Raw genomic sequence first — 261,394 nt, 5'->3', positions numbered from 1 at the left:
ATTGCTGAGTGCGGCGTAAAACAACAAACAAAGAAACAAACTGAGTTCGGCGCACATTTCACGTAGAGATTACACAAAATCATATTTTGTACTTGTCCTGTTGAAAAATCTCAACTGATCATACATCGTAACAGTTATAGACGTATCTGAAAAAAAGAGAACCGAAGTTTTCTCATGTATCCTTATTTATGACAGCGATTTTATTTTCTTTACGGGTGGCTAAGTCGTCTAAAGCTCCGGAATTCGCTGTGCATAGTTCCTTCCGAAAGGCGGGCCGGAAACCCATGGTAATGGGTTTGAATCCAATATTTGCACTGATTATGATTCCCAGTCCGTCCGCACCATACTCTACTCGTGGGATAAACCAAAGTGGTATACGTCTTAGACCTGCATCATTTCGGACTTTCCACCCACATCAAGCTGACAAGTCGTGATTTACATTTTACTGAAATACTGTTCAAAGCAGTGTTAAACCAATCTCACTCACTTTCTGACTTACTATGTTATAGGCAATAAGAAGTATCCCTTTTTTGGACGGCGGAACGAACACATTCAAAGGCCTTGAATACGTTCGTAAGGAATCATTTCGACCCGCCAGTGGGGGCCGGGCCGCAGCAAATAGAATTTTGGTGGTAATCACAGACGGAAATTCAATAAATTATACCAGAACCGTAACCGAAGCCAAATACCTTCACCAAATGGGCATTATTATTTTTGCTGTTGGTGTTGGGAGGTTCAACAACAAGGCTGAATTGAATGCCATAGCTACAAACAGCGACAATGTATTCACTGTCCAGAATTTCCAGGGTTTGCCAAACATCAAAGAAGCACTACAAAAATCAACATGTAAGACACTTAAGCCTATATAATTGGGAATATATAATTGATATACATATTGACCTCGAAATAAAAACCATGTGGCTACATTTACATGAGACAGAAAGACATTGTTCTTTTAATTTTATGCAAACACTGGATTTGGAATGCAGTGTTGGCCTATGATAAATTAATCGTGTGTTTTAAAAGTGCTACCAACCTACTTTGGGAGGTCCCCGTTGACATTCATGGGGCGGGCTAAAATGGGTTTTTTTCACAACACATTTTTTCTGGATATTCAGAAAGTAAAGCAAGGGAACAATGCTATTTTGTTTAAATCCTGAGGCCAAGATATAAAATCAACATTACCAAATAAATTGCATTTTACATTTCAGGTGATACGGTGGCCATGGGTATGTATGTAAACAATTGAACAATTTTGTTAGTAATAGTAAGTCTCCATTCGGCATGCCGTCTCAGACCAGTGGAACCTCGTCTGGCTCGTCTGTATGACAATACCATATTGGAACTAGCAATGTGCACATGTTTATCACGTGACACCATGCAACCTGGCGGCAGTCGTTAAGCTAAAATCACTGTTCCTCTTGCGTTCTCTACAGATCAAATCAAATCAAAGGCGCATCCTAAATTATGTTAAGCACAGATTAATAAGTGTAAAAACGGCCTTCGTCAATTGCCTTCATCAAGCAGCGAATGGGAACCCGGTAGGATGAGCTGGTCGTGTGACCATCTAGAGTTTTACTTGGGTTGTATACTCCCCAGGGAGATGATGATGTCATTGAAATCCATAGTGATCCCAGTGTATGTGACATGCATACATGGTGTAGAATCTTATGTAAAATGTATATTATTATTGTTATTATTATGGTTTTTATTATTATCCAATCACTTCAAGTACAACAAAAATGTTACTGTCTTTGGGTCGTAAAAGTGTTCTAGCACAGGATATTGCTATTATTATTATTATTATTATTATTATTATTATTATTATTATAGGCTGTGTAAATGGCCCCATCACTTCAACAAGTACAACTAAATGTAACTGGCCATGGGTGGTGAAAGTGCTTGCTAGCACCAGGAACTTCTCGCATCCCTGGTTTCATCTGTGGCGGTGTGCTTGTCGGGAGATGGAAGGTTATTACCACTGCGTCATGCATCAGCAAGTATGTAAATTAACTTCTTTCTTCAAAAGCATTCAGTTAGAAACACAGCAAACACGAACTGTATCGATTGTACTGTGCAGCTACCAACGGGATCAGGTGGTCAGGCTCGCTGACTTGGTTGATGCATGTCATCGTATTCCAATTGCGTGGATCGTTGCTCATGATGTCAATCACAGGATTGTCTGGTCCAGACTCGATTACTTACAGACAGCCGTCATATAGCTGGAAAATTGCTGAGTGCGGCATTAAACAATAAACAAACAGTTAATCAATCATACGAGTACAATATATATATGCCAATACATGGAACACGGTTTGCCCCGACTTGATTCGAACACACTTTAAGGACAATTGCTGTTGACGTATGACTCCGGATCAATAATTCGTTTCTTCAGCAACTCATGCTTGTCTTAAGAGGCGACCGACGGGATCGGGTGGTCAGGTTTGCTGGCGTGGTTGATGCATGTCATTGTATCCCATTTGCGTAGATGGGTGCTCAATTACTGGACTGTCTGGTCCAGACTCAATTGTTTACAGATCGCCGTCATATAGCTGGAACATCAAACTTCATACAAACAAAACAAATCGTTAATCGAATTGAAAAAGAAATGGCATAGTCCTGATGAACATACACTGTAAAGCGCCATTTGACATGTCTCCGTGGCCTTATACATCAAACTGTTCTTTGATTTTACCAACAGTTAATACAACTATTAGTTCTCATAAACCTAATATGTAAAGACTGTATGAACGTCAAGTCAAACATAACGTTTGATTTTTGGAGGTTAAGGTCGTTGTCTGATGTATGTGTGACCTGTTCCAGGTCATCTGCTCACAATGTTGAAGTAGGAGGAGCTGGAGGTGTCAACAACACCGTCACTGTAGAAGTAGCAACAACCGTGCTTCATCCATCTTACCAATCAAAAGGTATTGATATCCTAACTGTGACGAAATATGTACCAACGTAACAGGGACGCATTTAATATTCTGGGAAGGGAAAAATTTTTGTTGGAGACATGATTTTTTTACCGACAACGCTGCTTCAAAACACACATTTTTTTACAGAAAGGTGAACCGAAATATTTTTTTCTCTACACATTTGTCCAGTGAAAACCTAATTTAAGGGGTAAAATCTGAAGACAAATTACATTTTTCATATTTTTCAGGAACAAATGCTTTTTTCTTAAAAACAACCCATCCCATATTCCCTAATAACATCAAATAGTCGGAGCCTTAGGGGAAAGCAGGACAAACTGACATGTTGGATATTGAAATGCTTGAAATACCGAATCTTTGTCACCAATGATGATTGCTTAAGCCATTTATTTTCCTTGACTGGCTATCCATTGACGGTTCCCTTTGCAGGTGATGACATAGCTGTATTAACGCTTGCTGGAGACGTCGAGTACAACGGCTGCGCATATCCTGTCTGTCTTCCTCAACCCCGAAATGATTCAGAATGTGAGGTGATCTTTGATAGATGCGTCATTGCTGGATGGACAATGGAGAGAGGTGAGTCTAGAAGACAGGTTGGATCAGCAAGTACTGATCATGTGTCAGGGACATTGGCTTGTATTTCTTGGTCGACTTGGATAATGGTATATCAGGGTTGTCCACCCACGTAATGGAGCTGAATTAGAATGAGCTACATGTAAAAAAATAACATTCAAGTGAGAATCGCACTCTTGCTAAATAACGGGGTGGTCCACATGTGCATACTCATGACTAAAAAAAGGTTTCAAAAAGAGTCCCATACTACCCCCATATATATGTGTGTGTGTGTGTGTGTGTCATTCTCTCTCTCTCTCTCTCCCCGGTTCGCCCCGATTATGTTTCTAGGTTTGTCAGCACCATACCCGTGCTCGTGGGTTTCACCGAAGTGGTAAACGTCTGAGACCTGCATCACTTCAGGCTTTCCTCCCACATTAAGCTGACACGCCGTGATATGACTGGAATACTGTTAAAAGCGGCGTTAAACCCAACTCACTCACTCACTCACTCACTCTGTGTCTAGAGTTAGGGAACCAGACCAGCTGTCCATGCATTGTAAGTGTAACATTTACCTTTAAGTATGCTACGCCATCATTTGACAACAAGTCCAATAGGCCAAATAAAGGTCGTAGCAGTGAGTGAATGAATTATTTTTAACGGGAAACCTGAAATTGGCTAGAGATATTGTACTCATGTGGGGAATCGAACCCGGGTTTTCGGCGCGATGTGCGAACGCCTTTACCAATAGGCTACCAAAACCGTCCAGGTGGTAGGAGCAAGATGACTTGACAGTCGACCGTGTTTTTTATACTTTACTGAAACTTCGTTAATCCTGTAAGTGCCGTTTTATGTGAAATTGTCAAGATTGACAACTTTTCAGATAAACGACTCATGGGTATGTTTAATGTCAACTTGTTTATATAGACATTCATAACACGATTTCCGGACTAACAGGGTTTTAACTTGCTAATGCTTTAGAGTCCGAAACTAATTGGTACAGGCCTAGTGGACGTAACTATACTACGTATTCCTGATGTATTCAAGACCCGTGAAGATCCGGGCTAAAATTGGTTTTCAGCAACCCATGCCTGCCGTAAAAGGTGACTATGCTTGTCGTAAGAGGCGACTAACGGGATCGGATGGTCAGGCTCGCTGACTTGGTTGAAGCATGTCATCGATCCCAATTGCGTGGATGGATGCTCATGATTTCAATTACTGGATTGTCTGGTCCAGACTCGATTATTTAAAAGACCGCCGTCATATAGCTGGAATATTGCTGAGTGCGGCGTTTAACAACAAAACAGCAAACAACAACATGACTCACAAGGGGCTGACCATAATGCACAATAACCATATTCACCCACCCAAGCTTCTTCTTATGTGCCGCCTCCGTGGTCTTGTGGTAGAGCGTCCCAATTGCGTGGGTGGATGCTCATGATTTCAATTATTGGATTGTCTGGTCCAGAGAGCGGAAGGTCCGGGGTTCGATCCGCGGCCGCGTCATACCAAAAAACGTAGAAAGGTGGTATTTGTTGTTACCCTGTCTGCATTAAGGGGCTAAAACAAGGACTGATCGGCTCGGAGTCAGTATACTGTGTCTGAGTGGGGTATTCATGTTAAACTGCAGCATGGTATCTCAGTGAGCTAGCACTATAAATCGGCATCAGTCCGGTCTAGTACAAGCAGCCGCACACGCGCACACACGTGCATGCACGTCGCTATATAAGTGCAATAATCTTGGACGCGACGTTAAACCAGTATCGACAAACGTACTAAATATATATTTAACAACGTTTTAACCCAGATATGTCGAACCTGATGTGTCGAGTTCCAGGTTGTGTCAAACGCAATGTTTTGTCCAAATAGTCCCAACGTATCCTGATAAGTCGAACAGACATATTGAAGAACACAACTTAACACTAGTTCTACAGTATGATGGCATTAACACATCAAGTACAGGAACATGATGGTAGGAACCTGGTTGAGCAATCAATTAGAGAACCTGAATTAACAGGAGATATGGATCAGGGAGTCGGATGTGTCGAAATATTTCTCTTAACGCAAGAAATTCGAGATATCGGGCTTCGCCTGTAAGTGTAAATTGCCAAATGTAAGATTAATTGATAGGGCTACTTCTCGATTAGGATTTTTTAAAATGGTTCACGGATCTCTAAAACGCGAGTGTTTTGGAATGGTAAAGATCCTGTATTAGAATAGAGGTTGTATTTAGCATACCTCTTTATCGTATGATATCATTCTAAAATTCTTAAAATATTCTCATTTCTCATAAACGGTACAAAATATAACAAGTTTTCCTGGAATATACGCATTAATATAATAAGTCACAAGGTCAGTGATTAGTCAGTCGGACAGGACAACATGCATTTAAGTCCCAAATGAAACAATGACAATGACAATTGTAAACAATGATTTTCAGTATCGTAGACTATTATTTTGATGATGCTAACAGAGACATGGTACGACGTTACAATACCCAATAATTATTTGTAAACACTGAAACTAGTACTAATGTTATATCCATTGGCTTTTTTCTGCAGAGAAACCTACCCAACATATGATACATTTCTATTTTCTGTTTGTCGACAGGGCGGTGAGGGCAGCATGTTGGTGTGCGAAATGAATGGCCGCTGGATCTTGCAATCTCTCGTCAACGTTCCCAACTTCAACAACAACTACCCATCACTTGGTGTCGACCTGAGACACCCAAACATCCTCAGCTTCATCGCCGATAATTGATACAGATGTCGGACATTTCGATTCCTCAAGAAAGTAACGAGAAAGACTGCTTCATCCTGCTCGTGTGTCAGAGCCTCTTGTGAAAATCGTAAATCTCTTTTCTCGATATTGCAACTGTCTATATATGGATGAAAACTGCCGTGCAAAAGAAACTAAAAACTACAAACTTGAAAATTGAATTTGACCGAAAAATTACAAACGTTATCAAAACGTTACCAGGCTGAAAGAAAACACTGCAAAAGGTCCAAACACAAATACGATATGTACCAAATGTGACCAAATACATCACCATCGAATATAATTTTGTTGTTTGTTTCATTTTGAGCCACCATCAACCTGTGTAGACTTTCTTTTGCAAGCAGTTCATATTCAAGTCCTATGGACCTCAAGATAATGGATTTACATTGTACATACACGAAACAATTTTTGCTAATTAGATAAATTCATATATTATGTACGTAGCATTCATGTTGTGAATTCATATCACGAAATAGAATTAATAAATAATGCTATAAAATTTCAAATCGTGATTGTTTCTTGATTAGATGGCAATGAACACTGTCTGCGTGTTGTTTACTGTCGCGCTCAGCAATGTTCCAGCTTCATGACGGTGACCTGTCAAAAATTAAGTTTGGATCAGAGGAACCAGTGATTGATGTTATGAGCAACATACCATGGGTACAATTGCTCAACGAGTCTGACCACACAATCCATATTTGTCGCCTGTTGCGTCCAGCATTGTGCATTCGTTCTAACCCGGAATCACCACGGGAGAGACATGAGACATTGTTCAAAGTGTGATGGTTTGTTTGTTCTTTCACGCTGCATCTTGCAAAGGTTCACTCATAAAGGAGTAGGGGTGGTGGTGGGTGTTACGCCGCAATGGCGTAGGATACTTGCCCTGTAATCCCCACGGTGTGGTACAAACAAATATCCTAGCTTGCGGTTAACATAAGAAGCTTCAACCAGTTACAGGGGTACCATGATCTTAGTTCTGGTGCCAATTCCTTCCTTGATGTAGACATTGTTATATTAAGTATCATATGGGAAACCACGACACATTTGCTTCGTGCAGTTTGAATAATGGACCATTTCAACTGTGTACTTTTAGTGGCCGACAGTTTCTTGTTTCAAGACACTCTGAAACATAACCTTGCGGTAACCGTACCTCCGTTCTGCTCCCTCTAAGGATTGTGATATTGACTTGTTGCTACACAGCGCTACAGACTGTCCCATAGTGTTGTCCTACTAAATCCCCGTTTAAGATCTGAACCGCCCTTTATATGCTTTAGCAAATTGCATGCGTCGTGATCTAAAGACAAATCCAACATGATTCACTTCCTAAAACCCACTTGCCTTTTTTTTAGATTGAGTGAGTGAGTGAGTGAGTATGGTTTTACGCCGCTTTTAGCAATATTCCAGCAACATCACGGCGGGGGACACCGGAAATGGGCTTCTGCGTGACGAGCGAACGCTTTAACCACTAGGCTACCCGACCGCCCCTATTTTAGAGTGAGTGAGTGAGTAAGTTGGGTTTAACGCCACTTTTAACAGTATTCCAGTTATATCACGGCGTGTCAGCTTAATGTGGGAGGAAAGCCCGAAATGATGCAGGTCTCAGACGTTTACCACTTCGGTGAAACCCACAATCACGGGTATGTTGCTGACAAACCTAGAAACATACTTCGGGCGAATCGGGATTCGAACCCATAATCATTGGTTTGTGGCGTGCCCAAGGGACGCAACTCTGCACAGCGAATCGCGGCACCTTAGACGACTGGGCCATCCGTGCCCCCGGATTGACAATAAAGGTACTCGTATTTGAAGGCAAGTGTATTAGGAAGCGAATAGTGTTGCAATTTTCGGTTGATTACAGTATGTTTCGAATCGAAAATCTATCAGTAAAACACTATGAAAGAGTCCGTAGCTACAAATGTAGTGACAAATCTCTATCAAAGTCGTTTGTTAGGAGCAGCACATTACAACTATCTGAAGTGTTAACAGAATTACAGGATTTACGTGCAATGCACCTCTTCACCTCCGACTGGCAAAAATTATGACATTGTCAACTACAGAGGGAGAGCATGTTTCAACGAAAACACTGTTTGTTGAGACGCTGTGTTTCTTATTGACTTGGAGGGAGGAAACAGTGTTCATAATTACCGAAACGAAAACTAATGATCAAACTTGTGAATTAACATTCTGAAGTGCGCCGAGAAATCTCATTTCAATCAGACTGTTTACTGATCTGAAAAACACTCCACAAGAGGTTGCTTCAGATAAACCTGAAAAACTTTGATCACCCGATCAAAATGAAGGATATGTGGGTTGTTGAGCCAATCAGATGTCTTCATTTCTTTGTAACCTAATCCGCAAATTTAGATCTTAGTAAAAACCAACATAGAACCCGGACGTTCAGTGAGTACACGGTACATAAAACATCCACAACAGCATAAATGCTTCATTTGTTCTTAACGAGCAATTAGAAACCTCGACGCTGATTGGCTGTACGAAAGGTTATCTTGAGGCTTCCATGTGAGGGTTAATCAGATCTTCATATAACATATCTCGGTAACAGATGTGATTTTATTGTAAGAGTCGAATTGCTGTTTGTGGTTGTTTGGTCAGCATGTTAGGTACCCTATTCCTCATGGCGCTGGTGGCCGGGTCTGCAAGCGGACAGGGTGCAACTGGTAAGTTCCGCTGAGACTAATACCCCGTTCACATGCGCTTCTATTCACATGTGTGTATATGTGCATACGTGTGTAGAAATACATACGTGAGTATACTTGAACGCGTTTACATATGTGTGTATATTTACACCAGGAGCAAATTTGCATCATGTCTGGAGCAGGTGCAAATGTAAATGTAAATTTGCACTGTGTGTATAATGTTGCAATGTGAACGTTTATGTTCACGTCAGAGGATGATCTAATTAATATCTGTTCTTTTGCCAACACCAAACAAATTATCAACAGTTGCCGATCTCATTAAAGTAAGATCTAAGTTCTCGCTGCCGCTAAACAAAGATCTGGGGACATCCCATTACGGGTCACGTCAGAACGACCTGTCGCGAACTTTGACGGACCACTGAAATGACTGACAAAAAGTCAGCCAATAAGAAAGCAGCTTTCTCGAGCTTTACGGCACGTGTTTCAACCTGGCGACTTCCATTTCAGACTACGCTTGAAAATATGTTGATACAGTTCTCGGTTGAAATTTTGAAAACTGAACAAACGAACATTCCGGAATTATAGAATGCAGTACCTCGGCTCCTGGTGATATCGTGTGTGATATTATTGAATCCAGTACTTCGGCTCTTGATGATACCGTGTTTGATATTGTAGAACGCGTTACTTTGGTTCATGATGATTTCGTGTGTGATATCGTAGAATGCAGTACCTCGGCCAATGATGATATCATGTTTCATATTATAGAATGCAGTATCCCGGCTCATGATGCTATCATGTTTGATATAATAGAATGCAGTACCTTGGCTCATGATGATATCATGTTTGATATTATAGAATGCAGTACCTCGGCTCATGATGATATCATGTTTGATATTGTAAAATGCAGTACCTCGGCTCATGATGATATCATGTTTGATGTTATAAAATGCAGTACCTCGGCTCATGATGATATCATGTTTGATATTATAGAGTGCACTTCCTCAGCTCATGATGATATCATGTTTGATGTTATAGCATGCAGTATCTCGGCTCATGATGATATCATGTTTGATATTATAGAATGCATGCGCAGTAACTCAGTTCATGGTGATATCATTTTTGATATTATAGAATGCAGTACCTCGGCTCATGGTGATATCATGTTTGGTATTATAGAATGCAGTACCTCGGCTCATGGTGATATTGCGTTATATTATAGAATGCAGTACCTATGCTCATGGTGATATCATGTTTGGTATTATAGAATGCAGTACCTCGGCTCGTGGTGATATTGTGTTCGTGTTGGACTCATCCGGAAGTGTGGGTACAGCGAATTTTGCCACTGAAGTGTCCTTTGTGTCCGACTTCGTCCAAGGGTTTCCTGTGGGTCCCTCCGCTGTGCGCTTTTCTGTGGTCGTTTTCTCCTCAAGAGTCAGAAATCAATTCAACCTTGATCAATATGACAGCCGTACTGATCTTATTAAGGTAATATTTTTAATATGCTTAATGCATTTTAAACTGCATGTGGGGTGCATTTAAACCGCTGTTATTCATAATACTTTCTTTCATGATATTATTTATGAAGGTACTTGGGACCCCCATCTCTCCGGTGCTTGTCAGAAGAATGAACTAGGGGACGACCATTCGGTTTTATCTGCAAAAAATATCAAAAGATGCATGGACAGACAATTAGACCGATTGTGCCCAACTAACACATGCGACTTAATTAAAGGAACAATCTAATGAGTGAAAACTTCGGCTAGGTTAATTAGGGAGAAATGAGCACTGGGGGCATATCTCTAAACTAAGTCTCTTAGATTATCAACATAGACGAGAACGCCTTCATAACATTGCTTCATAGAGTAAAATCGCTTCGACTGAGCGAGGAAATTCTAAACTTCCCAAAGTTGCAAGGTACTCGACCAAAAGCGTAACCTAACTCCGGACAGTTAGGAGAGGGGGAAGAGCTACGGTCACTAGACCGTGAGTAGCTTGCATTCACCGCCCAATACTCAGGTCATAATGTTAATGCCTGATACACAACGTGAATGCCCGGGTTAGAATTGGTCTTCAGCAAACAATGGTTCTCGTAAGAGGCGACTCACAGGATCGTGTGGTCAGGTCAACCGGCTGAGCAGATGCATGTCAATTGCACAGATCGAGGCCAATAGTGTCAATCACTGAATTGTCTGGTCCAGACTCGATTATTAACAGAGCGCCGTCCTACAGCTGGAATATTGCTGAGTGCGGCATAAAACAACAAACAAACAATAATCAATCAAGACCAGGCGTCATAAGTTTTACAAGCAAAACTATCGTACTTGTCCAAGCATCGTCACCCAAAGACATCATTTTTAATTGTCACCAGAAGAATACAACCTATTGGTGTGAATATCCTCCTGACTTTGGGGAACCTCGTTCAGAACCTATCTCTCTCAGTTTCGTTAAAACAGTCCATTGCAGGTGATATATCGTCTTTAACGTCTTCTGTTGTGTTGAAGGCAATTGGAGCTGTGAGTTACAGCGGTGGTGAAACGAACACGGCGAGTGCACTCTCCTTTGTCCGACAAAACAGTTTTCTATCCGTTAATGGGGCTCGCATCGATGCCACGCAGGTAGTCATCGTAATCACAGATGGTGGATCGTCGAACAAGGCTAAGACGGCTTCAGAAGGAAGTTTGTTGCACCAAGCAGGAATCAAGGTCATTTCTATTGGCGTTGGAAGTGCTGTTGATAAGAAGGAGCTCCGAGCAATAGCATCCAACAACAACTTCGTATTTACAGTTACTGACTTCAGTGCATTGGATATTGTCAAACGGGAAATACAGAAAACAACATGTAAGTTCCACCAATCGGGTTTTGTTCATATTGAAACGTAAAGTTTTGTTTTCGACATCAAGATCAAGATGAATACTCAGCCAGTAAAGGGGTTACGATAATAGTGGCTCATATTAGGTGTGTGTGTGCGTGCGTGCGTGCGTGCGTGCGTGCGTGCGTGCGTGCGTGCGTGCGTGCGTGCTTGCTTGTGTGTCAGTAGGAGAGTGGGGGGTGTCCGTCAGGGCGACAAAGACTGCTCGTATTAAGTTAACAGGTTTGTGGTCAGCCCACGCTGGAGACCCGGGCCATATAGCTGGAATATTGCTGAGTACGGTGCTAAAAAACACATACACTTAATCAATCAATTAATGCCCGATACTAACATTGGTTTGGCAGTAGTACTGAATAAGCAAATTAGGCGTATTATTCGTCACCTCTGTAACATATGTTGTTTATTTAACCAACGTTAAACCCAACTGTACCCACTTTGAGCTTTTCTTGTCTATATAGTTTAAAGCCTCTGAAACATGTGTTTTTTTAAAATAATACATGAAAAGCCGATTATACATTTCCGACTACATCACGAGCATGTGTTTACGAATCCACGTTGAACTTCATTGAACCCGCTTGAGTTTTTCTTGTCCAGTTTGTTTTGATACCATGATTGCAATTGTTCCTTCCACGATAACCGTTTTTTTCTGTCCTTTCCAGGTACAGTAATTGAAGGTATGTCTGTATGTCTTTTGTTTATGGCCAATTGAAATGCAGCAATTAAGAATTGAGTTCATTCACAATAGGCCTTTGCACTTTTTCTTGCACCTTCTCATTCCACCAGAACGTATTCTAAAATCGATGTTTCTAGTCACACTTTCATTCCACTAGAACCATGCGGCAAAGCTGCCCTGCCAATAACATCACGCGTCCTGAATGCCCCCATCGCTGGACTGTGTGAGTGGCCGTGGATGGTGTCTGTGAGGCTCGGGCCTGGCGACATCCCTGCACACAGGTGTACGGGGGCTCTCATCGGGAAGAGGAGAGTGATCACAACCGCCTCTTGTGCCACCAGGTAAAGATGAACCCTGCATCACAAGGCAACCATAGTGTTGAAGTACGTCTTCTTTTCAAAGAAATACCACTTTTCAAAGTCTGATGAAATTATTTTCAGTTTGGTTATATCAGTGCCTTCACGAACGTACAATAAATGGAGGATATTTGAGTTTTCTTGTTACTGAGTGGCATTTTACTGACTCTGAGCCAACCAGTCCTTGTTTTAGCCCCTTAATGCCGAGCGCCAGGCAGGGTAACAACAAGTACATTGTCAATCTTTTAACGTCTTTTGGTATAACGCAGCCGGGGATCGAACCCCCCGACCTTCTGCTCACCGTGCGCACCCTCTACCACAAGACCAATGCCATGAAAAGACAAATTTTCTATTTATTATATATCCATCTTTATGACCTTAGCCTTAGAACCATATAGTGTCACTGATAACAAAAGTGTTGGTTCATTTGAGTGATTTTGTGATAAAAATTGTATTGCGACACCAAATACATAACAATTTTGTTTTAATAGTCATCAATATGATTCCCCAGAAGATCTCTATAAAATTCTTCATGTTATATGTAATTACAACTTATAATATGTATATTAGCCATCGTTCTTACGAATGATATTATTATCCATGTGGTTTAAAATCAATAAATTAATAAGAAACCACACCAAAAACATTCTCCAGGTTACGCAAATGACAGTGCTTCGATACTGATTTCACTCCCAGGTACGTCCCACACTCTGTTATTGCTGGTGAGAACAACCTGCTGTTAGACAACGAAGCCCTGAATGGGAACAACTTTGAAGTGGTTGTTAAGGTCCACAAAACCGTCATCCATCCACTTTATGCAGGGAAAGGTAATTAAAGGACATCTTCCAGGTAACGCTAAGGATAAATGTAAACCAGTGGAATATGTTTAGATTTTACGTTGACTTAATCATTGGACTTTCAGTGTTTTCAATTAATGGTGGTAGACATTTATCTTTAAGTTTTTATGCAACCCTGATCAGCACATTAAAATATGGTCTTCCTTTATCAGTAAAACGTTACTTTTAAGGGCCTATATCTAATTACCTTATGAAGCTCAGGATCCCGGGTGACCATATCTAATTATCGCATGGGGCACTGGTGGCCCAGTCGTCTAAGGAGCTCTGCTACCTGTGCCAGAATTCTATGATCGCGGGTTCGAACCCTAGATTCACATTGATTAAGATCATTTACAGCACCATAACCGTGCTCTTGGGTTTGACCAAAGTGGTTAACGCCGACCACATGCGTCACTCACCACCCACACCAAGGTAACACCGTGATACGTTTCGAAGCGGCGCTACACCAAGCATACTCACTTACGTTACATTATAAATAACATTTTTGCATTTTGCACATCAATATATATGCACCACGATTATCACTTGATAATAAATATGCTTCAATGTGGAATATTCTTGCCGCAGTGCATTTAGGGGGCATAGATGTAGTCTAAAACGCTTCAATTCGCTGCGAAGAGTTGCCTCCCTTAGTCATGCCATCATGCGCATCTTGTGGGTTCAGATCCAAGATGGGCCCTGATTATGATCCTTCGCGAGTCACACCTTACCCACGATCAACGGAGACGGCTGATCTGTGTTTAGTCTAGTCCCTTCATCAACTCGAGTGTCACCCCCTCCCCATCCCACAATATCCAACCTGTCCCCTACATTACGCTGACAACCGTGAGATACTGTTAAAAAAGCAGTTCGACAAAACTCACTCACTCACTCACCACCTTTTTCCAATGTTCCAGATAACGACATCGCAGTTCTACATCTAGCGGAAGACGTGGTCTTCAACAGATGTGTCCTTCCCGCCTGCCTCCCTGCACCACGGGATAACCAATGTGAAGACGCCACCATGAAGACGTGTACCTTTGCTGGATGGGGAATATACAGTAGTAGGTCAAATTTTTATAAGAATATCTATCAATTTCGTTTGTTTGTTGTTAAACGACACAGTCAGAAATACTCTTGCTACATAACGGCGGCCTGTAAATAATAGAATCTGGATCAGACTAATAGCTATGTCATACTAAACTGATATCACGACATAACTATCAGTGCATAGATCAATGCTCCTGATGTCATTCGCGGGATTGTCTGGTCTAGACTCGATTATTTATGGTCGTCTGTATATTTGAGTTTACTGGCATGACTGTGTGCAAATTAACATTTCAAATGTTTTGACAGACACCTGGTGTCGTATCATTCAGGTCAATATACAAATGGTTTCAGAGGTGACGCTGTCTCTCTCCCGCCGACTGCGAGTGACCAAGGGCAGGAGTCTCAATCCTACGGTTTGTAATGCCGTCTACACACATGTGAAAAACTACAGCCCACCTGAAAACACAGTCTGCCTAGTGCCAGATATCCCTACACAGGTGCCATGTCAGGTATGTCCTCTCTTGCGTGATTATTATTCAGGACCATTTAATCACCGTGCATGCGTGTAGGGGAGGAGGAACTTACTGTTTGTTTCTGGATCGTTGTGGATCCTTGCTCACAATGTCAATTACTGGATTGTCTGATCCAGGCTCAATGCAAGGCCGTTGTCATAAAACTGGATTATTGCTTAGTGCGGGGTTAGAAAACACACATTAAAAAGAAATGAAGCGAGCTTTTCAAGGTTTAATTCTACATAATGAATTGAAATTTCCTACCGTCAAGATTGCAGGAAAACAGTTCTTCCATGATGATGCGGGCGTTTCAATCACAGAAGGTTATTGTTATTTGAAACCTCTGCGCGACCAATGAGAATTGGGTATTTTCCAAATGTATGGTAGAATGATCATTTGATATTTAGGAATTATGCGATGGTAATGTCTCATTTTTTTTAAAAACTATACATTTATATACCGCAGGTATCCAGGTACTAGTATCTGCTTAAATGCGGTTTTTATTTCACCCCCGACCAGTGGATCCGTTTGCATTCCACTTTTCATTCTCAACTCCCTTGGGAGTATACAACCCAAGCTGCCCAGGGGCGTTAGAAGGTTTTTACATCCACCTCACATACCATTCCCTGCTTGGTGAACAGAGGCACATTTGAACTAAGCCACTATCCAGGGTGACACCCCACTCATAGAAGTCCTTACTTTACAGGGAGACGAGGGGGCCATGGTCAGCTGTTTGGTACAAGGCAAATGGATTATTCAGTCCCTTATCAACTATCCCAGCTGCTCCGCCAGTTTCCCGTCCCTCGGTGTCGACCTCAGACACCCAGACATTATCAACTTCATCAAAAGTAACTGATCAAACCAACCGTGTTTCTCGATAGATTGTCATGGAATAAAGAGATGTGCTGCCTTAAAGCTTGTTCCTCTTTGTCAATTTCATTTCATTTAGATTTGTGTTTCTTTGTTTGTTGTTAATAATTATTGTAGTCAAGTCACTCCACTTCGAGCCCACACTGCTGTGTCCATTTTCTCCCTGTGACATACAATCTTAGCCTGGTAGCTCTGGCCTAAAATGCGTTATGACATTAATGCAACTTTCCCTGCCTTTGAAATGTAAACGTTAATCAGCAAAAAAAAGAGAAAACAAGACTGTATACTTAGCGTTCCACGATGTGGTGTTGGCTGATGGACGTTCGATTGAAAACCATCATTTGCTGTCTTCAAAATTGTGACATCAACTGTTGCTCTAACTCCTATGAAATCAAAAGCAGGAAAGTATATCCTCATTTTTCAGAAAACAAAACATGTGCATTCATTGAACTGAAATGTGGTTGCATATGTGACAATTTTAAGGTGAATCGTCTTTCCAATGGACTCTCTACTCTATTTTACAGGGTATTACAGTTATTTAGTATGTATTATAAAAATTGTATTATTAAAAATATCTGAATTTTAAATGGTTACAAAGACTTGACACAGTGATAATAGAATGTATTGCCCCTATGCTTACAAGTAAGCGTGGAGTTGTTTTTTTCAATGCATCTTACAATGGTGTGTCGTCTGCTACCCCAGCATATAACGCCATCTGGTAACAATTAATCACCAACTGTCAACCACACACAGGCCTGTGCTGGGACAGTGGAATGCCCTCCTGCGGAGTTCAAAGAAAACTATCCTCACTTTTGAGCAAACTTTACCTTGTTCCCCATAGTATGTTTAGCAAGAAGCCACGAACAATATCCGGTATCAAGTCTGCGAATCGTATTGAAGACACTTCTTCACTAGATACATTTACTGTGTGAACCTTTTCAATAGTTACAACTGTACTTGAAGTCGTACTTGCATTCTGAATGGTTTGTCGTATTTTCGCACAAAATCATTCATCGATAGGGGAAGTGTCCTCTTGCAGGAGGGGCGAGTGGTGACGAATGTGTCATTCGATGATCGAGTCAGAATAAACCATCGGGAAACTGAGAAACTATTGGGATAATTGCTGTCATTATCCATAGAATAGTCCACTATCCTGGACATTAGTGTCTAACTGTGACGTCGCTTGGCATTTTACAAGTTTGGGTAACTTTCATATATGTAGTTACGCCACTGTCTAAGAAACACATCACTTATCTTCTGGCGTAATCTTTATTAATGCGAACATTCCAGGAAAACGTACAATGTTAAGTAATGATGTGAGACATGGGAAGAGATTTTTCGAGCACAGAATTGAAACACTATGTATTAGCTCGCTAGAAATAATGTTTCTTCTTAATATAGGATATTTACCCCCACCCCCCAAACAAACAAAAATCAACAAAAAACAACAAAAACAAAAAACAAAAAAACAACACACATTCGCGTAGAAATCTGAGACGCTTCCCACCGTGGTGAAGCCCTAGAGCATGGGTATGGTTCTTCAAACCTAAAAACATAATCGGGGCGATGCATGCACGAGGATTCGAACCACATCCATGACAGCTTAATGGAACGCGTAAGTTTGTTTGTCGGCTCGGAGTCAGCACACTGTGTCTGAATGGGTTATTCATGTTAAACTGCGGCATGGTATCTCAGTTAGCTAGCGCTATAAATCGGCTTCAGTCCTGTCTAGTACAAGCAGGCACACACACACACACACACACACACACACACACACACACACACACACACACACACACACACACACACACACACACACACACACACACACACACACACACACACACACACACACACACACACACTCACACACACACACACACATTTGCGCAAACTATTTTCATTTTGACTCGGATGTTGCAAAGTGCTGATCATGATACTTTTCTGGGCTCACATGAATTACTCTGTTGGAGAAACATTTATTAAAATGTTGTGTAGACATCTAGTGACATTTTTGTAATTATCATCAGCCATATTTTCCAATCTGTCAAAATTAATTCCTAATAATTTAAGATATTACCCATTACAATGTCTGTTTTGACAAGTGGTGTGTAAACAACAATAAGGCTGGTTGATTTATGAAGCCATATGGGATTTTGTATCAAGATTAGATATTTTTCAGCAATAGCTACATTACCTGATATTACTTATTACAGTAAACTACGGTTATAACAAACTCAAAGGGACCACTAAGTTTAGTTCATTATAACCGTAGTTCGTTATAAGCATATATACAGCAAATATACTCTAACAGCAAATGGACGGGATCTAAACACTTCGTTATATCCGTCAGTTCGTTATAAGCGTGTTTGTTTTAAATGTAGTTTACGGTATTTATATCAGACTGGCCTTCTTTTTAAGAAAAACACCTTAAAAAAATGCAATATTTTTTTTCAACATTCTAAGCATAATTATTGCTTTCAAGAATTGTTGGGGACATTTTTTCGATAAAATCCCAGGACCCCTAACCCAACCCAGGATATCAAATGGTCGGTCCCCAGGAGGCAATGGAATTACGCAGGTCGGGCGGTCATTCTCGCTGACTTGGTTGATTTCATGTAATCGTATCCCATTTGCGTGGAATGTTGCGAGCATGATAAACCAAAAAGCTGGGTTGTCTGGTCTAGATTCGATTTTTTATAGCCATCATATACCTGGCATACTACTGAGTTCGGGAGACACGTGAAGATCCAGGGTAGTATAGGTCTTCAGCAACCCATGCTTGCCCTAAAATGCGATTATGCTTGTCGTAAAAGGCGACTAACAGCATCTGGTGGTCAGCCTCGCTGACTTGGTTGATGCATGTCATCGTATTCCAATTGCGTGGATCGATGCTCATGATGTCAATCACTGGACTGCATGGTCCAGACTCGATTATTTACAGACCGCCGTCATATAGCTGGAATATTGCTGAGTGCGGCGTAAAACAACAAACAAACAAACAAACTGAGTTCGGCGCACATTTCACGTAGAGATTACACAAAATCATATTTTGTACTTGTCCTGTTGAAAAATCCCGACTGATCATACATCGTAACAGTTATACACGTATTTGAAAAAAAGAGAACCGAAGTTTTCTCATGTATCCTTATGACAGCGATTTTATTTTCTTTACGGGTGGCTAAGTCGTCTAAAGCTCCGGAATTCACTGTGCATAGTTTCTTCCGAAAGGCGGGCCGGAAACCCATGGTAATGGGTTTTAATCCAATATTTGCACTGATTATGATTCCCAGTCCGTCCGCACCATACCCTACTCGTGGGATAAACCAAAGTGGTATACGTCTTAGACCTGCATCATTTCGGACTTTCCACCCACATCAAGCTGACAAGTCGTGATTTACATTTTACTGAAATACTGTTCAAAGCAGTGTTAAACCAATCTCACTCACTTTCTGACTTACTATGTTACAGGCAATAAGAAGTATCCCTTTTTTGGACGGCGGAACGAACACATTCAAAGGCCTTGAATACGTTCGTAAGGAATCATTTCGACCCGCCAGTGGGGGCCGGGCCGCAGCAAATAGAATTTTGGTGGTAATCACAGACGGAAATTCAATAAATTATACCAGAACCGTAACCGAAGCCAAATACCTTCACCAAATGGGCATTATTATTTTTGCTGTTGGTGTTGGGAGGTTCAACAACAAGGCTGAATTGAATGCCATAGCTACAAACAGCGACAATGTATTCACCGTCCAGAATTTCCAGGGTTTGGAAAACATCAAAGAAGCACTACAAAAATCAACATGTAAGACACTTAAGCCTTTATAATTGGGAATATATAATTGATATACATATTGATCTCGAAAAAAAAACCATGTGGCTACATTTACATGAGACAGAAAGACATTGTTCTTTTAATTTTATGCAAACACTGGATTTGGAATGCAGTGTTGGCCTATAATAAATTAATCGTGTGTTTTAAAAGTGCTACCAACCTACTTTGGGAGGTCCCCGTTGACATTCATGGGGCGGGCTAAAATGGGTTTTTTTCACAACACATTTTTTCTGGATATTCAGAAAGTAAAGCAAGGGAACAATGCTATTTTGGTTAAATCCTGAGGCCAAGATATAAAATCAACATTACCAAATAAATTGCATTTTACATTTCAGGTGATACGGTGGCCATGGGTATGTATGTAAACAATTGAACAATTTTGTTAGTAATAGTAAGTCTCCATTCGGCATGCCGTCTCAGACCAGTGGAACCTCGTCTGGCTCGTCTGTATGACAATACCATATTGGAACTAGCAATGTGCACATGTTTATCACGTGACACCATGCAACCTGGCGGCAGTCGTTAAGCTAAAATCACTGTTCCTCTTGCGTTCTCTACAGATCAAATCAAATCAAAGGCGCATCCTAAATTATGTTAAGTACAGATTAATAAGTGTAAAAACGGCCTTCGTCAATTGCCTTCATCAAGCAGCGAATTGGTACCCGGTAGGATGAGCTGGTCGTGTGACCTTCTAGAGCTTTAACTTGGGTTGTATACTCCCCAGGGAGATGATGATGCCATTGAAATCCACAGTGATCCCAGTGCATGCGACATTCATACATGGTGTGGAATCTTATGTAAAATGTATATTATTATTGTTATTATTATGGTTTTTATTATTATCCAATCACTTCAAGTACAACAAAAATGTAACTGTCTTTGGGTCGTAAAAGTGTTCTAGCACAGGTTATTGCTATTATTATTATTATTATTATTATTATTATTATTATTATTATTATAGGCTGTGTAAATGGCCCCATCACTTCAACAAGTACAACTAAATGTAACTGGCCATGGGTGGTGAAAGTGCTGCTAGCACCAGGAACTTCTCGCATCCCTGGTTTCATCTGTGGTGGTGTGCTTGTCGGGAGATGGAAGGTTATTACCACTGCGTCATGCATCAGCAAGTATGTAAATTAACTTCTTTCTTCAAAAGCATTCAGTTAGAAACACAGCAAACACGAACTGTATCGATTGTACTGTGCAGCTACTAACGGGATCAGGTGGTCAGGCTCGCTGACTTGGTTGATGCATGTCATCGTACCCCAATTGCGTGGATCGTTGCTCATGATGTCAATCACAGGATTGTCTGGTCCAGACTCGATTACTAACAGACAGCCGTCATATAGCTGGAATATTGCTGAGTGCGGCATTAAACAACAATCAAACAGTTAATCAATCATACGAGTACAATATGTATATGCCAATACATGGAACACGGTTAGCCCCGACTTGATTCGAACACACTTTAAGGACAATTGCTGTTGACGTATGACTCCGGAACAATAATTCGTTTCTTCAGCAACTCATGCTTGTCTTAAGAGGCGACCGACGGGATCGGGTGGTCAGGTTTGCTGGCGTGGTTGATGCATGTCATTGTATCCCATTTGCGTAGATGGGTGCTCAATTACTGGACTGTCTGGTCCAGACTCAATTGTTTACAGATCGCCGTCATATAGCTGGAACATCAAACTTCATACAAACAAAAACAAATCGTTAATCGAATTGAAAAAGAAATGGCATAGTCCTGATGAACATACACTGTAAAGCGCCATTTGACATGTCTCCGTGGCCTTATACATCAAACTGTTCTTTGATTTTACCAACAGTTAATACAACTATTAGTTCTCATAAACCTAATATGTAAAGACTGTATGAACGTCAAGTCAAACATAACGTTTGATTTTTGGAGGTTAAGGTCGTTGTCTGATGTATGTGTGACCTGTTCCAGGTCATCTGCTCACAGCGTTGAAGTAGGAGGAGCTGGAGGTGTCAACAACACCGTCACTGTAGAAGTAGCAACAACCGTGCTTTATCCATCTTACCAATCTAAAAGGTATTGATATCCTAACGGTGACGAAATATGTACCAACGTAACAGTGACGCATTTAATATTCTGGGAAGGGGAAAATTTTTGTTGGAGACATGATTTTTTTACCGACAACGCTGCTTCAAAACACACATGTTTTACAGAAAGGTAAACCGAAATATTTTTTTCTCTACCCATTTTTCTGGGACTTGTCCAGTGAAAACCTAATTTAAGGGGTAAAATCTGAAGACAAATTACATTTTTCATATTTTTCAGGAACAGATGCTCTTTTTAAAAAAACCAACCATCCAATGTTCCCTAAGAAGATTAAATAGTCGGAGCCTTAGGGGAAAGCAGGAAAAACTGACATGTTGGATATTGAAATGCTTGAAATACCGAATCTTTGTCACCAATGATGATTGCGTCAGACATGTATTTTCCTTGACTGGCTATCCATTGACGATTCCCTTTACAGGTGATGACATAGCTGTATTAACGCTTGCTGGAGACGTCGAGTACAACGGCTGCGCATATCCTGTCTGTCTTCCTCAAGCCCGAAATGATTCAGAATGTGAGGTGATCTTTGATAGATGCGTCATTGCTGGATGGACAATGGAGAGAGGTGAGTCTAGAAGACAGGTTGGATCAGCAAGTACTGATCATGTGTCAGGGACATTGGCTTGTATTTCTTGGTTGACTTGGATAATGGTATATCAGGGTTGTCCACCCACGTAATGGAGCTGAATTAGAATGAGCTACATGTAAAAAAATAACATTCAAGTGAGAATCGCACTCTTACTAAATAACGGGGTGGTCCACATGTGCATACTCATGACTAAAAAAAGGTTTTAAAAAGAGTCCCATACTACCCCCATATATATAATGTGTGTGTGTGTGTGTGTGCGTCTCTCTCTCTCTCTCTCTCTCTCTCTCTCTCTCTCTCTCTCTCTCTCTCTCTCTCTCTCTCTCTCTCTCTCTCTCTCTCTCTCTCTCTCTCTCTCTCTCCCCGGTTCGCCCCGATTATGTTTCTAGGTTTGTCAGCACCATACGCGTGCTCGTGGGTTTCACCGAAGTGGTAAACGTCTGAGACCTGCATCACTTCGGGCTTTCCTCCCACATTAAGCTGACACGCCGTGATATGACTGGAATACTGTTAAAAGCGACGTTAAACCAAACTCACTCACTTACTCACTCACTCTCTCTCTCTCTCTCTCTCTCTCTCTCTCTCTCTCTCTCTCCCTGTGAATAAATTATTTTATTGTAAACATATTGTTTAAGTACGACTGTTTCTTTTTAAGATAACAACTTCATCCCTCAAACAAGCTTGAGAGAAATAGCTGCCAGATACATCAGCCCTGCAATGTGTTCCCTCCTGTACCGCTACACCAGAAGCATCTCTATACCCAACAGGACTCTGTGTCTGGAGTTAGGGAACCAGACCAGCAGTCCATGCATTGTAAGTGTAACATTTACCTTTAAGTATGCTACGCCATCATTTGACAACAAGTCCAATAGGCCAAATAAAGGTCGTAGCAGTGAGTGAATGAATTATTTTTAACGGGAAACCTGAAATTGGCTAGAGATATTGTACTCATGTGGGGAATCGAACCCGGGTTTTCGGCGCGATGTGCGAACGCCTTTACCAATAGGCTACCAAAACCGTCCAGATGGTAGGAGCAAGATGACTTGTCAGTCGACCGTGTTTTTTATACTTTACTGAAACCTCGTTAATCCTGTAAGTGCCGTTTTATGTGAAATTGTCAAGATTGACAACTTTTCAGATAAACGACTCATGGGTATGTTTAATGTCAACTTGTTTATATAGACATTCATAACACGATTTCCGGACTAACAGGGTTTTAACTTGCTAATGCTTTAGAGTCCGAAACTAATTGGTACAGGCCTAGTGGACGTAACTATACTACGTATTCCTGATGTATTCAAGACCCGTGAAGTTCCGGGCTAAAATAGGTTTTCAGCAACCCATGCCTGCCGTAAAAGGTGACTATGCTTGTCGTAAGAGGCGACTAACGGGATCGGATGGTCAGGCTCGCTGACTTGGTTGAAGCATGTCATCGATCCCAATTGCGTAGATGGATGCTCATGATTTCAATTACTGGATTGTCTGGTCCAGACTCGATTATTTTACAGACCGCCGTCATAAAGCTGGAATATTGCTGAGTGCGGCGTTTAACAACAAAAACAGCAAACAACAACATGACTCACAAGGGGCTGACCATAATGCACAATAACCATATTCACCCACCCAAGCTTCTTCTTATGTGCCGCCTCCGTGGTCTTGTGGTAGAGCGTCCGCCCGGAGAGCGGAAGGTCCGGGGTTCGATCTCCGGCGGCGTCATACCAAAAGACGTTAAAAGGTGGTATTTGTTGTTACCCTGTCTGGCGCTCTGCATTAAGGGGCTAAAACAAGGACTGATCGGCTCGGAGTCAGTATACTGTGTCTGAGTGGGGTATTCATGTTAAACTGCGGCATGGTATCTCAGTGAGCTAGCACTATAAATCGGCATCAGTCCGGTCTAGTACAAGCAGCCACACACACGCGCACACACGTGCATGCACGTCGCTATATAAGTGCAATAATCTTTGACGAGACGTTAAACCAGTATCGACAAACGTACTAAATATATATTTAACAACGTTTTAACCCAGATTTGTCGAACCTGATGTGTCGAATTCCAGGTTGTGTCAAACGCAATGTTTTGTCCAAATAGTCCCAATGTATCCTGATAAGTCGAACACAAACATATTGAAGAACACAACTTAACACTAGTTCTACAGTATGATGGCATTAACACATCAAGTACAGGAACATGATGGTAGGAACCTGGTTGAGCAATCAATTAGAGAACCTGAATTAACAGGAGATATGGATCAGGGGAGTCGGATGTGTCGAAATATTTCTCTTAACGCAAGAAATTCGAGATATCGGGCTTCGCCTGTAAGTGTAAATTGCCAAATGTAAGATTAATTGATAGGGCTACTTTTGGATTAGGATTTTTTAAAATGGTTCATGGATCTCTAAAACGCGAGTGTTTTGGAATGGTAAAGATCCTGTATTAGAATAGAGGTTGTATTTAGCATACCTCTTTATCGTATGATACCATTCTAAAATTCTTAAAATATTCTCATTTCTCATAAACGGTACAAAATATAACAAGTTTTCCTGGAGTGTACGCATTAATATACTACGTCACAAGGTCAGTGATAAGTCAGTCGGACAGGACAACATGCATTAAAGTCCCAAATGAAACAATGACAATGACAATTGTAGACAATGATTTTCAGTATCGTAGACTATTATTTTGATGATGATTACAGAGGCATGGTACGACGTTACAATACCCAATAATTATTTGTAAACACTGAAACTAGTACCAACGTTATATCCATTGGCTTTTTTCTGCAGAGAAACCTACCCAATATATGATACATTTCTATTTTCTGTTTGTCGACAGGGCGGTGAGGGCAGCATGTTGGTGTGCGAAATGAATGGCCGCTGGATCTTGCAATCTCTCGTCAACGTTCCCAACTTCAACAACTACTACCCATCACTTGGTGTCGACCTGAGACACCCAAACATCCTCAGCTTCATCGCCGATAATTGATACAGATGTCGGACATTTCGATTCCTCAAGAAAGTAACGAGAAAGACTGCTTCATCCTGCTCGTGTGTCAGAGCCTCTTGTGAAAATCGTAATTCTCTTTTCTCCTTTTCCCGATATTGCAACTGTTTATATATGGATGAAAACTGCCGTGAAAAAGAAACTAAAAACTAAAAACTTGAAAATTGAATTTGACCGAAAAATTACAAACGTTATCAAAACGTTACCAGGCTGAAAGAAAACACTGCAAAAGGTCCAAACACAAATATGATATGTGAGGTGAGGTGAGGTGAAATTGGGTTTAACGTCGCGTCCAAGATTATTGCACTTATATAGCGACGTGCATGCACGTGTATGTGTGTGTGTGGCTGCTTGTACTAGTCCGGACTGATGCCGATTTATAGTGCTAGCTCACTGAGATACCATGCCGCAGTTTAACATGAATACCCCACTCAGACACAGTATACTGACTCCGAGCCGACCAGTCCTTGTTTTAGCCCCTTAATGCCGAGCGCCAGACAGGGTAACAACAAGTACAATCTTTTAACGTCTTTTTGTATGACGCGGCCCGGGATCGAACCCTGGACCTTCCGCTCTCCGGGCGGACGCTCTACCACAAGACCATGGAGGCGGTCAAATATGATATGTACCAAATGTGACCAAATACATCACCATCGAATAAAATTTTGTTGTTTGTTTCATTTTGAGCCACCATCAACCTGTGTAGACTTACTTTTGCAAGCAGTTCATATTCAAGTCCTATGGACCTCAAGATAATGGATTTCCATTGTACATACACGAAACAATTTCTGCTAATTAGATTAATTCATTTAATATGTACGTAGCATTCATGTTGTGAATTCATATCACGAAATTGAATTAATAAATAATGCTATAAAATTTCAAATCGTGATTGTTTCTTGATTAGAAGGCAATGAACACTGTCTGCGTGTTGTTTACTGTCGCGCTCAGCAATGTTCCAGCTACATGACGGTGACCTGTCAAAAAATAAGTTTGGATCAGACGAACCAGTGATTGATGTTATGAGCAACATACCATGGGTACAATTGCTAACAATAATGTCAACGAGTCTGACCACACAATCCATATTAGTCACCTGTTACGTCAAGCGTCGGGGATACGTTCTAACCCGGAATCGCCGAAGGAGAGACATGAGACACAGTACAAAGTGTGATGGTTGTTTGTTCTTTCACGCCGCATATTGCAAAAGTTCACTCATAAAGGAGAAGGGGTGGTGGTGGTAGGTGTTACGCCGCAATGGCGTGGAATACCGAGGGCATTACTTGCCCTGTAATCTCCACGGTGTGGTACAAAGAAATATCCTAGCTTGCGGTTAACATCCGAAGCTTCAACCAGTTGCAGGGGTACCATGATCTTAGTACTTGTGCCAATTCCTTCCTTGATGTAGACATTGTTATATTAAGTATCATGTGGGAAACCACAACACATTTACTTCGTGCAGTTTGAATAATGGACAATTTCTATGATGTACTTTTAGTGGCCGACAGTTTCTTGTTTCAAGACACTCTGAAACATAGCCTTGTGGTAACCGTCCCTCCGTGCTGCTCCCTCTAAAGATTGTGAAATTGACTTGTTGCTACACAGCGCTGTCCCATAGTGTTGTCCTACTAAATCCCCGTTAAAGATCTGAACCGCCCTTTAGATGCTTTAGCAAAATGCATGCGTCGTGATCTAAAGACAAATCCAACATGATTCACTTCCTAAGACACTTGCCTTCAAAGAAGAGTACTTATATTTTAGATTGATTGAGTGATTGAGTGAGTGAGTATGGTTTTACGCCGCTTTTAGCAATATTCAAGCAATTTCACGGCGGGGGACACCAGAAATGGGCTTCTGCGTGACGAGCGAACGCTTTAACCACTAGGCTACCCGACCGCCCTATTTTAAATTGTGCAACAATATATTCGAGTTGGAAACCGGACCGGTAACGATTGTTTATCCGCCAATGCGCTGAGCAATGGCAGCCAAGAACCCGTACCGATGATTCCAACCTTCGATAAACAGTGAGTTGGGTTAAACGCCACTTTTAACAGTATTCCATTTATATCACGGCGTGTCACCTTAATGTGGGAGGAAAGCCCGAAGTGATGCAGGTCTCAGACGTTTACCACTTCGGTGAAACCCACAATCACGGGTATGGTGCTGACAAACCTAGAAACATAATCGGGGCGAATGTGGATTCGAACCCATAATCATTGGTTTGTGGCGTGCCAAAGGGACGCAACTCTGCACAGCGAATCGCGGCGCCTTAGGCCACTGGGCCACCCTTCCCCCGGATTGACAATATAGGTACTCGTATTTGAAGGCAAGTAGTGTTGCAATTTTCGGTTGATTACAGTATGTTTCGAATCGATAATCTATCAGTAAAACACGATGAAAGAGTCCGTAGCTACAAATTTAGTGACAAATCTCTATCAAAGTCGTTTGTTAGGAGCAGCACATTACAACTATCTGAAGTGTTAACAGAATTACAGGATTTACGTGCAACGCACCTCTTCACCTCCGACTGGCAAAAATTATGACATGGTCAACTACAGAGGGAGAGCATGTTTCAACGAAAACACTGTTTGTTGAGACGCTGTGCAAAGACCTCTCATTGTTTCTTATTGACTTGGAGGGAGGAAACAGTGTTCATAATTACCGAAACGAAAACTAATGATCAAACTTGTGAATTAACATTCTGAAGTGCGCCGAGAAATCTCATTTCAATCAGACTGTTTACTGATCTGAAAAACACTCCACAAGAGGTTGCTTCAGATAAACCTGAAAAACTTTGATCACCCGATCAAAATGAAGGATATGTGGGTTGTTGAGCCAATCAGATGTCTTCATTTCTTTGTAACCTAATCCGCAAATTTAGATCTGAGTAAAAACCAACATAGAACCCGGACGTTCAGTGAGTACACGGTGCATAAAACATCCACAACAGCATAAATGCTTCATTTGTTCTTAACGAGCAATTATAAACCTCGACGCTGATTGGCTGTACGAAAGGTTATCTTGAGGCTTCCATGTGAGGGTTAATCAGATCTTCATATAACATATCTCGGTAACAGATGTGATTTTATTGTAAGAGTCGAATTGCTGTTTGTGGTTGTTTGGTTCAGCATGTTAGGTACCCTATTCCTCATGGCGCTGGTGGCCGGGTCTGCAAGCGGACACGGTGCAACTGGTAAGTTCCGCTGAGACTAATACCCCGTTCACATGCGCTTCTATTCACATGTGTGTATATGTGCATACGTGTGTAGAAATACATACGTGAGTATACTTGTCATGTGAACGCGTTTACATATGTGTGTATATTTACACCAGGAGCAAATTTGCATCATGTCTGGAGCAGGTGCAAATGTAAATGTAAATTTGCACTGTGTGTATAATGTTGCAATGTGAACGTTTATGTTCACGTCAGAGGATGATCTAATTAATATCTGTTCTTTTGCCAACACCAAACAAATTATCAACAGTTGCCGATCTCATTAAAGTAAGATCTAAGTTCTCGCTGCCGCTAAACAAAGATCTGGGGACATCCCATTACGGTTCACGTCAGAACGGGCTGTCGCGAACTTTGACGGACCACTGAAATGACTGACAAGAAGTCAGCCAATAAGAAAGCAGCTTTCTCGAGCTTTACGGCACGTGTTTCAACCTGGCGACTTCCATTTCAGACTACGCTTGAAAATATGTTGATACAGTTCTCGGTTGAAATTTTGAAAACTGAACAAACGAACATTCCGGAATTATAGAATGCAGTACCTCGGCTCCTGGTGATATCGTGTGTGATATTATTGAATCCAGTACTTCGGCTCTTGATGATACCGTGTTTGATATTGTAGAACGCGTTATTTTGGTTCATGATGATTTCGTGTGTGATATCGTAGAATGCAGTACCTCGGCCAATGATGATATCATGTTTCATATTATAGAATGCAGTATCCCGGCTCATGATGCTATCATGTTTGATATTATAGAATGCAGTACCTCGGCTCATGATGATATAATGTTTGATATTATAGAATGCAGTATCTTGGCTCATGATGATATCATGTTTGATATTGTAAAATGCAGTACCTCGGCTCATGATGATATCATGTTTGATATTGTAAAATGCAGTACCTCGGCTCATGATGATATCATGTTTGATGTTATAAAATGCAGTACCTCGGCTCATGATGATATCATGTTTGATATTATAGAGTGCACTTCCTCAGCTCATGATGATATCATGTTTGATGTTATAGCATGCAGTATCTCGGCTCATGATGATATCATGTTTGATATTATAGAATGCATGCGCAGTAACTCAGTTCATGGTGATATCATGTTTGATATTATAGAATGCAGTACCTCGGCTCATGGTGATATCATGTTTGGTATTATAGAATGCAGTACCTCGGCTCATGGTGATATCGCGTTATATTATAGAATGCAGTACCTATGCTCATGGTGATATTGTGTTCGTGTTGGACTCCTCCGGAAGTGTGGGTACAGCGGATTTTGCCACTGAAGTGTCCTTTGTGTCCGACTTCGTCCAAGGGTTTACTGTGGGTCCCTCCGATGTGCGCTTTTCTGTGGTCGTTTTCTCCACAAGTGTAACAAATCAATTCAACCTTGATCAATATGACAGCCGTACTGATCTTATTAAGGTAATATTTTACTCATTTTTAATATGCTTAATGCATTTTAAACTGCATGTGGGGTGCATTTAAACCGCTGTTATTCATAATACTTTCTTTCATAGTATTATTTATGAAGGTACTTGGGACCCCTATCTCTCCGGTGCTTGTCAGAAGAATGAACTTGGGGACGACCATTCGGTTTTATCTGCAAAAAATATCAAAAGATGCATGGACAAACAATTAGACCGACTGTGCCCAATTAACACATGCGACTTTATTAAAGGAACACTCTAATGAGTGAAAACTTCGGCTAGGTTAATTAGGGAGAAATGAGCACTGGGGGCAAATCCCTAAACTAAGTCTCTTAGATTATCAACATAGACGAAAACGCCTTCATAACAATATTGCTTCACTTAACTCCGGACAGTTAGGAGAGGGGGAAGAGCTTCGGTCACTAGACCGTGAGTAGCTTGCATTCACCGCCCAATACTCAGGTCATAATGTTAATGCCTGATACACAACGTGAATGCCCGGGTTAGAATTGGTCTTCAGCAAACAATGGTTCTCGTAAGAGGCGACTCACAGGATCGTGTGGTCAGGTCAACCGGCTGAGCTGATGCATGTCAATTGCACAGATCGAGGCCAATGGTGTCAATCACTGAATTGTCTGGTCCAGACTCGATTATTAACAGAGCGCCGTCCTACAGCTGGAATATTGCTGAGTGCGGCATAAAACAACAAACAAACAATAATCAATCAAGACCAGGCGTCATAAGTTTTACAAGCAAAACTATCGTACTTGTCCAAGCGTAGTCACCCAAAGACGTCATTTTTAATTGTCACCAGAAGAATACAACCTATTGGTGTGAATATCCTCCTGACTTTGGGGAACCTCGTTCAGAACCTATCTCTCTCAGTTTCGTTAAAACAGTCCATTGCAGGTGATATATCGTCTTTAACGTCTTCTGTTGTGTTGAAGGCAATTGGAGCTGTGAGTTACAGCGGTGGTGCAACGAACACAGCGAGTGCACTCTCCTTTGTCCGACAAAACAGTTTTCTATCCGTTAATGGGGCTCGCATCGATGCGACGCAGGTAGTCATCGTAATCACAGATGGTGGATCGTCGAACAAGGCTAAGACGGCTTCAGAAGGAAGTTTGTTGCACCAAGCAGGCATCAAGGTCATTTCTATTGGCGTTGGAAGTGCTGTTGATAAGGATGAGCTCCGAGCAATAGCATCCAACAACAACTTCGTATTTACAGTTACTGACTTCAGTGCATTGGATATTGTCAAAGGGGAAATACAGAAAACAACATGTAAGTTCCACCAATCGGGTTTTGTTCATATTGAAACGTAAAGTTTTGTTTTTGACATCAAGATCAAGATGAATACTCAGCCAGTAAAGGGGTTACGATAATAGTGGCTCATATTTGGTGTGTGCGTGCGTGCGTGCGTGCGTGCGTGCGTGCGTGTCGGTAGGATAGTGGGGGGTGTCCGTCAGGGCGACAAAGACTGCTTGTATTAAGTTAACAGGTTTGTGGTAAGCCCACGTTGGAGACCCGGGCTATATAGTTAGAATATTGCTGAGTACGGTGCTAGAAAACACATACACTTCATCAATCAATTAATGCCCGATACTAACATTGGTTTGGCAGTAGCACTGAATAAGCAAATTAGGCGTATTATTCGTCACCTCTGTAACATATGTTGTTTATTTAACCAACGTTAAACCCCACTGTACCCACTTTGAGCTTTTCTTGTCTAAATAGTTTAAAGCCTCTGAAACATGTGTTTTTTAAAAAAAAAAAATACATGAAAAGCCGATTATACATTTCCGACTACATCACGAGCATGTGTTTACGAACCCACGTTGAACCTCATTGAACCCGTCCAGTTTGTTTTGATACCATGATTGCAATTGTTCCTTCCACGATAACCGTTTTTTCTGTCCTTTCCAGGTACAGTAATTGAAGGTATGTCTGTATGTCTTTTGTTTATGGCCAATTGAAATGCAGCAATTAAGAATTGAGTTCATTCACAATAGGCCTTTGCACTTTTCCTTGCACCTTCTCATTCCACCAGAACGTATTCTAAAATCGATGTTTCTAGTCACACTTTCATTCCACTAGAACCATGCGGCAAAGCTGCCCTGCCAATAACATCACGCGTCCTGAATGCCCCCATCGCTGGACTGTGTGACTGGCCGTGGATGGTGTCTGTGAGGCTCGGGCCTGGCGACATCCCTGCACACAGGTGTACGGGGGCTCTCATCGGGAAGAGGAGGGTGATCACAACCGCCTCTTGTGCCACCAGGTAAAGGTGAACCCTGCATCACAAGGCAACCATAGTGTTGAAGTACGTCTTCTTTTCAAAGAAATACCACTTTTCAAAGTGTGAAGAAATTATTTTCGGTTTGGTTATATCAGTGCCTTCACGAACGTACAATAAATGGAGGATATTTGAGTTTTCTTGTTACTGAGTGGCATTTTACTGACTCTGAGCCAACCAGTCCTTGTTTTAGCCCCTTAATGCCGAGCGCCAGGCAGGGTAACAACAAGTACATTGTCAATCTTTTAACGTCTTTTGGTATAACGCAGCCGGGGATCGAACCCCCCGACCTTCTGCTCACCGTGCGCACCCTCTACCACAAGACCAATGCCATGAAAAGACAAATTTTCTATTTATTATATATCCATCTTTATGACCTTAGCCTTAGAACCATATAATGTCACTGATAACAAAAGTGTTGTTCATTTGAGTGATTTTGTGATAAAAATTGTATTGCGACACCAAATACATAACAATTTTGTTTTAATAGTCATCAATATGATTCCCCAGAAGATCTGTATAATATTCTTCATGTTATATGTAATAACGACTTATAATATGTATATTAGCCATCGTTCTTACAAATGATATTATTATCCATGTGGTTTAAAATCAATAAATTAATAAGAAACCACACCAAAAACATTCTCCAGGTTACGCAAATGACAGTGCTTCGATACTGATTTCACTCCCAGGTACGTCCCACACTCTGTTATTGCTGGTGAGAACAACCTGCTGTTAGACAACGAAGCCCTGAATGGGAACAACTTTGAAGTGGTTGTTAAGGTCCACAAAACCGTCATCCATCCACTTTATGCAGGGAAAGGTAATTAAAGGACATCTTCCAGGTAACGCTAAGGATAAATGTAAACCAGTGGAATATATGTTTAGATTTTACGTTGACTTAATCATTGGACTTTCAGTGTTTTCAATTAATGGTGGTAGACATTTATCTTTATGTTTTTATGCAACCCTGATCAGCACATTAAAATATGGTCTTCCTTTATCAGTAAAACGCTACTTTTAAGGGCCAATATCTAATTACCTTATGAAGCTCAGTATCCCGGGTGACCATATCTAATTATCGCATGGGGCACTGGTGGCCCAGTCGTCTAAGGAGCTCTGCTACCTGTGCCAGAATTCTATGATCGCGGGTTCGAACCCCAGATTCACATTGATTAAGATCATTTACAGCACCATAACCGTGCTCTTGGGTTTGACCAAAGTGGTTAACGCCGACCATATGCGTCACTCACCACCCACACCAAGGTAACACCGTGATACGTTTCGAGGCGGCGCTACACCAAGCATACTCACTTACGTTACATTATAAATAACATTTTTGCATTTTGCACATCAATATATGCACCACGATTATCACTTGATAATAAATATGCTTCAATGTGGAATATTCTTGCCGCAGTGCATATAGGGGGCATAGATGTAGTCTAAAACGCTTCAATTCGCTGCGAAGAGTTGCTTCCCTTAGTCATGCCATCATGCGCATCTTGTGGGTTCAGATCCAAGATGGGCCCTGATTATGATCCTTCGCGAGTCACGATTTACCCACGATCAACGGAGACGGCTGATCTGTGTTTAGTCTAGTCCCTTCATCAACTCGAGTGTCACCCCCTCCCCATCCCACAATATCCCACCTGCCCCCTACATTACGCTGACAACCGTGAGATACTGTTAAAAAAGCAGTTCGACAAAACTCACTCACTCACCACCTTTTTCCAATGTTCCAGATAACGATATCGCAGTTCTACATCTAGCGGAAGACGTGGTCTTCAACAGATGTGTCCTTCCCGCCTGCCTCCCTGCACCACGGGATAACCAATGTGAAGACGCCACCATGAAGACGTGTGCCTTTGCTGGATGGGGAATATACAGCAGTAGGTCAAATTTTTATAAGAATATCTATTAATTTCGTTTGTTTGTTGTTAAACGACACAGTCAGAAATACTCTTGCTACATAACGGCGGCCTGTAAATAATAGAATCTGGATCAGACTAATAGCTATGTCATACTAAACTGATATCACGACATAACTATCAGTGCATAGATCAATGCTCCTGATGTCATTCGCGGGATTGTCTGGTCTAGACTCGATTATTTATGGTCATCTGTATATTTGAGTTTACTGGCATGACTGTGTGCAAATTAACATTTCAAATGTTTTGACAGACACCTGGTGTCGTATCATTCAGGTCAATATACAAATGGTTTCAGAGGTGACGCTGTCTCTCTCCCGCCGACTGCGAGTGACCAAGGGCAGGAGTCTAAATCCTACGGTTTGTAATGCCGTCTACACACATGTGAAAAACTACAGCCCACCTGAAAACACAGTCTGCCTAGTGCCAGATATCCCTACACAGGTGCCATGTCAGGTATGTCCTCTCTTGCGTGATTATTATTCAGAACCATTTAATCACCGTGCATGCGTGTAGGGGAGGAGGAACTTACTGTTTGTTTCTGGATCGTTGTGGATCCTTGCTCACAATGTCAACTACTGGATTGTCTGATCCAGGCTCAATGCAAGGCCGTTGTCATAAAACTGGATTATTGCTTAGTGCGGGGTTAGAAAACACACATAAAAAAGAAATGAAGCGAGCTTTTCAAGGTTTAATTCTACATAATGAATTGAAATTTCCTACCGTCAAGATTGCAGGAAAACAGTACTTCCATGATGATGCGGGCGTTTCAATCAGAGAAGGTTATTGTTATTTGAAACCTCTGCGCGACCAATGAGAATTGGGTATTTTCCAAATGTATGGTAGAATGATCATTTGATATTTAGGAATTATGCGATGGTAATGTCTCATTTTTAAAAAAACTATACATTTATATACCGCAGGTATCCAGGTACTAGTATCTGCTTAAATGCGGTTTTATTTCACCCCCGACCAGTGGATCCGTTTGCATTCCACTTTTCATTCTCAACTCCCTTTGGAGTATACAACCCAAGCTGCCCAGGGGCGTTAGAAGGTTTTTACATCCACCTCACATACCATTCCCTGCTTGGTGAACAGAGGCACATTTGAACTAAGCCACTATCCAGGGTGACACCCCACTCATAGAAGTCCTTACTTTACAGGGAGACGAGGGGGCCATGGTCAGCTGTTTGGTACAAGGCAAATGGATTCTTCAGTCCCTTATCAACTATCCCAGCTGCTCCGCCAGTTTCCCGTCCCTCGGTGTCGACCTCAGACACCCAGACATTATCAACTTCATCAAAAGTAACTGATCAAACCAACCGTGTTTCTCGATAGATTGTCATGGAATAAAGAGATGTGCTGCCTTAAAGCTTGTTCCTCTTTGTCAATTTCATTTCATTTAGATTTGTGTTTCTTTGTTTGTTGTTAATAATTATTGTAGTCAAGTCACTCCACTTCGAGCCCACACTGCTGTGTCCATTTTCTCCCTGTGACATACAATCTTAGCCTGGTAGCTCTGGCCTAAAATGCGTTATGACATTAATGCAACTTTCCCTGCCTTTGAAATGTAAACGTTAATCAGCAAAAAAAAAGAGAAAACAAGACTGTATACTTAGCGTTCCACGATGTGGTGTTGGCTGATGGAAGTTCGATTGAAAACCATCATTTGCTGTCTTCAAAATTGTGACATCAACTGTTGCTCTAACTCCTATGAAATCAAAAGCAGGAAAGTATATCCTCATTTTTCAGAAAACAAAACATGTGCATTCATTGAACTGAAATGTGGTTGCATATGTGACAATTTTAAGGTGAATCGTCTCTCCAATGGACTCTCTACTCTATTTTACAGGGTATTTCAGCATGCACAAATTTATATTTAGTATGTATTATAAAACTTGTATTATTAAAAATATCTGAATTTTAAATGGTTACAAAGACTTGATACAGTGATAATAGAATGTATTGCCCCTATGCTTACAAGTAAGCGTGGAGTTGTTTTTTCAATGCATCTTACAATGGTGTGTCGTCTGCTACCCCAGCATATAACGCCATCTGGTAACAATTAATCACCAACTGTCAACCACACACAGGCCTGTGCTGGGACAGTGGAATGCCCTCCTGCGGAGTTCAAAGAAAACTATCCTCACTTTTGAGAAAACTTTTTACCTTGTTCCCCATAGTATGTTTAGCAAGAAGCCACGAACAATATCCGGTATCAAGTCTGCGAATCGTATTGAAGACACTTCTTCACTAGATATATTTACTGTGTGAACCTTTTCAATAGTTACAATTTGACTATAAAATACGAGATTTCTAACATCTACATGCGACCATGATATCCTTCTGCTTGCTGCCTAAGTGAGTGAGTTAGTGAGTTTGGTATAACGCCACTCCGGTTCCATCACGGCGTGTGGGGAAAAAGCCGAAAGTGATGCAGGTCTCCGCCGCGTTGAACAGCATCACGATGTTAGCTAGGTGAGCGGTGAGTGATGCATGTCGTCGACGTTTCCCACTTTCGTGAAACCCACGAGCACGGACATGCTGCTGACAAACCTAGAAAAATAATCTGAGTGAACCGGGATTCGATCTCTGTCCCCTAACCTTTGATAAATCAAAATGATCGGCAAAAGAAATACTGAAACATGTTGATGTGATTCACAGTAATAGATTAGTCATGCCATATAAAGACATTTTTTTTTAAAAAGAGAAGAAATTAACGAATTAAAATTTTGAAAAATCTTGAAAAGTTTGGTATCATGTACAGCAACACAATAGAACCCAGAATCGTTTTCCGAAAAACAAAAAAAAACAATTATGTTAAAGAATATTTTTTTCAGAATCTACAGTTTGAAGATCGTAACCGTAAGACGCTTCAGGTTTCTTTGAAGTAACTATTCTGTTAATAAAACAATTTACTTTAGGTAACTGCTTTGATGAATTAATATGCACTTTACAATGATGTTCACATGAATATAACAAGTGATGCCATATATCAGATAACACAATAAATTAATATGAAATGCACTTTAGAATCCCCCAAAGGACACACTTTACTTACATATACTCGAAAGGTTCACTGCATGTAATCAGCTTGCTGTTCCTTGTGAACCGTGCCTTGGTAAATTATACAAAGGACATGGTTGCTTTTTTTAATCTCAACCGATACATTTACTTTCGTTAATAATTCGAATGTACCAAATTTGTCTCAGGCTACCTTAGTAAAATGTAAGGAAACTGTTTTATATGCCTTGAAACTGCATCCAGGGCCTATGCCACCAATGAAGTAACCGCACACCAGATCAGAGTCAGTTTGATCTTCTTCACTATATACATGTACCAACGTACGGCCAGTATAGGAAAAACATAAAATCATCTGTAAAAATATTTAAAAAACGTTTGAAACAAAAAGGATACCTTACACCATATACAATGTATATATATACTTGTACAAGATCTCATTCCATACAGCATTTTGCAAAGATGCCTACACTCATACATGCGTACACAATGGCTGTAATTTATACACAAATTATGAAACGTTTCAGTTTATTGTTGGCCATGCACGTCGTGGCCATATACACATGTATCTTCACATATTATACATAAGGTGATCACGTAGGTATTGAGGTTTGAGTAGAATATTACCTGGTGGTTATAACACACGTTACTTTTGTTACGTGTATTATGTGCAAGGAGGACGTGAATCATGCACAAGAGAGTAGCCTTAGCTGAGTTAGGTTCACAGGTGCCTGCTGACTGTACATGGTTTATATCACAACCAATACGTTGCACGATTTTGGCTGTAAAAAGGGGACATTTTACACCTCATATGACAGACTGGAATCGTGAGCATGGAGTGCACAATGACCTTAATTTAACAAAACAATGATGATGCTTTGATTGGGGAACCATTAACAGCAATACAGAAAAGAGCCTTTTGTTGACTGTAACAGTGGCACTTTCATTAATTTCCAAGGTGCAACTGCACAGTTAGATATGCACTTGATTTACCTTAACAGTGTAATCTTTTTTATTGTTTGAACCGGAATTTTTATGTAATTTTGGAGTGACTCAATATTTGGAACTCCTACCAAACAGCTTTAATTTAGTTATTTATTTCTGTTTAAATATGCACCTTCTTCCAGTAACTTTGCCTAATTTCATTATCTGTAAACAGGTACAGAGCACTGGTAAGTTTGCTTTATTCCATCTATATTGCGACTTCATGTAAATAATCGAGTCTGGGCCAGATAATCCAGTTATTGATATTATGAGAAACGATCCATTCATATTTATATCACGAGATGCTTTAATTCACGGCGCTTTAATTATAATATTTTAAGCTTTACTGGATCTGTCTACCCAAAATTTAGTGAGATGTTGTGGTGGTTCGAATACTGGTGTCGCATCCAAAAAATAAATAAATTCATTCCTACTTATTGAAATTACATGTTACATTAGATCGTCCAGCCTTTGGGTAACGCTCGATGGCTTCCTTTAGGGACTGACCGCTAAAACATAAGCACTACTAACTGACAACAACGCTCTGCTGATCCCACTTCTTTTCCCATTTCAAAAAGGCATCAGTTTTGTTTTCAAATATTATTTTTATAGAAGTGTACATTCGTCTCACCTTTGAGGCAGTCACGAAACATAAACTGCCTGGCAAAAGAAACGTATACACTTGAAGAGTGGATTTGACGAAACAATTACAAACGTTATCAAAACGTTTCTAAACTGAATAAAAGCTACATAACCCTTTACATAGGCGCAAGAAATCTCGAGTCAATGTACGATTCCGACTGTATCAAGAGCTTGATTGTGTTTAAGATTCAATTGTGATAATAGCAGGTGTTCGCGAAATGGTTGAGCGTATTCTGCCTCACCCGCCACAACCACAGCAAGAGTGCTTATCGTATGACGCTCTCTAGACTCATGGTAGAAAGAGGATGCTCGATTGTATCTCAAAAATAGTAAAATATAGATACCAATTACTGGAACTGATGGAACAGTGCTCGACAGAAAGGGAACGTTGACGACTGTAGAGTTGAAGCCATCCTTCTTGTCATACAGTCTTGTGGAGAGTGTTTTGTCACTCTGAATCTTTATGCATTGATCTAAGTATGAAACAGATTAATTAGGTGGTCTCACAGATCTCCTTTATTTCTAGTTCAGGTGGGTACATCAGTGGAAGGGACTTTGCTATGTGACCATTATTGAATATCAGATCATCGATATACATGAAGCTTATGTTACACTTCTTGGCCAAGTTCTGTGAATTTGCCAATCCGAGCAGAAATTCCAATTCATGGGCATAAAGAAACAGAACAGCAAGAAGGGAGCACATGGTGCCCATGGGGATGCCTTCTTCTTGCCTAAATGTCCTACCCCCAATCTTTACATTGGTGTTATCAATGAGGAATACAACATTTCACATTGTTTTCAAAATAAACTTCAGATGGCATTTGCTTATATTTTTTACAAATTGTCCTGCACCTCTGACGATAGATATGTTACTGTGTCTTATGCAACCAAGTTTTGTCACAAAAGCCCCATGGATCATGAAGATTTTCCGTAAGTTTGTCATGTGGGATAATGGTGTACAAAGTTGAAAAATCAAATGCTTTGACAGAATTGAATTTCTTTTCTGAGATGGCTAGCTATATAGAGTCAATCAAATCCTTTGAGTTTTTGAGAGTCCACATAGTAGTAATTGCACTTGTCGCCAATACTTTCTGTGATTATAAAGAAAGTCCTACCTTGATTGTATAAAGGATTATGATTAATCTTTGAAACAGGGATTTGGTGGACCTAACAATATCTCTCTTTGTTCGGATATTTATGGAGCTTTGGAAACCAGTACCAGGAGGAATGGACATGTCTTTAAGCAAGTCAAAAGTCGATAGTACTGATGCACGATTTTGGCAGATTTCTCTCCCGCAGTTCACATACTGGCCTTGCAAGTGCCATTACTTGATATGTCACTTATACCAGGGCCTTTGGTCAAACAATTAATGTAGTGATCCTTAAATATAATGGTTATGTTATATGAGGCCTTTTCAGTAGATTCATCTACAAACCGTTCATGTAGGACAGCCACTTTGGATACCAGCCGGATTGGAAAATAACAGTCGATGAAATACTGCAAGCTTAAGATCCAAAACATAACTACGATACCCGTATAACCATCGAATAACCATTTTCTTGTTTGTCTCATTTTAGCCACCTTCTAATATGAGTGAATGGCCCGATAGTTTAGATTTCAGAACGTGACAGTAGATGAAAATGTTTATTTACAGCTAGGCGAATTATGTTCATGCACCACTGTGAATGTTCTCGATAAAAGTGAAGGTCACCTGAACATGTCTGCAGTTGTTTCTGTGACTAACATATTTTGAATGATGCATGTCTGTCAAGGTTTAACCACATTGTCAGCGCATTGGTGAAGGGGAGACAACTTGACAATAAGTCGCCGCCTATTTATATATAAATTTCACATGAAATGACTATAAGTTTGTCTCGAGTAAACTTCGAGTAATCACGTTTTCTGACAGTGTAAACATTGTGCTCCGCATGTTGAATTACATCCACGGTGGTAGTGTGACATGCAAACAACACTAACCGTCCATGGTATCAAGTCACTGCACCTCGAGGCCGCACTGTGGTGTCCACGACCTCCTGTGACATACAACCTTCACATGATATCTCAACTCCCCGCCCAGTAGTCACATCACATGTATATAAGATGGCTTGTCACAGTTGTACACACACTGTGGTGAGGAGGACGTCTTAGAAATATGAAGCTAAAGTTGAGAAGGTGTCCTTCAGTAAAAAGTCTTCTGACTGATCTTCGAGCGATGTAAATATGGCTTATACACGTACTTGAGATATTTGCTTTAGAAGTATAACGTATGTGAATAATACATCATCCATCATATATATTGTGTTAGTGAGTGATTGACAAATACGCCCTTCCATTGACGTTTGTTTGTTTGTATGTTCGTTGTTTAACGCCGCACTCAGCAATATTCCAGCTATATGACGGCGGTCTCCATTGATGTACCAACTTGGGCCCCGTTCCTTAAAGCGATCTTAGCACTAAGGTGAAAGTAAGTTCCATACTTTAACATAGGCTTACCATCATCGTCACGCTAGGATCGCTTCGAGGAACAAGGCCCTGAACTAAAAATAAAAGAGAATAGTGAAACCGCCCCATCTGTTTCATATTTAGATCTATGCATAAAGTGTCAAAATATCAAAGCATTTACATTATTTAAACTTTGTATAATGATTATCACACATTACGCACTCAAGGAAAACTTCATTCTTTGACCCATGGGTCCTTTCACAAGAACAATATGTCAAAAATGAAAGCAACTACCATCTACTGAAAAGCGATATGTGAAATGCTGGACTTCAGCATTGATAACATCTATGTAAAAATGAGGGTAAGACATTAAGGCCAGAAGCAGGCATCCCCCTGGGCACCATGTGTGCTCCTCTACTTGCTGATCTGTTTCTTTATGCATACATGTAGGAATCGGGATTTCTGCTTGGATTGCACTATCAAAGCATGAGAACTTGGCCAAGAAGTTTATCAACTTTCCCTTGGTGTTGAGCTATATTCCAACAGATCGATCCAGCACTTGGTGTCTTCTACATTTTACAACTTTTGAGGTACAATCAAGTATGCTTTTACTACGAGGATTTCAATGAGCGTCCGACTTTTCTTACTGAAAAGTTATTTGACCGAGCTTACAGTTTTCAATGCCTCAGAGTAGCTTTCAAAATATTTTATGGTAGATGACAAATAAGATGCCCGATGTAATTCTCTATTTGACTTGTACCATATTTTTCCGTGTGTTTCACCACGTGAACAATTGACTTGCCTTTTCATGTGTTTGTGACGTGCAGGATACGCTCACTTTTTCGCAAACACCTGGTGTCATCATCATTTTATAGTGATTAATAAACACATGATGTCTATGATGTAGAAGGAATCGTATAATGGATAAGAGATTTCTTATGATTATGGAAAATGTTGTGTCTCTGTTTTTTTGTAGGAAGCTAAACATTATCTGCAGGAAGACATAAAAGTGTTTGTGAATAAAACATTCTCTGTTGTTTTTTCATAACGTTTCCCCTTCTTTAGGAGAATGACTGGACTAATACATGTAGTTATATGCAGTTAGGTTGTATTACGATGGAGAGGATACGTCTTCATAGACCAACGAGGTGATGAAGCTAACGGAGACGTAGCTATATAAATAGAGTACAACGAGAGTGGCTGGCCTGTCAGACAAAGGCCAAACCAAGACAACACTATAACAGTAGCATGCGTGTTAATAACCACGTTCCCTATACATGTCATCATAATTTCTTTAAATAAAACAAACACTCTGAGGCGAAATGTACTCTTACATATCTTTAACAAACAAAACATTCGTTCATGACAATGATCATGTCAACGAGACACGAATTATTTGACTGTGCAGTGGAAGGGAGATAACTCACTTATAGCATCCAGTCACCGTGTATGTCTGATCACAGGTGCATTCAGTGTTGATAACATGTTCAGTCCAGATACAGTGTGAAGGTTCACAATTCATGGGTAGAAAGTCTTATAATCTGCGTTCTGTATTTCTTACAGTTCGCTGGCATAGCTACGTATAAGTCTTCCGCCATTATCTCTCTCAACAACTACTACGTGTAAATGTACGACAAAACAACCATTTTGTTCTGCACAAGGAGGAGCCGCGTGTGAACAATTTTATCATTTATTTCAAACAGGATATCCGCCATGTCCAGTTTTTTTTTCGTAAAACCTGAGATCAATGTGTTTTTTTTTAATCCCACTGTAAAGTCTGATTATATGAACATTTTGTGTCGAAATTTCACACAGCTTGATGTTCAATCGAGAATGAGGTGAGGTGAGGTGAAATTGGGATTAACGTCGCGTCCAAGATCATTGCACTTATATAGCGACGTGCATGCACGTGTGTGCGTGTGTGTGTGGCTGCTTACTCTAGTCCGGACTGATGCCGATTTATAGTGCTAGCTCACTGAGATACCATGCCGCAGTTGAACATGAATACCCCACTCAGACACAGTATACTAACTCCGAGCCGACCAGGCCTTGTTTAAGCCCCTTTATGCCAAGCGCCAGACAGGGTAACAACAAGTACCATCAATTAACGTCTTTTGGTATGACGCGGCCGGGGATCGAACCCCGGACCTTCCGCTCTCCGGGCGGACGCTCTACGACTAGACCACGGAGGCACTCCACAATCGAGAATGATTTCAAAGAGCAGCATACGAATCTTGCTCAAAAGTTGTTTGATCTGGATTACAACATTCAAAACCTCAGCAAAGCTTTCAAAACCTTTTATGTGAGACATGTTAAACACACTGAGAGATCGCCTTGTCATGTGTGTGTGTGACGAGAGCCACCGGTAGGGCAGAATACGCTCACCTTTTCGAGAACACCTGGTATATTTTTAAAGTGATTCCTAACCACATGGTTATGATATAGTCGCGATCGTACAATAGAATCTGCTTTTAGTAGAGATTTCTAATTATATATAATGCTTGTTGTTTGTTCCTTATATCTTTATAGGTTACTTCTAGATTACCTTACTGATGAACGTCTCTTGGTCATTTGAGGGTTAACAACTCTTAAAAGGTCTAATTCTAGTTAATCTTCTTGTCTCTGTATGCCACGTGCAAATACGCTTACAATATACAAGGAAGTTTAATCAGAAGGAAGAATTCCCCGAAATTAATGGAACTCTCTCCACGTATCATTGACAAAATGCCTTATTTGCGGACCGTTGTTCCGAAGTATCCACCACCCGAATCAGTATTTGCTGAAACCGGATAGACAGAATGAATGATAGTTCTTAAAATAAAACTACTGCTCTCATCCTACGGACGTTATTACATATGTTGTCCTTTAAGGTGTATAAGATGTGGGAGAGCTGAGTAATGTCAGCACGAATACATATAGAGGTTATATAAATATGTTCTAACCTCTCATAAACACATGGAACTCAGAAACCAAGCACTCCACACAGCAGACAAACCAGCTTCCAATTCTTAAGAAGCACGTATTGTTTTGTCTTGGCGCTCCTCCTGCTCATGATGACAACGATTTCTTTGTCTGATTATTGTAACTACAATAATTATAATTATTAATATATAATCTTAAAATAATAATTTGGAACATCTACAATAATGCCATAAATGTATATGTGTTAACGAACACACCTTTCAATACAATAAGTAACGTGCGTGTTTGTTTTATATTCAAAATAAATGCAAGATTTAATGTTATTTATTAATGTTTCTTTATTGAAGAACACATTTTTATTCAACAATTTTAAAGATGCTATGGTTGCCATTGCAACAGAAAAAGATAATTCTTTAATACCCTCAAATTGCATACCTACACATGCCAAAATAGATTAAACCTCAAACAGGAGTGTCCGTTTGTAAACTAGAATCTAATTAGTTAAGCAAGCTGTGAAAATATAACTGCTTCAGTTCAAAGACGACAATGAATATTTACTCGTTAGGATGCACCCGTATTCAGTGTTGACAATTCACCGATTGTATTTGGCGGCAATCCTTAATAGACATCTTCCACTCACCATTGGAAGACATGCAAATATTTTCTATTATGCGCAATTAAATATTGACATACGTGTCATAATGGGTTCTATTGCTACATCAACTTGTGACATGGCTGTGTTTGGGTGATTTGATTTAGGCAGTTGGTTATAACTATGATACGAAGAACATGCGTGTAAATCTTCTGGGATCGGCCATCTTTTCACGATCAGACTCAGGGGCTATACGACCGATCTACGTGAGATACTAGAGGACTACGATTAGAGATACTACGTCATGAACGGCCTCATCTGTTTTGTGAGTGAGTGAGTGAGATCCAGTGAGTGAGTGAGTGAGTGAATGATTTAGTGAGTGAGGTCCAACGCCCTAAACAGTATTCTAGTTACATCACGCATTGTCAGCTTTATGTGCGAGGAAACTCTGAAGTGATGCAGGTGAAACTCACGAGAACGGGTTTGATGCTGACAAACCTAGAAACACGAAAAGAGATTCGAACGACCGGTCACAGGTTTTGGGCGTGTCCAAGGGACGCAACTCTGCACAGCGAATTGTGGCGCCTTAGACGGCTGGACTACCCGTGCAACACTGAACCACGGAATCATGCCTTGTCATATAAATGTAATATGTTAATATTTAGTATTTGCAACTGATCCGAAACTCAGTGGTACAGTGATTACTCCATACATTCAAAATTCACACTGATCGATGTGCTTATGTTATAGTGAGTGAGTGAGTATGGTTTTACGCCGATGTTAGCAATACTCCAGCAATATCACGGCGGGGGACACCAGAAATGGGCTTCACACATTGTACCCATGTCGGGAATCGAACCCGGGTCTTCGGCGTGACGAGCGAACGCTTTAACCACTAGGCTACCCGACCGCCCACTTATGTTATAGGTAGCCAAGTGGTTAAAGCGTTCGCCCGTCACGCCGAAGACCCGGGTTCGATTCCCGACATGGGTACAATTTGTGAAGCCCATTCCCGCCGTGGTATTGCTGGAATATTGCTAACAGCGGCGTAAAACAATACTCACTCACTTATGATATAACCATGCATGTTATTAACTCGTATGTTTCAAAGTTAACTTTTAAATGCATATTATGATTTTACGGTGTCTGTATAATTTTGAGTAATCGCAAAATACAACTTCATTCGTCGATACATCATAAAAGCTTTGCAATAATGTCCACAGTTTAAAAATATATTCACCGAGAACATCACGATGTTTTGAAAAAAAATCATGTTGTGTTTAACCGAGTTTAAAACTATCTGCATAACACCCGGTTCATCCATTCATTATCAGTGCAATCACAGTCAAACAACAATCAGTGGTCTTTCCTTCACCATTGCGAAGTCCGTTCACACCTTGATGGGGTTACTGTATCACACGAACGTAGCCCGCTGGTGTGTGTGAACAGACTACCGACGAGAAGATTGGGCTATCACAGAGGAATGAAGTGTCAATGCGAACACGGGTAACCTCCTGTTCAAACACATGATCTAGGTTTGTTTAATTGTAAGGCGTGGTGATGTGTACATCTTCTAGTGATCTTCACACCGAGTGTCGGCCATCCTTCCACGGTCTGACTCGGGGGCTACACGACCGATCTACGTGAGATACTAGAGGATCTACGTCATGAACGGCCTCATCTGTTTTGTCGCCGTCTGCATCGGCATTGCAAATGCACAGTTACCAGGTTTGGTTTTCATTACTTGATATTTTGTTACTTGAAACTTAAATTTACAAGTGTTGTTCTATCATTTAAAAATTATGGAAATGGAATGGACGAAAAATGTATGTAGCTACATATATACATATTTTGTTATTTGATTTTCGAGCATGATCTTCACAATATCGCGCACCTTTTCCTTTAATTTTCTTTGGCGATCACCTAAATGCGAGGCAATCTAAATGGAGGACATTTGAACGTATTCAACTTTACAGATTGAAAACAATCAGTAAAGAAAACAATTCTTCATTAAATTGTATTGCATCAGTTGAATTATATCATAAAATGCCAAGAAGACACAACGCGTACGAACTGTTACAAACCAACTTTGTAATCTACTTATCAACGTTGTGAATATATAATAAAGAAGTTGTTATCCATGACTTGTTTACATACAACTAAATACCTAAGACGCTAAAGTTTTCGCTGGTCATTTTGAATATTAAATTCATGTGAAGAACTTGGTTATGAATCTGGAACACACTTGCAACTGCTTTACATATGATTCAGATATTAAATATTGCTATGAGCCAAATGGTCAATTGTGTAAAAAAAATAAGTATTTTTGGTGCGAATATACATTTGCTCATGTCCACAGCTCGATGCGGTGAAGAGGCATTAACTGGAAGAATTTTGGGAGGTCAAAACGTTTTGAAGTGCACGTGGCCTTATACCCCTCTCGTCAGCATCCGGATCTACTACAACTCCAACTTTGGCAACGACTTCAACTTTGGTAACCTCACGATCTGTGGTGGAGCAATCATCAGCGATCAGTACATTCTAACTTCAGCGGTGTGTGCTGCTCCGTAAGTACATCACATAGGACCTATGGGAAAATCTCTCAGCCTTGTAACAATGAGTTAGTATGGTTCTACGCCACGTTCAGCAATATCCCAGCAATATCACGGCAGGGGACACCAGAAATGGGCTCGACACATTGTACCCATGTAGGGAATCGAACCCGGGTCTTCATCATAACGAGCAAATGCTTTAATCACTAAGCTACCTCACCGCCCATGCCCAGAGTGATGACATGTTAACTATCTACTGGAAGAAACAGCATGTTTAAAGTACTTGTCATAAAGATCTTAACCTTCGTTTCATCGTCGTCGACATCAGGGAATACCACCTTTCCTGACACATTCCGTAACTGTGTCCCCCTTGCAACTAAGCCCGCCACTGCAACCAAAATCAAGTCACTCATCGGACTTGCTTGCCATTAAATGATACAAGGGACTAATAGCGACAAGACCCTTTCCATATTCAATAGAAATCGGCGTGACGAGCGAACACTTTAACCACAAGGCTACCCCATCGCCCCAGACTTGTTACAAGTACACGTTACATGAGTACAGAAATGGCCCAAAGGATCAGATTTTTTTTCAAATAATTACGTTCCTGTTCGCGAACACCTGGTGTCATCACTATTTGATTGTGATTCATGGACCCATGCTCATGATATGGTCGGAATTGTACAATCGACTCTGGTTTGGGGCTGAGATTTCTAAAGGATATGAAAAGGGTAATATGGCTTTTATTTTGTGCCTTTATGGGCTTACGCCAAGTCTTTGTCCTGAAAAGCGAACACAGTTTGAAACGTTTCCAAATTTGGAAACTATAATGTTATCGTAAACTTTATTAGTTTCCAAATGTTTCGAAATAGGGTTTCTAAATTTTGGAAATTTCATGAGCTATTTTATTTCGTCCCGTGCAGTATCCTGTAAATGTCATATGTAGCTATACATAATTACACAAACTGTACGCACAGAAAGAAATCAAGCTCCTGGAGAACGTTTTGAATAGTTATTAATGATAATCGTTTTCATACGCTGTATATGGGCATTCATAGTCCCTTTCCTCATCATAATACATATAACCTCTCGTCACGATACGGATGAAGTATTGTCGATGTGACGTTCGATTTTAACTCACTCACTCATTTTTGTAGAAGTGTACACGATTGCCAATAGAGTACGCTACACTTTACTTATGATTTTGTCCCATTGACAAAAACAAGAAGTAATGAGAGTTTGCTCTCAGGAAAACCAAACACATCATGGCTCTGTATAGTGAGTGAGTATAGTTCAATGACGCTCAGAACAGTATTCCAGTTATATCACGGCGTGTCAGCTTGATGTGAGGGAAGCCCGAAGTGATGCAGGTCTCAGACGTTTACCACTTTGATGAAACCCACGAGTACGGGTATGGCACGGGCTTCGAATATAAAACACTGTAGACGACTGTGTAAATTCTTCATGTAGCAGAAAGGGGACTATAATTAAGAAGACAAAAATTTGTCATGTTGGTATGATTTAATTAGAATTTAGGAAAAATAATTAAAATTACAAAACAAGCCAATGCTGTATATCGAAATATTCTCACTACTGAGAGTTTGGTGATTTATAATTGATAATTTAACTTATAATAGATAATTACATCTTAAAGCTAAATTTACACTTATACGCCAAATGACCTAGAATACTGTCCATAAGAAGGCTGCAACATTGTGTAAATACATGTGTGTACAGTAAACGAGAGAGCCTGCAAACAGCAGTGTAAACTATCCGTGCGTCAGATGAATTCATAACTTTGATCTATACTTAGATTCCGTTATACCGTTATATTTACAAAGGGTGGTTGGTAAACGTGTGTTATGATTCATGTACCTTTAGTGATGTTCAAGCAACATACACACCGTTAGGTTTGAAGCTGTACCTGTGACATTCACTTTTGAAGTTACATTTATTGAATTACTTTCATTAAACTATAGGTTGATGAGATAAAGTGGCTTATCATAGAATGATGAGATCTGATTGGTCCACGTGATCTTTGACATAATACCATGATGAATAAAACCTCACGAAGGACGCATAAAACCCCATGTGCCCCTCGTGGCCCTGCTCCAACTTATAATATACCTAGTGCTGTAATTGGAGTCATTAATCCCACCATTTAATACAATACACACACTGAACACGCTCGTACACGCACACGCAGACACACACACACATATTGCATTCACTGAACACTTTGTACTTCCATATAAGGATAATTTGAATGACAAAATTGGAAACGATTGTGTTTGTGTCATAATATGTTTTCCGAAGTGTAATTCCGTAAATAGTTTCAATGTTAATATGGAAAACATGGAAAGTCTTTGGTATAAAATAACATATTTACTGAATGAAGACTAATGTTAAATATAATGGTCATGACAGTTGTAAATTCTATTTGACAGATTATACGGGCCAGGTGCAGCAGTTGTACGTCAGTCGACAAGAGTTGTCATCGGAGACTTTGACTCCAGACTCGAAGACTTTGGCAATGACGGTCGTCCCGAAGATGTCATAGAGCTGGAGGAAGTAAAGATTCACAGGGACTATGACAACATCACTACAAGTAAGTATACCCGCGTTCCATGTCCATATACATATGTCCAGAAGTGTTTCTGTAACAGATGTATAAGTACGCTGTACAATACAGGTAGTTACTGGTTCACGTTTGGTTGTTGTTTAACGCCGCAATCAGCAATATTCCAGCTATATGACAGCGGAATTAAATAGTCGAGTCTGGATCAGATAACCAAGTGATGGACATCATGAACATCGATCTATGCAATTGGGATACGATGACATGCATGAACCAAGTCAGTTTGATGTGGGATGAAAGCCCAATTGATGCAGATTGCATTTACCACTTTGCAGAAACACATGAGTACTGTTATGGTGCTAACAAAGCTACAAACATAACCTGGACTAATCTTGCATTCGAACCAACGATCATAGAGTTTTGGTGAGCGTGAGGGACGCATCTCTATATTGTAACAACAGACATAGATACAGTAAACGGATAAAGATATTAATAACTAAACGTGGCCGGAGTAATATATTATTTTGGATGTTAATGAAACATTTTCTTTAAGAATGCCGTGTGGTAAAACTATTCTTAATTAAGACAGACATGACGCATTAATTAAGACACATATGATATTATTACCGTCTTGATTCGTATTTTCTTCCAGGCAATAACATTGCTCTCTTCAAACTGCGAACCCGTATCCAGTACAACAACTGTAAACTCCCGGCCTGTCTGGAACCTCAACGCACCTCAACCTCAAGCTCATGTGACGTACCGGAAGTAGATGATACATGCATCATGGCTTCCGTTGGACTGAAAAGTCGTAAGTATTCATTTGCAGTTCAAGCTATTCAATGTGATACTCAATGAACGTTTGGTCGCTACATATAAGTGCAATAATCTTGAACGCGACGTTAAACCCCATTTCGCCTCACATCACCAATGGCCGTTTGAAGCATAATTTCCAATTGGTAGATGCATCATCAATATAAAAAGTAAGTGATATTCGAAAATAACGGGTTATTACAGAAATACAAAGAGGTATCAAGTGATGGTAATGGTTGTATAAGAAAATTGAGTGAGTGAGTATGGTTTAACGCCGCTTTGAGGAATATTCCAGCAATATCACGGAGGGGGACACCAGAATATGGGCATCACACATTGTACCCATGTGGGGAATCGAATCCGGGTCTTCGGCTTGACGAGCGAACGCTTTAACCACTTGACTACCCGACCACCCCAATATAAGAAAGGACTAGGTGTAACATGATAATCAACAGAACATGATGGCGGTGTATTGTCAGAGTGAAAACAACCGAGAAAGACGAGAGGGGGTGTAGTCCAACAGTGAACATTTAAGATGATTCGTTACGAATGGTATTCTTGAAAGACAAGACGGGGACCAGCATAGTACGCATACGGCTCAACTTATGACGCCAGTATGTTGTCTCGGCAGTACTGTCCCGTGACTGTCCAGCGACAGTGGCGTTCTGGCAGTCATAGTGATCCCTCCCCATATAATTACAGACCCACCCCAAATCTGTCATGTTTCTTGACGTTGACTTTCGCATGACGATCGTCAGGACGCCTCCAGACACGTCCACCGCCATCCAAAACGTCCAGAGTAGTTTGGACTCATCTGAAGACATGACACGAGGCCATCGGTGATGCCCCGGTTTCTACCCTCTAAACACCACTGGCGTCTGGCTAGAATGTGTCGATTGGTTGACGGTAGTACAACACGTGATCTCCGAGCATGCAGACTATTTCTAATACTCCTGTCAGTAACTCCGGTGGCCTGGTGCAAGAGATAAACGATTTGATTGGCTTTTTGGGCTCGATTTCTTAAAGTCAGGTTTCTGATTAGTCGATCCTGGACTTGAGTTGCCTATCCAGGGAGCCCTGTGCGGGGCCGATCATTGACATTTTGTGTCTGCAGAACATGTTCCAAAGTCTGTGCTTTGAGACACATTGAACAATATTGTTTTCCTCTCGCTGATATCTATCAGTTTGAAGCATACTAATGACTGATTACAAATACTACATTAAAGCAAGGGTAGGGAATTAACTGTGAATAATGAAAATCTACAATACTGATGACTCTGAGAGATTTGACGACCCTTCTCTGAAGTTTCAAAATCCAGAATGTCCCACTACCCACGTTGCATGCTCCACGTGAAATGTTTCGGGAGTGTTGGGGCGATAGATTGTGGTTCCGAAACCGTACTATAGCTGTCTCTGGCAGTCATATTTTAAAGCTGATCTTTCTTGCGACGACCGATCATACCACTTATATTACATGATCACCTACGTTTTTGGAGAGTATAAATCGTAAATAGCATATTTGATCACTGGTAAAGCATCACCTTACCCAAAGAGATCTGTGGCATACGCTTGTAGCACAACATAGGCCAAAGACAACAATGTCACCTTCTAATCGGGCGATACGTATACGGTCTTTGGAAGTTCCTCAAAGTTATTTGATGAAAATAATTTTAAAACGTCGCAGCAAACAATAAAAACAGAAAACAATGTGTGGGATAAGGTTTAATGACAACGTGTTTGGAGACTGTGAGTGATGTAGTGAGTATTTAAGGGTCTATGCTTCTTTTAGCGACAGTCAAGTAATATTACAATGGTAAAATCAAAGCATATCCGCCACGTCATACACAAGGTGGTCGATCCCTGTCTGGCCGCTAACGCTTTGATTACTACTGTGATACACTCAGATTCTCTTGCCTTATAATTATTCGATGAGCACCACATATCTCTGGATGCACCTGTAATACATATGTTCATGTATGGATCATTGTCAATGCTGAACATTGCCGAGTGGTGGCTCGTAATCCCATGCATAGCGCACAAGTGAAAACTCAGATGCAATATGGCTAAGCCGGCGGCGGACAGTAGGTGTATGGATGGCCGCGCTCGGAGAAAGTTCAGGGCCTCGGTACTGCCCCACACTGAATTTATGGTTGTGTATCAAGTGGGGCTTCTTCTAGATACGTGGCATTAAGCCTTTTGTCACCTGTCAGCGAAAGAGAATCCGGTTGGATGAGATGGTGATGCGACTGCAGAACTGTCTAGCGCCTGAAAGACAGCTTTGGTTGCATACTCCCCAGGTAGTTGAGAATGCATTTAAGTGCTCACTGATCTGCAGATACTATTTACTATTATAAAACATGCATGATTTGCAAATTATTCTTACAGCCAACGACGCAGAGGCATCTAATATTCCCCAACAGGCTCCCATCAAGCTGTACAGCAGACAGGTGACCGAAGCAATTGCCAAGCAAGTTCCTAACAACATTCTCCCTGCTGGCACCGTCATTGGCCGTACTGAAAGCCCAGCTGTCCAAGCCTGTCTGGTATGTTCAGTTGATATACTAATGGATATCCGTGAAGACCCGGGTTATAATAGGTCGTCAGCAACCCATGCTTGCGTAAAAGGCAATTAACGCGATCGGGTGGTCAGGCTCGCTGACTTGGATGATGCATGTCATAGTGTCCAAATTGCGCGGATCGATGGTTATGATATCAATCTCTGGATTGTCTGGTCCAGACTCGATTATTTGCAGACCGCCGTCATATAGCTTGAATACTGCTGATAGCGGCGTTAAACAACAAACAAACAAACAAACAAACTAAAGGAAAATAATATAAGAGAAACACGTCAATATAGAGGAATCCCATTTCTGTACTGTTCATACACATGTAAATGCTTTTTAAGTCAAAAAGATACATCGTGTACTGAAGGGCGAGGAATAAGTGGCTATTTTGGTATTTGGAAATGTCTACGTTTGGAAGTAAAAAAGGCAGATGTTTATCATTTTAAAAGAAAATCTAAGTATGAGCACTCCACAACCAATGATAATGTTTTTACCTTTTGTTTATAATAATGTGTTCATATACCCATGTTCTGATAATAAAGAATGATTCACGAAAACCTCAGAAAAGCGTCTTTTTGACACATTTTGTCTATACCTACCATTTAGTTATGTCATAAATCTCAAACATGGAACTGTAAAACAGTTGCGATTCATACAAACATGTCTGATAACTCTCATAACAATTCCTGAAAGCTTTGTTTTTAATTTTAAAATATGCAGATCATGTGTGCCCTTACCCTACCTTGTCCATTAAAAAATACTGCAAATAAAACCCAACACATGATGACATGACAAACACCATGTCACTTTCGTTCTTTTTCCGAATGACATAATACCTAAAGTATCAAGCTGAGAATGTAGGACATTAGGTAATATGTTAGCAACGTTCACAATTTAATCTGTAACTATACAAGGTGTGATGATACGTCGAAATGTTTCAAAGGTGCTGGACACGAAAATAATTTGAATTATTAGTTCCAGGTGAAATGCTTACATGTGTGCCTTGAACAAACATTAACATCCGTTTACGATGTTTAAATATGTACTTTACGAGCTTAACTATTTTAATATTTAGATAACTGCAAATTAATCAGAGCTGTTTGAATAGTATCAATGGTAGAAAAAAGAATGGCAAGTTTCAAATTCATCTGTCCAGCAGTTTTAGTGTAGGTGATGTTTATGGGCAAACAGTCTGACACAAGATAACGCCAAATGACAGCGGACGAAAACACTATGGCATAAGTTAGCTAAATATTCCTAATCGAAGTAAAATGCATTCTAAAACAACAGTAACGTATGTTTTAATGTATATTTGAGAGGCAATACTAATAATCGTCTGATGCAGGGGCAAGATGTATGTATCACCGCAACGTTTTGTGCAACTAATTGATAAACATATAATATTTTAAACGTTTTATCGACTGTATAAAACACACTATTGCTAGTTCTTTCAAATTTTAGCTTAAGACATTTCTGTTGCAACGGTCTTACAGTTGCTAAAGCGCACAGAGCATCTTCTTTTTGTGAATTGTTACGCTGTTTAAATGCAAGTATTGTTACTGTATCTTGCAAATTCTAAAACTTTTGGTTTCAGTTCGACTGGGGCGGTATTGTGGTGTGCAGAAAGTCCAACAAGTGGTGGCTGAGAGGCATCATCAGCACCAACAACTGCCTGGTCAGCAACGGCGGAACGGCCACACCCGAGCCTCCAATCTTCATCACCGAGGTGGCAAACTACAGGCAGTGGATCGAAAGCTGTGTGAACAACATTTTCACTTGTCCCACCCTATAAGTGAAGAAGGATTTGCTGGTCTCCATCCGAGCTATGACGGGAAACCTGTGACCAAGAAACGCACCAAATACACTAGTTCACATAATGCTATTGTTTCCTATCTGAATGCATCTGCGGCTGCCATTTATGATGTACATACAACCGTTGCTATTACATGTCTTGTGTGGTTTGTTCATGTTGAAAAAATAAATTTGTAAGGAATGTCAACTTTGCTTTTCCGTGTTTTCACACGCTTTTGTACTTACAAATATCAAAACAACAATATCAGGAAGTAACTCTGAGATAAGCTTAAATGCAGGATTTTTACTGCGAATAAGTCGGTTTTCATCTTCTACTTGCTTCCTTTGTTGTTAAACGCCGCACTTAGCAATACGGCGGTCTGTAAATAATCGATTCTGGACCTGACAATCCAGTGATTGACATCATGAGCATCGATACGATCGATCATTGGGATACGATGCCATGCATCAACCAAGTCAGCGAGACTGACCACCCGATCCCGTTTGTCACCTATTACGACAAGCATAGTCGCCTTTTACGGCAAGCATGGGTTGCTGAAGACCTATACTACCCCGGATCTTCACGGGTCGCTATCTTCTTAAAGAGAGGTCTCTAGTGCATGACTTAATGGTGACTGATCGTGTCACTGCGATTTCAAACTGCATACAGGTAGGAGTTTCGCCCTGACCAATGACCCACGAATACGAATATATATAAGTAAAAATATGTACTGTGTTCTTTGGCGCTTTGAACAGTGTTTCAATTCTTCTATCACGACGAGTCAACTTAATTAGGGAGGAAATCCCGAAGTGATGGAAATCATTGAAGTTTACCACTTTAGTGAAACCTACGAGGATGGGTACGGTGCAGACATTGCAAGAGTCATTATCAGGGTGAATAAAGGAGTTTGCAGAGCAACATCTCTTACATGACGACTGTAGTAGTGTTTCAGACATTGTGGATCATACCTTCTCTGTGGGTCGATAATCTTGGAACACCAAGCATCATAATCGGAGCGCATCTGGAATCGAACCTGGTCTAACACACTGTAATCAACGGGCGGATCAAATAAAACGATTCCCACTCTTTCAATGTGATGTTGGTGAGATACTGACATGATTTAAAGAGTTTAATTCATCATCCTAAACTGGCTTCAACGGCAGATATCTCTTTGGTTTCTCAATGCTTTGCAGGTTATTGTGACGGGATGGTTACCATGACGAATTGGCATGAAAAACTAATTGGGGATGTTAAATAGAACCTCACCATTATGTTTTTTGTATAAATAATTTGAGAGCAAACAAAACTACCTCTCAGGTGATATTATCTTATGTGTGATTCTCAATTGAAAACATCTCACTCAGAGAATGCTTCTGTATGGTTTTATTTTCAAAAATATAATTTGATTTAAAATTAAAAATCTCTTCCGCGTGATAGGTAGCTAAGGTAACTTATCATTGAAAGTCCATACATATTTCGGCACAAATTTACATTTCAAATTAGGTAGGCATCATGTGGTTGCAAAGTTATTTCTTACTCCAGTCTTTCTTGAACTAATTTATTTTTATACACAATGACCCAGCCGCAGATTACTTTTTACAAACTGTTGCAGGAATGAGTGATGGTTAAATATACATTGTCAAATTTAACAACAGAATTTAATTTTCAATAACATAAGAAATAAACTGGGTAAAATTTCTTTTGTTCCTCAGTTTACATCAAGACTCGTCGATAAAAGTTTAAAACTCCCCGGCAAACACTGAAGTTTAAATCTTCTATTGACCCGTGTTGATATATTGGTTATAGAAAGGCATACGTGTTAGTATCACCTAATTTTAAGGTTCTGAAACATACAAATGCAGATTCGGTGTCATTTGTTCCATGATTTTATAACTTAGTTAAAACAGTATACATTGTAACAATATACCATATATCACAATTTGGGACAATACAAAGAAAAATATCTTGTGAAACACTTCGTGTGAAATCATACCAAGACGTTACTTAATATTTTAAAGAAAGCAGGCTTTCAAACAACAACACAAAAAGGAATAAGCCTCCTTGAAAAAAATACTTTCATTTATTGACTTGGTTGAATTCAATTTTCCATCTTGAAAGTGCCTATAACAAAAAAAGCCATTTGGTGCAACAATTGCCGTGCGCACATTGCAGTATGTCTGTCATTACCAAACCCCAATAGCCAGCTTCAGAAAAGAAGCATCATTTACTGACTTCAAAAGAGATAACACCTATCCGCATAATGCCACGAGGAATGCCTCTTACAACAGTCTTTCCTAAAGAGTGTAGAATACCTAATTATCTGGCATTGGGCATTCAGAGCTTACGTGTCAAGGAGTGTTATTTTCTACATAGTTTCCCGGGGTATATAAAGAATGGTTTTCCTTCAAAGGATGAGCTCAAGATGACAATCATCACTTTGACAAAGGTGCTGATTTTAGCGCAGCTGACTTCTTCGGGAGCTCAGTATATCCGCCATACTTGTAAGTAATTACTACCTTACAATAATCGTTCTTTAAAATGCTTTTCGTGAACACCTGGTGTTATCACTGATTTTCAGTGATTATTCATATCATCTTCACCCCTTTTTCACTTTTCCGGCCAATGGAATCTGTTTCGGGGGACAAGAGACTGGTCATTCTCTGGCGTTGACGTTCTGTATAATTATATTTGGTGTCATTTGTATTTTGCCTCGAACGGTACACGTTTCTCATGTTAAAATATATATCACGCAACAAATCAGCGTGATATACTTAAGAAACGGGCTATTTGTGATTCCGAAAATGTGAATCAATCAACTATATGTCTGTATACGATTGTGGGCCCAACAAAACAAGAACTGTTTTGTTGGGTGAGTGGCTGAGATTCATGTGAAGCATACATCGGCGTTGCACGTTTCAGTGTGTGCCCAGCTGTATCGGGGAACCTGTCGACCGTCATGTTTCTTCCAGGAGACACAACGACCAAGTACATATGACAGACTGTGTTTTGTAGGTGTGTGCTGTCGGCAAGGTGGGTAAACCATGATATTTGGTATGTAATGTTTGTTGTTTAACGCCGCAATCAGGATTACTCCAGCTATATGACGGCGGTTTGTAAATAATTGAGTCTGGATCAGACAACCCAGTGGTTGACATCATGAGCATCGATCAACGCAATTGAAATACGATGACATGCATCAACCAAGTCAGCGAGTCTGACCACCCGATGACGTTAGTCGCCGCTAACGGCAAGCATGGGTGGCTGAAGACCTATTCTCTACCCGGATCTTTCACATGTCGGCTGTTTTTGCACAGTAGACATAACTGACACGACGTGATATAACTGAAATACTTTTCAAAATTGTAATAACTTATATAATAACATGTACAATTGCATATACTCGTTACACTACATGTATGTTTGTATACGTAGCTGATGGAACTTGGTCACAATGGTCCGCTTGGAGCACGTGCTCTGTCACGTGTGGACAAGGTGAACGGAGGAGATCCCGCTCGTGCATCTCGGGATTCTGTTCCGGGCAAGATTTCCAAATACAACCATGCGCAGAAAACCCGTGTTCTACAAGTAAGCTTGATTCCACACATGGGTACAATGTCAGATTAGATATGTGACTTTGAAGATTATTATTTTTGTTCCACAAAATCAGCCTCAGGTGTAATATGTGTCTTGAGCCTTAATATGGCTAGAATATTGTTTTAATTGGCGTTCAACCCCACTCAAGCACGACGATTCAGAACATGAACGTGTCGCTGTTGATAAGAACTATTTCAAGAAATCCATTCTACGTAGCCGATAACGAATAAAACATTTTTCCTCGTACACGTATCCTTTTCTGTTCCTCTGGAACATATTTCCAAACACAACCATGCGTACAAACTCTGTTGTACAAGTAATACTAATCCCTCGCATGGGCACAATGTAAGATCTGATGTGTGACACAGAAGATTATTATTTGTGTTCCAGAAAATTATGCGATGTACTCACAAATGTTTCACTATAACGTTTGTTTGTTAGTTTATTTATTGTTTAACGCCGCACTCCGCATTATTGCAGCTCTATGATGGCGGTCTGTAAATCATAACATATCAGACATGCTCATTAATTTGTATTCTTGTACTTTTACGTGTTTGGGGCGCGGGTGGCCGAGTCGTCTAAGACTCCGCAATTAACTGTACAGAGTTGCGTCCCTTAGGCGTACCAGAATCTAGTGTGATCGTAAGTTTGAATCCCAATTTCGCACCATTCATGTTTCTTGGTTTGTCAATATCTTACCCGTGCTCTGGGTTTAACCAAAGCGGTAAACGCTCAATACATGCGTCACTTTCGTCGCTCATACATCTCCCAATCGAATGAAGGAACTGTGGTCTTCTATAAGCTCACATGCGGTGACGGTCCGCGTTAGAGATCCCACACTTGCATTTCGAGATCCTGTCACACAAGACAAAAACAATTTTCAAGACATTCGGTGTCCAGCTTGGTACGACTTTTCTTCCATTCCATCAAAAGATGGGATTAGTAGTATATCGATTTTGTAGTGATTTTAAAAAAAGATAAAGTGTTTCATATCCACAGATCGATGCGGTGAAGAAATTTTACATTCAAGAATTTTGGGAGGTCAAAACATTTTGAAGTGCACATGGCCCTACACCCCTCTTGTCAGCATCAAGGTCTACTACAACCCAACCTTAAGCAACAACTTTAACTTTGGCAACCTCACAGTCTGCGGTGGAGCAATCATCAGTGATCAATATATCCTTACTTCCGCTGTGTGTGCTACTGCGTAAGTATAACATCCATTCAATCAAATAGTGCAATCGAGGCACTTGTGGGACTGTCGTCTAAAACATCGGAATTGTCTAGTGTGCAGTGTTACCAAATCTGCAGTGTTACCAAAAGTGGTAACGCAAATCTGCAACGGGTTTCCTCCAAGATGATAGGCAGTTATATGACTGATATACAGTTTAAAGCGGTGTTAAACTCAACTCTCTCACTCACTCAGTCGTTCATGTAATCAAATACATTAGTATCATAGTCACTGTAATTGTCTCCAGATACGGTGTGAAGTATTGATGGTAATTATTCGTGCATGCATGTACATCTTGACAAAACTGAGATGTTATTTAGTTATCAGCTTTCACTGCTATTTGTATATATCTATATGTATCTGCATACGAAAGAAGACCTCAGTCGCTGCTTTGGTAACTCAAACAGCTAATATGTGGACATTTGTACCCAGAGGCACCGTACATACAACATGAAATGTGGTGGACATAAAGCCGATTCTTATACAGGTTAATCCCAAGTGGACTTATGTATGATGCATCATCATAAATATTTATTACAAAGTGTGTATGTTGTCGTATTATCCACGATTCTGATTGTCTGACGTGGGTAAAAAAAATGGTTTATTTCATAATCTGTAGAACTGTCTTGTGACTTGGAACTTCTTTCTCAAAGAAGGTCCGCCTCCATGGTCTAGTGGCAGAAAGTGCGGAGCCCGGAAAGCCAAAAGTCCGGGGTTCGATCCCCGGCCGCGTCATACCAAAAGACGTTAAAAGTTGGTGCTTGTTATTTCTATGCCTGGCGCTCGGCATTAAGGGGCTTAAAAAAGTACTGGTCTGCTCGGAGTCAGTAAACTATGTCTGAATAGGGTATTCATGTTAAACTGCGGCATGGTATCTCAGTGGGCTAGCACTATATAATCGGCATCAGTCTGGACTAGTACAAGCACCACACACACGCACATGTGCATGCACGTCGCTATATAAGTGCAATAATCTTGGACTCGACGTTAAAGGCCATTTCACATCACCTCACCTCACCTAAAAGAAGATTCCCCATGGGCCCGTACGTGCCAGTGTACCAACTTTGGAACACCTTTTCATTGTCACCAACGCGTCCTACCACAGTAGGTATGACCTGTATACATGGAGGGTGATCTTGAAGGATGTTTACACTGCAGTCAGCAATATTCATCTGCGTCCTGCTGGCTACACACACAGGCAATCTTTATGTGAAATCCAGTTTCTGAAAAACAAGTAACTGTACAGAGAAATATGACGTGGATATGATGATAGTGTAAGTATTAGGCACAATGGACTTCACAGCTTGTACCTATGTGGATTATCGAACCCGAATCTGCACACATTTTACCCATGTCGGGAATCGAACCCGTGTCTTCGGCGTGGCGAACGAACGCTTTTACCACTAAACTACCCGACCGCCCCTTGGAGTGATGAGCAAATGCTTTAACCACTAGGATACGTATACTCCACCGCCCATAGAAGATATTGAAGTTGCACACATTGCTCGTACGGCTTTCATCGTTAGGTTGTTCGAGATGATTTTGCTTCTTGGCAGCTATTAGTTTCAATATGATAAAGATTGTTATTATTTCATAGACTATATGGACCAAATGCAGCAGGTGTACGCCACTCCACAAGAGTTGTAATTGGAAATTATGACAGCAGAATCGTTGACTATGGCAATGACGGTCGTCCTGAGGATTCCATTGAACTGGAGGAAGTAAAAATTCACAAAGATTATGACAATGTCACAACAAGTTAGTACACAGTCCATGTTCATCCATGATACATTGCATACAAGTGATCGCTTCTACAAACTAGTCAATTAACAATCGGCTTAATGGTATGTAGTATCACATGCATTCTTCATCTAACTGCATTTTCACTTGGCCATTAAAGAAATATATATGAAAAAATGTTTTTGTAGATGTTTAGGAATCGTGTACTAATAATGTGATATGATAGAAATATTTTTAAGAGAGAATTCATGGATGTTAACTTCTTTATTAAGGAACACAACGTTTCAGAGTATATGGTCACTCCTCCATCAGGTGGAGTTCTAAAGAATAATTTAGAAGTCGAAATCCATAAATTCTCTCTCTTATGTGTGTCACTTCTAAAAGCCAAAAATCTGTTCTGAATGAAGACGGACATGACATATTCTTTGAGCCATATATCATCGCCTTGATTTGTATTTTTCTTCCAGGCAATAACATTGCTCTCTTCAAACTGCGAACCCGTTTCCAGTACAACAACTGTAAACTCCCGGCCTGTCTGGAACCTCAACGCACCTCAACCACAAGCACACGTGACGTACCGGACGTAGATGATACATGCATCATGGCTTCCGTTGGTGTTAAGAGTAGTAAGAGTTCAATTTGACTATATGCTAACTACAGCTGATACTCAGAGAAGATTCGCTCGTCGATACTCAGAGATGGTTTGACACGTTGATATTTAGTGACGTTTGACATGTTGATAATCAGACATTGTTTGATACGTTAATACTGAAGGATGGTTTGATACGTTGATTCTCAGAAATGGTTTGACACATTGATAATCAGACATTGTTTCACACGTTAATAGTGAAAGATGGTTTGATACGTTGATTCTTAGAAATGGTTTGACACATTGATAATCAGACATTGTTTCACACGTTAATAGTGAAAGATAGTTTGATATGTTGATTCTCAGAGATGGTTTGACACATTGATAATCAGACATTGTTTCACACGTAAATAGTGAAAGATGGTTTGATACGTTGATTCTTAGAAATGGTTTGACACATTGATAATCAGACATTGTTTCACACGTTAATAGTGAAAGATAGTTTGATATGTTGATTCTCAGAGATGGTTTGACACATTGATAATCAGACATTGTTTCACACGTTAATAGTGAAAGATGGTTTGATACGTTGATTCTTAGAAATGGTTTGACACATTGATAATCAGACATTGTTTCACACGTTAATAGTGAAAGATAGTTTGATATGTTGATTCTCAGAGATGGTTTGACACATTGATAATCAGACATTGTTTCACACGTTAATAGTGAAAGATGGTTTGATACGTTGATTCTTAGAAATGGTTTGATACGTTGATAATCAGACATTGTTTCACACGTTAATAGTGAAAGATGGTTTGATATGTTGATTCTCAGAGATGGTTTGACAAATGGTGGACATACTTGGTCAGTTGTATATACATCGTTGGAACTGTATAATGACGTTTTAGTTGTAAAATGTGACGGCTCTTGATACTCGTTTGTATGAAGAACCTGAGTATAGGCTTTCATGTTATTGGATTCAAGAATCCTAGATTTCACCATGATTTAATATTCTTACACTGTACCCATGTACGTTGGCTCATCAAAATGGTTAACGTCTGCCATTTCCGCCACGTCGATCTTTTCTCCAACAGAAAGCTGACACGCCGAGAAATAAATGAAACACTGTTCTACGGGCGATAATCCGTTTACTCACTCGTATATCGATTCTATTTCACTTGTATGATCTGATCTTAACACTGGTGAAAAAATATCTATATCATTTTCACATGGTTTTGAATATATCCAAGTGTTTCTTACGATCAATGCTTAGACATTCGTTCATCATCAAGGTTTTCACATTTTGACATTTGTCAACACAATTGTGTTTATTAACAAAATGTTGACATTGGAAGACATGATTGTTGCAGATCACATCGGGGAACCGTCCAACATCCCACAACAGGCTCGTATCAAGCTGTACAGTAGACAACTCACCGAAGCTATTGTGAGGCATGTGTATCCGCAGTTTTTGCCTGATGGTGTCGTCATTGGCAGAACCGAGAACCCCTCTGTTCAAACATGTCTGGTAAGTTCAATATAGATACATTAATGAAACTGTTCTTTTCAAGGCGACTGTTCAGTATTAGAGACTACACGTGTGGTATGTGTATATACCAGTTCGATGATTGTTGAAGATGACCCGTGAAGATCCGGGGTAGAATCCATGCTTGCCGTAAAAGGCGACTATGTTTGTGGTACGAGGCGACTAATGGGTGGTCAGGCTCACTGACATGGTTGATGCATGTCAGCGATCCCAATCGAATGGATCGATGCTCATGATGTCAATCACTGGATTGTCTGGTCCCGATTCGATTATTTACAGACCGCCGTCATATAGCAGGAATATTGCTGAGTGCTGTGTTTAAAGAACAAACAAACAAACAAAATATTACATAGATAGATTATAGCAAACACGAGTATCGTAAATTGTCTGTGAAATTAAAGTTTAAAAACACTGGGTTTTGACCTTACAATAGCGTGACATTTGTGACCGTGTACCCTTTTTCAGTTCGACTGGGGCGGTATTGTCGTGTGCAGGAAGTCCAACAAGTGGTGGCTGAGAGGCGTCATCAGCACCAACAACTGCCTGGTCAGCAACGGCGGAACGGCCACACCCGAGCCTCCAATCTTCATCACAGAGGTGGCAAACTACAGGCAGTGGATCGACACATGTGTGACCAACTTTCACAGTTGTCCGACCATTTTAGGCTGATTTCCTGGGAGAACCTGGTCTTCAAACAATGCATGCACTCTGCTGTTTCATTTGAAGAATTGTTAACGAATCGACTTGGAATGGTCGTGTTCATTAGTATTTGCCATGATGTGCATATAACGACTACTGCATAATGAATATCGCGTCAATGACCACATAATAAATTTTAATCATGGATTTTAAATGTGTATTTTTATTCTTTCATCCTTTTGTTTGGATGCATATCAATACGATCAAATTATTACCAATGAATTCTGTTTTCGGACAACGTGACCCACTGCGTGGAACTGCATGCACACACTAACCTTTTGTAGTTCATGTTGAAAGTACTAACAATAGTGTTAGTAGCCTTGTGGGTAAAGCGTTCGCTCGTCACGCCGAAGACCCGGGTTCTATTCCCCACATAGGTGCAATGTGTGAAGCCCATTTCTGGATTACCCCGCCTTGATATTGCTGGAATATTGCTAAACGCGGCGTAAAAATAACACTCATTCACTCACAAAAGTCTTAGTCGCGTATGCCGTATATTGAAGGAGAAAACGGCATTAGGCTGACCCTGGACACATGCCCCTGGACTAAGTCTACTGGGTTACATGTCCAGTTCAACATTTGGGCGGGGACAGCGTTCCGGGGCAAATTGTCCACATGCACACTTACTCACCTATGAGTACAATGTAAGTGTACATACTGATATGTATTTGTAAATCGTGTACATGTAAAATGTACTATGCGTTCACATGAATTGAGTGAGTTGGGTTTATCGCCGCTTTTAACAGTATTCCAGTTATATCGCGGCGTGCCAGCTTGATGTGGGAGGAAAACCCGAAGTGATGCAGATCTCAGACATTTACCACTTCGGTGAAACCCACAAGGACGGGTATGGTGCTGACAAACCTAGAAACATAATTGGGGCGAACCGGGGCTCGAACCCCCAATCATAGGTTTCTGGCGTGCCCAAGGGACGAAACTTAGACGACTGGCCCAACCGTGCCACTGTGTTCACATGAAAAATAACGTCTAACGTGTGCAAATAAAGTATGTCAATAAGGTAAGGCACACATATTCATCAGCCTGTTCGTGACTTGCACCATGAAAAGGTTGTTTTCCAATCAAAGGAAAGGTTGATTTGGTAGAAAGATCGAGACTCAACTTGGTGAGACAATTTTAATGCGTCTACTGGATACAGGGAATGGTACGAAAATGTTCGCATGAAGCAACATGTGTTTGATTTAATCTATACACAATTTTTTGACTCCTAGAAACCCAAAGACAACTCTGTCCGCAAATCAACAGCTATGTGAATTAGAACATCCTCTGGCATAAAGGGCATATGACAACCAAATCATACAGTGCAAATTTGCATTTGTTTAAATTTACATTTGCACCTGCTCCAGACATGTGCAAAATTGTTCCTAGTGTATCTATACACACTTGAGTAAACGCGTTCACGGGGCAGCTACAGTCACGAATGTACATTATACATTGATGCAAATAAAGGCACATATGTATGTGAACGGGGTGATAGAATCGGAAAAGTATAGTCACGTTGTCTTTAAAATTATAAAGTCAGCGAATTGTATTTGACGCAGTTTTGAGCAGCACCATGTTTGCATCACGGTATGTGCCGACAGACCAGGGGTCATAATCGGGGCCAAACAGAGATTCGAACGTTAGACCAGCACATCCTGGCAAAGCTAAGGGACGCAGGTCTGCTCAGTAAATTGCGGTGAAACGCTCTACAATGTTTCCTCAGTAGACTTTGGCACCAAAGCTATATCCCTCATACACAGTTAAAGGGGTTGTCTGAAACAGTCGACTGTCGAATACATTCTACATGAGGCGGTTAGGTAGCCTTGTGGTGAAGGCATCGCCCTGTCACGCCTAGGATTCGGGTTCTTTTCCCCACATGGGTATATCATGTGAAGCATTTTGATATTGTTAGAAGCGGTGTAAAGCCTAATCTTACTCACTTACCTAGATTTCCTACTGCCATCCTGACTCAAATACAACCTGGTACATGATGTCAGGACCCGTGAAGATCCGGATTAGAATTCAGCAACCCAGAATTGCCGTAAGAGGCGACTAAAGGGACAGGGTGGTCAGGCTCGCTGACTTGCTGGATGCATGTCTTCGTATCCCAATTGCCTTGTGCGCATGATGTCTATCACCTTATTGTCTGATCCGGACTCGATTATTTACAGACCGCGGTCATATAGCTGGAATATTGAGTGCGGCATCAACAAACAAACACACATACAAACATGTTGTCACTGTACAACAACAAACAACATAAATGGAAATATAAGTATTAGATACCCCCATGCACACACCACCACCACTCATCACCCACCACCACCACCCAAACACGCAACTCCAACCCCACCCCAGCCATCCCGCATACACACACCACCACCACTCATCACCCACCACCACCACCCAAACACGCAACTCCCACCCCATACCAGTCATCCCGCTTACACACACCACCACCACTCATTACCCACCACCACCACCCAAACACGCAACTCCCATCCCCATCCCAGCCATCCCGCACACACACACACACACACACACACACACACACACACACACACACACACACACCTAGAATGGTCCCTAACAAAGGTACCGCAGATTTGAACCCTCCTTTGTATAACAACTGGTTGCCATGGGGTAGCCTAGTGGTTAAAGCGTTGGCTCGTCACGCCGAAGGACCGGGTTCGATTATCAATATGGGTACAATGTTTGGAGCCCATTTCTGGTGTCCCCTGCCTTGATATTGCTACAATATTGCTGAAAGCGGCCTCGTTGTGTTTAACACTGTAAACGTTGCCTCTCTCCCATCGGCTTAAACACATGTTTTCCGCCTTTATTTGGTGACAAGAATTTTACAAACCCAGATAAAAATGTATTCCTTTGAGCTAAATCACAGAAATCTTTTAAAAATATCTGAAATCTTCAAACTGAATGTCACAAAACGACCCAGGTGAACATGTAACATGAGAAATGTGTATCCTTGACCCACCGTATTAACTCTGACGGCTACATTAACGCTTTAAGAACCAATCCCCAGGAGCATGCAGTTCTGTTTGGTCGAAGGACTAAACGCCTTTGGTTATAATAATATGAGGAATGTCGGAAACAATCGCCCCTCGTAACGAGTGTTGTGTAGCTAATTGTGTTACAAATGGGCGTTAAATGTTGACCTTGTATTTCCTTGTGCTGACTTACACAGTTTTCCCTCGTCGAAACTATATAAAAGAATGGCTTTATTACAACGGACGTTCGCCAGCAATAACAATAGTCTCCGGACGTCATCCAAAAATGGCAACCGTAATTTTGACGACGCTGCTGATTGTTGTTGCACAACTGAGCATTTTAAGAGCTCAGTATATTCGCCATACATGTAAGTTACATTTTATTATAAAGCTGTTTATGTCGGTTACACGTAAACTGGGAACGGAAGTCTCCCTTGCTACAGGGCCTTTAAAACATATACTTTACTTTCAAACATCGAGATACTGAATTGTATCTGCAAGATATTAAATTCAATTTTCACTTTTCGAAGTAACATTATAATTTGTTAACGTTAATGTTTTCAAATTACAGGAAACAAAGTTGACTATTGTCAGCATAAAATATGTAGCATATGGCATGTAATATGTACAATTATTAAGATAATTTTTCAAAATGTTTTGAACATTTTATCCTAAAAATTCAACATTATATCTGTAATTTTAACTAAAAAGTTTCAGTTCTTTATAACACGAGTTGGATTCATTCATATAACTGTACCTCGGTAAACCACATATGTATTATGCTGCAACAAGTATGAAACATTATAGTTTTTCTACCTATACAAGATATATATTTAACGTTATTCCATGTGCACGTTGTGAATTCACTGTAAATATAAATATAAATATAAATATAAATATAAATATATAATACATGTACATCAACGCCAGAGAATTATCTACCGTAACCGATTCCATTGTGCGTTGAAGGCAAAATAGCGGTGAACATTATATAAATGGATCACTGTAAATCAGTGTTAACACCAGGTGTTCGCGAAAAGGTTAAGCATGTAGCACGCTCGACCCGTGAAGATCCGGGTTAGAATAGGTCTTCAGCAACGCATGCTTGTCGTAAGAGGCGACTAACGGGATCGGGTGTTCAGGCTCGCTGATTTGGTTGATGCATGTCACCGAATCCCAATTGCGTAGATCAATGCTAATGATATCAATCACTGGACTGTCTTGTCCAGACTCGATTATTTACAGACCAACAATGTGACACGATCATTGCAATCTTTCAGTGTGCGCCCAGCTACATGGGGGAATCTGTCAAACGTCATGTGGTTCCCCAGTATCACAACAGCCGAATACAATTGCCAGCCTGTGCACTGTTGGAGTGTGCTGTCAGCAAGGTGTGTACAACGTCACGTTGGAATGAAATCTTTCAGAAAATAATAGATGTTCGCAGTCTGAACGATTTTAAAAATATCGACGTATATATGTCTATTCCGTAACGTATTTAAGACGTGCATTGATACGTATACGTGACCCAGTTGTAAAAGTCAACGCGAATCGCTATGCGGAGTTGTCTCCCTTAGACGTACCAGAAACCAATGGTGGTGGATTGGAATGCAAGATTCGCCCTCAATACGTTTCTGGGTTTGTCAGCACCACAACCGTACTCATCGGGTTCACGAAAGTGTTAAACCTTTAACTCCTGGTTCATTTCGGTTTGTCCAACCACATCGAGCTGACACGCTGTGACATAACCGAAATACTATTCAAAACCGATCCTGCTGGGGTATCATGCAGGAAGCAGAGGTACTGTAAATCCCCATGACCCCCTGCGAGGTGGCCTAGCTTTGGTGACTGGTGGCCTATAGCCCGTGTTTTAAAACTGTTTACATGATATTGTTATGCTCAAATATGTTTCATGAATTGTTTTTAAATATAGTATGCTCAAATATGTTTCATAAATTGTTTTTAAATATAACTTTGCATAAATAACTAAAGTGTGAATATATTAACTTGGTCCCGTTGCTATATGGCTTGAATAATGCCGATGCGACGTTAAATTTTAACTCACTCACTCACAATTCAAAACTGTGTTAAACCTAAGTGAGCTTATATACTTACTCATTACACTCTGTTTGTATACGTAGCTGATGGAACTTGGTCACAATGGTCCGCTTGGAGCACGTGCTCTGTCACGTGTGGACAAGGTGAACGGAGGAGATCCCGCACGTGCATCTCGGGATTCTGTTCCGGGCAAGATTTCCAAATACAACAATGCGCAGAAAACCCGTGTTCTACAAGTAAGCGTGATTCCTCACATGGGTATAATGTCAATATTTTGTGTCCTCATCCGTAATAAGGCTAGAATGTTGCTTAAAGTGCCGTCAAACCCGACTCAGCCAGTACACTTAACGTCAGAACATGAACGTCACACATTTGCTTAATACCACATGTTTTAGAGATGCTACAGTGGAAGTAGACGATAATGGAAAGCAAGCTCCAACGTTCATACAGTTTTGCCCTCGCTCTATGAAGGTCCATACTCCAATGAACTCACACAAAGTGAAGGTCAATTCTTAAATATACTATAAGTTTCGAAACACTTTTCCTCATACCCGTATGGTACATTTGTTCTTACGGTAGCGTTCATCTCAGGAATGAATAGATCACTTACCGGTTGATATTTTCCAATCAGGTTATTTTATGTAACAGAGTAGCAAGTATTGATTGTGTGACACATTATCTGATGGTGAAATCATAAGAAACAACTGATTCCAGTGATTTCTAAGAACTTGAACCATGTCATGATTGAAACAAAATTTCTCTATAATTTTGCATAATGACCTATAATTGCACAAGTTATACTTGGCCAGTGAAGTCCTGCATGATCAACAACTGCGTGACGTCAGCATACTGGTTTAATCCAGGTTCTCTGTATATCGTTTTAAACGACACACCTATAGAATATTAGAATTCAGACTGAAGAATAATTATATCATCCAACTGTTTATTTATTTGGATATTAAAATCCGGTTCTATTTTTTAATCATCCTTCTGATGTTCTGGAAGGGGAACGTGGGCGGATGTGTTGCTGGGATTGTTTTGTTGGAAACATTATAATTATGTTTTCGGTCACCATTTCAAGAAAAATACAATTGTTTTCTGCGAAGGAGGAGCCTAAGAATTGTACATTTTTCATAACACAGTTAGATCAGGATATCCACCATTTCCAGCGTATAAAAATAAGGCAAAATATATATTTTCAAATAGTTTCTACAATAAATATTTAAAAAAAAAGAAAGAATCCCCGACCCCTTCAGAATATCCAATGGCCTGTATCTAACATGTCTCCTGTCTGTAGGTGCCCCGGAATGGGGGTCATGGCGTGAGTGGAGTTCCTGCTCTGAGAGCTGTGGTTCAGGACTGAGGGTCAGAGTTCGTACTTGTCCTGATAACAGATGTGTCGGAGCCCGCTTTGAGACCCAGGCCTGCTCCAACGACTGCCGCACAACAACCACAACACAGTCCACAGGTTGCGTTATAGAATATATTTTATATATTGCTTTACTGATTATAAATGTCATTGAATTATAGGTACATATGTATAGTTACATAGGAATATTGGTATTGTCATAGGTGTAGATACAACACTATGCATCACATGAGAATGCGCATCTTCCCGAGGCAAGAGCGTTAACTAATTATTAAAGTGGAAATTGTACTTTTATAGTCAGTTAACGCCCTTGTATTGCCCCGGAGAGATGGACAGTGAGGGGCAGTTCAGATTGTTGCTGCAGCATTGTTATACCGTAGTGATATACAGTGTATTACAGTACATTTCAGTTGTGGATAATATAAATGGTTCTTGATACGAATCCATAGAGCTGTCTTAGAGCTTCGACTATAACAAGCAACATAAATAAGATCAGGGATAGAATAGGTCGTCAGCAACCCATGCTTGAGGCCAAAGGCGACTAACGGGATGGGGTGGTCAGGCGCACTGACTTGGTTGATGAATGTAATCGGATCACAATTGCCTGGATCGACGCTCATGATACCAATCACTGGATTGTCTGGTTCAAACTTGATTATTAACAGACCGCTGTCATATACATTTGTAGCTGGAATATTGCTCAGTGCGGCGTCAAAGAAACAAAAAGAGAAAGTAACATTATATTTAAGCATGAGAGTAAGACCGCTTTGTGGAATCAGACCTTGTTTCTTACGCTGTTAAATAGAGTTTTATCTGTTTCATAAAACATTATTTCCTTCACCATCATCTCACAGACACAGCGTCTACAATTTTGGTGGTTCTACACTTGTGACGTTCAAGCCTCTAATAATTCGTTCACTTTGTAGTGTCTTCAGCCTGGGCATCATGGCGAGAATGGGAGTCGTGTTCGGCGACATGTGGTATCGGTTTTAGACGGCGAGACCGCCAGTGTGACGGACAAGGATGTATTGGTCCGAACAATGATTTTGATTCCTGTAACGACGGCGATTGCTCAACTACATCGACGTCATCGTGGTCTGCTTGGACGGAGTGGGAGTCGTGTTCGGCGACATGTGGCATCGGTTTGAGACGGCGAGACCGCCAATGTGACGGACAGGGATGTATTGGTCCGAGTAATGATTTTGATACCTGTAACAATGGAGAATGCGCACTGAGCTCCAGAGCGTCATCCCCAGCGAATGGAAGAGAACCAACAACTGGAAAAAGTACCGATATTGTTTAGAATCACGTATATAATCGCCCAAAATGCATCTTGAATAGACATTTGCAGTATCATGTTTGTATACAGAAGACAACATTTTCTAAAAACCTATATCTATATCTGTATCGATAACTATATAAAACACCAAAGTCTAAAGACGAGATGTATAAATCTACTCAACAGGTTCCACGAATGTGATTTTCAAGAGTACAATATCGTTACGCTTTTTTAACACAGTGTACTCTAACATAGTATGATAATTCCTAAAAAAAATCTCAGAATAGGTCTTCAGCAACCTATGCTTGCCGTAACAGGCGACTATGCCTGTCGTAGTGGCGACTAACGGGATCGCGTGGTCAGGCTCGCTGACGTTGTTGATGCATGTCATCGGATCCCAATTGCATGGATCGATGCTCATGATGTCAATCACTGGATTGTCTGGTCCAGACTCGATTATATACAGACCGCCGTCCTAAAGCTGGAATATTGCTGAGTGCGGCGTTAAACAACAAACAAACAAACAAAAAATTATGATATTCTTGCAGTTACTGACACTGGACAAACAACAGTCCACAGAAAACGACCAAGTAACTCTGCTCATCATGATCATAATTACTATTCTTTGAAGGAAAGAAATACAACAAAAACTGACCAAAAAACGTAAAACAAGAGACGAGGAATCTCCGTTATTGATTAGTTCCGGTTAGAAATGTTCTCCAACTACGTGATAATATTTTGAGTTTGTGACTTTTTTGCCATATGGATCCCTTAGTATTTTCATTGACATTATTATAACCAAATGCCTCATGTTGCCAAGTGTAAAAGGAATGTGATCTATTATTTGAGTATGTGCATCTGCCAATATTGTTGGCAGTTTTGATACTATTTCCACGTGTTTACATTAGTGCCAGAAATTGCTTCCATTTCCTTCGATCTACTTTTTTAATAAAGACCCAGGTCAGAATGTTATCAGTCTTATTTAGGGCTGTAACAAAATTTACTCACAATCTGGATCAACACACCTGGGAAACTATTATACTTCAATTCGCTTCGTATCTGTACAAACTAAGGCATCTTTTGATATATATCTTCTAGTGAAAATCTGTCATCATTTAGGTATCTGAATTAGATAAACTGTGTGTAATTGTAAATATGTTATGCCTTTTTTTGTGTTAACTGCGCGTAATTGAATATATATTTTCATTGTAATCTTCGGAATGACATCTGGAGGAAATAAAGAATCTTTCTCTCTCTCTCCCATGTACGGACATTAAAATGGGGATTTCTATTAGACATGATTTTTTTTGTCACTTTTGCGTCAGACCCGTGAAGATTCCGGGGTAAAATATTGCAGGAATATTGCACCCAAAAAAAGAAAGTTGACTATTGATCAGTTGAAGTCATCCTTCTTGTTATACAGTCACTGGTCCCTCTTATATTTCTGGTTTAGGTGCGTTAATCCGTGGAAGTGAATTGGCTATTTGACCATCTTTGAACGATATCAGATCAACGTTTAACGTTTTGACCAAATTCACTTGGTTTGCTTTTTAGCCTCACACTCTCCTCGTTCAAGCAAACATGAAACACACATATTCCTATTTAATCTACGTTTCCGTTGCATCTATGTATATTATTTTTGTCCCCATGCAGACTGTAGATCGATGTCAGTAAGGGCGCTTGGCATTTCCCACGTGGCTTCATGTCAGGAAAACCCTTGGATAGTCTACTTCAACTTGAATGGCAGTATCCAAGACAATCCTGTCCTGCAGCCAATCTGCCATGGAGTCTTGCTGACAGATAGAGCTATACTGACGACCAGGATATGCGGGGATTCTTGAGTTACACAAACATACAACCACTGATTCGTGTATACATATGGTACCGTGGTGATACGCTTTCCTATATCAACGTACACAGAATGCTTCAAAACCTAGGTTCGTCTTATCATAAACATGCCTTTTAGATACAGTTCACTCTGAATCTTATATTATGCATTATGACAGGAATATCGTTATTACGTAGCTAATTTATGAACATATCCTTTGTATCCTTTGGTCCTTTTTTCCTTTGGAAAGCCCGAAGTGATGCAGGTCTCAGACGTTTACCACTTCGGTGAAACCCACGAGCACGGATGTGGTGCTGACAAACCTAGAAACATAATCGGGGCGACCAGGGATTCGAACCCACAATCATAGGTTTCTGGCGTACCGAAGCGACGCAACTCTGCACATCATTGAAAACAAGAACGACAAAGCCATTTCCATAATCTTCTGCTCGGAAATCTCTGCTAAAAGCAGAATCCATTGTACGATTCCGACTCATCACGAGCATGTGCTTATGATTGACCAAGAACTTATGATGGTATCAGGTGTTCGCGAAAGCGGATTTCCTTACTGAAGGAGATTCGCTGTATATCAACCTTCCCCTTTCTACCAAGATTTCACAGAAAGTCATCCGACATTTGCTCAGAACTTGTTACAAGATTACAACATTCAGGGCCTCAGCAACGTTTTCAAAAATTGTATGGTAAACTCCTGGTGGGCATGTTCAATTTTGACGCTTCAGTGACAAAAATTATGTCCGATGCAATTCCCTATTTTGACTTGACCATGTTTCCGTGTTTCTTTAGATAAACAATTTCCTTGCCTTTGCATGTGTTTTTGACGGGTGCCGCCTGTTTCCGCAGCGTACGCTCACCTTTTCGCGAACGCCTGGTATCATCAGTATGTGATAGTGATTCAAAAACACATGCTATGATATCAGGATATATCATGATATGGTCGGAATCGTACAATCGCCTCGTCGAAATTTCTATTAAATATTGAAAGGGTCTTGTCGCTATTATTCCTCAGTGTCAGGGAATGGCAAGCAAGTCCGAGGAGTGATTTGACTTTGGTTGCAGTGGCGGGCTTACTTGCAAGGGGGACACAGTTACGGAATGTGTCAGGAAATGTGGTATTCCCTGATGTCGACGACGATGAAACAAAGGGTAAGATCTTTATGACAAGTTCGTTAAACATGCTCTTTCATTCCAGTGTAAGTCAACCTCTGTGTAAATCTCTCTGGGCATGGGCGGTGGGGTAGCCCATTGGTTAAAGCGTTCGGTCGTCACGCCGAAGACCCGGGTTTGATTCCCTGCATGGGTACATGTGTGAACCCCATTTCTGGTGTCCCCTGTCGTGATATTGCTTGAATATTTCCCAAAGAGGCGTAAAACCATACTCACTCACTAATCCGGAACGTTCCTCGGCTACACCGGTTTATGGAGAAACCTGTTCTCTTTAATCTGAAGTTTCTGATTAAAAAAGTAATATTGTTTGCATAGAACAAGGGTATTCGCTCAACTTCGAATTTGGTATACATAGTAGGGTCTCCTTGCCTCACCAGGATGCGCTGATCGTGTGTTCGGATCCGATATTGACACTGGTGCTTGGTCTATATATGACGGTTGTCTGTAAATAATCGAGTCTGGACCAGACAATCCAGTGATTGATATCACGAGCATCGATCCACGCAATTGAGGTACAATGACATGCAACAACCAAGTCAGCGAGCCTCACCACCCGATCCCTTTTAGTCGCCTTTTACGACAAGCACAGTCGCCTATAACGGCAAGCATGGGTTGCTGAAGACCTATTCTAACCCGGATCTTCAAAGGTCAAGTAGGATTCAACTGATATATTAAGATGAAATATAACTGAATTGTATGTGTTGTTGACATATCAAAGTTTGCCAAATTGTTACAAAATGTTTGGCATCAGCAAGGCTACGTATTCACAAGTCATGATTCTGGACTGAGAGAGGGCCGTATTCCTCCTTGTGGGTCACCTGCTTGGCAAAATGGGACGGAAAAACTGCAGGGGGTGAGGGCAGTTAAGTTGATGGTACAGACAGATAACAGAGATACATTTAATAAAACAATTAATGTGTGTGTGTGTGTGTGTGCGTGCGTGCGTGCGTGCGTGCGTGCGTGCGTGTGTGTGTGTGTGTGTGTGTGTGTGTGTGTGTGTGTGTGTGTGTGTGTGTGTGTGTGTGTGTGTGTGTGTTTGTGTGTGTGTGTTGTCAAGAAAGTACAATAAATGTATATATTAATCGGCTTTGGATTGGTAATAATATCACAGACATTTACGGATATTGATAACGACTTGAAGGAGCTTCGTAACGCAAGTCTTCTCAATTCAGGGATTGGTAACTCAAAATGTGTGTTTGGGTGCGTGCGCGGAGAAGAAGAAGAAGAAGAAGAAGAAGAAGAAGAAGAAGAAGAAGAAGAAGAAGAAACAAGAGGAAGAAGAATGAGTCAAACATCCGTCACTCGATTTCCATTTTCTTGCATTTAGAAAGTACGATTGATTGTTTGATTTATAGATTGTTTGAGTTAATTGATTGATTGATTGATTGAGTTAGCTGATTTAGTTGTTTTATTAAATTGTTTGATTAAATGGTTTTATTTAATTGTTTGATTAAATTGTTTTATTTAATTGTTTGATTAAATTGTTTGATTGAGTTGTTTGATTGGTTGTTTGATTGGTTGTTGAAAATGCTACTGAAGAATCAAACAACTTAAGATTTGGCTTCTGTGATGGAATCATTCTAATATTTCACATAACCGTTAACGTACTCCTTGAATGTTGTCACGCCATTCTAAGACAGATCTAGAAGATATATTAATATTTATGCGAGGACAACGGATTTGACATCGCGAGGCCGGTTCACAATCCGTAAAAGCATGTGGTATGTCATGAATGGCCCATTGCATCTCCTGTACAAAGACGTTCTTTTGAACGTGTTGTCACAGAGCCACAAACTTAGGTCAATGGATCAGATAAATGCAGGACTGTTGGAATCGGTTGAGGTCAACTTCCCATGACATAAACCCCTACTTCACAACCGCTTTAAGAAAGTGGCCATTCATGTACACAGCCCTGTGGATGAATGAACGACCTAGCGAGGCCGGTAGCGCCACCTAGTGAGATATAATGGAAGAAGACCAACCAAGAGTTGAATCTTGACATACTCCGGTGCCATCTGCAGAACCTTGGTTATCAATGGCACAGTGATTTATGAGAGTTTGTGATTGAGTCGAATTTACGCCGCCATAGCTATATTCCAGTAATATCACGGCGGGGGATTCCCACATTGTGCCTATGATATGCAGAGAATCGAACCTGGACTTTCGGCACGAGGAGCGAACGCTTTTACCACTAGGCAACGCCAGCGGCCTTGATCATATGATCAACTATATGTGTTTTCATTTTTCAAATGTTAAAGTTTGCAATTACAGATAATGTTTATCACCACTGTAAAATGCAAGGATATAAGAATATCATCACCATCACCATCATTGACATCATCATCGTCGTCACCATCATTATCATCACCAAAACCATCAGCATCGCCACCGGTATCGTTATCACAGGTATATACGGTACTCCACACAGAGATTAACGAAGGGCATCTATTTGATCAGGGGTTAGTAACATATCTATTATAGCTGCGTGTCAGTATATCCAGTTTCTGTCAGTGTAGAAACATACTAAGTCTGTCAGCTTTGAAGACGGTTCTTGAGCTTCGAGTATCAGCTGATTTTCTTACGTCCTTGACACACAAAGACCTCTTGACATGATGTAACTTACCAGTGAGAAGGGGATAGTCGGATTGCAGACACGAGATGGATGTCGTCCAGAGAGTGTTACGAACTACCAGAAACTGTTTCATACATCATGCTTTCTGTCAAGGAAACTATTCATTACTGCTGTACAGTATCAAATATATTAGAACAGTAAAAGAAAATAACGACACCAATTCTCAAACTGTTTAAAATTATATTCCTTAAGACGTCATGTGCACGTCACCTGTTGTGAGATACTCATTGATATGATGCATGTAGTATCGCCTAAGATACCCGAAGCAAATATATCTCCATCGAATAACCATTCCTTGTTTGTTTCAATTTTAACCACCATCAAACATGGGGGTATACTTACTTTTGCCCGGCAGTTTACACAAGTTACAATTACTTCCCAATCGTTCGATCACTGAGACGATTGGAACATGGTGGTCGCAATTACATGGGGGTTGTGGGGGTTAGAGTAGGGGGATAGTTGATGGGTTTAACAAAAAGTAAGGTCATCTTGAGCGGGACGGTTTTCGTAGATGGATTAGCATATGGACTATGATTCTCTTTAGGTAGAAAATAAAGATCCACGATGTTCGACCTGGTAGAAGTGTGTAATCAAACCTCACAGCATTGGTCTTTGACTGATTGTGACGTCAAAACAAACTCATTCATGTACTTGAACTGAATGTTCATCTTAATTGTTATGGATAGTCACGGAGCCGTGATCCAGAGAACAGGGTGTCATTAGATAAAAATGAAGTAATAAGAGGATTACCAGAAAAACAGGGTATAACAACCAAGCCAATAAGCTTCGCTCAGGAACACCAGAGTAAGTCAGTAGAAGATTGAAAACTGCCCCATAATTTTGTATGACATTGTCACGATATTTTAACAGATATTTATTGAATTGTAGTGTCTCATAGGCCAAATCTGGCCAGACACATTTATATGTGTGTGACACTTTAATAAAATATCTTCTTCTTCTTCTATGACAGGCTAGTCGGGTATTGCTAGTTGTATATGTGAAAACAAGAAACTGTTATTAAAATTAAATGCAAAACTGATGAAAGTCACCAATAAACGTGGATAAGTGTTATATCGTCACTGCAAGAATAATGCGTGTTTGTCTTTAGTATCAACATTCAAATACGTGATATCTGTATTAGCGATATTGTCTACGTTCCACCGGTGCGTAAGCGTTGGACTTACTTTCTCGTGGTATAAATGTTGCAAGAAATTGTATTTCTGCTGCTCTTGATATTGTTGATTAAACTTTTATACTATGGACAATATAAGGGTATGACTTTAAGAACGGTAACATACGTTATTGTATATTTATATATACAATATATATAGGATCACATAAATAGAACAATGAGTAGTACGTCCAGATTAGTGTATAGGCAACATTTAATAATTAAATTCAACAACTCTCCTTTTAAGTCTTTTTTTCCTGACTTAAAAGTAAATGAAAGAACACAATCGTCCGGAATACAATGTATTCTGGTGCACTTCCATGTGACTATATAGCATACAATAAGCTTTCAGGTCCCGCTTTGGGTGGTACTTGTTTCTTTAAAAATTATACAGTTTTAGAGACTAAGCATTTGTCTGAATACACATCACCAGTTTGGAATTTGAAACTAATCTGTTTACAGTAACAGGACACTGCTTAAGTGTCATGTACAAATGAGAAAGTGAAATCCCGTCAAATAGGCGGACGAACCTTGAAACTATTAATAAACATTAAAGTAAGCAACAGCGGAAACATGCATATGCATATAATATCTGGCAATATACACCAAGATCACCTTCTACAAAAATAAGTTTTAAAAGCCGGTTGATATTCGTTTGCTCATTTGACGATTATATAACTTTCGAAAGTACAAATCCTTTAATTTCCTATACTCAGACGTTCCTGAGCCTTGCGCTTTCCTAATTATTTTGACTAAATTGTTTACCGTTATCATTGTATTAGTTAATGGGATGCATATTTCAAAGAAAGGAATGACGCATGAAATCTACTGATACGGGAATCTACGTAATCCTCCGTACTCATCGACAAGCAACAGTCCAAATACACCTGTGTGGTTAGGAACGTGCACAATAGAACATTATGTACCGATGGATTACAAAAACTCACACAGCATACAGGTGTGTAGGGATGTGGACTACACTGTTTGAAGTACTATAAAACCCAGTACATTGATAACGAGGGAGTGTTTGGTCTTCCGTTTAAACACATGTGAATATGTTCTCCCGATACAATGAAGGCATGGTCTACCACCTGTATGCACAAGTTTTTCCACAACTCTTCCGAGCACGCTAATACTGTGTGTTAAACGTCAGCATTAAGGACAACAAAATTTCAAAATATATTTGACAGACAATTTTATTAGTCTTATTCAGGATTCAATAGCTTGTTATTGGGTCGTGTATTTAATGCTCCTCGTAACACAATTTGCTTAGATTGTTAACATTGTGTTTATGTCAATATTTGATACATACAATGATTACACATTGTGATCATTATTAATTAAGTATGTACAGTCATTCACATACATATCTACCCTATGATCACCGGGCCAACATTTACCTTTGAAAATATCATAGAAAATTCACGATATTCTGGATACAAGTCATATAAATATGTATCACCGGTGTTTTATGTTCTGATAATAAAGAGAAACTTCCTCTAGTTGTTCCGACATTGACTTCGCTCCATTAAGAGCATTTACAGACGTTCGTCTATACAGTTTATTGCATAGTAAGAAAATGACACCAGTCCAACTGTGTAGCATCCAGTCATACGCTTCAATAGGGACTTGTTACATGTTCTGTTGTATCCATGACACATAGTTTGGAACCCTGGCATATATATATATGCCCAGCTTGCTTGGTCTGGCACATCCAATTCCCCTGGACACCACGCCGATCAGTTCCCAGGTTCTGCCCGACGGACTTGGCATGACAAGAGCACCACCGGAATAGCCCTGAAGAGAAGGACAAAAACATTAATTCAAAAATAAACTTTCGTTTGTACTTTCCTTCTACTTGATATTTGGGTTTATTAAATAAATTCCATTACACCTGTGCGTGATTCATAAACACATGCTTATCATATAGTTGGAATCGTAGAATGGACTCAATTTAATTAAATAATTCGAAATTTAGATTTTTTAAAAAACTTGAAACAACAAGAAAATACTCGAAGTAACAAGAAAAATTCTTAATTTCGCAACAAATAAGCAGAAAGTTTAAAAAACGAGAAAAATTAAAAAGTAATATAAATTAAAAAGTAATATATAATATTATCAAAGTGAAACCATTTGGGTTTTGTACTGACGCCTGTATTGACTATCTCACCTGGCATGCATCACGTCCACCTTGGGCGAAGCCTGCACAGAACTCGACGTTGTAGTCATTGTTACACTCTTCCTGGTCGACGATAGGGACAAAAACATACTGCATAATATTGGGAACGCTGCTCCAGCCCTCTACAACATGAACGTACATGTGACGAGTACAAATATCACACATTTTGAAGTGTATGCATGCTCTTTCAATCACTTATACCAATACAGCCTGAGTATAAACAATTTAATGTAGCGCGTGCATCGAAAGTGATCGACGTTAGATGAATGTGCACATCGTTAAGGTTTTGGGGCACATAGGTGACCCGTCTAAGGCTCCAAAATTCGCTGTTCAGAGTTGCGTTCCATGTTTAATCCATAAAGATATGATCGTGGGTTCGAATCCCGGGTCGCCTCGATCATGTTTCGAGGCTCGTCAGCCCCATTCACGAGCTCGAGTGTTTCACCAGAGTAGTAAACGTCTGAGACCTGAATGGCATCGGGCTTTTCTCCCACATCGCCGTGATATATCTGAATTATTGTTCAAGGCGGCGTTTAACCAAATCACTCAATCAAGCTTGGGTTTGTCCCGTAAAAAGTTCGGTTTAATATTAGTTCCGTTAGTAACCTTCCCTCGCCTTAAACTATGTTGTGATGTTTGCAGACAAGTTTGGTTTACTATCTGTCCACTAAGAAGAAGGCCCTATGACCAGGTGAGCTTGACAATAAGCTTCTAGTGACGAACATTTTGTTCATGATCATGGCCTCAGATTTTACACAAGTAAGTTTTTGTTATGCTCCAAAAAACCTCAGTCATTGCATTGCCGTCCGGTTTTTATTCGTGTGTATTCATATTTCCACAAGCAACCTTTAATTTTAAACCTTAGTAAAACCAAAGGATAAAGAATCCCCGTTACCAGAAGATGATAACGAAACCATAGTATATTCATGAGGACCTATCATCCCCTATCTCACGTATATCAAGACGTTGAAATTAGTTCCCTGTGTGTAACTGAGACATTGTCACTGTGTAATTGAAGTATTCATAATCAGCTGAACTGATATCCCGACTCTTGAATCCTGAAAGTTCAATCACATGTCAAGAGAAAAAGGAAACACACTGTGAAAATTGAACTGGTATCATCAATTACCATTAACAAAAGTTAACAAACGTGCTGGGACTGCAAATGTGCACGACCCTACTCCCCGTTAAATGCAAATGTGGTGGTGGTAAATGCTCACCTTGGAGTATCCCCCACCCGATGACAACAGCTATCTGATTAGGGTCGACTGCTTGATTATTGCGAGGAAGACAAGCTGGGCGGCTGTTCCTTGTATATGTGATTGACCTCGATAACTTGATGATCGCAATGTCCGGGTCTGAAGAAGATTGTCCAAAATTAAAACACTATGAGGTTATGTACGACAACAAAGACATAGGCAATATTCTAATTTTACATATATCTTACAAATTATAAGATGGCGTTCATGATTTTGGCAATTTCCGAAGAAATCTTGGCTTGTGACAAACAAACAAAAATGAATTTGTTTCGATGTGCCATATACTATAAAAGGGCTTCAGCAAGATCATCGGTTATGGCAAGAATGAGATAATATTCAAGTATACAATTATATTACCAAACATGAAAAAACACACTGTTTTATTACTTCTGAACTTAATCTGTATTTTTACACACATGTCAGAATTAAATGAAAGATAAAAATATAGGTGCTTCATCTTAGACAGACAATACAAATCTAGTTTACAAATACAAATTACCTGAGGATTGACTGTAGCCAGGATGTACGATTATCTGGGAAGCTGTTATGTATTGTGCGACGTTGCTGTCAACAGAACCATGGCCTACTTGAACCGAGCGAGGATCATTTCGGAAATTGCTGAAATGAATACATAAATATATTTTATGTACCGAATACGAGTTATGTTAAGGATAAGTATTATGTATGTTTGTATGTGTGTGTGTGGGGGGGTGGGGGGGGGGAGGGGGGGGGGGTGGTTGTGTGTGTGTGTGGGTGGGTTGGTGGGGGGTGGGGGGGGGTTGGTGGGGGGGTGGGGGGGGGGGGTTGATGGATGGATGGATGCATGGATGGATGCATGCATGTATCTATGTGTGTATCTATGTATGTATCTATGTGATGCATTGTAGTAGGAACATTGTCCATTTCAAGTGACGAATCAACAACCCTTATCGTATATGATAATCCGTGTAGATGATAAAGTCCTACGATGTCCTAAATTTAAAATTAATTGTTTATCCATAAATCTAAAACAGAAAATAGAAACACCATAAGAGTACGAAAGCTATTTGGGTTGTTCAGGTATCAGAGTGGAAACATCTCTGTATGTAATTATATATCAACAAAATTTAAACCAATATGTAACCCTGACCAGTTTCTCAATAACATGTTACAGAATTCATTTTTAAACAATTTCATGAAAGAAATTATGTACAAAATGACTAACTTCACACAGTGTGCAGCCGTGATGACAGTGTCTCTGCTGATGATTGTGCCGCCACAACGGGCACCACCAGGTTTGACAATCACTTGCCACGGAAAGTAGGTCTCTGGGGCGTCAAACACACCCACTATGTGAGGCAAGAAATTCACAAATTCCTGAGGATTTGCAATTCCACTGATGCCGCATTCTACAAATAGATGTATACATGTATATGAAGTATTAAGGTTTCAGAAAATTCTGACTACATCGCACAATATCAAGTTATCCGTGGTTTGAGACGAACTTAGTTTTCATATTAGACAACTTATCGATTTATGGAGATCCTACTTGGATCATTAAGTTACCCATGTATATCGAATTAATGGTTTCAGAGATTCAAGTTAACAAGGTTTCATCGTATGACAAAGCATTAACTTTCGAACTTTCACAAAAGGATTATATATCTGTTACATTTTTCTTAAGGTGGCGTAGATAATTGCTACATGCAGTTAAGAATTCAAAATATATATTTATTTATTGTGTATCAAATAAACGACATGTTGCCTCACGGTTATTGACAAATGGCACCCGAGTAGTTGTCGTCGTAGTAGTAGTAGTGGTAGTAGTTGTTCTTGTAGGCCTTCTTGTAGGCCTTCTTGTAGGGGGATTGCCAATCCCTGTACCTTCTGTAAACAAAAGAATGCCTATTGATCACTAGATCACGGTGCTGAAAAACTAAGTACGTCCATCTGGGTCAGTCTGTGTCTGATAATGACATCTAAAAGACAAAGTGTTCAACTGCACAGCACATCGTTGCACTTTCGATCACTTGACCACCCAAATAATCATCCATTTAGGAGATGTAATAATGACAATAATTTATGTGTTCTTCACATAATTATGATAAGTCGGAATCTTACCGTAGACTCCTTTTCGCAGATTATATCTTATTACTATGACAAGGGTTTTGTCGCTTTTATTAAGCTTTGCGGATGTTGTCATTCATGAATTATAGGAACTCTTTGTCCAGGATCAACTGTTCACTGACCTCAATCAGCTTGGCCTGAATGGAGGACCGACATAATGTACCCTCTACGAACATCAGATATCATCATCATGATGATGCTTTAATTTACTTTTCAGTTTTATTTCGTCCATGTTCAATTTCATGTTGCGAAGATGAGGTTTAGGAGACACTACAGTGTTTTATATACCAGCCAAATTAAGGACCCAAAAATAATCTTTTCGATCTGAGTGTAAAGAAATATCAGTAAGATGGGGAATGCATTTAGCATCCCTCAAGATATACTGGTTTCAATTCCTATTAAAAAATATAGATACGCTACGTTCCATGTCCTCCTGGTAGAATTACTCATACATCTATTTAGGTGTTATCTTTATCTTATGGATAAAGAATACTTAAAACAGAAATAAAAAGACGACAATAAAATACTAATTTCTTCAAACCTGATCCGTTCATATTGAACGTTTATCTAATAAGTTCATTCTTTCTCTAATCATTCTTATAAGTATATTTTTAGCAAGCATAAGAATGACATATTTACCTTGGCAACGGCATAACTTCGAGAATCTGATCGCATTGGCGCTGCTACAGTAAGATACGGTAGGTGAGCATCTTTTGATCAGGTTACACAGTGTGTTACAAAATGCATAAGGAGCTGGAAAAAGCAATTAATGTAATTAGTAAATGCAGCATTAATATTATTTGCTCATTGATGTAAGGCATTCGTGTATGTGGCATACTTTAGATTAAAGTTGAGATAAAACCAAGCAATATTCATTAAAGCATGACGGAACAATTGAAATTTGTCTTGTTAGTATAATGGGATTCTTGCTGTTATTGGTGTACAGCGCACATCTTTTCAATACACACATGTCCATGTTGGTTAAAATAAACATCAAACGATGACAGCGTACATCTTTCCATCCCTACGTTACAGTAAAAGGAAATCACAGCGTGCAAGCCTTTAACATAATAATATCACACGATATGATCAATTAAATTATTGTGTTCCATCAACATGTTTGAGGCATAATAAAATCAAATTATGAAACACTAAGTACTGATAAATAAAAGTATTAATTCTGAACTACTATAAAGTTAAAATGATCTTCTCATAATCTCTAATTTAATACATGTATGTTACTTACCAATTTGTTGCAGTGATAATGCAGGTAGAGAAATTATAATAGTCAAAATGATAAATGTGTTCATGTTGGTGTTTCTGTGGTCCTGACAGAGGCTCGGGAGTGTTTGGCTGCCTTTATACAGGCCCTGTATCTTCAAAGGTCCACCATGTTGTTCAACAGCAATCGGATATTCGTCACAATCAGCTTCGTCATCATCAACCAACAATTTCTTTTGTAAGTGTCTGTTGCTGCAAGACCATCAAGGAGGAGAGCGGACGGGCGTGAGCAAGTCTTTGCACAAGTAATATTCACGTGTGCGAACTTGAAAGATAGTCAAAGTTAAGATGGGGAATCTGGTGCAAGTGTTGCCGAGGAAAGAAAATGTAAAACATCCGTAAACGAGAATACAATGGCAAGCTGATTAGTAGTCAGTCCATCGGCTGATGTCATCCCCAAACCAGCAATGAGCCAATGCAAACGCAGTACATGAATCAGACGGTCGCTAGGAGGCAGGATGTCCTATTCTTACTCACAACCTCGTGCCCGGATCTTGTCATAAATCCCTTCCCCGATTCTATCAGATTGAAGGGATTTGTGTGTTTAAACCCTAACCACCTTCTATAGGGATAACTCATGAAGCTCTACATAATATTATTCTGGAAAGGATTGTTCTCAAATCACAACGCTCGGTTTCGGTAATGAATTCAAGAGCATGTACATCTACAGTCACCACACAGTACATCAGACATCCCGCAGGAGATCTGGTTACTGTGGTAACCATGATCTGGTACTGCACCTGTACATCAATTATTGTGTATTTATCTAATTTTCCTTTCATGTTCTTCTCCTTTGATGGTCTTCGTTCTGCTTCGAGGTGGATTACTGCTTGTGATGTTTCGTGATCATTCATCCGAACTTTACACTGTACAAAATAAGGTGTGACGGAAACCATGGAATTTGAATAGAATAGCCTCTAGAAAATCCGTAAATGTTGTAAATACGAATTCATATTGCAATCGATGTATTCGTGTACGTGTTATTTCCTGGAGCTTTGGCCTCTATCATATGAGCTGCCATTAAATTTCTGAGATTTTGGTCTTTCATTATGACCAAACATTTATCCTATTTTCATACAGACGTGTGTCGATATTGAATGTGAGATAATTCATGTATTTCAGTTTGGCAAATCATAATGCTACGTTAATATTTCATTTTAAATCATCAAAGGCATAGATGGGCTGAAATATTAAGCAGTTGTTCCGATGAACAATCGACAAAACCTTTTCAATATGGACAGGACATGTCTGTTAAAAGCAGAGTCGACTGCCCCTAAAATAGCAGATACAATTACATTAGATATCTATTTATATATTATTTTACCCAAATAATTAACACATTTGGTACATTCATCTGCACATTTGTATCTCTGCCACAAGTCCTGCCCAAATCATTACCCTTTCACTATATTACCTTTTCACATTTTCCCATAACTAATATAAGCTTGAATGTAACATAATACCCTCGTCTACGCATGAGGCGTCAAGTATGATAAGAGCTAAATATAAATCACACAGTCTAGAAGCATTAATGTAGAGACCTAATGGTATCACCTAAAGTCAAGAAGAATGTGATTAAGAGCTAGCGATATCACAAAGACTAGAAGGATATGAAAAAGAGCTGATAATATCACACAAAGTTTAGAAGGATAATATAAAGAGCTAATGACGTCACTCAAAGTCAAGAAGAATATAATAAAAAACAAATGATGACACACAAAGTCAAGAAGGATATGGTAAAGAGCTAATGATATCACAATATCTAGAAGGATATGACAAAGAGCTCACGATATCAGGCGTCCCTGTCCAGTGCTAATGATGTCACACAAAGTCTAGAAGGATATGGTAAAGAGCTAAGGATATCACAATATCTAGAAGGATATGACAAAGAGCTCACGATATCACACGTCCCTGTCCAATGCTAATGATGTCACACAAAGTCTTAAAGGATGTGATAAAGTGCTAATGATGTAACACGCAGTCTAGGGATATGTGATAAAGCGTACTGATGACACACAAAGTCTAGAAGGATGTGATAAAGTGCTAATGATGTCACACACAGTCTAGAATGATGTGATAAAGTGCTTATGATGTCACACACAGTCTAGAAGGATGTGATAAAGTGCTAATGATGTCACACACAGTCTAGAAGGATGTGATAAAGTGCTTATGATGTCACACACAGTCTAGAAGGATGTGATAAAGTGCTAATGATGTCACACACAGTCTAAAAGGATGTGATAAAGTGCTACTGATGTCACACACAGTCTAGAAGGATGTGATAAAGTGCTAATGATGTCACACACAGTCTAGAAGGATGTGATAAAGTGCTAATGATGTCACACACAGTCAAGAAGGATGTGATAAAGTGCTACTGATGTCACACACAGTCTAGAAGGATGTGATAAAGTGCTAATGATGTCACACACAGTCTAGAAGGATGTGATAAAGTGCTAATGATGTCACACACAGTCTAGAAGGATGTGATAAAGTGCTACTGATGTCACACACAGTCTAGAAGGATGTGATAAAGTGCTAATGATGTCACGAAAATTTAGATGAGTTTAAATAGGGTTTATCGTCGCGATGTAGATTATTGTCTTATATCGTGAGTGACGAAACGACCAGAAGGACATGATAAAGTGCTAATGATGTCACACGCAGTCTAGAAGGATATGGTAAAGAGCTAATGATGTCACAATATCTAGCAGGATATGCTAAAGAGCTAATGAGGACACACAAAGTCTAGAAGGATATGGTAAAGAGCTACTGATGACACAGAAAGTCTAGAAGGATGTGATAAAGTGCTACTGATATCACAATATCCAGAAGGATATGACAAAGAGCTCACGATATCATACGTCCCTGTCCAGTGCTAATGATGTCACACAAAGTCTAAAAGGATATGATAAAGTGCTAATGTCACACGCAATCTAGAAATATGTGACAAAGTGCTAATGATGTAACACGCAGTCTAGGGGTATGTGATAAAGTGCTACTGATGTCACACACAGTCTAGAAGGATGTGATAAAGTGCTAATGATTTCACACACAGTCTAGAAGGATGTGATAAAGTGCCAATGATGTCACACACAGTCTAGAAGGATGTGATAAAGTGCTAATGATGTCACACACAGTCTAGAAGGATGTGATAAAGTGCTAATGATGTCACACGCAGTCTAGAAGGATGTGATAAAGTGCTACTGATGTCACACATAGTCTACAAGGATGTGATAAAGTTCTAATGTCACACGCAATCTAGAAATATGTGATAAAGTGCTACTGATGTAACACGCAGTCTAGGGATATGTGATAAAGTGCTAATGATGTCACACACAGTCTAGAAGGATGTGATAAAGTGCTAATGATTTCACACACAGTCTAGAAGGATGTGATAAAGTGCTACTGATGTCACACACAGTCTCGAAGGATGTGATAAAGTGCCAATGATGTCACACACAGTCTAGAAGGATGTGATAAAGTGCTAATGATGTCACACGCAGTCTAGAAGGATGTGATAAAGTGCTACTGATGTCACACATAGTCTACAAGGATGTGATAAAGTGCTAATGATGTCACGAAAAGGTGAGATGAGTTTAAATAGGGTTTATCGTCGCGATCTAGATTATTGTCTTATATCGTGAGTAACGAAACGACCAGAAGGACATGATAAAGAGCTAATGATGTCACACAAAGTCTTGAAGGATATGAAATGGATAGCTCAAAAAGGTCAGTTTATACAATGTCACAATCTGCAATTTCGAATTCAGTTTGACATGTGATTCTCTGTATATATTAGACGTTCCTTTTCAAATATTTGATGTGCGCGCTTTCCCCAAACATTGCACTGGCTACTGAATCGCTCGGTCAGATCCATTTGCATTTTGGGTCAACTAATTAGCACGAATCAAACCTCATCTTCTGAAATTGTAGTTTCTGTAAATGATGCGTCATAGTCGTCGGCACTAAAAACAACGTCAGATCTCAAGATCTAGAACATAAGTAGTCAGTAGTGTTTGACGTGGGTCGCCTCTTGCTTGACGTGGGTCGCTTGTTGATGTGCAAGCAGCCCAAATCTATACGCTTCCCTGTCAGTATGCGGCTTACAACACTGACCAATATATGAAGGAGGTGTGCTTATCCATGTGATATATTACGTACAACAATCTATATTTTAAAAAGTGTTTGCATTCTTTGTGGTAGCTTGTGATTATTGTCTCAAACATATTTCAAATATGACCTACATGACTTGTATTGGCGGTAACAGTACAATTCAAACATAGTTATCTTTTTCCGGAAAAGGAGACGATAGACTCGTCCCTTGCTTAAAGCACTCTGAACAGGCGTTTTTGTTTCATCAAACATAAGTATCTATTGTTTCCGGAATTATTGCAGTGGTGGTGTTAATTAATCACGAAAGTGTTTAGAATCTTTCGAGATTGTTATGCTGAGCATTGATATATATTTTTATATACTACTCAACATTTGATACGCTTATTTTGAGTGTCAAGGTGGGGGATAAACCTGGTTGTTTGGAGATGTCAGGAATAGGATGCGATTTGGTCAGCTCAATATCCTTATCAGGAGTTGAGTAGTATATATAACATGTTTTCAATTACGCGGTGGACAATCAAAAAATCTATATTTACAAAGTACATAATATCATTGTACGTGATGTACACAGAGTATATAGGCATTCACTATCTACATGTATATGCAATGTATATCTACGTCCTATACCTAACCGTCACGGCTAGCGAAGCCAAATGTTGGACATTACAATGTACAAACAACGGAAATAAAATATGTATCCCCTTAATGAATAGTAAGTGAGTGAGTGAGTTTGGTTTAACACCGCTTTTAGCAATATTCCAGCAATAATTTCGCTAAACTCGTGCATAAGGAATGCAACGGAAACAAAACACTTCAGTGGATCATCATTCTGCCATGGCTATTTTGGACCACCTGCTAGAACTCCTCCCTTACTTAATGAGAACATATGTGAGTCATAGCCTCTGTGTTTGTTGCGTAACGTCCCGGTTGCCTGGGGTCTCTTCATTCCTCATACATGAAGTGGGAGAGTAAATACAGGTTGTATTCTTTTACAATTGAAATGCCTTGTATATTCAGTGAGCCATGTCCTTCAGTTCACCACTTTTCTACACCAACTGAATAGTTAATCGTGTGCAAGTATGCTTCAACATTTGTTATAAAAAGAAATATACTTCTTTTGAGTATTGGTTAAATAGAGACTATGCTCTATGGGTAAGTGCCCATCTACAGGCAAGACCAAGACGTTATTAATAGCGTGTGGTGTGTAACTGAATCAGTGTGTATGTATAATTGGGGTCCTAATTAACAATTAACATTCATAACACATTTTGAGCAAGCAGACAAAGAAACAACGTGTCAGGACTGTCCAATTTGCCATGGCCTTGTATTCCTTCAAGGATCCAATTTTGAAATGTCATGTCATGGTATACATAGAATGTCGCTTCGTAACACAGAGCATACAACATAGCAGCTACATGTATGAATATTTGCATTGTAACTAAACTCACTACATATCACTGTCCGTTATTCTGATTATATCGTCAACATATTTTTCCCACACCCTCATATTAGAACGAGTCAGTAAAAGGACAGTCTTTGTCCCACTAATGTGAAGGGGGAGATACTTTTCACTTGTTTTGTATTTTTCACACACCTGGATATAAGAACGAGTTAGTAAAATATGTCTCTATGACCCACAAATGTCTTTCGTTAGACCTCCTAAAATCTCAGTTTGGGTGATAAATCCGCTGACATATTGTGCATGAAGTTGTTCCCTTGGAATTGAGGATGTTTTATTCCAACGACTTCTTCAATAAAGATTAAAATGAGCCCGTTCCATTACACAACATTTGTTTTTAAATATGGCAATTCCAGTTGACGAAATATGATCCTGAAAAAATTCCGCTTCCTTTATGGGATAGGTATATGGGTGGATCGCTCCTTTTGTCACATGAGTGTAGTGTAATTTTTATAATAGTGAGTGCAGCATCGGCACTGTCAGCGGGGGACTACAAAATGGGCGTCAGACTTCGTACTGATGTTGGGTATCAAACCCGAAATTTTGACAACTAAACTGATATATCAATCTCATTAAAATCAGACCTTAGTTCTCGCTACCGCTAAACAAAGATCTGAAGACATCCCATTCGAGGTCACGTCAGAACGACCTTTCATCCGACCAATCAGAGCGTCGCTTACCAGATTATGAAAGTGACAGTCGGAATGTGATTTCTAATCATGCAACCTCGAAAACTTTATTCCGAATGATAGTTACGGGTTTAACGTCTGAATCTATACAATCTAGACCATCTATTAACCATTCCAGAATGATCTTTTGTTCAGGTTTCAAATTTGTAATCGAGAATTTGTCAAAATATGTTTCGAAGCGTAGTTGCCAATTTGAAATTAGTGCCGTAAAGCACGAGAAAGGTGCCTTCTGATTGGTCATTCCATTGGTCGGTCAAAGTTCGCACAAGGTCGGTCTGACGTTACCCGAAATGGGATGTCGTCTGACCTTTGTTTAGCGGTAGCGAGAACTAAGATCTGATTTTAATGAGATTGACTAATATATGTGAAAAATACCCATGTCTACAATTCCATTTTATTCACCGGTTTCAACCTTCAAGTTAAAACCGACATTTCATCAGCACTTAAATATGCTATTTCTCACAAGAAGTATTCAACATTAGCTGAAATTTCAGTGGATCTGTCAGTACCAAAGTGGTAGACCTCCTACCACATTAATCTGGCATGGATGTAGACATGAATGAATTTGAAATACAATTGTATGGGACTTTGGCGTTTTAGCTACCGTGCATATTTGTAAATGATCCTCAGCGATGTATGGTTGATATGCGACGTTGAAAGAGCGGGAGGTTAGGGTTCCATCTGCGGCCGCTTCATATCAAAAGACGTTACCGTGCCTTGTTCTCGGCATTAAGGGGCTATATGAGTGCAATAAACTTGACGTTAAATCCCACTTGACCTCACCTTACCTCACCTCCATTCATATTTGTTTCTTTATTTGCCATGATTAATGCAAAGAATAAGATACTAAGTAAGAATCGATATTCAGATGACGGTAATACATCTGGAATAATAAATGCGATACGTGTCAACAGTAATTATAATGTATAAAAATGGTCGTATTGGTTCGTTGATACAGGTGGTGATTTGGCGATAGTGACGGTACAAGAACCCTTTATCCTCGACGACTGTGCTTTACCAGCCTGCCTCCCTGACGACAGTAATGAGTTCCAGTTTATGGACAGCTGCCGCAACACGGGATGGCGAGTTGCAGCAGGTATAGGATGTCTTCATCAGCTGACGAAATGGTTTTGTTGAGGGGCAGGGGTCGATAGCCTCGTTGGTAATGCGTTGCCTCGTCATGTCGACGGTCCTCGTTCTCAAGTGGGAACAATGGTTGATCTTAATTTAGGTGTCTCCCGCCGTAATGTTGCTGGAATATTGTTAAAAGTAGCGTGAAACCCAACTCATTCACTCGCTCACTCTACCACTCACTCGGGTTTCTGAATGTTTGGTATTTTCTGGCGCACCCGTGAGTATCCGGGTTATAATAGGTCTTCAGGTCTTCACGGCAACCCATGCTTGCCCTAAAAGGCGACTATGCTTGTCGTAAGAGGCGACTAACGAGATCAGGTGGTCAGGCTCGCTGACTTGGTTGATGCATGTCATCGTATCCCAATGGCGTTGATAGATGCTCATGATGTCAATCACTGGTTTGTCTGATCCAGACTCGATTATTTACAGACCGCCGTCCTATAGCTGGAATACTGCTGAGTGCGGCGTTAAACAAGACACAAACAAACAAAATATTAAAGCAGACTGAAAGTAGTTCCTGTAGTCATCGTATCCCAATTGCGTGGATCGATGCTCATGATGTCCTCCCACACCGAACTAACACACTACAATACAAGTATATCTGAAATTACTCACTCATAAAATATACTACTCAACATTTGCTAAGGACCATACCATTAAACCCCACTATTTTCATTCAGACTATTATATATTACAGACGAAAATGGGTTTTTTAATTATAGGCTCGAACTCAGACCAAACGTACATCGAATCACAACAACAGGAAGCCAGCGTGTCTCTCGTTCCACAAGAAGAATGCGGGAATATTTACAGTTCTGTTGACCAAACTACAACGGTCCTCGCGGACAACGTGTGCATCATGGGTGACGCCACCACCTGTGAAGTTTGTGTAAAATTTGGAAATGAATGCATTTACTGCTAAACAACCTTACGAAAAGTGTACCTGAACGCCGCGTTTTGGAACAGGCGTTTCTCGTGCAGCGGAAGAATCTATTTCCATTGAACAGGGTACTTCGGTAGAGTGAATTGATTGTAAAGAATGAGCCAACCGTATTCGAGTGCTTGGATATTCATCCTACATGTGTTTGTGGCGCGGAAGTTTCAAGTGATAGAAACGTCAAACTCTAACATAGGAAAACCTTTCACTCCTGCGGTTGCTATCAACTGCACAGATTATACATATCCGCGGGTTCAATTGTCGGGTCGTGCATTTTGTTTGTTCAGCTCTTCATGTATCTAAGTTCCAATAGCACCTTTAAGGAACTTTCAAATTGCTTTACGAATTTTATTATTAAGTTAAAACTCGACAATAGATAATCAACCAGTACTCTAGTGTTCCTAGTGTAAAATCATAGTCAATAGGCGATTGTTTACTTTGATCAAATTAAATTATTAACTGTTGAATTCAAGTGGCCTGCTCGCTCCCCAGATATGTGAGTCCTGGAAGTTTGTTTGTTGTTTACCGCCGCAATCAGCAATATTATGCCTTTGCAATTCTAGCTATATATGATGCCTGCCTGTAAATAGTCGAGTCTTGACCAGAGGCGCTAATGATTGATAATATAATCTATGTCCCACGCCATCAGACTATGATAACACTGAATCAGCAATCAAGTCACCTTGCCTGACCACCCGATCTTTTTTTGTACCAGGACAATCATAAGTTGCTGGGGATCACTTCGTGGTTTGAACTTCATTTCGAGACATGATCTACATCTAGCATATTCCAAAGTCGAATGGTGCCACTTTGGAGGCATAATTATATTTGTTTAATCGAAATTTCTCTTTACTTCAATTCTTTTCTCGAAATTTCGAGTTTTTAAAATAAAACTGAAATAACGATTAAATAATCGAAATTACGAGAAAATGATTTGAATTTCGAAAAAATAAACAAATAATTGAAATAACGAGAAATTTCGATTCAAACATATAATAATGCTTTCAAAGTTGCAATATTAGGATATCGTAGCCATCAGGAAGTTGGGCAATGAAACTAAGACAGTGTATTTGGACGATAACGATAATCGTAAAGATAGTCATCGAGTCATACTAAAAGGCTGGAAGACCTAAAGTACCACGGGACCAAAATACGTCACAGTGGAATTCACTTTCTGCTCAAATCAGCAGTAAAACACACAATTAACTACTTAAGCATTGTATTGTTGTCGCGTCAGCCTAGACTAAACTAAAACGTTTGTGGAATGGCTTCTCGAAGGATGCATCGTGGAAGATGCATCATAAAAGATGTACGTTTTTTTGAGTATGTACTGTTCAAACATTCATTCGAAAATGTAGATAGTAGGAAATTTTACCCTTCTGAGTATCAACACATGCGCAACATAACGTCAGTCACACCTTCTCATAACAAGCATGATACATTTGCAGGTAAGTTTCCTTTAAAAATGATTCCAAAAAATTAATTTGATATCTCTGTTAGTTTTGAAGCTTCTTACAGTCCTATCCAAATTTTATACATTACAGAATTCCATATTGTGAGTGGAATGTTTTCTTAATAACATCGGTGGCGGTTGGGTAGCCTAGTGTTTAAAGCGTCCGCTCGTCACGCCGAAGGCCCGGGTTCTATTCCCACTGTGGGTATAATGTGTGAAGCTGTGCCATATTTGGTGTCCCCCGCCGTCATATTGATTAAAGCGGCGTAAAAACCATACTCACTCACTTTCTCAGAATGTATAGGTTCTTCTGATCGGTTTGTTGGAAGCAATGACTGAATGTCTGAAATGTGTTTGTTATCCTCTCCCAACCTTTATGATGTTGTATTATCCAAAAATAATTTTGTGGTTGTATGTACTTATGTTGTAATAAAATCATAAAGTCTTGAAAATGTAGTGTATATTTTTCCTAACTGATATACACCTCCATGTACTCATATCGCATATCCCCCGTAGGGAATCTGAGTAGGAACAGATCTCCAGCAGATCATAGGAGACGACTAAATGGGTCGGGTGGTCAGACTCGGTGACATGGCTGACAGAGAGTCTTAGTTAACAGACAGTGTGGAACGTTCGAATTTGACTGTCTAATCAAGACTCGATTAGACAGGTATTGCTGAAATATTGCTAAAAGCGGCGTAAAACCATACTTACTCGCCCACATTATCAGTGGAAACAAATGACGTTAATACCCTCTTACACATACATTGTATACAAAATATAGGATTTGGCTTTTCGAGTGAAATTTTGACGAGTGACTTTTTCAGATCACGAAGTGAAATAAATATATCACGTGATAGGAAAAGACAGTTGTTTTATTGATTATGTATACCAACGGAAATAGTGACTTTGCTTCATATATAGTTCAATAAAAATAAAATTCTTCTGAAATTAGATAATGCATCTTTCCATACATATTCATTAAGACACCTCCTCGACTATAAGGTCGTGATTTACATTTTACACATGCACGGCGCACAATTTGGACGTTTGCTGTTTTGGGGAGCATGACATTCACACAATGATTGTTTACCTACCTGTATCAGGTACTCATAAAACACTTTTAGTTAACCCCAAATAACGCCTTCGCAATGCCACGGCCTGTTGAAAATTAAAGCGACGTAGCTAGGCTTCAAACAGGAAAGGCGAAAATGGAACGAACTTGCCAGACATTTTGATGTTCATTGAAACACCATATAACTTCTTTGGAGAGGTTATATACACCAGGGCAACACCCATGGCCTGCCACGGGCGTGCCGTACACGCGTGAGTGAGTGAGTGAGTGAGTGAGTATGGTTTTACGCCGCTTTTAGCAATATTCCAGCAATATCACTGCTGGGACACCAGAAATGGGCTTCACACGTTGTAACCATGTCGGGAATCGAACCCGGGTCTTTGGCGTGACGAGCGAACGCTTTAACCACTAGGCTGCCTGACTGCCCCCGTACACGCGTGACTTCACGTCAACAAGACAACCATATTCGGTTGGTGCATTTAGGGAATCGATACTAAACTGCCGGACAAATCCTGGGTCGAGACCAATTAATGGCAGAACCATACGCAACTGGAGCGCAAAATCCGACACTGAGGTGGAAGTGTAATGATATGGGGTGGCATCACAAGCCATGAGAGAACACAACTCATCTATGTTAATGGCAATTTAAATGGCGTAGGCTACCGGGACGACATTATTCGAGATCATGTTCTATCCTTTGTGCAAATGCAGTGACATAACATCACGTTGCAACAGGATAATGCCTGTCCAAATGTTGCCACTGTCCAATGTTTTAGGCAGCATAACATTGCTGAACTGTCATGGCCGACGGTTTCTCCTGACCTCTCCCCAATAGAGCAAGTCTGGCGTGAGACAGGACAAGAACCAGACAGCAACGCTAGCTCTGTTTGATCTCTGGAAGAAATATGGAACAATCACCCCCAGGCTATTTTCAATCATCTAGCATCCTCAACGTACCACTGCTGCCTCGCCTGTAACAACGCAAATATTGGTCGCATCCGATATCGACATTGTTACTTCAGTTTGCTATATTACCAATCCTCTTTCATGTTAACGAGTATGAGTTTTGTCAATGCATTTGTTATGATAACAACACTGATCAGATTGACCAAATATTTGCTTTGCATGAAGCACAGTTACTTTTTTCTTACTGGTCTACACTGTCTTGCACTGAAAAGCAGGACCCGTGAAGATCCGGGGTAGAAAGGGCTGCAGCAACTTATGCTTGCCCTAAAAGGCGACTATGCTTTTTGGAAAGAGGTGACTTACGGGATCGGGCATGAATGTCATTGGTTGATGGATGTCATCGTATCCCAATGGCGTTGATAGATGCTCATGCTGTCAATCACTGGATTGTCTGGTCCAGACTCGATTATTTACAGACCGCCGTCCTACAGCTCGACTATTGCTGAGAGCGGCGTTGAACAACATACAAACAAACAAAATATTAAAGCAGACTGAAAGTAGTTCCTGCAGTCTTATTCAACTCGAATGATATATCAATGTTATTCTTTCTTATACGTTTTCATCCCTATATTTAAGCAAGAAGTTGGCATCCCCATGGGCACTACGAAATACATGTACAAGTATACTGCTCGGTCCAGCAAATGAGCCACCAATGTGTTTCAAAGGTTGACCATAATCCTTAAGACAATCCAAAAAGGACGTTATTTATATTCGGGGCGGCCGAGTAGCCTAGTGGTTAAAGCGTTCGCTCGTCACGCCGAAGACCCGGGTTCGATTCCCGACATGGGTACAATGTGTGAAACCCATTTCTGGTGGCCCCGTCGTGATATTGCTGGAATGTTGCTAAAAGCGGCGTAAAAACATACTCACTCACTCACAAAAAAATATTTGAGACACATGAAATAAACAGCTTGTGGATTCAAAGGAATTGGTTGAAATTCCATAAGGAAAAACTTCACTCCTAGATCCATGGGGCACTTGTCACTAAACGCGGTGACCATATATATAGATTTTATTTTCTTCGAGGTTCAGGACATTTTGTCAAAAGTGAAAGCAAATGTCGTCTGAAGGTTACTGAGAAAACAATTCGTGAAATGCAGGACTCCTCATTGATAACATCTACATGTGTAAAATTTGTGGATAAGATATATAGGCAAGACGTGGGCATCAATATGGAACTAATTGTGTTCCTTTCTAGGTGATTTGTCATGCATACGATTTCAGAATTCCTTCTCGGATAAGCAACATCAAAACAAGGCGAATGTAAATTTGACTAACTTAAGCATCAGGTATATCGGTGATCTGATATCGTTCAATAACGGACAAATAACCAATTCTCTGCTACTGTTTTACCCACCTGTGTTAGAAACGAAAGACATCAGTGAAACCGGCCTCATCTGTTTCATATTTAGATCTATGCATAAAGAATGAGAAAAGAACAATCCGCAAGACTGTATGAAAAGAGGGATGACTCCGACTTTCCAATGGCCAGCGTTCACTTCATGTCGAGTAACATGTCAAATTCCATTTCCAAATTTGACGCATCAGTGACCAGAATAATTGATGCAACTCATTATTTTGACTTGTACCATATTTTTTTCAGGTGAATGGTTGACCTGCATTTGCATGTGTTTATCACTTGTGCCATCGATGGGGCAGGATAAGCTCACCTATTCGCGAACAGTTGGTATCATCACAATTTAAGGTTATGGGAGTTGTACAATGTACTTATGAGATTTCTTATAATCATGGAAGGAATTTTGTAGTTTATGTTTGAGTATGTTCATATGCATAACACTACCAAATACACTAAGAGTGCATGTTATTTGAACACAAGTTGTTTATTGTGTTTCGGGTGAATTATGGAAACACAACTATTTGGAGAATGTTTTCATTTCGCGCCTCCGAATTAGCTAGGACAAATTCTATTTAAAACACTCAAAACAAAATAGCGACACGAACCGTTTTGTAGGTTGACTCAACCCTCCCTATATTTACGTACATACTAATTTACTTCCATGCAAAACAATAAGATAGAAAGGTTCTGTTTTCCTGTCCCATCTTGGCGCCCATTGTTAGGCGCTAAACAATTCATCATTGAAGGTTTACATGCACACACCACGATTACATCACAAGGAAAGAAAACCCTTCTACAATTTTTTACAATAAAAATTCCGTCACGTTGCTCGACCAGGAACTTATGATAAACACATTGTCACCCAACAATTACTTAAGATTTTCAAGGTTGGGTGTCTCCGTGTGATAATGACAAAGATGTCTTGTTGTCAAGGCATTGTGCATAATTCCGTTATAAGAGCACGTCGTTTGTTGTGACTAAAGATGAAAATGTTACTACGGCGAGTATTTGTATTACTCTCGTTTACATATCTCTGTATATGTCAAGTTCTGTCCCAGTTTGCCGAAAACTCATGTGAGTATTTCATAATTATAGTTGTTTTATTTGCTCTAGTGCATGTGTTTAATATTTGTCGGAATTGAGGGGCAGAGTTCAGTTAAGGCGTTCCAGAACGCAGGGTCGGTGATCTGAATTCCAGATTCGTCTTTATTTGGATTCTTGGTTTGTCAGCACCATGTCCGTGCTCGTTTCACCAAAGTGCATTCGTGACCAACTCGTGGTATTCCGGGACAAGCCGAATAGCTACTCGTGCCCCTCTCATGGCCATTTTTGCGACCGGGTTCCGTCTCAGTGCAAACGGGCATGCCTAAAACAATTGTCAACTCGTTGCGTGATGGTTCACATATATTTCCCCTTATATTATATATATTTCAGATGCAGTTTTAAGCACATCGGGACGTGCGAAATTATAAGTATGATTGAATATTGGTTTATTTTTAGATGCAAGACATATGTAAAATCAAAATTATTTCTGAGGGATTCTTTGACGAAGAACTTCTGAATGGTTTGACGTATTTTCGCACATAACATTCATCGATTGGGGGACGAGTCTTCTTGCAGGCTACGGAAAGGGGCGAGTGGTGACGAATGACCAAAGTGGCGAACGTCTAAGACCGGCGTTAGTTCGGGTTTTGCTGTCACATAACGATGACACGTTGTGATACAACTAAAATGTTGAAAGCATTAACCCACAACAAATACACATGCTTGTGTATTTGCCTAGTTTTATGTTCCGAAAAAGAGGACAGTCGTCGTCCTTGCAAGTGTCGTCAAACAAACATGGCCAGCTTCGTACTTATAATCAATAAGGACGTTCGATTTTACTATTTTGGGTGGATTCTTCTGGAATCGGCCACACCTGTCTCTGTCTGTCGCCATTATTGTTTACAATAAGGGGCATAACTCTTACTCGGTATTACGTCACCCGATGTTGGAAAAATCGACATTTGTCGTAGTTTTCACCGGAAGTGTCCCATTACACAGGTAATACCTCCACACGTTGATCATGAACCAATGGCTGGAAGACCTTGTCGCATGTCGGCGCTGTTTCTTGCTCATGCTTCTATTCGCTGGTGTGTCTGGTCTGTCCTTTTCAGACCGCCATTATATTGCTGGGCCCACTTGCACAAAGCGATCTTAGCGCTAAGACTATTGTAAGCCTATGTTAAAGTATGGGAGTTACGATCATCTTAGCGCTAAGATCGCTTTGTGCAAGAGGGCCCTGGAGTATTACTGTTCGCGGTGTTAACATTCATTCATAAACACATTTGAAAGATACCTTTGAGATAAACATCATGTTCCCATGACAGGCATCTCTGTTCCATGATAAAATGAAAGTCAGAATGAGCTCTCGACACTTGGAAGCCGTTAGAATGAGCTCTCGACACTTGGAAGCCGTTAGAATGAGCTCTCGACACTTGGAAGCCGTTATTTATGGACGTGAGTCACCGTGTTGCAGTATGCAGGCAGCTGTATCGAGGAACTTGTCGGACGTCATGTCGTGTCTCTGAAACACGACTCCCTGTGCCGGACTCCGTCCTGTTCTGTCGTGGAGGAGCTTGTTGTAAATCTGGTAAGAATTCGATACAAAACATAATTGTATAATACGGTAATAAACGATCGAAATAATAAAAAAAAATAATAGACCCTTCAATGTTTTCAAAAAAAATTTAAACAAATAGAGTTCGGTTGGATACGAAAATCAGAAAATTTCAAATTATGTTTTTCATATGATTTTTGTGACATGTCACAAGAATATTAAATAAACTAATCGCGCTTACAGGAAGACAAAGCCGTCCACTGCTTGGAGTTCCGATGAAGCTATGAATAGTATTCTAGGTGGCTATTTCTCGCATTTTTATTGAATTTTGGATTATGACATTTTTGTCAAAACAGTGAAAAATAACACGCCTTATAACATTTGTAATAGACAGATCCCCTGGAATATGGGGCGCGTGGACGACGTGGAGTCCCTGCACAGAGTCCTGCGGGGATGGAGTAAGGACAAGGTCAAGGACATGTCAGTTTGGGCAGTGTCTCGGAGCTGCCAGACAGACTGGGCAATGCCGCAGGGCAGGCTGTTTGTTGTGTGAGATACCTCATTTACTATGAATGTTTGTTGTTTTACACCACAGTCAGCAATATATTCGAGCTATTTCACGCAAGCCAATAAATAATGGCGTCTGTGACAGAGAAACCAGTGGTTGATACAGTGGTTCATCAGTCCCACGCCGGCATAGAATCAATCAAGTATCACCGAACCAGACAAAAGAGATCCATTCTTGTCGTTGTGTAACTATAAAAAATAGCTACATGTGGATCTATTCTAACTCGGGTGGTAACTAATACCGAGATCTATTCTTACTCGGGTGGGGCACCTTATATCTCATTTGAGAATATTCAGTAATACTTTACAAACTGTCTTTTCAATATTTTGAAGGTTTTGGTGTGAGCAAAACGTGATAAGAGTAAAATATCATCTAATGTTCAGTTTTAAAAACAAGTTATGGTCTTGTCGGTGGATTAATGTAGATGTTGATAATATACTACAGGGCACATGCATTTATACAGCCATTTTTGCTGGGGGCTAAAAATCAAACACATAAGAAAGGGTTATTCGTTGGTGATGATTTGTCACGGATTTCATAGTTGTATTTAGGACCTGACGCTTGCAGTCTCGGCGACTGTTTTCAGGTAACGTTTTGATAAAGATTGTAATTTCTTGGTCAAATCCGATTTTTAATTTCATACTTTAGTATATACTTTTTTTACCGGCAGTTTATAATTAAGGTATATTTTTCTTACAATTTTTAATATACATGTTTTCCTTTCATTTTTTAACACAGAAAACGATTATTCAGTGACATGTTTTGTGATTGGTCAATCATGTACTTCAAGAACAGTTAAGCACCGCCCGATTCTTTCATAATACTAAAGTTAATCTGTCATGCCATGACACATTCTTTCAAATTACTCAAATTAATCTATCGTGCCATGACACATTCTTTCATATTACTATCGTTAATCTGTCATGCCATGACTCATTCTTTCAAATTACTAAAATTAATCTGTCGTGCCATGACACATTCTTTCAAATTACTAAAGTTAATCTGTCATGCCATGACACATTCTTTCAAATTACTAAAACTAATCTGTCATGCCATGACTAGTAACATGAAAGAATCGCGTGATTTTTTTCAATTATTTTTAGTCGTGTTACGAGTGACAAAGTGTCTCAAGTACCAAAAGGAAGGACCCACCTCTGTTTCACTATAAACAATGTTTAATTATTACCAAAACCCACAATTATTTAATACTTACACAACTGCGAATACAATCTGACAAAGTAACAGACATGTGGCAAAGCACGTGCACAATAGGTGAATCCTCGACGTGATACAGAAACTCCACAAACCAGACACAATCTGGATCCTGGTCACGAACGTTTTCCGATCACTGTTCGATTAGCCAACGACACATTGTGCACAGAGTCAGTCTAACTCAAAGCACAGTTCCACTTACCTGTCTCTTACAAATGACCGCCATGGCCGAATACATCACAGGATTCCACTGGTAGGAATATCTCAAAAACGATATGACGTGAACCAGTACTTACGTCCATCTGGTATAACATTAAGGTGTTCATTCACCAGTTTTCATCAGATAGTGGTGCTATCTTAGACATGTACTAAGAGAAAATCGGTGCCTTATGTAATCATTATGTCTCCAGACGTTAAATGGACGTTCAGGATAAATGATTATTTTGTATAAAGAATGTGAAGCGTTAAGTTCTTATCCTGATGTATATTTACTGAGCTGTGTTGAAGACGAATGGATACACTGAGGATGATTACTTTGTGCTTTCTTTAGTACCGCAAACGACAAGTACAGTTACAACATCTGCAACTACATCTGCGACTCCTTCATCTGCGACTACAACAACAGCGAGTTCAGAAACGACACCGACTACCCCAACAACATCGCCTGTGATGACATCGACGAGTCCAGATACTTCAGAAACCACTGTGCCAACGACATCTCCAACCACTGCGTCTTCAACATCAACAACTGTTCCAGTGGTGAAGAGAAGTATGTCGCTAAATATATAAGATCAATAAAAATCTCATGGCGTTGATCTGCATTAATCCACTGGTGATGGATTCAAATCCATTTGTCACTCGGCTAGCCTAATATAAGTCTAATAGGACCCGAGAAGGACCTGACCCAGCACGGGCAGGAACATTCGTCACCACTCGCCCCTTTCCGTAACCTGTAAGAAGACTCGTCCCCCAATCGATAAATGTTGTGTGCGAAAATACGACAAACCAATCAGAATGCGCGTAGGACTTCTGTCAAAGAATCCATTTTGATTTTTGATTTGCATCTGAAAGTATACCCAAGATATACAACTGGATGTGTTCCATCAGGCTGCATAGTCCTGTACAGTCCCGCTGTGTTTTAAATAGTGGCCTACTTATGATAAATGGGGGAAATATGCGTGAATCATCATGCAACGAGTTCTTTTAGCTGTGCCCGTTTGCGCTTAGACGGAACCCAGTCGCAAAAATGGCCACGAGAGGGGCACGAGTCGCAATTCCGCTTGTCCCGAGTTGGTCACGAATGGGGCAGGAAGGCTTGTTGGACTTTGTTTCGTTCACCTGACTATCACATGAAACAACACAACCTAGAGGCATTAACCCTAATATAACACTTTGCTATTGTCTTCAAACCAAGGTGTATGCTTATATGTGTTCAGCACCGAACAACGTGTTTTCACCAACGGCTATCGAGATGCACGAACTAAATGCAGCGGGATCTGTGGTAACACGTTTTTTTGGCGTGAATTCATCCAATGTCACTACTCCAAACTCGTGGAACCCAGTGCTCCAGTACTTGTCAGTATCATACATTGCCGATTGTTATACTGACTCTCGATACGTAACCGACATGCATCAGTTTGGGCTTACTCCCACAGATAAATATTATGTAGCGTTAGCGCTCAATAACCTTGGAAAAAAATAGTTGTCTCAGACAAGAATTAAACATAGTTGTAATTTGAAATTCACGTGTCACTAGCAAGGTGTAAGGGATTTTATGAGCTGAATGTTTTTGTCTTGCCTTTGCATGTGTTTGTGACGCATGCCTCCGATGGGCAGGATACGCCTATCTTTTCACAAACACCTGGTTTCATCACTTTTTGACAGGGATTCATAAATGCTTGTTTATGATATTGTCGTAAGGGTACAATGGAGATACTTCTTATGGAACTGTTTTTTGTCGCTACAATGTACATACCACGTGAACAAATACATGTAACGACATGGACTTTTCGAGTAGTAATTCAAAGCGCAAATGGATCAAACTCATGACGTTATGATATCCGCACATGCCGACGCTTTGAGGATGCACATTGTGGATGAGTCTAGCCCAATATAAGTACACTCATCATCATCATCATCATCATCAACATCATCATCATCATTATCAGACAGCTAGGTTCTTTAACTTGTTATGCGAACCTTGTTTCCACCATTATCTGTAGGTTGTGGCTCGGTAAGGGATCAAACAAGTACAGTTCCGGTGACTGATTGTTCTGGTAACCCGTGGACGGTCAGCCTCCAAATCATCAACACAGATGGAGATGCTCCCTACAGGTTTCCCGTTTGTTCGGGGGTCTTGCTGTCGATGACGGAGATCCTTACAACAGCAGCATGTGCAAAGGGGTAAGGAAAATACCAGTAATACTATTATCAAACAGTTCATTTTGTTACAGCATACAATTATTTGTTTATTTGTACCCTATATCTGTGCCTGTAAAGCCTGGACCAGCCAGTCAAGTGATTGATATTGTGAACAATGATCCTTGTCGTCGGGGTACGATGACACGCAATCAACCATTTAACTTGCCAATCCATTTGGTCGCCTGTTTTATACAATGTCTTGAACAAACCATTCTGGGGCAGACAAGTCCTTCTCCCCCATGCTTGCGGCAAGAGTCGACTAAAACGAGGGTCCGGGTGATGCATGTGTATGTGCTCATGACTCATCGTGTGCCCTGTCACCTGACATTTGGGGTCGTTTCTCATGTTATCGGTTTGCATGATTCAGGGACAGTTATATTTTGTTCAGGCAGCTGTGTACAATATTACAGACTGTGGTGTTGCACACTCAGAAAAAGTACTCGCCAATGATTCTAGCATGTTGACCTCATCAGGAGTAGTTTGACCGCTTGGTCTGTGCAGTAGGCTGTCATTCTTACAGCAAAATTAAATTATCGTATTGTTAAGGTAGGCACAATTTTATGGATAACAACTTCTTTAATACCGTAAAAAGCTTTTTATAGTATTAAAGAAGTTGTTATCCATAATATTGTGTCTACCTTGTCATCCGTCCACTTCTAAGTAATGCCTATCAAACAATTTATCGTATTGTTATTTATATTTTGTTCTCATGCTTTTTGAATGTCACGCTATATCAGTATTATAAAGTCCACATCTGGACGTGACTAAGAAGACCCAATTTGGCCAATGGAATGTCACATTTACACAATCCTTTGAAGTATTGTTATGACGTTATAAGTTATATTCAGCCGACTTACAATTGATATAACCCATATCATAGCTCGTCCTTTCTATTTGAACGATTCATTCACGATTTGTACGTTAAAACGTTTTGTTTTATACTAAATTATGTTACTTGAAGTATAAATGTATCTTTTGTGCATCTCTGTTGTTGTTATATGCATGATTTATAATGACGTTGTTTGGTTCAACAAAACCAGTTTGAAGAGAATCCTAGACGTGCCAACACTGCAGTCGCTTGCAGTCGCCGGCAGTGAGACAGGCGGTACACAGAGCAGGACTATTACCAATGTGACACTGTTCGAACAGACCGCGGAGACCTTAGGTATTACATTATTGTTGTCTTTATCCCTCATCATAAAACAAATGAGAGATTTAGTTGGGATTAACGCCTCTTTGAAAAATTCTTTCACTTATATTACGACGCGGCGTGTTAGCTTTATGTGGGAGGAAAGCCCGAAGTGGTTCAGGTCGTTACCGTTTAATTGTCTATTACCGTTCTGGTGAAGCACACTGGTACGGGTGGAAGGGGGGCACCAGAAATGGGCTTCACACATTGTACTCATGTGTGGAAACGAATGCGGGTCTTCGAACGCTTTACCCACTAGGCTAACCCACCGCCCGACATTTAGTGTACTGATGAAGGTTTAATGGCAATGAACTGTTGAATCATTGTGGATCTCTGTAACTGTAGTGACTTCGCTCGTCGGACATGAACCTCTTGTTCTATTCCCAATGTCTTTTACACCTGAAAACATCTGTTGGCGTTTTTATATTGACTTACCTTCAGGAATGGGTTTTCCTCCATTGACATTCGTAGGTTTGCCTCCATTCTGACGTCTTGATTTCTGTTGTTATGTTTTGATTGATACTTGAATACAGAATCACATATTTAGACACGTATGAGTTACATCTGGGACAAACACACGCCTTAATAATATTAAACCTTCACGTGATAGTTCCGATAAAGATAGCACTTGACTTACACGTCATAGAATTACATTGTTTCATGTAAAACAAGGGCGGTCGGGTAGCCTAGTGGTTAAATCCTTCGCTCGTCACGCTGAAGACCCGGGTTCGATTCCCGACATGGGTACAATGTGTGAAGCCCATTTCTGGTGTCCCCCGCCGTGATATTGCTGGAATATTGCTAAAAGCGGCGTAAAACCATACTCACTCACACTCACTCATGTAAAACACACGTTCAATATTGCTAATGTGACAAGCTCTATCTTTGATGAACCTAAGGTCTTCAAGTTCGAGGGATGTGATTTCAGATGTGGAAGGTGATCTGGCTATCGTGAACGTTGGTAACGGCTTCGAGCCAGACACTTGCGCTTCCGCGGCCTGTCTTCCCAACACCAACGACGTCTTCAACACAGGCGACAGATGCCGATTGACTGGATGGAAAAGAGACGGTATGTTGTTTCTAGAGGTGGAAGCTAGTATTGCGTTGTTGTCTCTTTGTGAAGATCCGGATTAGAAGATCCGCCACACAGAATATGTTGATTTTACTTTAGGAATCAACAGATTCGAATGGTTTTTCTGTCTTAAACCAAGTGATGATTAATGTATAGTTTCTCTATTATTTTGAGGGGCATGGGTTGCCTAGTCGTCTAAGGCTCCGCAATTCGCTGTGCAGAAACCTATTATTGTGGGTTCGAATCCCGGTTCGCCCCGATTATGTTTCTAGGTTTGTCAGTACCATACCCGTGCTCGAAGGTTTCACCAAAGTGATAAACGTCTAAGACCTGCATCACTTCGGGCTTTCCTCCCACACCAAGCTGACACGCCACGATATATCTGGAATACTCACTCATTATGATTTTGCGTATTGACTTATTGCAATTGTTGCGTCAGTTTTACTTGTTTAAAATGCACCTTCAGAATAGCCAGTGAATTCTTGGTTCAGAATCAATGGCAAGAACAATAGTGTGATGTGATGTTTTTCGTCCCTATGTTCCAGACGTTACAGCTACTCCATCAGTTATCCTCGTCTCCCAACAACAAGCACCCGTGACGTTACTACCATCGACAACATGCCAAGCCATCTACATCTACCTAGATCCCAACATGACTGTATACAGTGACTCTGTATGCACGGACTCCGGGAAAGACAACTTCGCTCCTTGTGAGGTAAGCTTTGAACACGACTGATGCACCATAAAATGCATTGTATTTGTGTACTTCATTAACTAATTACAATGCCTTTATCTGTTGTAATGTAAGGTCTGAACGTCCATTCTCGAACGAACAAAATAATATCATCTAATTAGACGAGACATTACGGGCAAGTATGTTTTTTTCAGGATGCCAATGGTTGGATGTTGGTGTGCGACAACAGTGACGGCAGTGCGACGTTGGTGGGTCTCGCTACTCCTGGTTCTGACTGCATCACCATCCTCCCCAGCATCTTCCAGGGGGTACAGATGCACATGGACTGGATAGAGAAACGTGTTCCTTCTCTATATGAAAGGGGCGGTCGGGTAGCCTAGTGGTTAAAGCGTTCGCTCGTCACGCCGAAGACCCGGGTTCGATTCCCGACATGGGTACAATGTGTGAAGCCCATTTCTGGTGTCCCCCGCCGTGATATTGCTGGAATATTGCTCAAAGCGGCGTAAAACCATACTCACTCACTCACTCACTCTATACGAAAGTGTTGTTCAAGGCCTTTATGAAGAACACTGACGCTCAAAACATACCAACTTTTATGTCTATATACAGACATCAATGTTATTCAGCTGAGGGTCTATATTAAAAGAATAGAATTATCCTGCGATGTATTAAACATGATCTGTCCCGAGTTAATTAACTTAATATCTGCGTGTCAGCTGAAAGTGGGTTAGTTTTCACATTGTGCATATTGTTCTAAATAAACGAGTTGATATAATAAATCCATATGAAAGACAAATACGCATAGTTGAAGTAATATATCATTACAAGATTACGATTGCTGACGTAATACAGGCATCGTTGTCCCATACCGAAATATCACGTTAAACTTTAATGCCATCACTTCGTAGCATTGTTTACGTCATGTTGACCCTGTTAGATCTTTTTTTAAGTGAGCGATGCGAAAACACTCCCCTTTGGTAGATTAAAGTAAGAAATTCGAAGACATTACTCTTTGGTAGATTGAATTCGAAGTGAGCAATGCCTAAGTATTCTCTTCGGTAGATTAAAAATGAACTATTCGAAGGCATCCAATTTGGTAGTCATAAGATTAAAGTGAGCGATGCAACGGCAAATTAAAGATTAAATTCGGAGTTATGCAAAGACATCCTCGTAGATGGAGTTAAATACGATAAGTATACTACATGTACAATATATATTGTTACCTGAATAAAAAACATATGAATATTGACATGGTTTATTCAAATGTTAAGAGCATTAACTTCGTAAATGAATAGAGAAACAAAATAATTTTCCTTTAAGCAGTCACGCCCAAGTTAGTAACATCAGAGCATAGTCTAGATACACATCAAGCTGAAACGTTTCTTTACAAAACAAACCTATGGGTTGTTAAGATCATGCTATCTTAAACTGTTAGCTAAGACGGCAGTCACGCTCCTGTAAGGTTGTACGTGACTCTTGCGTCAACCGCGGGGAGGATTTGTGCAGTGTGTCATCCAGGCGAAGATGCAGCCTCCACACTTCACGGCTTCGGGGAACAGAGGGGTGCGGATGATGTCGCCACACAGGTTCACTGAAACAATTGAGACGGCTTTTGTACATACTACACATAATCGTTTTCAGACAGACAGACAGATTTATTCGGTAATGTGGGCCATATGGCCTATATTACAATGTCAGTACAATATAAATGTAGTCACGTTTTTCAAAATTTAAATATCTTATACAGGTATACATTGACATTTTTGCAGTTAAGAATATTTGGAAGTGACAGGTAACCGTCATACATATCCTGTAGTTGAGTAATATAATGTTTCCGTAAAGTCTGGTAATAATCACAAGTAAAAAAGCCATGATCTTCATTTTCAATACAACCCTTGTTACAATATCTACATACACTATTTTCATTATATGAGGGAGTTTTACGTAGAAACTGAACATCAAAATTATGTAAGCTAATCCTAAATTTACAAAAGGTTCTTCTGAGAGATTTATCCTGCAAAGAATCAATATATTTTTCTACATTCAGCAAAGATTTAACATTTGAATTATGAGATAAATATTTGGAAGCAGACAATTTTGCAAACCAATTTTGAGAGGCAACATCTTTTAGTCTTTCCTGAAATTGATACAACAAAATATTTACATCACCAACATTTTGGTAGTTCCAGACATATGAAAAACCATTAACATATAAAACAACTTTTAAGATCTGTCACCCAACTGTGCTTACCTTTCTCATCTAGCTTTTTAAGGAAGTAATGACACTGTACAGGATATCTATTTGATCCCATGTGCAATAATTTTAGCTAATATTTTACAGCTCTGATCTGACTCTGGACAAACATATAGTGGCGGCCAGTTTCCCCTAAAAAAGCTGTGTTTGAGGCATATTTACCTACACCAGGAATAGTTGTCGTGCTTCTCGAGGCAAGTGAGCGTTGAGTTGCGTAAACGACACTATTAACAGTAGTTCAGTTATATCAAGGCGTGTTAGCTTACTGTGAAGAGGGAGGGAGAAAGTATGGTTTTACGCCGCCTTTAGTGCCCTATTCCAGACATATCGAGGCAGTGACCAGAAAACTTAAGGGTATCATACATTGTACACTTGTGGGGAATCGAACCCGGTCTTTTACAACCAGGCTACCACACGGCCCCTACTGTAGGAGGAAAGCCCGAAGTGATGTAGGTCTAGACGATTAGGTTGGCTGAACTTACAGGATTATGGTTGAGAAACAAAAGGTCATATTCAGATCAAATCTGGGATTCCATTTCATGACAATAGGATCCTGCCCTGTCGAAGGGACGTAACTCTACACAGGGGATAAACGTAATCACACCTGGCTTTCCGCACACATTATAAGGAGTGAGATGAGGTGAAGTGGGGTGATGAGGTTTACTGTCTCGTTATAGATTATTGCAATTCCACAGCGACCTGCATGCACGTGGATGTGTGGCTGCTCAACTAGTCCGGACGAATGCATGTTTTATTGTGCTCGCCCACTGGGATATCATATGCCGTGGTTTAACATGGACATAAACCGCTGACATATAACTCCTTAAAGGCGCGCGCCAGGCAGGGTAACAAGTACAATGAGACCTAACTACCGACTCACCGCTCTCCGGGCAGATTAAGGAGATACGCCCTGATGTTACAGAAATACTGTCGATAAAGGCGATAAAGCTTAAGACCAAACTCACCTAATCCCTCTGAGAATAATATAATGACTCATTGGCAGTCATACTCAAATATTATTGGGGCGGTCGGGTAGCCTTGTGGTTAAAGCGTTCGCTCGTCGCTCGCCGAATACCCGGGTTCGATTCCCGACATAGTTACAATGTGTGAAGCCACTTTCTGGTGTCCCCCGCCGTGATATTGCTGGAATATTGCTAAAAACGGCATAAAACCATACTCACGCACTCATTCAATTATTATTATTATTATTATTATTACACGAGTATATAGATAAACAGATCGATAGGTAGATAGATCTGGTCATAAACGTTCTTACCATACGTGGTACAGAACTGTTCCTTGCCAGCAGCAGAATTATGATCCTTGGCGGCAGAGCCAAATGCTTCTTCACAGTCCTTCGTACCCATGAAACCAGTTTTGCGTGTCTTCTTGAATCGTCGACGACCCTCGGTAGACTGGAGCGCAATGATGCCGACCAACAGAAGGACAATGGTAAAAAGTGGACGGGACATGGTTACAGAAGAAATACACAAACTGCTCAGAACAGAAGTCAATAATGTGCAAAGACTTGAGGATGTCGTTTATATATCTGTACAGCTGACGGGCATACGCCTTAAACACGGGCGTTAAGGACCTACCGGGGCCTCCTGCAGTGTGCATCACAACAACATGCAACCAGCATGACTGCAATGGCCAGGTGTTATATGCAGAAATACCTCACGGTTCCAATCATTTCATTTGGGAACCGCATCACTGCGTAGATGCAGGATCGGGTGTCATCTGATGAAACAATAACAATAACTATCATACCATAGAAGGGTAAACCACAAAGAAATATGCTGCAGTTTGTCATCGATATATCAGACTGATATAGATTAATGTATTAAACTGTGCATCCATACAGTGTAAACACGGAAATGGTTTTGAAGTTAAATGGCACACATACCAAGTCTGCATGAGGTAGGATTAGACATGACATGAACGAAAAATTGTGCTCCCGTCACAGCTTGAAACAAACTGTTCTAATACATGTTGATATATGGCAGTGTCATTCATTGTTAAAAAATGATGTAAGTGTATCAGCGTTAAGATTAAGTAGACGTTCATAACATTGTGATTAAACAATAATTAGTTCTCAGGGCTGTATTATTATCTAATGTAAGCAGTGGTGTGAATTTACTATACTCGATGCTCTACTATTTATCTTGATGCTCTAAGAGTCAAGTGTAATCTGAAATCGTTTTAGAACAGCAATTGACTAATCCAGCATGGTATACGCTCTTGAGTGTAATTATACTATATAAGTGGGCAGAAGCATGCCTCTCTCATCTCACATTACATCAAGACCAGCGGTTGTGTGAAGCTTGTATTTTCACTGTGGATATCCAGCCTATGTCTATTTTGGAAGCTTGACACTGTTGCTGCCTGGTGAATGTTATCATCACTGATTTTATTGCTATTACCACTGCTATTGTCTTTTACATTGCCACTGTAATTGTATACCCATTGAATTTTGTACTGTCACTCTATTGTGTACTGCCACTGTAATTACTTTGAAGTAGTTTGTATTGATTCGTAAACCTAGTTGATTACAGAATCCACTTATAATTGTATAACATTTTCTGCTATTTGTTGATTCAACACGGAATTCTTTAAGATAGATTTCTTGGTTTACTTATTCTTTCAATTTTGAAGTCGACACGTAACAATGTTAATATCTATTCATCAAAAGAAGTTATAGACCACCCGATCTTTTCATATGACAACAGTTATCTGTCATGGCAATGAAACACACTACATTACATTTCTGACAGTCATGCGTATCCATCATGGACGTCTTTTGACAGAGGAAATAATTGAATAATGGATAATAGAACGAGATCGGATTCTAATAGTTTCGTACCATGTGTTAATGAACTGAGAACCAACATGTCCACACAGTACATAATTCCTTTTTGTGATCGGAATGATTTCTTAATTACATCGGGGCGGTCGGGTTGCCTAGTGGTTAAAGCGTTCGCTCGTCACGCCGAAGATCCGGGTTCAATTTCCGACATGGGTACAATGTGTGAAGCCCATTTCTCGTGTCCCCCGCCGTGATATTGCTGGAATATTGCTAAAACTCGAAGGATGCATCGTGGAAGATGCATCATGAATGATGTACAATGTGTTTTTTCGGAGTATATGTACAGATCAAACATTCATTCGAAAATCTGGATAGAAATTTAGTAGATAATTTTACCATTCTGAGTATCAAAACATGCGCAACATAAGGTCAGTCACACCTTCTCATAAAAAGCAGGATACACTTGTAGGAATGTTTCCAAAAATTGAATTTGATATATGTGTTTTTGAAGCTTCTTATTGTCCAATTCGAATATTATTCCATATTGTGATCGGAATGGTTTCTTAATAAGATCGAGGCGGTCTGGTAGCCCAGTGTTTAAAGCGTTCGCTCGTCCCGCCGAATACCCAGGTTTGCTTTCCGACATGGGAACAATGTGTGAAGCCCATTTCTCGTGTACCCCGAGATGATATTGCTGGAATATTGCTAAAAAGTGGCGTACAACCATACTCACTCACTCACTCTTAATAACATACCAGAAACCAATGATCATGGGTTCGAATCCTGTTTCGCCCTCGTTATGTTTGAAGGTTTTTAGCATCATACCCGTGCTCTTGAGTTTCAGTGAAGTGGTACACGTCAAAGACATGGATCAGTTCGGGCTGTCCCCTCACATCAAACTGACACAAAACATAAATGAAATGCTTTTCAAGAAGCGGTACATCAGCACGGGGTGAATATGCAAGGCATGTATTTAAAATTATGATAGAAATGACTATCCAGTGATGTACACATCATCTATCAATTTTAAGTATAAGAATTTGCTTGATCATGAGTTAGTCATTGACGTGACATAAATACATACACACCTTAATATTACCTTAATTCTGAAGTCTTCCTTAATTCTGAGTCGGTTTCAGCGTTACTCAAGCTTAGTTAGAGAGCCAAACAGATGGCAAACAGATCCCACATGATCGTTTGTTTGCTTCTTTGTTTAACGCCGCTCTCAGCAATATTTCAGCTAAATGACGGCGGTCTGTAGATATCCGAATCTGGACCAGACAATTCAGTGATTGACATCATAAGAATCGATCTACGCAAGCCTGAACACAAGATCCCGTTAGTCGCCTTTTACGACAAGCATGGGTCGCTGAAGACCAATTCTAACCCGGATAATTCACGGTACAGATCCCAAGTTAAAATTATTTAATTAGTTGTATTGAACAGTATTCACGCTTGATTCGGGAGGAAAGCCCAAAGTGATGCCTGGTCTTACCTCTTTGGTAAAACAAGGTGCTGACAGACAAAGAATCACAGTCGGGGCGAAGCACAGGTACGAAAATCTGCCCAAATCAAAGAAACGCGTACCGTATTCGACGTAATAAGCGCCCAGGTCGCTCTCCAAATTAGAAAACGGGGGCTCTTGTTAGAAAATAATTTTGGTTAAAAAAAAGAGTTTAAAGGTTGTAAATGTTGTGGTTTATGCTGACATCCTGAAATGATATAAAAGAAGAATCTGTGTGTATTATACATGACAGATATATTTTCGAGAATTTAATTGCTCATAATTGAGGGTGCATATAACACACGAGTGCGTATTATACACGAATAATTAAGTCTTGTGTACATTGATCAATTGGAAAGGGTCCTAATTGTGATTGTTCACTAGACAATATATTAGCAAATATCGTCACGGGCGCTTATCAGAGCGGAGCGCTTATTACGACGAATACGGTATGTGTTTATGCCAAACGATTGACAAAGATCTCTCTGACGTGTTTGGATTCATCACACGCATCTGCTGATCATTTAAACCTTAAGTTGCAGCTGTCTTGGCATAGATTTTAATACCCACACTCATCATATATTTACCTTAGGCCCTATTTGTCGCTCATAACACAGGTTCAATTCACTGCAATGTCATTTCATGGACGAATGCTATGGATGATAAAGTCCTGTGATGTATCAGGATATATGTGCTTCGTGAGAAAAACTCTTCACAGCAGGTTCAGTATTTGTAAAGTGTTTAACGAAAGAGAGCATCTTTACGAATGTCAATATTATTCAACACCTCGAACGAAACATATGAACACTCTTTGACAATGTGTTTTTTCCACTTCCTCGTTAAATCAGCTTCCTCACTGGAGAGATGTATCTTCTTAATTTGAATTACTAAACATGTAATATATAATTAAATTCGTTTTAACGTGAAAAAAGGATTAGTAATATATTAAGTACCTCAGACAATGTATTGACATACTATTGGTTACAGTCACATAAACGCGCAGATTGTATCCCCGATGAGATGGAACCTTATGGACCATCTTCCCGAGACAAGAGAGTTAACTGACTATAAAAGTGAAGTCAGTTAACGCTCCTGCCTCGGGAAGATGCTTATAAACAGGACCATATAGACTTTGGGACGGACTGTTAACGTGCCTCACCTGTATCATTGTTATGGAATATGTATAGTTTGTGTAATTAAAATTGATCCAGGCAAATACAACCACGTGTAGATATATGATCATAGTATATGTTATCTACATGTAACAGGTTGAGGTGGTTTATATGAATGACACAACTACCAAAGTTATATAGCTGCATGTTTCAGGTGCACAGTCTAAGGCACTTAAATCAGTAATTGTTGGATTTCTTAGAGCTTGTCACCTATCATACTATTTTGTCTAAACCCGGCTCTGAATAAGTCCCCGGAACCTAATTGCTGGTCGTAAGACATGTTTGGAACTGATGGGCAGGCTCGATGACTTGGTTGATTTTGTGTCATCGTACCCTTATTGTGTAGGACGGTGCTGTCAACCAGTAGTTGGTGTGGTTGAGGCTCAAATAGTTACAACCCACCGTAAGATAACAGGAACATTGCTGATCGCAGCGTAAATCAACAAACTTAAAATTGTGTAGAAATTGCCATGCATGTTTTGGTCATTCTAATTGCAATTTACATCCTTCTAAGTAAACGACCCCAATAAGGAATTTCAAATTCATTTGTGAAACAAGTTGAAACAGTTCAAACTGTGCAGTTAGATATTGTTGGATGACTGCATGTTGTCTTTCATCAGTCACAATCCAACCGGGACCACCTATCGTTCTGGCCTTCCATAATTGCGGCGAGCTCAGTTGGGTCCATTTCAACGAACGAAAGTTTTTTTTCATAAAGATCATCAGTCAGTTATAATAATTCTGACTCTTTGTCCTGTTTTGCTCCGTTGAACAGCACGTAAAATATTATATCATCCTTTATAAATGTATCTGAATCTGTGCAATGTTGAGTTGGAATTATCGCTGTAGGATTTATTCCGTTACAATTATTAGGTAAGGACTAATTATGATATGACGCAGATTTCTAGAAAAAAATCAGTACTAAGACAAGGGGCACCACAATTACACCAATGCTGGGACTCGAACGAGGATTTTCGGCGTAATGAGCTTACACGTGAACCACTATACTTCAACATCGCAATATCAGGTGATTATTTGTTTGTTTATTGTTTAGCGCCACACTCAGCAAGATTTCAGCTTTATGTCGGCTGCCTGAAAATAATCGAGTTTGGGCTTATAGACCAGTGGTTGATAATATGAACATCGTACGAAAACACGAAATGAACCAAGTAACCGAGTCCATCTACCCAATCCGTTAAGTCGCGGTGCCTCTAACGACAAACATAGTTTGCTTGGGCCTAATTCTAACCCGGAATCCCAGCTGGGGTAAAATTGAACAAAAGAAACCGTTTCTCATCAGTTTCATTCTTTTATTCATCATGCATTTCAGCAGATGGCTTCAACTCGGTCTTCGAATTTTGACTTACTCATCATTGTTGAGGTACAAATTAAAAGAGTTGTATTTTTCGTTGTCGTTCTCGTGGTCCATGGAAGATGCAGCGAAATTTGGGAGTATCCTATCTAGGTCCTGACTCAGCCCCTGCCTGCTGGCTGTCCACACTGGGTCATCCAGGTGAAGATACAGCCCCCACACGACACTGCCTGGGGGAACTGGGGGTTGCGGATGATGTCCCCACATTGGTCAACTGTGGATAAAACTTTGGCTTGAGTGTTCATAATAGAAAGTGATAAAATGGATCCATCGTTGAGTATCGTTGAAATTATACAAATGATACAATGAACAAGTAGCATTAGAAATGTTTAAAATTTAGTCCACGATTCTTACCGTACGCAGCACAAAAGCCTTGGGTATCGTTGAAAGACTGTTGACAATCATCTGAACTGGCGAATCCAGTCCTCAAGTTTCTAAGTCGCCTTGGCCTTCTCCCTTGGCTAGCGCAGAGAGCGATGCACACCAGTAGGAACACACACGCCAACAGAGACCGTGCCATGGTGTAGTGAATGATATTCTACGTAGAAAAATAATCTTAGTAACAACTGGAACTCAGGTGAACATTTATATACATCGTATCTGAGGAGGAAATGCATGTTCAAACGGTCGGTTGAACGAGCATCATACACTTCCTGCTGTTTGAACTGACTCTGCAACGTGAGGGAAGACGTCTGAAGCAACATGCTTCCAACAGTGAACTTGGTCGTTTCCAAGTGAACCCGGAATCTTCACGGTACAGATCCCAAGTTAAAATGATTTAATTAGTTGTATTGAACAGTATTCACGCTTGATTCGGGAGGAAAGCCCAAAGTGATGCCTGGTCTTACCTCTTTGGTAAAACCCACAAGCACGGACAAGGTGCTGACAGACAAAGAATCACAGTCGGGGCGAAGCACAGGTACGAAAATCTGCCCAAATCAAGGAACGCGTACCGTATTCGACGTAATAAGCACCCAGGGTGCTCTCAAAATTAGAAAAAGGGGGCTCTTGTTAGAATATAATTTTGGTGAAAAAAAACAGAGTTGAAAGATTGTAAATGTTGTGGTTTATGCTGACATCCTGAAAAGATATAAAAGAAGAACATGTGTGTATTACACGATAGATATATTTTTGAGAATTTAAGTGCCCATAATTAAGGGTGCATATAACACACGATATACACATATATACACGAATAAGTAAGTCTTGTGTACATTGATCAATTGGAAATGGTGCTAATTGTGATGTTCACTAGCCAATATATTAGCAAATATCGCCACGGGCGCTTATTAGAGCGGGGCGCCTATTACGACGAATACGGTATGTGTTTATGCCAAACGATTGACAAAGATCTCCAACGTGTTTGGATACATCACACGTATCAGCTGATCATGAATACCTTAAGTTGCAGCTGTCTTGTCATAGATTTTAATACCCACACTCATCATATATTTACCTTAGGCCCTATTTGTCGCTCATAACACAGGTTCAATTCACTGCAATGTCATTTCATGGACGAATGCTATGGATGATAAAGTCCTGTGATGTATCAGGATATATGTGCTTCGTGAGAAAAACTCGCCACAGCAGGTTCAGTATTTGTAAAGTCTTTAACGAAAGCGAGCATCTTTACGAATGTCAATATTATTCAACATCTCGAACGAAACATATGAACACTTTTTGACAATGTGTTTTTTCCACTTCCTCGTTAAATCAGCTTCCTCACTGGAGAGATTTATCTTCTTAATTTGAATTACTATATGTAATATATAATTAAATTCGTTTTAACATGAAAAAGGTTTAGTAATACATTAAGTACCTCAAACAATGTATTGACATACTATTGGTTACAGTCACATAAACGCGCAGATTGTATCCCCGATGAGATGGAACCTTATGGACCATCTTCCCGAGACAAGAGAGTTAACTGACTATAAAAGTGAAGTCAGTTAATGCTCCTGCCTCGGGAAGATGCTTATGGACAGGATCATATAGACTTTGGGACGGACTGTTAACGTGCCTCACCTGTATCATTGTTATGGAATATGTATAGTTTGCGTAATTATAATTGATCCAGGCAAATACAATCGCGTGTAGATATATGATCATAGTATATGTTATCTACATGTAACAGGTTGAGGTGGTTTATATGAATGACACAACTACCAAAGTTATATAGCTGCATGTTTCAGGTGCACAGTCTAAGGCACTTAAATCAGTAATTGTTGGATTTCTTAGTGCTTGTCACCTATCATACTATTTTGTCTTAACCCGGCCCAGAATAGGTCCCGGAACCTAATTTCTGGTCGTAAGACATGTTTGGAACTGATGGGCAGGCTCGATGACTTGGTTGATTTTGTGTCATCGTACCCTTATTGTGTAGGACGGTGCTGTCAACCAGTAGTTGGTGTGGTTGAGGCTCAAATAGTTACAACCCACCGTAAGATAACAGGAACATTGCTGATCGCAGCGTAAATCAACAAACTTAAAGTTGTGTAGAAATTGCGATGCATGTTTTGGTCATTTTAATTGCAATTTACAGCCTCCTAAATACACGACCCCGATAAGGAATTTCAAATTCATTTGTGAAACAAGTTGAAGCAGTTCAAACTGTGCAGTTAGATATTGTTGGATGACTGCATGTTGTCTTTCATCAGTCAAAGTCCTACTGGGACCACCTAACGTTGTTGCCTTCCATGATTGCGGCGAGATCAGTTGGGTCCATTTAAACGAACGAAACTTTTTTTTTATAAAGATCATTACTCAGTTATAATAATTCTGACTCTTTGTCCCGTTTTGCTCCGTTGAACAGCACGTATAATTTTATATCATCCTTTATAAATGTATCTGAATCTGTGCAATGTTGAGTTGGAATTATCGCTGTACGATTTATTCCGTTACAATTATTAGTTAAGGACGCAGATTTCTAGCAATATTTCAGCAATACTAACACCAAGGGGCACCACAATTACACCAATGCTGGGACTCGAACGAGGATTTTCGGCGTAATGAGCTTACACGTGAACCACTATACTTCAATATCGCAATAACAAATTATTATTTGCTTGTTTGTTTGTTTGTTGTTTAACGCCAAACTCAACAATATTTCAGCTTTATGTCGGCGGCCTGTGAATAATCGAGTTTGGGCTTATAGACCAGTGGTTGATAATATGAACATCGTACGAAAACACGAAATGAACCAAGTAACCGAGTCCATCTACCCAATCCGTTAAGTCGCGGCGCCTCTAACGACAAACACAGTTTGCCTGGGCCTAATTCTAACCCGGAATCCCAGCTGGGGTAAAATTGAACAAAAGAAACCGTTTCTCATCAGTTTCATTCTTTTATTCATCATGCATTTCAGCATTCGGTCTTCGATTTTTTGACTTACTCATCATTGTTGAGGTACAAATTAAAAGAGTTGTATTTTTCGTTGTCGTTCTCGTGGTCCATGGAAGGTGCAGCGAAATTTGGGAGTATCCTATCTAGGTCCTGACTCAGCCCCTGCCTGCTGGTTGTCCACACTGGGTCATCCAGGTGAAGATACAGCCCCCACACGACACTGCCTGGGGGAACTGGGGGTTGCGGATGATGTCCCCACATTGGTCAACTGTGGATAAAACTTTGGCTTGAGTGTTCATAATAGAAAGTGATAAAATGGATCCATCGTCGAGTATCGTTGAAATTATACAAATGATACAATGAACAAGTAGCATTAGAAATGTTTAAAATTTAGTCCACGATTCTTACCGTACGCAGCACAAAAGCCTTGGGTATCGTTGAAAGACTGTTGACAATCATCTGAACTGGCGAATCCAGTCCTCAAGTTTCTAAGTCGCCTTGGCCTTCTCCCTTGGCTAGCGCAGAGAGCGATGCACACCAGTAGGAACACACACGCCAACAGAGACCGTGCCATGGTGTAGTGAATGATATTCTACGTAGAAAAATAATCTTAGTAACAACTGGAACTCAGGTGAACATTTATATACATCGTATCTGAGGAGGAAATGCATGTTCAAACGGTCGGTTAAACGAGCATCATACACTTCCTGCTGTTTGAACTGACTCTGCAACGTGAGGGAAGACGCCTGAAGCAACATGCTTCCAACAGTGAACTTGGTCGTTTAGTCATGGATGGAGTGCATGACTCTGTGCTGTAAGATGATGGTTGGGCCTTTTATGATTGCACTGTAACATTGTGGTCAAAAGTCACTGATCAAACTGATTTCAAACGACTGGACACTAGTAATGATGAATGAAAAAAATAGATATATTCACCATTAGTTATGTTAAAAGCAGAATTTCAATTTGAAATTCATTTGTCAATTTTTATTATACAAATATGAAGTCTTTGATATTTAGAAGTTGGAAGAACATAAAGACATGAAACGTAAATTGGTAAACACTTCTCAATTGTTTCTTAACTACTTCTAGCTACTTCATGGGCGAATAGAGAATACATGTGTATTGAGGTAATAGGTATAAACAAATTGGAAATGGTAAGAACCGCTTAATTTATATTTCCCTATTTTCAAAATCGTATTCTGGATTAATTTTGTGATGAAACGCTTCTATTTGTGACATAGTAATACTGAAACACAGATTGTTATGTACCTGGGTGCCGTTATACAAAGCGATCTTAGTGCTAAGGTGATCGTAACTCCCATACCTTAACATAGACTTACGACAGTCGTAGCGTTAAGGTTGTTTTGTACAACGGCACCCTGTTCTATTGTGTTTCAATTGTGTTTTGAGCACCCTTTCCATTGCCTCTTCCACTCCCTCACATCATCGTCACGATATTGCTGAAATGTTGCCGATAAGACGTTGAATCTTAAATCATGTGATGTGATCCAGTGTGCCCATCCAGCAGGACACACATTTGTCCTTTAGAGATTTGTCATAAGGTGGCAATGGTTTCTGGGACATTTACTAAAATGGGATCATTGTCGTATGTTAGTGCTTCCAAAAGTTTAAATCTGTCAAAGTTCAGGATATTTGAAAATATAGGAGCGTTTGTTAGCTTTTACCCCAGGCGTGTGTATATACAGGATGGTAGATTATGTTAACACAAGGTGGGATTAATGTACAAAGATAACACGATAACGGCGAAGCCAGTGAGTTTAAGGAAATAATATCTTCACAAAAGCTTACAATGTATATGTGGGCCCATCGGCACTCAACTTTCCCACCTATACATAATGAATATTCTACGAAAATGAGTTATAAGCTTGTACCATATCAAACTATTATAAAATAGGATAATATATGATCCTAGTAACTTCTGCCTGTAGACTGTAGATAGGTTCCATGGTCTATCGGGTTCACAGTATACCAAACAAAATATACTACGGGATGGATGCTTATTTTTATCGTTCGTACGTATCAATTCGTCTGTAATTAATTTTAGTGATTGAGGTTTTTCGATGCAACGCCACTTTGAAAGTTTTTCATTGATGTCAATCAATGCATGTCAGCTTAACGTTGGGAAAGCCCGCAGTAATGGCCGATGCAAGTTCCAGTAGATTGTCACTTTAGTGCACCCCATAAACACGTGCACGGTGCTGAAAAACAGTAGCATTGTCAGTGCAAACTTGGGATTCGAATTAAAGCCCAGTGGGACCAAGCACCGTTAGCAGACCCTACTCCGTGAGGACTTAATGGACACAAAATATTCAAAATATACAAATTCAAAACGTACAATTTATTGGACTAACCTGGGGCACACTTATCTTATTCCAGTATTTTCTGGATTATTAATAATTTTTTAATGTTTTTTAAACAATCCACAGCGGCTATGTTCATGATCCTCCCTAACACTCTATCACTTTCTCTGTAGTGTTATTTTTAGTAGCTTCTTGTTCGTATTTGGTTAAGATTAAGTGTGTGAAATGCTCACATCCGTGCTACCCCTATTTCAATGTACTATTGTGTATTGCAGCTGTACACGAGCGGACGTTAAGAGTGCAGTTCAGAGCAGTGTAGTCATACATGGTCGTATACAATAATGCGTGATTTTGTGAGTGCATTGGCAAATGGCCACAGGAAAACTAGGTCTCAGTCAGTGTTGACTAGATCTTACTAAATTGGGTGAGTTGGCTTGAGGAGTATTTCAGTCACGTCACGGCGTGTCAGCTATATTTGTTTGTTGCGCAACGCCACACTCAGCAATATACCAGCAGTATGACTGCGGTCTGTAAATAATCGAGTCTGGACCAGACAATCCAGTGATTGACATCATGAGGTTCGATCCACGTAAGGGGCGGTCGGGTAGCCTAGTGGTTAAAGCGTTCGCTCGTCACGCCGAAGACCCGGGTTCGATTCCCGACATGGGTACAATGTGTGAAGCCCATTTCTGGTGTCCCCCGCCGTGATATTGCTGGAATATTGCTAAAAGCGGCGTAAAACCATACTCACTCACTCACGATCCACGTAATTGGAATACGAGCCTGGCCTCACGATCCCTTTAGTTGCCGTTTACTTTTAGGGTGTAGGGTAGGGTGCTGATGACCTATTCTAACCTCAATCCAGATAGTCAACGACTGTAATTCAAAGAAATGATGTTGTAAAACTGCTGACTCACATCATGTCAGATCGTGTTTATGACACAGTGAGTGGGTGTGTGTGCGAGTTTAACGCCACTTTGACAGTATTTCAGATGTATCACGGTGGATAACCACGAAGTGACGCAGGTTGTAGATGGTTACCACATTGTGAATTATGATGCTGGCGAGCTTATCTTATTTTGCTTAACAACCATAAAGTAAATACATAAAAGAAATAACAACATCGTCACTTATACAAATAATGCGAAGATGGAAAAAGGAGATGTAAGGTTTCACACCATACATAATTTTGGTATAAGTTGACTCTTGAATTCGAACCAAGAATGAGCAGATCCTTGTACTGTAAGATACGCAACTCTGAACAATGGTATGTATTCTCTGTATAACGACATGACGAAAAAGTTGCAACTGGCATATGTGTTTATTCATGTAACATGCTTCAGTGAATTTATCATATTTTGGTAACAACCATAAAGTTAATACATAAAAGAAATAACAGCATCATCAATTATTCAAATAATATGTCTATGACGTTATAAAACAATAGCGGTTCGATCAGTTTGTGTTGTCATGGATCACGGATCATGCATCGATTATAGACTGTCACGGAGCTGAGGTTGATGGTGATGAGGGATCTTGATACATCTTCATCCTGACTGGTTGCAGAGGGACAGCCATGAAAAAATACATCCTCCGCAGGTGACTGCCTCAGGGAGCTGTTGGGTGCGGATGATGTCGCCACACTCGTTAACTGTGGGAGAAAACAATATTCAGGTTCCATACAACACTGTCATTGCTATGTGCATTCGTGCGAGAAAACTGTCAAGCTTTATCTGATATAGTGGACGACTGAAGGCACTTTTTACCGATGATGTTTGTAAAGACATAGATATAATTTCAAGCAGTTGATGTTCATTTTCAAAAACAAATTCAAGACACGTATATAAAATATAAACATGACCAATTGCCAAAGCTAATAAGTGTTATTAATATTTATATTAATGATAATAACATCTTCGTATATATAATGTAAAATGCAACACTCTATGCCAGAACACTGTTCGCTTGGTGTACATTAAATCGGTTTTGTTAACACTACAAATGAACCAAAAGGAAATCAAAATCGCCATAAAGACACATAGTCAGAATAAATCTTAATTTTACGTACCGTATGAAGCACAAAACCCATCGTTGCTGGTGGAATTGAACACTTGATGACAGTCTGAAGAGGCAATCAAGCCGGATCTGACTAATCTGAATCTCGTCAGTCTCCGGCCTTGGCCAGTACAGAGGGCGATACATACCAGAATAATCACACATGCCAGCACAGATCGAGACATACTTACTCACAGGACTGTATCGAACACACGGAATGGTAGGGTATATATATAAATGTGAAGAAGGAAATAGGAGTTGCAGGTTTCACAATGCCTTGATGCTGTTTCTGTACGCTACGTAGTTCACAGTGGCAATGCTTTGTAGGTGGGGCTCCATACCCAACTGTTTGTCGGACACACATACAGACATGGACGGAAGGAAATGGTAGATGAAAGGTTTGACATGGTCCTTATGGTGCATGGTATTGGTGAGGTTGTTGTAGTTGCAGTCTTTGTAGGATGGACACCATACCCACCCACATTGTCCTTCAGGTCGATGCGTGGATGAAAGGATGCTCTCCATGGTAGTCTAGAGTGTTGGAGTGCATTACGAGGTCAACCACAACCAAATGAAATGTGTTTGAATGTAACCTTTCACATTTTACAAAAATATACGAAAATAGTTTGAAAGTTCTCGTTACTTGTTTTTACTGATTCTTTATAAAAGGAAATGCGTCCTCTTGTCGTGTGCAGTGCAACGTGACATGTCAGTCCTGCCCTGACAGATAACTATTTATCAAGCAACCTTCCTGTGAAACACCTATGCGTATATCATTACTTGACGATGAAGCGGTGACTTATAACAACCGCACGGATATATGTAGCTACTGTTGCCAGTGAATATCTTCTCGAGATAGACGTTGTTACCTTACAGTCGGTCATTTCAACGAAAGGGGTGAGTCTATACCATCGAAGTTTTAATTTACATAAGTGATTTATTTTCAAAATTGCCAAATTGCAATGACTGTTTTACACCGCTGACAAAATGATGGTACGATTCCGACTATATGATAAGCATGTGTTGTGAATCACTGTCAAATAGTCATGCCATCCCTACTTTCATATAATAATGTGGATAGTTTTTATGCATAGATCTAAATATGTGACAGATGAGGCGGTTTCACTGGACTCTTAAATTTCTAGATCAGGTGGTAAATCATTTGATGGGAATTGACTAGGCGACCACCATTGAACGGTATCAGATCATCGAGGCTGAGGCTTCTGTAAAACTTGGTGCCAGTTCTGATGCCTAATTCTTGCCTAAATGTCATATCCCAATATTCCACAGAGATGTTATGCACGAGGAAATACCCGCTCACTACGTTCATGTATATAACATGAGTGAGTGAGTATGGTTTTACGCCACTATTAGCAATATTCCAGCAATATCACGGCGGGGGACACGAGAAATGGGCTTCACACATTGTACCCATGTCAGGAATCGAACCCGGGTCTTCGGCGTGACGAGCTAACGCTTTACCCACTAGGCTACCCGACCGCCCCGTATAAAACATGAAGACACGTGGCAGAATTTGACCCCATCATCGCATTCAAGAGCACATATACAATGAGGATCGGACGCAAAACTGTGCAGCCTGGCTATTTGTGTGGCATCTTACAATGAGTGCCTTGCACCTACTTGATGAGTTACAAACCGTAACATAGGCGGAAACCGCTGAATGAGCGTAAAGCAGCATTCACTCACTCATAAATTGATAAAAATGAATAGTTATGAAAATATCATTTATTTCATCTTAACATTGAAAGCATTTCGCTCCTACATTATACTTGTTACACTATGTCAAAATTTGGAAAATGTGTATTTGTTACAGGTGTGTGTTAATGGGAGATAAAAAAAACATGTTGGGCGAGGTTGATCAGCTTCTTCGGCATAGGGTCATCCAGGTGAAGATGCAGCTGCCACAGGAGAGAGCCTGGGGGAACTGAGGGTTCCTGATGATGTCCCCACACTGGTTCACTATAATATGGAAACGCAATAAAAGTAAAGTGATGGGGGTAGAGTACAAATATAGCGGAATCAATCAGACCATCACTCAAGCTTAAAACTTTTCAAGACATTAATTTGAAGCTTTTGAATGGTATTATTTGTTTGTTTGTTATTTAACGCCACACTCAGCAATATTCCAGCTGTATGACAGCGGTATGTAAATAATCGAGTCTGGGCCATTCAATCCAGTGATTTACATCATGAGTATCGATCCACATAATTGGAATACGACGACATGCACCAACCAAGTCAGCGAGTCTGACCACCCGATCCCGTTAGTCGCCTCTTACGACAAGCATCGTCGCCTTTTACCGCAAGTTATGAGTTGCTGAGGACTTGTTGCGTTTTAAAGTGATACACATAAGAGAGACTAAATGTATTCGTGAATGTCAACTTCTTTATGATGAGGAATACACCTTTTGTGACTTTATGCTTAATATTAGACCCGTGAAGATCCGGGGTAGAATAGGTCTTGTATGGTGTATTTTAGGAACATTCCTATTCGCATAGTTAAAGACCGCTGTCATATAGCTGGAACATTACTGAGTGCGGTATTGAACACCAAACAAACAAACAAATATGCATAATATTCCTTCTTCAGGTGATCAACATTCCTTGTGGCGTGTGTATTTTATGACCATTCGTATTCGTGTGTGTATTTAATGAAAATTCCTATTGGTGTGTATATGTCTTGAGTATGCCTATTGGTGTGTGTATTTCAGGAACATTCCTATCGGTGTGTGTTTTTCATTAACATTGCTAATGGTTAGTGTATTTCTTGCCCATTCCTAGTGGTGTATGTATTTTATGAAGATTCCTATTGGTGTGTGAATAAAATGAACATTCCTATTGGTGTGTATACTTCTAGCCCATTCCAATTCGTATTCGTGTGGGTAGTATAGGAACATTCCTATTAGTGTATGTACTTTATGAACATTGCTATTGGTGCGGTATTTCATGAACATTCCTATTCGTGTTTGTATTTCATGAAAATTCCTATTGGTGTGTGTATTTCATGAACATTCCTATTGGTGGGTGTATTTCATGAACATTCCTATTGGTGTATGTACTTTATGAACATTGCTATTGGTGCGGTATTTCATGAACATTCCTATTCGTGTTTGTATTTCATGAAAATTCCTATTGGTGGGTGTATTTCATGAACATTCCTATTGGTGGGTGTATTTCATGAACATTCCTATTGGTGGGTGTATTTCATGAACATTCCGATTGGTGGGTGTATTTCATGAACATTCGTATTCGTGTGTGTATTTCATGAACATTCCCATTGGTGTGTGATTTTCATTAACATTCCTATTGGTGTGCGCATGTCATGATCATTTCTATTGGTCTATAGTTTATGAACTGTCCTGTTGTTTATATTTCGCAAGAAAATAACCACTTGTATGAGCGCAACATTTCGAGATGCTCGCGAATTGTTACAGTACATACCAAAGTAAGGCAGTATCTTTGTTTCGCACCAACAAAGTACCGGCCTTTTTTTCTTTCTAAAACAGTTTTCGTATCCAAAATAGACTTCGCCTGCCTTAATAAATTGTATTTGGCGTAGAGAAAGGTTACATCTCTACTATGACTGTGATCCCGCGAAGGGGAAAGAATCACCTACAAACGCCTGTTCTCAAAATGATAAAAATCTGATAACACACTAAATATGAAAATATGTCGATTAATTAAAGACCGTCGTCGTATAGCTAGATTATTGTTCTGTGGCGTAACAACAAACAAACAATTTCAATCAGAATACGACAGAAATTGACCGCTTTCGAGGAAGAAAATAAAGAAATTATCTTACCGTACGCTGAACAAAACTGTTCGTTGGTGGTAGATTCAAATGATTGTCGACATTGTTTATACCCAGCAAACCCGCTCCGTATTCTTCGTGGCCTGGTAAATTGACAAGCACACAAACAGAGACACAGAGCAAGGACGACGCACTTGAGTGTGAAGTGGAACATCGTTATGGATCAGTTTGTAAGATGAGTTGTACGATAATGTTTTTACGAAAAAACTTTCTTATATATACTCACCCTTGACTAAAGGACATGTCTTTTAACTTTCCTTCACGACGTGTTGTCAATGAGCCCGCAGCATGATGCCTTGGTCAAGAGGTGATGTATTTGGTCGTGTTTTACATCCGACTCGTTTAATAAGGACTTCAAAAGGTATGCGTGATTTTTAACGGAAATAATTAAGATGGATCTTAACAAATCTATACGTGTCATCTGTGAGGAAAGGCCCGCATTGTTAAAAGTAGTAAAATAGTTATATTTACATTGTTTCATTATTTATTATTTTTACACAATATAAATCATAATTTCGTCTGCCATGTAAACAGAACATCATATTTACAGTTCACAGCTATTTTGTGATTTTTGTTCTCTACCTGGTATGTCATAAAACATAAAATTAGTGCTTATGTTGTTGAATTTCTTAATGTATATAGAAGTGCAAATATAATTGTCATCATTTAGTTTTAATTACTGTCACGGGAACAGTTTCATGTTGTTATGGTGAATCCATACGAATGAATCCATTATCCGTTACGGTTCTTAGGTACGTACAGCAATTATAAAACAGTAAAAATAATTGCTTCGAAGCGCAAATGCGGCATAGTTTCTTCAAGTCAGCAAGAACATGTAGTTCTAACAGAGAACTGGCAACATATTAATTAACATTTGTTAACTCATTCTGACTGCCGTTTCGGATTTTCTCCACGAAATTATAGACACTACCACAAACAGACTTAACTTTAAATGGAGGCCAGCTTGATGTACTGTCACATTGCTATTTATAGCATAATATGTAACATAAATGTATCCACATACATTTTCTTAGAAGTTCATAATCATATATTTCAATATGTTATAATTTATGATTAAATGACTTGTTTGATTAAGACAAATCTCTGTACGGAATACCAGCACACAGACATGTAAACGTTGTAAAATATTGTATATACATAAGGCTGAAAAATAACTACAACCACACGTCTATGCCTTTTGTACGGACTATGCATTTAATTGATTGAAGTTACATATTTTCAACAAAGCAATGTGTCAAAATATCGTTGTCATAGTGTAAACGTGGAGTCTTTCTCAGCTCAGACAGCCAACATCTCATTTGAACAGAACCGGTGCCTAGATCCAGGAAGAATTAAAAGCGACAGCGTTAGAAGGAGTCAGAGCAAGCCTCGTGGTTTCATTAAAGTTGGCTCTGATCAGAACTCCTTGAAGATGCCACTGGTGGTCGCTGTCAGGACACATTATTGGGCTTCCAGTATCATCCTGAAATAACATGTAAATACAAGTTGCATTAATGTCTCTATGTTAAAAAGTATTTATTGTCTGTATTTTGTACATGAGGTGGGTTAAAACGGCTTTGAAACCTATTTCAGTTGTGTCACGACGTGTCAGTTTGATGTGAGAGGAAACCCGTATAGTGACAAAGCAACGATCGGATAGGGGCGAATTTGGTTCTCGAACACATGATAACCGACTCCTGCAACGGCTAAGGGAAGCAACTCACCTGAGCGAAATGTGCTGCCTCTGACTATTGGATCACGAGGGACATGTGCCCCCTATGTAAGGTAACATTCACATAAAAAACAAAGGGTCATTTCTAAGATTTGAAATAGTCAAATGAAGTTATTACCCCCGTAGTGCTGTGACCTTGTTCCATGTCCAAGCAGAGAAGGTTGTCCGTGAACGGTATACCAGTCCCACTTGAGATGGCCATGCATGATGCTTTGTCCAGAATGGTTACACTCTGTTCTAACGGCACAGCTGCAAACGCAAGTTCCCCATTCCCGCTATCTGAAAATGCAATAAGATTATCAAAGATAGAGAATCTCACCCGAGTGTCTTTTGATATCAAATATATCAACACGAGTTCATAAAAGTGGAAAACTTCCGAGGCTTGCCGAGGATTTTTGCCACTTTTATCACGAGTGTTGATATATTTGATGTCAAAAGACACGAGGGTGAGATTTTATTTATCATCCAACATCAACATCAACTTTTTTAATTTGTAGACAGTAATTAGCAGTGTCTTCAGTGTAAAAAGTACTGCTAATAGCTTTAGTAGCAGAGCCATTAGTGATGTCATTTGATTGTAACGTCATGGTAACCAGTGATGTCACAATGGTCTGCAAATGATTGTAGATCATAACATACAATGAACTCCACAACCTTCCGAATTGGAAATATTGCCTTTCGAAACGTCTACTTATACACATGACATTAGTCTGTGATGCTAAGCCGGGTCATTTCACTCTACATGTTAAGAATGTTATTATGTGATGCAGAGTTCAAATAGTTTCTCTGTTTCAGGTCACTATATCTTGTAGCACGGCCATGGTGCGACGTACACGTAATATCGTTTCTGGGGCATGTATATGCAGAAACCTTGCCAATAGGAGAGAAGGAGAGGTAATAGAGTAACCTGTCCTCACGTAGCTATATGGCGACGGCCTGTAGATAATCTAGTCTGGACCAGATAATCCAGTGATTGATATTATGACCAACGATCCACGGCGTCCTGGTTCGATGACATACAATCAACTAAGACACCAACCGATCGATCCATTAAGTCGCGATCCCATCTTACGACCAGCCAAGATTGCTATTCATCTGTACAAACTCCGAGTCCCAAAGGGCATGTGAGAGTTTATACGCCCTTTAGCATTATTCTAGCAATGTTACATCGGGGTATATTATTCTAGCAATGTTACATCGGGGTACATTATTCCAGCAATGTTACACCGGGGAACATTATTCCAGCAATGTTACATCGGGGTACATTATTCTAGCAACGTTACATCGGGGTACATTATTCTAGCAATGTTACACCGGGGTACATTATTCCAGCAATGTTACATCGGGGTACATTATTCTAGCAACGTTACATCGGGGTACATTATTCTAGCAATGTTACACCGGGGTACATTATTCCAGCAATGTTACATCGGGGTACATTATTCTAGCAATGTTACATCGGGGTACATTATTCCAGCAATGGTACATCGGGGTACATTATTCCAGCAATGGTACATCAGGGTACATTATTCCAGCAATGTTACATCAGGGTACATTATTCCAGCACTGTTACACCAGGGTACATTATTCCAGCAATGTTACATCGGGGTACATTATTCCAGCAATGTTATATTGGGGTACATTATTCCAGCAATGTTACATCAGGGGACATTATTCTAGCAATGTTAAATCAGGGTACAGTATTCCAGCAATGTTACATCAGGGTACATTATTCCAGCACTGTTACACCAGGGTTCATTTTTCCAGCAATGTTACATCGGGGTACATTATTCCAGCAATGTTATATTGGGGTACATTATTCCAGCAATGTTACATCAGGGGACAATATTCTAGCAATGTTACATCAGGGTACACCAAGGATGGGCTTCACAGACTGTACCCATGTAGGTAACCGATCCGGGTCTGTGGCAAGACGAGTGAGTACTCTAACCACTAGGTCACTCCTTAATAACTACATGAAAACAAGTATAAAGTAACAAAACTTAATTACTGCATATGTTTTAGTCCATACCCTCAATATGTATAACTATGACAGTGATGATTCTTTCGAAGTCCTTTCCGAGTGTATGCATAGAAACGTCACTTTGCTCTCAAGTTTACCTGGTCAGTTTCATATTGATAATATCAACTTTCATTTCTAAACAACGTTTAGACTTGTTTTTGTTGAGAAGAAAACATCTAACAAAGAAAGCAAAGCAAATTTCATTACATTACCGATTTGGGTTACAATTGGCCTTAAGCAATCCATGCTTGTCGTAAGAGGCGTCTAAAGAGATCGGGTGGTTAGGCTCGCTGACTTGGTTGATGCATGTCATCGTATCTTAATTGTGTAGATCAATGGTCATGATGTCAACCACTAGATTGTCCGGACCAGATTCGATTATTTACAGACCGCCGTTATATAGCTGGAATATTGCTGAGTGCGGCGTCAAACAAACAAACAAACAAACAAACAAACAAACAAACAAACCTCTGCGTCCCCAGCCAACCATTTTGCAGGCACTCATGTCCAGATCAGTTGTTGTATTAGATGTACATACGGGACGGACACAAGGCGACACGTTTACTTCGTTGGTTAGTTTCAGAATCACCAAACCTGACTGTTCTGTAACATAAACGTTGCATGGATTTAAATAATGAGATACCATTTATTGGTGAAACCACTTAATACTCTAAATCTGTAAATACGTCTTTAATTATTATGTTTGTTTGTTTGAAAAACTTGCATGCATGAAAAAGTAATGCCATTATTATATTAATAACTTCTACCAATATTCTCTGGGTTTTCCAGATCTATCGTCATTTTCTCATCTTCATCGCCATCCATATTTATGAAGTAGTCTCCAAAGTATGCTTCAAGTGCTCCAAATCTGAAAACATTAATTGAATACATGTATATGTTAAACACATGACAGTGAGTAAGGGTAACCGTCGCGATTGGCAATATTATCGTTATATAGTTTGGAAAGCCCCAACTGATGCAGCTGTAGACGTGTAACTCCCTTATGCAACAATTGCATGGATGACACATAGAGGATTGTGCATGGTGTTGAATTTGGGATCAGAAACCGTGCGAAGCGGATCCTGACACAGCTAAGGAATGGAAGTTTGCACATCGAATCGACCACCGGGTCGTCAGTGACCCAGTAGAGGAGGGTTCAATGACATTCGAACTGAACCTTGTCACACCAAGACCGCACCATAACATTTGTTTGTTTTTGTTTGTTATTTAACGCCGCATTCAGCAATATTTCAGCGACGGCAATTTGTAAATAATCTAGTCTGAACCAAATACTCCAGTGATTGCCTCGATCTACGCAATTTGGGATACGACATGCATCAACCAGCGAGCCTGACCACCCGATCCCGTTAGTCGCCTCTTACAAGCATGAGTTGCTGAAGACCAATTCCAACCCGGATCTTCACGGGGCCTGTGGTACAAGAGGTACATGGATGTCATAAACATACACATAATATTTATTCATTAACTCTCAATGAGTTAAGTGTGTGAGTTGGCAGTGTCTTTAACATAAGCGGCAGTGGTAATATTTAAGGTATATAAGACTGTTAAGTTAAACATATATACAACGCAAAATGATACTCCCCAGGGAGCTGATAATGAGTGCACACTGATCCTTAACTGGATTACTAATATTGTGTTGCGCCGCCGACTATGCTTGTCTTAAGAGGCGACTAACGGGATCGGGTGGTCAGGCTCGATGATCTGGTTGATGTATGTCATCGTATCCTAATTTCGTAGATTGATGCTCATGATGTCAATCCCTGGATTGTCTGGCCCAGACTCCATTATTTAGTGACCGCCGTCATACATGTGGAATATTGCTGAGTGTGGTGTTAAACCACAAACATAATAACTAAATATAGTTACTTACGTGATAGTTTTGTAGATATCGAATGTGTTTTTATCAACAAGAAGATGCTCTTTGGAAACAAGAACTGCGTTCATGACATGAGAGCTGGTGAATACAGGTGAACTGAACCTGACTGACACAAGCCAGGGCCACGAGCACCGAGTTGCAGCACTACCTCCAATTGATCGTCTTGTTCTTCCAGCAACCAGGCCACAGACGTCGGCATCTGAACAAGTCAAGCAAGGAATCTGAATGTATTTCGAGGATACTAAACTAATATTGTCCGATGATATGTTTTCGCATCCAGTGACCTGATATTGATATTTTCACGAGTGGTGCAGAAAGAGAGAAACTATAAGCAAGGTCCCTGGTAATGAGATGAGTTATTTAAGATGACGATCGGGATGACTTCCTATTGACCTACTCTAACATCTGACTGATGCAAATAAAGCTAGTCCTGGTATGACGTGTTATTGAACGAGTTAAGTATCGATTTCATATACTCAGATAAATACTGAGTCTGTGAATATGGTTTTACGCCGATTGTAGCAATATCTCATTATCACGGAGGGGGACAACAGAAATGGGCTCCACATATAGTACCATGTGGGTCATCGAACCTGGCATTCCGAGTGACGAGCGAACGCTTTAACCACTGGGCTCCCCCATCGCCCCTCAATTAAATAAAATATTTCATCACTAACTAATACATAGCTATCAATTGAACTTATGACCTAAACATATACGAAAACGATGGCATAATAATTTATTGTTTAAAGGCTTGAGTAAGAACAAACAACACAAGCAGTTTGAATAGAAATGTATGCGATCGTGAGCAAATTACGTAGGCAGATCTACTCATGCTATGTACGAGACAATTGAATAATTTATAATCTGATATCCATATTTAAACTTGAATCATCACATTTTGATTCTGCGTCAGAATAGGTCATTTCCACTCAATGTTTCTCGTAAGTGCAAACTGAGATCATTGTGGCCATAATGTCAGATCTGGTTGGTCATCGCAACCCAGCGGCGTGGGTAATCGGGGTCACAATAGGTCCTAAGCTTGTCGTATGAACATGGGCCAGGTGGTCAGGCTCGGCGAATGGTAGATTCCGAGTCATCGAGCCCCGACAGCGTGGGTCGTTGCTCATAAAATCATTCACACTTCTCTCTCTAATCCAGACTCGACAAGTTACAGGCAGGAATAGTGCTGTCTGTGGCGTTAAACATCAAACAAAAATACCAATGGTGTTGATCAACACTCGGATCAGGACATTATTTTAAAGGCCGGAATAAAAGCGTGTAATAAGCCATTGACTGACACACTCAAATAATTCAAAATACCCCACATAGGTACAACATGTGAAGCCGTTTGTGGTGTCCCTAGCCTTGATACAGCTGGAATTTTGCTAAAAGCAGCGAAACATAACTCACTCTCTTAACAATAAAGGTTTCATGTTCAGTGTAAATAACCAGTATATTGTCCTCACCAGAGGTAGTTTGGTCGCTGGGGTCAACAACTGGCTCCCCAGGGGTGACGCCACAACAGCTAAATCCATCGTCACACAAAGATGAAGGGGCTTTGCCCTGATCATGTGGCGTTATACCAGGTGGACAGGAAGAGACGCATTCGGAGCCCTCGTGGAAGATCCGGCACCAGTCTGAAAGAGACAGAACCTCGTTTCAAAGAATATTGAACATGTACTCACACATTTGTTGAAGGATCACCGACTGTACAATGGTTTGGTCTGATTGAGGGCTCTGTGGAATGTGAAGGAAATGCCACAGGCAGAAATAGCTGACAATGTATTAACGTGATGGATATAGTGTTATAACGTTATCGCTTATCGGAAGAGGGTCCACTCGCACGTGTAGACGGTGATACGTTTTCGAATCAAGACACCTGGTTTTCAAATTATTCCGATAGTTTATGAGTGTCAAACAGCATGGAAGTGTTGTTGATTTGCTCCAACTTGTCGAAAACCACCATCTTGTTTTCAATATATTGTATGAGTTGTCTAACGTCTGTACAATCGTGTTGCCTGCATATTTTTGTCAAAGGGATTATCTTTCGTCCCCACTCGCCCCTTTCCGCAATCTGCAGTAGACTCGTCCCTAAATCGATAAATGTTATGTGAGAAAATACTGCAACCCAATCAGGATGGCTTCAAGTACTTCGGTCAAAGAATCCCTCAGGAATAAGTTTAGATTTTACATATGTCTTGCATCGAAAATTAAACCCAAACAAAATACAGTTAAACATGCTCAGTCATACTGTATAATACCATAAGTTTCGATGTGTTTTGAATAGAATCTGGAATTTTATTTGATATATGGGGGAAATATACGTGGATCATTACAATTCTTTTAGCTATGCCCATATGCGCTTCGACAGAACAAAGTCGCCAAAATGGACACGAGAGGGGCACGAGTCGCTCTTCGGCTTGTCCCGGAATGACACGAGTTTGTCACGAATGGGGGACTACTTTGTGGATTATTCAGTTGAGTGTTGAACGTTGAGTATGACATATATAGTCTAAGATGATATTTCATGTGTCGAGTGAAACATGACATTTCACGAGACACATGGAATATCCTAGTTATCATAATTTTCCAGCACTGATTAACTGAATTAGTTACAGGCTGTCGCGATATAAGTGAGTAAGTGAGTTAAAGTTTAAGGTCACATCGGCAATATTTCAGCCATATCGTGACGATGTCGCGATATAAACCGTCGGGCAAGAAAATGAATAAACTTGAAAATTGGTTATGATAATTGTTTATAAATGTTACTTGGCTGAAAACAGTCGCCGAAACATTGCAAACGAAAGTTCCAAAAGCGCAATTATGATACCCGTATCAACTATAAATAACAATTTTTTGTAAGTTTAATTTTAGCTACCAATAAACATGGGGGTGACCCGTGAAGATTCCGGTCTTCAGCAACCCATGCTTGCCGTAAAATGCGACTATGCTTGTCGTAAAAGGCGACTAACGGGGTCGGGTGGTCAGGCTCGCTGACTCGGTTGATACATGTCAACGATCCAAATTGCGTGGATCAATGCTCATGATGTCAATCACTGGATTGTCTGGTCCAGACTCGATTATTTACATACCGCCGTCATATAGCTGGAATATTGCTGAGTGGGGCGTTAAACAACAAACAAACAAACAAATAAACATGGGTGTATACATTCATTTGCCCGACAGTTTAGCTGGGACTTTTTATCGTGGCTTTATACGTTCACTTACTTTCTCACTCGCTGATACATTATTTTAATTACATTCTGAAGGAGAAACTGGGCAAACAGCAGACTACGTTTGATTCTAGTAACAAATTAACATACGTTTGTATTTTGCTGACTCGGCGTTTAGTGATTACCCTATATTAATTAATTTCACACACGAAACTGGAATTGGAAATTACTAGAACCAGACAACGAAATTGAATGTTTAACTAGACCCGGCACACATACTTCCAGTGCGTGACAAAACTTTCAGAGAAAGACGAACCCATTGGATTTGGTCAAAATTGTACTCTAACTAATCCGGATATCGATCCCGAATTTATTTCGTTCATACATCGTCAAGTACGATTCCGACTTAACAAGGTCCTGGGCATACGCCATTAGTGAGTGAGTGAGTACGTTCTTACCCCACTTTTAACAATATCACGCCGGGGCCACAAGAAATGGGCTTTACATTGTCCCCTTTAAGAGGAATCGAACCCGGCTTTTCGGCGTAACGAGCGAACGCTTTTTAACCACTAGGCTACCGCTCCGCCCGTATGTACTTAGACAAAGGGCCAATTTATCATGTACAGTAAACTACGGTTATAACGAACACGCTTATAACGAACTGTCGGATATAACGAACATACTTTTTTGGTCCCGACTATTTGCTGTAGTTATGCTGTATATATGCTTATAACGAACTACGGTTATAACGAACTAAAATTAGTAGTCCCTTTGAGTTCGTTATAACCGTACTTTACTGTATTTGACTCTCCCTAACATACCCCATCTTCCAAATCAGGTTTACTTTGTTTGTTTGTTGTTTAACGCCGCACTCAGCAATATTCTAGCTATGTGACGGAGGTCTGTAAATAATCGAGTCTTGACCATACAACCCAGTGACTGACATGAGCATCGATCCACGCAAGTGGGATACGATGACATGCATCAACCAAGACAGCGTGTCTGACCACCTGATCCCGTTAGTCGCCTCTTAGGACAAGCATAGTCACCTATTACGGCAAGCATGTGCTGCTGAAGACCTATTCTAACCCGGATCGTCACGGGTCTACATCAGGTGAGCACATCGGCATCAATAATTACATAAGGTGCCGTAAATTTTAGGACAACGCAGTACAGTACATTACCCAAGCAAAATGAAACTTATTTAACTCAGGACATAAACTTAGTAGGAAATTAAAGCTCGTAAAAGATACCACAGCCATGTTCTCACTAACCTGGATCTCGCTCTAAAACTGGACTAACGGATTGTCTGCTTTGACAAATTACGCCGTATACTTACTGAAGGCAGCACTTGTCACAGAGACCAAACCAACCAACAGCACAAGGTTACGTAGGGCCATCTTTGCCGTTTTGCATTAAAACACAAACAAACCTCCTTATATATCACTGCAAACACGTAAATTTAATTGCGACTTTTTCAAAAGACAGTTTTCCTTATCAAAGACACGGAAAGGATAGCATCATGGACAGCCGCACACAAAGGATGGAACTTGCTTATCTAAGAGTGCAGTCTGATTAGGTAACAATCCGTCGTAACACCGCCCCGTCATCCTTTTGTTTCTAATACAAGGCGAGGCTTTCACAACTTGGTGCTATAGACATCTAGACATGCGTCCGTTTATATTATTTCAAGCTTAGACTATCAAGTTTTGTCACCCTTTGAATTTAACATTACTGAGTCACTTTTGAAATGGTATATATTTGATAGTTGGAAATGTCAAACATTTACCGTTGAAGCTTCCTCTCAAGTTCAACATGAATCTGCTGCCAGTGCTAGTGTCGATGTGCATGATTTACCGGGGGGCAGATGGCGCTGGTGAGTAAGCTTTGTATATGATGTTGGTCTGAAAGACGCTTTTCCTGAGGTCATGGGTTGACAAATCGTCTTTGGCATCGCAATGCGCTGTGCAGAGTTACATTCTTCAGGCGTGCAAGAAAGCTATGATTGTGGGTTCGAATCCCGGTTCGCCCTGAGTATGTTTCTAGGTTTTGTCACAGCACTATACCCGTGCTCGTGGGTTTCACCAACGCGGTACACATTAATGACCCGCATCACAGGCGTTTCTGCCCCCTGATATAGAATTAATCGTAATATAGACGTTCAAAGCCAACATATTATTACTACAAGTCAAGGAATACATTGAATGATAAGATGGGGTTTGAGCCGGGTAAGACGTCGCTACTTGTGGGTAAAACTATTATCGTTATAGTATAGTGTAGTGTAGTATACTATCTTACTATCCGACATCCACTCGCTAATTCTGGGTAGATTTAATACCCAGCAAGCCCCCCCCACCCTCCCCCCCCCCCCCCCCCCCCCCACGCACACACCACCACCACCAAGTGAACTGTTTGTATTGCCACACACACACACACACACACACACACACACACACACACACACACACACACTATTAGGTTATTATTATCATCATCATCATCATCATCATCATCGTCGTCGTGGTTGTTGTTGTTGTTGTTGTTGTTGTTATTATTATTATTATTATTATTATTATTATCAAACATATCCTGTTGCAGAGATATGCAGCGTGCTTTACCCTGGATCTTCCTGCCAGCAACAATGTCCAGGGCCGTCTGTAACAAAGGATCAGGGGTTCCCATACTGCTACTCCGGGGCGTTCTGCTGTGAGACAGCAGCGACAACAACACCTCCAACGACAACCACACCTGAACCTGTTACCACAGCAATTCAACCATCAAGAGGTGACTTGCTTTAGTTCACTCATCCCAATGCCCAACCAGGAATCTTTATGACTGCCATATGTTCATGCCCTATTTAAATCATTTTCAAAATGCTGGCTATCCAGAAATAAATATTAATTTAAAACTATATCCTCAGTACAGATCTCTTTAATGTAAACTAACATAGTCATTGATTTAGTACTTCAAGTTTTGTAAATATTTGGTTGAAATACTTATAAGTTTACGGTTATAGTCTATATGTTTGCGGTTATAAACTGCCGGGCAAAAGAAATTCTATCATGAAGTTGGAAATTACTCGATTCTGATTGTGGTCAATCAGAGGTTATCAAATCACAATAAACCCCCTCTGATTGAAACGGTCGCATCACAGCGGAAGCTAATATTCATAGAATGGTGCTTTGTTTCAGTCATTGTCGGCAGGAATAGTTACATAATTATATCTACAATTACAGGTTATAATATGCAAGTTGCGGTTACTTCAATAGTCAAAGGATGTGTAGCATTAGATTTCGTGCAGATAACACGATAGAAATCTACAAAGAGAATGTATGTTAAGTTTTGGGGGTCAACAGAGAGCTTTGGGGCTTTTTCTATATGCGGCTGTGACGACATACCTTTTGCGCCACAATACGGTGTTTTCTTTTGGGTGCCCACCTCATGTCAGCTTACGAAGTTGCCGTGTTAAATGCTTTCAATGCCTGTCATATGCCTGGCAATCTGTTGTCGGTGATATCGTAATTCAGATCGACAACCCACTCAAAACACCGGACTCAACCCATGCCGCTTGATACGACTATAATGGTTGTGTTTTGAACCCCAGTTTGCAGTGCTTCGGCGACTGTTTTAGAGCCATAACATTTTGTTGACGAATGTAACTTTTGCCCGGCAGTTTATTTTGAAATTCTTAACAGAAACCACTACGTCATTGCTGGTGTTAATACCACAAGGTTTGAAATATCTGGAAATGCTTTAAAGTCTTGTGTTCATGAACTGTGCACCAACATCTGAAAAAGACACGAGCTGTACCTACACACACATATATATATCTCTGTGTGTGTGGTGTGTGTGTGTGTGTGTGTGTGTGTGTGTGTGTGTGTGTGTGTGTGTGTGTGTGTGTGTGTGTGTGTGTGTGTGTGTGTGTGTTTTGGGGGGGCTTGTGTGTGTGTGTGTGTGTGTGTGTGTGTGTGTGTGTGTGTGTGTGTGTGTGTGTGTGTGTGTGTGTGTGTGTGTACAAATACTTCAATTATATTTCGTGTGATCCTTCTCTAAAGCAGATACAATTAATTAAAATTAATTAAAATCCTGCCATGATGCAATTGTTTGTTTGCAGTTTGTGGATTTGATGCCTTACCTATGACCCCAAGGGTTTTGAACACTCATCCATTAAGTCCGGATGATTTCTCATGTGCTTGGCCCTGGATGGTCCATGTACTCCTGGGCCGAGGGGGCAGCATCCAGCCCCTGTGTAGCGGCGTCCTGGTCTCCAAGCAGCATTTCATCACCCTAAGATCCTTCGTGGAGCCCGTGTAAGTATTTAAGATAATGCTACCATAAGGCATCATCGACTTCTATGAGTACAGGGTTCCGTTACACAAAGTAGTCTTATTGCAAAGATTAGATTAACTTTCTTTAACACAGCTCTACAGCAGCCGTTGTTCTAAGATCACTCTGTGGAACGTGTCCCGGATGTCAATATTGTATGACTTGTGCGTATCAAGACAATGCGTGCAATGGAACTTGCCTCACATTTCTAAGATCACTTTGTGGAACGTGTCCCAGATGACAATATTGCATGACTTGTGCGTATCAAGACAATGCGTGCAATGCAACTTGCGTCAAATTGAATTTCTGTACCTGTTCAGCATAATTGCATAGTGGTAACGTTATCATTACATCGAAATGCTCGAAACGCCAAAGCTTTAGGTATTAATAACGTATGTTGGGATATCTATTGGGACACGAGAATCTGTCAAAACAAAAAGAGGCAAACATTCAAGACTTACCAATGTCAGTCGGTGTGGGGTAATGTATGTGGTGTGTACGTGTACACAGTGGGAACTGGAGACAATCAAGGACATTCGTTTCTGAACTAATTTGATGAATGTAAGCGCGACAAATGTTTAATATATAAAGTTTAAATCTTCGTGGGCGAGAGGTTGGACATCGCCTAGTACACGTTGATACCCAAATTTCAAATCCTTGCAAACGTTGATCGTTACCACGTGTCTTCTTGTCAAATAATAGCGACAAAACCGTTTCATAGGCACAAGAAATCTCTGTTAAAGCAGAATCGATTGTACGCTTCCGACTTTATCATGAGCATGTGTTGATGAATCACTATCATACCAGGTGTCGCTAAAAGGTGAGCGTATCCTGCCCTACCGGTGGCACTCATGACAAGGCAAATGAATTCAATTGTACACCTGAAAAAATACTACGGGAACATATGGTTCAGGGCATCGCATCAGACATATTTTTTTCACTGATGCGTCAAATTTGGAAATGTCGTCCACTTGGTACCGTAAAATTCTTGAATGTTTTACTGAGGCCTAAAATTATGTTGAAGTATGAATTCGATTGAATTAATAGATATCAGTTAAGAAAGGAAACATGTCTTCATAATACTCGGATTCTTCCGTCACAGAATTGGCGCAAGCCTTCAACTGTACGCCGCCGTTGGAATTTGCAACATCACTGGTCTTCATTCTACCACAGCGTTCCCATCAGGGACACTGAAAAGGGTCGACATCGATATGACCACGTATGATGCGGGTTGGTGATGGCATTGAGTTTTGTAAATTGGCTTAATTATTTAAGTCAATGTCTACACACAATGAGCGATTTCTTCCGTTAAAACCACTGGTATATTGTCGTATTTGAAAGATCTGTAAACCACACCTAAATACAATATACACATGAATCGATATTAATGTTCAATGATTTATTTTAAGATAATATTATGTAAAAATGATACATGTGATATGATCAAAGTCATTGGGATAATCGACAATATACCGACTGAACCTTAGTTCCCGACTACCGATATATCGCCGATATTGATTCTGATTGACAGTTTTATCTTCCAGGGGTGGCGGTCAAAAGAGGAAATTGTCGCCCTTTTAGAATCAATTTTACACAATGATACAAATTGAAAATTTAATGTATGTATGACCGATTGCTGAAGATGCGCATTTGGTTTGCAGGGAATCTCGACCTTGTCGTTGCTAAACTGGTAGATGAAGTCGAAGACTACAGCATCCAAGTGCTCCCTGCTTGTCTGCCGGATGAAAGTACCGTAGTGAATGAAAACCAATGTTTCATGGCAGGAGCGTCAGATGGTAGGGATACCTAAATTATAACGGTCGTATTACTTCTTACAGGCCGGGTGAATTTGGTGTGTGACATGCCAAACAAGACCATTATGAAATCAGTTTCAAATATCCACTCCACAACCTACACCACCGACACCACCACCCTCACCACCCCCACCCTCAACACCCCCGTGGGGATTCCGGGTTAGATTTGGTTCGAGTCGGTGGCTTGGTCTGGAATATTTGAGTCAGGCGTTAGAAAACCTACTCAGATTCTCTCGTCGATGAATAGACTTTAAATTTCTTATTCTTGAAGAGTAAAACCTTTAATTCTCGATGTTGGCGTTCCCGGTGATATCGTCCAGATGAACAACTCTACAGATTAACGAATGATGGTAGGTATATGTTTTCAACCGATCTCGAGGGGCATATGGTGTGATATGTACCCTGTGTGTGAGCGCATGTACCCCAAGCCGTCAGGCGGAAGGTCAGTGGTCGGTGGTTCGATCTCCTGGCCAGGTCATCCCCAAATACGTTACAAGATGGTACTTGTTGTTACCCTGCCTGGCGCGCGGCATTAAGGGGTTAAAGCATTGACTGGCCGGCTCGGAGTCAGAGTTATCTGTTAGTGAGGTATCCATGTTAAACTAAAGCATGGTATTTCAGTGAGCGAGAACTATAAAACCAGCATAATTCCAGACTAGTACCAGCAGCCGCGCATACATATGCATGCAGGTCACTATGTAAGTGCTTTAATCTTGAACGCGACAGTAAAACACCACTTCACCTCACTTCATAATGTGTGCGGAAAGCCAGATGTGATGACGTTTACCACTTGGTATTAGTCTTCGAATGAGCTGCAATCCGTTGTGTGTAGTTGCGTCCCTTTGACATGGCAGGATCTTGATCGTGAAGTGGAATTCCAGATTCGGTCTGAATATGACCCTTAGATTCATGAACCCCAATCCTGTACGTGGGGTGTCACCAAAGTGGCAATCGTTTGTTCGTCACGCCATAGATGTGAGGTGAGGTGAAATTGGGTTTAACGTCGCGTCCAAGATTATTGCACTTATATAGCGACGTGCATGCACGTGTGTGTGTGTGGCTGCTTCTACCAGTCCGGACTGATGCGTGTTTATAGTCTTGCCCACTTAGATACCATGCCGCAGTTTAACATGACTATCCCACTCAGACACAGTATACTGACTCCGAGCCGACCAGTCCTTGTTTTAGCCCCTTAATGCTGAGCGCCAGACAGGGTAACACCAAGTACCATCTTTTAACGTCTTTTTGTTTATCGCGGCCGGGGATCGAACCCCGGACCTTCCGCTCTCCGGGCGGACGCTCTACCACTAGACCACGGAGGCGGTCGTCACGTCCCACATGCGTACATTGTGTGAAGCCCATTTCTGGTGACTACTATCGTGATATTGCTGGAATAGTGCTTAAATCATACCCAGAAACCATACTGACCCATGTGTACTCAGTTACAATGATTTGTTTATTCGTAAATTCGTTCATTACGTTGGATTAGCAAGGCATCACTATATATACAATGAAATTTAAACGACACGTTCGTGTCTTTTCTCAGGAGCGATGGGTGCTGGACGAGTGACTGTGTTTAATCCCGCAGTATGTACAGCTGTCAACAGCATCGACTTTGGCAGAAATATGCCGCAGCCTGAAGGAACCTTCTGTACCAACGTGGGTAGTGATAATGTTCACGCGTGCGAGGTAAGGAAAAAAAGAAGGATATCACACACATATCAAGGATAGCTCATTTGTACACTTAAGATGAATATCGAGGTGCAGTGACGTCACAGCTTCTGAGCGTCAGCAAACCCTCAGTGTTTCCTTCCTATGAAGGACACACGGGTGGCCCAGTCGTTTAAAGTGCCGTGATTCGCTGTGCAGAGTTGCGTCCCTTGGTCACGCCAGAAACCGATGATTGTGGTAAACGACTGATAACTGCATCACTTCGGGCTTTCCTTCCACAATAAGCTGACACGCCGTGATATAACTGGAATAATGTTAAAAGCGGCGTTAAACCCAACTCACTCACTCACTCACTCACTCACTCACTCACTCACTCACTCCTATGATGTTCACTGATTTTCCTTTTCCAGTATGACGTTCATGCGATGCTTGCACATTGAGACATCAAGTTCTTTATCATGAGTCACACAACGTTTCGGAGTATATGCTTACTCCTTCATCAGGTGTCTACACCACATGAAGGAGTAAGCATACATTAATTCTCTCTCCTATGTGTATCACTTCTTTATGCAAGTCAAAGACTTGAAGCCTTTCGGATTAATATCGTATTAATATTTCTTAGCAGTAGATCCCTTTAAGGGCATTCCTTAGTGAAGTTGGTATGGTTAACGGCACCAAACGTTCTTACCCACACCTGCCTAGATCTTCATATACCGATAACACAATTGAGACATGAAAGGTCATCTTATTTTTTTAAATGCATGGCAGTCTTTCTCGTCGTGTGTATGTACTTACGATTGACATTTTTTCCCCACAATCATAAGAAATCACTGCTCTAATCAGCGTCCGTTGCTCGATTGCGACTATATCATAAACATGTGTTGGTGAATCACTACCAAATACTGATGCCACTAGGTGTTGCTTATAGGTGAACATATCCTGCCCATCTGTCACAAACACATGCTTTCAATTGTTTCACCTGAAAAGGCGGACATCATTTTTGTCACTGATTTCTTAAGTTTGGAATGTCCTCCGTGTCTATTGTGTAGCTGAGGACGGGTTATGTCATTCCACTCTTACCAATTTTGATACAAAAAACTTTTGTTACCACTGTCAAGATAGATATTTGTACTTAATGGTGAGAACAGATTTATTTATAAGCCTACGACATCAGGAGTTTTTAATTTTGTTTTTACATTTTGTTTTTAATATTTGATTTAAATATAAATAATGGATAACATATTGACAGAACTATGGGTTATGTTTCTCTAGTGGGTGAATGCTGTTAGTCACAAGCTTTATTTTCATTCACTCGGGAAAATAATGTGCAATCCTTCGTTGAATGAGGGAGAGAATTAATGAGGAACACGACGTTTCGGAGTATATTCTTACTCTTTCATCATGTGAATAAATGTTCAAAAAGTATATATTCTGAAACAATGTGTTCCTCATAATAACGACGTTGACATTCATAAATTCTGTTCCTTATGTGCATCACTTCTAAATGCCATTAAAAGACTGAATGTTCACTAAATGTTTCCCCCATGTGTTTGTTACAGGGAGATGAGGGTGGCATGGTGATGTGTCAAGATGAGGAAGATCGCTGGGTACTTAAGGGAATCATACAGAACGGTACATGCAATGGGGCCAGGCGTGGTACAAATACGATCATTGATATTGAAGAAATCAGCAGTGATTTGATCAGCAACGTATTTCCATAGTACCATGTATCCGCGTGGGATCCCAGCAGGGGATGGACTCAGATGTTCGACAAGACTCGACTGGACAATCCTTTTGTATTACCGTTTTGTGTCACCGAAATGTGACACGTGGTCAAATTAAATAATTCCATCAATTGTGATTAATAAAATGCACTTTGGCTTGGAATGATAGAGGTGTTTTTTTTCCCTTCAAATGGATTTTATTGGCAAATGGGTGGATGGTAGATGCACATGTCCCAAGTTTGGATGAACTACGTTAATGTGACACATCTACTGGCCATTACCCCGAATATTGTTGTCAAATGTCCGATAAATTATTGAACATAATATGCTCATGTCTTTGTTGATCGTAGTGTTATTGTATGAAAACGATTCTGTGGTGTATTGCATTTCTCATGCATGAATGTGGTCAAATGAGCACTGATAAAAATCAAAGGGACATGCATCTCGGAACTTGTCGCTGATATCGAAGTTTGTTAGGAACATGCTGTATTCTGGAATATCTTTTCCGTGAGTACACAATGTCGTTAGCAATATCTCTGTCTTTGAGTACACACTGCAGTCTGCCATAGCTCAGTCGATGTCGCTCAGTGAATACACAGTGTAGTCAGCATTAATAAGTCTATTTTTGCCCGCGAATACATAGTGCAATATTTCAGTCTATCGGGATCATGAGCATTATCTCTGTCCGTAAATACACACTGTACTCTGCATTACTCGACCCATGTGTGCCCGCTAGTAAATCTATCTCGATCAGTGAATACACAACGTTCTCTGCTTTACTTACTCCATGTCCGTTCGCGAATAAATCTATCTTGATCAGTGAATACACACTGTTCTCTGCATTACTCATTCCATGTGTGCCCGCGAGTAAATCTATCTCTATCAGTGAATACACACTGTTCTCTCCATTACTCGACCCATGTGTGCCCGCTAGTAAATCTATCTCGATCAGTGAACACACACTGTTCTCTGCATTACTTACTCCATGTGTGCCCGCTAGTAAATCTATCTTGATCAGTGAATACACACTGTTCTCTGCATTACTCATTCCATGTGTGCCCGCGAGTAAATCTATCTCGATCAGTGAATACACACTGTTCTCTGCATTACTCGACCCATGTGTGCCCGCTAGTAAATCTATCTCGATCAGTGAATACACACTGTTCTCTGCATTACTCGACCCATGTGTGCCCGCTAGTAAATCTATCTCGATCAGTGAATACACAACGTTCTCTGCTTTACTTACTCCATGTCCGCCCGCGAGAAAATCTATCTTGATCAGTGAATACACACTGTTCTCTGCATTACTCATTCCATGTGTGCCCGCGAGTAAATCTATCTCGATCAGTGAATACACACTGTTCTCTGAATTACTCGACTCATGTGTGCCCGCTAGTAAATCTATCTCGATCAGTGAATACACAACGTTCTCTGCTTTACTTACTCCATGTCCGCCCGCGAGTAAATCTATCTTGATCAGTGAATACACACTGTTCTCTGCATTACTCATTCCATGTGTGCCCGTGAGTAAATCTATCTTGATCAGTGAATACACACTGTTCTCTGCATTACTTATTCCATGTGTGCCCGTGAGTAAATCTATCTTGATCAGTGAATACACACTGTTCTCTGCATTACTCACCCCATAAACCTCGATCAGTGAAAACACACTGTATGATGCACTTGTTTAGTGACTGTCTATCTCTGTCCGCGAGTACATAGTGGAGGGAGCCACATCTCAGTCTATCTCTGTCCATAAGTAAACTGGGTATGTAGCCTATTATTTCCCACTCTGTTTGTGTCCGCGACCGCCAAATGTGATATTTAGGAGGAAAACTGACCGTGGTGCTCCCGGGACCAGTGAGGGCCCAGACACGGTTCATTGACACGGGGTTTGGCTCCCGGAACCAGGCAGATAGAACGAGTACAAAGGAGTACCGCTCATCAATTTCGTTACCGTAGTTCATGTTTAACCAATGCATGTTAAGTTAAAATGTTTAAAATGCTATAATGGCCAGTCCAGGTGAAGTAGTTCCGACTGAACTGAAAACACTATTACATTATCATAAACATCTTTTCCGAGCAGTCGGATCAGGAACGGATCACAACTGTACATTTGTACGAACATCTATGAAATATTCATTCCGGGTTTAAACTTTTATGATAATTTTACACAACTGAGATAGTTTTCTTAATATTCCTAATCTTCGGCTATTAAAAAGTAAATTAATTGTATACATGTTAGGTTTTATATAGTAATATTTATGAATGAATTGTTTTCTCTCTTTTTCAAATGGACACACCTATTCATCACCTATGTCATACAATTGGCAGAGCAGGCATTTTCTTTCAGTTAAAGGGTATTTTCCTCCATCTTCTTATATCAGCTGGTACATTGTGTGTAGATGTTCTGAACTGAAGTAAATTTTCCAAACGTCTCCATATGTATTAATGAAATAGTTTTCAAAATTTAAACATTCATTTGTTACAATTTTATACATGGATCCTTTGGAAAATTTATCTCTCGCAGCTGTCCATGATTGGATATCATATAGTTTATCTTTAACTATGTTTTTGAGATAACCTTGACTTTGAAAGGTTTGTTGATCTTCTTAAGCCCTTTATCTGTAAACACATCCACATCGTGCATAGACTCACAGACAATTACCTGATCATTGAAATGTATAATTTTATATTTTTAATTCCACAATTCGTTCTACGATACTCTCCATATGAATATCCTCAAAAACGCAAGCCAAAGTATGCAACAATTAGACGAATGAATATCTAAAAATAGGAGAAAATTCTACACATAGTAAAATCTGAATTTTGCTTTGTTTACACTTTAACAAGTACAGTTGTATAGTTTTCCGAGCACAGTGTTCTTTCCACACGTAATTTCCTTCGCTTGATTTTATCCAGATTATTTATATTTGTGACAAAGACCATTTGTCATTTGATTCTAATATATATATGAGGAATTCAGCAATGCATCAATCGCAGCTCAGTTTGAAATATGCGTGATCTTATGGCGTCTCATAACCGGCATGCGTGAAACGTGATTTTGTCAAGACTATCAACATAGCGGAGAGCAGACTTCAGCGTTTTTGTTTGCATATTTTCCAAAACATTCTAAACGATTCTAGGATTAAAGGTGACGTTTCAGAATTGCTATTGGCGATTTGATGAAAACCAGGTACCCGTGAACACTGATATACTGTTTTTGAAATTCAATCCATCGAGTAAACTTTCCGATATTTAAATTTCTAAACACACAGTAAATAACGCCGTGAATGGTGACTTTCGATGTACCTAATTTTCAGAGGTCACTTTCAACGAATTTGCTTTGCGTATAATGACAGTGGAGGTGCGTGATGTATTTTATATTTTTCTTTCGACTTCGAAGTGTGGGTTGAAGAGGAGGGACATATATGTTCAACACAGATGTAGGTGAACATTCGACTGATGCTCGAGTAACTTATCAATGACTTACGATCAGGAAACTGGTCATAATCTGACCACAAGTAATCACTCACTGGCCTGGAATTCGATCTCACACATATGTTTGATGTCAGTTATCTGCAATGGGTTTCTCACCCACAGGTGTGTAATAAAGCGTTGTCTGTAACACCTGTCTATTTGTTCTTGAATACCCACTGTAGCCCGGAATAGCCCAAAGTATCTCTGTCCGTGAGTATACATCGAGTGTGCCTTTTGTCGTAAGTACAGTGTAGTGATCAACAATGTGTATTCACGGTCAGAGATATCGCAGATTACCCCGATATATCGGTGACAGAGATAGATGGACATAGTACTCTGTGTACTTGCATGTAGGTAGGACTGACAAGTACAGACTGCAGTGTGTATTGACGGACAGGATTGACGAAGGCATTCCAGGCTACATTGTCTACCACCAAACTGCGACATTAGATACTAAGCATCTCCCATTGACTGTGTTAATACTTGTCCGGGAGTACACACTATTGTCTGCAATATCTGTTCGTGAGTTAAAAATCTGGTCTGCAATATCTCTGAGAAAGAACAAACCGATCAGGTCAACCAGGGCATGCCCGGAACTGAACCTATGCCCTTTGATTCACTTTGTCGGGGTATGATCACACACTACATCAGCTAGTAGCAACTGAGAGTTGTCCCATGGCCCACCCGAGGAGCCGGGAGGTTTTCCGGGTTAGAATTATTCCCCATCTGCTTGTCGAAAGGACCGCCTCCGTGGTCTAGTGGTAGAGCGTCCGCCCGGAGAGCGGAAGGTCCGGGGTTCGATCCCCGGCCGCGTCATACCAAAAGACGTTAAAAGATGGTATTTGTTGTTACCCTGTCTGGCCCTCGGGATTAAGGGGCTAAAACAAGGACTCGCGGCTCGGAGTCAGTATACTGTGTCTGAGTGTGGTATTCATGTTAAACTGCGGCATGGTATCTCAGTGGGCTAGCACTATTAATCGGCATCAGTCTGGACTAGTACAAGCAGCCACACACACACGTGCATGCACGTCGCTATATAAGTGAAATAATCTTGGACGCGACGCTAAACCCAATTTCACCTTACCTCACCTACTTGTCGAAAGAGGCGACTAAATAGATCGGATGGTCAGATTTGGTGACCTGGGTCGTTGCTGTCATTGTGACCAAGGCGACAACGTTGTTCACAACATCAATCACTGGTTTGGTCCACATTCGATTATTTTCAGCGAGTTTGTGTTATGAACTGATGGGTATACTCTTTAGGGGGCTTCTGGTGAAATTTGAGTGAAATCAAAAACCTGAGGTGATAATTCTGTGGAGCCTTGAGCATTCACTCAGTGCATGTAATCTGGGGCGTTACAAGTGGATTTATAAACGGTGTTACCTTTAACATTCATTTCACATGTCACAAAACTGTCACTTATAAAAATAGAGGATATTTCTAAACATCCTCACATTGCCGACGACATTATCTTACTAAAACAAATAGAAAATTCATGGGTCTAATTTTATTTTTATTGATAATTCGACCCACTGACCAAACAATCTATAACAAATCCGTAAACCAATGAAACATGGATTCTTATTTAAATACGTTGAAGCACTTATTTATACGAATACTGTTATGAAATCTACATAATAATACGCGTACATGTATATGCAAAACCGCAGCCCTCTTAAGAAGGTCTAGGCCTCAACCCTTAACTTAATAAGCATATTATAAAATGTGGATCATTTCGTGATAAATCCTCAAACAATTCACCATAGACTCGTATACCAATTATTCGTACATTTTGGAATTTTGTTCAACCGGACCATTTCATTGCAAACGGTACCACCTAGATGTAACGGTGTCTCTGTCAAGGTTGTGCATATTCACAAAAACAGATAAAACTGCAAAGAATTGACACACATATTTTCAAAAACGTCATTTGGTTTAATTTACGAAAAACTGATACATACTTAGTATTTTACATCTGCTTTTTGAGGACTCTTACCTTCTGATCATGACTTCTTACTTTTAATTGTACTTGAAAAGGTAATACACACCACTAATAATTTGATAATCCACAAAATAAATTGTTTGGATATATTTCTTGAAAAGTATACAAAAGAAACAAATTCAATGAAAACAATTTATGGGTAGAAGTTCAATGTTAACAATGATATTTTCGTCATTGATCTCAATTACGATCTGTCCTTTGTCCCACTGAAAGACTTTGAAGATGCCTTAGACCGTGGAGGTGCTCTGTGTTTACAAGGCATTGGTGCATGTCTGCCAAACCCAGTTTACTACCAGAGGAACGTCCGATACAAGCGTGGTACTGCCCTGGCACGGGATGCGGGTTGTCATCACACCTTGCAGAGTCGTTCTGTAATTGTTGGCGGAGTCATCGCAGGCAAATGGTCCACCGAAGTCACCCTAGAACAACATAAAGTGTACACAGATGGTACTAATTCTCCGTAGCGTTCCATATAAGCTCACAGCAGTAAAAGTAATACTTTAGGTTATATAAAAAGATTAAGAAATCTTATTAGGCCAAATAAATTAATTAATTTCCACCCACACGCGGCTAATTTCCCAAATCCCCGTCTTGCAATATGCTATTTTGCCCCAGTACCTACAGACGAAGAGAAGCGTTACATGTGTGGTTCTATTTTCTGTGGTCAAATACAACTTGAACGTAGTCAGAAATCCGTGCTCCATATGAATCACATCCATGGTAGTTTATGTACACATATGCCTCCAGTCTCACATTTTAAAAGATTAGATTGAAAATCTGATTTTGACGTTCTTGTGTGAAACGAATTCCATTGTTTATTCGGGTGATCAATTGACTTGCAATTGAATGTGTTTGTGACGGGTGCCGTCGGTTGGTAGGGTACGTTCACCTTTTATTGATCACCTATTTCCTAGTGATTCGTAAACACATCATTATTATATAGTCGGAATGGTACAATGTACTTGGCTTTTAGATTTTTAGTTATCGTTCCATATGACTGACCACGAATAATGTGATAATAATAGGACAACGCCAAGCAGTAAGGTCAAGTTAGATGACTACCTGACTAGAGAATCCTTCTTACCACACATGCATATGTAGATGCTACGTTTTGGGCACACTTGGTGTTGCTCGGGAGTGATGCGTTGTTTCCAGTACTATAATAATCAATAGCTTCACATGCAGGTTTGCTGAATGAAGTCAGATAGGCGACTTGAAGGACGTCCTTGAGGGCTGAAAATAAAAAACCCACTGCAGCGCAATGCCTTTTGAACAATGAATGTTCACCTCATATACGAGTAAATGATACCCTGTTGACTGTGTACATTGTTGTTGTTGTTCTTGTTTTGTCCATTTTGTCGCCTCTTACGACAAGCACGTGTTTCATAGGGCCTCTATGCTTAACCGGAACCACACGGGCCTCCCTGTCCATTGAAGATGGGAACACGTGGTCCATTGACATAAGGCACCACGACACTTTATGTAGAGTTCCGTCCCTTTGTCATACCGGATCGCGTTGGTTCAAACCCAAAATTTATGATTCTTGATCTGGCAAAACCAGACCTCTGTTCATGGAATCCACCAAGATGCTGAACGTCTTGGAAGCTTAGGGCTTTCCGCTCACATAAAACTGATACGCCGTTATGACACGAAATACTGCTCAAAGAGGCGTAATATTGATTGAAAGAAACTATCCCGTTGTCTCAGTACTAATTTTATAAACTGTCATTATAGACAAACTTGTTTACATGAAATTTGGTTGAATGTTGATTTTGACAATTCTTTTCATCTGGATGTCATCTTGGAAATACATGATATTGACCAACGTAGGTATTGTGACTCACTTTCGTCTTCCGTTATTCCCCATCCAGTGACTCGGCAGGACTGGCTCTCGCTGCAAATATCTGGTTTAGGTAGACATATTGGCCTTACCCAATCATTGTACTCGACTGGCTCAGTTAACTCAATCATACAGAAAGCGTTAGCTGCAAATAGAACAATAGTACAAATACAATTATAACTGTCATTTGAGGTCACTGAACGCTACCTTTACTCTATGGACGTATTGACAAAGCCAACACTTTGTTGCTGATGGCTATCCGAAAAAGAACGAGGTCGATAAAGATGCGCAAACTATTGTGTTCACCCTTTTTCCAAACCCAAGCAATAAAATTCTTAGATAAAAATGTTTTCAGTATCATGATGAGAAACAATGCAAACCCTTCCATATGTTTGCCACCATGCGATGTTTATAAACCTTCGATACAAGGGAGATAGTTCTATGGACAACTTCTTAATGCGACGTTTCAGTGTAGACACTAACGTCGTTATCAAGCTAGTGGTACTGAAATGTGAAGGGGGAAGGTTATATACATGTGGATAATTGATAAGTGATATACATATATAGACATGGTTGAATAATGGTAGATGCCAGTCAAAGACGTTAAGACTCTGATACGTTTCAAAAACATTCGCAGAAGGAATACCTTGAAACGGCTCTTGAGCGTTGGTGTTGCTGTAGTCCACCAAGACGTCGTTGAAGGTTGACGTTGTGTTGTATTTGAATGAGGGGTGGAAATACACGTTCTTCACTTGACGGACTTGTTCCTGCGGAACGTTATTGTACACTTCAGGGATGGAGATGTTGTAATCGCCCAAAACAACAATCATTCGATCCTGATATGTTTCATCCGTGTCTCGTCTTCCAACACTAGAAACAGTAATAGATTAGCATAAGTAAACTATGTTTATAATGAACAAGCTTATACCGAACTCACGGATATAACTTATTTTTAGTCCCGACCATTTGTTGTATATATGCTGTATATATGCTTATAACGAACTACGGTTATTACGAGCTAAAATTAGTGCTCCCCTCAAGTTCGTTATAACCGTAGTTTACTGTATAAGCAATATAAGGATATTCCGTACATTACAAGAATGGTACATGTAGTTCTATTTTCAACATTTCTTTTACTTTCTCTATGTACATTGTGTGAGTGCCGGGTGATATTATCGGATATGCTTACACTTATCGCGAACACCTGGTGTCATCACTGGTTTTCATTGACCCATTCATATAATTTTCACAGATGGTCTGCCTTTTGCGCCCAAGGGAATCTGTTTCGGGAGATCATGGAGTCTGTAAATTCTTTTACGTTACATATTTGAGAACATTGAAGTTGTAACTCCCATATATAAGTTTGGCTCACTTCTCTGAAGTACATTTTACTGTGGGATGTTAATCAACTGAACAGGCATTACAAAGATACCTTGCTTTGACTTTCAGGTTTACCAAAGATAATGTGAAAAGTCAATAGCGTTGGTCGTCTCTTGAACATGTTCCTTTCTATGGCATTGCAATGCAGTGTGACGTAATATAGAGCTGACTAAAATAATTTCATGTTAACAAAAAATATGCCCAAAGTCAGCTTCTCCAGGAAGAAAGCTTCTCAAAATTACCTTTCGCTAAAACAGTGTTGTACAATGTGCACATGTTACAAAGATAACCTGTTTGTGACGGATGCCAGCGGGTGGGGCAGGATACGCTCACCTTTTCGCGAACACCATTTCATAAAGATTCATAAACACATTCGTAAGATATAGTCGGAAAAGTATATTGACTCAGCTTTTAAAAGAGCTTTATTATGATTATTGTAAGTGTTTTGTCGCTTTTATTTATATGCATATATCGGTGTTCAGAAATTGTTCAACGTAAACGTACATAGATAAGATCCTTACTGAAAAGTATCTCTCACTTAAATATTGTAGTACTACATGCACATGCCACACAGATAACTTAGAGGAATGTCGGTATTAAGACGTGTATAACGTCAACTTCTATAGATACGATCATGTGTGAAAAGTATATTTCACTAAGACAGTGCAGTGTGCGACCCGTGAAGATCCGGGTTAGAAAAGTCCTTCAGCAACCCATGCCGTAAGAGGCGACTAACGGGATCGGGGGGTTACAGTCGCTGACTTGGTTAATGCATGCAACTATAAATAACCATTTTTTGTAAGTTTAATTTTAGCTACCAATAAACATGGGGGTGACCCGTGAAGATTCCGGTCTTCAGCAACCCATGCTTGCCGTAAAATGCGACTATGCTTGTCGTAAAAGGCGACTAACGGGGTTGGGTGGTCAGGCTCGCTGACTCGGTTGATACATGTCAACGATCCCAATTGCGTGGATCGATGTTCATGATATCAATCACTGGATTATCTGTTCCTCACTCGATTATTTACAGACCGCCGTCATATAGCTAGGATATTTCTAATAGTGGCGTTAAACAAAAAACAAACCAAACAATTATGCAGTGTGCACATCTTACATGATAGCTCATAGGCAGGTTTGCTAATGATGTACAAAGTAAGTATCAATCCTGTTTTAATGACAATGAATACATACCTCATAGACCCATGAAGAGCCGGGGTAGAATAGCTCTTCAACCACCCATGCTTGCCGTAAAAGGCGACTATGCTTGTCGTAAAAGGCGACTAACGGGATCGGGTGGTCAGGCTCGCTGACATGGTTAATGCATGTCATCGTATCCCATTTGCGCTTTTTCGATGCTTGCCGTAAAAGGCGACTATGCTTGTCGTAAAAGTCGACTAACGGGATCGGGTGGTCAGGCTCGCTGACTTGGTTGATGCATGTCATCTATCCAAATTGCGTGGATCGATGCTCATGTTGTCAATCACTGTCTGGTCCAGACTAGATTATTTACAGACCGCCGTCATATAGCTGGAATATTGCTGAGTGCGGCGTTAAACAACCAACCAACCAACCGAACCAACATACCTCATAACTGCTGCACAATCTGATAGAACCCAGTTCTTCTGTATAAGAACTCCGCCAGCATTATGAAGTGAGTTAGCCAGGGTCTTGGGAAGATTTTGTCCATTCATGCGTCGAAGGGATGCTTGCCATGGGGCTTGCTTTGGTTTGTCATCCTTGGAAAAGGCAAGTCGAGCAGTTGCGCCCCAGACGCCACAGTTCCCCTCGTTCTCACAAGTGGCGGTCGCTACATAGAAGCACATTCTTCATTAAAGGTGCTCAATGTTCTTGCTGCTTATTACATGCAATACTTTTTCGCTTACATTTTACATGTTTGTCTGTTAAATATGTTTGTAATTGTGATATCACCTGCAGGCTTGGGTTGACAGAAAGTTGTAGATACTTTGTATCATTTTATTTCCTTTCTTTTGTTTGTGTCATTGTTTGTTGTTTAACGCCGCGCTCAGCAATATTCCAGCTATATGACGGCGGTCTGTAATAATTCGAGACCAGACAATCCAGTGATGGACATCGATCCATACATGTGGGATACGATGATATGCATCAACCAATTGAGTGAGTCTGACCACGCGATCCCGTTAGTCGCCTCTTACGACAATCTATTTTGTACGCGGTCAATACGTATTTCATTGGTTCAGATAGTCATGTACCAGTCCGTGATACTCATGATACTATATTCGCTAAAAACTACTTATAATCTTTTATTACCAAAGACCTGGAAACTAGGACACTAGGAAATGCAATTTTAGATAGGTATAGCCAAAGAATGGGATTTTGGGTTATTATCGACAAACAATAATTCTTTAAACCTTTTTGTCCAAAGATTTCGAAAAATTAAATATTCACCAACCGTCCAAACTATACAAATGGAGTCTACTGAATTTTATAAGTTAACAAAATATACATCAATCATCAAGTGTAATGGAGATTATTTAAATGAGCTTTGGTCAAGCTGTCATATTTTATTTGTATGAATACATTGTTGTGCAAAACCGTGAAAATAAACACATTCTGAAAATATTACAAACGGTTTTGTTGTTGATCTGAAACAGATCTAGTACACACTACAATGGATGTAATGAGCTCTGTTGCTTGGCGGATCGGGTGTCATCGTCACCGTCAAGATACTGCCATCATTAATGGTCCCTTTCTTATTCATGAGATACCTGAATTCCATTGAAATAACACTAACTTTGATTTATGATGCAAATAATATTTCCAAAACACTACATTTTTCACAAATAACACCACCACACGTGATGAAGGGGTGTGCTGAAGAACAGTACTCACGTGTTCCAGTGCAACATTTGAATCCAGTTTGGCAAGCTGCATAATTGAAAAAAGTATCGCTCTGTTGTACAGTTCCGCTTGGACATCCGCCTTCACGACAGACGCCATCACGATAAACAAAGCCACACACTGAAATATATATACATATATATATAGTGTATTGATGTTAAAGAAACCGGGATATTCATCATGACTATCTAATGTTGGAATACAAATTATATATTGCATTATGATGTATTTGATTATCTTATATGACAAAAGATATAAGTATATTATGTTACAAAGGATACACTTGAGTATCTTATGTTACAAAGTACATACTTTATTATCTATTATTTCAAGGGAAGTACTATATTACGTTAGTTTAAAAAGACGTTCTTGATTATCTTATGTTACATAATTGATTATCTAATGTTACAAAGGAAGAACTTAATTACGTTTTTGATACAAATGCCGTACTTGATTATCTTATGTTACAAAGGAAAGACTAGATTATGTAATGTTTCAAAGGAAGTACAGTAAACTACGATTTTAACGAACTCAAAAGGACTACTAATTTTTGTTCGTTATAACCGTATTTCGTTATACGCATAGATACAGCGCATAAACACAGTTCATTGTATCCGGGAGTTGGTTATAATCGTGTTCGTTATAAACGTATTTCACTGTACTTGATTACGTTATGTTACAAATGACGTTCTTGGTTATCTTCTGTTTCAGAAGAAGTACTTGATTACGCTATTTTACAAAGGACGTACTTGATTATGTAATGTTACAAAGGACATAATTGATTATCTCATTTGACAAAGGAGAATAAATGATACATGTTGGTTCGGATCCAAGAATAATCCTTATCAACCACGGTCTGTCATGGTCGTGTCCTTGATTGATTAAGAATTGAATACAGTAAGTTTATTTTTATGATATAAAAACTTGTACATTTGGGATCATACAGATTTAAGATGTCCACAAGGCGCGCTGCTTTCTTAAGCGTCATGTGGTTCTTTCAAAGCAGTGTGTGCTTAACGGGTGGGCCTCATTCACAGACATCACGTTCTTACACACAGGGTTGTTGCTTACTGATGCGAGAAGGTACATACATATGCTCAATGCATGTAGAAGGATGCTGATATTGTCATGTATATTCGCAATACAAAAACACAGTAAACGACATTCTCTTTGAAAGATCAAGCAGCTGACCTATAATGTATCGTGCTTATCAACAAGGATTTGACTGTATAGCTACTTCCTTGTCTATTTTATTCAAGGGTAAGCTAGAGCAGTTGCCATCCTTTTCATTACTTTATTTTTAAGCTTACTTCAGTTTCTAGATTGGGCATATTCTACTTCCAATGGTATATGAATGGTATATCTTTTTTTCAAAGTTAACCTAACAGGTAATTCAAGTTTTAACATGAACTGTTGTTTACGAGCTTTTCAAATGAACTGAAATGCTTAGATCTATTTCAATCAGGGTTGCATGTTTTGCAATGACGTGTACAAATTCTAAATCCTGAAGCAAAATCAAGGGACCAGATTCATTAATGTTGAGACATCGCACGTGGTATTCTGAACGAATTTCATCTATGTTTGTACTGCTCGTTATAATTTGCGACATCGCTCCAACAATGTTGACAGTCGCATAAATATATTCCTCGCCACGCAGCATGACACTGTTATTGCCAACGATTTGAGCCAACAGACATATTTATATAAAAATATAATTAGGGGAATGCGAGCGTATTATATAACACAATAGGGCGTCATGGGGGAGATAACTTGTTGGAAAGCAACGATGTCGACCTCACTGTTTTGGAGTTATTTGCTTATTTTCCACACCACGGTACAATAGATACAAGAACTCCATCGCCAATAGATGGACACGTCGTGTACCCGCTTAACTCTACACCCTAACCTCACTGGAAGATCATATTTGTTAACAAATAATGAACGTGACAAAACATTTACTCAATGTTACATTAATTATCATATTTCGGTAATGTAAAATATTAACATGAAATAGTCCATAAAACAACTGTGACAATGATTTAAGAGGATTGCATGGGACTCCGAAGCGGAACAACCTTCCAAAATTGGACGCGTCAAACATCAACTCTAAGTGTATGAATAGAAAGAATTCAATAGAAAAGAGTCACATGCTATTTTTTAAAATCTGTTCCTTGATAATATTGCAATATGTTCATATCTCACCAGTAAAATCTACTGCGAAGGTTCCGTGTACGGCCAAGGCAAGTGTTAGAAGTTTGATCGCCGCCATCTTCTTTCCCACTTGCCAAACCGAGGCGGACTATCTGTCAAAATGCGTTATATATCTGTACTATTCATTTTATCGAGTTGGTAAACATTTGAGGACACTATGAATGCACGGCTTCCATTACTGGGGTTGTCACACCCAAGTTAAACATCCATACAAAGGATGGTGATTGGCAGGAGAAGATACATTGGCCGAGCAACAGGGCGAGGTGATGGGACAAAAACTGAATAGGCTGATAGGACCACCAGTCATAAACGATGTTGACACAACACAGCCTTACTGGCTCATAAGATGGAGTTAACGTGTGAATATGCTGATGCATTGTATTGACTACTTGTAGATTCGATAAAGAATGTGTGACGTGACTTTATTTACGCCTACGTCATTGCCTTTACAACCTAGAAGAAATATGTTTCTGGCAATGGGTTCTTAGCAAACAGAAAATCAATTGAAATTTGTTCTGAATATATACACATGGAAATTAGTTAAGCAACACCCGTATATTCTCAGACCGGGGAACTTTATTGAACTAGTGCATGAAATGTGTAAAGGATTTCCATACCAAATAAATTATTTAGTGAAAAGAAAGGGTTGAGGAGGAACATAGCCAAGTTTACCATGAAAGAATGTGTGTTTTTTTAGATGTTACAGATTTGGAAAATGATTTAATTTCATCCCAAAATTACGAATGTCAGTTATGTTGCACAGACTGTCAGTACCATACACACTTCTGGTTCACGGAACTGAAGGACAATGTCCTGCAAGTCCAAATATTGACTTTCCATCAGCATCTTGTGTAACCTCCCTGAACCCGAACAACTGCTTCAAGGCGCCTCCTAAATCCTCCATCAATCTCTGGATTTGATTCTGAGGAATTCTGTCCCATTTCTCATGCAAAGCAGGAGTCAATTCATTGAGCGTAGGGACAGGTGGGTCTCTTTGTCGAACACGACGGCCTAAAATGAGACAGAACCCTTTCTTTTCATTAATAATTTATTTGGTATGGAAATCTTTTACACATTTCACGCACTAGTTCATTAACGTTGCTCAGTCTGAGAATACACGGGTGCTGCTTAACTAATTTCCATGAGTATAGTATCAGTCACCATATATTTCAATTAATATCACAACTCAAACAATCAAAGAAACATATTTAATTCAATATATGTAGCAATCTGATCTTTTCATCATTACGCATACACATATAACCTCTTCAGTTGCAGAATTCTATTAGTCTCCACCAGTCTTCCTTGTTTGGGTGTCTGCATGTACTCGTCATGTACCCGTGTTATATTACCTTACCCCGGTAGCTGGGTCAAGTATATTTGCCCTACTATTGTGCGCGAAGGTCTGGGGAGAGGGGTGGTTCATACAACTCCCTCCAGTAAATAGCGTGAATCACGGTTTCTTTGAAAGATTCAATGCAGCATTTGGAGAAGAGAAACTAGGTGAGATGGTTATCCATGAGCGTGAAAAGAACGTTAGTTCATCACTTACGACCCAACAGCAATATTTCCCTCATTGTTACTTTATGTTCATGTCTGAAATAGAATGAACAGAGTTAGTGAGGTCGGTTTGACACCGCTTAAATCGTCATATCAATTTGATATACCACGGGTACGGTATGGTCCTTATAGATTGAACTAGAATCAGAGCATCTCTGCAGAGCGAATTTCGGCACCTCGGGCGACTGGGCTACCCTTGAACCCAAAAGTACACATGACTTAAACTTCATTGAAAAAAGTGTGTTATTTCAATCTTTGACTTCATAAACTTCAACGAAAACGAAAGATTAACAAATCGAAAGATTACTCTTGACGAGCTCAACATACGGAAACAAGGACCCTCGGACCCGACCCCCTCAGGTCCATGGGTCCATGGGTCCTTGTTTTCGCGTACTGACCTCGTCAAGAGTAATTGTCTATATACTATTGTATATATTAAATATAATATGATTCCGATCAACCACATAAGCTTACCTCTTGCTGAAATGTGTTGCCCATCCATGTGATACAAAACCCAGCTATTACAGGCATACACAAACATTAATTGCTATTATGTAAAACAAGATGTTATTATCAACCAAAACCCGTGTCGTAAACAGCCATTGTTTGTAGAAATTTAAAACGTCAATGCCAGATAATAACCATTATCGATTTTCTAATTTAACAGATTCCAAAATACAAAATAGTGGTGAAACTGTTGTGAATGGGTCACTGAAAGTCAGTGTTGACACCATGTGTTCGCAAGAAGGTTAAGTCCTGGTATCAGATGAATATACAGAGTTATACCGAAAATGTAAGCTCTAAGAATTCTTGTTTGCAAACTGGGACAATGTCAATATACTATGGAAGCGTAGTAGGGCCACGGTGAAATGTTTTTTCTCTAAGTATCTCCTACGTAGGAGTTATTATCTTCTACGTAGGGCTTAGTATCTCCTACGTAGGACTTATTATCTCCTACGTAGGGCTTAGTATCTCCTACGTAGGACTTATTATCTCCCACGTAGAACTTATTATCTCCTATGTAGGACTTATTTTCTCCTACGTAGGAGATAGTAAGTCCTACGTAGGAGATAGTAAGCCCTACGTAGAAGATAATAACTCCTGCGTAGGAGATACTTAGACAAAAAACATTTCACCGTGGCCCTACTACGCTTCCATAGTATATAATTGTAATAACTTTCAGAGTCAACACTTTATGAATGTTTCCAAACGAATAGACGTGCTACACACGTTGGTAAAACATTTTATATACACTGTGACACAATCTGAAGAGCAAAAGAAAGTAGGCTGTTTTCTTATGTAATTGAACATTGAAAGAACGTTTGTTAAATTTGATTATGTCTATTCCTGCAACAGTTTGTAAAAAATATTCTGTGGCTTAGTAATTTTCTGCAATAATAAATTGGTTTAATGAAACCTTGCATAAGAAATGAATTTGTAACCACATGACCCCTAATATGTTTTGAATGTAACGTTGTGCCGAAAAAGGCAAATCTATTGTTTTTCAACGATCCTATGTCAAATATATCCATCAGGAGTTGTGTATTATGCGGATTATTATTTTAATTTTTATTATATTTGTTTTAAAAATATAACCATTTAAAAGTTGAGTGCTGACAAGGCGCCAGTCCAGTTATATTTTTGGACATTATATCGTCAACTTAAGATCTTCTCAATTGAATACCAAACATGTAGAAATCTACTGAGAGGTGTAGCTTCTTTTGCTCTTCAGTTTACTTTGTTAAATGGCAACTATCAACAGCCTGCTGAAACATACAAGGCTTAACTTCGCTCATTATCTTCGCTAAACCAAAGAATTCGCCTGATATTTTGTCATGGTAGAATTGAACATTAAATAGACATACAATGCGTTTATTTCAAGGAGAGAATTTTATCATGTCAATCAAGATGAACATTTGAAACTATTGTATGTTTATTTCATAACGCAGTAACTCAAAATATTCAGACGTACCTGGGTTGATGTCAACCTCCCGTTCACATTGCACCAAGCCATTCCACACACATGCACCAAGCCAGTCCACACACATGCACCAAGCCAGTCCACACAGACATGCCTCAAGCCAGTCCACACACATGCACCAAGCCAGTCCACACAGACATGCCTCAAGCCAGTCCACACACATGCACCAAGCCAGTCCACACAGACATGCCTCAAGCCAGTCCACACACATGCACCAAGCCAGTCCACACAGACATGCCTCAAGCCAGTCCACACACATGCACCAAGCCAGTCCACACAGACATGCCTCAAGCCAGTCCACACACATGCCTCAAGCCAGTCCACACAGACATGCCTCAAGCCAGGCCACACACATGCACCAAGCCAGTCCACATAGACATGCCTCAAGCCAGTCCACAAACATGCACCAAGCCAGTCCACACAGACATGCCTCAAGCCAGTCCACACACATGCCTCAAGCCAGTCCACACACACATGCACCAAGCCAGTCCACACACATGCACCAAGCCAGTCCACATAGACATGCCTCAAGCCAGTCCACACACATGCACCAAGCCAGTCCACACAGACATGCCTCAAGCCAGTCCACACACATGCACCAAGCCAATCCATCGTAGGAGAATACACACGTATACGCATATACATCTTAACACTGTTAGGGAAGAATGATATACGAGCCTCAGTACCTTCTTCTGTGTAGTCATCCTGTTGTGTACATGATATACGAGCACCTTCTTCTGTGTAGTCATCCTGTTGTGTACATGATATACGTGCCTGAGAACAATAGATAGTTTTCGACACAAGCTCTGCTTATTTACATGGTCACATGCCGGTTGACAAATACATTGTGTTGATTTTGTATTTGGTATAATATATACAATAAGGTCCTTAATTCTGGGTGTTTCTTATAGAAGTGCTTGTAACACTGAGTGCTGAAAATATGAAATTGTCTATTTACAGTGTTCCGACTTTTGAAATAATTTACTCGTGTGGAATTACATTTGTTTCTGGTGTAGTACTGTTACAGTCCTGTTAAGACTGACCCCGTAGCATTCATGACTTATACAATAGACACACAGGAACAGCTATGACAACGTGCTAAATCGTTCGCAGAATTAAGTCGGCGGAAACAATATTTAAACTCACTGAATTCGCAGACAAAGAACCTTTGTGCGTTTTGTTGAAAATATAATTGAAACAGTTAAGAAGAAAGAGAGCTGAAATTAAATGCATGGAAACGGACATGTTATTATGTCACGTAATGTGTTAAAAGGATGGTGTATATAAGAAGCTTACGAAGATTCAACAATATTCATACAGAGGCTGACATCACAACTGAAACATTCGGTAAGCGAAACACTTTTTTATCTTTAATATAAGCAGACATTCCTTGTGGCCATGGAAAAAGTTTTGTCGCTTTAGTTAACTGAAAAAATGTCTGTGAAAAATTATATGAATGGACCACTGTAAATCAGTGATGAAACCAGGTGATTATGCATTTGATATGGGTATTAAGTCTTTCGACGACTGTTTTCAGGCAAGTAAAGTTTTAACAACGCTTGTAATTTTGTGGCCAAATTCAAGTTTCAAATGTATAATTTCTTTTGCTCGGTTGTGTATGTACACGGATTAAATATTACATATTTATCTGGGGCGGTCGGGTAGCCTTGTGGTTAAAGCGTTCGCTCGTCACGCCGAAGACCTGGGTTTTGTTCCCGACATGGGTATAATGTGTGAAACCCATTTCTAGTGTCCCCCGCCGTGATATTGCTTATTGCTAAAAGCGGCGTAAAACCATACTCACTCACTCACCCACATATTTATCTTATGAAGCATGATATATCTTTGTTATTCAAACGGAATGATTATGCCATACACATGGATGATATAAAATATACAACAAATGCTGATATGTTTTCATCATATGATGTCAATGTGGATACATTGTATGCAATCATTTTCATCGCGGTTACCAGCAAGATGAAGTATCTGCTACTACTGGCGATGTGTGTGTACGTTGTCGGGGCCAGATCCAGAGACAGAAGCTTAAACTTCAAACAACGGACATTTCTGATGGCACTCGATGAAAGGAAACTGACCAGGGACCTCCGATCGTGTTGGTTGGACACCAGTGGTCATTGCTGTTCCAACCACATCGCCGGCTGTCGTTACTACAGAAGATACCAAAAGAAATACAGGTCCAAGAACAGGTCAAGCAAAACACGTGAGTATGGAGGGCTGTGTGGACAGACACGGATTAAAAGTTTTGTTTGTTTGTTGTTTAACGCCGTACACAATAAGACAATCCAGTTATTGACATCATGAGCATCAATTTACGCAATTGGGATACGATGACATGCACCAACCAAGTCAGCGAGCCTGACCAACCGATCCCGTTGGTCTCCTCCTACGACAAGCAAAGCCGCCTCCTTGGGTTGTTGAAGACCAACTCTACCCCGGATCTTCAAGTGGCCGATATCTGAATACCGGCAAGGAAATGAATGTTATTTTATGTCTCAGTCATCAATATTCCAGCTATATCACGGCGGCATCTGGACCATCTGGGATTGTCGACCAGTCAATGATTGCACGTTTAACAACCCAGGGTATGATGGCCCACAATCAGCCAGGACACACATTGTCATGGATCATTGCCTGATCAGTTATTTCACGCCTGCTGGTACAGTATGTATTTCCCCCCGCCAAACTGCGAAGCAATTGGACATTTTTCAACAGCCTGGAGAAGCAACTTAACATTATATATGACGCTGGTATATGAGATGAAACATGTGAACACAGTATTTTTCGCTACTGTAATTGACTGTTTTGGGTTTTGAGAGTTGTTTAGTTCCATAACTAACGCGTTCATGTTTTGTTTCAGGAAACAACATCTTCTTTTTCAATACTATGCCTTATTATCCTGGCAACTACTGGTACCATTCTTGCAACGTACAGTGTCTCTGTACCTCATACCACGCATCGTGTTCACATGCTACGACTGCTGCCGCTACTACAACCACAACAACAACGACTACTACGACTACAACCACCACTACTACAACAACGACCACAACGACAACCACCACACCAACTACAACTACAACCACAACGACTACTACCACCACTACAACAACAACGGCTGCAGCTACGACAGCTGCGACTACAACGGCTGCGACTACGACGTCTGCGACCACTACATCTGCTACAACAACATCTGCGACAACAACATCTGCAACTACAACATCTGCAACTACAACATCTGCAACTACAACATCTGCAACTACACCAACAACACCAACGACACCCACTACTCCTACGACACCAACAACGCCAACCACACCCACTACGCCAACCACACCAACCACACCAACAACCGTACCAACGACGGTCTTAACAGTCGTGAGAACAAGATGTACGTATACTGTATACCTTCAATCCTATAGTTAAAGCTTAATGTCAAATGAAAGCATTAAACAATGACCCAGTGAGTCACCTCTCTAATATACAAAGTAGGTTCTCTCGGTCCTGCTAGGGTCTGCTTTCGTGGATTACAGAATCATCCGGATAATGAGCCACGATCTTCAGTATGGGTTTCATCAAAGGTAAAAAGCTCTGAACCGTTGTGGCAAGTCCATGGACTTAGAGGTCAAAGCAGCGTTGAAGACAACCTTTCAATACAGGTGCCAGTTTTCTAGAATACATTTTTGGTTGCTTATTGTATATTCATTTTCATTCTTAGACTGTCCACGAGGAGTAACAACCGTGTCCAACATTGTCAGGATCATGAACGGACGACCCGTGAACAACTGCACAACATATCCCGGTGTTGTCACTCTAAAATCACCAAGAGGCATTACACTGTGTTCTGGTATAGTCACATCAAGCACTACAGTCTCCATCCCCAGCAACTGTGCCCAGCTTCTCATTGAACCGTAAGTGATAAACACATCTTCATCTCTTCCAAATACTCTCATATAACGTCTGAAATAATGTCCTTTTATGCCTGTGTCACAACCCTGCTTACGGCATCGTTAAATGCTTAGATTATGTATGACAAGATCAGCAAATACAGCAACTGTACAAATGTGTCAGCTTAAATTGTAGGCCAGACATTTTCTTCAATAGGGCTGAGAGCGAAACGACCAGGAAAAGAAAATATAATTAATAAATTCAGTTCATGAAAATACGTCAGGAAATCCCAGCTTCATCTAAAATCACAATATCGAATACTAGTACCCATTTGTTTATACTACTGAACAGGCAATAATCTATGGAAACATTTCTTGTCCAGTATCGTCCAAATAATATGTATCAGATTGGCGCATCATGAAAGATAATTTCTACCAGTTATATAGTATTTTGCATTTGGCTCTTGTGATCCCGCACTACAGATCTATGTTCAACTTAAGCATACTTCACTGTGCAGTATGCTGGGGTGTCCGTATGTTCTACCTAAATGTCACCTCGTGACATATACATCCTGGTTAGAATAGGTTTTCAGCAACCCATGCTTGCCGTAAAAGTCGACTATCCTTGTTCTAAGAGGCGACTAACGAGATCGGGTTCCACACTAGATTATTTACAGACCGCCGTCATGTAGCTAGGATATTTCTAACAGTGGCGTTAAACAACAAACCAACCAAACAATTATGCAGTGTGCACATCTTACATGATATCTCATAGGCAGGTTTGCAAATGATGTACAAAGTAAGTATCCAACCTGTTTTAATGACAATGAATACATACCTCATAGACCCATAAAGATCCGGGGTAGAATAGGTCTGCAGCAACCCATGCTTGCCGTAAAAGGCGACTATTCTTGTCGTAAAAGGCGACTAACGGGATCGGGTGGTCAGGCTCGCTGACTTGGTTGATGCATGTCATCGTATCCCAATTGCGTTTTTTCGATGCCCATAATGTCAGTCACTGGATTGTCTGGTCCAGACTCAGTTATTTAGAGACCGACGTCATATAGCTGGGATATTGAGTGCGGCGTTAAACAACAAACTGACAACAAAAGAAAGAAAAACATCGCACTGTCTCTGTTTCAGACTAGTGTTGACTGATCCATCAAGTGGACGTCCCTTAGAGAGAGTCCAAGCTCTAAGTGGTGAGTTCATTTGGAGTTCGCTTATGCTTTGGAAATACTGTGCATATGATATAGACGGAACTGTATAATGGACTATTGATGTCTTATGATTCAAGGAAATATGTCTGTCGTTTAATTTCCAACTGTATCTCAATTAACGTCTATAAGTGGAATTTAGAAGTTGGTGTGATGAACAAGGGATATAGTTCTATGGATATACAACTTTATTGAATTATTGCAGTCATTACAACAAGGAAGTTGTTTATCAATAGAACTATTCCTTGTATATCTCTATTCTCTCGTATACTACATGTGTAGTAATGTCAAATTAGCACAAGAGTCTATCCCAAACTCTACGAGCGTGAGATCGTACATAAACTTTCGTTCAAAGAAACATTAAACACTAGATGATTGACCATGTGTTTATGGTGTTGTAAGCATTATCATGACGTGGCTGTTGTAAATTGGATATATATTCCTGTATTAGTTTTCTGAAGTGCAGTGCACCCAACTGTCATGATTCAACACAGAATTGCTAGAGTCGTTGTGCTAAAATCGTGTTTGTTTGGATCCAGGGCCAGGAATGATGAATGGCCAGTAATTATAACTCAAGCGCATTGCTACCTTAAATGAAGTATGGTTTTCCTTTTAAGAATCTCAACTTGAAAGTCTACGTCCTGGTGGGCCCTATGAAATAACACTAAATGAGCCGCTGTCCGCCGACACCTGTCCTGGAATAGCGTGCACGTACGAGAACAGAATGCTCAACCAACTAGACATCAACAGCTGTGTTGTAGCCGCAGGTGGATACAACAGCAATAGTGGTATGTTGTATCTTTACAATGGCGGAGTGAGTGAGTGAGTTGAGTTTAACGTCGCTTTAACATAATTATAGTTATATCACGACGTTTCAGCTTTGAGGAAACCCCAAAGAGGATCATTTGGCATTGTGATTATACCCATGAGTAAGGACATAGAGTAAGGATCGGCGTATCCTTGCTTGGTTGAGGGACGTAACTCAGCACAGTAATGTCGGCGCTTGGACCACCACGCCACCATCGCTTGTTGCAGTGATGGATCAAGATTGATATACAGTAAAGTACGGTTATAACGAACTCAAAGGGACTACTTATTTTAGTTCGTTATAACCGTAGTTCGTTATAAGCATATACACAGTATAACTACAGCAAATAGTCGGGACCAAAAAGTAAGTTCGTCATATCCGTCAGTTCGTTAAAAGCGTGTTCGTTATAACCGTAGTTTACTGTATGTCTCTCCTAATTACCAAGAAATTGCTTTATGTTTCCTGTAGAAATTTGTTATTTGTGTTTGAATGTTTCAGGCAATGGGCCAGCCTCTTTCTCCTACATGAATGTGTCAAATCTGCAGCCTACAGAAGACTGCGCTGCTTTCATCAGGTCGTCTGGCCAGTCAGTTCTCTTCAACCCTGCTATCGTGTATAACTGTTTCTTCGGCACTGGCTCATCCACCTGTGCAGTGAGTTGTGATTAATATTTAAACGTCAACAATGTTATTTGATCGTCACTCTCAAGAAAAAAGCAGACAATGATATGACAAAACATTGTATGTTAGCCTTGACCGTAACACCAGAACTAAATCGTGTTGATATCAATAAGAATTAACAAATGCACGTGTGGAACGTATGTACAAGTAAGGTTACAATGTGTTACGAGATTGATTTGAGAGCTTTTCGAGACTTCTTTCTAATACATCGGTGGATCGGTGCTCATAATGTCAGTCACTGGATTGTCTGGCCCGGACTCGATTATTTACATACCGCCGCCATATAGCTAGAATATTGCTGAGTGCGGCGTTAAACAACAAACAAACAAACAAACAAACAAAACTGAAAACAGAAAGTTTGAAACGACTCGCACAATGATGTGTTGTGTTTTCACACACAATACAATTCTTTACGTCTCTATATGGGGTTTATCTAAATATCATTATCTTTATTGTCAGGGTGACTCAGGCGGTGGTGTTATGTGTCCGCTGTCTTCTGGAGAGATGGTGGTGATTGGACAAGTGGAGAACATTCCTTGTGAAAGCATTGGTGTCATTGGACTGTACGACATCGGACACTCTGGAGAAGCCCTCCGGGTGCTGAGGACCCGAAGGAAGGATGTAGTGCTTGGATGAAGCCAGACACTAACACATGGCACCAACTTGCCAGACCTTTCTTACATATTACTTTGGGTAAATCTTCTTGGTTCGGTGCACCTCCCCTTCCAAATAGTCGTTTTCGAACGAATGTGTTGTTTGGGAGAGACTTGTGTTATGATTTATTGTTACATATTTTGATTGATTATATTTTGTTTTCGTTATGTATGTTTATTACGTTTAAATATGTATAAGTGTTGTTTAACCAATAAAACATATAATGTCAAAAACTGAATTTGTGTCATTACTGGTCGCCGTCATATAGCTTGAATATTGATGACCTGTAACAACCCTCTCCCCCCCACCCCACCCCCAACATCCCAACACACACACACACACACACACACACACACACACACACACACACACACACACACACACACACACACACACACACACACACACACAAACACACCAACACACATACACACACACCTTTGCCTTGATATCGGTAATATTGAGCAACAATGAAATATAACTAGGCACGTAACAAACTGTATTGCCATAGGTATGGTTTGCTTAATAAAAAGGATTGTCTTCATCTAGTCCCACTCATTGATGTAAAATCATTCACGCGATGTTTGCTGTATACTTCGTGGTCAAAGGGGAGTAACTCGGTCTTCCTTGGCGCTCGTGTGACAAGGATTCACGCGTATCACATCTTGTATCATCGACCAAATTATGTCTCTGGAGTTACATAACCGCCTTCCATAGCTGCTCAGGGGTTACAACAACGTTGCTTACTTATGTCATAATTACCCCCACACCTGTTCAGTGGAACATCCTTAACCCGGATCCTTTATTCAGTACACCCAACGTTACGGTCAGTTACCTGTGACAATGCCTGTGACTATGATTCGTTAATCCGAACATTTGATTTCGGTGGGAATGCTACTAAGTGGATTAACGGGTCTTCATCAATATAGGTACATTTACAAATGCATTTCCAAACTTTTCGATAATGATAAGAAAACTCGGTTAAAGGTGAGTCTATTGTATGATTGCGACTGTGTCGTGAGCATGTGTTTATGAATCACTATCCAATATTGATGATACCAAGTGTTCGCGAAAAGGTGAGCGTCTCCCGCCTCATAGGTGGAACTCCTCACAAACATATCATATTACGGCACACGCGCATATGGTTTACGTTACTAGAATCAATGCAACCACCGGATTGAATAACATATAGAACAGGGTTAGAGTATTTAGCCACTGGCGATTGTTTTCGCCACAGTCAACAATATTCCAGACATACATTTAACCAGTGACTGACAGCATGAGCATCTATCCATGGCGTCGCATCAGGACTACTTACAATCAGCGAGGTCACAAAGTGCAATCACCCGATCAGGAGTCGATAACGGATAACCCAGTTTCATATATGTATCTCTGTTCTATTATGAGACATACCTTGGAGGACCGCCTCCGTGGTCTACAGGTAGAGTGCCGCCCGGAGAGAGGAAGGTCCCGGTTGGATGCCCGGTCGCGTCATACCAAAAGACGTTAAAAGATGGCACCTGTTGTAACCCTGTCTGGCGCTCGACATTAAGGGACTAAAACAAGGACTGGTCGGCTATATACTGTCAGTATAGTGTGTATGAGTGTGGTATTCATTTTAAACTGCGGCATTGTATCTCATTGTGCTAGAACTATAAATCACAGAGAGAGAGAGAGAGAGAGAGAGAGAGAGAGAGAGAGAGAGAGAGAGAGAGAGAGAGAGAGAGAGAGAGAGACAGACAGAGAGAGAGAGACGTGCATGCAGGTCGCTATATAAGTGCAATAATCGTGGACGCGACGTTAAACCCCATTTCACCTCACCTCACCTCACCTCACCTCACATACCTTGGACCTATTCGCTGCCATAGCTTCCTTTTCAGTCGGATTTAAATCCGTGGCGAATCCAGTGTATTTTTGATAATGGAATGGAGGTAAATCCATGGATAATCGAGGATGTGGCACCTCTCGAGAGCATCCTGTCACAGAATCCCGTCAGACACCATATGTTCTTTTCGGACCATGATTCAATTGTATTGAGTCCAACAGTATTTAGATATCGGTCGTTTCCTAAATCAATATTAATTCAATCCGACATCTCAAATATTTCATCCTGAAGGAACCGGGTCATCCTTACTGTTTCAGACGAGTATATATCCTGGTATCTGATTGCGCAAAACCATATCCTTGAGTACTATCAATATCAGTGTGCAGCTTGTGTCTGTATTTTATGGCGCTTCGGTGCAATTATAACCAGCCTGAGTAAACCACTCCATTGTCGACAGCAACGTGGGATTGGTAGTCCCAGTGAGCTAAGACGCAGTAATTATCTGTGCAGAGTTGCGTCCCTTTGTCATGCCAGGATCATTTACTCCTGAGTTTATGATAACGCCCTAGTTCTGCCATACTGTTCTCTTGGGTTTCACCAAGTGGTTAACGTCGATGTGCTGGGTTAGTTTAGGTCTCCCACATTGAGCTGTTACGCCGTGTTAATCCTGGAGTCCGTTCTACAAAGCTATCGCAGCGCAAAGGTGATCGTAGCTCCCATACGTTAACATAGACTTACGACTGTCGTAGCGTTACGATCGCATTGTGGGACGGGGCCCTGGGCTTCATTCACTTACTCCTCGAGACTGCCAGTGGATTGTATATATGTTTGAACGCCATTTATACCAGTCATGTATGGTGGCCGAGTGGGGACATTGCTTTCTCCCAAAGTTACTGCAGCGAGAAAGCGATAAAGGGATAAACTCAGACAACACGAGACGAGGAAACGATAACACGAGACGCGAAAGCGATAACGCGAGACGAGAACGCGATATGTATGTATTATCGTGTTATATCGTTATCGCTTTCTCGCGGTACTACAGGGGTCGAATATGCTATGTATATCTATACGACAAAAAGTATGTACGTAAACAACAGCAATGAATGTGTGTTTTGGGTTTTGTTTTGTTGTGTGTGTTTCATGTTGGAGCTGAGGGTGTTTTTCATTAATGAGAGGTGAGATTTTTTCCAGTAACATTCCACATTATACCTATGGAGCGAATGTTTAAATTGCCTCACTATTCACTTAAACATAATAATTATACAGACAGGGTGATTTTAAAACAATCCACGGATTTCTGCATAAAAAGTAATTGACTGATGTATGGCCCTATTAAGGTATTTTATGTGACCATCACGCCGTCAGCGCATATGACTATGGTTAGTCAGTCATGGCTGACTGTATTGCAAAATAGAGTCTTATATTTATGGATGTTTTTTAACTTGTTTTGAGTAGACTAGTATATGGTGTTACAGCATGAGATGTTACAGCACGAATGTCATAATACTGTTGTCCGTAAATATCCCTTTTGACATTTGATTTATGATCAACTTGTATTTTGTCTCAAATCTGCATGCATATGTACTTGCATATCGTAATTTGATAAACACCGCTGTGAGTGAGGGAGTGTGATTTTACTCTCTTTTAGCAATATTCCAGCAATATCACAAGAAATGGGCTTCTCAATTTGTACCCATGTGGGGAATCGGAGTCCTCGGCGTGACGAGCGAACGCCTTAATCGCTGAGTTATTATCTCCGTCCCCATGGCTTGGGTAAAACCACACATATATATGGAAAGACTTGGTAATATTATTAGTGCGACCACACAGTTAACGTTGACAACAACATGAAGCTATGATTATCTATAACATATGCTAAATCAGCTGTCATTGTGATATGTTATGCACATTTTGAGTATAGTTTTGTCAAATGTATGTATGCAGGTGTGTTGCCTGTGAGCCTGCAAACACTTGCAAAGGCAGGTCAATTGTTCACCTGAAAATTGGGAATTGCAATCGATCAACATTTTTGTCACCGATGCGTCAAACATGGAAATGTCCTCCACTTGTCTACCATAAAACTTTTAGAAACCCTAACTGAGGCCGTGAATGGCGTTCTTGAAAACCTTCGTTGAGAGAGCATGATCGATTGTACCATTAAAGTTGTGGAATGTCGACACCAAAAGCTGGAGCTGCTGGGATATTGCTCGACATGAAGGGAAAGTTGACCTTTGGAAAGTTAAAGTCACCCCCCTTCTCATACAGTCTTGTGGAGAGTTGTTTGCCATTCTAATCGTTAGGCATAGATATTGTTACGTGTCGATTCCAAAATTGAAACAATATGTAAACCAAGATATCGATACGTAAAAGAACGTAGGGTGAAACCAACCAACAAATAACAAATGGTATATTATTGACAATTGTATTGCAAAATAAAATGGGTTTACAAAACAGCACAAATTACAACACAACAATTACAATGGCAGTACACAATAGAGTGGTTGTCTGTTCAATGGCAGTATATAATATGATGGTAGTGGTCAGTATTAAATAAAAAAAACAGTGTTGATAGCAAAATTATTTCACCCAGCGACGACAGTGGTCAAGCTTCCAAGATGGCCTAGCCATGGAATCCGGCTTGATGAGTTATCTTCACACGAAAGCTGGTCTTGATGTAATTAAATATGCGAAAGATACGAGAGGCGCGCTCTTTTCCCCTTATAGACCGTCTAACTAGCTACTGAAAAGTTCCACACTGTGCGATCACAACATAGAATATTCCGCATGTTTTTGTAACACTCTATCAAAGTCCACGGTAGCCCGGTGCAATGCAAGCAAGGAATATAAACATGGTGCTAGATAAAACTTGTAATGGTTTCTATAATCTGTATGTAATTATTTATTTGTTATCGTTCTATATATAATATACTTTTTTAGTGATACGCCTCAAGGAGAAACGGAGTGGTTATTTTGGACAAAATGAAAATATGAATTGCGAAAAAACATTCAGCGGTTAGTAATAGGCACCGTTTAAACACACAATATTACTAATCGTCCGCGAAGTTTCTCCGGACGCTCCGAAGGCATTAGTATGTTAGTATTTCACAAATCATGTGACTGACACTGACCTCAAATACTGACTCGTCACATGATCAGTATTGGCCGGTCACGTGATGAATATTGATTCGTCTAGTAGAAAATATGATGGCGCCTGGTACTAACAGTTCACGGTGTGCAGCTTAGTTACTGTAACTAAACAGAGGACGATTTGAAGGCTTCATGAAAGTGATTTTCGGTGTAACAAAACGAATGATTACTGTTGACGAGGTCAATATGACCTGTCCAGAGAATATTAAAGAATTTACTTTCACTTTGTGTGTGTTCATTGGAGTATGAACCTTCATGTAGGGTGAGGGCCAAACTATATGAACGTCAGAGTAAATATGTTTTACCCCAAAGGATGTAGGCCTAGATCTGTACACAATTATATTTAGTACGTGTGACTTCATGTTAACACTGGCAGCCATACACCAACCAGCTGTATCGCGGATTAAGACAGTTCCTCAAAAAGAGAGGTGACATCAGACATATCTGACAAAACACATGTATTCAAAGAATATCACCATCAGATGAAAAAGGTCTGTTCAGAACTACCTCAGTAACTCGGTCACATTGACAGCGCGTCGCAACAGATTTACATCAAGTACGCGACTTTAAATTGGCCGACACGACAAACGTGATGGGAGAGATTTCGGCAGTTGTTCATGAACCTATGGCGGTTACATGTTTCAGTCATCATTGACCAATTGGCCGATCATTAAAAGGTGATTAAAGATGTGTGAAATAGACACTAAGGTAAATTCATATATTGTTGTAGGCTGTCACTGTTAGCACTGTTAGCTGCCTTAGCACAGGTCGAGTCGATACTACGGTAGTTGTGATGTGCATTTCTTCTTTCTGTTCACCGGGATCGGTCGTAGCGGGGATAATCGTGAACGATCATGCAGTCAAACTCTCTGACGTTTCTCAATTTATACTAAAACGCTGAGTTTAACATTAAAATGTCTAAACATCTTGGGGTTTTCCCAGGAATGTGGACGTAGTCCATCAGTGTTTACGTCATTTCAAGAACACGGTCTCGTGAAAAAACGTATCAACGTCGAATTGTGTAGCTCATATACTTATTAACGTCAATTTATCGGTCATGTGACCGATGGAAAAGCCATTTATCGTGTAAACTTCAAATGTAAAAAAATATATTGGTATAAAAAGTGATTTATGAGTACACATGAATAGCACTAGACCAACTGGTCAACCAACGTCTATCTAGTACTTTTGTCCTAAAGTTGATCCCTTGACAGTGGATGCCGTATGAAGACATTAGCATTCTGGAAAAGTATTTTATTATTGTTTCATACCATGAGGCAGTAGAATTTCCTATAAAAGTTTACAGGTATGGGTGCATACAAAATACATTTACGATATTTTAGCATAAAGATGAGCATCATATATTAAAAACTTACCCCCAAAGGATATGGTATGCATGCATGAGAGAAGACACTGGCGTTTTACCCAGAATGATATTTCCCACCCAGATTTGGAAGAACGTCAGTTTTACTGATCGACGACCAGAAAGATAGTACGTTTACATATAATCAGCCACACTACCCTGCGCAACATACCACCATAACCTTGCCGATTTCAACAACTAAATATAAGGCTGTTTGTCTCATTCGCTCAGTCGAGGATAGGTTCCAGGAAGTGTTGCTCTTGCTCTGTGTGTACGTTACTGTCCTGGATAGCCAGACAACAATAGGAGACTCTTGGCCTATAGGTGTGTGACTGTTGTAGGCGTTGGTGCTCGGTTGTACGTGACTTACCTGTTGCAATCCTTTAGAACGAGAAATACTTTAGGGGATACAACCAGGTGACGCTCTTGTTTGAAGCATTACTTTGTTTACATCTTACGTAACATTCAGGTTTACAAACGCCACATGTATAAGAAAACCATTCTATCGAGTGTCTTTCCGAGGGCACAGCTGCATCCCATAGACGTTGTGGAAACCTTTGACTGTGGGTTCGAATTTGGTTTGACCTGATTATATTCCCTCGGTCTCACATCAAGCTCACATGTCTTCTTATACAGTAAACTCCGGTCATAACGAACACGCTTATAACGAACTGACGGCCCTAACGAACTTACTTTTTTGGTCCCGACTTACTTTTTTGGTCCCTGTTATAACGAACTAAAAGAAGTAGTCCCTTTGAGTTCGTTATAACCGTAGTTTACTGTAACCGAAATATATGGATTAAAACCAAACTCACTCACTTTTGTGTCAAATCAAAGATGAATGTGTCAGAACGGTAATGTAATCTGCGCAAAGGAGCAAATGCCACATTTTGACAAAAAGGAATATCTCAGAAAATAAACAGATTGGACAAAGGGATTTTGGACCCAAACTTTAAAAAAGGCAAACCAGTCATTTGACCCTTTTGTTTCGAACTTAGACGAAGGAATGTCAAGCATTAGGCCCGTTTGGTTTAATCTTACAATTAAGGCTTGTCTTTCACTTGACTTGGTTTAAATTTATATGTCATGTAAGTATAGTCTTGCGGCAAGACATGTAAATCACTGAGCTGTTTGGTTGAAACTTACAGGGCTCTTTTGGTTGAAACTTACAAGACATGTCAGTCGCTGGGCACCTTTGCTTTTGGCATGTAGTTTTATGTAGTGTGACACTGATTTTCATTTCCTCATCTAAAATTAGGGTTTAGAATGTGACTCAAGTTCAAATAAGAGAATGAACTCAAAGTACATACCAATGTATTTTTAGAATAGCATGAATAAACTAACCTTTTTGTACTACAGTAAACTACGGTTATAACGAACTCAGAGGGACTACTTATTTTAGTTGGTTATAACTGTAGTTCGTTATAAGCATATATACAGAATAACTACAGCAAATAGTGGGGACCAAAAAAGTAAGACCGTTATAATCGTCAGTTCGTTATAAGCGCGTTCGTTATAACCGTAGTTTACTGTATACGCAAGAACTTCCTAAAGAATTAGGAAATCATTTTGACAAGATGCACATGTAACATTGTTACTAATGAAAGATGTTATGTGAGTATGGTGAGTTATATATACTGTTTATAAGTGTGTGAGTGAGTTAAAATATAACGTCGCATCGGCATAATTCCTGCCATATAGCGACTGCTGAAAACCATTTCCATGATCACAGGAAATATCTGCTAAAAGCTGAGTCCACTGTACCTTTCCAACTATACAAGCACACGTGTTTATGAATCACTTTCATACGATTATACCAGGTGTTCGCGAAATGCTGATCATATCTTGCCCCACCGGTGGCATCCGTCACAAACACATGCAAGGACATGTCAATTGTTCACCTGAAAAAGTTTAACATATGGTACAAGTCCAAATGGAGAATTACGTGACCATCCGATCCCGTAAGTCGCCTCTTGCGATGCATATCAATGTATCCCAATTGCGTAGATCGATGCTCACGATGTCAATCACTGGGTTGTCTGGTCCTGACTCGATTATTTACAGACTACCGTCATGTAGCTGGAATATTGCAGAGGGCGGCGTTAAACAACCAACCAACAAATATATTCACTCTGGAAACCGCCTCCGTGTTCTAGTGGTAGAGCGTCCGCCCGGAGAACGGAAGGTCTGGGGTTCGATCCCCGGCCGCGGCATACCAAAAGACGTTAAAAGATGGAAATTGTTGTTAACCAGTGCGGCGCTCGGCATTAAGGGGTTAAAACAAGGACTGGTCTGCTTGGAGTCAGTATACTGTGTCTGAGTGGTGTGTTCATGTTAAACTGTGGCATGGTTTCTAATCGGACTCAAATCGGCATTAGTCCGGACTGGTACAAGCAGCCACACAGACATACACACACGTACATCAATGTCGCTATATAAGTGCAATAGTCTTGGACGCTTCGTTCAACCCCATTTTACCTCACCTCACCGCCATCTTATGCATCAATTTGTTGCAACGTATAATCTGAAAAATATCAAGAAAGGGTATAAGATTATGGACATGCATATATACTAACGCCTCCTCTGTGTCAATTCTATCGCCATCCTGCAATTATTAACTCATTATTACCAGAAATGAATACAAGAAATACGTCTCGAGTTATGACTTGAAATACGCCAGAATATTACATGTACATGTGTTCTGTTAGAGAAACACTTCAGCATCGCCGTATTACTGTTTCTAAACTAACATTGTGTTAATATGTCATTCTGACATCATGGCCATATATTGCTAAATGGTCTTTCATTCTCAGTACCATAAGTCTGTGTCGCCAAATGTAAACCCCTATGTGACAACGCCTGGGTCACGACGTGGGTCATTCAGACGTCACGTTGGTACATTGTGTTCAAAATCATCATCAAGACAAAGCTATACCTGGCGCCTCGGTCGCATCTGTATAACAGTTTCGTTCAATGCTGACAAGACAATTACACTTAGATCAAGAGGAATTTTACATTCCAGGTGTAACCTTACTTTCATTCCATTAAACACGTGTTACTATTTTGTCTTGTTTCAGAGAAGACGTAATGTGTCAACGGAGTACCGCCATGCCCTACTGCCACGGTTCTTGTCGAGTGGTCAGCAAGAGTATTTGTTACTTCTATTGAATAATAGCTTGATAGATAATAGAACTACACCGAATTGCACTGTGCGTCAGAGTTTACACAAGCAATACGCCTCTCACGTGATGTGTCTTCAGTTCTTTCTTATTTGACGTGTATAAAAGGGCTGAAGATTCTGTCCGGAACCATCAGTTGACGAAGAGTGTTTCATCTTGACACTCAGTTCACATTTTGGTAAGTATACTGTTTCGTTACAAATGTTATATTTGGGATAACACTTTCTTAGTAAAGTACAGATTCTCGTACTTTTTGGGGTTGAGTTCTGTCCGGGATTCGAACCCACACTTACTGTTTCGTCTCTTGATATTTGGCAGCTGTTTCCAGCTTTAATAAGCTACATAAAGTTTGTAATCAAAAACTAAAATTGAGCATCATATATTAAAATATATGGATGATAAGACCCTTCTTGCAAAACTGCCGATTATGATTGAATAAGGAACATAGTGAAGTTCGTTTTGTTGTAACCAATACCAATACTGCAGCGACACAACGTTCGAATGTTAATAACTTCATCTGGACAAGACATAACACTGCTTGATAGCAAGAGTAGCGATCCCTGCCGTGGGGTCGCTGTGACAGTCTCACATTTTTCTTACTTTTTGGACAATTGTACATCTCTGATAAAGATATGTCATAGTCACTTGAGAATTTATTATTCCAAACTTACCAACCAAACGTTTTTACTTCAAGTTTTAAAGATTAAGATTAAGTTTTAATTCTTTAAAAAATCGAATGGGTTTATCGGCAGCCCCGATGGCTACCGTACCATCAGAATGAAAACACAAAAGAAAGTCTTATGAACAAGGTTCCAGGGTATAGTATAGCCATCCGATACCCATTTCAGTCAGCACTTTTGATTGATCTCGTCTTTCCCAGGTGAACCAAACTGTACATTGCTGAGATGATTAACTAAAATAGCAATTGAGTTCCATCAAATATTTCACGAAATAACCGATTTCAAAGCTTTCATGTAACATGATATATCGTTCATCACGCCTTAGACCCGGTTCGATTGCTAGAATATTCCTCAAATATTCCTCAAATATTCCTCTTCCTTTTATAATCCTCATTGAATTATCGTTTAATATACAATAGGCACATCTTCGAATTTCCATTTTCGAGTACACATACCGACGCATCAAGCATGTTGAAGCTAGTGCTGTTTCTGGCGGCGTTTGCAGCCGTCACATACGCGGCCAACAGAAATGCATTTTTCAAGAGACAAACATTCTTGAGAGCCACTGACGTGAGCAAAATGACCAGAGACATCAGATCGTGTTGGCTGGATACTTCGGGACAATGCTGTGCTAACAACATCGCCGACTGCCGTTACTACAAAAGATACAGCAGAACAAGTAAGAATTACATGTACACTTCATTTAAGTAATATGGGATAAATGTTTTCGACATGTTACTATTGAATTTACATACGTTTGCTATTTTGCGCCGACTGCCATAACTACAACAGATACAGCAGAACCAGTGGGTTTTTGTCTTCATACAAATATTATGAAACAAATAGTTCTCGACATATCAGTACTGAATTTAAATAGTTACGTTTTTACAAGTTTTGAGTGCTTTTCATTTGAACCAATGTTCAGTTAAGCAACCATTTGACATTCAATAAAGAGCATGAAAGGAAAGACTATCCGAATATAGCACTCAGTTAAAAACCAATACTTTTATCTTTGAATGTTTGGGGGAAACAACTGTTGCATATTTAAATAAAACTTATAAATTGCAAGATGAAAACAGTGATTTATTGATACACAGGACTTTGGTACAAACGTTTACCGGTCGTTGTTATAGCGAACCCTATGTACGTAGAGCACCGGCTGTCCGCATATACATGTATGTAGCCTGTCTGTTTTGTAACACTACAATCCCCTTATGAAACGACCAGAAAGAGACGATGGGAAGCCCAGTTGTTAAAGCGTTCGCTTGTCAGGCCGAAGACCCGGGTCCGATTTCTCACATTGGCAAGTCCATTTCTGGTGTCCCGAGTCGTGATAATGTTGGACTATTGGCATAAAATCATATTTACTCACAAGAGCCCAACATCGCCATTGAAAACATCATTCTTTTACTCTGCAGGAAACAACTACTTCTATTTCAACACGATGCCTTTCTATCCTGGTAACTTCTGGTATTCTTCATGCAAGATCCAGTGCCTCTGTAGCTCCTACCAATCCTCGTGTTCCAACGTACCAGCAACTGCAGCAGCAACAACAGCTGCACCAGCAACTACAACAACCACAACGACTACCACTACTACCGCAACAACTACCACAGCTGCTACGACAACAACTGCTACTACTACGGCTGCTACAACTACAACTGCGACAACTACAACTGCGACAACGACCACTGCTACCACTACAGTGACTACAACTACAACCACCACTCCTACTACTACTGTAGTAACACGATGTAAGTGGAGTAAATGTGCTTGCTGTATCATAAAAGTTAAAAAGTATGGTTAATAACATGGCATTGTCGAACGCACATTGTTAAAATGGGACCTTCAGCAATTCTTATTAAAATCATCAATTCACAATAAAACGATACTTTCTTGACCGTCATCTTTACACCAAATTTATCATCCGACGTAGCCCTTGCAATTGCATTGTGCCCAAAGTATGCATCACACGATGATTACCTTATTACCCATTGCAATGCTCGCTAAACCGACCTCTCTATAAACCAAAATTCACTCTAAGCAGCTGTTATACCGACACCTCCATAACCGGAAACGGGTGACATTTTCTAAAGGAGACAGTAATAACCTTTATAAGTTCAGTATCTAGCGCTCAAAGTAAACTGGTATTTTGTTTTCGGTGCGAATGAAGTCGTATGCGCAAGTGACTTACATATTGGTCAATACATTTCTGAACTCTATACTAGTCTGCCCAACGACGGCGACCACACAGTCTACCGTTACCAGGATTCTCGGCGGTACCGCTGTGACAGACTGCACCACCAACCCCGGCGTCGTCAGGGTCGTGGACCCCACTTCGGGAAGTACTGTGTGCACGGGTGTCGTCACCTCAACAACAACTGTCTCCGTACCCAACAACTGCGCTCAGCTTATGAGCACTGCGTATGTATAATATTCAGAGAATAACCAATTTTTTCAATATCTGAATCTAATTGTCCGTAGCGAATGAAGGAATAGTGTAAGGCCCACGTCAAGTACGAGGAAACTTGTATTCAATCACAGCTGGTAGCTAAACCGTAAATCCGAGATTTGAGTTATTCTGTATATAACTCATTGTGACTTCAAGTCAAACTATTGTTTAGATGACGTAATGTTATCAATTTGTGATCTCATGACGCTGCATAATGTGCAAATATCGGAAAGTTGTTACTCTCATTCTTTCTACCCGGAAGTAATAATAGGCTTTCTCTGAAGTACATTCTGATATTTTCATAATGACTTAATATTTTTCTCTCTAATACATTCGTACTTTTTCACTACATATGACATTTTCACAGATACAGCGTTGCCGTTTTTAGTTACTATTGTAAAATAATAGTTATTATTGGTAAAATAATGAGGTCTGAATAAACAAATCAAAGAAGAAAGTGACCCCGCGATAAATGTTCTTTAACATTGGTATACATATCGATTTAATTTTAGGCTTGAACTACAAGACCCAACCACTGGCACCGTCATTGAAACTCTACCTGTTATTGACAGTAAGTGAACGATTTCCTTTGCTCGAGTAACTAAATCTTCATTAATATCTGGAATATCCATGAACTTACGAAAAATAACACCGACCCAAAAATTAACACCTATGACCAAGGGATCGATTTAGACGACAGTGCAGGTACTTTGGTGCGTAGCTCTCAAAGAAAGGACAACAATATGTAATGACAAATGAAAATATAATTCATCAATTTCGTGATACGATTAAGAAAATATTCTTCCCTGGTAGAATAACTACCAAGTACAATATCAATTGGAAGGGCAGCCTACTGATTAAATCTCACTCTCTTTCTCTCTCTCTCTCTCTCTCTCTCGTCACATCAAATACCAAGATAGGGTGTAACTCATCGGTACAATGCCTCCCGCACTGATATGGCTAGAATAGGGATAAACTGGGCATTAAACCTTGCTTACTCTGTATTTACATTAGTTTTGCATTCATATGTATTGTCCCATTTCCTAGCCACTACCCTCGCAACAGGAGGTCCGTTCGAAATCACTCTGACCACACCTATCAGCTCCACGAGTTGCCCTGGCGTTGCATGCATCTATGACGCTGCCATGGTCGACAACATTGACCTCACAAGCTGCGTCGTTGTTGGTGCTGGACATGACGATTTTGCAGGTACATAATACTGGTTTAAGAAAGGATTTTGACAAAATTAGGAAGAAACTGTTAATGCCTATGATCTTTCAATCTGATTTGTTTTCCTCGGTTAACTTTATACCCCGTCCATCGATGTTAACTTCACCTAGTTCAGCTGTCACGCAATGGATATGATAAATCAGTAAATAAATGTGACGTGTTTTCTGATTTGCGGGTGTTTTAGGGTATTTGATGACCGGAAATTTCATTTAGACCCGAGGGCGTTAGTCGAATTTTCAAATGTTAAGATTTCCACCATTGAGTAGACTGGCACATTTTTACAAATGTGGATTGATAAAATCACCATACTGATCAAGAAAAGAATTCATAGGATGTTAAAAGTCCGGGATTCGAACCCAGTTAGCAATGTTTCACATTAATTCAATTTTCAGTATGTGTTTCTTTTCAGGCACGAACCCCGCAACATTATCCTCCTACACCGTGCCAAGTCTCCAGCCCACTGCCGATTGTCCCGCCCTCCTGCAGGCGTCTGGTCAAGCCGTCCTCTTTGACACTGGCCTTACGTACAACTGTTTCTTCAATACAGGATCTTCTACCTGTGGTGTACGTATATATAACACAACGCACTTCCTCACATTACCTTACATCCAATGCATGATTGCAGCAGAAAGCCTTGTGTTACTGATACCTGTGTAAAAGACATGCCAAATTTGACCAGCGACCAACATTTTGTCCAATGCAATTCCTCATATTCACTTGTATTATACTTTCCCGTGTGTTTTAAGATAAATATTGACGTGTCTTTGTATTAGTTTGTAACGAGTGCCACCGGTGGGGCGGCATACTTTCACCTTTTCACGAACACCTGGTACCATCACCACCTGATAGTGATTCATAAACACATGCTATGGATATAATAGTACAATGGACTTTCAGCAAAAACTTCGTGTGATTATTTCAAATGTTTCTCATCGCTTTTATATACTAACCTTACGTAATGTATTATTCAGGGTGATGCTGGAGCGCCTGTGATGTGTCCCCTTACCACCGGAGAAATTGTCGTCATCGGTCAGGCTGAGAACATGCCCTGCGACGGCACCGACATCGTTGGCTTCTACAATCTGGAGGCTGCGGCTGTCAGAGTGGAACGTAGAGGGAAAGGGTCTATTCTGTTGGGCTACCAGCCGTTCAGGAGAATTAACAAACATAAAATTGTCCTTGGCACCGGCAGAAAAGCAACCCGAGTTATTCTTGGTAAACCCAAGATTACTCTTGGCTAGATGGTTTAACACATAAAAGGACTTTTTACTTCATGTGTGTTTACTCGGGGTTGTTTATTGTTGGTTATTGTCATATGGTATGTCTTATGTGCACAGTATACACGTGCAAGTTTCAACGTTTTCCTTTGCATGTTTTAACAAGGTCTTTAGATGGATGTGACTATTCTCCATTAGTGGAAATATATTGTTGATTATGTAAAATATGTGTTGTTTGTATTTGGTTGTTTTAGCAATTGCGAAGAGTATGATTTTAATAAATATGTTTTTCCTAATTGTTGTAATTTATCTCTGTTCTCCTACTAGCTCAATTCACTTCAAACTAATCTGATGACCATACTCATGACAATATCTAAATAGGTTGGCTTTTACATGTATATAAGCATAAACACAAATATGACCATTTTCTGGGTTCGAACCTGGACTGAAACCCCTTACGGATGCCAATAAATATTTAAATCCACGCATATTAATAATGGATACTATGAGAAAGGTCCCATACCACTGGTTTCAGAAGTTACATACTCGCTTTAACAAGCACCTGGATTCCTGGTTTCATTTTGGAATGATACACGAGAGGAGTGACACATATTAGGAACATGAACATTGTTTCGTTTCCCCATGAACATTTGACTGAACATGTGTGATAGTTCAGTCACAATGACATATCAAGCTAGTGGTGTATCGTACTGATATGCTACTACATTCGCTCTGGACAAGTGACAACGTCCATGTATGTTTGGTCTAGGCTTAAAGCCACTGTCACCTGTGTTGGATTTAAAGCCACTGTCACCTGTGTTGGATTTAAAGCCTCCGTCACTTGTGTTGGATTTAAAGCCACTGTTACTGGTGTTGGATTTAAAGCCACTGTCACTTGTGTTGGATGTAAAGCCACTGTTATTTGTGTAAGATTAAAAGCCACTTTTGGTGATGTTTGATTTGAAGCCACTGTTAGCGGTGTTGGATTCAAAGAGACGTATATTGATGTTGGATTTAACGCCTCTGTTACTAGTGTTAGATTAAAAGCCACTTTTGGTGATGTTGGATTTAAAGCCTCTGTTACTAGTGTTAGATTAAAAGCAACTTTTGGTGATGTTGGATTTAAAGCCACTGTTAGTGATGTTGGATTTAAAAACACTGTAAGTGATGTTGGATTTAAAGACACTGTTAGTGATGTTGTATTTAAAGCCATTGTTACTAGTGTTAGATTAAAAGCCACTTTTGGTGATGTTTTATTTAAAGCCACTGTTACTCATGTTTGAATTTAAAATCACTTTTAACCGAATTTCATTTCTATAACCACCTGGCAGCTTAGTGGGGGAGGAAATCACAAAGGGACACCCGCTGAGTTTAACATTAAAATGTTTAAACATCTAGGTGTTTTCCCAGGAATGTGGACGTAGTCCATCAGTGTTTACGTCATTTCAAGAACACAGTCTCGTGAAAAACGTATTCACATCGAATTGTGTAATTCATATACTTATGAACGTCAATTTCCCGGTCATGTGACCGATGGAAAAGCCATATATCGTGTAAATTTCAAAAAAAATAACATATATTAGTATAAAAAGTGACTTATGAGTACCTATGAATAGCACTGGACCAACTGGTCAACCAACGTCTATTTAGTACTTTTGTCCTAAAGTCGAGCCCCTGACAGTGGATGCCGTATGAAGACATTAGCATTCTGGAAAAGTATTTTATACGTGTTTGATACAATGAGGCTGTAGAATTTCCTATAAAAGTTTACAGGTATGGATTCATGCAAAATACATTTTTTAGCATAAAGATGAGCATCATATATTAAAAACTTACCCCCAAAGGATATGGTATGCATGCATGAGAGACAACACTGGCGTTTTACCTAGAATGATATTTCCCACCCAGATGTGGAAGAACGTCAGTATGACTGATCGACGACCAGAGAGATTTACATTTACATGTAATCAGCCACACTATCTGCGCAACATACCTCCATATCCTTACCTGTTGCAATCCTTTAGAACGAGAAATACCTTTAGGGGATACAACCAGGTGACGCTCTTGTTTTGAAGCATTACTTTGTTTACATCTTACGTAACGATCAGGTTTACAAACTCCACATGTATAAGAAAACCATTCTATCGAGTGTCTCTTTCCGACGGCACAGCTGCATCCCATAGACGTGTCGGAAACCTTTGAATTTGGGTTCGAATTCTAGGTTTGACCTGATTATATTCCCTCGGTCTCAACTTAAAGAGGTCGAATGGGTTTCACATCAAGCTGACATGTCTTCTTATACAGTAAACTCCGGTTATAACGAACAAGCTTATAACGAACTGACGGTTATAACGAACTTACTTTTTTGGTCCCGACTATTTGCTGTAGTTATTCTGTATATATGCTTATTACGAACTACGGTTATAACGAACTAAAATAAGTAGTCCATTTGAGTTCGTTATAACCGTAGTTTACTGTAACCGATAGATATGGATTAAAACAAAACTCACTCACTGTTGTGTCAAATCAAAGATGAATGTGTCAGAACTGTAATGCCACATTTTGACAACATGAAAATCTCAGAAAATAAACACGTTGGACAAAGGGATTTCGGACCCAAAGTCCCGTATTGTTCTAACTTTAAAAAAGGCAATCCAGTCATTTGACCCTTTTTTTTAACTTAGACGAAGGAATGTCAAGCATTAGGCCCGTTTGGTTTAAACTTACAGTAAGGCTTGTCTTGCACATGACTTGGTTTAAATTTATATGGCATGTCAGTCTAGTCTTGCGGCAAGACATGTAAATCACTGAGCTGTTTGGTTGAAACTTACAAGACATGTCAGTCACTGGGCACCTTTGCTTTTGGCATGTAGTTTGATGTAGTGTGACACTCGTCTGATTTTCAATTCGTCATTTAAAATTATGGTTTGGAATGTGACTCAAGTTCAAATAAGAGAATGAACTTAAAGTACATACCAATGTATTTTTAGAATAGCATGAATAAACTAACCTTTTTGTACTATAGTAAACTACGGTTATAACGAACTCAAAGGGACTACTAATTTCAGTTCGTTATAACTGTAGTTCGTTATAAGCATATATACAGAATAACTACAGCAAAAAGTCGGGACCAAAGAAGTAAGTTCGTTATAACCGTCAGTTCGTTATAAGCGTGTTCGTTATAACCGTAGTTTACTGAAAACGCAAGAACTTCCTAAAACCTTAGGAAATCATTATTGACAAGACGCACATATAACATTGTTACCAATGAAAGATGTAATGTGAGTATGGTGAGTTATATATAGTGTTTATATTAGTGTGTGAGTGAGTTAAAATATAACGTCGCATCGGCATAATTCCAGCCATATAGCTACTGCTGAAAACCATTTCCATGATCACAGGAAATATCTGCTAAAAGCTGAGTCCATTGTACCTTTCCAACTATACAAGCACACGTGTTAATGAATCACTTTCATACGATTATACCAGGTGTTCGCGAAATGCTGATCATATCTTGCCCCACCGGTGGCATCCGTCACAAACACATGCAAGGACATGTCAATTGTTCACCTGAAAAGTTTAACATATGGTACAAGTCCAAATGGAGAATTACGTGACCATCCGATCCCGTAAGTCGCCTCTTGCGATGCATATCACTGTATCCCAATTGCGTAGATCGATGCTCACGATGTCAATCACTGGATTGTCTGGTCCTGACTCAATTATTTACAGACTACCGTCATGTAGCTGGAATATGGCAGAGGGCGGCGTTAAACAACCAACAAACAAATATATTCACTCTGGAAACCGCCTCCGTGGTCTAGTGGTACAGCGTCCGCCCGGAGAACGGAAGGTCTGGGGTTCGATCCCCGGCCGCGGCATACCAAAAGACGTTAAAAGATGGAAATTGTTGTTAACCAGTGCGGCGCTCGGCATTAAGGGGTTAAAACAAGGACTGGTCTGCTTGGAGTCAGTATACTGTGTCTGAGTGGTGTGTTCATGTTAAACTGTGGCATGGTTTCTAATCGGACTCAAATCGGCATCAGTTCGGACTAGTACAAGCAGCCACACAGACACACACACACACGTACATGAACGTCGCTATATAAGTAAATTAATCTTGGACGAGACATTAAACCCCATTTTACCTCACCTCACCGCCATCTTATGCATCAATTTGTTGCAACGTATACTCTGAAAAATATCAAGAAAGGGCATAAGAGTATGGACATTACGCCTCCTCTGTGTCAGTTCTATCGCCATCGTGCAATTATTGACTCATTATTACCAGAAATAAATACAAGAAATTCGTCTCGAACTATGACTTGAAATACGCAGGAATATTACATGTGTTCTGTTAGAGAAACCCTTCAGCATCGCCGTATTACTGTTTCTAAAAACACATTGTATTATTATGTGATTCTGACATCATGGCCATATATTGCTAAATGGCCTTTCATTCTCAGTACCATAAGACTGTGTCGCCAAATGTAAACCCCTATGTGACAACGCCTGGGTCACGACGTGGGTCATTCAGACGTCACGTTGGTACATTGTGTTCAAAATCATCATCAAAACAAAGCTATGCCTGGCGCCTCGGTCGCATCTGTATAACAGTTTCGTTCAATGCTGACAGGACAAGTACACTTAGATCAAGAGGAATTTTACATTCCAGGTGTAACCTTACTTTCATTCCATTAAACACGTTTTACTATTTTGTCTTGTTTCAGAGAAGACGTAATGTGTCAACGGAGTACCGCCATGCCCTACTGCCACGGTTCTTGTCGAGTGGTCAGCAAGAGTATTTGTTACTTCTATTGAATAATAGCTTGATAGATAATAGAACTACACCGAATTGCACTGTGACGTTAGAGTTTACACAAGCAATACGCCTCTCACGTGATGTGTCTTCAGTTCTTGCTCATTTGACGTGTATAAAAGGGCTGAAGATTCTGTCCGGAACCATCAGTTGACGAAGAGTGTTTCATCTTGACACTCAGTTCACATTTTGGTAAGTATACTGTTTCGTTACAAATGTTATATTTGGGATAACACTTTCTTAGTAAAGTACAGATTCTCGTACTTTTTGGGGTTGAGTCCTGTCCGGGATTCGAACCCACACTTACTGTTTCGTCTCTTTACATTTGTTTCCAGCTTTAATAAGCTACAGAAAGTTTGTAATCAAAAACTAAAATTGAGCATCATATATTAAAATATATGGATAATAAGATCCTTCTTTGCAAAACTGCCGATTATGATTGAATAAGGAACAAATTAAAGTGAAGTTCGTTTTGTTGTATACCAGTACCAATACTGCAGCGACATTAACGTTCGTATGCTAATAATTTCCTCTAGACCAGACATAACACTGGTTGATAGCAAGAGTAGCGATCCCTGCCGTGGGGTCGCTGTGACAGTCTCACATTTTCTTACTTTTTGGACAATTGTACATCTATGATAAAGATATGTCATATTCACTTGAGAATTTATTAATCCAAACTTACCAAGCAAACGTTTTTACTTTAAGTTTTAAAGATTAAGATTAAGTGTTAATTCTTCAAAAAATCGAATGGGTTTATCGGCAGCCCCGATGGGTACTGTACCATCGGAATAAAAACACAAAAGAGAGTCTTAGGAACAAGGTTCAAGGGTATAGTATAGCCATCCGATACTCATTACAGTCGGCACTTTTGATTCATCTCGTCTTTCTCGGGTGAACCAAACTGTACATTGCTGAGATGATTAACTAAAATAGCAATTGAGTTCCATCAAACATTTCACGAAATAACCGATTTCAAAGCTGTCATGTAACATATATCTTAAACTATTAATGTTGTTAATGCTAATTTTGTAATAGTAACTATATCGTTCATCACGCCTTAGACCCGGTTCGATTGCTAGAATATTTCTCAAAGCCTCTTCCTTTTATAATCCTCATTAAATTCTCGTTTAATATACAATAGGCACATCTTCGAATTTCCATTTTCGAGAACACATACCGACGTATCAAGCATGTTGAAGCTGGTCCTTCTCCTGGCGACGTTTGCAGTCGTCACATACGCGGCCAACAGAAATGCATTTTTCAAGAGACAAACATTCTTGAGAGCCACTGACGTGAGCAAAATGACCAGAGACATCAGATCGTGTTGGCTGGATACTTCGGGACAATGCTGTGCTAACAACATCGCCGACTGCCGTTACTACAAAAGATACAGCAGAACAAGTAAGAATTACATGTACACTTCATTTAAGTAATATTGGATAAATGTTTTCGACATGTTACTATTGAATTTACATACGTTTGCTATTTTGCGCCGACTGCCATAACAACAACAGATACAGCAGAACCAGTGGGTTTTTGTCTACATACAAATATTATGAAACAAATAGTTCTCGACATTTCAGTACTGAATTTAAATAGTTATGTTTTTACAGGTTTTAAGTGCTTTTCATTTGAACCAATTGGAAATGTTCGGTTAAGCAACCATTTGACATTTAATAAAGAGCATGAAAGGAAATTTGACAAGACCATCCGAATATAGCACTCAGTTAAAAACCAATACTTTTATCTTTGAATGTTTGGGGGAAACAACTGTTGCATATTTAAATAAAACTAATAAATTGCAAGATGAAAACAGTGATTTATTGATACACAGGACTTTGGTACAAACGTTTACCGGTCGTTGTTATAGCGAACCCTATGTACGTAGAGCACCGGCTGTCCGTATATACATGTATGTAGCCTGTCTGTTTTGTAACACTACAATCCCCTTATGAAACGACCAGAAAGAGACGATGGGAAGCCCAGTTGTTAAAGCGTACGGATGGCAGGCCGAAGACCCGGGTCCGATTTCTCACATGGGCTAGTCCATTTGTGGTGTATCGAGTCGTGATATTGTTGGACTATTGGCATAAAATCATATTCACTCACAAGAACCCAACGTCGCCATTGAAAACATTATTCTTTTACTCTGCAGGAAACAACTACTTCTATTTCAACACGATGCCTTTCTATCCTGGTAACTTCTGGTATTCTTCATGCAAGATCCAGTGCCTCTGTAGCTCCTACCAATCCTCGTGTTCCAACGTACCAGCAACTGCAGCAGCAACAACAGCTGCACCAGCAACTACAACAACCACAACGACTACCACTACTACCGCAACAACTACCACAGCTGCTACGACAACAACTGCTACTACTACGGCTGCTACAACTACAACTGCGACAACTACAACTGCGACAACGACCACTGCTACCACTACAGTGACTACAACTACAACCACCACTCCGACTACTACTGTAGTAACACGATGTAAGTGGATTTAACTGCGATTGCTGTATCATAAAATTTAAAAAAGTATGGTTAATAACATGGCATTGTCGAACGCACATTGTTAAAATAGGACCTTCAGCAATTCTTATTAAAATCATCCATTCACAATAAAACGATACTATCTTGACCGTCATCTTTACACCAAATTTATAATCCGACGTAGCCCTTGTAATTGCATTGTGCCCAAAGTATGCATCACACGATGATTACCTTATTGCCCTTTGCAATGCTCGCTAAAATGACCTCTCTATAAACCAATATTCACCCTAAACGGGTGTTATGTCAACCAAAAATGGTATAGAAGATAGCTATAATAAAAAAAACCCGCACAGCTGTTGTCTGTCGAAGCAGACATGTCTTTTGCTCCTTTGGCAAACCTCTCTAAACCGACACCTCCTTAACCGGAAACGGGTGACAATTTTTTAAAGGAGACAGTAATAACCTTTATAAGTTCAGTATCTAGCGCTCAAAGTAAACTGGTATTTTGTTTTCGGTGCGAATGAAGTCGTATGCGCAAGTGACTTACATATTGGTCAATACATTTCTGAACTCTATTCTAGTCTGCCCAACGACGGCGACCACACAGTCTACCGTTACCAGGATTCTCGGCGGTACCGCTGTGACAGACTGCACCACCAACCCCGGCGTCGTCAGGGTCGTGGACCCCGCTTCGGGAAGTACTGTGTGCACGGGTGTCGTCACCTCAACAACAACTGTCTCCGTACCCAACAACTGCGCTCAGCTCATGGGCACTGCGTATGTATTCAGAGAATAACCAACGATTCCAATGTTGAGTCTGATTGTTCGTAGCGAATGAAGGCATGGTGTAAGGCTCACGTCAAGTACGAGGAAACTTATATTCAATCACAGCTCGTAGCTAAATCGTAAATCCGAGATTTGAGTTATTCTGTATATTACTCATTGTGACTTCAAGTCAAACTATTGTTAAGATGACGTAATATTATCAATGTGTGATCTCATGACGCTACATAATGTGCAATATCGGAAAGTTATTACTCTCATTCCTTCTACCCGGAAGTAATAATAGGCTTTCTCTGAAGTACATTCTGATATTTTCATAATGACTTAATATTTTTCTCTCTAATACATTCGTACTTTTTCACTACATATTTTCACAGATACAGCGTTACCGTTTTTAGTTACCATTATTATTTCATTGTTGGTAAAATAATGAGGTTTGAATAAACAAATCAAAGAAGAAAGTGACCCCGCGATAAATATTCTTTAACATTGGTATGCATATCGATTTAATTTTAGGCTTGAACTACAAGACCCAACCACTGGCACCGTCATTGAAACTCTACCTGTTATTGACAGTAAGTGAACTATTTCCTTTGCTCGAGTAACTAAATCTTCATTAATATCTGGAATATCCATGAACTTACGAAAAATAACACCGACCCAAAAATTAACACCTATGACCAAGGGATCGATTTAGACGACAGTGCAGGTACTTTGAAGCGTAGCTCTCAAAGAAAGGACAACAATATGTAATGACAAACGAAAATATAATTCATCAATTTCGTGATAAGATTAAGAAAATATACTTCCCTGGTAGAATAACTACCAAGTACAATATCAATTGGAAGGGCAGCCTACTGATTAAATCGCTCTCTCTCTCTCTCTCTCTCTCGTCATATCAAATACCAAGATAGGGTGTATCTCATCGGTACAATGCCTCCCGCACTGATATGGCTAGAATAGGGATAAACTGGGCATTAAACCTTGCTTACTCTATATTTACATTAGTTTTGCATTCATATGTATTGTCCCATTTCCTAGCCACCACCCTCGCAACAGGAGGTCCGTTCGAAATCACTCTGACCACACCTATCAGCTCCACGAGTTGCCCTGGCGTTGCATGCATCTATGACGCTGCCATGGTCGACAACATTGACCTCACAAGCTGCGTCGTTGTTGGTGCTGGACATGACGATTTTGCAGGTACATAATACTGGTTTAAGAAAGGATTTTGACAAAATTAGGAAGAAACTGTTAATGCCTATGATCTTTCAATCTGATTTGTTTTCCTCGGTTAACTTTATACCCCGTCCATCGATGTTAACTTAAGCTAGTTCAGCTGTCACGCAATGGATATGCTAATCAGTAAATAAATGTGACGTGTTTTCTGATTTGCGGGTGTTATAGGGTATTTGATGACCGGAAATTTCATTTAGACCCGAGGGCGTTAGTCGAATTTTCAAATGTTAAGATTTCCACCATTGAGTAGGCTGGCACATTTTTACAAAAGGGGATTGAGAAAAATAACATACTGATCAAGAAAAGAATTCATAGGATGTTTGAAGTCCGGGATTCGAACCCAGTTAGCAATGTTTCACATTTTATTCAATTTTCAGTATGTGTTTCTTTTCAGGCACGAACCCCGCAACATTATCCTCCTACACCGTGCCAAGTCTCCAGCCCACCGCCGATTGTCCCGCCCTCCTGCAGGCGTCTGGTCAAGCCGTCCTCTTTGACACTGGTCTTACGTACAACTGTTTCTTCAATACAGGATCTTCTACCTGTGGTGTACGTACATATAACACAACGCACTTCCTCACATTAACTAACATCCAATGCATGATTGCAGCAGAAAGCCTTGTGTTACTGATACCTGTGTAAAAGACATGCCAAATTTGACCAGCGACCAACATTTTGTCCAATGCAATTCCATATATAAACTTGTATCATACTTTCCCGTGTGTTTTAAGATAAATATTGACGTGTCTTTGTATTAGTTTGTAACGAGTGCCACCGGTGGGGCAGCATACTTTTCACGAACCCCTGAAACCATCACCATCTGATAGTGATTCATAAACACATGCTATGGATATTCTAGTACAATGGACTTTCAGCAGAGATTTAATGTGATTATTTCAAATATTTCTCATCGCTTTTATATGCTAACCTTACGTAATGTATTATTCAGGGTGATGCTGGAGCCCCTGTGATGTGTCCCCTTACCACCGGAGAAATTGTCGTCATCGGTCAGGCTGAGAACATGCCCTGCGACGGCACCGACATCGTTGGCTTCTACAATCTGGAGGCTGCGGCTATCAGAGTGGAACGTAGAGGGAAAGGGTCTATTCTGTTGGGCTACCAGCCGTTCAGGAGATTTAACAAACATAAGATTGTCCTTGGCACCGGCAGAAAAGCAACCCGAGTTATTCTTGGTAAACCCAAGATTACTCTTGGCTAGATGGTTTAACACATGAAAGGACTTTTTACTTCATGTGTGTTTACTCGGAGTTGTTTATTATTGGTTATTGTCATATGGTATGTCTTGTGTGCACAGTGCACACGTGCAAGTTTCAACGTTTTCCTGTGCATGTTTTAACAAGGTGTTAAGATAGATGTGACTATTCTCCATTAGTGGAAATATGTTGTTGATTATGAAAAATATGTGTTGTTTGTATTTGGTTGTTTTAGCAATTGCGAAGAGTATGATTTTAATAAATATTTTTTTCCTAATTGTTGTAATTTATATCTGTTCTCCTACAAGCTCTATTCACTTCAAACTAATCTGATGACCACACTCATGACAATATCTAAATAGACTGGATATTACACGTATATAAGCATAAACACAAATATGACCATTTTCTGGGTTCGAACCTGGACTGAAACCCCTCACGGATGCCAATAAATATTTAAATCCACGCATATTAATATTGGTAACCAATAATGGATACTATGAGAAAGGTGCCATATACCACTGGCTTCAGAAGTTACATACTCGCTTTAAACAAGCACCGGGATTCCTGGTTTCATTTTGGCATGATACACGAGAGGAGTGACACATATTAGGAACATGAACATTGTTTCGTTTCCCCATGAACATATGACTGAACATGTGTGATAGTTCAGTCACAATGACATAGTGGTGTACATGTAATGATGTACCGTACTGATATGCTACTACATTCGCTCTGGACAATCGACAACGTTCATATATGTTTGGTCTAGGCTTATGAAGCCTGGGCAAGAGATGTATTTCTAAACATCGCAATTTTATATAATCGGGAACGAACTAACACATGGAGTCATCATTCTGCCAGTTGATGTTGGAATTTAAGCCACCTTTACTCATGTTGGATTTACGGCCACTATCACTTGTGTTGGATTTAAAGCCGCTGTCACATGTGTTGGATTTAAAGCCACTGTCACTTGTGTTGGATTAAAAAACATCTTTACTAATGTTGGATTTCAAGCCACTGTTACTTGTGTTTGATTTAAAGCCAATATTTCTGGTGTTTTTAGTGTTATTTGTGATGTAGGATTTAAAGACACTGTTAGCGGTGTTGGATTAAAAGCCAAGTAATGTGATGTTGGATTTAAAACCTCTGTTACTAGTGTTAGATTAAAAGCCACTTTTGTTGATGTTGGATTTAAAGCCACTGTTACTAGTGTTAGATTCAAAGCAACTTTTGGTGATGTTGGATTTAAAGCCACTGTTACTAGTGTTAGATTCAAAGCCACTTTTGTTGATGTTGGATTTAAAGCCACTGTTACTAGTATTAGATTAAAAGCCACTTTCGGTGATGTTGGATTTAAAGCAACTGTTACTAGTGTTAGATTAAAAGACACGTTTTGTGATGTTTTATTTAAAGCCACTGTTACTCATGTTTGAATTTAAAATCACTTTGAACCTGAATTTTATTTCTATCACGATCTGGCAGCTTAGTGTGGAAGGAAATCACAAAGGCACACCAGTGATAGTCCACTTCCAGACTGGTGAAAATATAGATTTCAATGGAAGAGAATAATCACTCCTGATCATCTGCCGAAACAGATTCCATTTGGTGTAAAGAACACAATAGCTGTGAAAAATATAGGAATGGACCACTGAAACTCAGTGATGACACCCATGGTTCTTCAATAATGTTAGATGTACTGATATCGATGGGTACATGTGTATCAGTGGTCACACACGTCACACCAAACTAATAGTCATATCTCATGTGATTAAACACAGTAAAAATGCAATGCTGATTAATATCTATCTTACATTACTGATTTTATTCACTCTCTCTAGTCTCTATTGCAATTGTGTTTATTAAAAAGCAAATAAATAAAGAAATATATAAATAGATAAATAAATTATGAACGTAAAATACATATATAACTAAATATATTTTTTAACATTATTCCTAATGACTCATGAATGAGTTCTAAAATGTCGGGCAAAATAACGTGTACACCTTTGTTTGATGGTGGCTAAAAATGAAACGAAGAAGAAATGTTTATTCGATGGTATGTGATACGGGGATCGTTGTTGTGTTTTGAATCTCACGTTTACAGTGTTTCGACGGCTTTTTTCAGACAAGTACCGTGTTGATAACGTTTATAATGTTTTGGTCATAACTAATTTTCATATGTACAATTTGTTATGCACGACAGGCAACAATAACTTGTTCAAATACAATAGCTATTTTGAATGTGTTTCGGTAACAGTAACGGTATCTTCTATAACATAAACTATCTATTTATCGCATAAATTGACACTCTAGAAACATGATCATCAAAATACAGAGGACAAACAAATGTGCCATGTTATAAATTTACATACATTTTCTGATAACTATAACTTGCAATATATCTCGATAATGAGAAGCGTATGAACTTACATATATACTTACCACTCGTCTGTGTAAATTCCATCAATATCCTGCACTAATTGACTCAATATATCACATAAAATATTAGAAAACAATACCCGAATTCGTCTCGATTTGAAATACGTCAACATATTAGAATGTTCTCTTAATCTGGATAATGAAATTAAAACCGCAGGAAAACCTTTCAGTATCGCCGAATTACTGTTTCTAAAGAAAACGTTATGTGATTATACATAATTACGTGCCATATATTGCCTAATGGTCGTTCTCTACTTTCTTCATACTCAATACCATAGGACTGTGTCACAAAATGTAAACTGCTATGTAAAGAGACGCGCCAACGCTTCAGACAAAGCGAGGGTTATTCAGACGTCACGTTGGTGCATTGTTTAAAAATCATTATAAAAACAAAGCCATGCCTGGCGCCGCGATCTCTTCTGTATAACAAATTCGTGCAGTGCTGACTAGACAATTGCACTTAGACCAAGCGGAATTTTACCTTCCAGGTGTAAACTTACTTTCATAAAATTTCATTCAATTGAAGGTTATCACGTCTAACTGTTTTGTCTTGTGTCAGAGAAGACGTTTTGTCTCAGCGTGTACCACGTGATGCGTCTTTGGTTCTTGCTCACATTTGACTTGTATATAAGGGCTGAGATTCCGTTCTGAACCATTAGTCGACGAAGACATCTTTCATCTTGACAGTCAGTTCACATTTTGGTAAGTAAACTGTTTCGTCTCATGATATTTGGCAACTGTTTTCTCACTAAATGAATGTTTGGAATCAAAAGGTAAACTTGAACATCATATATTACAATGTATGGACAGTTAGATCACCAAAACTGCAGATTATGAGTAAATGAGTAACACAGTGAATATTGTTTTAATGTATGCTAGTAGTTACCAATACTACAGAGATACACGTAGAACGTTGTTTTGTAAATAACTGCACCTAGCCAAGACATATCACTGGTTGATAGCAAGAGTAGTGACCCATGCCGTCGGGGCGCGGTGACAGTCTCACCTTTTCTTTCTTTTTATGGAACAACTGTACATATCACATGAAGTTATTTCACAATTCTTCTTGATTTTAAACTTTCCACGCGCAACGTATATTTTGATTTATTTTCTTAATATGAAATTTCTTTAAAATATTTATTGGGTTCAGCAGCCCCTTTGGGTACAAAAAGAATCAACAAAGGGAAGTATGATCAGTTTGGTGCCAAGGTCGCCATCCAATACTCATTTCAATCGGCACTAACAACGTGCACGGGAACTGTGCATGTCCCCGGAAGAGCCAAACTGTACATAACTGAGACGATAATGGAAATATTTCAGATGTCAAAGCTTGCCTTAACATAGACATTGAACTATTGATGTTGGTAATGGTGCATTTGTTATGCTCTCTCTAATTGTCGCTTTATGGTGTATCTCGTTGTTATACAATTATCGCTCATCACGCCACAGACCCTTTCCGATTCCACGTAGTGACACTACTCGGATATTATAGCTTAAAGCTGCGGAAAATATACTCACTCATACACCTAAAACCGTTTGGACTAATAATGTTGAGAATGATAATGTGTATTATGAACTACAGATTAAAACCAAAAAAAATGTAACAATGAGGATTTGGGTGATCCTGGCACAGTCAGGCTGGTCAGGCTCATCATCAGCCCAGGGCATTCCCCAAGGAAGCGCTGCCTAGTCAAACCCATCCAGACCATTTCAGAGAATGTAAAGACTCGACAACATGAGGTAGCAAACCCGGGTACGCTCCGAATGTAAGTCAACATAATGGGAGGTGCCAAACCTAAGGCACCAAGAACAATGGGGAGTCGGACAACTTGGTACGCTTAAGATGGTGTGTTTGTGCCAAAGCTGGGCATCCACTGACAATGTGTTGGACAGTCTCATTAAATTCATTACATAATCTACATTTCATATTTACATTTTGATGCAAAATCACACATTGACGGTTTCGAGTGGGAAATGACTGGTCCTGAGCAGCAAACAGAAAGCATTCTGTTTCACTTTTCAGGCCAGCCGACCTCATCCAAGCGAAGGACTCTGCAGGGTTGCTGACCTTTTCAACACACTGAACATAAACTCGATGCAGTGATCGTTCAGATGGATTATAGATAGATTTTTATGATTATGATTATGATTATTATGATTATTATGATTATTATCGTTTTAATATATAAATAGATTCTTCTTCGAAATGCCATTTTCGAGTCCAACACACACAGACGGATCAAACATGTTGAAGCTGGTCCTTCTACTGGCGACGTTTGCAGCCGTCACATACGCGGCAAACAGAAATGCATTTTTCAAGAGACAAACATTCTTGAGAGCCATTGACGTGAGCAAAAAGACCAGAGACATCAGATCGTGTTGGCTGGATACTTCTGGTCAATGCTGTGCTAACGACATCGCCGACTGCCGTTACTACAAAAGATACAGCAGAACAAGTAAGAATTACACGTACTTTTCAAAGAAGGAATATTAGATGAATAGCTTTCGACATGTTAGTATTGAATTTACATACATTTGAATATCACACTCATTTATGAACCGATACTATTTAATATAAATGTTCGGGGGAAAACAAATGCTACACACTTAAAATAAAACTAATAAATTGCAAGATCATATGCAATCAGTCCAGCCACCAAACCTGATCATTCACACTCCTTTAGTCGGTTCTTACGACAAGCAATTGGAGATTTATGTATATTAACTAATACTGACTTATACTGATATCGGCCGAAAATAGGCGGTTGGGTAGCCCAGTGGTTAAAGCGTTCGCTCATCGTGCTGAAGACCTGGGCTATATTCTTTACATGGGTCAAACATGTTCCTGGTGTCCCATGCCGAGAAATTGTTGGAATATTGCTAAAAGCGGCGTAAAATCATGTTTTATTACAAGAGTTACTGAAACCATATTTCTTAACCCTGCAGGAAACAACTACTTCTATTTCAACACGATGCCTTTCTATCCTGGTAACTTCTGGTATCATTCATGCAAGATCCAGTGCCTCTGCAGCTCCTACCAATCCTCGTGTTCCAACGTACCAGCAACTGCAGCAGCAACAACAGCTGCACCAGCAGCTACAACAACCACCACGACCACAACAACGACCACCACTACTACTACGACCACTACTACTACTACTACTACTACAACTACTACTACCACAACTCCAACAACTACTACTGCTGCTACTACTGCAGCTGCTACTACTGCAGCTGCTACAACTACAACTGCTACAACCACAACTGCAACGACCACAACTGCTACTACTACAGTAACTACAACTACAACCACCACCCCAACTACCACTGTTGTAACACGATGTAAGTGCAGTAAACGTGCTCTATTATGATCGGCCTATTTTATCCTGTATCACATTAAGACACTATCTTAAAACCATATATATTATCCGTTGTAGCCCTTACAATTGCCTTAGGCTTGTTGCCCATGCTACTGACTTCGCTTATAAACCGAAATTCGCCCCAAACGGATGTCTAGTTCCAAAAAAACATTTTAAAGAAGACAGTAATAAAAACATAAAAAACAGCACCGTTGTCGGTCATATCAGTAATCTCTTATGTCACTTTACCCTTGACAAACCTCCCTAAACAATCTCTCCATAATCGGAAATTCTCCCTACTCGGGTAACAAAGGAGGCTGTTGTAGCATCAATAAATATGGACTTTTTTCTCGGTGCGAATGAAGTCGTATGCGCAAGTGACTTACATATTGGTCAATACATTTCTGAACTCTGTTCTAGTCTGCCCAACGACGGCGACCACACAGTCTACCGTTACCAGGATTCTCGGCGGTACCGCTGTGACAGACTGCACCACCAACCCCGGCGTCGTCAGGGTCGTGGACCCCACTTCGGGAAATACTGTGTGCACGGGCGTCGTCACCTCAACAACAACTGTCTCCGTACCCAACAATTGTGCTCAGCTCATGGGCACTGCGTATGTATAATATTCAGAGAATAACCAACGATTTAATATCTGAATCTGATTGTGCGTAGCGAATGAAGGAATAGTGTAAGGCCCACGTCAAGTACGAGGAAACTTGTATTCAATAACAACTGGTAGCTTTACCGTAAATCCGAGATTTGAGTTATTCTGTATATTACTCATTGTGACATCAAGTCAAACTATTGTTTAGATGACGAAATGTTATCATGTGCAAATATCGGAAAGTTATTACTCTCAATCGTTCTACTCGGAAGTAATAATGAGGTTACTCTGAAGATCATTATGATGTTCTCAAAATGACTGAATATTTTTCTCTCTGATTCATTTCTGTTTCACTACATTGGAAACGCATGAACATTTACACAGATACAGTGTAATCGGTTTTAGTTATTACCATGTACAGATTAAGATATAAATATGCACCAAAGAGGGTTTGGGTGATTCTGGCACAGTCAGGCTGGTTAGGCTCATCATCAGCCCAGCGCCCTTGCCCCCTCTACACGCAGCCCAGACAGCGAATGGGACTTCTCCCAGGAAGCGCTGCATAGTCAAACCCACCCAGAACTTTTCGGAGAATGTGAAGACTCCGCAACACTGCAGCCTTCTGCATTACCCAGATCGTCAGAAGGGCTGTATTCCTGGTAGCAAACCCGGGTACTCTCCCAATGTCAGTCAACAGATTGGGAGGTACCAAACCTAAGGCACAATGGGGAGTCGGACAACTTGGTACTTGGGATGCAAGCGTGACATTTCGAAAGCGAGGTCCGCATATTTGCCATGTTTTTCCTTAGTCTTGTCATTCACATTAGTGTCAAAGGGGACAGAAAATTCAATGATATAAATGATCTCATTGGATTTATCAAAAAGAACAAGATCAGATTTGTTGGTCTAAGGCTGTAAATGGGCCTATTCCAAAGAATTTGTATTTGTCATTTTCCATGACGCCCTCTACATATTCCGAGTCGTAACAAGGGTGGACCTCTTTGTCAAAACCACAAGCATGGCGAAGACGGTAATAAAATGATCAAGCTACACCATCATGTAGTTTGTGCCAAAGCTGGGCATCCACTGATAATTCAATAATCTACATTCCATATCATCATCATCATCATCATCATCATTTTTTATTTTTTTTATTATTATTATTATTATTATTATTATTATTATTATTATTATTATAAATGTTCTTTAACATTGATATGCATATCGATGCTATTTTAGGCTTGAACTACAAGACCCAACCACTGGCACCGTCATTGAAACTCTACCTGTAATTGACAGTAAGTGAACGATTTCCTTTTCTCGAGTAACTAAATCTTCATTAATATCTGGAATATCCACGAACTTATGAAACAAAGTAATGGCGACACATAATCAAGAGATCTATTGAGATGAGAGCACAACAACTTTGATGCATAGCTCTGAATGCAATGTACAGTATGTAATGACAAATGAAAATATATTCATCGATAGGGGGGCCAAGTTAATATATTACTCTGGTATGATTGAAATATGAAAAACACTTACAATATAAAGAAGGGTAGCCGATGCTACTGATTAAATCGCTCTCTCGTCAGACGAAGACCAGGGGGGGGGGGGGGGGGGGGGGGGAGGCACGGGTGGCTCAGTCGTCTAAGGCGCCGCAATTCGCTGTGCAGAGTTGCGTCCCTTGGGCACGCCAGAAACCTATGATTGTGGGTTCGAATCCCGGTTCGCCCCGATTATGTTTCTAGGTTTGTCAGCACCATACCCGTGCTCGTGGGTTTCACGGAAGTGGTAAACGTCTGAGACCTGCATCACTTCGGGCTTTCCTCCCACATTAAGCTGACATGCCGTGATATAACTGGAATACTGTTAAAAGCGGCGTTAAACCCAACTCACTCACTCACTCACTCACTCACTCACGAAGACCAAGGTTGGATTCCCTATATGGTACATTTATAATGTCTACCGCAGTGAAATGGTAGGACTAGGGTTAAAATGGGCATAATATCTTATATTTATATCGATATGTCTTGCCTCGTTTCCTAGCCACCACCGTCGCAACAGGAGGTCCGTTCACAATCACTCTGTCCACGCCCATCAGCTCCACGAGTTGCCCTGGCGTTGCATGCATCTATGACGCTGCCATGGTCGATGACATTGACCTCACAAGCTGCGTCGTTGTCGGTGCCGGACATGACGATATTGCAGGTATATCATACAGGCTTTAGAAAGCATATGACAAAATTAGGAAGAAACTGTTAATTCCTATGTTCTTTCAATCTGCTTTGTGTTCCTCGGTAAACATTGATCGACGTTTATTTCAGCTACTTTATTTTTCAGGCAATGAATATGATATTTATAGTAGATAAATGTTATGTGTGTTTAGATTTGCGGGTGTTATTGAGTATTTGATGCCCGGAAACTTTATTAGACCCTACGGCGTTAGTCGGATGTTTCAAATGCACGCTTTTACAAATTGGGATTGAGAAAAATATTCATTCTCATGAAAAGTTCGAAAGACTTCCTCGATCTGGTCTCGTTTAAGAAGTCTTTCAAGGTTGCAGCACACATTCATTCATTTTTTAGCATGTGTTACTTTTCAGGCACGAACCCCGCAACATTATCCTTCTACACCGTGCCAAGTCTCCAGCCCACGGCCGATTGTCCCGCCCTCCTGCAGGCGTCTGGTCAAGCCGTCCTCTTTGGCACTGGTCTTACGTACAACTGTTTCTTCAATACAGGATCTTCTACCTGTGGTGTACGTATATATAACACAACGTACTTCCTCACATTACCTAGGACCCAATGCATTAAGAAGGGGGTAGCCTTGTGGTTCTGACACGTGTGCCAAGGTTTTCTGGAAGACATGTTCTCGTGTGTTTTCAGATGTACGTGTTTGCAACGAGTGCCGCTCACCTTTTCACGAACACGTGTGATCATCACTACTTGATAGTGATTCATAAATTCATGCTAATGATATAGTCTGAATCGTACAATGGACTGTACTTTCAGCAGAGATTTCATATCGCCTCTTAGGTCTAGTGGTAGAGCGTCTGCCCTGAGAGCGGCATATCCAGGGTTCTATCCCCTGTCTCGTCATACCACCATACGTTACAAGATGGTACTTGTTGTCACCCTGCCTGGTGCTCGGTATTAAGGGGATAAAACAAGCCTTAGGACTGGTTGGCTTGGGGTCAGTTTACTGTGTCTAAGTGTGTAATTGATGCGGCATGGTATCTCAATGACCTAGCACTATAAAATCGGCATTAGTCCGGACTAGTACAAGCAGCCACACACGCACGTGCAAGCACGTCGCTATATAAGTGCAACGTTAAACCCGATTTCACCTCTTATGATTATTTAAATGGTTCTCATCGCTTTTGTTTACTAACCTTACCTAATGTATTTTTTAAGGGTGATTCTGGAGCTCCTATCATGTGTCCCCTTACCACCGGAGAAATTGTAGTCATCGGTCAGGCTGAGAACATGCCCTGCGACGGCACCGACATCGTTGGCTTCTACAATCTGGAGGCTGCGGCTATCAGAGTGGAACGTAGAGGGAAAGGGTCTATTCTGTTGGGCTACCAGCCTTTCAGGAGATTTAACAAACATAAGATTGTCCTTGGCACCGGCAGAAAAGCAACCCGAGTTATTCTTGGTAAACCCAAGATTACTCTTGGCTAGATGGTTTAACACATGAAAGGACTTTTTACTTCTTGTGTGTTTACTCGGAATTGTTTATTGTTTGTTATTGTCATATGGTATGTCTTGTGTGCACAGTATACACGTGCAAGTTTCAACGTTTTCCTTTGCATGTTTAAAACAGGAGTTTAGATAGATATGTCTATTCTATATTAATGGAAATATGTTGTTGATTATGAAAAATATGTGTTGTTTGTATTTGGTTGTTTTAGCAATTGCGAAGAGTATGATTTTAATAAATATGTTTTTCTAATTGTTGTAATTTATCTCTATTCTGCTACAAGCTCAGTTCGATTCACACTCATCAAAATATCCTCACAGGCTGAACATTACACTTATAGAGACGTAATAACAAACATGACCTTTTGGGGGTTCGAACCTGGACTGGAACCACTCTCGGATGCCAGTATAAATTTAATCCACACATTACCATGACAGGAGCAAGTTATAGAAAAAAACGCGAAAGGTCCTTTACAATTGGTTTAAAAGGTTGCATACTCCTTGTGGTCTCGAGGAAGAGCGTCTGTCCAGAGACCGGAAGGTCCGGTGTACGATACCCGGCCGCGTCATACTAAAAGACGTTAAAAGTTGGTACTTGTTTTTGTTGTTATCTTGTCTGGCGCTCGGCATTTAGCGGTTGAGACAAGGGCTCGGAGTCGGTATACTGTGTCGGAGTGGGGTATTCATGTTAAGTGTTATGTTAGATGTTACTTGTTGTTACCCTATCTGGCGCTCGGTATTAAGGGGCTAAAGCAAGGACTGGTCGGCTTGGAGTCAGTATACTGTGTCTGAGTGTGGTATTCATGCTAAACTGCGGCATGGTATCTCAGTGAGCTAGCACTATAAATCGGCATCAGTCCGGACTAGTACAAGCATCCACACACACACACACGTACATGCACGTCGCTATATAAATGCAATAATCTTGGACGCGACGTTTAACCCCATTTTACCTCACTACCTCACCTTGATAGTAATGAATGAACCCTTCTGGACACGTAATAATGAAGACGACGGCATAAATTTCAACCATGAATAAGACCGTTCCTTTCCATGAGTTGTGTCGTTGATGTTTTACCCACACAAAAAAACACGTAGGGCTCACACAGGTAACTGAGCACGTGGCGCCTACCTTAAAACAACAATGCTCCACCAGCTGACACAGACAAACAGTGAACGTAAATACGACCGCACGGGAGTGGCTTCTGTGTGACGGAGATGCTGGGCTTACACACCAGCTGTATCTCATCTGTCGTGGGGTTGTTTGTTTATACAAGTATGTGCGTTAGTGGGTTGGTTTTTGCGTCACTTCAAACAGTAGTTCAGTTATATCACGAAGTGTCAACTTAAAGGTACCATTGGAGTGTTCATCGGCTTATTCCCATACCGAGTCATACATAATCGTACTATTTTAGTGTCACCTCTTCACACATACATGTGTATGGCTTTACTGGTTGTTATCATATCCGCCTCTGTGGAGTTTAAGACAACTTGACTGTTCGTGTTCCAGGAGAGGTTTAAATATGAACGCGTCCAGGCCATCAGTCTGTTAAGATTGTAAATTAGCTTTTCGTTTTTAATCAATTCATTATCAAAATGTTTCGATGGATGAACAAATTGCTGCATTTCAGCATTATTTGGGAACACTGGGAATGGTTACGTGCTTTTAACAAGACTACAATAAGAAACCGATGTTAAGCGGATTTCACAGATGAATACAGCGTTAGTAGTGTTAAAATTCGTATTGTTCAAGACAGATAAATACAGCGCCAGAATGTTATGGCTCGTATACTTTAATACAAATAAAACCCGTGAAGATCCGGGTTAGAATGGGTCTTCAGCAACCAATGCCTGTCGTAAGAGGCGACCAACGGGAATTGAGTGAGTAAAATATAATTTTAAGTCACGTCGGCAATATTTCAGCCATACTGTGACTTGACCAAGTTATACAAAACGAAGGACAGTATTATAACTAGCAATATATCACAGTTTGACTTAAAATTAGTTGAACAGTAAAAACCGATTAAACCGATACAATATAAACCTGGGACTACAAGTCGCCAGGAACAAAGGTAAGGTCACCATACTAGGGACCAAGGGGACTTACGGTACCTCTGCTACCTGCATGGTTCCCCAGAAGGATTTACACCTTTCAGAGTGGAAAAACTCTGAGGCTTGCCGAGGAGTTTTTCCACTTTTATCAACGAGTGTTGATATATTTGATAAAAAAAAGACACGAGGGTGAGATTTTATTTATCATCTAACATCATTCTTCCAACTTTATCAGTTTGTAGACAGTAATAAGCAGTGTCTTAAGTGTAAAAAGTACTGCTGACAGCCTCAGTCATTTGATTGTGACGTCATGCTAGCAATGACGTCACAGTGGTCAGCAACGCATTGTGATGCAATTTCATAGCAGCGATATCTACAATGTGCCTAAGTCCCCTGCAATTCCATTGTATTATATTGTGAGAGCAACTCATCGAGGCTCAATTGGAGAACGTAAACGGGGGGAAGGTCCTCGTTATGACAGAGATAACAGAGATGGAGACACTTCCATATCAAGAAGCTCAAAGGTATTATGAACCTCAACAGAATGGTTGAAGGCACCTTCAAATGTTTGAGTGCCCTTGATTCCTTTTTTTCGTGACTGCATTCTCTCCTTCCTTGATAAAAGTAGATGTTGCGGCTCAGGTTCAGGATCAGGTTCAGGTTTAGGCTCAGACTCAGGCTCTATTACAGGTGCCTGTTAGTTAGCGATTAATTGTAGATAAGTCTGTTTCAGACGATGGTGATCAGTTTAATTCCTCAGCTATGAAATATAACACTTTTTGGTTGTCTGTTACCCAGCAAATGTCTGTCTGAGATGCATGATCAACTGTTTGCTTGAGAGTGGAACTGCGTGCGGTTGAGTATGATCTTGATTTTAAAGAGGTAGGTGATTGTTCTTTTACCGATTTCTTTGCATCGGAAAAGGAAATATTGTTCGTATATTTGACCTTCATACTTTTTTATTCTCTTCCAAAGACTGGACATTGTTTTGAGGAGGACATGTGCCCACCGTTGCAGTTAGTACATTTGATGTTACCTGTGCAATCAGTGCTGTCGTGATTCTTATTGCAACGGGAGCAGACTGGGGAGTTATGAGATAACCTGGCTTCATGTCCAAACTGTTGACAATTGAAACATCTGAGTGGATTTGGTATATACACATCCACTCCGTTGTTGAAATAACCAGTTTTAAAATAAGTTGGAAGCTTGGAAAGGGCAAATGTAAATAGATATGTGTTGGTATTGACAACGCTAGCATGATCTTTTATTGTGAATCGTTTCACAGATGTTACTCCTTTTAGCTCTATCTCAAGATCCCCTTCTGAAATGTCAGACAGACACTTGGCTCGGACGCTGAAAATGCCCCTGCATGAATTCAGAGATTTATGAACTGAGACAGTAATAACAGTATCGGCCAAATGATGTGCATTCAGCAAATGTTTGGATTGCTGCCTCTATGCACATTCTATGAAGAGAGAACCAGACCGGATACGAGTGTCGTTTTGGACGTCAGCACAATCCCTTCTACAACTAGAGTGAGTGAGTGAGTTGGGTAAAACGCCGCTTTTAACAGTATTCCAGTTATATCACGGCGTGTCAGCTTAATGTGGGAGGAAAGCCCGAAGTGATGAAGGTCTCAGACGTTTACCACTTCGGTGAAACCCACGAGTACGGGTATGGTGCTGACAAACCTGGAAACATAATCGGGGAAAACCGGGATTCGAACCCACAATCATAGGATTTTGGTGTGCCCAAGGGACGCAACTCTGCCAGCGAATCGCGTCGCCTTAGAGTGCGTGTAGTCAATTTGAAACCAAATTGTCTCCAGCTGCTTTGTTTATTTTGCCTTATTGTTCTACGAGCTTATGCTTTTGATATCCTTAAGCGTTTTAAGTTATCTTTAGTCGGATATTTATTGAATACACTTTCCGACATTATCCTGTTTTGTTTCTAGCTTTTTTTCAATCATCATTATACCATGGTGTACTAACATGTGGAGTTGTATAGGTTTTAGAGATAGCTTCAGTGGCAATGTTTAAGAAGTTCATGATCATTCATAAAATGATTAGCTTTCAATTTAGTACTGCAAAAGAAACTAAACGACAGCCTCACAGCCTTGGAAAATTGTCATTTGGAAATGAAACTATCCACAAAGGGAGATATAGCTTTAAGCACGGTAGGAAAGTGATCAGTGCGGCACAAATCACCATTAACTGACCATGAACTGAAAAAAGATCATTAAAGAGTGTCAGAAATGGGCAAATCCAACATTATCCTGGATTGAAGTATGTGTTACTTCCATCATTAAGAAGGCATAGACAATGCTTATCAAATAATTCTTCTGTCACTTTTCCTATATCTTTATGATCGGACGAACCAAATACGATTTGTGACCATTCAAGTCCCCCATAATCAAAAATGGTTTGGGATGCTGGTCAATGAGATTATCCAGATCCCTGAGTTGAAGAGCAGATGATGGATGTATATATGAGGAACACAGAGTTATTGTTGTAATATACAAAGTTATACACACTGCAACAGCCTGAAGGTATTTAGTGCAATAGGGCTTTGAGGCGATCCCTGTTTTACTGGTATATGTGTGCCACCATACGCCTTACCATAAGAAACTCTTACAAACGAACTATATGTATCCTACTGATGTAAATTAAATTGCTGACCATCTCATGTTTCCTGGAGACTAAACGGTTCTAATCTTCGGCTAGAAGGTTCATTTCTTCAAAATTAGCTTTAATTCCTCGGCAGTTACATTGTATGATATTATGATTCATGGAGGGTGAACAGGTGATCTATCTCTACCCACTTTCTTTTCAGAAGTGTGGCCATGTATGTAACTTTTGGTGGGTTTTAGGGCAGTGACATAAGATATTTTAGTTGGTCCTGCAGAAGAATTAGCAGGAACTTTCTTTCGTGCATCAACGTAACCAATAGTTTGCTCAGACTTAACCCCTTACACAGCCGACTCAAATTTGAACACAGGACGCTCAGGGGAATATGCCATGTGTGCTTCTTTGCAGTTAGAACATTTGAGGGTAGCACTACAAGCAGAGCCTTCATTTCTACTTCAATTTTGAGCATGACCAAACTGTTGGCATTTGAAGCAGTTTTCACATGGTTTTCACAAATCAATCCTCATAACTTCTTTGAGAGGCATTTAGAAAATGGAATACTGAGTACTGAGCTGTTCATCCATAAATCATTTCCTTACATCAAGAGATAAATGTTGGAAGGTTAAAAGTTCCCATCTCCCTTAAACGTGAAACGTTTTGCTTCAAAAACACCTTGATCTCTAAGCTCAGAAACAAGTTCATCAACCGAGAGGTCATTTCAACTACGATCACGATCACGGACGATCCCCTTATTGAAGTTGAGTGATTTATGCATAAATTTCGATCTTGATATCTGCTGGTTTAGTTAATTCAATTCAATTCGGTTTATTTCGTAGGTGTAGGCCATCGGCCCATAGTTACATTTGTATTACAATGGACGTGGTGTACACAGATCTTATTGTTCTGACAATAATGTACTACGAAGTGCCATCGCTTGACAGATATAAAATATAGCTAAACGTTTAATTACTTTACAATCAGTTTTAGACATAGTGATAATAATTTCTTTGTTTGATCGGATATTCACAACATTTCTGTGGTAAGTGATCCACCCGTGTTATAACCGGAGCAAACTAACAAAACATGATACTCGTGTAGTTCATTCAAAAGTGTTGCAGATTGTTTATGAGTTTTGCATTCCACCAGCAGGTCGCCACACTTCAGTTTTGTAACATCAGACATTCCCTGCTTTTACTTTTATTGCTTTTTTTTATAGTAGAAAGGGTAAACATCATGTTAATTTGTGTTCTTCAGTGGCCTCAAGCACAATGTACTTGAGCCAAGTGTCTTTCTCAGAATATCACAAGCGAGCAAGTGTTTCATCATCGGAAAAGTTCACTTTCTGAATCAGTACTTTTTAAAATTTGTTGTGCCATGGTAATAAGAATACGTTTAAACAATCACGTTTACCGACCCCACGGAGCGCCTATACCGGGAATATTAAATGTCAGTGGATCTCCAGCAGACTAACACCAAGAGGTTACAGGATAGATATATTCCAGTAGTGTAACGTACTAGATTCGCCCATGAGCAACCGCCTTCTGGGAATCGGAATCGAGAATCTGTTACATTTTTAAATTTCTCAAATTCCTCAAAATTCAAGAAAGAAAGAAAAAAAAAGAAGAAAAAAAGAGTGAGTGAGTATGGTTTTATGACACATTCTACCCCGGATCCCAACATAGATAAACACAGCAATTAAGGCATTATGGCTCGTAAACTTCAACACAGATACCTTCAGAGCTTGTATCGTTGGTTATAATTGTAGTGCGAAAAGATAGGTGTTTTAAGTCGCATTATTGAAATCAGCTATTTGCAAGACCGACACATGGTGTTATGGTCTATTTTATATTCAGAAAGAGAATAATTGCAAATGTCTCACCACTTTTTATAGTTACATACATAAAACTGCGTCGCAAAAGCAATTTACCTTTCAATTGAGTTGATGTTTAATTTTCAATTGAAAATATGTTAAGTTAGCGATATTTCATCCAAAAGATGCACTCAGCACTCAAAGAATAATTGTACGTGTTTTTTTAAATATAATTTGATTTAAAACTTTTTAAAAGCATTTTGAAACATTCCATAATACAAAACTGCCGATAGGTATCTTAGACATCTTTGAAACTCAATAAATTTGCATTTCAAACATTGTAGAGGTCAAGTGAGTACAAATTCATTTCTTACACAAGTCTTCATTGAACCAAATTATTTTAACACAAAATTACCCATCCATAGATTACGTTTTACAGACGGTTACAGGAATAAGTGATGGTTAATTAAATAGACATAATCAAATTTAACAAAGGTTCTTTCAAATTTCAATTATATAAAACAAACTGGGGATACTATATTTTGCCCCTAAGTTTGTTTCGAACCTTGAAATGCATGAATTCAGCATCCCCACTTGTGCTGTAGGAAGTATTCTAGGTGTCGTATCTTGTGTTGAAACGCTTCTGTAAAGCCCATCTTTGTATGACAAACATTGGTATATTCTATGATATGTACTTCTACAACAGCTGGTTCAACATCGAAAACAAACCCTGTAGTGTTTGAATCACTGTTTAAATAGAAAAAAATCCCACGGCAGTTCCTCCACCGAAATCCATCTTAGTATAAATACCCCTTCTCCCTCCTGTTTGAACGCCAGCGCCTTGACAGCTCCACACACAGCAGAATGAATTGCCTACCCATACTAGTCTGCCTATCACTGGCAGTGATGGTGAGTTGCGAATATCTCTCCATGAAGTATCAGACAGAGAATTATGAAAGTGCTATGAAGGCTGAAAGTCAAGCTACACTGCGACACTTCAGGCCCCGCTACAGCTACGTCGACTACTCGGGAGACTGCTGCCGTAACGGTAACAACAACTGTGGATGGGCTCGATATTGTAAGTAATAAGTGCAATTATACATATATTATTACATACAATTCCCGAAGTTCGTATAACGAGGTAACTGCTAAAGCCATGCTGATTTTTTCACCCCAAACAGGCCCCAATGCCAATAGTTTCTTTTCGCGAACACTTGATATTATCACTGTTTGATAGTGGTTAAAGAACACATGCTCATGGTACAGTCGCAATGGTATAATGGACTCGTTCAAGAAGGTGTTTATTGCTGTTAATTACGAATTAGTTTAACTCAGTGGCAAGAACATTTTGTGGTGAATCAAAGCAACGGACTAGTAATTCTCCTAGTATCACTCTAGAACACTCAAGAAAGCGAAAGGTCTGTGGTTCGATTACCAAGATATGATACTTGTTGTTACTCCGCGTAATACAGAAATTTCAAATATTAAATGGCAGGTATCAAAAACGGAATAACACCTTCAAATGTGCAAAAATGAGCTTCATCGACACTGTAAATGAAAATGGCTGTCCGAAATAGATGTACTGTGAACTGTGACACATGCATATTGCCAAGCTCGAATGTTTTGACGTACGTCGTAATACTTTGCATGACGGCATATCTGTCAATGGCAACTGAATGACCTCGTTAGCGTAAGCAGAGAAGTAATCAAACACATAATATATGTTTTTTCGCTGATAAATATTAATCAAGTGCATTATTGAATGAATGATCTATTCATGTCGCCATCTCAAATGCCATTTTCCCAAGTGGTAATACGCAACGAAAAGACCCGTAAAGATCTGGCGAAGAATAGGTTTTCCGCAACCCATACTTGCCGTAAAATGCGACTATGCTTGTCGTAAGAGGCGACTAACGGGATAGGGTGGTCAGGCTCGCTGACTTGGTTGATGCATGTCATTGATCCCAAATGCGTGGATTGATGCTCATGATATCAAACACTGGATTGTCTGGTCCAGACTCGATTATTTACAGATCGCCGTCATAAAGCTCGGATATTGCTGAGTTCGGCGTTACACAACAAACCAACCAACCAACCACAGGGCGTTAAAGGCAAATAAGTGATGGAAAATGTGTGAAGGCATCACGGAAATTCATTAATGATACCACGTGTTTGCGAAAATGGTTAGCACATGTTTTATGTCCTGTTCTACCAATAGCACCCTCTCAATATGGAGCCAGTGAGTTAGGTGGTTCAAACACTCCATGTGAAGGTCATTGCATGGGAGAGAACAGCGCATCATGTTGCCAAGCCAGGGGCAAATTACTTTAAATGTTTAGCTATTCACCATACACGTTCTGAAATGACTTAACCAGGACTTTGATGGTGATTCTTTGATTGAGAAGCTTATTTGTAATCTTTCTTTCCGTGAAAAATAACCCGATTCAAACAGATTGCCTCACACAGTCTCATTCGTTTTACAGTTGTCAGTCCCGTCGAATCCCTCGACGCACAAAACACACATTTTGCCGATAAACCCGTGTGTGAATATCGCGTGTCTTGTTTGTTTCAGATGCTTCCTACTACTATGGATCCCGGTACTCCAGGAGAGGCTGCTACTATTATAGACCTCAAAGCTCTGTTGTATACTGCGGATGTGTGGGAGTACAACAATGTTCTCCAACAACTGTTGCCGCTACAACCACTACTACAACAGCTGCTCCCACGACTACAACAGCTGCTCCCACTACTACAACAGCTGCACCCACTACCCCTACTACTCTTACCACTCCTACAACTACTACTGCAGCTCCAACAACAACAGCCACAACACGATGTGAGTTTCATAAACATTTTATTGTTCTATATTTATTTACCACCAGAAGAACCGTGGAGATTCATTGGTAGAATTGTTTCCAGTAACCCTAATGTGCTGCTTACGGACCATCGTTATGATATGGATCGATGTTCATGCTTTCAGTCACTGGTTTGTGTTGCTTATCGAACAACCACTCCTGTGCCCGAATATTTACAGACAGGATGTAGCTGGAATATTGCTGATGGCGGCGTCAAGAACATACTCACTGACTATTATGTGTACAATTTCAGTTTGTCCAGCTGAGGCCTCAACCGCCCCAACCGCCATCACGAGGCTTTTGAACGGCCTTGCTATCGCTGGATGCGATGAGTTCCCAGGGCTTGTAGCCATCCAAATCGGTGGAGCAACTGTATGCACTGGAGTCGTCACCAGTGGCACGACCCTGTCTATACCCAGCAACTGTGCTGCTTTTGCAAACGGAGCAGAGTAAGCTGGCTATATGATACTCATTACTATTAAGATATTATTATTAATAGGAGGTAGTGTTTTATTTGTGTAATTGTTGGTAATAATATCCCGCTCAATAGTACCATTTAGCATTACGCAGATTGCCAGAAGGGCAATCACAGTGGCATCTTCCTGATCTGCGCCAAGATATAAGGAAGTAGTGAACCTAAGGCACCAAGATCAGTTGGGAGTCGACTAACTTTACACTTGTGATGCAGGCACGACATTTCACATGCTAGGTTCGCTTATTTGACAATTTATCAAAATGGACAATGTTGCATTGAAATTACTTGTTTACTTATCGTTATTGTCGATCTTCCCAAAAGATCCTCTCAAGCTCTACAATTTCGTCCCTATAGTTATAGTTAAGGATCATGTATGTCACAGCACAAATGTGTGTCAGGTGGTTTTACGTATATAATTCCAATAGTACAACATGTATCATTGAAATGCAAACACCACAGGCGTCGTCGTAATTGTACCCTTGTTCGACGAGCCCCATTGGACGGTGGGTTTGGTTCCCCACATGGGTACAATCTCTGAAGCCAACTTCTAGCTACACACCAACTCACTCACTCACAACGAAAAGACAGCACTAAAATGTCACATTGTCCTCACGGGTAGTTTCCTTCGTTCACCCAGCTCTGATCTGGTTTCGGGCACATTCTGAAAAAGCAGCCAATTCATATGTATATTTTTCTATTCGTAGTGTTGTGGCTCAGGATGGAACCGTTATCGCAACAGGCATCACAGGTAAGAGACAGGTCTCTTCACAATGATGTGTGTTTAGTTTTTCGTATAAACACATTTTATTAACATGAAAAGAACATAATTTATCGCAAGTAATTTATCCTCTCCCGAGTATTTACATACATGATGGTTTGTACTTTTGTACATGTTGTGGTAGAAATTAGGAGAAGGGGAACAAATATTTTGTTTAAAAATGTACGTCTTACCTATCTTACCATGGACAGAAATATGAAGTTCCGCATTTCCAGATTGTATCAACTCAATGTACAGGTATCCTTACCTTTGGAAATTTCAGCAACCGCAGGAGGAGTAGGTGGCCCTGTTGAAGTGACCTTACCTACAGCAGTGACGTCTAACAGCTGCCCCGGCATCGCCTGTGTCTATTCCAGCACTATGGCAAGCGACATCCTCCTGGATACCTGCAAGGTTGCTGCTGCAGGATTCTCTGATAATGCCGGTGAGCAGCGATCTCAGAAGTGTGGAAGATGCGTAGTGACGCATGTGTAAAAGTGGGAGTCAATGATGCAAGATACCATCTCGGAATTTTAGACAGTGGGGTGAAGTGAAATGGGGTATAACATCGTGTTCAAGATTATTTCACTTGCATGCACGTGTGCGTGTGGCTGTTTGTACTAGTCCGGATTTATGTCAGTGTTGTGGTGCTAGCACTCTGAGATAGAATGCCGCAGTTTAAGATGGATTGCTTAGGCACATTATACTGATTCCTTGTTTTAGCCCCACGGGTAAATATTTCGTAAGTTAGAGCTTCACCTCTGGAAGAAAGAGCCCCAAAACTATCTGGAAGTCACAACCCTTCATTTTCCCAAGTGATTATTTGTTTTAAACAATCCCACCTAACCTGGAATATCATATGATCAACCTCGCACGTCTCTTCTGCATCATAGGTACTTCAACTCCTGCCTTCGAGTACCTGGATATCCCCAGTCTGCAGCCAACCGACACGTGTCAAGCACTTCTTTCAGCCAGCCCCACTTCCGCTGTCTTTGACTTCACGAACACTGCCATCACATATAACTGCTTCATCAGCCCCAGTGGCTCTACATGTGCGGTATGTATATTGTTTCCCTTATTTCCAGGCTGAATGGTTTCATAGTGAAGCCTCTATCTCGAAACGTTACTACCTTCTACACCTAAAACCCTTTAATTCTCATCGAAGAGGAGGGGCGGTTGGGTAGATCATTTGTTATTTTAAATGCGTAGTGTATTTGTATTTGTGTCTTTTGTTGACGTTTCCTCACATGTGACATCGGTGACATCCCGCTCACTCACACTTCTGTGCCAGAAGACCATGAATTTGTTAGAGTAGGCTATACGAACTCAATTGCAATAACAAGCATTGGCACGAAAGGTAATGTTCCAATCAATTCTGAATACCAGGATCTGAATATAACGGTCCGAACAAACTCTGCGATGCAATACGCTCAAAAATTCAACGTTAATACATAATTAGTTCTGTCGTTACTTCCAGGGCGACTTCGGTGGACCAATATCTTGCAGCCTAACGAGTGGAGAACAGGTGGTTATTGGGCAGATCGAAAATGGTGACTGCACGGCCGGTTCTGCTGTAGGATTCTACAACCTTGAAGCAGCGAGTGTTCGTGTTCTTGCAACAAGCAGGGACCAAATCCAGCTCGGATAAAAATATTGTTTTATCAATTTGTCTGGTGTTCCATGTTGAATAAACAGCTGAACATTTACAGTACCATGTTGTAATTTTAAATATGTACATGTATATCCAATGGCATACTTTGTATACTTTGAGGATTCCTAGAGCAAAAGCTTTTGGCAATGAACCTGGAAATGATCAAATTGACAAAAGATGCTTTATTCGGTCAAAGTCATAACGTTAGGTGGTAGGATATTTATATAAGTTCAATCTATTTTATAAACAACGGTAATTTTGTGTTAAATAGTCCTCAATCATGAAATAATACGCCCCTATGGACGTCCCTCTGTCTTAGCTGGTAGTTTAAACCGTTGGTGCCATATGCAGAAAGGAGATACCTTTGTGATGTATTTAGTTCACGTGTTTAGTTCATGTCTTCTTGCCTATGAGTATCGTTCGACGATTTCCCTTAATGTCGAACCCCAAAATGACTCAAGTCAGACTTTCACCACTTAGGAAATACCCACGACTACCAAAGGTTATAATAGGGACGAGGCTGGAAAGCAACACTGCACAGATATTTAATCATATGAAGTTGATATATTCGTCGAGATACAAAACCCCAATTTTAGTTCTTATGTCGCGTTTTATTGTTTAAATGTACAAGAAAACACAATGTGACAACATATGACAAGACTCAAAAGTCATTCGGGATTATTACAATAATGTAGCGACTTTCATGTACGCGTGTGTGGTTGTTTGTTCTAGTCGGCCTTATGTCAATTTTATAGTACCAGCCCAGTCAGATCTCATGCTGCGTCACGTCGCCTTTCTTTCATTACTGCATATTTTCGCTATTAGCACTACATTGTCGTGTTGTCACATTCGCGCATAGTGGCACTGCTTATTTCACAATGCCAACCAAGACTGATCTATACCAATAGATGAATAAGTCAAGGGTTTAAATTCAGACACTTTATCGAAAAAATTTTTTTGTCCCAAATCATGCTTGAAAAAATGTGCTAATGCCTTAGACTTGAAAGAAAAGAAATTGTTCCAAGGTGTTTTTTACCAAAAACAACAGATTAGGCTTACAGTTTTAATATATTTTGGTTTTGCAGCAATAACTGAAAAAGTATTTAGTCTCCAAACAAAACCCCATATAGGTTTCTGTCACGCTCAGGGTACGCAACACTGCACTGTGCGTTCATCGATTTGAGTGTGTGAGTGAGTGAGTTCAATAATTAAATTACCGCGGCACAGCTTGATGCGGAAGGAGAGCCCGAAGTCATGCAAATCTTAGATTTAAACACATTGGTAAAACCCACAAGCACACTGTCAGGAAAGGCGCTGGGGTGCCAACCTATGCCTAGTGGACACAGCTCTGCACAGCAAATACACCGTCCAGGATGACTGGCACAACCGTACCCTTCAACGATGTGATTAGTTATTGGAGACCTGAAATAAATTAAACAGAAAAGAGTTTATTTCTTGCTGTCAAAATACGTTGGTATTTCAAACCGACCCCGAAAAGAGAGATTTGGTTTCATTCCAGGGGAAGTAACCCACATTGCCATCGGTACTTATGTTTTAGAATCATTGGAGACCACTGGAGTTTGTAAAGGAATATAACCATTTCTGGGCATGCGTAGATATATTCACTTATTACACATGTATAATATTAATAGAAAAGGGACACAACGCGATTTAATCAATACTTGCATAGTCGCACATTTTAATGCCTTTATAAACATAACAGATGGGTCAAAATGTCGAGATGTCTCGCTTTGTCACTTTTAGTTTGTTTTTGTGAGGGCACTAACACGGCAATGTCCCTTCTAGGATTCAGTATAATTCTACATTTACCTCGGTAGTGAAGATTGAGCTAATATTGGAAATTCTGGAATAAACAGTTTTGATTCTTATGACAGAGAGACTAGCAACTTTGGCACTATTTGCCAGTACAAATAGATCCGTTAGAATCTTATTTACCAGTTGGTGATACCATACTGATCAGTATCTGCACAATTCCTCTAACCATCCACCACAAATCAAAAGAGGAATTATTGCCACCTTAGCCCGACGTGCCGTCAACATCTGTTCCACGCCACAACACCTACAAACTGAACTCAACCACCTCCGCCATGTCTTCACTAACTTCAACAATTATCCTACCAGCCTAGTTGAACAAACAATCAACAGCATCCCCAGCCCCAGAGAGCGGCCTCCACGACAACAGACAGCCCCGTTTGTCATCAGTCTTCCCTACATAGGAACAGCCAGCCACCAGATCCGCAGACTGCTCAAACACCACGCCAACATTGATACAGTATTCCAGAGAGGCAGGACAATCCAGAACATCCTTAGTGCCAATGGCAAGAATAAAATTACACAAGACCTCAGTGAAAAAAAATGACTCAAAATCAGCATTCTCCGACCACACCCAAACCCACCCCGACCACAACATCCAGTGGAACAACATCAAGATCATGGCCAACAATCAATCAGACTACAAAATCAGGAAACTCCTAGAAGCCATCTACATCAAAAGGATCCAGCCAGCATTGAACAGAGATCAAGGCTATTACATCCCGCCTGCTTACCATCACCTTATTGTTAAATCCCTATGTCCATCCAATTAATCCACTGGCTTCCATCATCTCTATCAGTCTGCTTGCTGACTCTGTGTTCATTAGTCATCAACTGGCTTCCAATTATCTTAATCAGCTCTCTGTGTCCATCAATCAATTAACTGTATAAACATTGATGTTAATAAGTATATATACCTATGTTGTTTAGCACTATCCAGGCCGCGTCCCAATCAAACCCTCTCATCCAAAACTTAATAAACCAAAACATCAGCCCCAAAAACCAAGCTCGAGCTCGTAAACACCCCTTACTTACCCCAATATCCCAAAGAATAACAAACTACCTAAATGAACACCAAATTAAAAATCTTAAACAAAACTGCAAACAATCAAATATCTTCACCCCTAAACTTAAAATACCCAAAATAGACACAACACTTGCTGGTCAAATAAATAAACGAACCGACCCAAACATAGCTAAGACTACCACACTAGCATACATACATGAAAAATTGGCCAAATTGGTGTCACATTTACACGGACGGATCCTCAGATCCGACCTCCAAACACACAGGTTTCGGAGTCCATACCACACAACCAACTAAAATCACACAATCCTTCCGACTCCCAAACAACCAATCAATATTCACGGCAGAACTAATGGGCATGGCCTCAGCCCTCCATAATCAAGAATCCAAAAACCACAAAAAATCCTAATACTTACCGACTCCCTAAGTGGACTGCAAGCCCTCCAAAACAAAAATACCAAAAACCGACCTAAATTAATAAATCAAATACTTAAAAGCTCCAACGACCTAACTAAGGCAGGCAAACAAATAACCTTCTCGTGGATACCCGCCCACGTAGGAATATACGGTAATGAAAACACCGATAAAGCAGCTAAACTATCCCTCAAAATCCCAGAAATAAGCTTAAACTTACCCATCTCAAAATGAGAAATTACAAGTGTAAACAAGCAAAAAATCACAAAAAAATGGCATAACCTATATCTAAACTCAAATAGCCAAATCTTAAAAGTGCTCAGCAAGCCACTAACCAAACCAAAAATTCTCCATCCATAAAAAAAATCGACAGAGTAATCACTAAACTCCAAACAGGACACACCAACCTAAATAACCACCTAAAAAAAATAAAAAAACACACTACAGGTAACTGCCCACACTGCAAACAACCAGAAACCCCAGAACACGCACTCATCCACTGCACACACTACCTAACACATCGAACCGCATTACAAACCACCCTCAATCTAAACAAGGCTCTCACTCTAGAAGCAATACTTAACCCACAAAATAAACTAGAAAACTTCAAGGCCCTAGGCGTATTCTTAATAAAAACGGAACTAATAAAACGCATCTAAAAACACAATAACCTACCAAATCAAAATCACATAAACAAACAAACATCCACCATACCCAGCTCCCTTAGTTCTCCTCCCCCAATCCCATCGGCATCTATTCCAAATCTCAAAATTCCCCAATTCTATATAAGCAACCCCTAAAACCCCCCTCTTGGGTTGCACAGACCACCTTCGCCCCTTTCGGAAACACATTAAATGGCCTGGCCGGGCCCGTGTGCGAAATACGCATCAGTCGGAAAGCGCACGTTAAAACTCCAAAGTAAGTAAGTAAGTAAGTAAGCACTATCCATCACTTGCTTGATAAAGGTGTTAGGATCTACACCGAAACGTCGCACCAATTATAATAAAGAACTGGTCTTACTTCATCACTTGCTTGATAAAGGTGTTAGGATCTACACCGAAACGTCGCACCAATTGTAATAAAGAACTCGTCTTACTTCATCACACCAACTTCTAAATGCCACTGAAAGAAGTCATGGTGTACTGATACGTTGAGTTGTATAGGTATTAGATATAGCTTCAGTGGCAATGTTTAAGAAGGTCATGATCATTCATAAAATGATTAGCCTTAATTTAGTACTGCAAAAGAAACTAAACGACAGCCTCATTGCCTTGGAAAATTGCTTTTGTAAATGAAACTATCCACAAAGGGAGATATAGCTTTAGGTACGGTAGGAAAGTGATCAGTGCGGCACAAATCACCATGAACTGAACATGAACTGAAAAAAAGGTCATAAAAAAGTGTCAGAAATGGGTAAATCCAACGTTGAGAACATAATCCTGGATTGAAGTATGTGTAACTTCCATCATTAAGAAGGCATAGACTATGCTTTTCAAGTAATTCTTTTGTCACATTTCCTATATCATTATGATCGGACGAACCCAATACGATTTGTGACCATTCAAGTCTCCCATAATCAAAAATGGTTTGGGATGCTGGTCAATGAGATTATCCAGATCCCTGAGCAGATGATGGATGTATATATAAGGAACACAGAGTTATTGTTGTAATATACAAAGTTATACGCACTGCAACAGCCTGGAGGTATTTAGTGCAATAGGGCTTTGAGGAGATCCCTGTTTTACTGGTATATGTGTGCCACCATACGCCTTACCATAAGAAACTCTTACAAACGAACTATATGTATCCTACTGATGTAAATCAAATAGCTGACCATCTCGTGTTTCCTGGAGACTAAACGCCACGTGGTTCTTATCTTCGGCTAGAAGGTTCATTTCTTCAATATTAGCTTTAATTCCTCGGCAGTTACATTGTATGATATTATGATTCATGGAGGGTGAAAAGGTGATCTACCTCTACCCACTTTCTTTTCAGAAGTGTGGCCATGTATGTAACTTTTGGTGGGTTTTAGGGCAGTGACATAAGATATTTTAGTTGGTCCTGCAGAAGAATTAGCAGGAACTTTCTTTCGTGCATCAACGTAACCAATAGTTTGCTCAGACTTAACCCCTTACACAGCCGACTCAAATTCGAACACAGGACGCTCAGGGGAAGATGCCATGTGTGCTTCTTTAATTTGAAGTTAGAACATTTGAGGGTAGCACAACAAGCAAAGCCTTCATTTCTACTTCAATTTTGAGCATGACCAAACTGTTGGCATTTGAAGCAGTGGCTAGGACATGATTTTCACAAATCTTGATATCTGCCAGTTTAGTTGATTCAATTCAATTCAGTTTATTTCGTAGGTGTAGGCCATCGGCCCATAGTTACATTTGTATTACAATGGGCGTGGTGTACACAGATCTTATTGTTCTGACAATAATGTACTACGAAGTGCCATCGCCTGACAGATATAGCAAAACGTTTAATTACTTCACAATCAGTTTTAGACATAATGATAATAATTTCTTTGCTTGGTCGCATATTCACAATATTCTTGTGGTAAGTGATCCACCCGTGTTATAACCGGAGCAAACTAACAAAACATGATACTCGTGCAGTTCGTTCAAAAAGGGTAGCAGATTGTTTATGAGTTTTGCGTTCCATCAGCAGAGCGCCACACTTCAGTTTTGTAACATCAGACATTCCCTGCTTTAACTGTTATACCTTTTTTTCTAGTAGAAAGGGTAAATATGATGTTAATTTGTGTTCTTCAGTGGCCTCAAGCACAATGGATTGAGCCAAGTGTCTTTCTCATAATATCACAAGCGAGCAAGTGTTTTTATCATCGGAAAAGTTCACTTTCTGAATCAGTACTTTTTAAAATTTGTTTAAGGTGCCATGGTAATAAGAATATGTTTCAACAATCATGTTTACCGACCCAAAGGAGCGCCTTTACCGGGGATGTTAAATGTCAGTGGATCTCCAGCAGACTAACACCAAGAGGTTACAGGATAGATATATTCCAGCAGTGTAACGTACTAGATTCGCCCGTGAGCAACAGCCTTCTGGGCATCAGACTCGAGGCTATGTTAAATTTTGAAATTTCTCAAAATTTCTCATAATTCAAGAAACAAAATAAAATGAAAAAAAAAATCCAAACCAAGTGAGTGAGTGCGTATGGTTTTATGACACATTCTACCCCGGATCCCAACATAGATAAACACAGCAATTAAAGCATTATGGCTCGTAATCTTCAACACAGATACGTTCAGAGCTGGTATCGTCGGTTATAATCGTAGTGCGAAAAGATAGGTGTTTTAAGTCGCATCATTGAAATCAGCTAATTGCAAGACTACAATTACATTTCAAACATTGTAGAGGTCAAGTGAGTACAAATTCATTTCTTACACATTAGTCTTCATTGAACCAAATTATTTTAACACAAAATTACCCACCCACAGATTACTTTTTAAAGACGGTTACAGGAATAAGTGATGGTTAAATACACATAATCAAATTTAACAAAAGTTCTTTCAAATTTCAATTATATAAAACAAATACTATTTTTGCCCACAAGTTTGTTAAATGTTTCGAACCTTGAAATGCATGATTAAGCATCCCTACTTGTGCTGTAGGAAATTTTCTAGGTGTCGTATCTAGAGTGGAAACACACCTGTAAAGTCCATCTCTGTATGACAAACATTGGTATATTCTATGATATGTACTTCGACAACAGCTGGTTCAACATCGAAAACAATCCCTGTGGTATTTGAACCACTGTTTAAGTAGAACAAAATCCCATGGCAGTTCTTCCACCGAAATCCATCTCAGTATAAATACCCCGTCTCCCTCCTGTTTGAACGCCAGAGCCTTGACAGCTCCACACACAGCAGAATGAATTGCCTTCCCATACTAGTCTGCCTATCACTGGCAGTGATGGTGAGTTGCGAATATCTCTCCATGAAGTATCAGACAGAGAATTATGAAAGTGCTTTAAAGGCTGAAAGTCAATCTACACTGCGACACTTCAGGCCCCGCTACAGCTACGTCGACTACTCGGGAGACTGCTGCCGTAACGGTAACAACAACTGTGGATGGGCTCGATATTGTAAGTAATCAGTGCGGTTATACATATATTATTACATACAATTCATGAATCTTGTATAACAAAGTAACGGCTAAAGCCAACTGATTATTCACCCCAAACAGACGCTCATGTCAGATCAATAGTTTCTTTTCGCGAACACTTGGTATTATCACTCTTTATTAAAAAGAGCACGGAATTTAAATTTACCTGTAGATTGTCTTCTCAAAGCCTTTGATGTTCTAATCTTGCCTATTCTAACCTATGGTTGTGAAGGGGCGGTCGGGTAGCCTAGTGGTTAAAGCGTTCGCTCGTCACGCCGAAAACCCGGGTTCGATTCCTGACATGGGTACAATGTGTGAAGCCCATTTCTGGTGTCCCCCGCCGTGATATTGCTGGAATATTGTTAAAAGCGGTGTAAAACCATACTCACTCACTCACTATGGTTGTGAAACTTGAGGAGACGAAAATCATTCAGTATTGGAAAAAGTACATTTACAATTCATTAAACTTGCCTTCAATCTTAGAAACTCAACACCAGGTTATATGATGTATGGTTAATTTGGGAGATTTCCAATATGTAGAATCATATATAAGAGGATGATTTCGTTTTGGCAGAAACATATAAGTAATAATCGACCTGTGCTAAAATTTTCAACCCTAATATTGAAATACATAAATTCTATAAATAATACTAATAACAATAGAAACAACTGGATGGAGTTCATTAAGAGCTTATTAAACAGGTGTGATCTTTGTGTAGTTTTTAATCAACCGGATTCTGTGAGTCACGGCTGGTTAGTCTAAAAAAAAAATTGGGGGTATATATGTCTGTTATTATTGTTGCTCATATATCACCGGCTGGTTGTTTGAGTTAATAAAGAAATTGAATTGAATTGAAGTGAGTGAGTGAGTGAGTGAGTGAGTGAGTGAGTGAGTGAGTGAGTGAGTGAGTGAGTGAGTGAGTGAGTGAGTGAGTGAGTGAGTGAGTGAGTGAGTGAGTGAGTGAGTGAGTGAGTTAAACGCAGCTTTTAACAATATTCCAGTAATATCGCGGCGTGTCAGCTTAATGTGGGAGGAAAGCCCGAAGTGATGCAGGTCTCAGACGTTTACCACTTCTGTGAAACCCACGAGCACGGGTATGGTGCTGACAAACCTAGAAACATAATCGGAGCGAACCGGGATTCGAACCCACAATCATAGGTTTCTGGCGTGCCTAAGGGACGCAACTCTGCACAGCGAATCACGTCGCCTTAGACGACTGGGCCACCCGTGCCCCCGAATTGAATTGAACTGAATTGAATTGATAATGGTTATAAAACACATGCTCATGGTTTAGTCGCAATTGTATGGACTCTTTCAGCAAGGTGTTTATTGCTTTTAACTACGAATTAGTTTAACTCAGTGATAAGAACAGTTTGTGGTGAAACAAAACAACGGACTGGTAATTATCCTAGTATCACTCTAGAGCGAGTTGGGTTTAACGCTGCTTTTAACAGTATTCCAGTTATATCACAGCGTGTCAGCTTAATGTGAGAGGAAAGCCCTACGTGATGCAGGTCTCAGACGTTTACCACTTCTGTGAAACCCATGATAGGGACTACGAACACGGGTAGGTGCTGACAAACCTAGAAACATAATCGGGGCGAACCGGGATTCAAACCCACAATCGTAGGTTTCTGGCGTGCCCAAGGGACGCAGCTCTGCACAGCGAATCGCAGCGCCTTAGGTTACTGGGCCACCCGTGCCCCCGTATCACTCTAGAACACTCAAGAGAGCGAAAGGTCAGTGGTTCGATACCCGACCGCGTAATACCAAAATATGATACATGATGATACCCTGCTTGGTACTCGGCATTAAGTATTCGATGATCGGAAACCAACCGTGTAATCCAGAAATTTCAAATATTAAATAGCAGGAATCAAAAAAGGAATAACACCTTCAAATGTGCGAAATTGACCTTATATCGACACTGTAAATAAAAGAGTTTTTTTCTGTTCGAAATAGATGTACTGTGAACTGTGACACATGCATGTTGCCATGCTCGACGGTTTTGACGTCGTAATACATTGACGGCATATGCGCCAATGACAACTGAATAGGCCTGGTTAGCCGAAATAGAGAAATAATCAAACACATAATATATAAGTTTTTTGCTGATAAATATTAATCAAGTGCATTATTGAATGAATGATCTATTGATGTCGCCATCTTAAATGCCACTTTCTCAGGTGGTGATACGCAGCGAGAGGTCCTGAATATTTCCAGATTTGGAAGCCTTTATAGTAGAAACGTGAACGCCAGAAAATTTAATAATCGGCGGAACCAGATTCCATAGGGCGTAAAGACCCGTAAAGATCTGGCGAAGAATAGGTCTTCAGCAACCCATACTTGCTGTAAAATGCGACTATGCTTGTCGTAAGAGGCGACTAACGGGAAAGGGTGGTCAGACTCGCTGACTTGGTTGATGCATGTCATCGATCCGAAATGCGTCGATTAATGCTCATGATATCAAACACTGGATTGTCTGGTCCAGACACGATTATTTATAGACCGCTGTCATATAGCTCGAATATTGCTGAGTGCGGCGTTACACAACAAACCAACAAATCATAAAAAGGCGTAAAAGGCAAATAAGTGATGGAAAATTAGTGAATGCATCACGGAAATTCAGTAATAATACCATGTGTTTGCGAAAATGGTAAGTACATGTTTTGTGTCCTAATCTACCGGTAGCACCCTCTCAATATGGAGCCAGTGGGTTAGGTGGTTCAAACACTCCATGTGAAGGTCATTGCATGGGAGAGAACAGCGCATCATGTTGCCAAGCCAGGGGCAAATTGCTTTAAATGTTTAGCTATGCACCATACACGTTCTGAAATGACTTAACCGGGACTTTGATGGTGATTCTTTGATTGAGAAGCTTATTTGTAACCTTTCTTTCCGTGAAAAATAACCCGATTAGAAACAGATTGCCTCACACAGTCTCATTCGTTTTTACAGTTGTCAGTCCCGTCGTATCCCTCGACGCAGAAAACACACATTTTGCCGACAAACCCGTGTGTGAATATCGCGTGTCTTGTTTGTTTCAGATGCTTCCTACTACTATGGATCCCGATACTCCAGGAGAGGCTGCTACTATTATAGACCACAAAGCTCTGTTGTATACTGCGGATGTGTGGGAGAACAACAATGTTCTCCAACAACTGTTGCTGTTACAACCACTACTACAACAGCTGCTCCCACGACTACAACAGCTGCTCCAACTACAACAACAGCTGCACCCACTAACACTACCACTACCACTACCACAACTACTACTGCAGCTCCAACAACAACAGCCACAACACGATGTGAGTTTCATAAACATTTTATTGTTCTATATTTATTTACCACCAGAACAAGCGTGGAGATTCATGGGTAGAATTGTTTCCAGTAACCCTAATGTGCTGCTTACGGACCATCGTTATGATATGGATCGATGTTCATGCTTTCAGTCACTGGTTTATGCTGCTTATCAGATCAACCACTCCTGTGCCTGAATATTTACAGACAGGGTGTAGCTGGAATATTGCTGATGGCGGCGTCAAGAACATACTCACTGACTATTATGTGTACAATTTCAGTTTGTCCAGCTGAGGCCTCAACCGCCCCAACCGCCACCACGAGGCTACTGAACGGCCTTGCTATCGCTGGATGCGATGAGTTCCCAGGGCTTGTGGCCATCCAAATCGGTGGAGCAACTGTATGCACTGGAGTCGTCACCAGTGGCACGACCCTGTCTATACCCAGCAACTGTGCTGCTTTTGCAAACGGAGCAGAGTAAGCTGGCTATATGATACTCATTACTATTAAGATATTATTATTAATAGGAGGTAGTGTTTTATTAGTGTAATTGTTGGTAATAATATACCGCTCAATTGTACCATTTAGCATTACGCAGATAACCAGAAGGGCAATCACAGTGGCATCCTCCTGATCTGCGCCAAGAGATAAGGAAGTAGTGAACCTAAGGCACCAAGATCAGTGGGGAGTCGACTAACTTTACACTTGTGATGCAGGCACGACATTTCACATGCTAGGTTCGCTTATTTGACAATTTTCCTGAACCTTGCAGATCATATTGCTGTCAAAAGGGATAGAACGTTCAATAATATATATTCAATATTTTGGACTTTTCAAAATGGACAATGTTGCATTGCAAATACTTGATTACCTATCGTTATTGTCGATCTTCCCAAAAGATCCTCTCAAGCTCTACAATTTCGTCCCTATAGTTATAGTTAAGGATCATGTATGTCACAGCACAAATATGTGTCAGGTGTTTTTACATGTATAAATCCAAAAGTGCAACATGTATCACTGAAATGCAAACACCACAGGCGTCGTCGTAATTGAACCCTTGTTCGACGAGCCCCATTGGATGGTGGGACAGCCTACTGGTTAAAAGACAGGGTTTGATTCCCAACATGGGTACAATGTCTGAAGCCAACTTCTAACTACCAACTCACTCACTCACAACGAAAAGACAGCACTAAAATGTCACATTGTCCTCACGGGTAGTTTCCTTCCTTCACCCAGCTCTGATCTGGTTTCGGACACATTCTGAAAAAGCAGCCAGTTCAACTGTATATTTTTCTATTCGTAGTGTTGTGGCTCAGGATGGAACCGTTATCGCAACAGGCATCACAGGTAAGATACAGGTCACTTCACAATGATGTGTGTTTAGGTTTTCGTTTACACATTTTATTCACATGAAAAGAACATAAGTTATCGCAAGTACGCTGTTGATCTCCCGAGTATTTACATACATGATGGTTCGTTCTTTTGTACATGTTGAGGTAGAAATTAGGAGAAGGGGAACAAATATTTTGTTTAAAAATGTACGTCTTACCTATCTTACCATGGACAGAAATATGTAGTTCCGCATTTCCAGATTGTATCAACTCAATGTACAGGTATCCTTACCTTTGGAAATTTCAGCAACCGCAGGAGGAGTAGGTGGCCCTGTTGAAGTGACCTTACCTACAGCAGTGACGTCAAACAGCTGCCCCGGCATCGCCTGTGTCTATTCCAGCACTATGGCAAGCGACATCCTCCTGGATACCTGCAAGGTTGCTGCTGCAGGATTCTCTGATAATGCCGGTGAGCAGCGATCTCAGAAGAGTGGAAGATGCGTAGTGACGCATGTGTAAAAGTGGGCGTCAATGATGCAAGATACCATCTCGGAGTTTTAGACAGTGGGGTGAAGTGAAATGGGGTATAACATCGTGTTCAAGATTATTTCACTTGCATGCACGTGTGCGTGTGGCTGTTTGTACCAGTCCGGATTGATGCCAGTGTTGTGGTGCTAGCACTCTGAGATAGAATGCCGCAGTTTAAGATGGATTCATAAGGCACATTATACTGATTCCTTGTTTTAGCCCCACGGGTAAATATTTCGTAAGTTAGAGCTTCACCTCTGGAAGAAAGAGCCCCAAACTATCTGCAAGTCCACAACCCTTCATTTTCCCAAGTGATTATTTGTTTTAAACAATCTCATCTCCCCAACCCTGCAATCCCACCTACCCTGGAATATCATATGCTCAACCTCGCACGTCTCTTCTGCATCACAGGAACTTCAACTCCTGCCTTCGAGTACCTGGATATCCCCAGTCTGCAGCCAACCGACACGTGTCAAGCACTTCTTTCAGCCACCGACACTTCCGCTGTCTTTGACTTCACGAACACTGCCATCACATATAACTGCTTCATCAGTCCCAGTGGCTCTACATGTGCGGTATGTATATTGTTTCCTTATTTCCAGGCTGAAATGGTTTCATAGTGAAGCCTCTATCTCGAAACGTTACTACCTTCTACACCTAAAACCCTTTAATTCTCATCGAAGAGGAGGGGCGGTTGGGAAGATCATTTGTTATTTTAAATGCGTAGTGTATTTGTATTTGTGTCTATTGTTTACCTTTCCTCATATGTGACATCGGTGACATCCCGCTCACTCACTTCTGTGCCAGAAGACCATGAATGCGTTAGAGTAGGCTTCAACGAACTCAATTGCAATAACAAGCATTGGCACGAAAGGTAAAGTTCCAATCAATTCTGAATACCAGGACCTGAATAAAAAGGTCCGAACAAACTCTGCGATGCAATATGATTAAAATTGAACGTTAATACATAATTAGTTGTGTCCTTACTTCCAGGGCGACTTCGGTGGACCAATATCTTGCAGCCTAACGACTGGAGAACAGGTGGTTATTGGGCAGATCGAGAATGGAGACTGCACGGCCGGTTCTGCTGTAGGATTCTACAACCTTGAAGCAGCGAGTGTTCGTGTGCTTGCAACAAGCAGGGACCAAATCCAGCTCGGATAAAAATATTGTTTTATCAATTTGTCTGGTATTCCATGTTGAATAAACAGCTGAACATTTACAGTACCATGTTGTAATTGTAACTATGTGCATGTATATCCAATGGCATACTTTGTATACTTTGACGATTCCTAGAGCAAAAGCTTTTGGCAATAAAAACTGGAAATGATCAAATTGACAAAATATGCTTTATTCGGTCAAAGTCATAACGTTAGGTGGTAGGATATTTATATAAGTTCAATGTATTTTATAAACAACAGTAATTTCGTGTTAAATAGTCCTCAATCATGAAATAATACGTCCCTATGGACGTCGCTCTGTCTTAGCTGGTAGTTTAAACCATTGGTGCCATATGCGGAAAGGAGATACCTTTGTGACGTTTTTAGTTCACGTGTTTAGTTCATGTCTTCTTGCCTATGAGTATCACTCGATGATTTCCTTTAATGTCGAACCCCAAAATGACTCAAGTCAGACTTTCACCACTTTGGAAATACCCACGACTACCAAAGGTTATAATAGGGACGGAAGCTGGAAAGCAACACTGCACAGCTATTTAATCATTGAAGTTGATATATTCGTCGAGATACAAAACCTCAATTTTAGTTCTTATGTCGCGTTTTATTGTTTAAATCTACAAGAAAACACAATGTGACAAAATATGACAAGACTCAAAAGTCATTAGGGATTATTACAATAATGTAGCGACTTTCATGTACGCGTGTGTGGCTGTTTGTTCCAGTCGGCCATATGTCGATTTTATAGTACCAGCCCAGTCAGATCTCATGCCCCGTCACGTCGCCTTTCTTTCATTACTGCATACTTTCGCTATTAGCACTACATTGTCGTGTTGTCACATTCGCGCATAGTGGCACTGCTTATTTCACAATGCCAACCAAGACTGATGTATAACAATAGATAAATAAGGTCAAGGGTTTAAATTCAGACACTTCATCGAAAAAAATAGATTGTCCCAAAACATGCTTGAAAAAATGTATTAATGCCTTAGACTTGAAAGAAAAGAAATTGTTCCAAGGTGGTTTTTACCAAAAACAACAGTTTAGGCTTATAGTTTTGATATACTTCTGGTTTTGCAGCAGTAACTGAAAAAGTATTCAGTCTCAAAACAAAATCCAATATAGGTTTCTGTCACGCTCAGGGTACGCAACACTGCACAGAGTGTGTGATTGAGTGAGTTCAATCATTAAATCACCACGGCACAGCTTGATGCGGAAGGAGAGCCCGAAGTGATGCAAATCTTAGATTTAAACACATTGGTAAAACCCACAATCACAGGAAAGGCGCTGGGATGCCAACCTATGCCTAGTTGACACAGCTCTGCACAGCAAATACACCGCCCAGGATGACTGGCACAACCGTACCCTTCCTTCAACGATGTGATTAGTTAATGGAGACCTAAAATTAATTAAACAGAAAAGAGTTTATTTCTTGCTGTCAAAACACGTTGGTATTTCAAACCGACCCCGAAAAGAGAGATTTGGTTTCATTCCGAGGGAAGTAACCCACATTGCCATCGGTACTTATATTTTAGAATCATTGGAGACCACGGGAGTTTGTAAAGGAATATAACCATTTCTGTGCATGCGTAGATATATTCACTTATTATACATGTACAATATTAATAGAAAAGGGACACAATGCGATTTAATCAATACTTGCATAGTCGCACATTTTAATGCCTTTATAAACATAACAGATGGGACATTTGGTCAAAATGTCGAGATGTCTCGCTTTGTCACATTTAGTTTGTTTTTGTGAGGGCACTAACACGGCAATGTCCCTTCTAGGATTCAATATAATTCTACATTGACCTCGGTAGGGAAGATTGAGCTAATATTGGAGATTCTGGAATAAACAGTTTTAATTCTTATGACAGAGAGCCGTGCAACTTTGGCACTATTTGCCAGTACAAATAGATCCGTTAGAATCTTATTTACCAGTGGGTGATACCATACTGATCAGTATCTGCACAATTCCTCTAACCATCCACCACAAATCAAAAGAGGAATTATCGCCACCTTAGCCCGACGTGCCGTCAACATCTGTTCCACGCCACAACACCTACAAACTGAACTCAACCACCTCCGCCATGTCTTCACTAACTTCAACAATTATCCTACCAGCCTAGTTGAACAAACAATCAACAGCATCCTCAGCCCCAGAGAGCGGCCTCCACGACAACAGACAGCCCCGTTTGTCATCCGTCGTCCCTACATAGGAACAGCCAGCCACCAGATCCACAGACTGCTCAAACACCACGCCAACATTGATACAGTATTCCAGAGAGGCAGGACAATCCAGAACATCCTTAGTGCCAATGGCAAGCCCCCTACATCAAAGAAAGAAGACCCAGCTGGTGCCGTATATCACATACAATGTGACTGTGGCGACTCCTATGTAGGAGAAACATCCAGGCCCCTACCCATTAGAATAAAAGAACACACGACCTCAGTACAAAAAAAAGACTCAAAATCAGCCTTCTCCGACCACACCCAAACCCACCCCGACCACAACATCCAGTGGAACAACATCAAGATCCTGGCCAACAATCAATCAGACTACAAAATCAGGAAACTCCTAGAAGCCATCTACATCAAAAGGATCCAGCCAGCAATGAACAGAGATCAAGGCTATTACATCCCGCCTGCTTACCATCACCTTATTGTTAAATCCCTATGTCCGTCCAATTAATCCACTGGCTTCCATCATCTCTATCAGTCTGCTTGCTGACTCTGTGTTCATTAGTCATCAACTGGCTTCCAGTTATCTTAATCAGCTCTCTGTGTCCATCAATCAATTAACTGTATAAACATTGATGTTAATAAGTATATATACCTATGTTGTTTAGCACTATCCATCACTTGCTTGATAAAGGTGTTAGGATCTACACCGAAACGTCGCACCAATTATAATAAAGAACTGGTCTTACTTCATCACTTGCTTGATAAAGGTGTTAGGATCTACACCGAAACGTCGCACCAATTGTAATAAAGAACTTCTAAATGGCACTGAAAGAAGTCATGGTGTACTGATACGTTGAGTTGTATAGGTATTAGATATAGCTTCAGTGGCAATGTTTAAGAAGGTCATGATCATTCATAAAATGATTAGCCTTAATTTAGTACTGCAAAAGAAACTAAACGACAGCCTCATTGCCTTGGAAAATTGCTTTTGTAAATGAAACTATCCACAAAGGGAGATATAGCTTTAGGTACGGTAGGAAAGTGATCAGTGCGGCACAAATCACCATGAACTGACCATGAACTGAAAAAAAGGTCATAAAAAAGTGTCAGAAATGGGTAAATCCAACGCTGAGAACAAAATCCTGGATTGAAGTATGTGTAACTTCCATCATTAGGAAGGCATAAACTATGCTTATCAAGTAATTCTTTTGTCACATTTCCTATATCATTATGGTCGGACGAACCCAATACGATTTGTGACCATTCAAGTCTCCCATAATCAAAGACGGTTTGGGATGCTGGTCAATGAGATTATCCAGATCCCTGAGCAGATGATGGATGTATATATAAGGAACACAGAGTTATTGTTGTAATATACAAAGTTATACGCACTGCAACAGCCTGAAGGTATTTAGTGCAATAGGGCTTTGAGGAGATCCCTGTTTTACTGGTATATGTTTGCCACCATACGCCTTACCATAAGAAAGTCTTACAAACGAACTATATGTATCCTACTGATGTAAATCAAATAGCTGACCCTCTCGTGTTTCCTGGAGACTAAACGCCACGTGGTTCTTATCTTCGGCTAGAAGGTTCATTTCTTCAAAATTAGCTTTAATTCCTCGACAGTTACATTGTATGATATTTTTATTCATGGAGGGTGAACAGGTGATCTACCTCTACCCACTTTCTTTTCAGAAGTGTGGCCATGTATGTAACTTTTGGTGGGTTTTAGGGCAGTGACATGAGATATTTTAGTTGGTCCTGCAGAGGAATTAGCAGGAACTTTCTTTCGTGCATCAACGTAGCCAATAGTTTGCTCAGACTTAACCCCTTACACAGCCGACTCAAATTCGAACACAGGACGCTCAGGGGAAGATGCCATGTGTGCTTCTGTGCAGTGAGAACATTTGAGGGTAGCACAACAAGCAAAGCCTTCATTTCTACTTCAATTTTGAGCATGACCAAACTGTTGGCATTTGAAGCAGTGGCTAGGACATGATTTTCACAAATCAATCCTCATAACTTCTTTGAGAGGCATTTAGAAAATGCAGTACTGAGTACTGAGTTGTTCATCCATAAATCATTTCCTTACTTCTCAATCCTCATAGCAAAGCAACCTACCTGGAAGGTTAGGTGAAGCAAACGTGATCAAGAGATAAGTGTTGGAAGGTAAAATGTTCCCATCTTCCTTAAACGTGAAACGTTTTGCTTCAATAACACCTTGATCTCTTAGCTCAGAAACAATTTCATCAACTGAGAGGTCATTTAAACTACGAGCACGATCACGGATGATCCCCTTATTGAAGTTGAGTGATTTATGAGCATAACTTTCGATCTTGATATCTGCCGGTTTTGTTCATTCAATTCAATTCGGTTTATTTCGTAGGTGTAGGCCATCGGTCCATAGTTACATTTGTATTACAATGGACGTGGTGTACACAGATCTTATTGTTCTGACAATAATGTACTACGAAGTGCCATCGCTTGACAGATATAAAATATAGCAAAACGTTTAATTACTTTACAATCAGTTTTAGACATAATGATAATAATTTCTTTGTTTGGTCGCATATTCACAATATTCTTGTGGTAAGTGATCCACCCGTGTTATAACCGGAGCAAACTAACAAAACATGATACTCGTGTAGTTCATTCAAAAAGGGTAGCAGATTGTTTATGAGTTTTGCGTTCCACACGCGCCACACTTCAGTTTTGTAACATCAGACATTCCCTGCTTTAATTTTTGTTGCTTTTTTTTCTAGTAGAAAGGGTAAATATGATGTTAATTTGTGTTCTTCAGTGGCCTCAAGCACAATGGACTTGAGCCAAGTGTCTTTCTCAGAATATCACAAGCGGGCAAGTGTTTCATCATCGGAAAAGTTCACTTTCTGAATCAGTACTTTTTAAAATTTGTTTAAGGTGCCATTGTAATAAGAATATGTTTCAACAATCATATTTACCGACCCACGGAGCGCCTTTACCGGGGATGTTAAATGTCAGTGGATCTCTAGCAGACTAACACCAAGAGGTTACAGGATAGATATATTCCAGCAGTGTAACGTACTAGATTCGCCCGTGAGCAACCGCCTTCTGGGCATCAGACTCGAGGCTATGTTAAATTTGAAATTTCTCAAAATTTCTCAAAATTCAAGAAAAGAAAGAAAACGAAAAAATCCAAACCAAGTGAGTGAGTGAGTATGGTTTTACGACACATTCTACCCCGGATCCCAACATAGACAAACACAGCAATTAAAGCATTATGGCTCGTAATCTTCAACACAGATACGTTCAGAGCTGGTATCGTCGGTTATAATTGTAGTGCGAAAAAAGATAGGTGTTTTAAGTCGCATCATTGAAATCAGCTAATTGCAAGACCGACACATGGTGTTATGGTCTTTTTTTATATTCAAAAAGAGAATAATTGCAAATGTCTCACGACTATTTATAGTAACGTACATAAACCTGAGGCGCAAAAGCAATAATACCTCTCACTTGACTTTATAATATGTTTAATTTTCAATTGAAAATATGTTAAGTTAGCGATATTTCATCCAAAAGAAATGAACTGGCGCTTAGTCAGCACTCAAAGAATAATTGTACGTGGTTTTTTCAAAATATAATTTGATTTAAAACTGTTAAAAAACATTTTGAAACATTCCATAATACAAAACTACTGATGGGTATCTTAGACATCTTTGAAACTCAATAAATTTGCATTCTTTCGGCACAAATTTACATTTCAAACATTGTAGAGGTCAAGTGAGTACAAATTCATTTCTTACACATTAGTCTTCATTGAACCAAATTATTTTAACACAAAATTACCCACCCACAGATTACTTTTTAAAGACGGTTACAGGAATAAGTGATGGTTAAATACACATAATCAAATTTAACAAAAGTTCTTTCAAATTTCAATTATATAAAACAAATACTATTTTTGCCCACAAGTTTCCTAAATGTTTCGAACCTTGAAATGCATGATTAAGCATCCCTACTTGTGCTGTAGGAAATTTTCTAGGTGTCGTATCTAGAGTGGAAACACACCTGTAACGTCCATCTCTGTATGACAAACATTGGTATATTCTATGATATGTACTTCGACAACAGCTGGTTCAACATCGAAAACAAACCCTGTGGTATTTGAACCACTGTTTAAGTAGAACAAAATCCCATGGCAGATCTTCCACCGAAATCCATCTCAGTATAAATACCCCGTCTCCCTCCTGTTTGAACGCCAGAGCCTTGACAGCTCCACACACAGCAGAATGAATTGCCTTCCCATACTAGTCTGCCTATCACTGGCAGTGATGGTGAGTTGCGAATATCTCTCCATTAAGTATCAGACAGAGAATTATGAAAGTGCTTTAAAGGCTGAAAGTCAATCTACACTGCGACACTTCAGGCCCCGCTACAGCTACGTCGACTACTCGGGAGACTGCTGCCGTAACGGTAACAACAACTGTGGATGGGCTCGATATTGTAAGTAATCAGTGCGGTTATACATATATTATTACATACAATTCACGAATCTTGTATAACAAAGTAACGGCTAAAGCCAACTGATTATTCACCCCAAACAGACGCTCATGCCAGATCAATAGTTTCTTTTCGCGAACACTTGGTATTATCACTGTTTATTAAAAAGAGCACAGAATTTAAATTACCTGTTGATTGTCTTCTCAAAGCCTTTGATGTTCTAATCTTGCCTATTCTAACCTATGGTTGTGAAACTTGAGACGAAAATCATTCAGTATTGGAAAGAGTACATTTGAAATTCATTAAACATGCCTTCAATCTTAGAAACTCAACACCAGGTTATATGATGTTTGGTGAATTTGGGAGATTTCAAATAAGTAGAATCATATATAAGAGGATGATTTCGTTTTGGCAGAAACATATAAGTAATTATCAACCTGTGATAAAATTTTCAACCCTAATATTGAAATACATAAATTCTATAAATAATACTAATAACAATAGAAACAACTGGATGGAATTCATTAAGAGCTTATTAAACAGGTGTGGTCTTTCTGTAGTTTTTAATCAACCGGATTCTGTAAGTCACGGCTGGTTAGTCTAAAAAAAAAATTGGGGGTATATATGTATGTTATTATTGTTGCTCATATATCACCGGCTGGTTGTTTGAGTTAATAAAGAAATTGAATTGAATTGAACTGAATTGAATTGATAATGGTTATAGAACACATGCTCATGGTTTAGTCGCAATTGTATGGACTCTTTCAGCAAGGTGTTTATTGCTTTTAACTACGAATTAGTTTAACTCAGTGATAAGCACAGTTCGTGGTGAAAAAAAACAATGGACTGGTAATTATCCTAGTGTCGATCTAGAGCGACACGCTGCTTTTAACAGTATTCCAGTTATATCACGGCGTGTCAGCTTAATGTGGGAGGAAAGCCCGACGTGATGCAGGTCTCAGACGTTTACCACTTCTGTGAAACCCATGATAGGGACTACAAACACGGGTAGGTGCTGACAAACCTAGAAACATAATCGGGGCGAACCGGGATTCAAACCCACAATCGTAGGTCTTTGGCGTGACCAAGGGACGCAACTCTGCACAGCGAATCGCGGCGCCTTAGACGACTGGGCCACCCGTGCCCCCGTATCACTCTAGAACACTCAAGAGAGCGAAAGGTCAGTGGTTCGATACCCGACGGCGTAATACCAAAATATGATACATGATGTTACCCTGCTTGGTACTCGGCATTAAGTATTCGATGATCGGAAACCAACCGTGTAATCCAGAAATTTCAAATATTAAATAGCAGGAATCAAAAACGGAATAAAACCTTCAAATGTGCGAAATTGACTTTTATCGACACTGTAAATTAAAGAGTTTTGTCTGTTCGAAATAGATGTACTATGAACTGTGACACATGCATATTGCCATGCACGACGGTTTTGACGTCGTAATACATTGACGGCATATGCGCCAATGACAACTGAATAGGCCTTGTTAGCCGAAATAGAGAAATAATCAAACACATAATATATAAGTTTGTTGCTGATAAATATTAGTCAAGTGCATTATTGAATGAATGATCTATTGATGTCGCCATCTCAAATGCCACTTTCTCAGGTGGTGATACGCAACGAGAGGTCCTGAATATTTCCAGATTTGGAAGCCTTTATAGTAGAAACGTGAACCAGATTCCATAGGGCATAAAGACCCGTAAAGATCCGGCGAAGAATAGGTCTTCAGCAACCCATACTTGCCGTAAAAAGCGACTATGCTTGTCGTAAGAGGCGACTAACGGGATAGGGTGGTCAGGCTCGCTGACTTGGTTGATGCATGTCATCGATCCCAAATGCGTGGATTAATGCTCATGATATCAAACACTGGATTGTCTGGTCCAGACACGATTATTTATAGACCGCTGTCATATAGCTCGAATATTGCTGAGTGCGGCGTTACACAACAAACCAACAAATCATAAACAGGCGTAAAAGGCAGACAAGTGATGGAAAATGTGTGAAGGCATCACGGAAATTCAGTAATATCACCACGTGTTTGCGAAAATGGTTAGCACATGTTTTATGTCCTGTTCTACCCTTTCAATATGGTGCCAGTGAGTTAGGTGGTTCAAACACTCCATGTGAAGGTCATTGCATGGGAGAGAACAGCGCATCATGTTGCCAAGCCAGGGGCAAATTGCTTTAAATGTTTAGCTATGCACCATACACGTTCTGAAATGACTTAACCAGGACTTTGATGGTGATTCTTTGATTGAGAAGCTTATTTGTAATCTTTCTTTCCGTGAAAAATAACCCGATTCAAACAGATTGCCTCACACAGTCTCATTCGTTTTTACAGTTGTCAGTCCCGTCGAATCCCTCGACGCACAAAACACACATTTTGCCGATAAACTCGTGTGTGAATATCGCGTGTCTTGTTTGTTTCAGATGCTTCCTCCTACTATGGATCCCGTTACTCCAGGAGAGGCTGCTACTATTATAAACCACAAAGCTCTGTAGTATACTGCGGATGTGTGGGACAACAACAATGTTCTCCAACAACTGTTGCCGCTACAACCACTACTACAACAGCTGCTCCCACTACTACAACAGCTGCTCCAACTACTACAACAGCTGCACCCACTACCACTACCACTACCACTACCACTACCACTACCACTACCACAACTACTACTGCAGCTCCAACAACAACAGCCACAACACGATGTGAGTTTCATAAACATTTTATTGTTCTATATTTATTTACCACCAGAACAAGCGTGGAGATTCATGGGTAGAATTGTTTCCAGTAACCCTAATGTGCTGCTTACGGACCATCGTTATGATATGGATCGATGTTCATGCTTTCAGTCACTGGTTTGTGTTGCTTATCAGACCAACCACTCCTGTGCCTGAATATTTACAGACATGATGTAGCTGGAATATTGCTGATGGCGGGGTCAAGAACATACTCACTGACTTATGTGTACAATTTCAGTTTGTCCAGCTGAGGCCTCAACCGCCCCAACCGCCACCACGAGGCTACTGAACGGCCTTGCTATCGCTGGATGCGATGAGTTCCCAGGGCTTGTGGCCATCCAAATCGGTGGAGCAACTGTATGCACTGGAGTCGTCACCAGTGGCACGACCCTGTCTATACCCAGCAACTGTGCTGCTTTTGCAAACGGAGCAGAGTAAGCTGGCTATATGATACTCATTACTATTAAGATATTATTATTAATAGGAGGTAGTGTTTTATTAGTGTAATTGTTGGTAATAATATCCCGCTCAATAGTACCATTTAGCATTACGCAGATTACCAGAAGGGCAATCACAGTGGCACCCTCCTGATCTGCGCCAACAGATAAGGAAGTAGAGAACCTAAGGCACCAAGATCAGTGGGGAGTCGACTAACTTTACATTTGTGATGCAGGCACGACATTTCACATGCTAGGTTCGCTTATTTGACAATTTTCCTTACCTTGCAGATCATATTGCTGTCAAAAGGGATAGAATGGACAATGTTGCATTGCAAATACTTGATTACCTATCGTTATTGTCGATCTTCGCAAAAAATCCTCTCAAGCTCTACAATTTCGTCCCTATAGTTATAGTTAAGGATCATGTATGTCACAGCACAAATATGTGTCAAATGTTTTTACGTGTATAAATCCAATAGTGCAACATGTATCATTGAAATGCAAACACCACAGGCGTCGTCGTAATTGAACCCTTGTTCGACGAGCCCCATTGGACGGTGGGGCAGCCTACTGGTTAAAAGACAGGGTTTGATTCCCCACATGTGTACAATGTCTGAAGCCAACTTCTAGCTTCCAACTCACTCACTCACAACGAAAAGACAGCACTAAAATGTCACATTGTCCTCACGGGTAGTCTCCTTCCTTCACCCAGCTCTGATCTGGTTTCGGACACATTCTGAAAAAGCAGCCAATTCAACTGTATATTTTTCTATTCGTAGTGTTGTGGCTCAGGATGGAACCGTTATCGCAACAGGCATCACAGGTAAGATACAGGTCACTTCACAATGATGTGTGTTTAGGTTTTTGCTTACCCTTTTTATTCACATGAAAAGAACATAAGTTATCGCAAGTACGCTGTTGATCCCCCGAGTATTTACATACATGATGGTTCGTTCTTTTGTACATGTTGTTGTAGAAATTAGAAGTAGGGGAACAAATATTTTGTTTAAAAATGTACGTCTTACCTATCTTACCATGGACAGAAATATGTAGTTCCGCATTTCCAGATTGTATCAACTCAATGTACAGGTTTCCTTACATTTGGAAATTTCAGCAACCGCAGGAGGAGTAGGTGGCCCTGTTGAAGTGACCTTACCTACAGCAGTGACGTCAAACAGCTGCCCCGGCATCGCCTGTGTCTATTCCAGCACTATGGCAAGCGACATCCTCCTGGATACCTGCAAGGTTGCTGCTGCAGGATTCTCTGATAATGCCGGTGAGCAGCGATCTCAGAAGTGTGGAAGATGCGTAGTGACGCATGTGTAAAAGTGGGCGTCAATGATGCAAGAAACGATCTCGGAATTTTAGACAGTGGGGTGAAGTGAAATCGGGTATACATCGTGTTCAAGATTATTTCACTTGCATGCACGTGTGCGTGTGGCTGTTTGTCCTAGTCCGGATTTATGCCTGTGTTGTGCTGCTAGCACTCTGAGATAGAATGCCACACCTTAAGATGGATTGCTTAGGCACATTATACTGATTCCTTGTTTTAGCCCCACGGGTAAATATTTCGTAAGTTAGAGCTTCACCTCTGGAAGAAAGAGCCCCAAACTATCTGCAAGTCCACAACCCTTCATTTTCCCAAGTGATTATTTGCTATAAACAATCTCATCAAACAACCCTCCAATCCCACCTACCCAGCTGGAATATCATATGCTCAACCTCGCACGTCTCCTTCTGCATCACAGGTACTTCAACTCCTGCCTTCGAGTACCTGGATATCCCCAGTCTGCAGCCAACCGACACGTGTCAAGCACTTCTTTCAGCCAGCCCCACTTCCGCTGTCTTTGACTTCACGAACACTGCCATCACATATAACTGCTTCATCAGTCCCAGTGGCTCTACATGTGCGGTATGTATATTGTTTCCCTTATTTCCAGGCTGAATGGTTTCATAGTAAAGCCTCTATCTCGAAACGTTACTACCTTCTATACCTAAAACCCTTTAATTCTCATCGAAGAGGAGGGGCGGTTGGGTTGATCATTTGTTATTTTAAATGCGTAGTGTATTTGTATTTGTGTCTATTGTTTACCTTTCCTCATATGTGACATTGGTGACATCCCCATCACTGACTTCTGTGCCAGAAGACCATGAATTTGTTAGAGTAGGCTATACGAACTCAATGGCAATAACAAGCATTGGCACGAAAGGTTAAGTTCCAATCAATTCTGAATACCAGGATCTGAATTTAAAGGTCCGAACAAACTCTGCAATGCAATACGATCACAATTCAACAATTATACATAATTAGTGGTGTCGTTACTTCCAGGGCGACTTCGGTGGACCAATATCTTGCAGCCTAACGACTGGAGAACAGGTGGTTATTGGGCAGATCGAGAATGGTGACTGCACGGCCGGTTCTGCTGTAGGATTCTACAACCTTGAAGCAGCGAGTGTTCGTGTGCTTGCAACAAGAAAGGACCAAATCCAGCTCGGATAAAAATATTGTTTTATCAATTTGTCTGGTATTCCATGTTGAATAAACAGCTGAACATTTACAGTACCATGTTGTAATTCTAACTATGTGCATGTATATCCAATGGCATACTTTGTATAATTTGAGGATTCCTAGAGCAAAAGCTTTTGGCAATGAAACTGGAAATGATCAAATTGACAAAAGATGCTTTATTCGGTCAAAGTCATATAGTTAGGTGGTAGGATATTTACAAGTTCAATCTATCTGATAAACAACTGCTACAGTAATTTCGTGTTAAATAGTCCTCAATCATGAAATAATACGTCCCTATGGACGTCCCTCTGTCTTAGCTGGTAGTTTAAACCATTGGTGCCATATGCAGAAAGGAGATACCTTTGTGACGTTTTTAGTTCACGTGTTTAGTTCATGTCTTCTTGCCTATGAGTATCACTCGATGATTTCCTTTAATGTCGAACCCCAAAATGACTCAAGTCAGACTTTCACCACTTTGAAAATACCCACGACTACCAAAGGTTATAATAGGGACGGAAGCTGGAAAGCAACACTGCACAGCTATTTAATCATATGAAGTTGATATATTCGTCGAGATACAAAACCCCAATTTTAGTTCTTATGTCGCGTTTTATTGTTTAAATGTACAAGAAAACACAATGTGACAACATATGACAAGACTCAAAAGTTATTCGAGATTATTACAATAATGTAGCGACTTTCATGTACGCGTGTGTGGCTGTTTGTTCCAGTCGGCCATACGTCGATTTTATAGTACCAGCCCAGTGAGATCTCATGCTGCGTCACGTCGCCTTTCTTTTCGCTATTAGCGCTACATTGTCGTGTTGTCACATTCGCGCATAGTGGCACTGCTTATTTCACAATGCCAACCAAGACTGATCTATAACAATAGATGAATAAGTCAAGGGTTTAAATTCAGACACTTCATCGAAAAAAAATAGATTGTCCCAAAACATGCTTGAAAAAATGTATTAATGCCTCAGACTTGAAAGAAAAGAAATTGTTCCATGCCAAGGTGGTTTTTACCAAAAACAACAGTTTAGGCTTATAGTTTTGATATACTTCTGGTTTTGCAGCAGTAACTGAAAAAGTATTCATGATCAGCCTCAAAACAAAATCCAATATAGGTTTCTGTCACGCTCAGGGTACGCAACACTGCACAGAGTGTGTGATTGAGTGAGTTCAATCATTAAATCACCGCGGCACAGCTTGATGCGGAAGGAGAGCCCGAAGTCATGCAAATCTTAGATTTAAACACATTGGTAAAACCCACAAGCACAGGAAAGGCGCTGGGGTGCCAACCTATGCCTAGTTGCCCCAGCTCTGCACAGCAAATACACCGCCCAGGATGACTGGCACAACCGTACCCTTCCTTCAACAATGTGATTAGTTATTAATAAAAATATATTAAACAGAAAAGAGTATATTTCTTGCTTTCAAAACACGTTGGTATTTTAAACCGACCCCGAAAAGAGAGATTTGCAATTGGTTTCATTCCGACTTATGTTTTAGAATCAATGGAGACCACTGGAGTTTGTAAAGGAGTATAACAATTTCTGTGCATGCGTAGATATATTCACTTATTATACATGTACAATATTAACAGAAAAGGGACACAATGCGATTTAATCAATACTTGCATAGTCGCACATTTTAATGCCTTTATAAACATAACAGATGGGACATTTAGTCAAAATGTCGAGATGTCTCGCTTTGTCACTTTTAGTTTGTTTTTGTGAGGGCACGAACACGGCAATGTCCCTTCTAGGATTCTATATAATTCTACATTGACATCAGTAGGGAAGATTGAGCTAATATTGGAGATTCTGGAATAAACAGTTTTGATTCCAATGACAGAGACACGTGCAACTTTGGCACTATTTGCCAGTTCAAATAGATCCGTTAGAATCTTCTTTACCAGTGGGTGTTCATATTCCCGCTGGTATACCAAAGGATTTGTATCCGTCTATAATTAATTTTAACTGAGACTGAAAGTAGTTCAGCACATTTACTAAGTATATATGGGACAGTGGATCACTTTGTCTGACTTTATTGTTGCACTGCAGCTATTTTTGTGGAAAAGTCTGATCCAGCATCGCTTTGTTGGATTGACGTTAAAGGCCTCTAAATCTTTAATTTTGAATTCTCACTCAACACTATTGAAAGCCTTTTCAAAATCTACATTAACAAGCAAGGCTGATAATTCATGTAATTCACAATTAGTCATAATTAGTCATAATAATTCATAACTTTCGTGTATTTCCCCTGATAAAACTACGCTTGTGGAAGCCGGTTTGTGTGTCACTAATTATAATGTCGGACCGGACATGTTATATCCTGTGGGCAGTTGCTCCAGACGCTATCGTATTCCGCATGCCTCTGTGCAGTACTTTGAATGCAATTAAATGTTTATCTGATCAATATTGAAATAAAAAAAAATCTCTTTTTTTCTTGCAAATCATTAAAGTATTTAGCGCTAAGCTTAAAAGTACGCATTGCTGTGTGTACACTGATATGACCAAGGAGCTCTTAAATTGGATGCCAAGTCAAATTAAGTGGTAAGCCGGATGCCTAATGTGTGTGCGTGCGTGCGTGCGTGCGTGCGTGCGTGCGTGCGTGCGTGCAGGGGTGTGGAAGGGTGGGGGTGGTACTCTCCTCTGTGTCGAGAGCCACAGAATAAAAGAATGAGGAATGAAGAAATATGAGGCCCACGAATTTGGGTTTCTTTCAACATTAGTACATGGGCCTTCATCCATAGTTTGCCCTTTTCGCCCGACTGGTTATTCTCTTGCTATGACGTCTTATGTTTATTTGTCCTTTTCTAAAACTTAAAGCCATTCTCAAGAGACTATCTTGAGCGCACACTTTTACAACGACATGACATCTTAAAATGGATCGGGTGGCCAGGCTCGGTGACATTGTACCCTGACAGCGTAGATCGTTGTTCATAATATCGATCACTAGATTGTCTGTTTGAGACCCAACAACTTGCAGGCCACTATCATATAGCTAGAATATTGCTGGATTGTCTGGTCCCGTTTCAATTATTTACAGACCGCCGTCATATCGCTAGAATGTTTCTGAGTGCTGTGTTAAAGAACAAACATTATGTCGTATTTTATACCCTTACCTGTCGACTCCGTATTACATGTAGATATTAATAGTTACGTTGGTCCCTTCAACTTCAACACAACGGTGTTTGACTGCAGTAATAAGAAAGGAAATGCCCGAGTCGCCTCCTAAGACCAGCACATGTTGCCAGGGACCTGTTCTAACCCGAAGTCCCCACGTATTTTAAATGGTAAATGTACACGCCCTGATTGAATTATCTAAAGTGAGTGAGTCAGTTGGGTTTAACGCAGTTTTTAACAGTATTCCAGTCATATCACGGCGTGTAAGCTTAATATGGGAGGAAAGCCCGAAGTGACTCAGGTCTCAGACGTTTACCACTTCGGCGAAATCCACGAGCACGGGTATGGTGCTGACAAACCCAGAAACATAATCGGGGCGAACCGGGATTCGAACCCACAATCATCGGTTTCTGGCGTGCCTAAGGGACGCAACTCTGTACAGCGAATCGCGGCGCCTTAGACGACTGGGCCATCCGTGCGCCCGAATTATTTAAACAATGATTTATTTTAAACTAATCTACATTGAATTAATGTCACGATGAAACGTAACAAACATGTAGATGAACGAGCGGGAAAGTGCCCCCGTGCAATGCAATATTTATCATCAACCAAACAAAGGTTCTGACATATTCCAAACTCTCTCTTCGACGCCACACACACACACACACACACACACACACACACACACACACACACACACACACACACACACACACACACACACGCCATGTCCCGACGAACATGAAAGGCGTCATGCGTCATATGCACTCTGGAAAATACAACAAAAAACGCCAAGGGCGTATGAAAATGACTTAGAAGGGGACCAGGTTTTCTTTTTATCGGGAAGTGGTGTAATCGTATACCAGGCACTGAAATGGTTAAGTTATCAGTCATTAGCGTATTACGTAAATGATGTAAATGATGAATTAGTAGAATGTTGAATGAGTGCTATTGCTATTAACAATGTTGTCGTCATATTATTACGGGAAACACAAGAAATGGTATTCACACGGAGACTGATCAGACATTACCAGATTACTTAAATGATTTAAACACTGAATGCCGTCAATGGCACGTAGCTATTGAAAATATTACTGTTTGAAGGAATGAGAGAGTAGGATTTTACGCCCCTGATCAGGCCATATCACGGCGGGGAACGCTTGAAATGGACATATGTGGGGAATCGAACTCAAATTGTCGAAGTGGCGAGCGAACGCTTTAACCACTGTGCTGCACGTTTCCCGATTGGTACCGCTGCTCAACAGTGACAGACAATCCAGAATAATTCATTATCATAATATTACGTCACGTAATGTAAACACCACACGCACGCACGCACACACACACACACACACACACACACACACACACACACACACACACACACACACACACACACACACAAAAACACACACACAAAAACACACACACTCACAAAAACACACAAACTCACAAAAACACACACACACACACAAAAACACACCACACACACACGCCATGTCCCGACTAACATGAAAGGCGTCATGCGTCTGGACGATACAACAAAAAACGCCAAGGGCGTATGAAAATGACATAGAAGGGGACCAGGTTTTCTTATTATCGGGAAGTGGTGTAATCGTATACCAACCGTACATCACAATGAGATCCAATACAGGTTGTCTGTCGTCGAATAACGAATTTCAACGCAAGCATTGACAACGTTTCATGAACACACATCTCATCTGCTGCTGTTGCTGCTGTGCAATCATCTAGTACACGCACGTCATCTTGTAGGTTAATTCTGCTGTCAAACCCATCAAAAGGAGGGGCGAGGTTTTCTCTTATGTGAGATTCGTTCTATCTAAAACACATGTTATATCAGCGATAAAATGAATGTTTTTAACACTACATGACATGTTTGCATGACTCACAATTTGAAAAAAGTACAATCATTACAGTTATTTACATGTATTTATGCAACTGTTGCAAATATTGACCAACACATGCAACTATGGGCTGATTGTATAACCAGCCGTGTATTTCACAAGCCGATCCTCCACAGATAGATGTATTTAAAGCAGTCAGGCAGGCGTACGACAAGGTGGACTCCTCTCTCATCACGCATCACGACAATGAAGTGTCTCCTTATACTGATCGTCCTAGGGTTGGTGGCTGCAGCAAGTGCCTTGACCAATAACCAGAAGAGGGCCATATTGGAAAGGGAGATTTCCCAATCTCAAAACAGGCATCTGTCTTGGCCCGGATCAAGCCTCAGCTATGGATGGGGACAAAAGTATAGACCTTTCATGACGCTCGGCTTTACGGACAGTTCTGGGTTATGCTGCGCTAACAACATCGGTGACTGTAAATATGCAAGATCAAGCTGTACGTAAAACACATACAAATTCTTGTATCTACATTGCACATGTGGGGGTTGAATGAATTAGGTAATTTGTCTTTCGTGCTTCATTCCAAGTATAGGGTCTCAGCATTGAGTAACGGGTCCCTACGATAACGAGAATTTTCATATATTTAATTCTACAATGAAGGTTAACATTTATTTAGGCCATTAAAAATGACATTTTCTTTAAAATGAGAAATCGCAGTTATGATTGATGACGATTATGTTTTATGATCGCATCTTGTTTTTTTTAACCATAAATATAAATTAGATATCATTAGATTCTCTAAAAATTCAGCTTTGTTCGTTATTTGTAGGTGGTATTGTGTATTCAATGTGAGGAATATTAATATTAATATTATATATTTTCCGGCATTGAATACCAGACAGCATCCATGATTGCAAGGACAGTGGGCGCCTCAGTAATAAACGGTCACATCTAAATAACTGATTGACGAACAGAAAGCGGTCGTATGTTTTCGCGGGTGGTGGTTGCAGTGTATACAAACCCGTGAAGGTTCGAGTATGTTAACTTAATTTTTTCTTCGCCACTTTGAAATCGAAAGGGTACACGGCTCATTCAGTACATTCATTCAACCGTTTACTACAAGGGAAAGAAGAATGGCATTAACAATAATATGTTCAGATAATCAATGATAAACAGCTTCTGTCGCATCCCATCAAAACGTTCATCGCTACAGTATTTACGACCTTATTGCTTTACCGGCCATATGGAAATTCTTTGGCTTGAAATTCCTGATTTCTGTCAGTCGATTCATCATTGTGTCTTGAATCAGTGTGTCCTCTACGATAACCGGTTCTCGTACTTCTCACGCCAACACTCAACAGAAAGTAATTGTACGAAGCTCTATTTTCCGGTGCTTGATATTCTGCGACTTGGTCTTATATTGAAGTTGCAAAACTTATTGAACGCCCCTCGTATATCCCTAGTGCATCAATGTTGATAGTTTCTCACCTAGGCTCGGAAACTTACTTCACTCGGGGCAGATACTTCGTGATTCCTCGTAGTTTGTAGATTATTCTCTAAATAATGTATGTATCCATGATGTTTTTCAGATGGAAGATATTTTGCGCCTCGGCCATTTCATAACGACACACCAGGACGATTCTTTTTTCGCGAACGAGGACAAGGTGTGAAAAGATCGTGTGTGTGGGCGTGCAAATGTTCCTCATATCCTGGCGACTGTACAGCTGCTGATACAACTACCACTGCTACAACAACTACCACTGCTACAACAACTACCACTACTACAACTACAACTACTCCAATTGTAACAACTACAACCACCACTGCTACAACCACCACCACAACAACAACTACGACTACAACTACAACTACCACTACAACAACAACCCCTACTCCAAGATGTATGTTTTCTTGTATTTTGTATATATAGTGGACCCTACATTGGTCTTCAGCAACCCATGCTCGTTGTCTGAGGCGACCAGTGAGGTTCGGTTGCAAATGCATATCATCGTATCCCAGTTGATTAGATCGATGCTCAGGACGCAAGTCACAGTATTGCCGGCATTTGGATGGAATATTTTTGAGTGCGGCGTTATAAAGAAACAAACATGCACATTATTCAGCGGAATACGTTATGTCCGCATTGATGTGTATGCCTCAAGGGGTCAACATTTAATTGTAATAAGTTCTCATAGTTACCTACCAAGGTCAACTGGTTATAGATTCGTGACCACAAAGTGATAGTAACGGTACAACTGTCGAAAGTTCCACATATGAAATATTATGTTGTTTTTTTAAATATTATATATATAATACTGAAAAGCATCAGGTTGTACCAGTGAATCTTGTGCATTTCAGTATTCCATTTACGTCCGTCTTAGACATGTTTTATATTGTACAGCAATTAATTTTAGAATGATTTATTATTTACCTTGACAGTCTGTCCCGATACATCCACGACATCGACGACGACAAGACTTCTTGGTGGTACCAGCATCACAAGCTGTGAACAGTTTCCAGGTCTTGTTTCTATTGTTAATCCCCTGACCGTCGATACTACAACATGCACGGCTGTCATCACGTCTCCAACGACACTGTCGCTACCTGCCAACTGCGTGGCCTTCTCAAACGGAGCCAAGTAAGTCCAGAACAACACGGGTAACGTTTCAATCATTAAACGGACACAACGTGATATGATGTTCAAAGCAGCGTTAAAGCAACACTCTAGGTCGGATGTTCATTATGCTCTGTTGTGCCATGGGGTTTTTGGAGGCTTCCCCTTGATATAGAACTTGTCCGGCAGTGTTCTGGACATTTATGAGCGAGTGAGTTGCGTAAAGGTCAGAGTTCACAATCTGCCAGTGAAGTGACTAGAATAAATGAAAAGTTTTACGCGCACACTATGCAAATATCAGAATTGTGTGCACCAATAAGGTTTACCTATGGGATATATATAAAGTGTCATGACTGAGGAAAGGTGTGATGTTTCTGTTTCAGTGTTGTGGCCCAAGATGGAACGACCCTTGTAACGAATTTGAAAGGTAAGCCAGCTAACGCTGGACTTTCGTAATTAATCTGACCATATGTCACATGTGTATGTTACACCTGGGGTATTGAAAGTGCAGGTTTGATTGGAGTACAACTGTTGTTCTGATATTAATACCAGGCAGGTTAAACATTACTTTTCTGCGCTAACTAAATTGTGTGCAAGATTGATCCAGCGTGCCTCTTATCAGTGTGGACCTTCTCATATGAAACACTGAAGTGGGTTAACGCAGTTTTGCAACATCTCTGAGTCAGTTGTATCTGGGAAAACTAATGAGCGTTGTGCAGAGAAACCGATGATCTAACACGGGGTGGACCTTGGATTCGAACCCACGTCAAACGGAACGTGTCATTGCTGAATACGCGACACGGATTATATGGAAAATTTCATATCATCCCCTAATGTAGAAATTAGTTTTACTTATTGATTTGTTTGAACATGTATGGTGACAATATGGAATGTGTCGTTTCTAGTGAAATCATTCATAGATGTGTGTATGTTAGTGTGTGTGTGTGTGTGTGTGTTTGTGTGTGTTTGTGTGTGTGTGTTAGTGTGTGTGTGTTAGTGTGTGTGTGTGTGTGTGTGTGTGTGTGTGTGTGTGTGTGTGTGTGTGTGTGTGTGTGTGTGTGTGTGTGTTTGTGTGTGCGTGCGTGTGTGCGTGTGTGGTGTTTACATTACGTGACGTAATATTATGATTATACATTATTCTGGATTGTCTGTCATTGTTGAGCAGCGGTACCAATCGGGAAACGTGCAGCACAGTGGTTAAAGCGTTCGCTCGCCACTTCGACAATTTGAGTTCGATTCCCCACATATGTCCATTACTGGCGTTCCCCGCCGTGATATGGCCTGATCAGGGGCTTAAAATCCTACTCTCTCATTCCTTCAAACAGTAATATTTTCAATAGCTACGTGCCATTGACGGCATTCAGTGTTTAAATCATTTAAGTAATCTGGTAATGTCTGATCAGTCGCCGTGTGAATACCATTTCTTGTGTTTCCCGTAATAATATGACGACAACATTGTTAATAGCAATAGCACTCATTCAACTTTATACTTATTCATTATTTACATCATTTACGTAATAAGCTAATGACTGATAACTTAACCATTTCAGTGACTGCGGCTACCACTGTTGGAGGGGCGGTAACTGTTACATTAGACACGCCTGTTGATACCGGCAGCTGCCCCGGAATAGCCTGTGTCTACAGCGCCAGTATGGCTGATGCTATTCTCCTGGATCAGTGCCAAGTTGCTGCGGGAGGTTACTCTAGTAACACAGGTGAGTAACTGTTAAGGTTCATCACTATGGTCAGAGACCATATAACAGAGTCATCCGAAACCAACCCCTGGTCGAAGAGTGGGAATTCTTCAAGTGGCATATCTAGGTCCAAGACGAAATCGTCCCAGTGAATGAAGTCGTCCATGGCTGTGGCGAATGTAAATTGAAATAAATGTCTCGGAAGACACTCATGTTCAGCAAATAATTTGCAGCCAACTGACATGTGCTAATGAGAGATATCATAATATATCTTTGTAAACCGCTCAGAGACGTCCTTTTATTGGATTGTCGCTGGTCGTAGTCGGAGAAATCTCGGCTAAGGGAATTAACTCTTACCCCGGATATTATGTAATATTGTTTACGTGGTTACCAGAATGGTCAGTCGTGAATGTCTGCGCATCTATCGCGCATCTGCAGCGGTACAAGGGCGGTTAACAGCAGGGTGTCGGTGTGTATCAGTTACATGCCAGACCGTAGCGCTGATGGTTTATGATAAACTGTTGGTGAGGGCAGTCCCTCTATTATATGGTCTCTGCTATGGTCTTGTTCATGTTAGTGACCAACCTTTTAGAATTCCTTGTTGGGGATGGAGCAGGGGGTGACTGGAATGTTTTGGTAGTAAGATTTACTCACCTGAATTTTACATACGGTCAAGAATCTGTTTTTAGTCGGTTAATGAGGAGAAAAACGTAAGTAACAGTTTATCTCTAGCCCCACTTTACCCCTTCTGTCTTTATTTTAAGTGCCCTGGGCGCTTATTGGGTCGAATTCGGTATATTACTGACGTTATCTTCTTTGATATGTACTGTACATGTACAGTTGAAGAACGATACTCAAGTACTGCGGGTGTACTGTGTCTTGGTTCTTGTTATAGACCAGATCGGTGGATCTAGCTTCGAATATCTAGACATTCCGAATAGAGGTTTGACTGTGCGAGTGTTCCTTATCTAGACCAGACCGGTGGATCTAGCCTCGAATATCTATATTTCGAATAGAGGTTTGACTGTGCGAGTGTTCCTTATCTAGATCAGACCGGTGGATCTAGCCACGAATATCTATATTCCGAATAGAGGTTTGACTGTGCGAGTGTTCCTAATCTAGACCAGACCGGTGGATCTAGCCTCGAATATCTATGTTCCGAATAGAGGTTTGATTGTGCGAGTGTTCCTGTTTTAGACCAGAGCGGTGGAGCTAACTTTGAGTATCTGGATATTCCGAGCCTCCAGCCAACTGACACCTGTGCAAGCTTCCTAACCGCCTCAACACAAAACTTTTTCTTTGGTACTGGCACCACGTACAACTGCTTCTTCTCTCCGAGTGGATCTACCTGCCAGGTAATACAAATACGGTTTGCAGATTGAGGTATTCGGATTATTTTCATTTCACTTAAACACGTTGATTTACACCAAGAATACTCTAACGTGTCAACCGAAATAAGGTTTATCCAAAACAACGAGATCTGGACTTACGAAGTTATTATTAAAAGTACTTAAAAATATGTCATCCTCTTATAGGTAGTCGTTCGTTAGCAAAAGTTATCTACCTTTTTTGTAATGAATATTGTCGTGAACATTTCAGATAATATTATTCTGTCATGAAAATTCTGGATTGTCCGTGACTATTGACAGGTTGTACCTAAAGGGGTCCGTGGGGTAGCCATATGGTTTGAGTCTTCGAAAACCTGGCTTTACTGTTCCAACATACATTACCTGTCCTATTGGTTATACGTTGCATTAACATAAGTTCAAGGCATACTGGAATGACCCTTGAAGCAACCAATGTTGCCCATATCAAAAAGCATGTGAATGAGTGAGCTTTTACCCCATTTTAAACAACAGCCTTCCAGTATGACGGCGGAAGTGCCAAAGTGCATCGCATAAAGCATATAACTAGAATAAAGTCGAACTTATTGTCAAAATACTAATTACAATAAATAAAAGCGACATCACCCTTTCCATATTCATAAGAAATCTCTACCACAAGCAGAGTCGATTGTGGGATTCCGACTATATCATGAACACGTGTTTATGAATCACTATCAAATAGTGATAATGCCAGGTGCTTGCGACAAGGTGAGCGTATCCTGCCCCACCGGTTGCACTGGGGAGAATTATTTCATTGCGAAGTCTCGTTGAATCAAACTTATGTAATGCAGTTGTAATATAATCTGATGGAGTGATAACATTTATTTCAGGGTGACACTGGTGCTCCAATTGTTTGTCCACTGACCACTGGGGAACAGGTGGTCATTGGTCAAGTAGAGAATATGGAATGCTCGGCTGGTACAGTCGTTGGTTTCTATAATCTTGAAGCAGCATCCGTCCGAGTCTTGGCACGAAAAGCCGGAAAACGTGTGCAGCTCGGGTAAAAGTAAGCTTCCTCAGAGACCTAGAGTTCAATGTTGCCTAACGACACCTTATGAAAATAAAACTTGAATAACATTCGTTTGGCTTTTGAATATTGTTTTGACTTCGCAATAGAAACGGCGATTGAAAACGAATACGGTTTGGAGATGACATTCCAGTGTTCTGTGCAGGATAAGGTACCGACAATTTGGTATTCGGGCTAGCTGTAAATACTGAAAACAAATAATATAAGTTTGCCTCAGATTTTGGATACAAGAGATACGTGTTTGCTGGAAGTCGCAAGTTGTCACGGCGATACGGTTAAGGTGGGCGTACCAAAGACAACTTGAGAGGCATTGAAGTGTCACATTTAAAAGCAGAGTTTTTCAGATAGCTAACGTCTAAATGGCCGGTATGATTATCACAGATCAGCTGTTTTGTTTGTCTGTTTAACGCCGCACTCAGCAATATTCCAGTTGTATGACGGCGGTCTGTGAATAATCTGGACGACACAATCCAGTGATTGTCATTACGAGTATCGATCTACGCAATAGGGATACGATGACATGCATCAACCAAGTCAGCGAGCCTGACCATCCCTTCCGTTAGTCACCCCTTACGACGAACGACGTCACCTTTTACAGCAAGCAGGGGTTTGCTGAAGACCTATTCTACCCTTGATCTTCACTGGTTCTCAGATCAAGTGAGATCCCCACTATAACATAGAACATTGCCCTAGCATTTTTGAATGAGAAGTGTCAGGGTTTTAGACTGATCAATAAATCATCAAAATAGCCTCATATCTGAGGGTTTGGGATCAGATTTATTGTTTATTTACTTCAGTTTAACTGCTATTCAAGAACTAACTTTTCATCGTTACATCTTCAGTTCAATAACCATATTGACGATGACGTGATTGAGTGCAACGTGATTGCTTCACATCACACTCAGATAGATCGCTAGTATATATTCGTAATCAAAGTAGGTCGTTCATAATACTATCAGCCATTTCTTTGCCTGTATCAGATTCTATTAATACTTTCCTCTGTATTATACCTTGAATAGTGCTGACTGCCACGTGAAACAATAAATATAAAACAAAGCGTGATCAGTAAATATGAATCATCTTAACGCCAGGGAAAAAACTGTCTCGATAATCCGTCAAAACACAACATGACAGTGAGCGAAAAAAGCGGTGAATTATATGAATGGATCACTGACAATCAGTGAAGGCATCAGGTGTTCGCGAAAAGGGTAAGCATGTCCAGTCAAACCAGTAGCGGACCGCCTCCGTGGTCTAGTGGTAGAGCATCCGCCCGGAGAGCGGAAGGTCTGGGGTTCGATCTCTGCCCTCGTGATACCAAAAGACGTTAAAAGATGGTACTTGTTGTTACCCTGTCTGGCGCTCGGGATTAAGGGGCTAAAACATGGACTAGACGGCTCGGAGTCAGTATACTGTGTCTGAATGGGGTATTCATGTTAAACTGCGGCATGGTATCTCAGAGTGCTAGCACTATAAATCGGCATCAGTCCGGACTAGTACAAGCATCCACACACACACGCGTGCTTGCACGTCGCTATATAAGTGCAATAATCTTGGACACGACGTTAAACCCCACCCAACCAGTAGCACCACTCACACAGTTTGCGAAGAAAAAGTGCGTTTCCTGGCGCTAGTCAGCGGTACTCCTGGCAAGTGACGGCGGCCTGTGGACGGACCCCAGACAATCAAGTGATGGACCTGAAAATCTAGTGACACGGTAGCGCATTTACTGATTTTGTTAGAATTAAAACGATTTTGAATTACGTCTGGACACACGTTGTACAATCTGCACCTACCTCTGGATCTGCGCATTTATGGTTAACGGTCAAGAGATGACCGATACAATATTAGTCTTATGTTTATTCATTGTATATGATTGTCACTCGCTTTGTTGACAATGTTACAAGAAAAAGAACAGTGGTACATGCACTATATGTTAAAGTCGTTTTGTCCATGTTTTGTCCTTCGCAATTGTCCTTAGGAAACATAAAAGAACACCAACTTCTACTGATACCGTCCTTAATAAAGGTGAAGTGTAGTGAAATGTGTTTTAATGTTCTTAAAATTATAGCACTGATATAGCGACGTGCACGCACGTGTGTGTGTGGCTGCCTGAACTAGTCCGGACTAATGCCAATTTTAATACCACGGCGCACTTTAACACTCCGAGCCGACCAAACCTTGTTTTAGCCCCTTTATGCCGAGCGCCAGGCAGGGTAACAACAAAAAGGACCTCTTTTAACGTCCTTTTCGTATGAACGCCCGGGGATCTTCGGCCTCCACTCCCATGGTTCGCGTTCCACCACTAGACCACGGCGGCGGTCCTTAATGGAGTGAAAGAGTGAGTGAGTTTTGGTTTTACGCCGCTTTTAGCAATATTCCAGCAATATCGCGGCGGGGGACAGCAGAAATTGGCCTCACACATTGTACCCATGTCGGGAATCGAACCCGGGTCTTCGGCGTGACGAGCGAACGCTTTACCCACTAGGCTACCCGACCACCCCCCTTAATAGAAAATAAGGTAACATTAACACATACATGTGGATGTTTATCGATGCCTGCTGAGGAGATTATTTCTTCCACTTTTTCCAATTGTTTCTCAAAAGATAACTTTCAACGTTGATGCTTTTCATAAACCAAATGACCATGAAAATGGTGACATGCATCAATATAACGTTTAAAAAAATCATAAACGTGCTTATGAAAATGCAATGGAAGATTTTTCCTCCTAGCCTCATACACAAAGTTAAGCTGCTAAAGATATCAATTCCTTTCTGAGTAAATGAGAAAAAAATGTTGCAAAAAGAGAAATTGCCTGGCTATTGCAAGATGGGTTTTTTCATATTTCGACTCGTATCTC

At 40.2% G+C, this 261,394-nt stretch overlaps 15 protein-coding genes across 16 annotated transcripts; 11 read left to right on the top strand and 4 right to left on the bottom strand.

The window, feature by feature from the left end:
- The first annotated feature begins 8,776 nt into the window (after positions 1-8,776).
- LOC124116265 lies at positions 8,777-35,868 on the top strand. The gene is made up of 22 exons (XM_048399108.1): positions 8,777-8,941; positions 10,185-10,405; positions 11,422-11,758; positions 12,449-12,463; positions 12,620-12,803; positions 13,515-13,645; positions 14,572-14,718; positions 15,056-15,213; positions 15,923-16,069; positions 20,649-20,707; positions 21,876-21,980; positions 22,544-22,575; positions 23,252-23,488; positions 28,647-28,790; positions 30,041-30,261; positions 31,214-31,550; positions 32,193-32,207; positions 32,364-32,547; positions 33,258-33,388; positions 34,311-34,457; positions 34,795-34,952; positions 35,660-35,868. The coding sequence occupies exons 1-22, from the start codon at positions 8,878-8,880 to the stop codon at positions 35,807-35,809; spliced, it is 3,324 nt and encodes a 1,107-aa protein (XP_048255065.1). The 5' UTR covers positions 8,777-8,877; the 3' UTR covers positions 35,810-35,868.
- A 10,766-nt stretch (positions 35,869-46,634) lies between these two features.
- On the top strand, positions 46,635-64,783 carry LOC124116273 (chymotrypsin-like protease CTRL-1). 2 transcript variants are annotated; one of them, XM_046477533.2, is made up of 6 exons: positions 46,635-46,828; positions 47,460-47,667; positions 50,100-50,260; positions 50,883-51,041; positions 53,429-53,586; positions 64,565-64,783. In XM_046477533.2, exons 1-6 carry the CDS (start codon positions 46,768-46,770, stop codon positions 64,766-64,768), a joined length of 951 nt encoding a protein of 316 aa, XP_046333489.2. In that variant the 5' UTR covers positions 46,635-46,767; the 3' UTR covers positions 64,769-64,783. The 2 variants fall into 2 exon arrangements, with proteins under 2 accessions (XP_046333489.2, XP_046333490.2); XM_046477534.2 differs by lacking the exon at positions 64,565-64,783 and adding an exon at positions 55,202-55,606 and having other exon boundaries at positions 46,651-46,828.
- A 3,235-nt stretch (positions 64,784-68,018) lies between these two features.
- Positions 68,019-74,353, top strand: LOC124116262 (A disintegrin and metalloproteinase with thrombospondin motifs adt-2-like). Its single transcript, XM_046477520.2, has 6 exons — positions 68,019-68,174; positions 69,087-69,197; positions 69,948-70,100; positions 71,162-71,332; positions 72,160-72,519; positions 74,166-74,353. The coding sequence occupies exons 1-6, from the start codon at positions 68,093-68,095 to the stop codon at positions 74,351-74,353; spliced, it is 1,065 nt and encodes a 354-aa protein (XP_046333476.2). The 5' UTR covers positions 68,019-68,092.
- A 6,153-nt stretch (positions 74,354-80,506) lies between these two features.
- On the bottom strand, positions 80,507-86,587 carry LOC124116275 (trypsin-1-like). The gene is made up of 8 exons (XM_046477537.2): positions 86,119-86,587; positions 85,512-85,625; positions 84,516-84,632; positions 83,971-84,154; positions 83,266-83,384; positions 82,728-82,865; positions 81,499-81,629; positions 80,507-81,125 (listed from the first exon to the last, which is right to left on the bottom strand). Exons 1-8 carry the CDS (start codon positions 86,180-86,182, stop codon positions 80,961-80,963), a joined length of 1,032 nt encoding a protein of 343 aa, XP_046333493.2. The 5' UTR covers positions 86,183-86,587; the 3' UTR covers positions 80,507-80,960.
- Positions 86,588-100,299: 13,712 nt separating this feature from the next.
- On the top strand, positions 100,300-110,320 carry LOC124116226 (mucin-5B-like). The gene is made up of 9 exons (XM_046477479.2): positions 100,300-100,410; positions 101,855-101,968; positions 102,326-102,484; positions 104,266-104,484; positions 105,938-106,118; positions 107,177-107,301; positions 108,254-108,394; positions 108,943-109,112; positions 109,286-110,320. Exons 1-9 carry the CDS (start codon positions 100,320-100,322, stop codon positions 109,469-109,471), a joined length of 1,386 nt encoding a protein of 461 aa, XP_046333435.2. The 5' UTR covers positions 100,300-100,319; the 3' UTR covers positions 109,472-110,320.
- Positions 110,321-110,332: 12 nt separating this feature from the next.
- On the bottom strand, positions 110,333-113,137 carry LOC124116229. The gene is made up of 2 exons (XM_046477483.2): positions 112,622-113,137; positions 110,333-110,682 (listed from the first exon to the last, which is right to left on the bottom strand). Exons 1-2 carry the CDS (start codon positions 112,815-112,817, stop codon positions 110,573-110,575), a joined length of 306 nt encoding a protein of 101 aa, XP_046333439.1. The 5' UTR covers positions 112,818-113,137; the 3' UTR covers positions 110,333-110,572.
- A 17,807-nt stretch (positions 113,138-130,944) lies between these two features.
- On the bottom strand, positions 130,945-139,985 carry LOC124116228 (transmembrane protease serine 9-like). The gene is made up of 7 exons (XM_046477481.2): positions 139,920-139,985; positions 136,874-137,044; positions 135,399-135,603; positions 134,275-134,375; positions 133,976-134,110; positions 131,603-131,763; positions 130,945-131,235 (listed from the first exon to the last, which is right to left on the bottom strand). The coding sequence occupies exons 1-7, from the start codon at positions 139,978-139,980 to the stop codon at positions 131,089-131,091; spliced, it is 981 nt and encodes a 326-aa protein (XP_046333437.2). The 5' UTR covers positions 139,981-139,985; the 3' UTR covers positions 130,945-131,088.
- A 366-nt stretch (positions 139,986-140,351) lies between these two features.
- LOC124116227 (chymotrypsin-like elastase family member 2A) lies at positions 140,352-148,283 on the top strand. Its single transcript, XM_048398725.1, has 7 exons — positions 140,352-140,456; positions 141,179-141,364; positions 142,695-142,890; positions 144,009-144,136; positions 144,568-144,702; positions 146,267-146,409; positions 147,951-148,283. Exons 1-7 carry the CDS (start codon positions 140,396-140,398, stop codon positions 148,110-148,112), a joined length of 1,011 nt encoding a protein of 336 aa, XP_048254682.1. The 5' UTR covers positions 140,352-140,395; the 3' UTR covers positions 148,113-148,283.
- A 5,227-nt stretch (positions 148,284-153,510) lies between these two features.
- Positions 153,511-162,018, bottom strand: LOC124116224 (phenoloxidase-activating factor 3-like). The gene is made up of 7 exons (XM_046477478.2): positions 161,901-162,018; positions 159,690-159,818; positions 158,403-158,625; positions 156,085-156,308; positions 155,443-155,583; positions 154,683-154,831; positions 153,511-154,017 (listed from the first exon to the last, which is right to left on the bottom strand). Exons 1-7 carry the CDS (start codon positions 161,965-161,967, stop codon positions 153,850-153,852), a joined length of 1,101 nt encoding a protein of 366 aa, XP_046333434.1. The 5' UTR covers positions 161,968-162,018; the 3' UTR covers positions 153,511-153,849.
- A 20,329-nt stretch (positions 162,019-182,347) lies between these two features.
- On the top strand, positions 182,348-188,106 carry LOC124116222 (cell wall protein DAN4-like). The gene is made up of 8 exons (XM_046477476.2): positions 182,348-182,409; positions 183,331-183,590; positions 184,330-184,665; positions 185,140-185,335; positions 185,876-185,934; positions 186,411-186,572; positions 187,003-187,157; positions 187,565-188,106. Exons 2-8 carry the CDS (start codon positions 183,380-183,382, stop codon positions 187,832-187,834), a joined length of 1,389 nt encoding a protein of 462 aa, XP_046333432.1. The 5' UTR covers positions 182,348-182,409; positions 183,331-183,379; the 3' UTR covers positions 187,835-188,106.
- Positions 188,107-192,789: 4,683 nt separating this feature from the next.
- On the top strand, positions 192,790-208,725 carry LOC124130582 (mucin-5AC-like). The gene is made up of 16 exons (XM_048399107.1): positions 192,790-192,821; positions 193,774-194,033; positions 194,788-195,123; positions 195,705-195,900; positions 196,423-196,481; positions 196,948-197,109; positions 197,540-197,694; positions 198,095-198,363; positions 199,426-199,482; positions 202,995-203,257; positions 203,748-204,143; positions 204,581-204,776; positions 206,007-206,065; positions 206,817-206,978; positions 207,374-207,528; positions 208,185-208,725. Exons 2-16 carry the CDS (start codon positions 193,823-193,825, stop codon positions 208,452-208,454), a joined length of 2,946 nt encoding a protein of 981 aa, XP_048255064.1. The 5' UTR covers positions 192,790-192,821; positions 193,774-193,822; the 3' UTR covers positions 208,455-208,725.
- A 7,061-nt stretch (positions 208,726-215,786) lies between these two features.
- On the top strand, positions 215,787-220,754 carry LOC124116269 (cell wall protein DAN4-like). Its single transcript, XM_046477529.2, has 7 exons — positions 215,787-216,039; positions 217,534-217,797; positions 218,070-218,265; positions 218,996-219,039; positions 219,332-219,493; positions 219,942-220,105; positions 220,526-220,754. Exons 1-7 carry the CDS (start codon positions 215,826-215,828, stop codon positions 220,694-220,696), a joined length of 1,215 nt encoding a protein of 404 aa, XP_046333485.2. The 5' UTR covers positions 215,787-215,825; the 3' UTR covers positions 220,697-220,754.
- A 7,101-nt stretch (positions 220,755-227,855) lies between these two features.
- Positions 227,856-234,484, top strand: LOC124116261 (cell wall protein DAN4-like). Its single transcript, XM_046477519.2, has 7 exons — positions 227,856-228,084; positions 231,153-231,413; positions 231,687-231,882; positions 232,709-232,752; positions 233,044-233,205; positions 233,676-233,839; positions 234,258-234,484. Exons 1-7 carry the CDS (start codon positions 227,871-227,873, stop codon positions 234,426-234,428), a joined length of 1,212 nt encoding a protein of 403 aa, XP_046333475.2. The 5' UTR covers positions 227,856-227,870; the 3' UTR covers positions 234,429-234,484.
- Positions 234,485-240,849: 6,365 nt separating this feature from the next.
- On the top strand, positions 240,850-246,867 carry LOC124116268 (cell wall protein DAN4-like). The gene is made up of 7 exons (XM_046477528.2): positions 240,850-241,111; positions 243,558-243,836; positions 244,108-244,303; positions 245,089-245,132; positions 245,424-245,585; positions 246,058-246,221; positions 246,639-246,867. Exons 1-7 carry the CDS (start codon positions 240,898-240,900, stop codon positions 246,807-246,809), a joined length of 1,230 nt encoding a protein of 409 aa, XP_046333484.2. The 5' UTR covers positions 240,850-240,897; the 3' UTR covers positions 246,810-246,867.
- Positions 246,868-252,007: 5,140 nt separating this feature from the next.
- On the top strand, positions 252,008-258,589 carry LOC124116267 (endochitinase A-like). The gene is made up of 7 exons (XM_046477527.2): positions 252,008-252,313; positions 253,407-253,718; positions 254,257-254,455; positions 254,815-254,858; positions 255,982-256,146; positions 257,323-257,480; positions 258,341-258,589. The coding sequence occupies exons 1-7, from the start codon at positions 252,061-252,063 to the stop codon at positions 258,512-258,514; spliced, it is 1,305 nt and encodes a 434-aa protein (XP_046333483.2). The 5' UTR covers positions 252,008-252,060; the 3' UTR covers positions 258,515-258,589.
- Positions 258,590-261,394: the final 2,805 nt, after the last annotated feature.

Source organism: Haliotis rufescens, unplaced genomic scaffold, assembly GCF_023055435.1.
Source record: "Haliotis rufescens isolate VD_foot unplaced genomic scaffold, xgHalRufe1.0.p SCAF_19, whole genome shotgun sequence".
Taxonomy (NCBI): Eukaryota; Metazoa; Mollusca; class Gastropoda; order Lepetellida; family Haliotidae; genus Haliotis; species Haliotis rufescens.
The sequence above is the reverse complement of the archived record's forward strand: the minus strand, read 5'-3'. Positions and strand labels throughout refer to the sequence as shown.

Bases quoted from the DNA above. Each gene is read 5' to 3' on its own strand.
- LOC124116265 (XM_048399108.1), top strand. From the start codon at position 8,878: ATGTTAGGTACCCTATTCCTCATGGCGCTGGTGGCCGGGTCTGCAAGC. The intron at 16,070-20,648 runs TGATCAAACCAA...TATACTCCCCAG, and splicing joins TCAACTTCATCAAAAGTAAC to GGAGATGATGATGCCATTGA. The intron at 34,458-34,794 runs GTAGGTCAAATT...AAATGGTTTCAG, and splicing joins TGGATGGGGAATATACAGCA to AGGTGACGCTGTCTCTCTCC.
- LOC124116273 (XM_046477533.2), top strand. From the start codon at position 46,768: ATGAACGGCCTCATCTGTTTTGTCGCCGTCTGCATCGGCATTGCAAAT. The intron at 46,829-47,459 runs GTTTGGTTTTCA...TCATGTCCACAG, and splicing joins TGCAAATGCACAGTTACCAG to CTCGATGCGGTGAAGAGGCA. The intron at 53,587-64,564 runs GTATGTTCAGTT...ACCCTTTTTCAG, and splicing joins CAGCTGTCCAAGCCTGTCTG to TTCGACTGGGGCGGTATTGT.
- LOC124116262 (XM_046477520.2), top strand. From the start codon at position 68,093: ATGGCAACCGTAATTTTGACGACGCTGCTGATTGTTGTTGCACAACTG. The intron at 69,198-69,947 runs GTGTGTACAACG...TTGTATACGTAG, and splicing joins TGGAGTGTGCTGTCAGCAAG to CTGATGGAACTTGGTCACAA. The intron at 70,101-71,161 runs GTAAGCGTGATT...TCCTGTCTGTAG, and splicing joins AGAAAACCCGTGTTCTACAA to GTGCCCCGGAATGGGGGTCA.
- LOC124116275 (XM_046477537.2), bottom strand. From the start codon at position 86,182: ATGAACACATTTATCATTTTGACTATTATAATTTCTCTACCTGCATTA. The intron at 85,626-86,118 runs GTAAGTAACATA...TGCTTTTTCCAG, and splicing joins ATTATCACTGCAACAAATTG to CTCCTTATGCATTTTGTAAC. The intron at 84,633-85,511 runs GTAAATATGTCA...TTTTGTTTACAG, and splicing joins GAAGTTATGCCGTTGCCAAG to AAGGTACAGGGATTGGCAAT.
- LOC124116226 (XM_046477479.2), top strand. From the start codon at position 100,320: ATGAAAATGTTACTACGGCGAGTATTTGTATTACTCTCGTTTACATAT. The intron at 106,119-107,176 runs GTAAGGAAAATA...CAACAAAACCAG, and splicing joins ACAGCAGCATGTGCAAAGGG to TTTGAAGAGAATCCTAGACG. The intron at 107,302-108,253 runs GTATTACATTAT...ATGTGATTTCAG, and splicing joins ACAGACCGCGGAGACCTTAG to ATGTGGAAGGTGATCTGGCT.
- LOC124116229 (XM_046477483.2), bottom strand. From the start codon at position 112,817: ATGTCCCGTCCACTTTTTACCATTGTCCTTCTGTTGGTCGGCATCATT. The intron at 110,683-112,621 runs GTAAGAACGTTT...CAATTGTTTCAG, and splicing joins ACAGTTCTGTACCACGTATG to TGAACCTGTGTGGCGACATC.
- LOC124116228 (XM_046477481.2), bottom strand. From the start codon at position 139,980: ATGGCCCTACGTAACCTTGTGCTGTTGGTTGGTTTGGTCTCTGTGACA. The intron at 135,604-136,873 runs GTGAGGACAATA...TGACTTGTTCAG, and splicing joins CAGCGACCAAACTACCTCTG to ATGCCGACGTCTGTGGCCTG. The intron at 131,764-133,975 runs GTTTGTTTGTTT...TTGCATTTTCAG, and splicing joins GGTTGGCTGGGGACGCAGAG to ATAGCGGGAATGGGGAACTT.
- LOC124116227 (XM_048398725.1), top strand. From the start codon at position 140,396: ATGAATCTGCTGCCAGTGCTAGTGTCGATGTGCATGATTTACCGGGGG. The intron at 141,365-142,694 runs GTGACTTGCTTT...GTTTGTTTGCAG, and splicing joins AGCAATTCAACCATCAAGAG to TTTGTGGATTTGATGCCTTA. The intron at 142,891-144,008 runs GTAAGTATTTAA...CTTCCGTCACAG, and splicing joins AGATCCTTCGTGGAGCCCGT to AATTGGCGCAAGCCTTCAAC.
- LOC124116224 (XM_046477478.2), bottom strand. From the start codon at position 161,967: ATGGCGGCGATCAAACTTCTAACACTTGCCTTGGCCGTACACGGAACC. The intron at 158,626-159,689 runs GTGAGTACTGTT...GCTTCTATGTAG, and splicing joins CAAATGTTGCACTGGAACAC to CGACCGCCACTTGTGAGAAC. The intron at 155,584-156,084 runs GTATTCCTTCTG...TTCTATTTGCAG, and splicing joins CGCTCAAGAGCCGTTTCAAG to CTAACGCTTTCTGTATGATT.
- LOC124116222 (XM_046477476.2), top strand. From the start codon at position 183,380: ATGTTGAAGCTAGTGCTGTTTCTGGCGGCGTTTGCAGCCGTCACATAC. The intron at 185,336-185,875 runs GTATGTATAATA...ATTTAATTTTAG, and splicing joins GCTCAGCTTATGAGCACTGC to GCTTGAACTACAAGACCCAA. The intron at 186,573-187,002 runs GTACATAATACT...GTTTCTTTTCAG, and splicing joins TGGACATGACGATTTTGCAG to GCACGAACCCCGCAACATTA.
- LOC124130582 (XM_048399107.1), top strand. From the start codon at position 193,823: ATGTTGAAGCTGGTCCTTCTCCTGGCGACGTTTGCAGTCGTCACATAC. The intron at 194,034-194,787 runs GTAAGAATTACA...TTTACTCTGCAG, and splicing joins CAAAAGATACAGCAGAACAA to GAAACAACTACTTCTATTTC. The intron at 206,066-206,816 runs GTAAGTGAACGA...CTCGTTTCCTAG, and splicing joins AACTCTACCTGTAATTGACA to CCACCACCGTCGCAACAGGA.
- LOC124116269 (XM_046477529.2), top strand. From the start codon at position 215,826: ATGAATTGCCTACCCATACTAGTCTGCCTATCACTGGCAGTGATGGTG. The intron at 216,040-217,533 runs GTAAGTAATAAG...TGTTTGTTTCAG, and splicing joins CTGTGGATGGGCTCGATATT to ATGCTTCCTACTACTATGGA. The intron at 219,494-219,941 runs GTGAGCAGCGAT...TCTGCATCATAG, and splicing joins AGGATTCTCTGATAATGCCG to GTACTTCAACTCCTGCCTTC.
- LOC124116261 (XM_046477519.2), top strand. From the start codon at position 227,871: ATGAATTGCCTTCCCATACTAGTCTGCCTATCACTGGCAGTGATGGTG. The intron at 231,414-231,686 runs GTGAGTTTCATA...GTACAATTTCAG, and splicing joins AACAACAGCCACAACACGAT to TTTGTCCAGCTGAGGCCTCA. The intron at 233,206-233,675 runs GTGAGCAGCGAT...TCTGCATCACAG, and splicing joins AGGATTCTCTGATAATGCCG to GAACTTCAACTCCTGCCTTC.
- LOC124116268 (XM_046477528.2), top strand. From the start codon at position 240,898: ATGAATTGCCTTCCCATACTAGTCTGCCTATCACTGGCAGTGATGGTG. The intron at 245,133-245,423 runs GTAAGATACAGG...TGGAAATTTCAG, and splicing joins TATCGCAACAGGCATCACAG to CAACCGCAGGAGGAGTAGGT. The intron at 246,222-246,638 runs GTATGTATATTG...CGTTACTTCCAG, and splicing joins CCAGTGGCTCTACATGTGCG to GGCGACTTCGGTGGACCAAT.
- LOC124116267 (XM_046477527.2), top strand. From the start codon at position 252,061: ATGAAGTGTCTCCTTATACTGATCGTCCTAGGGTTGGTGGCTGCAGCA. The intron at 252,314-253,406 runs GTACGTAAAACA...GATGTTTTTCAG, and splicing joins TAAATATGCAAGATCAAGCT to ATGGAAGATATTTTGCGCCT. The intron at 254,456-254,814 runs GTAAGTCCAGAA...TTTCTGTTTCAG, and splicing joins GCCTTCTCAAACGGAGCCAA to TGTTGTGGCCCAAGATGGAA.